The 233,470-nt window shown below is 43.5% G+C and overlaps 3 protein-coding genes across 5 annotated transcripts; 1 reads left to right on the plus strand and 2 right to left on the minus strand.

The window, feature by feature from the left end:
• The first annotated feature begins 95,854 nt into the window (after positions 1-95,854).
• On the plus strand, positions 95,855-175,808 carry LOC139390118 (protein FAM222A-like). Of its 2 annotated transcripts, XM_071137279.1 has the most exons (3): positions 95,855-96,782; positions 140,476-140,630; positions 171,284-175,808. In XM_071137279.1, exons 2-3 carry the CDS (start codon positions 140,525-140,527, stop codon positions 172,777-172,779), a joined length of 1,602 nt encoding a protein of 533 aa, XP_070993380.1. In that variant the 5' UTR covers positions 95,855-96,782; positions 140,476-140,524; the 3' UTR covers positions 172,780-175,808. The 2 variants fall into 2 exon arrangements, with proteins under 2 accessions (XP_070993380.1, XP_070993381.1); XM_071137280.1 differs by lacking the exons at positions 95,855-96,782; positions 140,476-140,630 and adding an exon at positions 154,493-154,569 and having other exon boundaries at positions 171,284-174,004.
• A 20,867-nt stretch (positions 175,809-196,675) lies between these two features.
• On the minus strand, positions 196,676-215,554 carry LOC139389913 (transient receptor potential cation channel subfamily V member 4-like). Its single transcript, XM_071136945.1, has 16 exons — positions 215,478-215,554; positions 213,418-213,878; positions 211,252-211,436; positions 208,996-209,148; positions 207,585-207,725; positions 201,297-201,595; positions 200,928-201,107; positions 200,499-200,657; positions 200,224-200,316; positions 199,852-199,925; positions 199,232-199,397; positions 199,057-199,123; positions 198,639-198,949; positions 198,230-198,357; positions 198,000-198,130; positions 196,676-197,862 (listed from the first exon to the last, which is right to left on the minus strand). Exons 1-16 carry the CDS (start codon positions 215,484-215,486, stop codon positions 197,744-197,746), a joined length of 2,676 nt encoding a protein of 891 aa, XP_070993046.1. The 5' UTR covers positions 215,487-215,554; the 3' UTR covers positions 196,676-197,743.
• A 5,427-nt stretch (positions 215,555-220,981) lies between these two features.
• Positions 220,982-232,359, minus strand: LOC139389677 (glycolipid transfer protein a). 2 transcript variants are annotated; one of them, XM_071136560.1, is made up of 5 exons: positions 232,195-232,359; positions 226,072-226,130; positions 225,840-225,973; positions 225,295-225,445; positions 220,982-223,379 (listed from the first exon to the last, which is right to left on the minus strand). In XM_071136560.1, the coding sequence occupies exons 1-5, from the start codon at positions 232,295-232,297 to the stop codon at positions 223,197-223,199; spliced, it is 630 nt and encodes a 209-aa protein (XP_070992661.1). In that variant the 5' UTR covers positions 232,298-232,359; the 3' UTR covers positions 220,982-223,196. The 2 variants fall into 2 exon arrangements, with proteins under 2 accessions (XP_070992661.1, XP_070992662.1); XM_071136561.1 differs by having other exon boundaries at positions 223,065-223,379; positions 226,072-226,223; positions 232,195-232,332.
• Between the last annotated feature and the right edge of the window lie 1,111 nt (positions 232,360-233,470).

Below are 233,470 nucleotides of genomic sequence, written 5' to 3' on the forward strand. Positions count from 1 at the left end.
TGGTCAAGTTAATAATTATGCTGTGGATGATTTATTAAACTACCCAGACACAGCAAATATACAGTGCCTTGCGAAAGTATTCGGCCCCCTTGAACTTTGTGACCTTTTGCCACATTTCAGGCTTCAAACATAAAGATATAAAACTGTATTTTTTTGTGAAGAATCAACAACAAGTGGGACACAATCATGAAGTGGAACGACATTTATTGGATATTTCAAACTTTTTTAACAAATCAAAAACTGAAAAATTGGGCGTGCAAAATTATTCAGCCCCCTTAAGTTAATACTTTGTAGCGCCACCTTTTGCTGCGATTACAGCTGTAAGTCGCTTGGGGTATGTCTCTATCAGTTTTGCACATCGATAGACTGACATTTTTTCCCATTCCTCCTTGCAAAACAGCTCGAGCTCAGTGAGGTTGGATGGAGAGCATTTGAACAGCAGTTTTCAGTTCTTTCCACAGATTCTCGATTGGATTCAGGTCTGGACTTTGACTTGGCCATTCTAACACCTGGATATGTTTATTTTTGAACCATTCCATTGTAGATTTTGCTTTATGTTTTGGATCATTGTCTTGTTGGAAGACAAATCTCCGTCCCAGTCTCAGGTCTTTTGCAGACTCCATCAGGTTTTCTTCCAGAATGGTCCTGTATTTGGCTCCATCCATCTTCCCATCAATTTAACCATCTTCCCTGTCCCTGCTGAAGAAAAGCAGGCCCTAACCATGATGCTGCCACCACCATGTTTGACAGTGGGGATGGTGTGTTCAGCTGTGTTGCTTTTACGCCAAACATAACGTTTTGCATTGTTGCCAAAAAGTTCAATTTTGGTTTCATCTGACCAGAGCACCTTCTTCCACATGTTTGGTGTGTCTCCCAGGTGGCTTGTGGCAAACTTTAAACGACACTTTTTATGGATATCTTTAAGAAATGTCTTTCTTGCCACTCTTCCATAAAGGCCATATTTGTGCAATATACGACTGATTGTTGTCCTATGGACAGAGTCTCCCACCTCAGCTGTAGATCTCTGCAGTTAATCCAGAGTGATCATGGGCCTCTTGTCTGCATCTCTGATCAGTCTTCTCCTTGTATGAGCTGAAGGTTTAGAGGGACGGCCAGGTCTTGGTAGATTTGCAGTGGTCTGATACTCCTTCCATTTCAATATTATCGCTTGCACAGTGCTCCTTGGGATGTTTAAAGCTTGGGAAATCTTTTTGTATCCAAATCCGGCTTTAAACTTCTTCACAACAGTATCTCGGACCTGGCTGGTGTGTTCCTTGTTCTTCATGATGCTCTCTGCGCTTTTAACTGACCTCTGAGACTATCACAGTGCAGGTGCATTTATACGGAGACTTGATTACACACAGGTGGATTGTATCTATCATCATTAGTCATTTAGGTCAACATTGGATCATTCAGAGATCCTCACTGAACTTCTGGAGAGAGTTTGCTGCACTGAAAGTAAAGGGGCTGAATAATTTTGCACGCCCAATTTTTCAGTTTTTGATTTGTTAAAAAAGTTTGAAATATCCAATAAATGTTGTTCTACTTCATGATTGTGTCCCACTTGTTGTTGATTCTTCACAAAAAAATACAGTTTTATATCTTTATGTTTGAAGCCTGAAATGTGGCAAAAGGTTGCAAAGTTCAAGGGGGCCGAATACTTTCGCAAGGCACTGTAGTTGTCCTTCTGAACTGAGCTGCATGACAGTAAGGAAACTGCTCAGGGATGTCACCATTGTGATTTTAGAACCGCTAATGGCTGCGATGGGAGATCGAACTAAGCACAGGAATGATTATAGAGGAATACCTGCTTTACACCACATGTGGGTAAGGAAGGAAAATAACATACAACACAAGGCCAAATCTACAATGGAGTTGCTTACCATGAAGACAGTGAATGTTCCTCGCCAAGATAGTTTTGACTTCAATCTGCTTGAAAATCTCTGGCAAGGCTTGAAAATTGCTGTCTAGTCATGATCTCTTGACAGAGCCTGAAGAATGTTGAAAAGAATAATGGGCAAATATTGCACAATCCAGGTGTGTAAAGTTCTTAGAGGCTAACCCAATAAGACTAACGGCTTTAATCGCTGCCAAAGGTGTATTGACTTGGTGGTGATTTTTCATGAGTCTTTTTAAAAAAAAAATTTAAGTAAAATTTTTCTTCCACTTTGGCATTAGTGTTTTGTGTAGACATTGACAAAAAAAGAGCAATTCAATTAATTTTAATCCCACTTTATAACACCAATAAAATGTGAACAATCCATATGATACCCACTGTAATAGTCATAGGGGGAAAAGGGTATCTTGAATTGCTAAATGTGTAACAGTACATATGCATCCCATGTTTCTCGTGATGTCTTTTCAAAGTTAGGAAAGTATTTGATCTTAGTTTGTTTTAGATCATTTTTAATGTTTAGTGAGAAAAGTGGTGTAGGACATGAGGAAGTGGAGGCTGGATCGGTAAGGCTCTTCAGGGAGCCTCTGGAATAGCTTCCCTCTAATGTGGATAAACAGCTCTGTGGCGTGCAGAGACTCACGCTTCCATTTGTTCTGACAAATTTGTTCCAATCGTTTTACATTACTGCTCACCCCCTAAGCATAACAGAATTGTCTGCCTATGCTGCGTATACAGTAAGATATGGATTAGCCGAGTATAGAAAAACCTCTCATTTTGGAAAAGGTCAGTTGGGGATATCTGAGTCTTGAATTTCCATTTTTATTTAATTTTAAATGTCATGAAGATTGAGTAGTGTGGACCTGGCCATTGTATATGAATGAACACCATTTGTCACATTCCCCCACCACCCCTTTCCGCCTGTCGCCCCTTCCATCCCCCTGAATTGTGTCATCTGTATGTCAGGGCAGCCCCCGTCACTGCTCGGCACAGTCGCCCCTAACCCCTGCTGCAATTTAATTACCACTGCGCTTTTCAATTGAAATGGCATTGACAAGGGGGGGAGAAGAGGGAGAAAGCTTGCCCAGTCACGCCCGTTTCATTTGAAGACCCCCTTTCTCATCCCTCTTTCTCTCTCTCCCTTTTACCCCTGTGGCACAGATGTTTTCTTTTATCAATGTCAGCGCCCGCTTCTTTCTGCTCTGATGAATAGATTCTAAGGAGACCCTGACATTATTTCAGATAACAGCGGGAGCACGGAAAGGGGGTCAAGGATAGAGGGAGAATGTCAACACTGGAGATGAAATGAGAACACTACCCAAGCCTAAAAGCCTTGTCCCAGGAGATAAGAGAGATGTAAAATGGTAATTTTTTGGGGGGTGGTTTTGTTTTCACGGTGTGCCGTTTGAATCATTGTGGGAGAGTAATAAGGAATGCAGAAGTTTTACTGCTCATGCATGAGTAATGCGATGGTTAATTTTGTGTGTGAAATGGAGTGGTCGTGTATCCTGATCACTGTGGCACCAATCATGCCTCTGTTCTCAACAAGTTGGTGAAATGTTCTTATTTAAATTTAATTTTGAACCCCTTTTTTCTCCCCAATTGGTAGTAGTTAGTCTTGTCTCATCGTTGCAACTCGCGTACGGACTCGGGAGAGGCGAAGGTCGAGAGCCATGCGAAACACCATCAGAAACACAACCCAACCAAGCCACACTGCTTCTTGACACAATGCACATCCAACCCGCCGCACCAATGTGTCGGAGGAAACACCATACGCCTGGCAACGTGGTCAGCGTGCACTGCGCCCGGTCAACCACAGGAGTCTCTAGTGCACGATGAGACAAGGATATCCCTGCCGACCGAACCCTCCCTAACCCAGGCAAAGCTGGGCCAATTGTGCACCGTCCCAGTCGTGGTCGGCTGCGAGAGAGCCTGGGCTCGAACCCAGAATCTCTGGTGGCACATGCGATGCAGTGCCATAGACCACGGCGCCGCCCAGGAGCCATTCACTTTCAACACACAATTGGAACTGACTGACAAGATGTCACATAGTTCTTGACCATGACTAATATTTGCGTATGCATGTTTTTCCTTGCAGTTCATTATATTGGTATCTACCCTGAACAAAAATATAAACACAACATGTAAAGTGTTGGTCCCATGTTTCATGAGCTGAAAAAAAAATACCAGAAATGTTCCATACGCACAAAATGTGTATTTCTCTCAAATGTTGTGCACACATTTGTTTACATCCCTGTTAGTGAGCATTTCTCCTTTGCCAAAATAATCCATCTACCTGACCGGTGTGGCATATCAAGTTGCTGATTGAACAGCATGATCATTACACAGGTGCACCTTGTGCTGGGGACAATAAAAGGCCACTCAAAAATGTTCAAACACAATGCCACAGATGTCTCACGTTTTGAGGGAGTGTGCAATTGGCAAGCTGACTGTAGGAACGTCTACCAGAGCTGTTGCCAGAGAATGTAATATTAATTTCTCCAACCTGCCTCAACCGCAGACCATGTGTATGCCGTCATGTGGGCGAACAGTGCCGATCTCAATGTTGTGAACAGAGTATGGTGGGGTTATGGTATGGGCAGGCATGAACTATGGACTACACACATGTATTTTATCAATGGCAATTTGAATGCACAAAAATACTGTAATGATATCCTGAGGCCCATTTTAAGGCGTTTGTGACTAACAGATATTCCTGTATTCCCAGTCATGTGAAATCCATAGATTAAGGCCTCATATGAACTGTAACTCAGTAAAATCAATGAAATTGTTGCATGTTGTGTTTTATATTTTTGTTCAGAATGTCAGTTGGAGATTTTGAGTGCAGTATGTGGTCATTTACATGCATATGTTTATACGTGTATTTTGTTTAATACAGTATACGAGGAGATCTATATGTCAGGGTGAGAGGTGATGGTGTGTATAGAGTTACATCTATATGTGATGGCGTGTGTATATGTAGAGTACATCTATATGTCAGGGTGAGAGGTCGCCAGACAGACGCACGGACCGACAAACAGGGCTGACAGACATCAGCCTCTGAAAGCCCTCGCGGGTCTAGCCTGCGACCCCTCTCACTCATTACGTGCTCTGTGACCCTCCTGCGGGGAGGTTGCCCTTTTGGGGGAAGTGATAGGGGCGGAGGGGGCTAGGGGACGACTGATTGTGATGAAAGCAGGGGTCTGCTGACCCAATTAAGGCCAGCGGGGTGTGGTGGAATCTGTGACAGAATTCCCCACCCTTCGTTTAAAGAGGTCTGAAACGTTGGTGCCATTTTGTGGAAAAGCAATGGGACACTCTTGTGACTATCACATGAGTTAATCCGAGTTCAAACCATGACTGGTTTCCACTCCACATACCATATTCCATCATGGAATTGTATCATGTCATTGCATTGATCGGGTAATTGATTTTGTGAAGTAGTGAAGGACACCTGCACGGTAGTATGTCATCCCCTTAGTGCCGGCAGCTCTCTTCTTTAATTGCAGGCTAAGGCCTCTCTTTTTCTTGTTGCCTTTTGAAGAGCCTCATTCATTTGTATACCACCCCTCATCCATGCTCTCCTTGTTTTAACAGCAAATCCCTTATGGCAAAGTTGCCGGGAATGTTGAAACATGAAATCTGGCAGCGTTTTTTTTTTTTTTTTTTGCTCTTCACACAGGCTTTCAGGTGTCGTCTTGACATTAAAGTTGTGAAAGATCTCCTCTGCTTTTTAAAAAGAGTGAGAGGATGTACTGAAGCTGTATTTTATCCCCCCCCCCCTTTGTGGAAGGGGCCGCTCAAGGCTCTGTTAAAAAAAATATATATATATATTAAAGGCTTCTACCGAACGAGCCAAGTTCAACTCAACTCTAGAGCAGCTACGCTCCTGTTGTCATGGTTAAATGAACAGACCCTGTAGAAAGTCACCCCCCCCCCCCCCCCCCCCCAAGAAACATCGCCAATAATGATTACTCAGGTTGTGTGGTTGGTTGTCTTCTGTAGAATGAACGGTATCTACATTAGAATTTGGATGAATATTTAAAGTGAATATTGAACTTGCTCACTTGTGATATTATTACGTCAATTTAAGTGATTTATCTTGATCTCTGTTATTATGCTTCAATCGGAAATATGCACAATTCGTTGCGTCTAGTATTCGAAATGCAGCGACGCCAAATCGGATGCCAATCCTTTCGTCATGCTACCACCTCGCGTTGAGAAGAACTCAATGTAATTACATTTGGCTCTCTAAAGAACCAAAATACCCAAGCACAAATGTTATTAGCGTTCATTTAATAAGAGACGCGCGTACTCTAACATGCATACTTTGAACTGCCTTTTGAATTGAAAATACACTCATTTCCCCTGGAATAGTTGACAATTCATTGCATCCTGCTGTGTCTGTTTGTCTCCGAGGTTTTGAGTGGTAGATGTTGATCTTTGTATTTAATCACGTGCCGCCACAGTGTGGTTTGATGGACAATAAAAACCCTATGTCAACCGGTCATACTTAAAAGGCAGCATTAAAGGCCCAATGGGAGCCATTTTTACATCAATATAAAATTATTTCACAATTTAAGTACCTTACAGTAATAGATTTCCATTGAAATGTGTAAAAAAAATAGTTTTTCAGCCAAAAACCTTCTCATGCAATAAGTGGTGTGGGGAGAGGAAAACTGAAAACCAGCTATTACTGGCAGAGAGGCTTGGAACTCTCTTTATTGGTCTGTTAATCAATTTACTGCATGGTGATGTCACTATGGAAAACTGAAACTCCTGCCCATGCAAACCTGCTGATTGAAAGGTCCCGTGTAGATTTTATTTTTCAACCAGCAACTATCAGGAAATAACACTGATCAAATGTGTTCACACTTTTACAGCGTTATGTTCATCAGCTATTGTACAATATGATATTAAACACAGGAAAAAATGGAATTTTGACTGCACTGTGCCTTTTTAAAATGAAGAAATCAAGCGGGGGAACAATGGGATCCATAGATAGGGGAAAGGCATTCATCCCCATTACAAGCTCTGTGTCCACATCCCTATATCCTGCTGTTCTGTGCTCCACTGGGGGCCACACACACAATTACTCCCCCACCCCCCATCTATTTCTCACCAGTCCTTCTCTCTCTCCCACTGCCTGTTTAGACCACTCGGGCTCATGTAATTACTATGGGACAGGTAGGAGTGTTCATATTTCATCCGCTGCATTCACGATAACATCTCAAATCTGAAAGCGTTGCAAAATTGGTATCTTTTTTTTCCATGCATTATGAATGAGTCGCTGATTGCTTTTTTGCATAGATTAGCAATCATTTCTCAGAAACCTTTCATATCAAAATGTACCAGGAAGTTTCGTTCTTTTTTTTTTTTTTTCTTTCTTTTTTTTTAATGACTTGGGGTGAGGCATCCCTCCTCTTTTTAAGATGCAACAGATCAGGTGATATTGTCTCTCCACCGGCTGTCTCTCTTCTATTTTCCCTCTTCCTCTGCTCTCTGATTTGTTTGTCCATGCATATTATCATCGGGGGGAATATGTTAATTAGCAGTGTTGTTGTGTCTGGGTCTGAGTGGCTAAGCACCGCAGGGATGTTTTAATATCAAAGTAAACATTTCCCCACAACCCAGGAAAAGGAAGATAGCCTCCTGATACAATCCTTTAAGTTTCCCTCCTTGATGTTTGACTTTTAGTTGTCCCAGCACGTAGGAAGATTGGCATGAAGTATATTAAAGGGCTGGTATGGTCCGGGGGTTAGGAAAATGGACTGGTGACTAGACTGCCATTGTTACACACGCACACGCATGAACCCAGTTGTCCTTTCACTGCATTATACAGTGACTGGACTGTGTGTGTGGTTGTGTACCTTGTGTCTTCAAATCTTGACCCCTGACCTTTGCCCCTCTCCCTCAGCTGGCAGGTCCTCAGCCAGAGCCCTGTGGAGGTTGGTGACCTCTGTCTGACAGCCCGTCACTGTGCCATGGTGGCAGTGTTTTTGTTACACCCCCCCCCCCCCCCCCCCCCCCCCCTTTCTTTCTGCAGATGATTCTGTCTGATTGGGAGTATTGTGTGAATAGCCCTGTCACACTCGATAAGCCAGCAGGGCAACCTGTGATGGGGACATATGGCATGCTTGACAGGGAGAGAGGGTGTGAATGGTGCTGAATGATAAAATTGTGTCTTTCCCCCCTCGGCAATGTCATTCTTTCAGACAAGTGTGTGGACCATCGCTCAGTCAATTGGCGGACTTACTCCGGCCTCCTCGTGACATCTCCTTCAAGGTCCTGGGGGTTTCAAGGTCCTGCCTCGCGCCTGGCCAATTCTGACACTCCGGGCCAACTCTGTGCCGGCTGCAGAGCTGGAGCACCTCGCCACTGCTCGGTTAGCCTGTCAATGTGGGGAACATAATTGGATATCAGTTTAGTTTAGTAATGCGGAGAAGGAAATTCATCTTAAGAGCCCGTTCGTCTCTGTTTTCTCATGCAGCTCTGTCTGACTGCAGCACACCAGCTCCCCTCCTCTGAGCCAGTCACACTTCACAGGCAGTCCCTTCAGACGCCTATGGCTGTGGACCTGAACCCAGTAGGAACCTGACATGTTTTAAGAGAGAGAGAAGGCGAGAGAGACAGGCTGGGATTCCAGTGGTCGATGGAGGGCTGTTTAGCCGTGTGCACCTCCTCCACGCTGTCGCCAGGGTCTTTATTTCTAGTGCTGCAGCCTCAACTGCTGTCCTGTCATGTGCCACATAAGTCTGTGTTTGTAGCCCTGTGACAGACAGCCCAGGTGTCACACTCAGGCTTCAGTGCACCTTCGGTCGCATAGCTTGCCTGCGATCCCCAGTGGCTCACAGTCAGAGAGACAGCACAGCCCTTTTTCCTCCCTTACCTGCCTTGCCAGGCCCCCACCTCCCCTGCCAGGCCCCCACCTCCCCTGCCAGGAAACCCTGTGGAGACCTGAGGCGGGTGACAATATGGGGGCACACTTGGAAGCACGACAGTCGATGCAATATTAAAACTTGCTGGAAAGTCTACCCTGATCACTGCAACAAAGTTTTTGCAGATCTATATAGACCTACACAACATGCTTATAAACTATGGGTTCTGAACCATTTAGAAAGTAACTTTGTTATAAAGTCTTTTTTTTTATTTTCTTGGTGAGGGGAAAGCAGAGTCTGTCTTCACAAAGTGTCGCAAAGCAGGTGTGCTGATCTAGGATCAGGTCCATTTGTCCATATAATTGCATTCACCATGATCTAAAAGGGAAATCTGATCCTATATCAACACTCCTACTCTGAAACTTTTTGTGAATATGGACCCAGGTCTTTATTTTATATTTGTTGTCTTTCTATACCTGAATATGATTAGTGTATAATGTCCTTATACACCAGTGTCCTCCTAGTCCCTATGCTCTCTGTGATTGCAGCTGCGCCATTTGGCGCTCCAATGTGGTCATAACACCAGAGACACCTCTGGCCCTCATTGACACGCTGCTCCCACTTCTTTTTCTGTCCCCTAGTACACACCCAGTCAATAAAGCTTTGAGTGACAGGCTCTCTTGTCACGTGTGCCGTCTAACGAATCCCAAAAGCAGACTATGGGTGTGTGTCCCAAAGCAAACCCTATTCCCTATATAGTGCACTATATATGGTGCCATTTGAGATGCCGACTATAGCTTTTACAGGAATTATTGACCTCGGCGTTGCGACAACTCCCACTGCAGTGCGGCTAGCGGACAAAGGAAGGACCAGTGTCATCCACTGGATCGCCTGTTGAAAGCAATCAGATGCTCTTCTCGGAATGGAAGAGAGGATGGTGTTTTTCTTCTGCCATGCAGCGAAGGGCATTTGGGAGAGGTTTGGAGGGAGTTTGTTTTATGTAGGTTTTAGCGATTCAGAATAAGCACTGTGTGTCACTATCTAAGTACAGTGCATTCGGGATAGTATTCAGGACCCACATTTTGTTGCGTTACAGCCTTATTCTAAAATGGATAAAAAGAGAGAGTGACACATTTGTTATCATCCATCTACACACAATACCCTATAATGACAAAGCGAAAACAGGTTTTTAGAAATTGTGGCAAATTTAGATTTTTGAAAAACAGAAATACATTATTTACGTAAGTATTCAGACCCTTTGCTATGTGACTTCACATTTAGCTCAGGGGCATTCTGTTTCCATTGATCATTCTTGAAATGTTTCTACAAATTGACTGGAGTCCACCTGTGGTAAATTCAATGGACATGATTTGGAAAGGCACACACATCTGTCTATGTAAGGTCCCACAGTTGACAGTGCATGTCAGAGCAAAAACCAAGCCATGAGGTCAAAGGAATTGTCCGTAGAGCTCAGAGACAGGATTGTGTCGAGGCACAGATCTGGTGAAGGGTACAAAAACATTTCTTCAGCATTGAAGGTCCCCAAGAACATAGTGGCCTCCATCACTCTTAAATGGAAGAAGTTTGGAACCACCAAGATTGTTCCTAGATCTGGCTGCCCGGCAAAACTGAGCAATCAGGGTAGAAGGGCCTTGGTCAGGGAGGTGAACAAGAACCCAATGTTCACTCAGACATAGCTCCAGAGTTCCTCTGTGGAGATTGGAGAACGTTCCAGAAGGACAACCATCTCTGCAGCACTCCACCAATCAGGCCTTTATGGTGGAGTGGCCAGACGGAAGCCATTCTTCAGTAAAGGCACATGACAGCCCGGTAGGAGTTTGCCAAAAGGTATCTAAAGACTCTCAGACCAGATTCTCTGGTCTGATGACACCAAGTTTGAACTCTTTGGCCTGAATGCCAAGCATCGCATCTGGAGGAAACCTGGCACCATCCGTACAGTGAAGCATGGTGCTGGCAACATCATGCTGTGGGGATGTTTTTCAGCGGCAGGGACTGTGCGACTAGTCAGGATCGAGGGAAAGATGAACGGAGCAAAGTCCAGAGAGATCCTTGATGAATACCTGTTCCAGAGTGCTCAGTACCACAGACTGGGGCGAAGGTTCACCTACCAATAGGACAATGACCCTAAGCACACAACGCAAGAGTGGCTTCGGGACAAGTCTCTGAATGTCCTTGAGTGGCCCGAGCGAACATCGCTGCCAAAGGTGCTTCAACAAAGTACTGAGTAAAGAGTCTGAATACTTATGTAAATGTCATATTTAAATGTCATGTTTTTAATAAATTAGCAAACATTTCTAAAAAACTGTTTTTTCTTTGTCATTACGGGGTATTGTGTGTAGATTGATGAGGGGGGAAAAACAATGTAAACAATTTTAGAATAAGGCTGTAACGTAACAAAATGTTGGAAAAAGTCAAGGGGTCTGAATACTTTCCGAATGCCCTGTATATGACAGAATTTGAGATTCCAATATTGACCTAGCTCCAGCCCTATGAATGAACTCTTTGAATGGTAATGTTTTGCCATGTCCATTAATTATTCACTGGGCCCCATTGCTACAGGAATATACTCTATGTATCCAACATGAGCCTAGAAGACACACACATGTTTGCACTCATCACTAGTCATGAGTGCATCAGCATCACACTACTCAGGGTCACAGCACTTACACTAAACATGGATGGCCAGTACTTGTAATCACATATACAGTCAGGTCCATAATTATTGGTGGCCTTGATAAAGATGGGGAAAAACAGACCTATAAAATAAATAAATCATAATGCTGTTGACCTTAACAAGGGCCCCATAAATAGCCCCATAACCTCAAAGATCCACCACCATATTTTACCGTAGGTATTAGGTACTTTTCTGCATATGCTTCCGTTTTTCAACGGCCAACCCACAACTAGTATCCATGGCCAGAGAGCTCTATCTTCCATGTCATCTGACCATAGCACCGGTTCCAGTCCAAGTCCCAATGCTGTTTATCAAACTCCAGGTAGTGCTATGGTCAGATGACATGAAAATATAGCTCTTTGGCCACACACACGTTATTCTCACAAGAGTAGGATGCTGGAGCACTGAAAGCGGGTGCAAATAATTTTGACCCCTATCTTTAATATATATGCACGACCATTAAAAAGTTTAGGGTCACTTTGAAATGTCCTCATTTTTTAAAGAAAAGCCTTTTTTTTTTGTCCATTAAAATAACATCAAATTGATCAGAAGTACAGTTTAGACATTGTTAATGTTGTAAATGACTTGTAGCTGGAAGCGGCAGATTTTTTTATGGAATATCTACTTAGGCGTACAGAGGCCCATTATCAGCAACCATCACTCCAGTGTTCCAATGGCACATTGTGTTAGCTAATCCAAGTTTATCATTTTAAAATGCTAATTAATCATTAGAAAACCCTTTTGCAATTATGTTAGCACAGCTGAAAACTGTTGTCCTGATTTAAAGAAGCAATAGAACTGGCCTTTGGACTAGTTGAGTATCTGGAGCATCAGAATTTGTGGATTTGATTACAGGCTCAAAATGTCCAGAAACAAATAACTTTCTTCTGAAACTCGTCAGTCTATTCTTGTTCTGGGAAATGAAGGCTGTTACATGCGAGAAATTGCCAAGAAACTGAAGATCTTGTACAACGCTGTGTACTACTCCCTTCACAGAACAGTGCAAACTGGCTCTAACCAGAATAAAAAGGGGAGTGGGAGTCCCCGGTGCACAACTGCGCAAGAGGACAAGTACATTAGAGTGTCTAGTTTGAGAAACCGATGCCTCGCAAGTCCTCAACTGGCAGCTTCATTAAATAGTACCTGCAAAACACCAGTCTCGACGTCAACAGTGAAGAGGCGACTCCTGGATGCTGGCCTTCTTGGCAGAGTTGCAAAGAAAAAGCCATATCTCAGACTGGCCAATACAAAGAAAAGATTAAGATGGGCGAAAGAACGGATCAAAAAGAAGAACATTCGTGAGACGCAGAAAATCTGAAAAGATGCTGGAGGAGTGCTTGATGCCATCTGTCAAGCATGGAGGCAATGTGAGGGTCTGGGGGTGCTTTGGTGGTGGTGAAGTGGGTTATTTGTACAGGGTAAAAGTTATCATGAAGAAGGAAGGCTATCACTTCATTTTGCCATGCCATACCAAGTGGACGGTGTTTAATTAGAGACAATTTCCTCCTACAAGTGGACAATGACCTCAAGCACAGCTCCAAACTATGCAAGAACTATCTATAATGGAGTGGCCAGCACAGTAACCGAATCTCAACCCTATTAAGCTGTTGTGGGAGCAGCTTGACCGTATGGTATGTAAGAAGTGCCCATCAAGCCAATCCAACTTGTGGGAGGTGCTTCAGGAAGCATGGGGTGAAATCTCTTCAGATTACCTCAACAAATGGACAACTAGAATGCCAAAGGTCTGCAAGGCTGCAATTGCTGTAAATGGAGGATTCAAAGCAAAGTTTGAAGGACAATTATTATTTCAATTAATATCATTATTTATAACCTTGTCAACATCTTGACTATATTTCCCATTCATTTTGAAACTCATTTCATGTGTGTTTTCATGGAAAACAAGGAAATTGTGTGACCCCAAACTTTTGAACAGTAGTGTAAACAAAATCTCTTTCTCTGAACATTTCCCTTTTTTTTTTGTAGCATGAAATATAGCTCGGTATTTGTATGATTTATTTTATAGTATTTTTTTTTGCTCATCATTATGAAGGGTGCCATTAATTATAAAATCAAAATCAAATTTATTTGTCACATACACATGGTTAGCAGATGTTAATGCGAGTGTAGCGAAATGCTTGTGCTTCTAGTTCCGACCATGCAGTAATATCAAACAAGTTATATAACCTAACAATTTCACAACAACTACCATATACACACAAGTGTAAAGGAATGAATACGAATATGTACATAAAAATATATGAATGAGTGATGCCCGAACGGCATAGGTAAGATGCAGTAGATGGTATAGAGTACAGTATATACATATGAGATGAGTAATGTAGGGTATGTAACCATTATATAAAGTGATTGATTGATTACATAAATTTTTTCATTATTAAAGTGGCTAGAGTTGAGTCAGTACGTTGGCAGCAGCCACTCAATGTTAGTGATGGCTGTTTAACAGTCTGATGGCCTTGAGAAAGAAGCTGTTTTTCAGTCTCTCGGTCCCCGCTTTGATGCACCTGTACTGACCTCGCCTTCTGGATGATAGCAGGGTGAACAGGCAGTGGCTCGGGTGGTTGTTGTCCTTGATGATCTTTTTGACCTTCCTGTGACATCGTGTGGTGTAGTTGTCCTGGAGGGCAGGTAGTTTGCACCTGGTGATGCGTTGTGCAGACCTCACTACCCTCTGGAGAGCCTTACGGTTATGGGCGGAGCAGCTGCCGTACCAGGCGGTGATACAGCCCGACAGGATTCTCTCGATTGTGCATCTGTAAAAGTTTGAGTGTTTTTGGTGACAAGACAAATTTCTTCAGCCTCCTGAGGTTGAAGAGGCGCTGCTGCGCCTTCTTCACCACACTGTCTGTGTGGGTGGACCACTTCAGTTTGTCCGTGATGTGTACGCCGAGGAACTTAAAACTTTCCACCCTCTCCACTACTGTTCCGTTAATGTAGACAGGGGGCTGCTCCCGCTGCTGTTTCCTGAAGTCCACGATCATCTCCTTTGTTTTGTTGACATTGAGTGTCCTGACACCACACTCCAAGGGCCCTCACCTCCTCCCTGTAGGCCGTCTCGTCGTTGTTGGTAATCAAGCCCACCACTGTTGTGTCATCTGCAAACTTGATGATTGAGTTGGAGGCGTGCATGGCCACACAGTCGTGGGTGAACAGGGAGTACAGGAGAGGGCTGAGAACGCACCCTTGTGGGGACCCAGTGTTGAGGATCAGCGGGGTAGAGATGTTGTTACCTACCCTCACCACCTGGGGGCGGCCCGTCGGGAAGTCCTGGACCCAGTTGCACAGGGCGGGGTCGAGACCCAGGGTCTCGAGCCTAATGACGAGTTTGGAGGGTACTATGGTGTTATGCTGAGCGTAATCGATGAACAGCATTCTTACATAGGTATTCCTCTTGTCCAGATGGGTTAGGGCAGTGTGCAGGCGATTGCGTCGTCTGTGGACCTATTGGGGCGGTAAGCAAATTGGAGTGGGTCTAGGGTGTCAGGTAGGGTGGAGGTGATTATGGTCCTTGACTAGTCTCTCAAAGCACTTCATGATGACGGAAGTGAGTGCTACAGGGCGGTAGTCATTTAACTCAGTTACCTTAGCTTTCTTGGGAATAGGAACAATGGTGGCCCTCTTGAAGCATGTGGGAACAGCAGACTGGGATAAGGATTGATTGAATATGTCCGTAAACACACCAGCCAGCTGGTCTGCGCATGAGGACGTGGCCGGGGATGTCGTCTGGGCCGGCAGCCTTGAGATGGTTAACACGTTTAAATGTTTTACTCACATTGGCTACAGTGAAGGAGAGCCCGCAGGTTTTGGTAGCGGGCCGTGTCAGTTGCACTGTATTGTCCTCAATGCGAGTAAAAAAGTTGTTTAGTCTGTCTGGGAGCAAGGCATCGTGGTCCGCGACGGGGCTGGTTTTTCTTTTGTAGTCCGTGATTGACTGTAGACCCTGCCACATACCTCTCATGTCTGAGCCGGTGAATTGTGACTCTTGTGACTTTGTCTCTATACTGACTCTTAGCTTGTTTGATTGCCTTGCGGAGGGAGTAGCTACACTGTTTGTATTTGGTCATGTTTCCGGGCACCTTGCCCTGATTAAAAGCAGTGGTTCGCGCTTTCAGTTTTGCACAAATGCTGCCGTCAATCCACGGTTTCTGGTTGGTGAATGTTTTAATAGACGCTGTGGGTCACCGATGCACTTGATAATAAACTCGCTCACCGAATCAGCGTATTCATCAATGTTGTTGTTCGCCGCAATGCGGAACATATCCCAGTCCACGTGATCGAAGCAATCTTGAAGCGTGGAATCCAATTGGTCGAACCAGCATTGAACAGACCTGAGCGCGGGGTGCTTCCTGTTTTAGTTTCTGTCTATAGGCAGGGAGCACCAAAATGGAGTCGTGGTCAGCTTTTCCGAAGGGAGGGCGGGGGAGGGCCTTATATGTGTTGCGGAATTTAGAATAACAGTGATCTAGGGTTTTGACCGCCCTGGCAGCACAATCGATATGCTGATAGAATTTGGGGAGCCTAGTTTTCAGATTAGCCTTGTTAAAATCCCCAGCTACAATAAAAGCAGCTTCGGGATATGTGGTTTCCAGTTTACATAGAGTCGAATTAAGTACTTTCAGGGCCGTTGATGTGTCTGCTTGGGGGGGTACATACACAACTGTTATTATGATAGAAGAGAATTCTCTTGGTAGATAATGCGGTCAGCATTTGATTGTGAGGCATTGTAAGTCAGGTGAACAAAAGGACTTGAGTTCCTGAATGTTGTTATGATCACACTAAGTCTCGTTAATCATAAGGCATACACTCCCGCCCTTCTTCTTACCAGAGAGATGCTTGTTTCTGTCGGCGCGATGCGTGAAGAAACCAGGTGGCTGTACCGACTCTCGAGTGAGCCATGTATCCGTGAAACAAAGAATGTTACAGTCTCTGTCTCTCTGGAATGCTACCCTTGCTCGGATTTCGTATACCTTGTTGTCAAGAGACTGGACATTGGTGAGTAGTATGCTCGGGAGCGGTGCGCGATGTGCCCGTCTACGGAGTCTGACCAGAAGACCGCTCCGTCTGCCCCTTCTACTGGCGCCGTTGTTTTAGGTCACCGGCTGGGATCCGATCCATTGTCCTGGGTGGTAGGCCAACCAGAGGATCCGCTTCGGGAAAGTCGTATTCCTGGTCGTAATGTTGGTGAGTTGACGTTGCTCTTATATCCAATAGTTTTTCCCGACTGTATGTAATAAAATATTTTCTGGGGTAACATTGTAAGTAATATCACATAAAACATTTTAAAAAATACTGCATAGTTTCCTAGGAACGCCAAGCGAGGCGTCCATCTCTGTCGGCGCCGGAAGTAGAATGGACCTGACTAAATGAAGATCTCATTCACAAGTGGAGCTGCCATTCAACACATGCAAATGTGTTTAATGCATGGACCATGCATCTATGAGGTTAAATTTGCTTTCTTTGTGTGTGTGTGTGTGTGTGTGTGTGTGTGTGTGTGTGTGTGTGTGTGTGTGTGTGTGTGTGTGTGTGTGTGTGTGTGTGTGTGTGTGTGTGTGTGTGTGTGTGTGTGTGTGTGTGTGCAGTCTGATGTTTGTGTGTTCTGCATAGTGTTGGGAAGCAGAATATATGGGAGGGGAGGGGGTGCATACATAAGAGCTCCAGGCCTTTCCTTGCTGCCTCTCCCCCAGCCCTGTAATTAAGAACAACATTTGGTGTTAGATTATAGGGGGACCCAGCGTGCCATTGTGCTGGCCTGCCTGATTAATAAAAGGCAGCTAATTTCGGTGGTGGAAGGCAGTGCTCCAAAATGGCTCCTAATTACACATTAGGAGTGTGAAAGGCCCCCCCCCCCTACCCCCCTGCTGGGGTGCGCGTGCTAGCGTGCCCACCGACATATTAGCGCCAGCTCCCAGGAGTTGCTAATTCCAGCCAGCCCCACCAACATGTCAGACGAGGAATATCCTTGATGTTGTGGGTAGAATAGCAGCGCAATGGGAGAAAAAAGGTTCCCTTTTCTCCGGTACCATCGGCCAATCAAGCATATACTGTATATATTTAAAAAAAACTGATTTCTATTTGTCATTTCCAAATGGGGTCTGACTGCAAATTGGAGGTTTTAGTCAAGTTGTCAAGGACTTTATGAGTTGGAGCGGCTGCCTGGCGGTATGAAGAGTGCACCCGCTTGGGCTGTGATAGTGCTGATGACTTCCCGTTCACCCCTCCCCTGGGTGGTCAAGTCAAGGGCTCCGGCAGCTGGGAATAATGTCCCGGAGAGGGGAACACAACCTCTCACCGCACAACATTTGCATGGCTACATGATTACAGTTGAAATGGAAGGGGGAGGGAGTGACTGCAACAGCTGCAGAGACATGGGACACACAGGAAATTAGAGCTGTTTTTTTGGTCACTGCTACTACAGGCAAGATGAGAGTGGAGTGAACCAGAACCAGACTATGAATATGGTGATTATCCTTTAAGCCCAGGAAGCAGCCATTCAATTTGCCATTCACCAGCCTTTCAAGCCTAATAATGTCAAAATACGTTCAGTACATACCAAAGAATCGAGATTCGCTGAGCAACTATCTCCATTACTGCCGTCCCGGCCAGTATGTACTTCCAAAAAAAGTCTAAATAAAAAGTTGGATGCAACCAAAGAAATGCCTTGTTTGGAAAGAATCAACATATTGTTTTGACCAAGTGCAAAGTCGCCAAATCCACATCTTCTGTACCTCCTGTAATATGAGTAATGGAATTAAAATAGACTAAATAAAGACTATATAGAATTATACAATCACTGTAAAAACGCACCGCTTCATTTTTTAAACATTTTATTTCACCTTTATTTAACCAGGTAGGCTAGTTGAGAACAAGTTCTCCACCATAAGTTGCAAATAAATTCATTAATAATCCTACAATGTGATTTTCTGGATTTTTTTTCTCATTTTGTCTGTCATAGTTGAAGTGTACCTATGATGAAAATTACAGGCCTCTCTCAACTTTTTAAGTGGGAGAACTTGCACGATTGGTGGCTGACTAAATACTTTTTTGCCCCACTGTATATACAGTGTGTGCAAATGAGGTAGGATAAGGGAGGTAAGGCAATAAATAGGCCATGGTGGCGAAGTAATTACAATATAGCAATTAAACACTGGAATGGTAGATGTGCAGAAGATGAATGTGCAAGTAGAGATACTGGGGTGCAAAGGAGCAAGATAAATAAATAAATAAATAAATACAGTATGGGGATGAGGTAGTTGGATGGGCTATGTACAGGTGCAGTGATCTGTGAGCTACTCTGACAGCTGGTGCTTAAAGCTAGTGAGGGGGATATGAGTCTCTCAGTGAGCTGAGATAAGGCGGGGCTTTACCTAGCAGAGACTTGTAGATGACCTGGAGCCAGTGGGTTTGGCGACAAGTATGAAGCGACGGCCAGCCAACGAGGGAGTACAGGTCGCAGTGGTGGATAGTATATGGGGCTTTGGTGACAAAATGGATGGCACTTTGATAGACTGCATCCAATTTGTTGAGTAGAGTGTTGGAGGCTATTTTGTAAATGACGAAGTCGAGGATCGATAGGATGGTCAGTTTTACGAGGGTATTTTTGACAGCATGAGTGAAGGATGCTTTGTTTGCGAAATAGGAAGATTTGATTTTGGATTGGAGATGCTTAATGTGCGACTGTAACGACAGTTTACAGTCTAACCAGACACCTAGGTATTTGTAGTTGTCCACATATTCTAAGTCAGAACCTTCCAGAGTAGTGATGCTGGACGGGCAGGCAGGTGCATGCAGCGATCGGTTAGAAGAGCATGCATTTAGTTTTACTTGCTTTTAAGAGCAGTTGGAGGCCACAGAAGGAGAGTTGTATGGCATTGAAGCTCGTCTGGAGGTTTGTTAACAGTTTCCAAAGAAGGGCCAGAGGTATACAGAATGGTGTCGTCTGCGTAGAGGTGGATCAGAGAATCACCAGCAGCAAGAGCGACATCATTAATGTATGCAGAGAAGAGAGTCGGTTCGAGAATTAAATCATGTGGCACCCCCATAGAGATTGCCAGAGATCCGGACAGCAGGCCCTCCGATTTGATGCACTGAACTTTGTCAGAGAAGTAGTTGGTGAACCAGGCGAGGCAATCATTTGAGAAACCAAGGCTGTTTAGTCTGCCGATAAGAATGTGGTGATTGACAGAGTCGAAAGCCTTGGCCAGGTCGATGAATCCTGCTGCACAGTAATGTCTCTTATCGATGGCAGTTATGATATCGTTTAGGACCTTGAGCCTGGATGAGGTGCACCCATGACCAGCTCTGAAACCAGATTGCATAGCAGAGAAGGTACGGTGGGATTCGAAATGGTCGGTAATCTGTTTCGAAGACCTTTCGAAGACCTTAGAAATGCAGGGTAGGATAGATATAGGTCTGTAGCAGTTTGGGTCTAGAGTGTCTCCCCCTTTGAAGAGGAGCATGACCGCGGCAGCTTTCCAATCTTTGGGAATCTCAGACGATACGAAAGAGAGGTTGAACAGGCTAGTAATAGTGGTTGCAACAATTTCGGCAGATCATTTTAGAAAGAGAGGGTCCAGATTGTCTAGCCCGGCTGATTTGTAGGGTTCCAGATTTTGCAGCTCTTTCAGAACATCAGCTATCTGGATTTGGGTGGAGGAGAAATGGGGGAGGCTTGGGCGAGTTGCTGTGGGGGGTGCAGGGCTGTTGATCGGGGTAGGGGTAGCCAGGTGGAAAGCATGGCCAGCCGTAGAAAAAATGTTTATTGAAATTCTCAATTATAGTGGATTTATCGGTGGTGAGTGTTTCCTAGCCCTAGTGCAGTGGGCAGCTAGGAGGAGATAGATGCCCTTATTCTCCATGGACTTTACAGTGTCCCAGAACGTTTGAGTTTGTGCTACAGGATGCAAATTTCTGCTTGAAAAAGCTAGCTTTAGATTTCCTAACTGCCTGTGTATATCGGTTCCTAACCTCCCTGAAAAGTTGCATATCACGGGGGCTATTTGATGCTAATGCAGAACGCCACAGGATGTTTTTGTGCCGGTCAAGGGCAGTCATGTCTGGAGAGAACCAAGGGCTATATCTATTCCTGGTTGTACATTTTTTGAATGGGGCATGCTTATTTAAGATGGGGAGGAAGGCACTTTTAAAGAATAAACAGGCATCCTCTACTGACGGGATGAGGTCAATATCCTTCCAGTTTTCCTGGGCCAGGTCGATTAGAAAGGCCTGCTCGCTGAAGTGTTTTAGGGAGCGTTTGACAGTGATGAGGGGTGGTCGTTTGACCGCAGACCCATTACGGATGCAGGCAATGAGGCAGTGATTGCTGAGATCTTGGTTGAAAACAGCAGAGGTGTATTTGGAGGGCAAGTTGGTTAGGATGATATCTATCCCCCTATGTCACCACATATGTGGGAGGTGGAACTAAATGGTTGGTTAAAATGAGAGCACCTGGGGAGTAGGAGTGGAGCTAGGCAATGCAGGGCCTGGATTAACCTCTACATCACCAGATGATCAGATGAGAAGTAGGATAAGGGTACGGCTAAAGGCTAAAATAACTGGTCGTCTAGTACAGAGAGTAAAAGTAGAGTAAAAACTGGTCGTCGGAACAGAGAGTAAAAGGAGCAGGTTTCTGGGCGCGATAGAATAGATTCAAGGCATAATGTACAGACAAAGGTATGGTAGAATGTGAGTACATTGGAGGTAAACCTAGGCATTAAGTAATGATGAGAGAGATATTGTCTCTAGAGATTTTTAAACCAAGTGATGTCACCGCATATGTGGGAGGTGGAACTAAATGGTTGGTTAAGGAATATTGAGCAGGGCTAGAGGCTCTACAGTGAAGTAAGACAATAATCACTAACCAGGACAGTAATGGACAAGGCGTATTGATATTAGGGAGAGGCATGCGTAGCCGAGTGATCATAGGGGTCCAGTGAGTGGTTGGGCTGGCTGGAGACACGGCGATTCAGACAGCTAGCAGGCCGGGGCTAGCAAGCTAATAGTAGTGCCTTAGAGGGACGTCGCGACAGAGGAATGTCTGTTTTAGCCTCCGCATGTGGTGACGTCGATAGACCAGTCGTGATGGATTAGTAGGGTTCCTAGATGCAGAGGGGTCCAAGTCCAATTGTCAAAATAGGTATAGTGGCCCAAGAAATTGGCCGATGGATCTATTCAGCTAACAGTCCAATATGCTCTCGACAGCTAGTGGGCCGTGGCAGATTACGTCGGTAGTCCAGTCATGAAGGATTGGCGGGGTTCCATGCCCCATACCGGCAGTAGAAGGGGTCTGGGTATTGTAGCCCAGGAGTGGCTGATGGGCCTCTTCAGATAGCCGGGAGAATGGTTCTAGCATGGGCTATCTCCAGGCTAATTGGTGCTTGCTTCGGGACAGACATTAGCCAGGAGTAGTCACTCAGATTGCAGCTAGCTAGCTGCGATGATCCAGGTGAAGAGGTTCAGAGCTTGCGGCACGAATCCGGGAAATATGGAGAGAAAATAAGTCCGGTATGCTCTGGTTTGAGTCGCGTTGTACAAACTGGCGAGAGCTTTCCCGAGCTAAAGGTTAGCTGATGACCGCTAGCAGTGGTTAGCTGACTACTAGCTAGTAGCTAATGAGCTGGCTAGCTTCTGTTGGGGGATTCTGGTTCCGAGGTAAATAAAAATACTTTAGAAAAAACAGATCCACACCACATTGGGTGAGGCAGGTTGCAGGAGAGTATTTTGAAGTTGAGGTTTAGAAAAATCTAAAAAAAGATATGCGAAGAAAAATATGTAAAAAGATATATACATGGGACACGGCAAGATGAAGGACAAAGACGTCTGACTGCTACACCATCTTGGATTCAAATCCTATATTGTCTACCTAGTAAACTCACATGAAATATTATTGCATTCCGTATAGCGTGGGTAAAACTTCAGATTGATATGATGTTCATACTTGGTTGTAGGTGATAAAACTGAAATCTGTGTATAATAACGAGATTCTCATGTCTCTGCCCTAACAATGGGAGTTGTTGTCCCAAAGGCAGGAAGGCAGGTTACAAGCTTAGGTTCTAAATAATTCCATAAAAATGCATTGGGCTTATTTTTGCCTCTTCCTCTCTGGATAAAATCAATGACCTTTCCTTAGATTAGATTAGTTTATTATTCACATGCACAGGGTTGCAGATGTAATCACAGAGCTCCAACAGTGCAGGTCAAAAATGGATCAGCCTACTACTGGATCAGTCGACCTGGCGTGGCAGTAATTTGTGAGGTGAAGAAGAGGGCTATTTGGCCTTTGGACCTTTTTTGAGAAACTAGATCAGGGGTTCTCAAACTTTCTGGGGACCTCTTTTGTGATGCCAAATTCATCAGGAACCCTTCATAATCAGAATACAACTCGAGCGAGATACAAATAGTGTATAAGGAGTTTTACTGACTTCGGCAGTGCATGGCAGGACGAACAGAGTCTCGGGGTCCTGGGAATGAAAATGTTAAAGGCTCATCTCTTGGTATTCGAGAGTAAATGATGCCGTTTCCAAGCTAATTTCCTGCAATTCTACACATTTTGTCATGGGGCAGAGAGATTTTTGTTGTTGTTGCAGCTTTAAAGCTAAAATCATCCATATCCACCCATTTTGCTATGTGTCAGAGAGAATCTGTTTCAAAGCTTAAATTACAATGCATATATGTAAAAAAATATACATCCTTTTTTTGGGGAATTAAACAATTATTGGTTGATTAACTGTGGATACCAATATCCCTGTAAGCCTCCCAGGTCCATGTTGCCCAGGGTTAAGAACATAATATGTAGATGAATACATTGTATTCATTACATTACATTGTATTGTATTACACACTATAAACTTATTTCACAGAACCCTTAGCCAAAAGTCGTTTCATCTGTTCTTAGTAATATTCATAAAAAAAAAGTGAAATCTAAATACATCTCTCTCTCATATATATATATATTTCTTTATACATTTTGAGATCTGACTGCGGACCCCTGGGGACCCCACTTTGAAAACCAGTGGTCTAGATAATACTGTATTTAAGGTACTGTTTCTATTCATTTGTACTGTAGCCTCCTTAAAGACAGATGTGTGGTTTCATATAATGTATATTTTAGTGTAATGAAATAAAGCCAAAATAAGATCATGTTCATTGCTTTTCTGGCAGGTGCAGGATACTTCGTGTTATGTCTGACTACCTTTGATATGGATGGGAGAGCAATAGACACTAGACTTACTATATCTACTGTGTCCAAGCAAGGTCCCTGAGACGTGATGATCAAATTGGACACCTTGTCAAAACAGACGCCCGGCTGATGATGTAGGTTGACTGGCTCGCTGGCTGACTGGCGTGCTGACGGGCTGCAGGTGTGTGTATTAGATGTGCACCTGGAAACCCCACAGGGGGTCACTGCCTGGGCCAGTGGCGTGGGTGGATGAAGAGGTGAGGTGGAAGACGGGCAATCTGCCAGGCCGGACTTCACCTTGCCACCCCAACTGATTCCAGAGGTCTATTACCTCTACCTATTACCTTTCCTACCATTCATCATCAGGTGGCCATGACAGGCAAATTCATTTGAGCAGGAAGAGCAGCCTTGTCTCAAAGACTAGACGTAACATAGTAAACATAAATTTGTGACCCTAAAATTTGTCAAATATGTTACGTTTTGTATGGTTACGTAAGACAGAGGTTACTTAAGCCAAAAACGAAAGGAGGGAGGTTGGTCGGGGGAAGATGGGTGGGCGTATAAAGCATGAAAGGTGCTTATCACAGTAGGAGGCCATTCCATCTCTTGCTAGAACAAAATACGTACCTGCTTTGTACCGACCTGGTACCGACAAACCTGCTGTTTCTACTTGTAGAATCGCAATGCTTGGCAGTGGCTGACAACTTGACTTTGAGCCAATCAGAAAGCACAAACCTTCATATGGGGCAGCCGACAGGAGTGACAAGAAAAAGGAAGGGAACTTTTTCCAGTCTAATCCACCCTCTTATTTAATTTTTTTAGTCTTTTTTTTAACCCCTTTTTTTCCCCAATTTCGTGGTATCCAATTGTTCCATCGCTGCCACCCCCATACGGACTTGGGAGACGAGAAGGTTGAGAGCCGTGCGTCCTCCGAAACACAACCCAGCTAAGCTGCACTGCTTCTTGACACAACGCCCGCTTAACCCGGAAGCCAGCCGCACCAATGTGTCGGAGGAAACACCGTACACCTGGCGACCGTGTCAGTGTGCAGTGTACCCGGCACGCCACTGGAGTTGCTAGTGCGCGATGTGACAATAACATCCCTGCCGGCCAAACCCTCCCCTAACGACGCTGGGCCTATTGTGCACCGCCCCATGGGTCTCCCGGTCGCAGCCGGCTGAAACAGAGCCTGGACTTGAACCAGGATCTCTAGTGGTACAGTTAGCACTGCGATGCAGTGCCGTAGACCACTGTGCCTCTCGGGAGGCCCCTAATCCACCCTCTTAATCAGAATTGTTCTGACGAACATTAAAGCTGCATAATTCATTTTTTTCTGGTCTTTGTCTTTTACGTCTAGCTAAGTAGTTTTGTGCTTGAAGAAGGATTTTTTAAATTACGTTTGATCATGTGCACTAGCTTATTACTTAACTAGCTTTCTAGCTAACATTAGCTTGCTAACTGAGCAAGGCAGTCACACACATTTCATATGAAACGAATGGGGTGGTGAGTGCAATAAAATACACACAACACTAAATGCTTTACCAAGCTAGCTGTCTGGCCACTGTAGCTAATACATTGTAATTAAATCACAATGGATTCATTTCCATGAAGCAGCTGCCTGTAGCTGGCTGCCGAGAGTCTTTGCAGTGTCTTTACTTTACCTAGCTAGCACAACAGCTAGCTAGCTAGTGAATCATGCTAACCATTTAGCTAACATTAGCCAGCTTGCTTAACATTTATCTTTTGGGCTGTATGCGATTATGGAGAGTGAATTAAATTATTTATTTGCCATCTTTGCTAGCTAGTTATCTAGCTGTGGCCATCTGGCTAAAATCAACAAAGGCGTTCTACAACAATAGCAACATTAGTGCCGCTAGCTAGCTAGCTAGCTAACATTGACTAGACCATAAAGCAACACACTTGGACATGCTTTGACAAACAACGCTACTGCCACTTCTGGTTTGGAGAATTTAAAAAAGGCTGAGTGGCTGACGACTTCAAGGTCTTTGCTGTGTGAACACGAAAGAGATTGACTGCCGACACTGTTCATAGGTGCTAAGTACTGTCGGCAGGCAAGCGTTTGACAATCCTACCGGTGTGTCTGAGCTATAACGCACATTTATATCAACCCAAAGATTGCGTGTTCACATCGCAGACAATTTTAGTATTTAAGCTAATTAGTAACTTTTCATCTAGGCACTAACCTGTGTATATATATATATATACAGTATAAGGTCCCACAGTTGAGAGTGCATTTCAGAGCAAAAACCAAGCCATGAGGTCAAAGGAATGGTCCGTAATGCTCAGATACAGGATTGTGTTGAGGCACAGATCTGGGGATGGGTACCAAAACATTTCGGCAGCATTGAAGGTCCCCAAGAACACAGTGGCCTCCATCCTTCTTAAATGGAAGAAGTTTGAAACCACCAAGACTCTTCCTAGATTAGCCCGCCCGGCCAAACTGTGCGGAGGAGAAGAGGAGGAGAGCCTTGGTCATGGAGGTGACCAAGAACCGATGGTCACTCTGACAGAGATCCAGGCTTCCTCTATGGAGATTGGTGAACCTTCCAGAAAGACAACCATCTCTGCAGCACTCCACCAATTTGGCCGTTATGGTAGAGTGGCCAAACGGAAGCCACTCCTCGGAAAACGGCACACTTGGAGTTTGCCAACTGGCACCTAAAGGACTCTCAGATCATGAGAAACAAGATTCTCTGGTTTTCTGACACCAAGTTTGAACTCTTTGGCCTGAATGCCAAGGGTCACATCTGGAGGAAACCTGGCACCATCCGTACGGTGAAGCATGGTAGTTGCAGCATTATGCTGTGAGGATGTTTTTCAGCGGCAGGGACATGGAGACTAGTCAGGATCAAGGCAAAGATGAACGCAACAAAGTACAGAGATCCTTGATGAAAACCTGCTCAGGACTGGGGCAACAGGACAGTGATCCTATGCACAGAGCCAAGACAATGCTGGAGTGGCTTCGGGACAAGTCTCTGAATGTCCTTGAGTGGCCCAGCCAGAATGTGGACTTGAACCTGATAGAACAGAGACACTCCCAATCCGACCTGACAGAGCTTGAGAGGATCTGAAGAGAAGAATGTGAGAAACTCCCCAAATACATGTGTGCCAAGCTTGTAGCGTCATACCCAAGAAGACCCGAGACAGTTATCCCTGCTAAAAGTGCTTCAGTCAGAGGTTTGAATACTTTTTATATATTTTATACATTTGCAAACATTTCTAAAAACCTGTTTTTGCTTTGTCATTACGGGGTATTGTTGTAGATTGATGAGGGGGAAAAAACAATTTAATCAATTTCAGAATAAGGCTGTAGCGTAACAAACTGTGGGAAAAAGTCGAGGGTGTGAAGATTTTCTGAATGCACTGTATCATACGTATTGAAAATTCGTAACATATTGTAATGAATTGTAATTCGCAACATGTCATACAAAATGGGTGATGGACATCCACAAATGAATACATACCATACGAAAGGTAACGTACTAAGCATACTAAATAAAGGGTGCAAATGTATGTTAACTGTGTTACTTCTACCAAGTCCAGGTTGGGAGGAGAGAGGAGACTAGGCTAGCTAATCCTCTCGTCCAGACAGTGTGAGACTGGGTAGGACAGTAGGGAAAAAAATTGGTTAAAACTGCTGGTGCTGTGTGGTGGGGACCACAGGAAATTGGCTGTGTCAGTCACAATGAGTAACGTACAGTGGCAATTTTAGGCTGGTTGGCATTTATCGTTGTGAATCTTGTCCTGGAGGCAGCTCTGCAGAGTGGTCACTAGCTAGCACAGCCAGAAAGGTTTAAAATCAGATGTTATGACTAACTTTAACCACACTTCTAACCCTAAATTAAGACCAAAAAGCACATTTTTGTTTTCAATGGCATTTTACAATATAGACCATTTTGACTTTGTAGCTAGCCCATCTAGCAAAAATCGTTCAGTTCTGCCTCCAGGGCAAGATTCATGACAATAAATGCCAACCTGCCAATTTTAGACGCCTGTGGCTAACTCTGACTTATTGAAAGAAATGTTTTTAAACTACAGTTTAAAGCAGAGGAATAGATAATGGTGTTTGTCTTCTCTGATAATTTGGGTTTCTTTCCTGGGTACAGACATGGCATCGTCATCCATCAAAGAGGTTAAAGTTAGTGTTGTTTCAGGGTTCTGCTACTTTCTCTGTAGGGCTGTATATTGATGTAATTTCCTGATGAGTGCCTCACTTCTGACGCCCACTCGGCTCCTCATAATCGCAGTGGTCAGCATATAAGTGTTGTCTCCACCAGCAATATTGCGAAGCGAAATAAAATCAATTCATTACCATGTTCATCTGAATGCAGAGTGGAATCCCCAGAAGGGTCAAGTTGTTACTGTATGTAAAATAACCCCAATAGAATCATTGCCGGCCCCCCTTGAAGGCCATGTGATTTTACCCTAGCCTGCTGTCTCCCAGACTCCAGACTTCTGACTTAAGACGTGTGAATGCTGTCTGGCAGCAGACAGGCCTCTCCAAATAGAAGACTGAGGAGTACAGGGGTGATCATTCCTGGAGTTTTTTCCTCCTTCCCTCGAGTGACTCTGAAATACAATCTGGGTGCCCTTTTGTTGGAGGAAGACTGAGTGGCGAGCGGCCCGAGTTTCTCCTCAACAAGGACGAGAAGGAGGAGGAGGAGGCCCAGTGTAGACTAATGAGAGAGAGAACAGAGGCTCGGCTCCTTCGGCCTCCTCGCCTCATTTTTCTTTCTCTGCACAGGCTTCCTGCTGGTCAGGTGATGGCAGTGCCAGCTGGGGTATCCAGCACTGATGGCCGCTGATTCATTTCACCCGGCCGGTGATTTATGGGCCGGCAAAAGGCACCGGGTGGAGCCAGCGCGCATGGCACCGGCCGCCAGAGTTAGTGCACTCTCCGGCTCCCGTCATGCTTTACAACACAGCGGGCTGGACTGTCTAATTTACGCTGGCAGACAGTCACATATATCACCCCCGTTTGGCCGATGAAGATTGGTGATGTTTGAAAGGGTCTGTGTACAGTCGATTTTACCCATGCTACTGCCTGCCTGCGAACCTGGACTGAACAGGACTTTTTTTAGTTGCTTTTGCTTCACCTTTTCTTTCAGTTTTTCTGTATATTCTTCCTTTTTCTATCTATCCTCTTTCTCTATGCTCTCTCTCTCTCTCTCTCTACCCCCCTTCTCCCCCTCTCCTCTCTCTCTGTCCCTCTACCTCCCACTCTCTCTGTGTGTGTCTCTCTGTCCCTCTCCCTCCCACTCTCACTGTGTGGATGTAATGTGAAGTGACTGCGGTGGAGGGAGGCACTCTCACGGGCCTACTCCGGCTCTTGAGGACTGGGCCCTTCTGCACGGGGGAAGCCCGGGGAGGTCACAGTAGGTAGCTCCCCCGAGCCGCGGCGTATTAATGCCTGCACTGACCTTGGCGATAAGAGTGGAGGCTTCAGGCACATGTTTGATTCATGAGCCCATCCTGAGTTGGCCCTGGGGGGGGGGGGGGCTTTCTTCCACTGGCTGTCCTTTTACTGGCAGAGCGAGAGAGGAGAGAGGAGTGCTGCTGGGGAGATCAGCACTGTCTGTCACAGAGGGGCTGGGGTGTGATGAAGGTACAGGGATGTCTGGGAGAGGGGCAGGGACCTATGAGCGGCCCCTATGTGGAACACATGCGATGGACTTAATGTCGAGTGGTGATGCGGTGAAGTGTTGAGGATTATTGGAATGGATGTCAGCGACGGCCCCCTCCCCCCCCCCCCTTCTGTCTCTCCTTCCCGCCTGCCTGCTTGTCTGCCTGCCTGGAGGAGGGAGTGTATGGGGTGGGGTTGGTTGGGTGGGAGGGAGACTTTGAAAGAGGGATGAGAGACTGGGTTGGGGGGGGGGGGCAGTTGACAGTTCAACTTGTGACATCTTTTTCAATGTTTTTATTTTCATGACTGACATGTTTTAGGCCTGGCAAGAGGCATGGATCTAAACTGAGATGGGATGGAAGATAGGGCTTTTAAGCGGACACAGTTTCGTTGCCAGCGCATATCTCCAAATTACATCCTCCAGAGTTTGGTTGGGGATTACCCCTGTCTAATCCTGACAAATGCTGCAGAGTGAAACGCCTCTCTGACAACAGAGCAAACGGCACAGCCTGTGATGACCATGGTGATCAGTTTAAACAAGTGTAAGACACAGGACGTACACTCGCCCACGCAAATAAATCTCAGGATGCTTCGGCTTCGCATTTGCTCGGGCTGAAAATACAAAGGGAAATTGAGATGTTTATTTTGAACTGGCACAAAAAAAAATCCTACATTGTAATGACAGAGTGATGAACTAGACCTAATTAGTGATTCATTTGAGAGTTTCACCATATAGTCACTGGAATATAAGCTAAAAAACCAAAGCAAAACATCTGACCAAGCTTTTATGCTTTAAGAAAATAGTGATTTTCCAAAGGCACAGATCTCAGTAATTACATAGACGCACACAGAGACATCCATCCTTGAAGTATCTTGCCAAAATATACATCAGCTCCGAATGCCAGCTGTTTGAACAGCGCTATGTAATTCATAATCCCGATTAGTGTTCTATTCAGTCACCCAAAAATCCGTACACGCCTCAAAGAAACTTGTCAAGGCTTTTCAGTGTGCGTCGCATATTTACACTCAAGTTGATGCGTGCCAATCCTACTGCTATCAAAAAACGAGTGACAGTCCACGTTTCACAAGTCCCATTGCTGTCACCTCATTCTGCCTGTCACTAATCTTTCACAGCTATTTGCAGTTTTAATATGAATCTCAAATCCCCTTTCCTCTCTCTCTCTCTCGCCTCTCTCCCTCTCTCTTTGTTCTTCTTTTGTGGTTTGCTGGAGAGCTGAGATCGGGGTATAGAGTGATCCGTCTCATTCCTCAGTGCGTTCCCATGGTGGTGCTTTTGTTTTTGCTAAACTGGTGCCCCCCGGATTTAAAGGGAAAATAATCTTTCTTTGGTTGTCTTTTTTGTTTTGAAAGCCCGCCTGAAAAGCGATCTGTTGATTCTTCTCTCATCTTTCACAGATTAAGTTGAAATTGAAGGAGAATTTGAGGCTAACGTCTGTTTATGCTTGTGCATGCTAAGGCAGGGGTAATGTTGGCATTGTTTTTTTACGTTATGGGTTTTAGGTTCTGTTTATTTAGCAAATCTCCTTTTTGGCTCTGCTTAGTCGACATCGTTTTTGGGCGGATTTCCTTTTGAACACCGTTCTGCATCAGAAGAGGATATCAGCCTGAGAGCCATTCTAAATCTTATGTGCATGACACTTTAAGATGTAAAGATGTCTGTTGGATTTAATACGTTCAATAAAATCTTTGAGTCCAATATGTTTGAGTTCCTCCCCCACCCCCCCACCCCCAGCCATCAGTGTCAGATGGCAGACTAATGCTGAGATTAATGAAGCCATTGCTTTAGTCAGAAAATCAATAGTCACTCGAAACAGTAGACATATCTCGGTGGGATTGGATGCTGACCCAGTTCCCATGCAATGACCTATCCTAACCCACGGAGTATTGTCTGATGCTCACAACATCTGCTACACTATACGATACATTTTATATTTACTATATGTTGCAAAACCACTTGAAAATACAATACAAAGAAGAACAGAGACTAGATGACAGGGAATTGGGGCAGCTGTAATTTAGAGGGGGTTTGTGAGTGGGAACAAGCACCACAGAGAATACCTGGATTTACTAATGCTTTACACAAATAGGAAGACCAATTCTACATCATTTCAACATCCACTAAAGATAGGTAGGAAGGATGGACTGAGATGTTAACCTGGCTTTGGCATGAAACCTCCTGTCTTATTGTTGGATCTCCTTAGTTTGTGAACGACCCAACGGCGTCTGTGCTGGATTGGGGCCACTGAGAGGCCAGCTGTCCTGGGAGGTCGAAGCAGGCACATGAAACACTCACATGCACACCTACACTGATACCCACAGACATATACACACTGTACATTTCCGTCAGAACCCATGAACAGCATATTACATTATTATTACTTTAGTGGCTTCTGAAATGAACCCACTACAATTCAAATGTATAGCTTTGGAGTGCATGTTGAAGCAAGATGAGTAGGAAACTAATTCTGATTTTCCAGCTTGAGCAGCATGCGCGAGCCACTATGGGCTTTGGGGGAACTGAAGGTGTGCATCCTCAGATCACCCACATCCATATAAAAACAGTCGTTTTACCTAGAGATGAGGGATATAAATTGATATATCGTATCATTCTGACAGTATCGCAACATTTTCCAGTATTTCTCCTTCGTCACTTGTTCGCAAACCTTTTTTTTTAAATTTGTTTTCGGCACTTTTATTTGACTGATCAAAACTGGTTTTCTCGGTGCTCTCTCTTGTTCCTCTGCAGCAGACATATGTTGAGCAATATGTTTGGAGCATCGAATCGCAATACGGAAAGAATCGTGAGTATCGCAATACATATTGTATTGGCACCTAAGTATCGTGATACTGTTGTATCGTGAGGTCCCTGGCAATTCCCTGCCCTAGTTTGTCTTTCCCAGCTCTTTGGAGGAACTGTGAACTAACATACCCCCACTGCTTTAGCATTTATTAGGATCTTCATGTCATGATTTCCGTGATCAAGCCACATCCTATGTAAGCTACCCCAAAGTAGAAGTTGTAAGACATTTCTGTGTGTAGGGAGACCAGGGAATTTACCCCAAAACTTTGTAGCAACAGTAATGTGCTACCTTACTTCTTTCAACGAAGTGCTTCGTTTGACATATTGTATTGGCACCTAAGTATCGTGATAATGTTGTATCGTGAGGTCCCTGGCAACTAGGGATGTGGTTCACCTTATTTTTTCTCGACCACCAGGCCCCCACCCAGATTTTTAATATTGTTACTGTCTCACGGCTGGGTGGGGGCCTGGTGGTCGAGAGAAAATAAGGTGAACCACATCCCTGGTTGGTTTACACAGAGGCCAATACCATAAATGACAATGAGGGGTAAGTCAGAGGAATGGTGTAGAGTAGACAATAGGCATCCCCCAAAGCCCACAGAATACCAATACAAAACACAACCTGGTCCTGGTAGGCTAAACCCCCCCCCCAAAAAAAATAAATATTTGCAGACAAATTTGCTGGATATCATTCCTGTTTCATCTAATAGGTTTATTTTTGAATTATTCAGATATGTTGTACTATATGTGTACTGTGCACAGTGCCTTCAGAAAGTATTCACACCCCTTTGACTTTTTCCACATTTTGTTGTGTTACAGCCTGAATTTAAAATGGATTAAACATAGCTTTTTTTTGTCACTGACCCACACACAATATCCCATAATGTCGAAGTAGAATTATGTTTTAAAACATTTTTACAAATAAATGAAAAGCTGAAATGTCTTGAGTCAATCAGTATTCAACCCTTTGTCATTGAAAAACCTAAAATAAGTTCAGGAGTAAAAATAATGTGCTTAACAAATCACATAGTAAGTTGTATGGACTAATAGTGTTTAACATGATTTCTGAGTGACTACCTTCATCTCTGTACCCCACACATACAGTTATCTGTAAGGTTCCTCAGTCAAGCAGTGAATTTCAAACACAGATTAATAAACCACAAAGACCCATGGAGGTGTTTCAATGCCTCACAAAGAAGGGAACCTATTGGTAGATGGGTAAAAATAAAAAAGCAGACATTGAATATCCTTTTCAGCATGGTGAAGTTATTAATTACACTTTGGATGGTGTATCAATACACCCAGTCACTACAAAGATACAGGCGTCCTTCCTAACTCGGTTTCCGTAGAGGAAGGAAACCGTTCAGGGATTTCACCATGAGGTTAATGGGGACTTTAAAACAGTTGAATGGCTGTGATAGGAGAAAACTGAGGATGGATCACAATACTAACCTAAATGACAGAATGAAAAGAAGGAAACCTGTACAGAATTTTAAAAATCCAAAACATGCATCCTGTTTGCAACAAGACTTGTTTGCAACAAGTAATACTGCAAAACAAGTGGCAAAGCAATTAACTTCGTCCTGAATACAAGTGTTTTTGTATGTTTGAGGCAAATCCAATACAACACATCACTGAGTACCACTATCCATATTTTTAAGCATAGTGGTGGCTGCTTCATGTTGTGGGTATGCTTGTAATCGTTAAGGAGTTTTTCAGGATAAAAAAATACATGGAATAGAGCTAAGCACAGGCAAAATTCTAGAGGAAAATCTGGTTTAGTCTGCTTTCCACCTGACACTTGGAGATGAATTCACATTTCAGCAAGACAATAACCTAAAACACAAGGCCAAATCTACACTGGAGTTGCTTGCCAAATCTACACTGGAGTTGCTTAGCAAGAAGACAGTGAATGTTCCTGAGTGGCCGAGTTACAGTTTTGACTTACAGTGCCTTCAAAAAGTATTCACAACCCTTGATTTATTCTGCATTTTGTTGTTTTACAGCCTGAATTCAAAGTTGATTCAATATATTTTTTTCTCACCCATCTACACACAATAAACCATAATAAAAAAAAAGTGAAAGCATGTTTTTAGCAATGTTAGCAAATCTATTTAAAATGGAATACAGAAATATCTCATTTACGTAAGTATTCACATGACTGAGTCAATACATGTTAGAATTCCCTTTGGCAGCGACTATAGCTGTGAGTCTTTCTTTCTGGGTAAGTCTCAAATTCTTTTGCCTACCTGGATTGTACAATTTTTTAATTTTTTAAATATTTTTGCCCATCTACAAATAGGTGGCCTTCTTTGCGAGGCATTCAAAAATCATGTTAAAGACTAGTATTGCACACCGAGGGAGTCCATGCAGCTTTTTATGTGACTTCTATGGTAGAAAAATTACAAGATTGATTTAATACTGTTTATGCAATTGATTTATGATGCCTTGGTGATAGAATCTACAGTAAGGTGCACTATTTGCGGGATTTACTGGTCACTTCAATAGCATTGGGTCTATGTTACTGACTGAAATCTGGGTTTGTAATTGTAGTTCAACTATTGCCATGGTTTTCTTAGCTAGATACAGCAGACAGTGTTTGTTTTAAGATGTAAACTGAACAATTTTACGTTTTTGTGTTGCCTAATCACCTGATAGGATGGGCTACCGAGAATGGTGTCATCATTTAAATCACTGAATCAAAATGAATAATACGGATATGAACTGTATATATGCTTGTCGACAATGGCAAGTGTTTGTTTTATTACCTGTAGTCTAATCAGAAGGGACTGTTACCTAAATCTAATTCCTTCTAATAACTGCTGATTGGCAATTGTGATCGAGCTGTAACCATGATTATGATAAAACAAGACGACAACACCAATGGATTGAAGTTGTGGGTAGTAAGAGGCTGTAGTATTGTGAACTATTTTAGCTCACACTGAAATGTTTCTTTTCCCTTCAGAATTGGCTGATGTATTTTACAAAGTTGGCGCATTGCATGTTAATCTTTAAAATAATAGATGTTTAAGAAGTGTGAAGCAGAAAGGGAATATCCTATAGAGGTTGGTATTACAACTATAGAGTATTATTGTTTGGGTAGACTGAAATGAAATCAATGCCTTCTAATAATGTGAATGGAAATATGTTATTAGTTATTAGTGTTTTTTGGATGGACTCTAATAATGCCATGTTTAAGTCCGCGGGTGAAAGCGAGAGAAACACTCACTTGAAGGGGTTGAATGACCTCTGAACTCTGTTCTGACTTTTTGGTGATGCCTGATCACCTTCACTAGAGAGCCCAGAAACATTGGCAAAGATTTATATGTAATATGTAAATACTCATAATTACAGATAAGTTTATAATTAATAGTTCTATGTGTGATTCGGACCACAAGAAGGACAGACCTGTCTCTAGTCTATTTTACTATGACCTATATATTTTGGGATACAATTATTTCCTTATGGAGTTATTATTAAGGGTAGTAATTCTAATTTGATTTGTTGTGTCAAAATGGGGGAATTACCAGTCCTCTGAGGTTTTTTGGATTGAAGATTACACACCTCGAGTGATATGTAGGAGTGTAGCGAGTGATATATGAAGGAGTGTATTGTTGTGTTGTTTGTTCTGTTTCCATTTTGTTTCAATACAAATCTCACCAGATTGGGTCTGCTGGATGATCGGGATTTCTCTCTAAGGATAAGCCCTCTAACTTCCTGACCCTGTGACTCTGTGATGAGGTCGACAGTGTGATAAGGGAGTATAAGACAATTTGAAAAAATGGTTTCAACAGAATGTGTTATTTTCTTTGACATTTGTCTTAGAAATTTGTATTAGGAATATTGGCAGTAGTAATAATTTGTCATTCAGTAAATCATTTGTCTGGATTTCTTGAATCGGAAATGCCTAAACTAAATTGTTTTGATCTGTCCTCTTTCGAGGTTATGGCAAATGTGACCACAGATGGTATCTAGATGCATGGCAGGGACAATTGGACCAAGGAACGGTGTGGACCTCAAACCCTCTCTAACCGGCTGAGGCAATGGCGAAAATGACGTTCAGTATGGTCCTTCACCACTTCTACCTGAGACCTGAGTCCAAGCCGACAACCTGTACACAGCATCCAGTCGAAGCTATCAACTGCCTTTTCTCTCATGCTTTTTCTCTCAGGAGTGCGACATGAGTCCACGTGGAGGGAGCATGGAGAGATATCATGTCCGAATTTCCCTCATGCTGCTGGTATACTGTTTGACAAATGGACAAGACATAATGGGTGGTAAAGGAGGTGGCGGCCCAGGTGAGACATGGACATTGTCATGGGTATTGTCATGAGACATCGGGACATTGTAATGGGCCATCCACTTTGAACTGTGAAGTTATCTTGAAAAAGACAATGAAGAGACGCCAGAAGAAGGAGTGCCTGAAGGGGGATTGGTCAACTGTGCCCATAATTGATTTAGTTTATTTGGGGTATCAGGTTGATTTTGGAGGTCTACACACTGCACAATTTATAGTAATTTAGACTAAGAATGCATTGAGATACTGATCTGTAATTATAACCCTGAGGAAAAAGTTAACGCTAGAATAATAAGAATGTTATGACTCTCTTGGATGAGGATCCAAGGCTCAGATCAGCGTGGCAATGGCTGACGAATGCCAGAACTCCTCTCACCTACAGAAGACGAGAGAGGGGGCTGGGCCGGTTATGGTCACCATCACACCATGTCGTAAATCAAGCTGGAGAGAACTATTTCTTGCTCTCTAGTATTGGGATCGGAATGTCTTAGTCTAAGAGAGACTTTTGCACCCCAAAAACTCTAATGTCCAAGAGTGAACTTTGGAACAATATTTCTAACATCCAAATGTGGAAAATGGTCAGTGGGGACCTAAAGAATAATAATGTCATGTTGCTTTTCATTATGTGACGTTATTAAAAACTGTATGAACCAAATACTGTAACTTAGGAAGGAAGCCCACTTTATCTGTCAAGTTTCTATCCGATACGTTGTCTATGTGATATGAAACTATGGTTGTTAAGATAGGAAGGTGATTTTAGGAGTCATAAGAGATTACTTCTAATCATATCCTTTGCACATTAAGTAGCAACGCCCCGAATGAGGTCAGAGAGTTTGTCAGTGTGATGGAACTGCCATTTTCGACCAGAGTGCTTAAAAGGACTGGGTAATAATTAACATATCATACCAGAAGATGTGAGATTGTGGTCCACATGTTGAAATGGTTGGAAACTCAATACGAGGTGAAGAAGATAAACTCACCAGACTATACCCGAACATGAACAGGCTGCAGCTTAGTTGTCTAGTCTCCAATGGGCTGTTTTTGTTCAGAACTTGTTCTTAGCTTGTGTGGATAGTCAGAGTTTGACCCCCTTTACACGGAGAGCCAAGATAGACAACGAACGAAGACATTCAACAAGTAAATACATTTGTTATTTTCTTACCCAAACGTGCAGCGGTTCATGTGCAAGGTATGTGATTAATGTGAGAATGTATCCATGATAAATGTCCCTTTTTCTTCCTCTCTATCCCTCTTCCCCTCCCCCTCCATTTATGTTGTAACAAGCGTCATATCTTGTCAGTTCAGGGACTTTTTAGGGACTTTTGTCTCTTGTACAGTTGAAGTCAGAAGTTTACATACACTTAGGTTGGAGTCATTAAAACTCGTTTTTCAACCACTCCACAAATTTATTTTTAACAAACTATAGTTTTGGCAAGTTGGTTAGGACAAGTAATTTTTCCAACAATTGTTTACAGACAGATTATTTCACTTATAATTCACTGTCTCACAATTCCGGTGGGTCAGAAGTTTACATATACTAAGTTGACTGTGCCTTTAAACAGCTTGGAGAATTCCAGAAAATTATGCCATGTCTTTAGAAGCTTCTGATAGGCTAATTGACATAATTTGAGTCAATTGGAGGTGTACCTGTGGATATATTTCAAGGCCTACCTTCAAACTCAGTGCCTCTTTGCTTGACATCATGGGAAAATCTAAAGAAATCAGCCAAGACCTCAGAAAAAAAATTGTAGACCTCCAGAAGTCTGGTTCATCCTTGGGAGCAATTTCCAAATGCCTGAAGGTACCACGTTCATCTGTACAAACAATAGTACGCAAGTATAAACACCATGGGACCACGCAGCCGTCATACCACTCAGGAAGGAGATGAGTTCTGTCTTCTAGAGATTAACGTACGTTGGTGCGAAAAGTGCAAATCAATCCCAAAACAACAGCAAAGGACCTTGTGAAGATGCTGGAGGAAACAGGTACAAAAGTATCTATATCCACAGTGAAACAAGCTCTATATTGGCATAACCTGAAAGGACGCTCAGCAAGGAAGAAGCCACTGCTCCAAAACTGCCAGAAAAAAGACAGACCACGGTTTGCAACTGCACATGGGGACAAAGATCATACTTTTTGGAGAAATGTCCTCTGGTCTGATGAAACAAAAATAGAACTGTTTGGCCATAATGACCATCATTATGTTTGGAGGGAAAATGGGTGAAGCTTGCAAGCCGAATAACACCATACCAACCATGACGCACGGTGGTGGCAGCATCATGTTGTGGGGTGCTTTTCTGCAGAAGGGACTGGTGCACTTCACAAAATAGAATGCATCACGAGGAAGGAAAGTTTTGTGGATATATTGAAGCAACATCAGTCATGAAGTTAAAGCTTGGTCGCAAATGTGTCTTCCAAATGGACAATGACCCCAAGCATACTTCCAAAGTTGTGGCAAAATGGCTTAAACCTCTCTGGGATATACCTGGCCAAAAGCCATGGAAAATGCAGTGCGCCAAATTCAAATAAATTACTATAAAAATCAAACTTTCATTAAATCACAGATGCAAGATAGCAAATTAAAGCTACACTTGTTGTGAATCCAGCCAACATGTCAGATTTCAAAAAGGCTTTTCAAGGGGAAAGCAAACGATGCTATTATCTGAGGATAGCACCTAAACAGAGAAACCATATTTCAACCCTGCAGGCGCGACACAAAACGCAGACATTTAAATATAATTCATGCCTTACCTTTGACGAGTTTCTTTTGTTGGCACTCCAATATGTCCCATAAACATCACAAATGGTCCTTTTGTTTGATTAATTCCGTCGATATATATCCAAAATGTCAATTTATTTGGCGCGTTTGATCCAGAAAAACACCGGCTCCAACTTGCTCAACGTGACTACAAAATATCTCAAAAGTTACCTGTAAACTTTGCCAAAACATTTCAAACTACTTTTGTAATACAACTTTAGGTATTTTTTAACGTAAATAATCAATAAAATTGAAGATGGGATGATCTGTGTTCAATACAGTAAGAAAACAAACTGAAGCATGCTTTCTGGTCACGAGCCTCTATCTAACAGTACACTTCAAGTGACTCTCGTTCAAGATGGCCGTACTTTTTCATTACACAAAGGAATAACCTCAACCAATTTCTAAAGACTTTTGACATCCAGTGGAAGCGATAGGAACTGCAAGAAGGTCCGTTAGAAATCTGGATTCCCAATGAAAACTCATTGAAGAGAGAGTGACCTCAAAAGAAAAATCTGAATGGTTTGTCCTTGGGGTTTCGCCTCCTAAATAAGTTCTGTTATACTCACAGACATGATTCAAACCGTTTTAGAAACTTCAGAGTGTTGTCTATTCAAATATACTAATATGCATATCTTATCTTCTGGGCATGAGTTGCAGGCAGTTGAATTTGGGAATGCATTTCATCCGGACGTGAAAATACTGCCCCCTGTCACCAAGAAGTTAAGGACAACAAAGTCAAGGTACTGGAGTGGCCATCACAAAGCCCTGACCTCAATCCCATAAAAAAATGTGTGGGCAGTACTGAAAAAGTGTGTGCGAGCAAGGAGGCCTACATACCTGACTCAGTTACACCAGCTGTGTCAGGAGGAATGGGACAAAATTCACCCAACTTATTGTGGGAAGCTTGTGGAATGCTAACCAAAATGTTTGAACCAAGTTAAACAATTTAAAGGCAATGCTACCAAATACTAATTGAGTGTATGTAAACTTCTGACCCACTGGGAATGTGATGAAAGAAATAAAAGCTGAAATAAATCTCTCTCTCTACTATTATTCTGACATTTCACATTATTAAAATAAAGTGGTGATCCTAACTGACCTAAGACAGGGAATTTTTACTAGGATTACATGTCAGCAATTGTGAAAAACTGAGTTGAAATGTATTTGGCTAAGGTGTATGTAAACTTCCGACTTCAACTGTAAGTGTGTATGTGTATTCTGTGTTATTATTTAGTTGGTTAGTAAATTAATTATTAAACCAATTTGTGTAGTACTGAATAATCAGCAAAGGGGTTCTTGGGGCTCGGGTTCTTGCGGATCCAAGAAGGTTACGACTGTTCAGAATGAGAACTGATATGAGGTAATGATTAATAAGTGACTGTTATCGATATATAATGAATATAAATCTTCTTGAGTTTAATTCGGGAGATGGTATCTCATTAAATACCTTGTTCCATGGTGCCCCAAATTCATAATGAGTTAGTTGTTGCATGATTAATTTAATCGGGTAACAATTAAACATAGTTAGTGGATTGAATAAATAACAATCATCAGATTGATGAAAGTCACGTCACAACAACATATTCATCTTGTATGTTAATAGAAATGTACATTCTGCCTATGTTGATGTGTGTTAAGTTGAGGGTTTTAACTTTGAGTGATAGAACTAACGTGAATCACTAAGCATTGTCATTCTAAATTTGGGTTGGATAATTAATTGGGTTTTAATTCTGATTTGGAAACTGAAAGATTTTTTTTGTAAACTGACTGATTTGAGTACGTTTTTAGTATGTTAATAACGATATGAATGTTTTATGGGTTGATTGTTTTGATTGTTGTTATGCTAATGGTGACGTGTGCTGAGAAGTTGTGCTAATGGTGACGTGTGCTGAGAAGTTGTGCTAATGGTGACGTGTGCTGAGAAGTTGTGCTAATGGTGACGTGTGCTGAGAAGTTGTGCTAATGGTGACGTGTGCTGAGAAGTTGTGCTAATGGTGACGTGTGCTGAGAAGTTGTGCTAATGGTGACGTGTGCTGAGAAGTTGTGCTGATGGTGACGTGTGCTGAGAAGTTGTGCTAATGGTGACGTGTGCTGAGAAGTTGTGCTAATGGTGACGTGTGCTGAGAAGTTGTGCTAATGGTGACGTGTGCTGAGAAGTTGTGCTAATGGTGACGTGTGCTGAGAAGTTGTGCTAATGGTGACGTGTGCTGAGAAGTTGTGCTAAAGCTGTTGACATTGTTCTCACCATGCCCTGCTGAGTGGAGAGGGGGAACCCTCTGATCCTGAGAGTGAAACTGATCCTCATTTATTTGACTTATATCCATCACCAAATGACCTTTTAACGATAATGATAATGCTTAGGAACTATAGCAGGTTTGTGATAATGACACAGAGTCCATAGGCGATGCCCTTGTAAACAGTGGGATCATGACGCTTGTCCTGGGTCGGATTGATGCCTCGTGTTTTTCTACATTTTGAATTGTCTTTTTGAAACTTGTAATTATATTTTAAGTTGAGACAAGTCTCAAAATGGGGGATTATGGTAGACAAATTACAAGATTATATTTTAATACTGTTTGTGCATCGAATAGCTTTGATGAATACTCTCTCTTCTGTGTCTGTGGGACTGAGTTGGGACTCTGGGGCTTGGCGCTGGCAATTGATTTACGATGCCTTGGTGATACAGCCTGCATTCCATTGAATGGCTAGTATCTCTGTGTTAAGGGGAGCTTGTATAAACAAGCAGTAAATGACCTAGAGACAGAAACCTGAAGCAAGTCTGTTGCTTGATAGCACTATGTACCTTTGTATAATTCTATACATCTCTTGTTTGTCATTAACATTCAGGAGGATGTACTTCGCTATAAAATGCTGTGGCTCAAATCTGCTTGTTGAGCTCTCGGCATCACACTTCCGAGTGTGAGTGTGACCGACCAGCTTTATTATTGTAAAGAAGGATGATTGTTTGAAGAAATTAGAAAGTTTCTCTCCTTTGAATCAGAAATATTCCATGACATTTCTTAAGCACATTTTTACTCTTGAACTTATTTTGTCTTTCCATAACAAAGGGGTTGAATACTTATTGACTCAAGATATTTCAGTTTAAAAAATTTAAGTCATTTGTAAAAATGTCTAAAAACACAATTCCACTTTGACGTTATGGGGTATTGTGTGTAGGCCAGTGCCCCCAAAAATGCATTTATTCCATTTTAAATTCAGGCTGTAGAGCTGTAGGTGTCACTGAGAGTCTCCCTTTTTCAATGGTGGAGTCATATTAGTGTGTAACCCAACCCGTTTGGACGCGACAGATAGAAGTTGGCACATCGGCGGTACTGATTTTGTGGGGGTCATAGAGCAAAACGGAGAACACCAAACCTTTCGGACCCTACCTACGGATGTTTCCGTCAGAAGAGTGGTGGATTTAGACGCAAAAAAACTGACATCTTTAGCTTAAGGACCTGTTATCAAATATGAATAATGAGCACGTACATGTATATACTTCATTTAATGGTTAACAAACTGTCAATGTTTATAAGCAGTTTATAAGCAGACCTTCAAAAACAATACTGTATTGCTTAATGGGATTTTTTTTATTTCTCTTCCCATTTGTTCCATGACACTAGTTTCTTTCTTGTTGCATCATTAATGTACATTACTTCTCACCATTTCCCCCTGTTCTGCTTTGTCATTATGAAACAATTCATGCGAGCCCTAAAATTGGCTTTAGTGGAATAGCACATTTGAGGAGCATAACGCTAACCCAGTTTGTCATTAACACTCCATTGTTTCCGCAGCCTCATTAAAGCAGCACTATTAGACGATGATGCCACCACACTCTGTGTGTACATGAACGTTCCACTAAGGCGTCTGTGAGAATTACATTGGGACTCACAGATTCCGTTGATAATGTACGTGGGCACTCAGACGGACTCTACTTAAACCAATCCCCTTCATTGCGCTCTGCAGTAATGCAATTAGGTGATATTCTCATTGGCACAATGGGAGCAGAGCGGGCCAGGGAGAAGAAAGGAGGGGGGGGGGGGTGGCAGACAATTGCAGGCTGCACCCAGTCTATTTTTGTCAATTCAACAGTTGCCATCTCATCATGCTGGAGAGTAGCGTGTTTGGGGACGGTTCAGTGCGTAATAACGTGAAGCTCAGAGCTACAGGGAGAAACAGCTGGGACAGTCAGCTCGCTCTGCTCAGGCACATGTGGATAATGGATAAATCTCATGCCATCGCTGATGCGTTTGCACAAGTTAGAGGGAGTAGAGAAGGGCGTGGAGGGAGACAGGTTATGTTAAATTAAATGTGGAGTGAATGTATAATGAACTGTTAAGGACGGGGGGAGGGGGAGCAAAGCCACATGGCCAACTAAAGGGGTTACTCCACAAACCTCTTTCACCCCTCAGAGAGGAGTCCTGGTGAGGGAGAGGGTTTGTGTGTGTTTGTGGGGTGATCATGTGCTGGTTGAATTGAGCGTTTTCATAATTTTAGGTCAAACCTCACCCCAGGCCCCTGACCATCTGCTCCTGGGATGGTGGCCAAGGAAGTGCCACAGGGCAGGGAAGCAAGAAGAGCGCTGGCCCTCTGGAGGAGGACGCCACCATGCATGCCAGGGAGCTGGGTGGGCGAGCAGACTCTGAGACTGAGTTAGTGAGAGCAGTAGTGGTGCTTGGGTAAGATTACCTATGTGTTACGATAATTGCGTTGCTTGCTCTGTAACTTGTTCATTCATATGCCTTGCGACTGTGATATATAGGCCTAAAGGCAGAGACAATAAGAAAACACAGTGGCATAATACATTTAACCACACCTTTGTTTAATCACAAAACCGGAGAGCAACCTCTGTCCGATGAAGAACCACCTACAGCATAGTCAAGCAAGTTAATGTTTCCGACTGTCTGGTCCATAGATAGATGGCCTACACATAGAGACAGAGGGGCGCTGTTTTGCTTGATCGGATGCTTTCTCCAGAGAGAAAAAATGGTGAAACACAATGTCCAAAGATAAATTGTATACGTTTTTGGTCAAGCCTGCCTCCCTTGGCATCCATGAATACACACAAGAGAGAGAGACAGAGAGACAGAGAGACAGAGAGACAGACAGACAGAAAGAAAGAAAGAAAGAAAGAAAGAAAGAAAGAAAGAAAGAAAGAAAGAAAGAAAGAAAGAAAGAAAGAAAGAAAGAAAGAAAGAAAGCTGAGATCAAGAACAGCCCCGCACCGCTCTGAGGGTGTGTCTGAAATGTCCACTAAGCGGGAAGTGGTCTAAAGTTGTGCACATTATAGGGAATAGGATGCCATTTCACAGCCTGACTCTACACTCCGCCAGCTTGGTGTTTCACGTGTTCTCCCTTTTTACTAGCCTCCTCCAGGGACCCTCTCTGGGCTAGAATGGATGACTGCCTGCGCCCGCTGCATTAGACGCATTAATCCCCACTCTTGTCATACAGGAAATGATGAATTGGGAGCGTCAGCGCTGGACTCACCTTTGTTGTCATTTGAACAGAATCAAAGATTTAAATCACAGGCACTGCACCTGGTAATGGGAGGGGGCTGGCATTCTAATACGGCGTGTGACAGAGCTGCACTGCTTCCTGCTGATTTAATAACTCTGGGATCCATGAGGGGTGTAGTGGGGGGTGGCGCTGGGCTAAATGAACATTTGAGCACCGTCTCGAAAAACAATGATTGCCGGATGAAATGGCAGTTGCCCTCGTTTCTTTGGTAAATGTGCCCGTTCTCTCTCGGCGTATTACAAGTCGCCCAAGTTTTGGCTGTCAATGTCGGGCCCTTTTTAGCGGTTGCCGTGCCGTTCCCAATTATCTGGATCCCGACTTGACGTGGCTATTGGCACAGAGATTTCTGGCACGTGCAGGATTTTTTGGCGGGGGGACGTAGATGATGCCCACTCTGCTTCCCACATGGCTTCTGCTCAGGGTTCCCACTGCTCCACTGCCGTTTTCCTCTCATTGACATGGAGGGGGGAAACTTTGTTGTACACTAAAGATATGGTCGACGTGTTCGAACTATGCATTCCATGCCTCAAGCGTGTAGCCTACACAAAAAGACATTGACATGTTCGTTCCCTCGTTGTTGTCTGTTGTAACAGTACCTTCAGGCAAGCAGATGGAACACAAAGCAAGACACATGCAGGCAGTCAAAAGAGCTTTTATTTTCTCATCATTGCAAACATTAGCTAGTTATTTATTCAGCAACTCTCGCTACGATGTTGCAGAATAACTGTGAAATAGTAGGCAGTCTACAGCAATAGTTGACAAACAATGTAAGGAATAGACTATATCCAAAGGTAAATGTGTACTATTGATATCATGAATTTGGCATCCTATTTATAGGACGGGTAACTAAACGTCCAGAGATCCAATCAACCATTGATGAATGATAGTATACCTAACTACACGTTGAAATGATGGTGTCCTTTGTTGGGCAAATCAGATGTCATTGTAGCCTACATGAACCCAATCCCACTCTGAATTGACTTTCACATACAGCTTGTGTAAGAAAAGTTAGAAGAGTTACTTTCAACTATTCAATGTTATTTACATAGTCTACGCAAATTAGTATGGAAGCTGATCCATGTTTAAATGTGTTGACATGATAGCTCAGCTGAAACAAACACAGCTTGTTTCCAATGCTAAGCAGGGTACATAGAGGAAGGCATCTGGATGGTAGACTTGTTCTCACTGAAGTGTGTTTCCCCTCCTATTCCAGAAGGAGTTCAGGCAGAAATTGTGGGACTGTGGCTCCACATTTTATTTCAAGATAGCTTTTTATTTCGGTTGATGTTGAAACAATGACGTTGATTCAAAACATACCATTTCACTATCAACATTGAAACAAGGTCAAATAAAATGTCCCTTTCAAATCTAAAATTCGACTTCATTTCAACCACCCAATAAACTGCATATTGAAAATATTCTGAACAGAAATATAAACACAACATGCAACAATTTCAAAGATTTTACTGAGTTACAGTTCATATAAGGACATCAGTCAATTGAAATAAATTCATTAGGACCTAATCTATTAATTTCATATGACTGGGAATACAGATAAGCATCTGTTGGTCACAGATGTCTTTAAAAAAAAGTCAGAGGGCGGTTCAGAAAACCAGTCAGTATCTGGTGTGACCACCATTTGCCTCATACAGCGCGACACATCTCCTTCGCATACAGTTGATCAGTTTCTTGATTGTGGCCTGTGGAATGTTGTTCCACTCCACCTGTGGAAAATGCAATTGACTGGACATGTTTTGGAAAGGCACACACCGGTCTATATAAGGTCCCACAGTTGACAGTGCATGTCAGAGCAAAAACAAAGCCATGAGGTTGAAGGAATTGCCCGTAGAGCTCCGAGTCAGGATTGTGTCAAGACACAGATCTGGGGAAGGGCACCAAAACATTTCTGCGGCATTGAAGTTCCCCAAGAACACAGTGGCCTCCATCATTCTTAAATGGAAGAAGTTTGGAACCACCAAGACTCTTCCTAGAGCAGGCTGCCCGGACAAACTGAGCAATCGGAGGAGAAGGCAGGGAGGTGACCAAGATCCCGATAGTCACTCTGACAGAGCTCCAGAGTTCCTCTGTGGAGATGGGAGAACCTTCCAGAAGGACAACCATCTCTGCTGTACTCTACCAATCAGGCCTTTATGGTATAGTGGCCAGACGGAAGCCACTCCTCAGTAAATCGCACATGAAAGTTTGCTTGGAATTTGCCAAAAGGCACCTAAAGACTCTCACACCATGAAAACAAGATTCCCTGGTCGGATGAAACCTAGATTGAAGTCTTCGGCCTGAATGCCAAGCGTCACATCTGGAGAAAACCTGGCACCTTCCCTACGGTGAAGCATGATGGTGGCAGCATCATTCTGTGGGGATGTTTTTCAGCAGCAGGGATTGGGAGACTCGATTGGGATCAAGGGAAAGATGAATGGAGCAAAGTACAGAGAGATCCTTAATGAAAACCTGCTCCAGAGCACTCAGGACCTCAGACTGGTGTGAAGGTTGACCTTCCAACAGGACAACGACCCTAAGCACACAGCCAAGACAACACAGGAGTGGCTTTGGGACAAGTCTCTGAATGTCCTTGGATGGCCCAGCCAGTAACCAGACTGGAACCCGATCGAAAATGTCTGGAGAGACCTAAAGATATCTGTGCAGCGAAGCTCCCGTCCCAACCTGACGGAGCTTGAGAGGATATACAGAAAATAATGGAAAAAACTCCCCAAATACAGGTGTGCCAAGCTTGTAGCGCCATACCCAAGAAGACTTGAGGCTGTAACTACTGACAAAGGTGCTTCAACAAAGTACTGAGTATAGGGTCTGAATACTAATGTAATTGTGAGAGCATTGTATTTGGTACAAATCATTCCCCAAGCGCTAAACCTCAGCTGAATATGGTAATGAATGGTGTGGCTGTGGAACAAGTTGAGGTGACTAAATTACTTGGTGTTACCTTAGATTGTAAACTGTCGTGGTGAAAACATATAGATTCAATGGTTGTAAAGATGGCGCGAGGTCTGTCCGTAATAAAGAGATGTTCTGCTTTTTGGAGTCTACACTCCACATAACAAGCCCTGCAGGCTCTAGTTTTGTCTTATCTTATTGTCCAGCCACGTGGTCAAGTGCTGCTAAGAAAGGCCTAGTTAAGCTTCACAACTTGCTCTTCACGGTAATCAGCGTGCTAATATAAATACTATGCATGCCAGTCTCTCTTGGCTAAGAGTTGAGGAGAGACTGACTGCATCACGTCTTTTTATAAGAAACATGAATGTGTAGTGAATTCCAAATTGTTTGCATAGTCAACTTACCCACACGTCTGACACACACAATTACCCCACCAGACATGCCGACAGGTAACTTTTTCATAGTCCCAAAATCAAGAACCATTATTGCATGGAACTCCGGTTCATCTCAACTTGCTCAAATGAACAGAAAACCTGGTTTCAAAAAACAGATAAAGAAACACGCACAACGCCTCACCCCTATTTGACCTAGATATTTTGTGTGCATGTATTGATGTGTAGGCTATGTCTGCCGTTTTTAAATGTACAGTAGTTCTGTCCTTGTCTATTAATGTTCTGTATTATGTCATGTTTCATGTTCTGTGTGGACCCCGGGAAGAGTAGCTACGGCTTTCGCAACAGCTAATGGGGATCCTAATAAAATAACAAATACCCTCCTGTACACCCTGTTCACCAACAACTGTGTGGCCACGCACAACACCAAATCCATCGTCAAGTTTGCTGATGACAAGACGGTGGTCGGCCTAATCACCAACGGCGATGAGACAGCCTACAGGGAGGAGGTCATAGACCTGGCAGTGTGATGCCAGGACAACTACCTCTCCCTCAATGCCAGCAAGACCAAGGAGCTGAAACAACTTTGCATGGCCTGTCTGTCACGCTATATAATGATAGGAGACAGGCGCAGGAAAACGTAATAGGTGGTTTTTATTTCTCCACCCAAAATAAAGTATGTAATGAAAACGACGGGGATGATATATATATATATATATATATATAACACAGGGATGTAACCCAAACAAAGTGAGGTGTAAACCTGTAAATAATACACGGGACCAAACCCGTAATAACAAGTGCACAATAACACGTAGCATGAAAGCCAATACAACAGAGCACAGGTACTCACAAGACCAACGGACATGGGACAATAATCGACAAGGACAATGGGAAACAGAGGACACATATATACACGTACTAATCAGGGGAAATGGGAACTGTGTGTCCGTAATGAGACAAGACAGTCTGGGGTTGGTGGTAATGAATCCAATTCAGTGATGCCTAGAAGGCCGGAGACGTAGACCTCCGGAGCTGCACCAGCAGCGGGACGACACTGGTCCCGGGTCTGGGCGCCGACGGTGAAAATCACTGGTCAGCGAAGTGTCCAGTGTGTGCATCGCAGGAACCCAGTTGATGAGGTACTGGAGACGCCCCGCCCGATGCCTTGAATCCAGGACTTCACAGACCGAGTACACCAGACCTCCCTCGATGTCCAGAGGAGAGGCGGGGCGTCACTGGATCAAGCCTCAGCAAGGGGACCAGGCACCACTGGCCTGAGGAGAGACACATGAAAAGTCGGGTTAACGCGGTAATCAGCAGGGAGTTGCAAACGGTAAAGTACCTCATTAACCCTCTCCCGAACTTTAAACGGCCCCAAAAACTGTGGGCTCAGCTTCTGGCAGGGTAAGCAGAGGGGCAGGTTCCGGGTGGAGAGCCAGACCCGGTCGCCTGGAGAGAAAACAGGTGCCTCACTGTGGTGACGGTCGGCCTGTTCCTTGTGCCGATGACTGGGCCGCTGGAGATGAGTGTGCGCAGCGTTCCCGGTCTCCTCGGTGCATTGGAACCACTTGTGCACCACCGGTGCCTCAGTCTGGCTTGGATGCCAAGGTGCCAGGGCTAGCTGATACCCCAATACACACTAGAGTGAGGTTAGTGGAAGAGTGGCGGAGGGAATTATGCGGGTACTCAGCCCAAGGTAGAAAATACGCCCACTCCCCCAGCCGGTCTTGACAGTAACACCTCAGGAACCTGCCCACTTCCTGATCGACCCTCTCCACCTGCCCATTAGATTCAGGACGGTATCCGGAGGTGAGACTGACCATGACCTCCAGGCATTCCATGAGCGCTTTTCATACGCGTGAGGTGAACTGAGGGCCACGATCTGACACAATGTCCTCTGGGATCTCGTAGTGCCCGGAAGACGTGTGTAAAAAGGAGGGATGATGTGGGTCTCTCATCTGCGTCATAGAGGCGAGACAGGGCGTCCACCTTCACGTTCTTCGAGCCTGGCCTATAGGAAAGTGTGAATTGTAACCTGCCAAATAATAGAGCCACCTGGCCTGTCTCGGGTTTAGCCTCTTTGCTGCCCTGATGTACTCCAGATTGAGGTGGTCCGTCCACACCAGGAAAGTGTGTTTGGACCCCTCCAGCCAGTGCCTCCATGCCTTCACAGCCTTCTTGACCACCAAGAGTTCCTGGTCCCCTACGTCGTAATTCCTCTCGGCGGGGATCAGCTGCATGGAGTAGAAGGTGCAGGGCCACAGCTTTGAAGAGGTTCCGGTGCAATGGGACAGTACTGCCCCGACTCCTATTTCAGAGGCATCCACCTCGACGATGAAGGGAAGTGAGGGGTCGGGATGTGCCAGCACGGGAGCAGTGGTGAAGCAGGCCTTCAGCGTCTCGAACGCCCTCTCCGCCTCCACCGTCCAACGAAGCCACTGGGGACATCCTCTCAGTAGGGAGGTAAGAGGCGCGAGCACCATGCTGTAGCCCAGGATGAACCTCCGGAAATAGTTGGTGAACCCCAGGAATCGCTGGATTGCTTTCACTGAGTTGGGGATGGGCCGTGACCTGACTGCGCTGACGCGTTGCTCCTACATCTCCACTCCCTCCGTGGATATGAGGTAGCCCAAAAAGGACACGGACCACTGAAAAAAATAAACGTTTATCTTGTTTAACTTATAGATCATGCTCCAACAGTCTTCCCAGCACAGACCTGACTATCGAGACATGCTGGGCGCGGTCAGCAGAATAGACCAAAATGTTGTCAATATTACCCACTACGCCCCGTTCCAGCATGTCCCGGAACACTTCGTCAATAAAGGCATGGAAGACTGAAGGAGCATTAGACAGGGCAAAGGGAATTACGAGATACTCACAATGGCTCGTGGTCGTGGAAAAGGCCGCTTTCCATTCATCGCCTGCACAAATGCGCACCAGATTGTAGGCACTCCTCAAGTCCAGTTTCGTGAAGTACTGCCCCGTGCATTTGTTTGATGATGGTTGGGATGAGGGGTTTATTCAGTGTTCGATAATCAATGCAGGGGCGCAGTCCCCCATCTTTCCTCTTAACAAAACAATAAGCTTGAGGAGGCTGGTGATGTAGAGGGGTGGATAAAACCCTGCTGGAAGCTCTCATGTACATAGGTCCCCATGGCCTCGGTCTCCACATTGGAGAGGGGATAGACGTGTCCTCTCAGCAGGGCTGCGTCAGACAGCAGGTCAATGGCCCAGTCCCAGGGGCGATAAGGAGGCAGGCATGTAGCCTGGGTCTTAAAGAAGACCCGGTGTAGATCCTGGTATTCCTCCGGTAACTTCACTTGAGGGGCGTGGCCTGGACTTTCCACCGTAGTGGTGTTGACAGACACAGCGAGACACCTCCCCCTGACACTCCTATGACCATCCCAGCAGTCTCCTCTCGGACCAAGAAATAACAGGGTTATGCCAACTCCATCAGGGGAGTTACAATTTTTTAATTGTAACCTTTATTGAACTTGGCAAGTCAGTTAAGAACAAATTCTTATTTACAAGGACGGCCTACCCCGGTCAAAGCTGGATGACGCTGGGCCAATTGTGCGCCACCCTATGGGACTCCCAATCACGGCCAGATGTGATACAGCCTGGATTCGAAACAGGGGCTGGTTCTTATGCTGAGATGGTGTACCTTAGACCGCTGCGCCACTCGGGAGCCCCACTACAATCATGGCCTCAGGTAAATGTGTCTTACGAATATGTTAAACATAGAATTGTATTTAAATGTAATCTCTTCATCAAACACTTACTGTGGCCTTATGGGGCAAAGTAAACGCTGTGATATCAGGTGCTATGTCAGAGAGAAAGTTGACAAATCTCCTGTTAATATGAATATCTTTTGCCGCAATGATTGATTTGACAGTATGCATCAGACATGTCACTGCCTGCCTCTCGCTGTTTATTACAGCTGCCTAGACCTTACTTAGATGAAAGGTGAATGAATCACATAACAGCGCTTGACCAGAAACAGATCAGTCTTTGTGGATTTATTTGTCTTGTGCTCCCTTGTTTGAAACGATGAACAGTTTAATTGCATAATCAAAGTTAGTTCAGCCTAAATGGTTCATAAAGTTGTATGTTGCAGAAAAACGCAAGAAAGTCTATTGAGGAAGTAAATTGCAATGTTATGTATTAATCTAAATAAAGAGAACTATATAACAGTTTTTAAATGAAAACATATATTTTTCCTTCCGTATATGTGCACTTTACTTAAAAAATGCTAACAACCAGAGTAATTTCTTCCTGATTTAGCCTAGGTTTAAGTTCTCTTCAGTAGGAAATGCGACTGAGAACAAGATTTGGGTTTTTGGAGGTGTGCTTTGATGTTGGTTTCTCTTGTGTGTGTGTGTTCGAACGTGGGAAGCGTTTGTACTTTCACTCTGCCAAAACAGTACACAGTTACAGCCACTCATCCTTTTAGATAACTTGAAAAAGGTCTTGTGTCTGGTTGTAGCCTTGACTACTAGTCAAGTTCTTTCGCCTATTAGCTTCAGCCGGCCGGCGTGCCAATTAGCACATACACACTCACACTAACACTCTTACACTTACATACACACACCCACCACTTATGCTGCTGCCACACTGCGTATTATTATTATTATTTATCCTGCTACCAGTCACTTTCTCCTAATCCTGTCTACATGTACATATCTACCTCAAGTACACAGCATCCCTGCACATTGTACATTTGCTACTTGCACTGACCCTGTAAAAAGCTGCCTCTTATTTCTCGATATTGAATATTGCACTGTCGGGTAGGGTTTGCAAGTTAAGCATTTCACTGTACTTGTGCATGTGACAAATAATGCTAGAAATGAGCCCAACCTAAGGAAAATTGTTACGCTACCTACCGGTCACGATCGCTGTCGTCGTGGAAATGACCGGACCAAGATGCAGCATGGTGAGCGTACATTTCTTTTATTGATAAATGTCGCCAACAAAACGAAGAACAAGGAAACTACCGGGAAGCTTACTTAGGCTATAATGCCACTAACAAAGACAACTACCCACAAATACAAAAGGAAAAAAGGCTGCCTAAGTATGATTCCCAATCAGAGACAACAATAGACAGCTGTCCCTGATTGAGAACCCTACCCGGCCAAAACATAGAAACAAGTATCCCACCCGAGTCACACCCTGAACAACCAAACATAGAGAATAAAAAGATCTCTATGGTCAGGGTGTGACACTACCCTTCATTCAGTGGCATACAATGTTGCAAATCTCTGTTTTGGATGAGACTGACTTTATTTTGACACTAGAATTATTTTATTTTGTTTGTCTTTAAAGTGTGAATTGAGTTTTGAATAATTTGCCATGACATTTCACTCAGCTGAAAGGGAATTTCCACTTTCTATGATTCATTATCATTCCCTTATCCTCCTCCGCCTCCTCCCCCTGCTCCTCCTCCCCCATCTCCCCCTCCTCCCCTTTATCCTCCTCCTTCTCCAATTCCTACCCCTTCTCCTTCTCCTCCTCCTCCTCACACATCCTACTGGTTCTCTGTCCGCCTCTCTACCAAACACCCACAAGGTCTATAGGTCACTCTACCTGCTCAATTCATACCCTTCATGTGGAATACAGACCTCTTCTGACAGTCTCATATAACAACAAATAAATATAGGACAGTAATAATATATGTTGCTCTGAATGGCTCTGGGTTATGGTGTATATTTTAGGACATCCTCAGCCTCAAGCCTCGCACGATGAACTCAAGTAGGGGTGAGACTTAAAGCTGAGGATGTCCTAAAATGTACACAGTGCTGAGAAGTGTATACTCTCTGCTAAACATGAGGATTGGGTTGACACGTAGCCAAAGATAATTTAAATCTGGGGAGGTCACAGGAAACAATAGCAAATTATCTACCCAACACGTTCCGAGATCTCCAAACAGATAATGAAAAAAGCCAATCTATTCTGCTGATCTATATCTTATCAGAATAGGCTGAGAAAAGCTCGGAGTAATTTCACTTGATATGATAGGAGATTTCTCCTCTCTTTCAGGCTGGGTTTGTGGACTCGTAGGCCTCAGGGTTCTGTACCATAATTGTAAGCATCTAACAAGACGAACATTTGTGGAATTTACAGCCGCCTTTTAGAGTAAATATTCAAAGGTTCCATTCAGTCAGAGCATAAAACCGCTTCGCCAGGCCAAATATATATGCTCCTTTTATGAAACACTCATATCTTATCGCCTATTGAAACCTGGGCCTCCTACTTTACTCATAACATTACTGTTCTGGTTGGGAAGAGTGGGAGGAATTATTTGAAAGTTGTGCATTACTATTATACTGAACAAAACTATAAACACAACATATAAACTATTGGTTCCATGTTTCATGAGCTGAAATAAAAGATCACAGATTTTTTTCCATGCGCACAAAAAGCTTATCTCTCTCATATTTTGTGCACAAATGTGTTTACATCCCTGTCCTGTTAGTGAGCATTTCTCCTTAGGGCCTAATGAATGTATTTCAATTGACTGATTTCCTTATATGAACTGTAACTCAGTAAAATTGTTGAAATGGTTGCATTCATATTTTTGTTCGGTGTAGTAAGGGGAGATCGAGGGGGAATTGTAACAGTCTTTATATCTATTATAGACATGTTTGAGCAGTGGCGAATTGTGGCTATAGGACCTTCAGTGGGCATAGCCGCAGGAAGCAGTTTAGGGGTGAAGGGCCTGCGATTTTTTTGCCCGCGCTGAAGACGTCTATATCGGTCCACAAATACAGGACGAGCAAAGGCCCAGTGCACTAAATATTTTAACTTAATGTATTTGAGTGTTTACCAGCATTTGTAACTCGAGTATGATAATTATCTGTACAAAATAGTTAATCTGATAATACTTCTGGGAAATAAAAACACTTGCTTGATGTTTTCCAGTTTCTTGAAATACTTTGCAAATGCAACTTATTTCTACGTCTATTCATTCCTTTTCAGTAGATGCTCTTATCCGAGAAACGTTCCTTTCCAACAAAAGCTGAAGAGATTCAATTAGAACAACATCTTCTTCTTCTTAATAGTCTAATTTCTGAGGCGTAGAAGGCCTTATTGTTCCCTAATGTGTTTGGGTTCTTAACAACTTTTTCCTTAGCATGCATTTTTTTTCACCATAATGAATGTCTAAAATTCATATGTTCTTCTGAAATATCAACACAAAAATACTGGACGCTTTGAACTCTTATCATGGCAATTTCAGTGATAGTCAGTCAGTGATGATAAATTAAGAGCTTTTTCAAACAGATGGCCAAGTTATTCTACGGGTCAATTCAAAACACCATGACATCATTCAAGCATAATTTTTAAATGTTCTACCTTACCCTAACATGACTATGATGGTCATTTGTGTGTACTGTTTTCACTGTCTATTGGTCAAAACATTTTCTTTGTCTGACCTTAAAGAAACGGAAATCCGCCATCAATGAACCGGGAGCCATCTGTCTCCCATCTGTAGGAGAGATGGGAATGTCGGGAACATCGGAAACGTCAACTTCCAGGGAGAGAAAGAGGGAATCTTATCTGTCCAGTCAGCGCGATTCCATTAGACCGGTTCCTTCCCAATATTCCTTATGCACTCCCAGCTTTTCTTTTAGTTAGGCACGAGCAAGCCACCACTCAGATGCAGAGGTCTGAGATTAATTGGAATTGGGTCTGACAGCCGCGGCTATAAAGTGGAAACAGATCCATCGCATTCTATACAATTGACGTTGGAATTCCAGTGCTCTCTGAGGTAAATCAGCTATCCATTAGACCAGATCGATTGGATTCCATTGATTCCCCAGCCTATTTAATTTGGTTTCTGATGTCTGATTAGTAATGATTTACAGAGCCCTGTGTGCCGTCAAATGTCATAAAAAATCAACAGTGCAGAGCTCTCACTGTCCTCTGCCGTGTCTGGATTGTATTACTGCTAATGATATCTTGAAATGTGCACGTACACCCTAGCCCATCTACTGTTGCAAGACCCAATTCTGACTTGTGCTCTGATATCTGCTTCACTGATTCCTGCCCTCGTAAAAGACTGGGTTTTCTGCACGTTAACACTAGAAGCTTATTACCTAAAATAGTTCAATTGAAAGTATGGGTTCACAGCTCCAATCCATATGTGTTGGTCATTAAGAAAGAGTGTTTTGAACACTGATGTTAATCTTTCTGGTTATAACCTTTTTCGACAAGACAGATCTTCCAAAGGTGAGGGAGTGGCACTCTTTACCAAGGAACACCTTCAGTGCTCGGTTGTCTCCTCCAAGTCTGTCCCCAAAGTATTTGATTAGCTGGTTTTAAGCAAATTGACTGTTGCTGGTTGTTATCGTCCACCATCAGCACCGGCCTGTACCCCAAATGCCCTAAGCTCTCTCCTGGACCTTACACTAAGTCTGTCCTGCTAGGTGACCTGAACTGGGACATGCTTAATCCACCTGACCAAAGCAATGGGACTCCCTAAAATTTCCTCAGATGATTACCAATCCTACAAAGTATGACTCCAAACACCCAGAAAAGGATACTCACCTTGATGTTATTCTCACAAATAATCCTGATAGCTATCAGTCTGGTGTTTTCTGTAATGACCTTAGTGATCACTGTTTTACAGCCTGTAATCTTAATGGCTGCTCAGTGAAACGACCTGTCCTGATTTGTCATAGACGCTTGCTAAAAAACTTTAATGAGCAAGCCTTCCTTCATGACTTGGCCTCTGTAAATTGGTATAGAATCATCTTGATCCAATCGCTTGGACTTCCTTTTTTTGATATTTTCAATGGTATTGTTAACAAACATCCGCCCATAAAGAAAATTAGAATTATTAACAGGTTCAGCCCCTGGTTCGACCGTGATCTGGCAGGGTTACTCCACCTCAAGAATTCCATTTGGCAAAAGGCTCAGCACACGCATACTCAGGCTGACTGGCTCTCGTTCAGGCAAATTAGAAATAAGAGCACTCAGGCTATTTGGAAGACCAAAGTTAGTTACTTTAAGGAGCAGTTATTTTTCTGTGGGTCTAACCCCAAGAAGTTCTGGAAAACGGTTAAAGACCTGGATAATAAACCCTCCTCTTTACAGCTGCCCATGTCCCTTAATGTTGATGATGTGGTTGTTACTGACAAGAAGCACATGGCTGAGCTTTTTAATCACCACTTCATTAAGTCAGGATTCCTATTTCACTCAGCCATGCCTCCTTGCCCGTCCAACATTTCCTCATCTCCCACGCCTTCTAATGCGACTAGCCCCGATGCTCCTCCCTCTTTTTCCCCTTCCCCGCTTCTCCCTGTTAGTCCGAGGTTCTAAAGGAGCTCCTTAAACTTGACCCCAAAAAAACATCTGGGTCAGATGTTTTAGACCCTTTCTTCTTTAAGGTTGCAGCCCCTACCATCGCCAAGCCTAGCGCTGAACTTTTTAACTTGTCTCTCCTCTCTGGGGAGGTTCCCAATGCTTGGAAGGCAGCCACGGTGCATCTTTTAGGGTTTCCCGAGTGGTGCAGCGGTCTAAGGCACTGCAGGGGTCTAAAGCTCTGCATCTTAGTGCTAGAGACGTCACTACAGACCCTGGTTCGATTCCAGGCTGTATCACAACCGGCCGTGATTGGGAGTCCCGTAGGGCGGTGCACAATTGGCCTAGCGCCGTCCGGGTTTGGCCGGGGTAGGTCGTCACTGTAAATAAGAATTTGTTCTTAACTGACTTTCCTAGTTAAATAAAGGTTAAGTAAAACATGTATTTAAAGGGGGAGATCAAGTTGATCCTAACTGTTCTAGGCCAATTTCTATCTTGCCCTGTTTATCAAAAGTGTTGGAAAAACTTGTCAATAGTCAACTGACTTTCTTGATGTCTAATAGTATTCTATCTGGTATGCAATCTAGTTTCTGCTCAGGTAATGGATGTGTCACTGCAACCTGAATGGTCTTAAATGATGTCACCACTCCCCTTGATTCTAAGCATTTTTATTGACTTGGCCAAAGCCTTTGATACGGTAGACCATTTCATTGTTGTGAGCTGGCTAAGGAGTATTAGGGTCTCTGAGGGGTCTTTGGCCTGGTTCACTAACTGCCTCTCTCAAAGCGTGCCGTGTTTAAAGTCAGAACATCTGTGGTCTCAGCCACTGTCTGTCACCAAGGGAGTACCCCAAGGCTCGATCCTATGCCCCACACTCTTCTCAATTTACAACAGCAACATAGCTCAGGCAGTAGGAAGCTCTCTCATCCATTTATATGCAGATGATACAGTCTTATACTTAACTGGCCCCTCTCCAGATTTTATGTTAATCTCTCTACAACAAACAACAAAGCTTTCTTAATGTCCAACAAGCTTTCTCTGCCCTTAACCTTGCTCTGAACACCTCCAAAACAAATGTCATGTGGTTTGGTCAGAAGAATGCTCCTATCCCCACTGGTTTGATTACTACCTCTGAGGGATTAGAGCTTGAGGTAGTCACCTCATACAAGTACTTGGGAGTATGGCAAGATGGTACACTGTCCTTCTCTCAGCACATATCAGAGCTGCAGGCTCTAAATCTAGACTTGGTTTCCTCTATCATAATCGCTCCTCTTTCACCCCAGCTGCCAAACATACTCTGATTCAGATGACCATCCTGCCCATGCTAAATTACAGAGACGTAATTTATAGATCGGCAGGTAAGGGTGCTCTCGAGCGGCTAGATGTTCTTTACCATTCGGCCATCAGATTTGCCACCAATGCTCCTTACAGGACACATCACTGCACTCTATACTCTGTAAATTGGTAATCTCTGTATACCTGTCGCAAGACCCACTGGTTGATGCTTATTTATAAAACCCTCTTAGGCCTCACTCCCCCCGATCTAAGATATCTATTGCAGCCCTCAAACTCCACATACAAACACCCATTCTACCAGACAAATTCTGTTCAAGGTCCCCAAATTACACACATCCCTGGGTCGCTCCTCTTTTCAGTTTGCTGCAGCTAGCGACTGGGATGAGCTGCAAAAAACTCCATCTCTTCATTCAAAGACTCGATCATGGACACTGACAGTTGTGGCTGCTTTGCACAATGTATTGTTGTCTCTAACTTCTTGCCCTTTATGCTATTGTCTGTGCCCAATAATGTTTGTACCATGTTTTGTGCTGCTACCATGTTGTGTTTCTACCATGTTGTTATCATGTTATGTTGCTACCATGCTATGCTGTTCTCTTAGGTCTCTCTATGTAGTGTAGTGTGTTTTGTCCTGTATTTTATTAAAAACAAATTTTAAAATCCAGTCCCCGCAGGAGGCATTTTGGTAGGCTGTCATTGTAAATAAGAATTTGTTCAAAACTGACTTACCTAGTTAAAGAAAGGTTGAATAAAATAATTGCAGAATCCCTCAAAGATATGGGTGAAATTCATGCTAACTTTGATGAGCCTTCTTGATTTGAGTTTCTTTAAAAGCAAGCAGAAAATCTTTGGATTCTGACCCTACAGACAGATGATGGGTATCACATTCTACACTCTGTGGCTTCTGCATGGGGGGAGGGGGGTGAAGGCACTATCTTTTGATCTCCTGTAGGGAGTGAGGGAGTTGTTGGGGTAGGGTGAGGGAAGGGGGAAGGACTCTCTCCCCTGCTGTCAGTGGAGAGGGGGAAGCGGAGTGCCTGCCTGAAAAGCAGCGTTTCAGAAGAAGTGGCCTGTGGGTAAATGGAACAGCACAGTTGGAGCCCCCATGCCGTGTCCTTGTTGGCCCCTACTGCAGGTTACCGTGGTGCTTACTTCCCTGTGATATAACACAGAGACAACACGTGCTGAGAACAAAGTACGTGAACAAATAAGGAAAATATCAAAACAAAAACTATAAATTATTTCAGAAAGAATGTTAGCGATGTTGAACCTTGATGGGACAGCGGTTAAGTTATTCACTGTTGGGTTCTGTCTGCTCCTTGATCACTCGTCGCTGACTAAGCTCCCATATAGATTTTTTTTGCAAAGCAAACAGTGCAACTGCTGACTGACGCTTTTACAAGACACTCTCAATGCCTCTGCTGTTTATCTCTACGTAGAACCTTATTTTGATCCATGCGTTCTATTTGATGTGTGCTGTGGGATTTAAAACTAGTCGGTTGACTTCAATCCCCCTGGAGTGGAGACATGCGAACCACTAACGTTGTACTTCTGAAGGCGTCTGCATGCTTCCCAGCTGAAACTGTTCAGCAGGGTTTGTGCATATACAGTGCATTGTGAAAGTATTTCAGACCCCTCGACTTTTCCAAATTTTGCTACGTTACAGCCTTATTCTAAAATATATATATTTTTTAAATTCTTAGCAATCTACACACAATACCTCATCATGACAAAGCAATACCAGGTTTTTTGAAATTTCTGCTAATTTCTTAAAATCTAAAACTGAAATATAACATTTACATACGTATTCAGACCTTTTACTCAGTATTGTGCTGAAGCACATTTTGCAGTGATTATAGCCTCAAGTCCTCTAGGGTATGACGCTACAAGCTTTGCATACCTGTATTTGGAGAGTTTCTCACATTCTTCTCTGCAGATCCTCTCTAGCTCTGTCAGGTTGGATGAGGAGTGTTGCTGGACAGCTATTTTCAGCTTAGATCGGGTTCAAGTCCAGGCTCTGGCTGGGCCACCCAAGGACATTCAGAGACTTGTCCCAAAGCCACTCTTACGTTGTCTTGGCTGTGTACTTAGGGTCTTTGTCCTGTTGGAAGATGCAAATTCACCTCAGACTGAGTGCTTTGGAGCAGGATTTCATGATCTCGCTCTACTTTGCTCTGTTCATCTTTCCCTCGATCCTTACTAGTCTCCCAGTCCCTACCACTGAAAAACATCCCCACAGCATGATGCTGCCACCACCATGCTTCACCGTAGGGATGGTGCCAGGTTTCCTCCATACATGACGCTTGGCATTCAAGCCAAAGTGTTCAATTTTATTTGATTTAACTAGGCAAATTCTTATTTACAATGACGGCCTATCTTGGTTTCATCAGACCAGAGAATCTTGTTTCTCATGGTCTGAAAGTCTTTAGGTTCCTTTTGGCAAACTTCAAGCAGGCTATCATATGCCTTTTACTGGTGGTTCCAAACTTGTTCCATTTAAGAATAATGGAGGCCACTGTGTTCTTGGGGACCTTGAATGCTGCGTTAATGTTTTGGTACCATTCTCCAGATCTGTACCTCAACACAATCCTGTCTCAGAGCTCCATGGACAATTATTTCGACCATCATGGCTTGGTTTTTGCTCTGACATGCACTGTCAATTGTGGGACCTTATATAGATAGGTGTGTGCCTTTCTAAATCATGTCCAATCAATTGAATTTACCACAGGTGCACTCCAATCAAGTTGTAGGAACAGCTCAAGGATGACCAATGGAAGCAGGATGCACCTGAGATACATTTCCACTCATAGCAAAGGGTCTGAATACTTATGTAAATTAGGTGTGTTTTTTTTGCAAAAATAATCTAAAAACCTGTTTTCGCTTTGTCATTATGGGGTATTAGGTGTAGATTGCTCAGGAGTTGTTTTAGAATAAGGCTGTAACGTAGCAAAATATGGAAAGAGTCAAGGGGTCTGAATACTTTCCAAAGGCACTGTATTATGACAAGATTTTGTGACGTTTTGGACTTTGGTGATTTTTTGAGGGGGCATTCAGGCACACACAAAAAATGTCTGAAGGCGAACCGAAGTTTGGAGCCAAAGTTTACACCCCTCCGTCGGTGATTGGTCAACGGTAGGGATTCTTCAGTAGAGCCTTTGTTGTTATTCAACGAGAGACAACTCATTTCATGCAAATTTTTCTGTGAAAAATACCGCAAAAAAACATCTTAATTAGATGTACAATTGCGCGACTAAGATCTCCTCTGCAAAAACGTCAGAATGTATGACAGATTTCTTGAGTTATCTTAGATTTATTCTGACTATTTTGAGGAATATACTGTCTACGGTGTCTCAAAATGGACAACTGGTACGATTGCTGCTTTTTTCAAATTTTTCAAGTGATGGTCTTTTAAGGGAGTATGCGAGCACACTCGTTTCGGTTTGTCTAGCCTTATCCCAGGCTGTTTCTAGATGTTATGTAGTCTCTGGGGCTTGTGGTTTGGCCATCAGCTGGCAAACCAATTCTTCGGGAGGCTACCTCTTCCACTTTATTGAAATTACATTAAAATGCTGCTAGTATCTCATGCTAAAAGTCTCTCTTATGCAAATGCCAAACTTAATCTCACAGAGGTCATTTCCAATATGTGTAGCTCCACGTCTCCAGTGTAGAGGCTGATTGTGTGCTCGTGTCATTTGACTGCCAACGGGCATGAAGACACAGAGGAAATGAGGCGTGCCACACGAGTTCTCACCCGCCAGCCAGGTGATATGGCGGTTGCTGGGACTCTGAGTTCAGGGCTTGTATTCTTGAAGCGGTAGAGTGCTCATCTAGGATCAGTTTTGCCTTGTCGATCATAATGAATAAGATTACATATATAGGGGGGGACATGATCCTAGATCAGCACTCCAAATCCGACTCTTTGTAAATATGGGACCCAGGTCCATATAGGCTTATGGATCTCCAGTTGGAACTGATCCTGGTCACCCTATGTTGACAGTAAATATTACAATGTTGTTCCATACCACAGAAGAAAGGGGGACAGTGTTATGACTGTCCATTTTGTATTCTTGATGAGGCGTTGACAATCCGGATGACTTTCCCAACTACGTATCTCAAAGCTTATGGTTTGTAGATTCTGTATGAAGGCTAGGTCAGTGCAGGTGCATCAAAGCTGGGACGAGAGACAGAAAAACAGTGTCTATCTCAAGGCCATCAGACTGTTAAACAGCCATCACTAAACACAGAGAGGCTGCTGCCTACATACAGACTTGAAATCATTGGCCACTTTAATAAATGGACACCAGTCACTTTAATAATGGCACTTTAATAATGTTTACATATCTTGCATTATTCATCTCATATGTATATACTGTACCTTAAACCAACTATTGCATCTTGCCCATGCCGCTTGGTCATCCCTCATCCATATATGAACAGTGGGGAAAAAGGTATTTAGTCAGCCACCAATTGTGCAAGTTCTCCCCCTTAAAAAGATGAGAGAGGCCTGTATTTTTCATCATAGGTACACTTCAACTATGACAGACAAAATGAGAAAAAAATACCCAGAAAATCACATTGTAGGATTTTTAATGAATTTATTTGCAAATTATGGTGGAAAATAAGCATTTGGTCACCTACAAACAAGCAAGATTTCTGGCTCTCACAGACCTGTAACTTCTTCTTTAAGCAGCTCCTCTGTCCTCCACTCGTTACCTGTATTAATGGCACCTGTTTGAACTTGTTATCAGTATAAAAGACACCTGTCCACAACCTCAAACAGTCACACTCCAAACTCCACTAAGGCCAAGACCAATGAGCTGACAAAGGACACCAGAAACAAAATTGTAGACCTGCACCAGGCTGGGAAGACTGAATCTGCAATAGGTAAGCAGCTTGGTTTGAAGAAATCAACTGTGGGAGCAATTATTAGGAAATGGAAGACATACAAGACCACTGATAATCTCTCTCGATCTGGGGCTCCACGCAAGATCTCACCCCGTGGGGTCAAAATGATCACAAGAACGGTGAGCAAAAATCCCAGAACCACACGGGGGGACCTAGTGAATGACCTGCAGAGAGCTGGGACCAAAGTAACAAAGCCTACCATCAGTAACACACTACGCCGCCAGGGACTCAAATCCTGCAGTGCCAGACGTGTCCCGCTGCTTAAGCCAGTACATGTCCAGGCCCGTCTGAAGTTTGCTAGAGAGCATTTGGATGATCCAGAAAAAGATTGGGAGATTGTCATATGGTCAGATGAAACCAAAATATAACTTTTTGGTAAAAACTCAACTCGTCGTGTTTGGAGGACAAAGAATGCTGAGTTGCATCCAAAGAACACCATACCTACTGTGAAGTATGGGGGTGGAAACGTCATGCTTTGGGGCTGTTTTTCTGCAAAGGGACCAGGACGACTGATCCGTGTAAAGGAAAGAATGAATGGGGCCATGTATCGTGAGATTTTGAGTGAAAACCTCCTTCCATCAGCAAGGGCATTGAAGATTAAACATGGCTTGGTCTTTCAGCATGACAATGATCCCAAACACACTGCCTGGGCAACGAAGGAGTGGCTTCGTAAGAAGCATTTCAAGGTCCTGGAGTGGCCTAGCCAGTCTCCAGATCTCAACCCCATAGAAAATCTTTGGAGGGAGTTGAAAGTCCGTGTTGCCCAGCAACAGAACCAAAACATCACTGCTCTAGAGGAGACTTACAGGAAACATTTGACCTCTGTCATTGCCAACAAAGGGTATATAACAAAGTATTGAGATAAACTTTTGTTATTGACCAAATACTTATTTTCCACCATAATTTGCAAATAAATTCATTAAAAATCCTACAATGTGAATTTCTGGATTTTTTTCTGTCATAGTTGAAGTGTACCTATGATGAAAATTACAGGCCTCTCTCATCTTTTTAAGTGGGAGAACTTGCACAATTGGTGGCTGACTAAATACTTGTTTGCCCCACTGTATATGTACATATTCTTATTCCATTCCTTTACTTAGATGTGTGTATTAGGTAGTTGTTGTTTGAAGTGTTAGATTACTTGTTAGATATTACTGCACGGTCGGAACTAGAAGCACAAGCATTTCGCTACACTCACAATAACATCCGTTAACCATGTGTATGTGACCAATAACATTTGATTTGATTTGATATGTATGTGGGCAATATGATTTTGCCAATGGGTGAGAATTACATAGCATCTGATCCAGTGTCATAACCCCCATAAACGGCAGTAAACCATTATACTCCAATCAACCTTTTCCCATTTTCTTCTCAGTCAATTGCACTTCTTGAAATAATACAGTAGTTTATACTGTACATTCTGATTTAAGTTATTGGTAACATTCAGTACAAATCCATTCACCTTTTCAAGAACCTCTAGAACTTTGGCCAGAAGTTGAGAAAAACAACACTAAGGAACTTTGCGTGATCAGCTCAGCTTGACCCAGATCAAGGCACCACAGTGTGTGTTAATGCTTCCCAAAATCACGAGGCCACACCTGCCCTCTGTTCTCCCATCCATAGGATCATGAGGTGATGACACCCGGGTAATGAAACCAGTCGGTTTCCAATCAGAGAGAACATGACTTCTCACCTGGAGATGTCATGAGGCCTCAGCATACACACATTGTCACATCATCTATTTCTGTCAAATCATCCCTCCCTTCCACATTGCGCTTTGTTCAGAGGAAAAGACATCATGCAACGCCTCGGGTTTGGTTTTTTTGGTGGTGTATTTTTTCTTGTGGAGCCTGTGTGTGTGTGTGTGTGTGTGTGTGTGTGTGTTGTGTGTGTATTGTGTTTGTCTGCTTATAGGCAAGAGTAGGGTGGATGAAGCCAGAGGACACCCCAGCATAGCAGCGGCTTGATTTGTGTGTCTTGATTGAGAGGGGGTAGGTGTGTGTGTGTGTGTCCAAATGTTGCGCTGCAGGCTTGAAGAAGCAGGTGAAGAGGTCTGTTTGTGGCAGAAGGGCGGGACCCAGTCAGTAGGAGCCACCTGCTTTAGACAAATAGCCAGTACTTGTGCTCTGTGAGTATTTGTGCGTGTGTCGTGTACTGTATATGTGTGTATAAGTGTGTGTGTGTGTCTAAATGGTCATTCAGGCTTTAATGTTGACTTGGATTCCAGTCTCTGGAGCATATTGTAGTGTGGCCTCATGTAGGACACCTTTCTCCTTTAGTCTGACGCAGTTCTCTCTCAGTGCTTCAATCTGTTTGATCCTGGCTTTGACTTGGCCACTAAGGAGCTTCTTCCTAGCCTCTCTCCTCTCCTCTCCTCTGTGCCTGTTGGAGGGACATGCTGGCCTCCTCTCACCTCTCTTTCCTCCAGAGGGCCCTCTCTCTTAATCTACCGCTCTCCCTCTCTCAGTTCCCCCTCATCTGCCACATCAAAGGATCTCATTACGAGCTGTCATACCAGCTCTGCTCGCAGCCGACCTGCTTCTGCCATCACATTTAAATAGCGACACATTGTATTTATAATAGGCAATGTCACGGCAACGTGCTCTCTGATGTCTCCCCCCTCAGCTCTCCCGTGCCTTCTCTCCCCATCCCAGTCCCCCCAACCCCCACCCCCTGTTCCCCTGACACCTCCACACGGCCCTGTGCACCTCGACAGACGGCCCTCTATAAAATTCTCTTTTATTTATTGCTTGTTTGCTTTTTTTATTAGGTGGCTGTGTAGAAGCCAAAGTCGCTCGTCTCGTTTGATGTGCGCAGCATCGTCTCTCGTCTGTGATTATGAATTGCGTCTTTAAAAAAAGGACGTTAAAAGAAAACGACTTGAGTGGCGGTGCTTCCTGGGCTTTAAGTGATACTAGCGGCCGATTGGCCCTCACCCCCCATCCTATTTCTGATTGGCTCTCTTGCCCTGCACGATCCCATGCAGGCATCTCACCTGGCCACCGTTGCCTACATAGGGAGGGGACTGCTTTGGCTTGACAAGCCCACCTGGAGCCATTAGTAACCCAGGTCCCACCTGTTAGTGTGCCAGAGTCCCTCGGATGCAGCCAAGGGCGTCATTAACAGGAGTGGGGTTTCTGCTCGCTGCCCTCATTTACCCACTTCATTTATTTACTAAAGGAAGGGAGCAGTGCCACCGGCTCGGCTTTGCTCAGGTTCCCGGCAGCACTCTCCATCCACCCTGAGGCGATGGTGGGGCCGTTAAAGGAGAGGGCAGGGCCTTCCCATGCGCCGTAAATTATCTCAACGGCGCACTTTGGTCGAAGCAAATGAGCACTGCCAATGATAAATATGAAGATGATGACAGTGGGGTGGGGGGGTGGGGGGGGGCTTTGGCGTAGGAGCCTTTTATCACGATCAATGACGCTTGTTTTAAGAATTTGGTTCCTCAGTGGTGCAACTGTGAATCATCTGATTGTGGAGGTCTTTGTTATTGCCCTCCTGCTCCTCTGTCTGCCTTTCTGGCTGGACTGACATCACTCTCCCCGTCTACAGACTGCCAATTAAATCAGCATGGTAGTGAAATCTGGACGGCCAAGCATTCGCTCGACTGACCTGGTCGGCTATGGAGGTGTGTGTGTCAGAGGAGTGTGTGATTGGGCAGGAGGTGTGTGTATGTGGGATTGTGCAGGAAGAATGTGTGTGTGTGTGTGTGTGTGTGTGTGTGTGTGTGTGTGTGTGAGAGAGTGATTGTGCAGGAGGTGTGTGTGAGTGATTGTGCAGGAGGTGTGTGTGTGTGTGTGAGAGAGTGATTGTGCAGGAGGCGTGTGTGAGTGATTGTGCAGGAGGTGTGTGTGTGTGTGTGTGTGTGTGTGTGTGTGTGTGTGTGTGTGTGTGTGTGTGTGTGTGTGTGTGTGATTGTGCAGGAGGTGTGTGTGTGTGTGTGATTGTGCAGGAGGTGTGTGTGTGTGTGTGTGATTGTGTAGGAGGTGTGTGTGTGTGTGTGTGTGTGTGTGTGTGTGTGATTGTGCAGGAGGTGTGCGTGTGTGTGTGTGATTGTGCAGGAGGTGTGTGTGTGTGTGTGTGTGTGTGTGGGATTGTGCAGGAGGTGTGTGTGGGATTGTGCAGGAGGTGTGTGTGTGAGTGATTGTGCAGGAGGTGTGTGTGTGTGTGTGTGTGTGTGTGTGTGTGTGTGTGTGTGTGATTGTGCAGGAGGGGTGTGTGTGTGTGTGATTGTGCAGGAGGGGTGTGTGTGTGTGTGATAGTGCAGGAGGGGTGTGTGTGTGTGTGTGTGTGTGTGTGTGTGTGTGTGTGTGTGTGTGTGTGTGTGTGTGTGTGTGTGTGTGTGTGTGGGGGCAGAAAGCACAACCACAATGATGACTCCTCCATCTCTCTCCAGACATGTATCTGACACTTGAGAGTAATAGATGGAGGTAGCAGTGGTTTTTGGAAGGCGATGTTAAGACTTTTATTTTAGAGGGATATTTTGTTTTTCCTTGGGGGGCTTCTATTGGCAGGGCTGTTGCTCAGAGGCAATACTCTTTCTTCTCTTTTTCTCTCTTTCCCCTCTCTTTTCATCTCCATGTTTGTTCCCCTCTCACTCTCCTCTCTCTCTGTCTTTTACATACACACAAACACACACTCTCTCTCTGTCTGTTTGATAAACTATTGAGATTCTCATTTCCTTTAACAAAGCACACAAGAAGCCCCAGCAGCTGAGGAAAGGACAATGGCATTGTCAAGGTGCTTTGAAGAGCAGAGCAGTGTGCCACGCCAGCAGATGAATGTCCTCGTAAAGCGGGGGAGCTGATTTTGATGGAGGACTTTATAGATTTTGAGGTAGACCACCTCCTTCGGGGGGGATATTTCTTTCATTGTTTGTTCTGCATACTTAAAGACATGAAGAGAGGAGAGGGGAAAGTCGGAAACACTCGAGCCATGTTAATTGGCACCAAACGGATAGAATTTGAACAGAAACAGGGAGAAACTGCTTGGAGATAAGAAACGCTTATTTCCATTTTTAGTTGACAATGTGGGCTTTCAAAACCATATCCACAAAATGACCGTTCTTCTATAAGGAGCCTGATGGGAAGAGGAGGATCGATATCCCCTTGCAACACTGCTGCTACGTCTACTGTGGTGGAGGGATTGGACAGTGTCCTTGGGATGGCCTGGTAAGGCAAATCACATGCAAACAAACCCACACTGCTGCTGACACACACCCACTGATATCACATCATCAAGGGGTAATCGTCCAGGAATGATTGGCCCAACAAACAATGAATCAATTACTATGGCGATGGTGGTAATAAAACATGGCCATTGACGTGAGCAAGTAATACTTCACAGATAATACATGATAATACTTCACAGATAATACATGATAATACTTCACAGGTAATACATGATAATACTTCACAGATGGAACGGTTTGTTAAGGAGTCACTGGCCTTGATTCCTCCCATAGTTCCTATCTGCCCTTTCATCTGGGAGTCTTGTGTTGACACTTTAGTACAGATGTAGGATCTGAATTTGACCAGTTTCTCACGGCAGGAAAATAATCTTGCAGCAACAGGAAATGTGAAATACTGTGTAGATTATAATTATATGGACGTTTTTGAAGGGGTTGATACATTTTTTTGTTAAGGCAAATCAAGTCTGAAATGTGTTAATGGAAATTAAACCTTTTCAAACCTCCAATAAATGATATGTTTGCATTTCCTGCAGGGCAGGATATTTCTCGCAACAACAGGGTTATCAAAATAAGCACCTACCTCTGTAGATCTTTGGACATTTCATTAAGATTGTGTGAGCTTTCCTTTTAACTTTGTTTGAAAAGGTACTTACTGGTATTATTATTGCATTACTCTTTAGCCAGAGCATTTATTTACTAATATTGTTGGTACAGAAACATGTTTCAACTCAGGTTTCACCTCTGAGATTATTTTCACGCCACAATCATCATCTCTGTAAAAGAAAAATGAAATCACAGTGAATAATGTGACAATCTAAGAATGGTGGACACATAGAAGAGGAGAAACCCTCTAGACAAAAAAATTACACCTTCCTAATATTGAGTGCACCCCCCCCCCCCCTTTTTGCCCCCAGAACAGCCTCAATTCGTCAGGGCATGGACTCTATAAGGTGTCGAAAGAGTTCCACAGGGATGCTGGCCCACGTTGACGCCAATGTTTCCCACAGTTGTGTGAATTTGGCTGGATGTCCTTTGGGTGGTGGACTGAGCCTTCCAGACGAGCTAAATTCCTTTTATGCTCACTTCAAGGCAAAAAAAACACTGAAGCACACAGGAGAGCAACAGCTGGTACGGATGATAGTGTGATCATGCTCTCCGTATCCTATGTGAGCAAGACCCTTAAGCAGGTCAACATTCACATCCGCGGGGCCAGACAGATTGCCAGGACGTGTACTCAAAGCATGCGCGGACCAACTGGCAAAAGTCACCACTGACATGTTCAACCTCTCCCTCTGACCGAGTCTGTTATATCTACATGTTTCAAACAGAAAGTGAAGGTAACTTGCCTAAATGATTACCGCCCCGTAGCAGTATCCATGAGTGCTTTGAAAGGCTGGTCATGGCTCACATCAACACCATCATGCCGGAATCCCTAGACCCACTTACATTTGCATACCGCCCCAACAGATCCACAGGTGACGAAATCTCAATCACATTCCACACTGCCCTTCCCCACCTGGACAAAAGGAACACCTATGTTAGAATGCTGTTCACTGACTACAGCTCAGCGTTCAACACCATAGTATCCACAAAGCTCATCACTATGCTAAGGATCCTTGGACGAAACACCTCCCTCTGCAACTGGATCCTGGACTTCCTGACAGGCCACCCCCAGTTGGTAAGGGTAGGCAACAACATATCTGCAACGTGATCCTCAACACAGGGGCCCCTCAGGGGAGTGTGCTTAGGCCCTTCCTGTACTCCCTGTTCGCCCATTACTGAGTGGTCATGCATGACTCCAACGCCATCATTAAGTTTGCTGACGACACAACAGTGGTAGGTCTGATCACCGACAACGATAAGACAGCCTATAGAGAGGAGGTCAGAGACCTGGCAGTGTGGTGCCAGGACAACAAACTCTCCCTCAATGTGAGCAAGACGAAACAGCTGATCGTGGACTATAGGAAAAGGAGGGCCGAACAGGCCTCCATTAACATCAGCGGGGCTGAAGTAGAGCGGGTCGAGAGTTTCAAGTTCCTTGGTGTCCACATCCCCAATGAACTATCATGGTCCAAACACACCAAGACAGTTGAGAAGAGGGCACGACAACACCTTTTTGCCCTCAGGAGACTGAAAATATTTGGCATGGGTCCCCAGATCCTCAGAACTGGTGCACCATCGAAAGCATCCTAACCGGTTGCATCACTGGTTGGTATGGCAACTACTCGGCATCTGTACGTAAGGCGCGACAGAGGATAGTACATATGGCCCAGTACATCAATGGTGCCAAGCTTTCTGACATCAAGGACTTATATACTAGGCGGTGTCAGATGAAGGCCCAAAAAATTGTCAAAGACTCCAGTCACCCAAGTCATAGACTGTTCTCTCTGCTACTGCACGGCAAGCGGTACCAGAGCACCAAGTCTAGGTCCAAAAGGCTCCTTAACAGCTTCTACCCTCAAGCCATAAAACTGCTGAACAATTAATAAAATGTCCACCCCCCCCTTTTATTATCTATGCATAGTCACTTTACAAAATTACCTCGACTAACCTGTACCCCCCGCACATTGACTCGGTACCGGTACACCCTGTATATTGCCTCGTTCTTGTTATGTAATTTTCTTGGTACTTTTTGATTTAATTTTTTTAAATTACTTTATTTTATCTAGTAAGTTTTCTTAACTCTATTTCTTGAAACGCATTGGTTGGTTAAGGGCTTGTAAGTAAGCATTTCACGGTAAGGTCTACACCTGCTGTATTCAGCGCATGTGACAAATACAATTTGATTTGATTATTGATACACACGCAAATCTTTTAAGAGTGAAAAACTCAGATCAAAGGCACTTCAATATTTTGTCTTGCCCATTCATCCTCTGAATGGCACACATACACAATCCATGTCTCAGTTGTCTCAAGGCTTAAAAATCATTCTTTAACCTGTCTCCTCCCCTTCATCAACATTCATTGAAGTGGATTTAACAAGTGACATCAATAAGCTGTCATAGCTTTCACCTGTATTCACCAGGTCAGTCTATTTCATGGAAAGAGCGAATATCCTAATGTTTTGTACACTCAGTGTATATTTGTCTGTTGAGGGTGGGGAGGTTGTAAGGGGAAGTTGGAGGGGTGCGGCTGTGGAAGAACAAACAACTGCTGAAATTCCATTTTCAATTTGATAGCCACAAAAGAACAGAGCAGGAGAGAGAGAGCCTTGGAGGAGAAGAGAGTTTAGGCTGGACAGGTGAGCAGGGCTAAGGAGACCTCCCTCTGGGCTTGGCAGCCCCAATTCAGTCTATTGATTTTCTGTCCTCCCCTTCAATATCTGGAAAGCGGGGTACCCGATAGATTATGACAGACGGGGCCGCCAGAGACCAGCGATCCTCTCTAATTGAACCTGATGGAGTACAGCTGAGGATCACAGGTTGGGGAAATTCAGTGACATAGCAGGTTTCTCTCCTTCTTTGAAAAACACTCCACGGTCCATTAAACAGGGGGAGCGAGAGAAAAGGTGTTATCCTCTCGCTCGCTCTCTCTCTCTCCAATCTTCCTCCCTTCTCTCCTTTCCTCATTTCCTCTCCTCAGACAAGGGAAAGCTAGGCTCTCACCACAACCTTGAGCACAACGGAGTCAGACTTGGTGCTTTACAATAACAAGCTTCTGTCAAAAGTGCAAAGGAAAAAAAACAAGGCAGAAGAAAAGCTCAGTGCTCTATTTTGATGAAAGGAACAAGCACAGCTTGTTGTAAATAGGCTTTCTGAAGCCCGAGGCAGCTTTTCTCCCTGGGGGACGTGCTTTCTGCATCTCTCCCGGGGTTGCTGTCGCTGAAAAGGTTCTCTCTGGAAAGAAAGAAGGAAAAAAAAACTACAACTGGAAGAGACACAAACAAGAACTAGCTTCAGCTGTTTCAACAGGAGGAGGAAATCATCGTTCTGTAGGACACGCTCGCCTGGAATTGTCATCCATTCAGATTGGAGAACAAAATGCTGTGTTACATGGCAGACCGAGTGGGGAGCTATTTGTTAGCTGTGCACGTTGAGTTTACACTAAGTCCAGGCGCACACAGAAGTGTTAGTTAGCTAGGGGTGTTAAAGGTGTTCCGAGACGCAGAGGAAAGAGTTTGTGCCATGTCTGTCTGTCTGTCTGGGAGCTCTGTTCATCTGTATGTGTTTGTGCCTGTGTATTTTGTCTCTGTTTGGCAGGGAGCTCTGTCTGTCTCCTGATCCCAGATAACCCAGATGTGTGCATATTCAAATGAGACCAGCTCCAGGCATCCTCTTGCAAATCAGGTGCCATTCACGCGGTACATTGTTACACAAATGAGAAACATCCGTTCAGGGGCTGAGGAGAGGTGCGTACTGCGGACACACTCAGCCCTGAGCTTCCTCTGGCTTCCTCTGATGTGGTGGCCACCTCCCCACAAAGACAGGGGCCACCAAACCATGTGTCTCACCTCCATCCTGGGGAGAAAGAGTGAGAGAAAGAAAGTGTTTCCAGTCGAGAGTCATTTTTCTCTTTTTCTATTAATGCATCTCCTCTAACCTCTCTCTTCAGTTACCTTTCTTCCCAGTGCCTATAAGCCCTTCTGATCTTTTCCAATAATAATGGCAATGCCAGCCAATCTCTCTGAAAATGGGTTCAGCACATACCTAATCCCATTTAATTACTTAGACACAGAGGGCTCAGGACACATTGCTCAGGCGGTGCCCCCCCCCCCCCACCCCGGTAAGCATGGCCCCTGTTTGCAGCCCCCATCCACCTCACCTCATGAATTATGGATCCCTGGCTGGCTTTGAGGCATAAGGACCATCATCCCGCCTGCTCTGTCATAAGGCTCAGGGAGAGCCTGCGCTTTGTGTAAATATGGTGCCTGTCTGTGGTCGGGGTGCCCTATTGTGCCTGGTATTAAAAGCTTGCCACTCTCTCCCTTCCCTCTCTTTACTTCTGCCACTGCAGTGGCTCCAAGCAGGGGGGTAGGGGTAATCACATAGGCCCTTCCAGCTCCCTGCCCAAGTTCAGCTGTGCCCAGCTCATGCTGACTGGCATTATGGCTGACAGTCATCCTACCTGTGCGACGGGGAGAAATGAAAGGGAGATTGAAGCTGAAGTCAGTGGAAACAGGCTGAATCAGCCCAGATCAATGGTGATTCGTCAGCACAATTTTACTTTTTTTCTCTCTCAGTACGAAAACATCAAAAACTTTTCAACGTGGCCTGATGACAAAGTCCCTCTGGCTTCTTTCTGGAAGCAGATGACATAGCGTTGAGACGACGTTCCCCAGGATGAAACACAGACAGGGATGTATTGGCCGTTTCCCCCCCAAAAAACAGGCTTTTTGACTGCTTTAATGTAGATCCCTGGCATGCATGCCATGGCTCTCTCATGCTATCTCCTTTGTTGCTACTGTTGCTTCCCTCTGGCTGCCAGAGTAGCAGCAGACTGGATAAATCATGCTGTCTATTCTTTTATGAGCTCAGCTGAGTGGATCAAACCTCTCCTACGCAGCTGCTATCAGATGATCTCACCGCAGAAGCACCTTTAGGAGCTTTACAGTGTGTGGATTCCATACCACAGGATATCCGTCCAGTGAAAAAGAGGATGGTCCTCAATTTATTTGAAGAGAACTTGAAAGAATGAAACATGACAAAAAAAATCATCCTACTAATATGTTTTCTAGGGTTATGCTGCATCTGTACTATAACCTGTTCAGCTAGCCCATTTTGGGAATAGAAAACATGCTCTAAAGCAGTGTTTTTCCCGACACTGGTCCTTGAGTACTCTCGACAGCACACAAACCTGATTCAACTTGTCAAGTGCTTTATGATTAGTTGACAAGTAGTACTGTTGAGGGTACTCGAGGACCGTTGGGAAACACTGCTCTGAAGGAACCCAAGAGAGGGCATTTATTCTTGTAATTTGTATCCAGTCTGCTCCAAAATGAGACATATGGCAATTACATGTCTGTGTCTACGTCGTCGCACACACACACACACACACACACACACACACACACACACACACACACCCCCCCCAATAAAACAAAATAAAAGATGCTGACTGTATCCCTGTTTTCAAGTTGTCTGCTCTGAGATCTTCTGATGTCTGTCAGAGCCCTGAGCACATTTCCTTGAGCCCAATACAGATGGGGGCTCGGGCTCGTCCCGTTGCCCTGAGCAGCAGACAGACGTCTCATCTTTATCTCTCCAGATTTTGTCCTAATCTGTTTCTCCCCCTTCGGCCTCTCTTCATAAATCTGTCATAAATCATCTCTGGACTCTGGCTCCGGTCGCACAAATACTTTTATAAAGAAACAGGAAAAAGGCACTGGCAAAACTGTCACATATCCAGACTAAATTGCATTTGCAAAACAAAAAGGTGTTTGGTGTCCTCCGTTTTTATTTATTTTATTTTTTATCTCTCTCCCCCGTCACAATATATTTCAATAGGTTTCAAAATGTAATCGTTTATCTATAGCCATATTGCTTTCGTCTACAAAGTACTAAGAAGACACAAAAAGAGAACAATAGGTCTGAGCCAAGAACAAGGCCACACTCTTGCAGAGCCACACTCTTGCAGAGCCACACTCTTGCAGAATGGAATGGAATAAATGATTGATAATTAGGTCACAGAACATGCTTAGGAATAATAATACATTATTCCACCATAATACAGTGAGTGGACAAAAAATTAGGAACACCTTCCTAATATTGAGTTGCACTCAGAACAGCCTCAATTCATCAGAGCATGGACTCTATAAGGTGTCAAAAGCATTCCACAGTGATGCTGGCCCATGTTGACTCCAATGCTTCCCACAGTTGTGTCAAATTGACTGTATGTCCTTTGGGTGGTGGACCATTCTTGATACACATGGGAAACTGTTGAGCGTGAAAAACCCAGCAGCATTGCAGTTCTTTACACAAACCGGTGCGCCTGGCACCTACTACCATACCCTGTTCAAAGGCATTTACATTTTTTTTGTATTTTTGCCTTTCAGTTGGTGAATGGGCACATACATAATCCATGTCTGAGTGCTTAAAAATCATTAATTAACCTGTCTCCTCCCCTTCATCGACACTGATTGAAGTGGATTTAACAGGTGACATCAATAAGGGATCATAGCTTTCACCTGGATTCACCTGGTCAGTCTATGTTATGGAAGGATCAGGTGTTCCTAATGTTTTGTATACTTTGTGTGTGTGTATATATATATATATATATATACACACACACACGTATATCAAGTTGTAATCCTACCACAGACCATGGCCATTAAAACTATTCTGATGGCAACCAGGATCTGCTGTACTTAATAAAATTATCTTTGCAATGAAAGATCTTTGCCTTATGGCTGATTTCATGCTTCCCACTAGCCTTTACAACTAGAAAACAAATCATGTTCATCACCTAACTGATCACCTAACTGATGATTATGGACATGACGCAAAACCCACGTCTAATGGATGTAGGCTGCAACAGCTGAAACGTCTCTCTTTTTTCAAGTGCTCTTCATTTTGACAAGTATCATCTAAAACGACGTTGCCGTGGCAACGACATACTCATTACATTTAATCCACTAATTGCTAACTACCGCCACAATTGGTTGTAATTTGCGTTGCACGGTTAACCCTTCGATTGGTATGCAGAGCAGGTCTACTCCTCCCTTCATCGGACAAAGGGCACAAATAAAACAGAGCACTCCCCCCCCCCCCCCCCCCCCCCCCCCCCCCCCGTTTTTAAATCACCCTCCCAAACTCACCTGCGCACGCACACACTCACACAAACCCATCCCCTTTCAAAATATGTTTTATTTTCCCTTCCCTAAAGCATCCAGCACTTTATTAACCAGTGGCGGTTGCCATAGCAATTAATCACTGCCTTCTCTGTCAGCAGTTTTTAGTCAAATGAGCCCTGATGTTTGTTTGTTAATGGAGCAGTAAACAATGTTGCTGGAGGTCTTTCATTACCTCAGCAGCTCCCTCCACTCTGCTCCTCCAGCACCTGGACCATTGAACCATAGACGAGTGGCGACATCAAAGGAAACAAATCTCCTCCATTTAATTATACCTCCACCGCTGTTCCCCCTTAAAAACACATCGGCCTTTCCTAGCTGTAATAATCTGCCCGTAATAATCATACAAAAGCAGTGCTATTGGGACGCCAACATGTATGGGATTGGTCACTTTAGAGTGGCGAGGTGCGGTTAGCACCAATCAATCAATACAATCATGGACACATTGTTGTGTGGTCACGCCAAATGGACAGTGACTGTAAAAACTAATGTCGGGTGTGAACGAGTACTTTTGGAGGAGGCGTGTGTGTGCACGTATGCTTGGGCAGAGAACAAACCAAACCCCGTTTGAAGAGTGCACAGCTCAAAAGGGCTGGAGAGGCAATCCGAGAACTTCACAGGGGAAGAGGGGAAATTGCCTTGAACCTCAAGGTGTATGAAAGTGCAATTTGTGTCCCATCTGTTCTGCTTCCCTTCCATTAGGTGAGAGAGTGCATTAGGTCAGAGAGGAGGAAATGCCCACGTTAGGGTCCTCTGGGTACACAGGAGCACTCCGACATTTAATTTAACACAGGTTAGTCTCTTTTTTAAAATTTATTATTTGGAGCTTTATAGGCTGTTATTTTCTTCTTTTAATTCCGTTTGAAATTTAAGATAAAAGTACAGTACATTTTTAGGTTGCGGAAATGTTTCAAGAGGTAAACTTTGTTCCTGTGTGAGGGTGTGAGTCTAAAAGAGGAAGTAATGGAGTTGTGGTAAAAAAAAGTATTCCTTTACTCAATTGACCACCTTTGGGGAGAGGTGGGGAGGGATAAAAACGGGATACAGACCCAAGGCCTCTATTGTCAAGAGTCCTTCTGTAATATACCGGTATATATATATTTTTAAACTGTCCCTCTCACAAGACACTGCACAGTGGCTGTATTGGCTTCCTTGACTCTGTGTCCTTTCTTCAGATGGATTTGCATGGCAGAAGCCAGGAGGGAAGTGTGTTGCCCAGGCAACAGATTGCCTCCATTTGCAGTTGGAGCAGAGGTGTTACTAGAGAAGCTGAAGCCCATGGCATGGGGAAGGAGACAGGCCCCAGGGGCCACATTTGTCAGAACCCAGAGAATAGACGACAAGTGTATGACACTGACAAAAGGATGTTGGTCCTTTGGTGACATTTCAAATGAAATTGGGTCCACATCTCTATGGGAACTGCATTTAAGACAGTTTGTATTTTGGTACAATGTTCCACTTAGAGAACCAGACCAACAGGCCTACTCAGGTTGAGTATATTTAAAAGTATCTTCTGTCACTACAGATTCATTCAATTTAAAAATACATCAAAATGGAGAATCATGTTGCCCCTTGGATGCACTCATAAATATTCCCAATCCTGTTGGCTTCAGTGAGCCGCAGCCAAAGATTTCCATACAATGTGATATATTCACCTTCATGCAGTAAATCACCATGTCCAAGTGAATAAAAAAGATATATCTTTGAGTCAAGGCTATTTGCATATTCTCTTGCAACATTATGGCATCGCAACGGAAACGTAACTAACCTCTGTGTTCTGTAAGGTGAGTCACACTTTTCCGAAGAACCCAATTAAGAGGAGGTATGGAGCGGGCGCAGACCCCACGACCCCTGCACCGGGGGTATTAGTGAATCATAATAGCGCCTTTCATGGAAACGCTCGTCTCGACAAATTGATTTCCAGGTGTGAAACACTGAGCTTCCCCAGGAGGTTGCAACACCTCAATTCGTCTTCACACATATGTGACGCTGTGAGAGGGCCGGCAGATGCCCTTCACATAAAAAAGGGTTTACTAAAATAACTGGAACAGCTTCTTCTAAATTTGGAGATTTATTTCCAATAAATATACAAACACAAAAACAGGCTTCAAAATAGCAAAGAGTTAAAATGGTAAAAACAAAGACTAAAAGATTAAGACCAAGAATAAAATAATCATCTTCACTGGTCTATCCTTGCTTACCTCTCTCCCACACTGGTACTCGACGACAAACATTTAAACAGGTGTAGCTCATTATCTAATTTAGTGGGAGGGGCCTACAATTACCTCTTCAGCCAAAACCAATTCAGATACAAACACTCAGTTACTAGACACTACCGTAAAAATCACTAACTATCAGGCCTCCCGAGTGACGCAAAGGTCTAAGGCACTGCATCACAGTTCTAGAGGTGTCACTACAGACCCGAGTTCGATCCCAGGCAGGCACACAATTTGCCCAGCGTCGTATGGGTTACGGGAGGGTTGGGCCGGCCGGGATGTCCTTGTCCCATCATGCTCTAGCGACTCCTGGTGGATGGCCGGGTGCATGCATGCTGATTTTGATCGCCAGTTGTACGGTGTTTCCTCCGACACATTCGTGTGGCTGGCTTCAGGGTTAAGTGAGCTGTGTGGCTTGGCAGGGTCGTGTTTCGGAGGATGTACAGCACTCCACCTTTGCCTCTCCCGAGTCCGTACGGGAGTTGCAGCAATGGGACAAGACTGTAACTACCAATTGGGGAGAAAAAAAGGTTAAAAAGTATAAAGATTTTTTTTTATTTTTTTAACTAACCCAAAAATATTTTTAGAGGGTGATGATGCTTGATGCTGCTGCGAACCATCACAAGTATATCTTTGTTGATGACCCAGGCTTCAACCTGGCCAAAACTCAGCGCTGTGGGCGGAACCTCATCGGCTAACGGGCGACCGTCCAAGTGCTTGGACAGCGTGGGGGAAACATCTCCATGTGCGCAGCTATCTCTGAAGATGTGTGGTAGAAAGTAGGCCATTACTTGGATCCTACAACGCTGCACACCTCATTGTGCTTCTCAATGAAGTTGAGCAGGCCCGTCAAGGTGAAGGGGTAATCTGTGTCGTTATGTAGGACTATGTCAGGTCCCCCCCATGCAGAGGTGGTTCAAATCAAATCAAATGCTTACTTACAAGCCCTTAACCAACAATGCAGTTTTAAGAAAATACCTAGAAAACAAAAGTAAGAGATAAGAATAACAAATAATTAAAGAGCAGCAGTAAATAACAATAGCGGGGCTATATACAGGGAGTACCAGTACAGAGTCAATGTCAATGTGAGGGGGCACCGGTGTCAATGTAATTGAGGTAATATGTACATGTAGGTAGAGTAATTCAAGTGACTATGCAGTTAATAATAGTTTCAGGCCCATCCACGATTTGTGACCCAATACCTGCCCCCATAGTCTCCTTTCCTCAACCCTATTGAGGATATTATTTTCATCATAGAGTAGGAAGGTGTACGATCGCCATCCCCATGAGCTTGCCACACGTATCTTGCATTGTTTGCTATTGGATTAACTAGTTAAAATGACTAAATTGAAAAGATATCATGTTGTGTTTCGGTGATTAATTTAAACCTATGTGCTCAATACATTTCACAATGACAGGTTTTGAATGAAAGACTGGCTGCGTTACAAGTGTGACCATTTCAGAGTTTTGTACTAAGAGTTGTGAAAATAGTCCCAAAGAAGTCAACTGTAAATATGGGGCAATGTTCAAGTGAGGATTTGTCCTCATCACAGGCACTAATGGTGAGGAAGATAAATGGATGTGAAATAGAAATAGGGGGGGGGGGGTTGTGGATGATTAGCACCATGGTCTACACAGAGGAGAATGCATATTCCGTCCCTCTCCTGCCAGCTGTGAAACAAGTGGCGTCGAAATTGAATAATGCAGTCTGTGAGAGAAAGAAGTGGGATTTGCACACAAAGACTGACTGACAGATGGAGAGAGAAAGCGCTAGAGAGAGAGAGGAGGCAGCCAACCTTTAACAGAGCCAGGGGGAAGGAAAAAAAGACAGTCAAATGGCAAGATAGATTAATAGATTGGCAGGGTCTCGTAGAAGACAGGATAATAATTCACCAGGAAAAGAGTGATATTTTGGGGTCAGAGACAAAAGACAAGATGGCACCGACAGACACAGTCGCCCGGTTTCTAGCTCCTAGCAATCTTTGCAGTATACATATATTTTTTGACAATATTTCATTCAGAATGCTTTTTGTATTATTACCTACAGCCGAAAATAACTTTTGGACATTCGATTGGCAGTCACTCACCAACAATTAGACCAGAAATATGACTTCCCTGACCTGGATCCTTTGTTTTGGACTCCCGGAGGCTTCCCCATTCATCCTGGGTGCTACACCAAAACGTAGACGTAGAAGAGGGGTCCTAGTCCGGCTCAGGTGTCGAGCAAACCATCCACCGCTTCCGAGTAAATAACGTTCTGTCCCTGGACAACAAAGTAGACAAGCTCAGGGTGAGGATCTCCTTTCAGAGAGACAAGGGACTGTAACATATTCTGTTTTCGGATACATGGCTCTCTCCGGAAATATTGCCCCCATTCATACCGCCAGCGGGGTTCTCAGTTCATCATGAGCACAGGGAAAAAAGAACAGAGTTGGAAGGGTATGTCTCATGATTAACAACTCATGGTGCTATTGTGGTAACGTACAGGAACTCCAGTCCTCTTGTTCTCTCGATTTAGAATACTACACCATCAAATGCCGACCGAATTACCTCCCGAGTTAATTTGATTTGGTCATTTTCACTGCAGTGTATATCCCCCCCCAAGCCGACACCCCGACAGCTCTCAAGGAACTACACTAGACATTGTGAAAACTGGAAACCGCATATTCTGAGGCCACATTAATCTGGGGACTTTAATAAAGGAAATCTGAGTAAAACACTCCCGAAATTCTGTCAACACTTCTCCTGTGTTATGTGTGGCGAGAACACGCTTGACCATTGTTGCTCTCCCTTCCAGGATGGCTACAAGTCCTCCCTTCAGCAAATCAGACCACACCTCCATCCTACTCCTCCCCGCTATAGGCAGAAATGTAAACAGAAAGCACCTGTGGTAAGGTCTGTTCAACGTTGGTCTGACCAATCGGAATCTATTCTTCAAGACTGTTTTGATCACCTGCACTGGGAAATGTTCTGGGTTGCCTCTGAGAATACACTGACTCGGTGACTAGGTTCATCAGTGGTTAGAGGATGAAACTGAAAGCGCAAACCACCACACTTAACCCCGGCAAGGTGACTAGGAATATGGATGTGTACACACAGACCAGCTATGACCTCCGTAAGCCAATCAAAAAGGCAAAATGACAGTACAGGGACAAAGTGGAGTCGAAATTCAACGACTCAGACATGAGGTGCATGTGGTAGGGACTCCAGACAATCACAGATCATAAAGGGATAGCCAGCCACGTGGTGGACATCGATGCCCCGTTCACAAACAATCTAAACACCATCACCTGCTTTGAGGATAACAACACAGACGTGGTCCCCCACCGCTCACGAGGACTGTGTGCTTCCAATCACGGTGGCAGACATGAGTAAGACATTAAAGCGTGTTAAACCTCACAAGGCTGCTGGCCCAAACGGTATTCCAAGCCGCATCCTTAGAGCATGTGCAGACCAGCTGGCCGGAGGGTGTATGGACATATTCAATCCCTCCCTATGCCAGTCTGCTGTCCCCACTTGCGTCAAGATGTCCACCATTGTTCATGTACACAAGAAAGCGAAGGTAAATTAACTAAATGACTATCACTCCGTTGCTCTAACTTCTGTCATCATAAAGTGCTCTGAGAGGGTAGTTAAGGATCATATCATCTCCACTTACCCGACACCGTAGACCCACTACAATTTGCAATACTGCCCCAACAGATCCACAGATGACGCAATCTCCAATGCACTGCATACTGTCCTATCCCACCTGGACATCCATCTGAGTTTGAATCCCCCCTGTGAAACTGGGTCCTAAACTTCCTGATGGGCTGACTGCAGGTGGTGAAGGCCGGCAACAACACCTCTGCCATGCTGATCCTCAGCACAGGGGCCCCACAGGGGTGCGTGTTCAACCCCCTCCTGTACTCCCTGTTCACCCATAACTGCGTGGCCAATCATATCTCAGACTCAAACATCAAGTTTGCTGACGACACAACCGTGGTAGACCTGATTACCAAAAACAAGGAGACAGCCTACAGGGAGAAGGTGAGAACCCTGGCGGAGTGGTTCCAGGAAAATAACCTTTCCCTCAACAAAATAAAGGAGCCGACCGTGGACCACATGAGATAGCAGAGAGAGCACACCATCATCCACATCGACAGGACTGCAGTGGAGAGGGTCAAAAGCTTCAAGTTCCTCTGCAGGAATTTGGCTTGGCCCCTAAGACCCTCACAAATTTCTACAGATGCACCATCGAGAGCATTCTCTCAGGCTGTATCACCGCCTGGTATGGAAACTGCACTGCCCGAAACTCCAGGGCTGTCCAGAGGGTGTTGCGGTCAGCCCAACGCATCATTGGGGGCACACTGCCTGCCCTCCAGGACATCTACAGCACCTTGTGTCACAGGCAGGCCAAGAAGATCATCAAGGACCTCAGCCACCCAAGCCATGGCCTGTTCACCCTACTACCAACTAGAAAGCGGAGACAGTATAGGTGCATCAAAGCTGGGACCGAGAGACTGATTAACAGCTTCAATCTCCAGTCCATCAGACTGTTGAACAGTCATCACTAGCCGGCCTCCACACAGTACCCTGCCCTGAACCTTAGACACTGTCACTAGCCGGCTAACACCCGTTTCTCTACTCCGCACCTTAGTGACTGCTAACCTATGTACATAGAGTCATTGAACACTGGTAAATTTAAAAATGTTTACATACTATTTTACTCACTTCCTACGTACATACTATTTTAATCATTGCTCATCCTATATAGCTACTCCTGTACACACCTTTTCATATACTGTCCATACCCAAGCCAGTGGCAATTGGTGCCGTTTAAGGTATTCAAAAAAAAATATTCATGAGCATGGCCTTATTTCTATTACAATATATTGGATGACTGTCATTCATATTCCATTCACCCAGTTCAATGTAACAGCGATAGGTTTAGGCTACTACATGATACTGCAATTTCCATACCCATCATGAGGTTGCTACAACCTACCCTATGAAGAAAAGTTTACAATGTAGGTGCACACAGGTCGAGAGACATTTTTTTTGGCCTGCATCTAGCTGATCTAGGGTGTAATCATTAGACCAACAGTTGCAAACGAGAGTTTCTATTAGACAAATTCAGGTATGGCTATCCCTGTTTCGTTCCATTTGCTTCCGTTTAAGATTTTTTTTTCCAACAGAATCAACGGAATGAACACACCTCTGATCATGCGTAAATACAGTTCATTTTCATAGCAGCCACATTGTATTGCTTCTCGCATCTATGCGCTCTCCTCCTCTCACCTTTTCCCTTTGCTTGTGGACTTCAATGCACAACACATCAGCTGTAGGCAAAAAAACTTTCCAAGCCAAACCATTACACACATAACCATTACACACAGGCTACATCGTTGTCACCATATTAGCTAAAGTAACATCACAGTCAACATAACTAATAGAACTAGCGCGTTAAGAAACCCACTACTGTAACATTACAGTGTACAGTCAGTAAGCAGTTTAGCACGTACACCGGCTGGCCCCAGTGGCAAAAATACATCTGTCAAACCAAAAGCTTACCTTGACTTGGAAGAGTTCCAGTGTTGTGTTGGATAGTCATAGCCGGCTAGCTAACATAGCAGCCCACTGTTTGAGCAGGGTGTTAAACTAGTAAGTTACCTAGTTAAACTAGTAGTTAACTAGTAAGTTAGTTAGCTGCATTTGCTAGCTAAGTAAGTCGAACTCTCTCTTGCTTCTACTTCATATTGGAAGAAATGAATTTGTTCAAAACTGTTCAACTACTGTCTTTCTCGCTCTCTCATCTACTCACCACATTTTATGCACTGCAGTGCTAGCTAGCTGTAGCTTATGCTTTCAGTACTAGATTAATTATCTGATCCTTTGATTGGGTGGACAACATGTCAGTTCATGCTGAAAGAGCTCTGATAGGTTGGAGGATGTCCTCCGGAAGTTGAGGCTACTGTAGACATTCATTGCACAACATGGTGTTTTAATCAATTATTTGGTGAAGTGAATATATTTACTATAGTTTTATATTAAAAAATGATATATTTTTTAATGTTTTACAATTTTATTTTCATGAAATTCACTGTGGAGGATAGTCTCCCCTTCCTCCTCTGAGGATCCTCCACTGCTGTCTATATACATCCTTCACATACAGTACCAGTCAAAAGTTTGGACACACCTACTCATTCAAGGTTTTTCTTTATTTTTACTATTTTCTACATTGTAGAAAAATAGTGAAAACATCAAAACGATGAAATAACACATGGAATCATTGTCCTGTTGAAAAACAAATTGTAGTCACACTATAGTCACACTAAGCTCAAACGAGATGGGATGGTATATCGCAGCAGAATGCTGTGGTAGCCATGCTGGATAAGTGTGCCTTGAATTCTAAATAAATCACTGACAGTGTCACCAGCAAAGCACTTTCAAAGTTTCAAAGAACTTTCAAAGTTCTTATAGTAATATTTGACTGTCGTTTTGCTTTGTTTATTTGAGCAGTTCTTACCATAATACGGACTTGGTCTTTTACCAAATAGGGCTATCTTCTGTATCCCACCCCTATCTTGTCACAACACCACTGATTGGCTCAAACTCATTAAGAAATAAAGAAATTCCACAAATTAACTTTTAACAAGGCACACCTGTTAATTGAAATGCATTCCAGATGACTACCTCATGACGCTGGTTGAGAGAATGCCAAGAGTGTGCAAAGCTGTCATCAAGGCAAAGAGTGGCTACTTTGAAGAATCTCAAATATAAAATATATTTTGATTTGTTTAACACTTTTTTGTTACTACATGATTCCACGTGTGTTATTTCATAGTTTTGATGTCTTCACTATTATTCTACAATGTAGAAAATAGTTTTAAAAATAAAGGAAAACCCTTGAATGAGTAGGTGTGTATATACCCTGTATACACAGTGCCTTGCGAAAGTATTCGGCCCCCTTGAACTTTGCGACCTTTTGCCACATTTCAGGCTTCAAACATAAAGATATAAAACTGTATTTTTTTGTGAAGAATCAACAACAAGTGGGACACAATCATGAAGTGGAACGACATTTATTGGATATTTCAAACTTTTTTAACAAATCAAAAACTGAAAAATTGGGCGTGCAAAATTATTCAGCCCCCTTAAGTTAATACTTTGTAGCGCCACCTTTTGCTGCGATTACAGCTGTAAGTCGCTTGGGGTATGTCTCTATCAGTTTTGCACATCGAGAGACTGAATTTTTTTCCCATTCCTCCTTGCAAAACAGCTCAACCTCAGTGAGGTTGGATGGAGAGCATTTGTGAACAGCAGTTTTCAGTTCTTTCCACAGATTCTCGATTGGATTCAGGTTTGGACTTTGACTTGGCCATTCTAACACCTGGATATGTTTATTTTTGAACCATTCCATTGTAGATTTTGCTTTATGTTTTGGATCATTGTCTTGTTGGAAGACAAATCTCCGTCCCAGTTTCAGGTCTTTTGCAGACTCCATCAGGTTTTCTTCCAGAATGGTCCTGTATTTGGCTCCATCCATCTTCCCATCAATTTTAACCATCTTCCCTGTCCCTGCTGAAGAAAAGCAGGCCCAAACCATGATGCTGCCACCACCATGTTTGACAGTGGGGATGGTGTGTTCAGCTGTGTTGCTTTTATGCCAAACATAACGTTTTGCATTGTTGCCAAAAAGTTCAATTTTGGTTTCATCTGACCAGAGCACCTTCTTCCACATGTTTGGTGTGTCTCCCAGGTGGCTTGTGGCAAACTTTAAACGACACTTTTTATGGATATCTTTAAGAAATGGCTTTCTTGCCACTCTTCCATAAAGGCCATATTTGTGCAATATACGACTGATTGTTGTCCTATGGACAGAGTCTCCCACCTCAGCTGTAGATCTCTGCAGTTCATCCAGAGTGATCATGGGCCTCTTGGCTGCATCTCTGATCAGTCTTCTCCTTGTATGAGCTGAAAGTTTAGAGGGACGGCCAGGTCTTGGTAGATTTGCAGTGGTCTGATACTCCTTCCATTTCAATATTATCGATTGCACAGTGCTCCTTGGGATGTTTAAAGCTTGGGAAATCTTTTTGTATCCAAATCCGGCTTTAAACTTCTTCACAACAGTATCTCGGACCTGCCTGGTGTGTTCCTTGTTCTTCATGATGCTCTCTGCGCTTTTAACGGACCTCTGAGACTATCACAGTGCAGGTGCATTTATACGGAGACTTGATTACACACAGGTGGATTGTATTTATCATCATTAGTCATTTAGGTCAACATTGGATCATTCAGAGATCCTCACTGAACTTCTGGAGAGAGTTTGCTGCACTGAAAGTAAAGGGGCTGAATAATTTTGCACGCCCAATTTTTCAGTTTTTGATTTGTTAAAAAAGTTTGAAATATTCAATAAATGTCGTTCCACTTCATGATTGTGTCCCACTTGTTGTTGATTCTTCACAAAAAAATACAGTTTTATATCTTTATGTTTGAAGCCTGAAATGTGGCAACAGGTCGCAAAGTTCAAGGGGGCCGAATACTTTCGCAAGGCACTGTATATTTATATTCTGGACTCTGACATTGCTCATTCTGATAATGCTCATTCAAAACTGTTTTTAGTTAAGATGTAAGAAAAATGCTTAATGTATATGTATACTGAATGTATACTGATGTATACTGAATATACAGTGCTGAGAAAAATAGATAAAATAATGCAGAAAATGTCAAAGGTTTAAAAGATTGGAAAGAAGAGCAGGAAAATAAAGGGAGAGAGGGGCAATTATGGTAAAGATGGTGAGCATGTGGATATTACACAGAGCAACATAGTTCCAGTTTTAGGGAGAAAGAAAAGCGAACACCCCTCATTCTTTTCAGAGAGAAAAGAGGCCAATTAACTTCTGAACTCCAGGGTCGTGTTCATTAGGCACCAAACAGAAGAAAGCAGACTGAAACAGGGAAGGACTACATGAACTTTCATTTTCATTTTCCATTTCAAAATATCCATTTAAATATTCATACGGTGTATCCTAATTAGCATGACCAAGCTCAACACGTAACAGTGGTTTACAGCTGTTTCTAGACAGTGGGATATGATGGAATGAAAATGAGCACCTGGCTCTCAGTTATCCAAAAAGCTTAATGTTGTCTCTTTTTTTAGAGCAACATCAGCTGAATAGCACACAATCACTCTGGGAGTCAATTATATCCTGTGAAATGGGAAATGGACTATTTAATTGTACAGACCTCCATCCTGTAACCCTTTCTAATTGCATGTTGCTTGTTTGAACTGGGTCCCCCCTTGTGTAGTGATTGCATGTTTCTTTTCTGCTCTGGCTCTTCTACTCTCCACCCGCAGGACCCTGATTTTAGCCCCCTCTCTCTGTCCTCATTCATACTTTGTGTACTTCATTTCCCGAAGATCCACAGTGTTTTTGCCCAGCTACCAGAGCTGTTCATTGGGCAACAAATGGAAGAAAAACAACTAAAACAGGGATGGTGTCACAACCTGATCTGTTTCACCTGTCTCTGTGCTTGTCTCCACCCCCCTCCAGGTGTCGTCCATCTTCCCCATTATCCCCTGTGAATTTATACCTGTTTTCTCTGTTTGTCTGTTGCCAGTTTGTCTTGTTTTGTCAAGTCAACCAGCGTGTTTTTCTGTGCTCCTGGTTTTTCCCAAATCTCTTTTTTTAGTCCTCCCGGTTCTGACCTTTGCCTGCCCTGGCCTCGAGCCTGACTGCCGCTCTGTACCTCCTGGACTCTGACCTGGCTTATAATCTTTTGCCTGCCCCTTGTTTATAATAAATATCAGAGACTCGAACCATCTGCCTCCCGTGTCTGCATCTTGGTCTCGCCCTGTATTGTTATAGAGGGACTACCTGGGACTTGTCCAATTAGAAATGTTCATTTTCTCGTTGCCAAGTGATAAAAAGGTGTCTGTTGTGCACCTTAATGAACACAATGATGTAAACAAATATATTCAAATCTATTTTTGCTTGTCACATGCTTCGTAGACAACAGATGTAGACTAACAGTGAAAGTGTCACACCCTGACCTTAGAGAGCCGTTTTATTTCTCTATTTGGTTAGGTCAGGGTGTGATTTGGGTTGGGCATTCTATGTTAATTTCTTTGTTGTTTTTGCCTAGTGTGGTTCCCAATCAGAGGCAGCTGTCTATCGTTGTCTCTGATTGGGGATCAAATATAAGTTGTCATTTTCCGTTTGGGTTTTGTGGGGTGTTGTTTTCCGTTTAGTATCTGTGCCTGACGGAACTGTTCGCTTTCGTTTTTGTATTCGTTATTCTTGTTTGAGTGATTCTTGACAATAAAGATCATGAACACTTTCCACGCTGCGCTTTGGTCCACTCTTCCTTTTGACGACGAGCGTTACAGAAAGTCTTACTTGCAGCTCCTTTTCCAGCAATGCAGAGTTAAAGATAAAAAGTCAAATAAAAAAATATATAAATAGTGACATGATGAATAAATACACAGTGAATAACGAGTACAAGTAACATGGCTATGTACAGGGAGTTTGTGAGCATTCCCTAGATGTAGCACTGAGCATCAGCAAGGATACCAAAGGAACCACAGATGTCATCCTAGTCAGTCTTCTGGCTTCATTCGGCATCATGGAAAAAGGCTGAAGAATCGATATACTGTAACAGTGACATTAGGGGCATCATTTCAGAGATTGGAATGAGCATGCAACAATGTCTCCATCATCATCATCATCATACAATGTTCCCTACTGAAAATGTTTGACACCCAGTGATGATGCTTTAGGAGGACAATTCCTGCAAGCGATGTCGTCCAACCGAAAGGATAATACACTACTCGGCAGATATTTAGAAGTATGGACGGGAGTCTAACCCTCATTGTCAGTCGTTCCACTCTGAACTAGGACCCTTTGTGAGGAAGGAGACAGAGGAGAAAGTATTAATTTTACTTTCATGGGGAAGGGTGTGTTGTAGTGCTCTAGAGAGAGAGAGAGAGAGGTTGTCTCGAATGTGATTAGCTGTCTGGTTGAAATTAAACACAGGCCAATCATGAAGCCAGGGACAAAGTAGCCCATTGTCCTCCACATCCCCTGCAGATCTCTCTCTCCCTCGCTCCTCTGTTTCTCTGTCTTTCTCTGACAGCTTTTGTTCCGCCTATCATCTCCAGACCCTGTCCTTTTTTTAGAGACAGACAAACAGAAGAGAGAAAGGGGTGGGGGTGGTGGTGGTGGGGGGGGGGGCAGTGGGTGAAAAGAGGGAGCACTCAAATCCCAATGGCTCTGGGGGGCTGTCAGAACTGATAGTACTCTATCACTTGCGAACGGAGGTGCAAAATTGGGCAGAGCCGAGCGTTGCGCGAAGCAAAGGATGATGGTCCTTCTGTCCACTGGAGCCTGACTGACAGAGATGGAGGGGAGACAGAAGGAAGGAGGGTGTCTCCAGCCGAATCTCCAGGTGTAACTACAAAAACTCCTCCATAAATCACCAATGTAGTTAGAAACACTAACAATAGCGCTACTGAATAAAACACCTATAAAGAAACTCACTATTAATCATAATAAATAACTGGTAATGAATTCTCAACATTCTATTATGTTTATTGCATTCATATTACATTTACTTTGGGCTTCTGTGTTCTAGCATATCCTACCATTAGTGTGTTATTTGGGGAAGACAGCAAGAGTAACAGCAGTAATTGGTGACAAGGTTTTGCCAGGCTTCTGTATGAGTATGCTGGGTGTGATGGACAGCCCTCTTACCTGTCACACCGAGGTATCGGGGAACAACGGCCTTGTCTAAGAGGAGAGGGTTAGCGATGCTACCACGGCTTTCACAAAGAACAAACAGAGTTTGCTGTGCTGTTGGCAAGACCGTCCAAAACAACTGTTGTCACTTTTGACCCTAAGCCACTTCACACTTCTATGTGTAAAATACCCAGGACAAGTCCACTCCACTCCAACCTCTAAACATTTGAGATGATGACATAGCTTCCTGAATTGTGTCATAAAGTAGTTTACCTAATGCATGCACAGCGTTTGCACATTATTGTCCAGACAGAGCAGCTATAGGGGAAAGGTTGTGCTTGAGCATCTACATGTGAAATGTAAATGTAAATATACTGTACATAACCATATCACATACAACTGATGCATCCCGTTGCGTTGTATTCACGTGTAAAGCAGGAGACCTTTTCTCAGTGCTTTAGTACTGAATATGACATCCATGTGGTTATGCCGTGACAAAGATGAAAGCCCAGCTCCTGTTTTACAAGTGTAGAAAGGCCGTATGACCTTTCACACCTCAGGCGAGAGGAGTCACACTCGGTCTGACCTTCCCACTCCTCTTTGGTGTGCTGCTGTGGTTTATAAGTCAAGTCACAGGAAAATCACTTTGGATACCAGACAAATACATGTCAACTTTGTGTCATGAATATTACATCTCAAATAAAGTCATTCACACAATGCATACAGCTACGTATGTATTCCTTTATATGCACGGGAATGAGTTGAAAGACAGAGCGCTGGAATACCCTGGGACAATTTGACCCACTATGTCAGTCAAAAACTTCATGAACAATTAGGCATGACATTTGAAGTTGAATATCTTACAAAATGTCATTCTATTTGAGAATCTGTTGATGATTGACCCTTGAAACTTCACATATTTTGTGATCTAATTCTACAGTAAGCCAAATCTATAAAAAAAAGCATACACTGAGTGTACAAAACACCTTCCTAATATTGAGTTGCCCCTTGCCTTTTGCCCTCAATTCGTTCCGCAAGGATGCTGGCCCATATTGACTCCAATTTTTTTAATTTTACCTTTATTTAAATAGGCAAGTCAGTTAAGAACACATTCTTATTTTCAATGACGGCCTAGGAACAGTGGGTTAACTGCCTTGTTCAGGGGCAGAATGACAGATTTGTACCTTGTCAGCTTGGGGATCTTCGATCTTGCAAACTTTCGGTAACTAGTCCAACGCTCTAACCACTAGGCTACCTGCCGCCCCCCACACCCCAATGCTTCCCACAGTTGTGTCAAGTTGGCTGGATGTCCTTTGGGTTGTGGACCATTCTTGATACACACTGTAAATTGTTGAGGGTGTATATCAAATCAAAATCAAATCAAAATGTATTTGTCACATAAACAGGTTTAGCAGATGTTATTGCGGGTGTAGCGAAATGCATGTGTTTCTAGCTCCAACATTGCAGTAATATCTAACAATTCACAACAATGCACACAATACACACACTACACACAACCTAAAAGTTAAAGAATGGAATTAGGGAATATATAAATATTAGGATCAGCAATGTCGGAGTGGCATAAACTAAAATACAATAGAATAGAATACAGTATATACATATGAGATGAGTAAAGCAAAAATATGTGAACATTATTAGTGACAAATCCCAGGAGCGTTGCAGTTCTTGGCACAAACTGGTGCGCCTAGCAGCTACTACCATACCCCTTTCAAAGGTACTTAAATATTTTGTTTTGCCCATTCACTCTCTGAATGGCACAAATGCACAATCCATTGTCTCAAGACTTTAAAATCCTTTGTTAACATGTATCCACCCCTTCATCTACACTGAATGAAATGGATTTAACAAGTGACATCAATAAGGGAGTATAGCTTTCACCTGGATTCACCTGGTCAGTCTGTGTCATGGAAAGAGCAGGTGTCTTTAATGTTTTGTTCAATCAGTGTAAATGTGTGTACACTAATACTGTACCACACCTGCATCCTGGATAAAGCCATATTATGGTGTGTACTTTTCATCAGTGCTACAGTAATTTCCATCAGTACTTTCCATCAGTACTTAGTTATGTGTTCTTGGTTTCCAGGGAATCGGTAGTTGATTTACCCTGAGCACCCCCTAGCCATGTCACACATGGTCTGGACACCTAAATGCATCACTGTTTCCAGAATCTGTCCCTAACCAGTTTTTGCAGCTCACAAGTCGTCTATAGCCTACCTCATCCCACCGGGCACAGACGTCATTTCATCATCTAGTTTTGATTTACATTTGGTTGACTTGTCAACTAATGTGAATTCAACATGAAAACAACAAAAATGACACCATGTCATAGGATTTAGGTTAAAAATACAACATTCCCTTACGTTGATGACTTTTTATAAATCCAATCAACTTTCCACTGTGATTAAACGTCGTCACATTTAATTTTTTGTTGTTGAAATTACATGGGAAAAACGTTGATTCAACCAGTTTTTGCTCAGTGGGATCCAGTCTATCCATCCACACCATCTTTTTCAATCTGACACTTTTTTGCCTTTGCCCCCAACCCTGTCTACCGTCCTTTCCCTGTCACCACCCCACCCCCACATCCCTTCCCTTCCTCATCATCCACCCCTGTGTCCTCTAACCACTTGACACCTTTTCAGATTCATCCCATCACTTGGCAGACAGTGTGTGTTTCACCAGTGGGCCACAATGCAGCAATCCGCGCGCAAATCAATGGCAGATAAATCAATGCTATCTCTTTTTTTCCATGCCTCTGCTGCCATAAAAACATTTTCTGTTACTTTGGTGTTTGAGAAGACTTGAATTTCGCTCAATTAAACCCCAGTTGACTTTGCCTGGGGAGCAAATTGTAACAGGGCAAGGCTTGTATCTGAGTAACAGACAGTAAATCCCTGCCAAAGCTTAGACAAACACTATTTATGAGGTGCCCCATGACAAAAAAGGACCTGGGACTTGATGTCTTTGGAGGTTAGATTTACTCTCACTAATGTTATTGCAAAGTTGATATACAATTGCCGAGTCAAAGATAGAAGTTCGCTCTTGTGAAATAATGTCTCTCTTATATTTCAATGAGACTAATCTTGATAAAAAATGGGAAACAACAGCCACCTCCCTAGATTTACAGTAGTGGCTTATCTAATATTGGTCAAATGGCCACCCAAAAAACTCAAATAGGAAAACAGCTGCAGCTGTAACCAGGCCATTTCGGATCAGTATCATTTAGGGAGAAAACAACCGTTACCAGTGCATTGCATGGGGGAAGTTTTACTTCCAGGTCTCTTGGCAGGGAAATGTTCAGTGGGATCTGCTAGGCCTATCATCAGGCCTTAATGGCACCGATATCATTGGGAATCATTTCCAGCTGATGCACAAGCTCAGACATATTATTTTGAAACCTATATTTAATATAGCTGCACAGAAAATGATCCACTGTGCTTGTCTCCTGTATAAATAATCCATTATTTGTATGTATGTGCCCTCATGGTACCTTGGGGGATTGGAACAGCTAAGTGTTTTCACAATGCAGTTGCATCCATTCTTTGGCGTATTGGGCGTACTCTAATAAAACTGAGTAAACATGCTTTGAATATTTGTTGAGAATTAACAGTTGAGTCATCTGCTTATCAGCTAATCAAATAGCTTGCTTGCATGCCTCGCTCGGGCACAACAGTGCTCTGCTTGAGTATTTTTCAATTTCTAAGATATTGAGTTGATTGACTGGCTGTATTCAATGTACACTGTTCGTGGAGATAAGATTGTTTCTCACCAACCAGCCAGATCCTTCAATAAAGAAAGCACATGACAACTGGAGGGTGACTAGAAGGGGGGAACAATTAGAGCCCACCCGCTGGGCAAAAACTGGTTGAATCAACGTTTTTTCCACATCATTTCAACCCCCCCCCCCCAAAAAAGTCCATGTTATGATGTTGAATCAATGTGGAAAACTGATTGGACGTAAGTCAACGTAAGTGCATTTTGTATTTTTTTTTAACCCTACTTTTAACCAAAACCCAATGACATGGTGCATTTTTTGTTGTTGATTTCACTTCAAGTTAACGTTAGTTGACAACTCAACCAAATATAAATCTAAACTAGATGTTGAACTGGCATCTGTGCCCAGTGAGCAGTGACTAACTACCTAGAGGATGATACCCAGAGTAGTGTCCAGTGTCTCAGACCACATAAAAGACCACATACTGTATGTATTCTCCAAAGAGATGTGACTTTGTTTTTTGCCCACTGAGACTAGCATGAAAGTGCAAGTCATACAGAGTATTTTCAAGGGAAGGGCCAGGACAGCCAGTAACATAGCATGGAACTGCCAGTGCAAGAGGGGGGATTGGTGAGCAATCAGATAGGGCAGAATTGATGACCTGGCTCAGGATGGATTTCTGGAAGAGCGGGCTGCCACAGCGAGGTAATACTTTCAGGCTCTTATCGGCACTGGCATAAGCTGAGGGCTGCATCACCCACTTCCCAGCGTCAGCTTATTATGAGAGGCCATGATGTGATTGCCTTGTACTGCTTTTGTGTGTTCCAGCAGGGTCTGTATGTGTGTGCCAGGCTGCCGGCTGGACAGAGTGCTTGTGGAGATGCCCTCACGTCACTCACCGCAAACTCCATGTAGCTCCCTGTATTCATTGTGATAGTTTCCTAAATGTGGAATGCATTTTTGCAAGCAGAATTCCAATGATGGATAGACTAGAAGATGCTGGGGTCAAATTCAAGTGGACAGAGTAAGTTATTTAATTTACATATTTATTGTGGATGCTACATGTAATACGATGTCTTAATTAAAGTATTTTTAAAAATGGGAAAGGTTAACAGATGGTTTTTAATTGTGGGTTGGGTTGCTCTCTCCCATGTTGCCAGGCTGTGCCTATTTAGTGCTCACAGCAGCAGGCTCTAGCATTTGTTTGAAAAATTGTGAAAACCATGAGACAGTCTGTTACATATATAGGCTAATTGTAATAAGAGTTTAAAGCACACGATATACCTACATTTACTCTATATGGCTTCTCCTTCGTAAATTGGGATACCCTTATCAGGGCTTTATTATGCCTATAAAAAAGAGAGAATGGTCAATCCTTGTATTCCGTTTATTATAGGGCCTGTAATAAACGGATTCACGTTTCTTATTTACAATGTGCAATCGAGGCGCCTAGACTGAATATCTGCATTCTAGACAACTAGTCTACTAATTTCATTAAATTGGATAGATTTTCCGCGAATAAACAACGTGGTTTCAATAAAGACGCCAGGACGCTGACAGCGTCACCGTGGTAACAATCCTCAATAACCAATGATAGGCTAACCCGTGCAAACGTTTCAATTCCCTCAGTGCAATGATTGGTTGGTGGGCGGTCTGAAGAGCTGGGAGAGTCTGCATCGTTCCGGTTATTGTCAGTTTGGGCAGCTCGGCATACGGAGAGGACCGCATCTCGAAGCGCAGTGAGCTGCCTAAAACAGACTAACATGATCGATATCGCTTGGTATTTAGATGAAAGAAATGAACAACGCAGATGAATGTTTGGAGCTTGTTTTGTCACCTCAATTGGAAATCCGAGTCTGTAACCGGGAGGACAGAGGTTTCTGATAGGCAGAGAAAGTGTTTAAGACGAAAAGAGCTTCATCGCCAGGATTTAATTGCGCCTATTCATTTATTTCCAACAACTGCATTTGTTTCAAAGCCAAGCTTTGGAATCTGTCCGGTTACTCGGTGCCATAGACTACGTTGAAACATTTTGTCTACTTGACAAATCCAGATTGATTAGACTAAATAGGGGAAACACTTTGCCTATAGCCTAAACTATATCAATTATTTTGGATTGACAATTCTGTTTTGTGACAAGGCTTTTTGGAGATATTATCCAGGAAACGAGGAGAAGAAAGAACACGAAAGCGGATAATTTTGACAGGCTACTTTGTTTCGGAGGGCGAAAGGTTGACTATGCTATGCGTTAGGTGAAACCACCGTTTAACTGGAGAGATTGACACGCAACGCTCCTGGATTTGCCGACCTGTTATTTTAATACACTATCGGCCAGTCCAGGAAACGAAACGTATCAGTTACAATATTGTTCCTTGACAGAAAGAGCAATTATCTGAACTATTTGGTTTTCCGGTTTGGAATCCGATTCACTCTCTGAATGTTCACGGCACTGAAAAGGGCAGAATAAACTGTATTGCTGATCAACGACGAGTGGTTTTGTGGTTTTTGAGAGTGGGATGAAACGTTTTTGATTACTCTCTGGACGGCAACGCTCTGAAGCAGACTGCTCAGCGCCAGTTAACCTGCATGGGATTCTAGTCTGCAATACGAAACAATTTATGGTAAATATGTTCCCCTTTCTAACTAAATCTTCACCTGCCAAAACGATATCGGCCTAGTAATAAATTCATCGCTTGCGTAAATTTGGGATTTTGTTGCAGCCTGATTAATGGCAGCTTGGGCCATTTTGGCGACATGTCCGCAGATCATAATTGATGGATGGAGTGAAGGACAGCACAGTGTATAACAATTGATGGCTAGTGTTGTAAGAAAATAGAATGAGGATGTAAAATGCTCGGTCTATGGTGCACAGATGTTGATAGGATAGGCTAGAAAACCTTTGTGTTCATGCATAGTCTAACCTACAATAAAGAAAGCGTTGTAAAATCTGTCAGTTACTGAATGGCTTTAGGATCTGCTTTGATGTGTAGTATTTGGTATTTCAAGGATTGGGAGCAATTAAGTATATTGCCGGGAAGTGGGCTATGCAAGGCACTGGCACAGTAGGCTCAGAATTAGGGTGTGAAATTCCTTTCTGTATGCCTCCATGCGTCATGTAATTTTTAATCAGCCGTGGGTAAATATAGTTTCAAAGGAAATTAATGATTTCCCCATAAGCGTAACTGGCGCTGCGTTTCTGTAAATAGTTAATGTCATACACTGATGTTGATCAGAGCTCTCCGATGTTCGCTTCCTCAAATGAAAGAGCATCACCAGTGATTCATTCCTCAGAACTTTTTCAGTTGGTCCTTGTAGCCTATGCCTAGTGTTACCGGTAGGCCTACCACTGTCCCATTCGATGTAGCTATGAAGTATAAGCTATGCCAGAGTACATGTGACGAAGAACAGTTTCCAAGACTAAATCCAGTTTGACTATCTCTAATCTAAATGGGGAAATCGTCCAAATGTTTCAGATTAAAGCAATTGTTCATGATGATTTTTTTTTTTAAACAGCTGTGCTATTTTGAGGCGGAGCCGAGTAGGTTTGCCAAAGTATTAAATACATTTTGATAAATGTATTCACAGGCTACTATTTCATCCCTCAACAAAAATATAGGCCTAGTCCCCGATACATCTATATATGCTAGCCAAGCCTGCTGGCCATTCATTCTATCAGTTAGCTGGTTTGTTTGAGATGGACCCATTTTTTTGCATCTATGGATGCGAGCCAGTCCTCCTTTCTAAATGGCAACGCTCTTACAGTGGCTTGCAGAAGTGTTCACCCCCTTGGCATTTCCCTATTTTGTTGCGGGGGGGGGGAAAAAGAAAGTCAATACTTTGTAGAGACACCTTTTGCAGCAATTACAGTTGCAAGTCTCTTGGGGTATGTCTATATAAGCTTGGCACATCTAGCCACTGGGATTTTTGCCCATTCTTCAAGGCAAAACTGCTCCAGCTCCATCAATTTGGATGGGTTCCGCTGGTGTACAGCAATATTTAAGTCATACCACAGATTCTCAATTGAATTGACGTCTGGGCTTTGACTGGGCCATTCCAAGACAGTTAAATGTTTCCCCTTAAACCACTCAAGTGTTGCTTTAGCATTATGCTTATGATCATTGTCCTGCTGGAAGGTGAACCTCTGTCCCAGTCTCAAAGCTCTGGGAGACTGAAACAGGTTTCCCTCAATTTCCCTGTATTTAGCGCATCCATCATTCCTTCAATTCTGACCAATTTCCCAGTCCCTGCCAATGGAAAAACATCCCCAGAACATGATACTGCCACCACCATGCTTCACTGTGGGGATGGTGTTCTCGGGGTGATGAGAGGTGTTGGGTTTGTGCCAGACATAGTGTTTTCCTTGATGGCCAAAAAGCTCAATTTTAGTATCATCTGACCAAAGTACCTTCTTCCATATGTTTGGGGAGCACGTTTGGCAAACACAATGTGTTTGCTTATTTTTTTTCTTTTAAGCAATGTTTTTTTTTCTGGACACTCTTCCGTAAAGCCCAGCTCTCTGGAGTGTACGGCTTAAAGTGGTCCTATGGACAGATACTCCAATCTTCGCTGTGGAGCTTTACAGCTCCTTCAGGGTTATCTTAGGTCTCTTTCTTGCTTTTCTGATTAATGCCCTCCTTGCCTGGTCTGTGGGTTTTGGTGGGTGGCCCACTCTTGGCAGGTTTGTTGTGGTGCCATATTCTTTCCATTTTTTAAAATAATGGATTTAATGGTGGTCTGTGGGATGTTCAAAGCTTCAGATATTTTTTTATAACCCAACCCTGATCTGTACTTCTCCAACTTTGGCCCACCTGTTTGGAGAGCTCATTGGCCTTCATGGTGCTTGTTGCTTGGTGCTATGCCTTGTTTAGTGGTGCTGCAGACACTGGGACCTTTCAGAACAGGTGTGTTATTTATATATATACATACTGAGATCATGTGACTGATCATGTGACAATTCGATTGCACACAGTTTGACTTTATTTAACTAATTATGTGACTTCTGAAGGTAATTGGTTGCACCAGATCTTATTTAAGGGCTTCATAGCAAAGGGGGTGAATACATATGCACGCACCACTTTTCAGTTTTTCTTTTGTTGTTGAATTTTTTTGAAACAAGTGATTTTTCATTTCACCAATTTGGACTATTTTGTGTATGTCCATTACATGAAATCCAAATAAAAATCTATTGAAATTAGTTTAATGCAACAAAATAGGAAAAATGCCAAGGGGGATGAATACTTTTGCAAGCTATCTAGCCAACTGCGGCCAACATAGTTACGTCAAACCATGCAGCTAGAATAACTGCAAAGTAGCTGCATTTACTTTAGTTTGACCTGTTTTTCTATTGACACTTCTTTGTCTATGGTGCATTCGGAAAGTTTTCAGACCCCTTGGCTTTTTCCACATTTTGTTACGCTACAGCCTTATTCTAAAATGTATTAATTAAAACTTCTTAAGGCTAGGTGTTCCACTAGCGGGACACTTGCCGACAACATCCTGTGAAATTGGAGGGCACGCAATTCAAATTAATATTAAACATGAACATACAGAAGTGTCTTATATCATTTAAAAGCTTAACTTCTTGTTAATCTAACTGAATTGTCAGATTTCAAAAAGGCGTTAGGGCGAAAGCATACCGTGCGATTGTCTGAGGACAGTGCCCCACCTCAACATATTTTTCAACCAGCACAGGCTTCACAAAATCTGGAATAGCGATTTAAATAAATTACTTACCTTTGAAGATCTTCCTCTGTTTGCAATCCCAATGGTCCCAGCTACAACATGAATGGTTGTTTCGTTCGATAAAATCCTTCTTTATATCCCAAAAAGTCTGTTTAGTTGGCGCCATTGATTTCAGTAATCCACTCGTTCAACATGCAGACAAAGGAGTCTAAAAAACTACAGCTAAACTTTGTCCAAACAAGTCGAACAACATTTCTATAAAATCCTCGGGTACTCTAAAATGTAAATAAATTATAATATTTCATACGGAATGTAGTATGTTCAATAGGAAAGGACAATTCGTAAGCGCGCACCCTCTCCCTCGCATGCCGAAAGACTGATTTTCTTCAGGTGGTCCCCTAACAAAAACGAAATACTTGTTCGTTTTTCAAAAAAGAAGCCTGAAACCTTGAATAAAGACTGACATCTAGTGGAAGCCATAGGAATTGCAATCTCAGAGACGGATGTACATAGAAACAATAGGTTTCCATAATAAGAGCCTGGGAGCTAAAAATAAAATAATTCTGGTTGGATTTTCTTTGGATTTATGCCTGCCATATCAATTCTGTTGTAAATAACAACAGTTCTTAAATGACTTGCCTAGTTAAATAAAATGAAAGAAAAAAGACAAAGCGAAAATGGGTTGTTAGACATTTTTGCAAATTTTATTTAAAAAAAAAATAGATACATGAGGTTTCAGACTCTTTTCTATGAGACTCGAGATTGAGCTCAGGTGGATCCTGTTTCCATTGAGCATCCCTGATATGTTTTTCCAACTTGATTGGACATGATTTGGAAAGGCACACACCTGTCTATATAAGGTCCCACAGTTGACAGTGCATGTTAGAGCAAAAATCAAGCCACATGGTCAAAGGAATTGCCCGCAAGAGCTCCGAGACAGGATTGTGTTGAGGCACAGATCTGGGGAAGGGTACCAAAAAATGTCTGCAGCATTGAAGGTCCCCAAGAACACAGTGGCTTCCATCATTCTTAAATGGAAGAAGTTGGAACCACCAAGAATCTTCCTAGAGTTGGCCACCTGGCCAAACAATTGGGGTAGAAGGGCCTTGGTCAGGGAGGTGAACAAGAACCCGATGGTCACTCTGACATAGCTCCAGAGTTCCACTCCTCAGTAAAAAGCACATGACAGCCCACTTGGAATTTGCCAAAAGGCACCTAAAGGACTCTGACCATGAGAAACAGGATTCTCTGGTCTGATGAAACCAAGGTTTGGATTGGGACGACGCCGACAGATAGCGCAGCTCTGCTTCTAGCTCCTAAGCAACTTTGCAGCATTTTGTTTTTGTGTGCTATTTCTGAGCCGAGGAACCTTTTGATGTCAGAGCGGCGGTAACTCACCAGCATTACGACCGGGACTATGACTTTCCTGAATTGGATCCTTTGTTCGTAACCCCCCGGGCAATTGAACTGATTCCAGAGGCTGAGCCAAAACACCACCGGTGGAGAAGAGGTATTCCGAGTGGACTTTCTATTCTGACTAAGGAGGCGCGCACACCATCCACCACTTCTGAGTAAATTACTTGCTAATGTTCAGTCTCTGGATAATAAAGTAGACGAGCTCAGGGTGAGAATCTCCTTCGAGAGACATCAGGGATTGTAACATAATCTGTTCCACGGAAACATGACTCTCCCAGGATATTCTGTCTTTGTCCATACAGCCAGCTGGATTCTCACTATATCGCACAGACAGGAATAAAGAACTCTCCGGGAAGAAGAAAGGCAGGGGTGTATGTTTCATGATTAACCACTCATGGTGTGATTGTGATAACATACAGAAGCTCAAGTTGTTTTGTTCACCCGACCTAGAATACCTCGCAACCAAATGCATTACCTCCCAAGAGAATTCTCTTCGGTTATAGTCACAGCTGTGTATATTCCCCCTCAAGCTGATACCACAACGGCCCTCAAAGAACTACCCTGTGCTTCATGAAAACTGGAAACCACATATCCCGAGGCCGGGAAAACGCTACTGAAGTCCCATCAACACATTGACTGTAGTACTGCTAAAACACTCGATCACTGCTACTTCAACTTCCGGGATGCCTACAAGACCCTCGCCCACCCCCCCTTTGACAAATCTGATCACGTCTCCATTTTGCTCCTCCCTTCCTATAAGCAGAAACTCAAACGGGAAGTACCCGTGCTAAGAACTATTCAATGCTGGTCTGACCAATCGGAATCCACACTTCAATATTGTTTTGATCACGCGGAATGGGATATGTTCCGGGTAGCCTCTGAGAATAACATTGACAAATACACAGATACGGTGACTGAATTTATCAGGAAGTGTATAGGAGATGTTGTCCCCACTGTGACTATTAAAATCTACCCTAACCAGAAATCGTGGCTAGATGGCAGCATTCGCGCAGAACTGAAAGCCCGAACCACCGCATTTAACCATGGCAAGGTGAATGGGAATATGGCAGAATACAAACCGTGTAGTTGTTCCCTCCTCAAGGTAATCAAACAGGCAAAACGTCAGTGTAGATACAGAGTGGAGTCGCAATTCAAAGTCTCAGAGACACAAGACTCATCTGGCAGGGTCTACAGACAATCACGGACTCCAAAGAGAAAACCAGCCACGTCGCGGACACCGGCGTCTTGCTTCTGGACAAGCTAAACACCTTCGCCCACTTTGAGGATAACACAGTGCCACGACACGTCCCGTTACCAAGGACTTTGGGCACTCCTCCTCTGTGGGCTCTCCTTTTTTTTGTGGCTGACGTGAGTAAGACATTTAAGTGTGTTAACCCTCGCAAGGCTGCCAGCCCAGAAGGCGTCCTCAGAGCATGCGCAGACCAGCTGGCTGGGTTGTTTACGGACATATTCAATCTCTCCCTATCCCAGTCTGCTGTCCTCACTTGCTTCAACATGTCCACCATTGTTCCTTTACCCAAGAAAGCAAAGTTGACTCATTTTTGCCCCGTTGCACTCACTTCTGTCATCATGAAGTGCTTTGAGAGGCTAGTTTAAGGATCATATCACCTCTACCTTACCTGACACCCTAGACCCAATTCAATTTGCTTACCACCGCAATAGGTCCACAGATGATGCAATTGACAACGCTCTGCACACTACCCTATGCCATCTGGACAAGAGGAATACCTATGTAAGAATGCTGTTTATTGACTATAGCCCAGCATTCAACACTATAGTACCCTCTAAGCTCATCATTAAACTCAGGACCCTGGGTCTGAACCCCGCCCTGTGCAACTGGGTCCTGGACTTCCTGTCGGGCCGCCCCCAGGTGGTGAAGGTAGACAACAACACCTCCACTTTGCTGATCCTCAACACCAGCTTCTCTGACATTATTTAAGTGATAATGCCTGTGTTTGGAGGATCTATTGACACGGGTGCTGTTAGACCCGTTTATACAACGTGTTACCAACACATTGACATTTTCATAAATGTTATTTTGATGAATTTATTCATATTATTTCTTCCTTTTTTAATGCTCTAATTACATTGGTAACCAGTTTATAACCGCAATAATGCACCTTGGGGGTTTGTGGTATATGACCAAGAACAGCCCTTAGCTGTGATATATTGGCCATATACCACACCCCCTTGTGCCTTATTGCTTAATTAGAACGTGTTGTAAACAGCAGGTGCTGACAGGAAATATTTATATAATATATTTTTATCTGTTTAGGATTTAACATGGGGACCATTAGGACACGCACACACGCCAGAGGCGGCTGGTGGGAGGAGCTATAGGAGGACCGGTTCATTGCAATGTTTGGAATTGAATCAATGGAACGGACTCAAATGCGTTGTTTCCATGTGTTTGATTCCATTCCAGCCATTACAATGACCCCGTCCTCCTAATAGCTTCTCCCACCAGCCTCATCTGACACACACCACACACACACGTTCATCTTCATAGACCAGAGGGGGGACACAAACCCTAATTTAAGCAAATAGTTATTTTCCCAATGTGGATATCCTGGAGTTTGTGGCTAGCTAATACTCCTGGATAATCCATTTATTCATAGACCACTTCAGGCCTTAGATACTTTAAGCAATCTCTGCATTTTTTCAGTGGCTGGATAGTGGAGTAGCCTTCAGTTGAGCACAGTGAAGCTTTCCCTTCCCTCGCTTGCTCATTGATAATCTAACATGGGGCCCCTCTACATCCAGGGCCAGGCTCCTAGAGTCGCCAGCCCTGTGCGGCACCTGCTATAGCATAGCACGGCGCCTGTTTGCTACTATTGAATAAAACATTGGGTGATGTACGAGGCCGAGGCTTCACCTGAGGGGGCAGAGCCGCCTCATTTACTTCCTCCACTCGGCGTCTATGACCCGCTGAGCAAATTGTGTTCATATTAGCGCTGCGGCTGTTCTTCACTGAAAACAAATAGTCTCCCCAGCATAATCCTTACCTTAACTCAACATGATGGTTGGGGATGGTAGCTGGGGAGGATGGGGTTAGCTATTGGTGCTAGAAGGACAGCCTAATATGTAGGCTAGGTCAGTGATTTACCTCTTGGATTTTTTTATTTATTTTTTTAACAAAATATCATGACTCATACTGGCTCTGAAGGCTGAAAATTAACATGGTGGCCTTAAAGTGTTTACTTAGGAATTGGGATTTTGATAAAGTATCCTGACATATTTTTCAAAAATAAATATCCCAGCTGATTGTTTTTACTGTAGAAATCTCATTCACAGGATTCTAAATCCATAAAGAAAATAACTAACGCAAGGTTTCTATTGTATTTTTTTATTTTTATGAATTCAATTATTTCTTAATTGAAACCATAACAAAAAAATCTCCCTGCCCCTGTTGGGCTAAAATGCTGAGGGATTGGCCTGGAGAAATGTAACCACACTCAAAATCATAAACAGTACTATGGATTAATGCACTGGCCATCAATGGTATTAAATGTATAGTTTGAACCATGTTTTGAGGCTATACAGTGTTTTGTTTACATTTAAGAGTAAAGCTTTTTTTGGTTCTGAATCGGTACAACAGTTAAACTAAGCGGTTGAAGCGTTTATATTCTTCAAGAATGAATTGGCATACAGTGCCTTCAGATAGTATTCACATTCCTTGACTCTATCAGAATACAATGTATGTTACAGCCAGAGTTTTAAATCGATTAAATTGATACCCCATAATGTCAGTGATTAGCATGATTTTTCTTTATGACTACCTCATCTCTGTACCCCACACACAATTATCTGTAAGATTTCTCCACAATACTAACCTAGTTCACAGTGAAAATAATGAAAGCCTGTGCAGAATAAAAATATTCCAAAACATGCATCATGTTTGAAACAAGGCACTAAAGTAATTCTGCAAAAAAATGTGGCAAAGCAATTCACTTTTCGTCCTGAATACAAAGTGTTATGTTTGGGGCAAATCCAATACAACACTTTACTGGGCATCATTTTCCATATTTTCAAGCATAGTGGTGGCTGCACCATGTTATGGGTATGCTTGTAATTGACTGGAGAATTTTTCAGGATAAAAAAATTTATGGAATGGCGTGACGCACAGGCAAAATCCTAGAGGAATACTTGGTTCAGTCTGCTTTCCACCAGACACTGGGAGATTAATTTAACTTTCAGCAGGACAATAACCTAAAACACAAGGCCAAATCTCCACTGGAGTTGCTTACCAAGAAGACTGTGAATGTTCCTGAGTGGCCAAGTAACAGTTTTGTCTTAAATCTACTTGAAAATCTATGGCAAGACCGGAAAATGATTATAATATAATAGCTATAATCAACAACTAATTTGACAGAACTTGGGCAAATGTTGCACAATCCCGATGTGGAAATCTCTTAGAGATTTACACAGAAAGACTCATAGCTGTAATCGCTGCCAAAGGTTATTCTGCAACGTATAGACTTAGGGGTGTGAATACTTATATAAATGAGATATTTATGTATTTAATTTTCAATAAATTTGCACACATTTCTAAAAACATGTTTTGATTTTATTATGGGATGTTATGTGTAGATGGGTGAGGAAAAAATATTATTCTTTTCAGGCTGTAATCGAGGGCTATGAATACTTTCTGAAGGAACTGTATATCATTCATTTATACAGTAAGTCCAAAAATGGATGTAGAAACTAAGTATTCTAGCTGTGGTCGAATGATCAAAGCACTCTAGTGGTCACACGAGTGGAATGTTATTAATATTTTTCATAATGAATCAACATTTATTTTTTAAACTCAGAACGTCCAGTGTTTCTATGTCAAATGGTTTTGTTACATTTCAGTCTTCTGTAATGTATATAAAGTGTAATATTGGGATGCAAACTCAAACTTTTTAATACATTTTAGCTATATATCTGACATGGTACAGGTGTCTTCTATTTTTTTTAAGCCCTTAACCATGTGTTTGAGGTGTATACTTTTGTTTCCAAGTAGATTTGTTTTAAGACTACCAAGAAACACCGTGTGACCCTGATTTAGCCCTGTGCAGTAAAAGGTTAAGGCGGTTCCATCCTAGGTAAACTCAACACTACGCTGGGCAAGTGCAATAAGACGAGCCCATCTTTCAAAGTCCATCTTTGTTTTTGATTAATTGCCTCCCCAAAACCATCTAAAAAGCAGAACAAACCTGATGCCGTTGGCTGAGCTTTCAACAAGTATCCTTCTTAACGTGCACAGAATTGTGGTTGAAGGACTGATTACATTTGAGTAAGATATTAAAACAGAAGTTATACTAAGCAAGCCCAGGCACTATTTCAATTTCCAACACTGAAATATTATTTGGATTTGATTGATAGCATTGGTGTGAATGCACTGTACTCCTTGCCAATGTAAACTGCAGCCATGTGAGAATTAGTAAGGTTGGCTCATGAATATCTTTAGAATAGCTCAACTTTAATTTCCTGTTCTATGTATTCATCTTTTTTATATCCCACTATGGTTTGATTGTCTAAATGCAGACCCAGAGGCAACAAAACCCAACTAGCACAACGTGTGCAGTGCCACTGCAAACATACCTACTAGTATGATATATATATATATATATATATATCCTCTGCTTTGGTTTATCTTCACTATAAAATGAGCTTACTGTGCCCACGTAATTATTTGTGATATATTTACAGCAACGCAATAGCACATTTGTTTTCCAGATAGAGGTGTTTTGATTTATTCTGTATAGCCTATATTTTGTATATGAAAGTAAAGGGAATGAAAAGCAGCGATCCTATCTTCATCCTGTGGCACAGCTTCCACAACCACTGACAATATTAAGTTGCTTCTTTCCTTCCAGGAAATACATTTAGGCAACAAACAAAATTTTTTTAATGTGACACATGGGCATTTGGGAGTTAGGTCCATGAACCTTCTCTCTCAAGGGCGTCCAAACGGCATCTCATTAGATATTTTTTAAAGAGTTCCTCGTGCGGGGAAGTTAGTGTACTGTATATATTTGCGCCGACTACACTGTGCACAATTATTTGTGTTAACAATTTACATTTGAATGAAGGAAAGATGTTCCCGTGAGCGTTGGTTTGTGTTACAAGCAGCCCTGTATCGTTTGCCATTTTGAGGTACAGGTAATATGCCATACGCATATCCCCATATGGTTGGTAGTGTTAGCAAGGATGGAACCTGTGTGTAGTCTGTCTCAAGTGGCTCTATAGTATCTTCAGTGACACTATTTCTTCCCCGATCTTGCTGCCTTAGCACAATACGGCTTAAAGAGGAAATGGATCGGTCGATGTGGCTAGTTCGTACTGTGTTTTCAAACAATGTAAGGACACAAAAAGGGAGGAGGTTTGTCTCGCCCGCTTGTGAAGATTAAGGAACGATCGATCCTATGTTACCGTTTACCACGTTCCAGGCATGTGGTTTTGACATGCCTTGGGTCTTTAATGAGGCTGAAATGATTGTTGTTAAAGGATACGGTTAACGCTGGACCAGAACGATGTACATGAGTCATGACAACATCTCATGTCCTAACAACGGAATTCTATTTCATTTGAATTTGTTACCAAAGTTTGTACCACATCAAATCAAATGGACAGAAACCCGGCCTAAAACCCCCAACGGCAAGCAATGCAGGTGTAGAAGCACATCTACACATCAGGTGTAGAAGCACATCACATCTGTAAGTCTATATCACCCCCCCAATATCGCCTTCTTTTTGGCTACTGATATCAGCCGTCTCCCTTATTGTTTCCCTGTTTGAAATCGGGCCTAGGACCCACTCATTTTTATTTTAGAAATCTGGTGAGAGAAACAGAAGACATTGGCTCTTTTTGGATTCAAGAGTGCAGATAGAGAACATTTTTTGAGTCTTGATTGTGTACGCCACCCTGCAGTGTCTCCACTGGCTGCCGTGTGTTGGCGAGCTGGTTTTGTTCCCAAAGCCTTATTATATGTCTGTGCCTTGAGGTAATCTCAAGATATGATTACCTTGCCTTGGACTGTGAAGGACAAGTTGGTGATGTGCCCAAACAAGTGTTCATCCACTGTAACCCATAGTGATTGGCAGGCAGTGGGCTTTTAATCAGGATCAAGAGTGAAACTATAGCATAACTAACACATCCAACAGTACGGAACCAGGCTCAGTTGACATTCTATTCCTACTCCGTGATAAGCTAACCAGTTCTCAAAAAGGGTCATATAGAAGCCTAACACACAGAACGCAGTTATGAATTTAAGGTACAAGGTGGAATCTCCCAAGAGATCCTTGTCCCCAGTAAGGATAGTTATGTGAATCCTATACGTTTCAGGTTTGCACAACGAAGATTAATAGGCTGAATGAAATCACCTCAGCTGCTGAGGCGGCAATACAGAATATTGCTAGGTTCATAACCAATCGAGCTGGAGTGAAGGAAGGACGTGTTGCCGCCCCAAAAAACTTTCCAACAAAGAGGGAGAGGATAAAACAAATCTGACAAGCTCTCCAACCGCAAATTTGTTCTCCTTTAAAAACGATGCCTCTCTGGCCTTGCCTCATGGTAACATTGATTTGTCATGTGTGACAGTGCTGGCTGCTCTCAAATCACCCCGGTGATGACATTGATCTCAAGGATTGTGAGCGGGGGGACCATGGAGACACAGCACAATGATAACTCAACTCAAAAGCTCACTGAAGCCACCTCAACCTCAGCAGTGCATTAAAAAGGCTATATAGCAACTATTTTCCTTCTGGGGGTGTGCTTGAGCCAAAAGGGGTTCTTTACACCTCGGCATTGCTTTGAGTTATGAATTATGCATGAAGGAAGCTTTTGATTCGTTGTGGAGGCTTGGATGCCGTTTGAGTTGCTGTTGTGTGCTCCCGCGTTGCGCGTTATCTCCTGAACTCTTTATCGCCAGTTGTTTCCATGCCAGAAGCAGCAAGGGATGTTTATTTTATTTTTTATCTCGTGCGAGCGTCTGATTTAATCTCTCTTCCCCCCCAATGCTGGTGTACTTTAATCTGGAACGGGAACTGATTCTCCTCGTTTATTGAGGAAGATCAAACTATAATGCAACAAGGAACTGCATCTCATCCTAATCTCCATCTCTGTTTTGATTTTGGTCAGTTGCCCTTCCTTGTGGGGAGGGCAAGATAAAGCGTTTTGTCTTTATGCTTTGGTCATTCTCCGGTGACAGTAGCCCGCACCTTACATGTCTTTTCATCTGCTGATTGGTTGATCACCTGGTTATTGGAGCTGTCAGCACGAATAAACAGAGCCAAAATGATTGTAAAATATTGCGAATAGCCATATGACCTAAATGGGGTGAACTTTTGTCTGCCGTTTTTTTATTCATTTCCCTAATGATTAGGTAGCTCTGGCTATGGGAGCCAAGTGCTCTTTACATATTGGCAGATTTACACAGGGGTTTGAGGCCCTATGTGAATGACCTAGGTCACCCTGTGCCCTCGGGGCCTGTGCTGTAGATTGGCTTCAGCAGTATGGATGTCTCATAGTTCTATTTTGTTTAATTAGAATGCAGTCATTCAGAAATAAGCTACTACTGCAATTTTGCTCAGCCAATTCAGATATTATATCATTCAAAACGATAGAGATTGTAATGTGTTCAGAAGCCTGGCTTTGGGAGTGTGTGACAATGGCTACATGACTTGATTGTTGTAAATGGATACTACTTATACGGGGGTGACACAGCGACCGTTAGCGTCTGTGACAAAAAAAAATAGTCTGTTGCCCAATTCTGATGGCATTGCTGTAAAGGTAATACAATTTCCACTGACTGGTGAAAAGAATGTCTGTTCGGCATGGTAATTGGAGAAGCCACCCCTCTTTGTTTCCCCCAGCTCAGCGTGAACGCAACACGATTTAATAAAACTCTGGAGATTTGAATCTTTTACTGCCGGTCCTAGTACCGGGGACACGGAATGGAAAGCCGAGGCATGCACAGATAAAAGTCATTTAACTTTGACCTGTTTGAATTTTTAAGCTATAGACAGATTTGTGAGAGAGCATGCGAGGAGGGTGGGACGGGGGGGACGGGGGGGTAGTTGTTATATGTTTCCAGGCTAAACCCACTGTTAGAAATCCTTGCGATATTAAGATCTGAGGCCCCTTGGCTTCCCCGTGCCTGCTTTCACTCGCGTACAGTCAGGGACATAGAAACAATGGCGCCAGGACACATATGGACAAACACACCCACTTCTCTCTCCTCGCGCCTGTTTTATTACCTCCTGCCGGCTGCTGGAATTGCTTTCCTCCCTCGAGTGAGCCAGTCAAAGCCGGCTTTATTGTGTTAACCTATTTGTGTGTCAAGAGCGATTGCGGAGTTCTTTATCTCTGTTTGTATTCGGACGGGGAGAAGGCAGCGAGATGGAGGGAGGGAGGGTGGTGGGCAGGGGAGATGGGTGAGCCACCAGAGTTCGACGGATGGATCACCTCGATCCACTCCTGAAGATAATGACTGGTTGCTATCCACCCCACGGCCCGACTGGCATCCAGAGTAATCACTTTTTATCTCTCAAAGATGTCACGTATAATTATAAACCCACTGCCATCCTGTGAAATCTGCCTAATAGTATTTAAATGTATTTAGATGAGTGGGGGTGGATATGGAATTGGAGATTTGAGTTTGAGGGTTGGAGATCTAATGTTTGACTCAACAACCTGTGTTTTGTGTGTGTTCCTTTTCCCAATAAGTTCAAACCACCTGCTGTAGCATATACGCTGATGCATTATCTACTTTGGCTGTGAGCAGTTGGAGTTTGAGTTGGAGCCCAACCCCATACACACACACACACACATATTCAGAGACCAGGGGGGATCAGCGTTCCTTTTTGTGAGCTCTTAGTTTTATTAACATTTTTATTGAGTTGAAGGACTTGCTGACCCTTGGTGGCATAATGAATTGCCTGCTGTGCGAGTTTTGGCAGAAATGACTGGCACGGATCCAAGCTTTTTAACCTAAGATTTGTGCTCTGTTGATTGAGCAGGTAACTTGGAGTCGGGGGTAGGTAGGTATGGTAGGTCGGTCTGTATTTAAATGGCAGGATGAAGGCATATTATTTGAACATGACTGCAATTTACACAGGCTTTCGTCCCAGCAGTCACTCATGTGTGCCAAAGTCCAGCCTCATTTTAATGCCTGGCCAATTATCTTCGCTGCTTCTGAAATCACCCTTCCCTCTCCTCCTTTTTCCCTTGTATGTAGAGGTAAAATATTAATTAGAAGTTCAAATTAAAACGTGAACATCTTCAATCAGGAAAACCTGAATACAGACCAGAATACTTGGGGTTCAAATGAAAATTGTACAGGATGGTATGGTTGGTGTTTGCGTTAATAAAGCACCACATTTGGATGTAGAAGTACATCTTGAGGTATTTGCTTATTTTTTGAGGAGCAGAGTGGGCGTCTCATCCACGTCTGTCTGGCGTTCGCTCAACTGTGTGCTGCTTCACTCACTCTGGTTTCTGTTTAGTACCATCTCTCTTGAAATTTCAGACTCAAGAAACCGTTGCTACATCCGTTGCTATGTTTTGACAGCTTCCCTCGTCCGGGGAACTTCATACAGACATATGAAACGTTCTACCCCTCCTCCCTCCCTTTGTGGTATGGTTCTGTGACTGCGTCTCCGGGAAGGAACAGCTGTCCAGCTGTCACCACAGCCAGCCAGTCAGCTGGTATCCAAGCAAGGCAACATCTGTAGAGGCTGAACGGGCAAGGGGCAGCATGTCTCTACTCTTGTTTCTGAAGACCACGGAAGTGTGTCAAGCATGTTCACTCTACATGACCACTGTACTGACCATGTAAGTAGAATCGCTAGAAGTGGACGGCCCCTTGGAACACGACAATTTGACTGCACTCCCATAGGTACATTCAATATGGCTGACATGGTATTGACATATCGATGGGTTTGTTCGTTACGCAGTCTCACACTATTACATTATAGCTATAATACGTCCACCCTACTGTTTGGCGGCGCATACATAGGCAACTTCAGAACACCTTTTCACCAAGTACACGGAATTGTACTTGTTGATATGGTGCTGCTAGTGACTACATTTAGAGACAGAATACAAACAGTGGAGTTTAAACCGTTTACATACATTATATACAGTGCATCCACCCTGTACCGCGCTAAGCAACCCAAAATGGATCTTGGAACCTGTCATTATGGTTGACTTGGTTGAGTCAATATAAACCACCTAAAAATACATTTAAAATCCCACACACCTTCATGTGTTCTTTATCTGATGATGAGTGTGATTCCTGTTTTGGACATTGTCAAATACATTAGGAATTGGCTCTGTCTGCAATTCTTTCTGTTCTCATTCTAAGCTCCATCCCTACTAACAATTCTCAACCTCTGGATTGTGCATGTGTGTGTAAACAAAGTCCCAGCGATAGTGGCCTGGGCCTGACAACAACCGACTAGGAGACTCTCTCCTACATGTAGCCCCCCTCTCCATCTCTCCCCTCACTCGCTCCCAACCTCCTAGCAGCATGGGGAGAGGGAGAGGAGGAGGACGCCCATAGAGCCGCCTGAGTGGGGTGGGGGAGAGCAGAGTGCCAGTCTCCTCTGTCAGCCACAAACCAGGATCTGGGAGAGCGAGCACATGGGACTTCCTCCTGGGATGATCCTGTGGTGAAGGAAAGGGAGGACAGCATCTGTTCACTGGGCTTGTTTTCTGCCTCTTCTTTCCATCAACGCATCGCTTGCTCTTTCCTCTCCCCCTCTCTCTGATGCTGTCTGTCTTTAGCTTCTGTCATGCTGTTGGTGGATTTGTGGACTGGCACATGGAAAAGGAAACATGTAGCATATAATTCTATATGGACTGACTAAGAAGAGGTCAGTTTGAGGATAGTGTCATGACACTGCCATCCACCTTCCTCTTCCACCTTCCTGCTTTTGTTATGAGACAGAAGTAGTGGATGACTTGTACTATTTTAAAACAGGCCTCAGGCATAGACCTCTGGTTTTCTACCCCTAGACAGACAGCTGCTGCTGAAACTGCGATGTGATGGCTTTGAACAAAGTTTGATGGATACTGTTGACTGGAGCTGAGTGAGAGAATGCCTCGATGACTCCAATTAAGTGTCACTTCAAGGCTCGTCTCCCAGTCCCATTTACATTTTGTTCTCCATCTACGGCAGTGGTGTCAAGCATACGGCCAGCGAGGGGGTCCAATCCTGCCCGCGGGTGGTCAAATTCTGACTCATCAGACCAAAGGAAAGATTTCCGCCAGTCCAATGTCCATTGCTCGTGTTTCTTGGCACAAGCAAGTCTCTTCTTATTGGTGTCCTTTAGTAGTGATTTTTCTGCAGCAATTTGACCATGAAGGCCTGATTCACAGTCTCCTCTGAACAGTTGATGTTGAGATGTGTCTGTTACTTGAGTTTCTGAGGCTGGTAACTCTAATGAACTTATCTTCTACCGCAGAGGTAACTCTGGGTCTTCCTTTCCTGTGACGGTCCTCATAAGAGCCAGTTTCATCATGGTTTTTGCAACTGCACTTGAAGAAACTTTCAAAGTTCTTGAAATGTTCCATAGTGACTAACCATCATGTCTAAAAGTAATGATGGACTGTTGTTTCTCTTTGCTTATTTGAGCAGTTCTTGCAATAATATGGACTTGGTCTTTTACCAAAGAGTGCTATCTTCTGTATACCACCCCTACCTTGTCATAACACAACTGATTGGCCCAAACGCATTAAGAAGGAAATAAATTCCACAAATTAACTTTTAGCAAGGCACACCTTTTAATTGAAATGCATTCCAGATGACTACCTCATGAAGCTGGTTGAGAGAATGCCAAAAGTGTGCAAACCTGTCACCAAGACAAAGCGTGGCTACCTTGAAGAATCTCAAATATAACATTTATTTTGATTTGTTTAACACTTGTTTGGGTACTACATGATTCCATATGTGTTATTTCATAGTTTTGATGTCTTCATTATTATTCTACATTGTAGAAAATAGTAAAAATAAAGAAAAACCCTTGAATGAGTAGCTGTGTCCAAACTTTTGACTGGTACTGTATACGTTTTAGAAATCATTTTTTTTTAGCGTTAAACTAACTCCATATACACTATACAGGGATTCGGAAAGTATTCAGAGCCCTTGAGATTTTCAACATTTTGTTACGTCACAGAATAATTCTAAAATATATTAAATAAAACAATTGTCATCAAACAATACCTCGTAATTTTAGCAAATGTATTAAAAACCAAAAAGATACCTTATTTACATAAGTATTCAGACCCTTTGCTATGAGACTCTAAATTGAGCTCAGTTGCATCCTGTTTCCTTGAGATGTTTCTACAACTTGATTGGAGTCCAACTGTGGTAAATTCAAATGATTGGACATGATTTGGAAAGGCACACACCTGTCTATACAAGGTCTCACAGTTGTCAGAGAAAAAAAACAAGTCATGAGGTCAAAGGAATTGTCCGTAGAGCTCCCAGACAGGGTTGTGTCGAGGCACAGATACAGGGAAATTTCTGCAGCATTGAAGGTCCCCAAGAACACAGTGGCCTCCATCATTCTTAAATGGAAGAAGTTTGGAACCACCAAGACTCTTCCTAGAGCTGTCATTATGTGTAGATTGATGACGAATAAGGCTGTAAAGTAACAAAATGTGGAAATAGTCAAGGTCTGAATACTTTCCGAAGGCACTGTATCTACAAAAGTATGTGGACACCCCTTCAAATTAGTGGATTTGGCTATTTCAGCCACACCCGTTGCTGACAGGTGTATAACATCGAGCCCACAGCCATGCAATCTCCATAGACAAATGTTGGCAGTAGAATGGCCTTACTGAAAACCTCAGTGACTTTCAACGTGGCACCGTCATAGGATGCCGCCTTTACAACAAGTCAGTTCGTTAAATTTCTGCCCTGCTAAAGCTGCCCCTGTCAACTATAAGTGCTGTTATTGTGAAGTGGAAACGTCTAGCAGCAACAATGGCTCAGCTGCTGAGTGCTGAAGCACGTAAAAATCGCCTATCTTCGGTTGCAACACTTGCTACCGAGTTTAAAACTGCCTCTGGAAGCAACATCAGCACGATAACTGTTCGTCAGGAGCTTCATGAAATGGGTTTCCATGGCCGAACAGCCGCACACAAGCCTAAGATCCCCATGTGCAATGCCAAGCGTTGGCTGGAGTCGTGTAAAGCTTACCACCATTGGACTCTGTAGCAGTGGAAATGTGTTCTCTGGAGTGATGAATCACATTTCACCATCTGGCAGTCCGCCGGACAAATCTGGGTTTGGCGGATGCCATGAGAATGCTACCTGCCCCAATGCATAGTGGCAGTAATGTTCTGGGGCTGTTTTTCATGGTTTGGGCTAGGCCCCTTAGTTCCAGTGAAGGGAAATCTTAACACTACAGCATACAATGACACTTTAGATGATTCTGTGCTTCCAAATTTGTGGCAACTGTTTCAGCATGACAATGCCACTGTGCACAAAGCGAGGTCCATACAGAAATTGTTCGTCGAGATTGGTGTGGAAGAACTTGACTGGCCTGCACAGAGCCCTGACCTCAACCCCATCAAACACCTTTGGGATGAATTGGAAAGCCGACTGTGAGCCAAGCCTAATCGCCCAACATCAGTGCTCGACCTCATTAATGCTCTTGTGGCTGAATGGAAGCAAATTCCTGCAGCAATTTTCCAACATCTAGTGGAAAGCCTTCCCAGAAGAGTGGAGTCTGTTATAGCCACAAACGGGGACCAACTCCATATCAATGCCCTGATTTTGGAATGAGATGTTAGACGTGCAGGTGTCCACATAATTAAAACCAATTCGAAACTGTGTAGAAATTATAATGGACCTACATTCATACAGTTCCTTGAACGTGTCCCGCCTGTTAAAAATCTAAATGAAAGCTAGACAGTCAGGGAGCATCGAAAATTAGGGGTGTTGTTTTGTACTAATTTTGAGTGCGATGAAATATAACACACTTTCAGTGCGATCCTCCGGACTTTGTTGGAGACCGAATGCACGGCAAAATTAGTTTAACACTCCTGTTCTACGGTGATGTGGTCGTGCTGCTAATTGTACCAGGGGATTGAGAGGAAGGTGTTTGGTGATTAAGCGTCATTGTGGCTTAACTGGGGGGGCAAATCCGGAATCTCAACATTCCATATGGCTCTGTAGTGGTAAAACCTCTCCTCTCCTCCCCTGGCCCCCATTCAGCCACTCCCCACCCAGCCCCCCAAGGAAATTGGGAAATGGTCTGTTCATGACTTATGGTTTTATCATTCAAATGTTCTCCATTGATGCCCCAACACTGTGATTGGCAGCTGAAGCTGAAAGACCAATGGAGCTGGGCGTCGACAGTAAGTTGGTAACCGTGACAATGGTGTCTCTCTCTGCTTTGTTTTCAAACTTTTCCTGTTGTCACGGAAACCCCTCCAACTACATTTCTGCCACAAGGACAGCATCCCCTATTAATCTTTTAAAGATGAGCCTGAGTGAAGAGGCCATAGGGGTGCTGCAGCACCCCCTGAACAAAAATCTGTATTAAAATACAATATTAATTTTTCCACAAAAAACACACAAAAGTAGTGCACTGGGCCTTTACTAGTCCTGTCTTAGTGGACGATATAGCCACGGGAAGCCAGCCAGCATTTGGCCTCCCTTGATAAAAAGTATACAATTATAGCCAATCAGCATTGAGCAAAACTGAGTGAGCTCAACTGTGAAGGGAAGCCAGTTTGGATTTGGTTTCACTCCTATCACATAGAAATACGTCATCGATAGAAACAAATTGAATTGTTGCATCTCCTTGTGTTGTTGTCCTCCGGTTGCTAGTTAGCTAGCTAGCTAAAATCGTCCTATTCCTAAATTAGCTGAGAAGATGGAAGTTCAATATGTAGCTAGATGTAGAAGGCTAATGTTAACTAGCTAATGCTGCCCATGAAAGGAAGTTAGTCTAACAAGCATTTTGGCCAGGTAGCCTAGGACAACAAAAAATAAACGCATGTACTGTATGACAGAGTCATAGCCTGAAAATGATGGAAACATTTACTTTCTTGACCATGCTGTAGGTCATGTAACTGTTTGTTACATGCAATATGCTTTGTGGGCTTTCACAGGACAGAGTTTGCGCTCTGGTTTTGTGATGAAACAAAGGTCTGGTTGAATTTATTCTGCCACTGTGTCTTCTTGTTGTCTTGGCCTTAAGCATATATCACGGTTGCAAGGCATATGAACTAACAAGTTATAGAGCAAACAATTCAATTATCACAACACAGTGATTTTACCTATGCACCGCTACTGAGCCTGAGTGCAGTCAGAAGCATCCTGATACCCCAATGCGTCAACAATTTAGGACACCCTCCACCTCTCCTGTAGGTGTGTCAGTACCAGGGTTTCCATTTGAAGGCAATATCTTGTTTTTGGCCGTTTTATTTGTTTTTCTAACAGCAGAAAAATAGAATTGCCGCCAATTGTCCGGGAGGGCAATTTGTCATGAAAGCCTCTGTGTGCACTGCTACTAAATCCCACTTCATTTAAGAATGGATGACGTGGAAATATACACATAAATAACAGAAATATACAGCAGCTAGAGTTGCTGTTCTATGAGATATGGTGGGTCTTGTATGAAGATACTAGACGCTATCAGGGCACTTGTGTCCTTGTCTCCCATGCCCTCCCCTCCAGGCCAGTTTGGTCGGGTGCTCCCTGGTTGTGGTCTCATTAGAAACCTGATCAGACAAGCCCAGCTCAGCTCCAGACGGCCTGGCTGGGCTGACTAAGACACCCAGGTCTGGGTCAGGCCAACCCCATCTCCCTCCCTCTGGCTCTCTCCCGCGCTCCCTAAACCAGACCCCCACGCCCCAGTCCTGGTCAATGGGGTTGGATTGGCTTTCCCCCTCTGGTCCTCTGGTCAACCACTACTGTCATGCTCTGTGGTCTCTCTCCCTCTGTCTGCGTGCGGAGCTATTCATAGTCTTCTATTCTGAAAAACACTGGCAATCAATACATTAATAATGAGACACGTATAGAGTTCAGAACAATATAACCCATGACGTAAAGCACTAGTCTGAACTATTCCATTCTTGCAGAATTCTAATGTGGTACATGTATATGTGGTGTAAATGTTCACTTGATCTGCAGAAATATCGCTGTTAGACTAACAGAATGTTGAGTCTTTTTCAATGTTGATACAATGCTGTCACATGATCAGGCTTAATAATGAGTTTGCTTTGTACTAACCCCCTGGAAAGTCTTGCTTTCTTGATTTTTTTCATGACTTCCAGTGCAGTTAATGCAAACCTGGCTCTTTGTGGATACCTAATTAAGTGTGTGTGTGTGTGTGTGTGTGTGTGTGTGTGTGAGAGAGAGTGTGAAGGTTTACCTTTGTGAGACTGTATGTGTCAATGTTCCTCCTGACCTGGCAGATGTGTGTTAGCGCACAGTGAGGGGACCTCTTTTTGTGTTCCTGTTTGCAGTAGATAAGAATCAACACAAACAATGCTGTCCCAGATTCAGCCTCTCTTCAGTCTACCAATGTCTGCAATCCAGGGCAAGTAGCGCTGTGATCATGTGATCACACAGCTACTAGTTGTCCCTCCACCACAAAATCTTGAATTTCTTTCACTTTCAAAGGGGTTGCGATGCATAGCCCAACAGTAGTGTGTGTAGAGGCATCCTCCACCTCTCCTGACCTCCCCTCCCCATTGAGACAACACTCTTGACCTGCCGCCCCATTGTTTCCACTGGGGATGGATGGGGAGCCAAGGCGCCTCTGCCAGGGTGATCCACCCCTCAATAGCCACCCCATCTGTCGGCTGCATGCCTGGGCGTCGCAAGCAGAGATTTGACACCGTCTGTGCGAGATCTGAAAGGCGCCCATCTCGGGGGGCTCTCTGTCTCTGAATAGGGGTTTAACACTGCTGCGTTGGGGTGTTGTCACCCCCCCCTCTCGTCCCGTCGCAGGCCCCGACCGACGCAGCCGGCTGGGAGTGTGTGTATGTGTGCGTGGAGGATGAGAGACCTTCATTGTGTCTGTTCACAGGCCCCCCGAGCGACAGGGTCACCTTGTCCCTCAAACAAACGCTGCCCTCAGTGGGATTGTTGGCACTGTGTGTGTGTGTGTGTATCTCTAGCATCTATCCCTTTCACACCACAGCCTATTCAGCTCAGTCTGTCTGGATCAAGCTTTCAAAGGATGTCTGAAATGTGTGGGGAAAACTCCAAACTGCTTTGCAGGTTAAACTAGACTTAGTTAGCATTAAGGCTAACAAAACTGCTGATGTCACCCGCTCTGTCTTTTCACTGCTGATTTACGAGGATTCATTGAAATGTATATTTGTTTAGTCTCTTTAGTGGGGCATGAGCAGCCTTCGGCTGGGTTGTGGGAGGAAGAGAGGGGCTGTATCAGAAAGAACAGAAGACAGCCGGGGGCAGGAAAAGAGGTCACCCGGTAGCTACTTAGCAGGTGCTCACCAATCCCCACAGTCACCAACCACTTTGCGTCTCCTCCAGGCAATTTCAGTCAGTTCAAACTGGGGTTAAACACCACCAACAGCACCCTCTCCACACCTGTGTGTGTGTGTGTGTGTGTGTGTGTGTGTGTGTGTGTGTGTGTGTGTGTGTGTGTGTGTGTGTGTGTGTGTGTGTGTGTGTGTGTGTGTGTGTGTGTGTGTGTGTGTGTGTGTGTGTGTGTGTGTGTGATCCTTCAAACCAAAAGCGCCCTTTGGAAATCTGGGCATGTCACTGTTCTCCAAATTAGTGCCGTGGCAGCTCCACTGCATATCTGAACCGGAGGAATATATTTCACACCAGCGTATGCATTATTAACTGTGCGGCGGGTCCGGTGCTAAGCATTGTGGCGATAGACTGGTTATTCACAGCTCTATTGGGAACGAACGTGTCGCCAGGAGAAACCGCTGCCGCGCTCCACCCTATCAGATCGTTTGTCATGAGTGATAGACAATTTTCAACAGAGCCTTTTTCAATTTATTCACCACTATGCTGTCACTGCAGTTTCCTACCCCCATCCTCTCTCTCGCTCTCCCTTTCTCTTTACCCATCTCGTATAGAAATGGGTAAACTCATTTTTACTAGAGTTTGTGTATGTGTCGTTTGTGTAAAGACCGTGCTCTGTAGGCTTGGTCTGGATAATTCCGGACCTTTAGTCCTGTACTGAATTTTTCTAGCTCGCATTCAGGGCCCTGATACCAATTATGCAAACTATTAAAAATTTAAGGAGGACAGTCTTTTTATAATTTAATCCTAAAGTAATAGATTTGATAAAAAATGCATGAGAGGAGCTTTATAGATGAAACTAGAATGAGTGTATCAGAGACTCCAGTGAAGGATGCAGAGGGACTGGGCAGGAGGGAGGGGTGCGATCTCCTCATTATTCAAATGAAATGTGATTAGCACAGAGTAATAGTCTCTCAGAGGCAGGGCTCACTGGCCAGTCTATTCAGACCAAACACCCATTGAGGTCATGTTCAGCAGACAAGAAATGGAAGAAAATGCTCAGAAACTGGGTGAAATGGGGAGGTTCCATCTGAACTTGTCCAATAACAAATGCTTCTTGTTATTTTCCTTAGGCCCACATTTTGAAACATTTTGATACAATGTGCTCTAATGAACACAACCCGGGTTTGGGGAGACTCAACAATAGCGTTTGCTTCTGTGTGGTAGGGCTATAAATATAATGATTTCTGAAACCTTTTTCTAGAGGGATGTATTTTACTCCTGTAGCTCCCCGTCTCTCTGGCTCTCGCTCTCTTCCGATTGTTTCGTCTTGTCCCTGCGTAAAGTGCACATAGAGAGGCGTGAAAGCAGGAAGCCTGCACAACTCTAACAGAATGGCTTTTTCCGCTCGGGAGCGACAGAGCTTTTATTGTCTGTTGTGCTGCTCATAATGTATAATTGCTGAGTGGCAGCAATGGCACATTGACACTCCGCAATGATACATTGAGAGCCACGACTTGGAGTCAACATTGAGGCAAACGTTGTGTTGTGGTTGTATGTCCACTGGGTCAGTCTGAAAACACTGACCTGTTTGCTATGAGTTTAAAGTTGTAAAGGCATGAGTACAGTGAAAATGCCTTCCTGGCAAGCTCTAAAGCCAACAATGCAACAATCAATGTCAATGTAGTACTAAAAATAACACAAGGTAGAACCAAAAAACGCACGAGAAATAAGAACACGAGAAAGTCAGAAGCTATACACAGGGTCAGCTCTAATACCATACAGTGTGCAGGGATACTGGAGAGATCGAGGTAGATACTCTATGTATAGACCGTGTGTGTGTGTGTGTGTGTGTGTGTGTGTGTGTGTGTGTGTGTGTGTGTATAGAGTCAGTATAATCGCGTGTGAGTGTTCATAGAGGCAGGGTACAAATGTAAATAAAGGGTCCACTCAGATGGTCTATGTACCTTGTTAGCTATTTAAGCAGTCTTATGGCTTGGGGTTAGAGGCTTTTCAAGAGCCTGTTGGTCCCTGGATTGGGATGCAGATCTTGACTGTGTCGTAATTCCCATACCAAACCGCCACTGAAAGGGATCTCTAGGCTAGTGAAATACAGGTTAAATAAAAAAATAATGATAATAATCCACTTCAATCAGTGTAGCCGGTTAAAGAAAGACTTAAGGATTTTTAAGTCTTGAGACATGGATTGTGTATGTATTGAACTGGGTATGGTTTTACGTGCCAGGCGCACCGGTTTGAATGTGTCAAGAACTGCAACGCTGCTGGGTTTTTCACACTCTACAGTTTCCCGTGTGTATCAAGAATGGTCCACCACCCTAAGGACATTCAGCCAACTTGACTCAACTGTGGGAAGCATTTGGAGTCAACATGGGCCAGCATCCCTGTGGAACGCTTTCGACACCTAAAGTCCATGCCCTACTGAATTGAGGCTGTTCTGAGAGCAAAGGTGGTTGCAACTCAATATTAGGAAGTTGTTCTTAATGTTTTGTACACTCATTGTATATAAATATGTATATATATATTCGAGAAATTGGGTTGAAACCACCAACGAAAATTGAAAGCCAGCGAAGCTTATGGATTTTTAAGTTGTGCCTCAGGGGTAAATTCCTTGTTTTTCTATGGTTGCCTGTTTGTGGAATCAATCCAATCGGGCTAAATCGATCATCTCCGTGGAAAGGTCAGGAGAAGAGGCAGCCGTGTTTGAAGTGCTTATCCCCGGGAAAGTGAGCCAGAATTGTGACACCTCCATATGAGTAGGCCAGGCGGATTAGAGGCGGACAGGGTGGCCCACGGGGGCGATTTAGGCAGATCCAGCTCTAAATAACCCACATATATCACCACAGAGGGAGAGAGAGCGAGAGAGAGAGAGAAAAAAGTTTAAGCTGCCTATACTCTAATCCCCATTTTCAACAGAAAAGCATATTAGCTAGTAGATTCTGAAAAAAACTAGGACATTTAGAAAAAGCTGAGGGGGTCAACACTTGTGTAGGATGGGGGCGGTGCACTTCCTTCCTGTGTGTTTTGATTTCATATTGTTTGAAGTCACGGGTCGCTCGGCATCATCCTCTGCAGTCTTTATCTAATGTGGAGTGGGTGGTGGTTTTGAGCAGGAGGCAGCAGCATCTGTGCAGAGTTGAAACAGGGCTCTCTCTAGCTAATCCTCTACCCAGGGATCACTCAGTGGGGTGAAGACAATTACTAGGCTGCTTTCTCATGCTAATGGATTCTCCAACTAGATCTTCAACAAAAAAAAGGGAGAAAAAAGGAGGAGAGGGAGGGAGGCATGGTGGTGCAGGAACAACGACCGACCTAGCTAAAATGGGTTTTTAGATTACTGTTTAATTATGGATAGGGTCCCAGTTGTAATGGCTAAGGTCAGAAATAAGGAGTGAGAATTGGTTTTGTTTCGGAGAGAGAAAGGAGATAGGTTGTTATTGGGATTTTGTTGCGCGTGTATGTGACGTCAAGGACTTCAGTGTTCAGAGAGGTCACGCGGTACAGATGCTGCCACTCACCCTTCCTTCATATTCGCCCTGCTGCAAGGTGTCAGACTCTGGAGTGGTTTAAAATTGAATTAACATGCCGGAATTTATAGAATTCACTCCCTTGCCATTTCTCCTGGGAGAGGAAAAGAGTATAATGGTCTCCATCTTCACTAATTTCTGGGTCTTGGCAACACTACCTGTCTCCAGTGAAGGACACACCTGGGCACACAGCTGTAACTCACAGGGATGCAACCTGGAGCAGCAGCCACTGATCTGCTGGAGAGGCGGCCACAGGAAGATGGATGTCTCAGGGGCCTTTTGTGAGCTTGAACTTCACGAGCGACGTTAATGAAGGGGACGACTTCAGCCAACTTCCAAGTTCCTTCTCTCTCTCTTTCTTTCTTTCCCCCTGTGCACCAAAAGAGACTAATAATCTGTCAGCCCGTGTTGTTATCTCTAAATGTCTGGTCACATTCGCTGATAAAAAAGCTCTTTATCAGACTCCCTTTGTCATGGAAAGTGGTCACCATTTTAAAATCGTTATGACCCAGGCAGTTTTTCACTCTCATCACTGAACTACAAATGAACTAAGACCTTGCAGGTACAGTTGAAGTCAGAAGTTTACATACACTTATGTTGGAGTCATTAAAACTCATTTTTTCAAACACTCCACACATTTCCTTTTAACAAACTATAGTTTTGGCAAGTCGGTTAGGACATCTACTTTGTGTGTGACGCAAGTACTTTTTTCCAACAATTGTTTACAGACAGATTATTTCACTTAATTCACTGTATGAAAATTCCAGTGGGTCAGAAGTTTACATACACTAAGTTGACTGTGCCTATAAACATTGTGGAAAATTCCAGAAAATTATGTTATGGCTTTAGAAGCTTCTGATAGGCTAATTGACATCATTTGAGTCAATTGGAGGTGTACCTGTGGATGTATTTCAAGGCCTACCTTCAAACTCAGTGCCTTTTTGCTTGACATCATGGGAAAATCAAAAGAAATCAGCCAAGTCCTCAGAAATAAAATTGTAGACCTCCACAAGTCTGGTTCATCCTTGGGAGCAACTTCCAAACGCCTAAACGTACCACGTTCATCTCTACAAACAATAGTACTCAAGTATAAACACCATGGGACCACACAGCCGCCATACCGCTCAGGAAGGAGACGCGTTCTGTCTCCTAGAGATGAACGGACTTTGGTGGGAAAAGTGCAAATCAATCCCAGAACAACAGCAAAGGACTTTGTGAAGATGCTGGAGGAAACAGGTACACAAGTATCTATATCCACAGTAAAACAAGTCATATATCAAGTATATCAAGTCATATATCGACATAACCTGAAAGGCCACTCAGCAAGGAAGAAGCCACTACTCCAAAACCGTACTTGCACCGTACTTTTTCGAGAAATGTCCTCTGGTCTGATGAAACAAAAATAGAACAGTTTGGCCATAATGACCATTATTATGTTTGGAGGAAAAGGGGGGGCTTGCAAGCCGAAGAATACCATCCCAACCATGAAGCACGGTGGTGGCAGCATCATGTTGTGGGGGTGCTTTGCTGCAGGAGGGACTCGTGCACTTCACAAAATGGATAGCATCATGAGGATGGAAAATTATGTGGATATATTGAAGCAACATCTCAAGACATCAGTCAGGAAGTTAAAGCTTGGTCGCAAATGGGTCTTCCAAATGGACAATGACCCAAAGCATACTTCCAAAGTTATGGCAAAATGGCTTAAGGACAACAAAGTCAAGGTATTGGAGTGGCCATCACAAAGCCCTGACCTCAATCCTATAGAACATTTGTGGGCTGAACTGAAAAAGTGTGTGTGAGCAAAGGAGGCCTTACAAACCTGACCCTGTTACACCAGCTCTGTCAGGAGGAATGGGCCAATAGTCACCCAACTTATTGTGGGAAGCTTGTGGAAGGCTACCCAAAATGTTTGACCCACGTTTAAATTGTTTCAGGCAATGCTACCAAATACTAATTGAGTGTATGTAAACTTTTGACCCACTGGGAATGTGATGAAAGAAATAAAAGCTGAAATAAATCATTCTCCCTACTATTATTCTGACATTTCACATTCATTAAATAAAGTGGTGATACTAACTGACCTAAGACAGGGAATTTTTTATTAGGATTGGATTTCAGGAATTGTGAAAAACTGAGTTGAAATGTATTTGGCAGAGGTGTATGTAAACTTCCGACTTCAACTGTATATAGGCAGGAGGAAAAGGTTATATTAGCACACACTCCGTGCAAAAGGACCCATAGTCCAGAAGGGATGGCTTTTTGTATGTACAAGGGCTGTGTTAATGGGAGAGTATCCTCATGGGAAACATCGCACCTTTTTCTCCCTCTTTGTTTTAGATGACAGCCGCTCTCACTCTACATTTGCGGTTCATCTTTCCACACACTCGTTCTCTCCGATTTGTCTTAGAGCTCAGTGTTGTGTGAGCCTGAGAGAGACAAGTCTACCTGTCATATGGGTCTCTATCAAATGTTTCCTTGTTCCGTGGTAACAGCTTGGTGGCGTCTCTACTCAGCATTACAGAGTAGAGGGAGGACTGTTTTTGAGAGAATCAGTATTTCCTGTGTTTGAGGGGGTGCACAATCCACTTGTCATTTAAATCTCGCTGGATTGATTGCTTTCATTTTACTCTGGCGACTCTATCCCACTCTTGCTTGTACCATTCGTTTCTCTCCGTTAATGTAACGACCGCGGAAACGTTTGTAATGACCTGTCAAACACACTCCGGTAATGGCTGCAATGGGCTCAGCTGAATACATTGGCTTTCCGTTGCATCTATAAGAGCACTGAAGCTTGGTCGGGGATTTAACAATAGCGTCTTGACACCTACATCACAATAAAGATAAATAACTTTGTTTTGACGGGTATTGATTTTTGAAAAAAAAAAGAGTTATGATTTAATACAGTTGAAATGTTTACAAATTAGATGTGCTGAAATGAAAGCAACTTCCTGAAAATTAACACTGGGATAATAGTGTGATATTATGTCCGATCTCACAAACAATGTAAAGTATGTTTAGATAGGTGTCATCTAGAACCAAGCGTTTTTAGTTTAAATCACTGGATATCCTTCTCTTGACACACTTGTAGAGTTATGCAAGAGAACGTGACCACAACAGTAGTGAATAATTCATCAAGCAGTAGCCTAGACAGAGCACATTTTTGGTTGTTGCAGCGCTGTTCCGCCCTTTTTATATTCATTTATTAATGTACGCAAATACACGGTATGCGGTATACGGTATATGCAAAAGAGGCACATCTCATTTTTTTTTTATTTTATCAGAAAGTATAAAAAAATAACTGGTATACTAAGAACATGTATATATGAGTGCATTATAAGAAAGGAAAAAGTGATGTTTTACAATAAATGTAATACCTTAATTCCCACCAAAATGCCTGAGCTGAGTATCTTCATCCATTGTCCAACAGTTACAATTATTCCATTTCCTTTTTTAACGGTCCATTTTTTGTTATAACTGTTGCTAGTCTCAGGTCTAAAAACAGGACTCAGTGTGAGGAGGAAAACACCTGCTAGGTTTCGAACTGTGTTTTGCTGTGTGGACAAATCCAACAGCACAAAAGTAAAGGAATCTGTCACCCCTCAGTTTGATTGAATGCGATCAGTGTCAATATATGAAGAGGCCCTCATAACCCTGCGCCACCATTTGATCTGTGACGCCCTCCAGTCAGACCCTGGGGGTCACCTAAATACCAGCACGGAGTGTTTGTTGTTCAGAACTAAACATGAAGGGAACAAGGAAATAAATCATGTTTCCTTTTAATTATATCGCATTGATTTATTGATCACCACACATATATTTTCAGACATGCATCTTTTCAGGCGGAAGTCTTTTGTGTGTGAACGTGCATGCGACGTGTGTGTGTGTGGGTGTCTGTGTGCGAGAAGGCTTCGCCATTTCTGTCTCTATTTGTCTGTTTGGTTTCTTCATAAACTGACGTTGGCTTCTCTTTGATCTGTCGGAGCCAAGCTGAGAAACGATGGCACCAACAAACAATGAACAAAACGTCTGAAGACGACGCTCTGTGTTTGAATATTCAGGAGGGTGGGGGTGGGGGGGGGGGGGGGGGTGTATTAGAATAGACCATGTTGTTGTGTTAATCGATGAATAGATCTATCTGTGACACACACACATCCTGCGATATGAAACTTCTCAGTGTTTTTTTTGGACCAGGGTTTGGAGACTTTTTGGAGACGAGGCATTGAGAAGGGTAGATGGGGGAGATTCCGTTCCATGACTACTTGCATATAGGCATCATTTTAAAGTACGTTTTTAACAGTAATTAAGTCCTACTTGAGTGGTTGTCTTAACATGTGCTCAGTTGGTCAGAGGTGTCGGTGATGGAGCAATCGAAGTGGCACACTGACATGTCAAGAGCTGGAAGCATCATGGGGGGCGTCACAGGGAAGTCACATCTTTGCAGTGGACCACTGAGACTAAGTGCTACTTGCTCCTGTGTTTCCTCTGTCGTCTCTGACAGACTATACTTGTATTTTTGTTTCTTACAGGCCAACAGCAGCACCAATACACACTACATAACAAAAAGCATGTGGACACCTGCTCATCGAACATCTCATTCCAAAATCATGGGAATTAATATGGTGTTGGTCCTCCCCTTTGCTGCTATAACAGCCTCTGCTCTTCTTGGAAGGCTTTCCACTAGATGCTGGAACATTGCTGGAGGGACTTGCCTCTCCATTCAGCCACAAGAGCATTAGTGAGATCGGGCACTGAGGTTGGGCGATTAGGCCTGGCTCACAGTCGACGTTCCAATTCATCCCAAAGGTTGATGGGGTTGAGGCCAGGACTCTGTGCAGGCCAGTCAAGTTCTTCCACACCGATCTCGACGAACAATTTCTGTATGGACCTCGCTTTGTGCATGGTGGCATTGTCATGCTGATACAGGAAAGGGCCTTCCCCAAAGTTGGAAGCACAGAATTATCTAGAATGTCATTGTATGCTGTAGTGTTAAGATTTCCCTTCACTGGAACTAAGGGGCCTAGCCCAAAGCATGAAAATCAGCCCAGACCATTATTGGCACTATGCATTGGGGCAGGTAGCGTTCTCGTGGTATCCGCCAAACCCAGATTTGTCCGCCAGACTGCCAGATGGTGAAGCGTGATTCCTCACTCCAGAGAGGGCGACACCACTGCTCCAGAGTCAAATGGTGGCATACTTAACATGGTGATCTTAGGCTTATGTGCGGCTCCTCGGCCATGGAAATCCATTTCAACACGAACAGTTCTTGTGCTGACGTTGCTTCCAGAAGCAGTTTCGAACTCGGTAGTGAGGATTACAACCGAGGACGGTCCCATTCTGTGAGTTTGTGTGGACTATCACTTCGCGGCTTAGCCGTTGTTGCTCATAAAATTTCCACTTCACAATAACAGCACTTACAGTTGACTGGGGCAGCTCTAGCAGGGCAGAAATGTTATGAAACGACTTGTTGGAAAGGTGGCATCCTATGACAGTGTCACGTTGAACGTCACTGAGCTCCTCAGTAAGGCCATTCTACGGCCCAATGTTTTGTCTATGGAGATTGCATTGTCTATGGAGATCAATTTTATACACCTGTCAGCAACATGTGTGGCTGAAATAGCCAAATCCACTCATTTTAAGAGGTATGTATGTATGTATATAGTTCTACCTGTATGCATTTTTCATATGTAGTAAAGGGGTTGTTGCTTGGTCAGAGTGTCACGGTTGTCTCATTTGGGTGGCCTTTTATTAGGCATTAATGATAGAACAAGCCCTGCACAAAGACACCGCAGTCAGCCCAGAAGTCAATTAGTACTCATTGCTATGACATGGTGGACATTAGTGTATGCAAGCGTGTGGTGATACGAGATGGCAGTCTACTCACTGCTTTTTAGACTGACAGCAGACCATGACTGAAAGACTGATGCAGACTGGAATATGGAACCAAAATGATACTGCTTTATTTTATTTGACAACCCAGATTTAGCTGGTACTTACCTAGGCCCGGTTTCCCAAAAGCAAAGTTAATCCTTGGAACCTTTTTTAGGAGCATCGTTAAATCTCCGAGCTGTGTCCCAAAACCATTGTTATTGACGTTGCACTTTAAAACGCTAGTAATCTAACGCCTGCCTCAGACCACTCGTAGAACAGCTAAATGCGTCGTTAGTGTTTTTTTTTTTTTTTTGCCCTTCCGCGACACTTTATACACAGACGTTCTCCCCTGAACTTAGGATCATATGGTTTATCCGTCTCTTGACCGCGGATAACCTCAGAACAAAGTTGACTACGGATAGAACGTCTTTCAACGTCTTTGCAATTGATAAACAGGCGACGTTTAAAAATTGTCTTCAAATGGAAACTGAGATGACTGCATTAACATATAAATACAGTAGCTATAGGCCTATTTCAATCATATTGAAATACATTTCATGTTCAATAAATGTAGGTCTATTTTGCTACTTGTAGGCTACGGTCTATAATTTGTCTCAGTATATTTCATGATGTGTAGCCTAACATGAGCAATGATGTGCCAAATCGGTGATTTAGTGCATTTTTTTAGGGTAAGCCACATCAATATTTGCAGCCATAGGTGATAATATCTCTCCAGGAGCTGATCCGTCTTCAGTATTGTGAAACAATTCTAATCTTAAGGTAAGATTTGAATTGAGAAAGCTGATCCGAGAGCAGCATGGCCTTTCTTTCGATCCTATCAGTATCGACACATGCTCCAACGACGCACTTGGTTCTCTCTGCGTGTTTTGGGAAACGCGCGTTACGTCTTCGGCCGCTGTGGGAAAGATGCATCATTAAAACACCCGTAAGCCTAAGTTCCATCACTATTGGGAAACTGGGCCCTGGTATTTAGGCAACCAAACTAGGCTGTTTGGTGACAACGGCTCCTTTCTGGTCGACGTGCTTACCGTCGAAGAAGAGGGTAAGACTTTGTAAGTATTGTCATTCTGTATTACGAATGACCGTGATTACTAACAGTGAAGTGAATGGATCCTGCTGCACTGACCATTCTCCATACGTGTTATATAAATAATGTGTCACCTACCAAATAGTTCCTGTAGGCTTTAGCACACAATGGCCTTTTGTTGGGCCAGTTTTGTTTTGCTGGTGTATTGGGTTGTGCAGGACTGTTGAGTATAGACTGTGTCTAGGGGCCTGTATTGTTCTAGGGAATCGGTGTCTCTTGTTAGTGGAGCTGTGAGGGTTGGTTAACAATGCCTTATTTAATGTCCCAGCTTGCGTGCCTGTCAGCAAATGTCCTCTCAGGATTTGTATGTGTGTGTTGTTTATACTTGTGTGTGCTGGTGCAGTGTGTGTCTGCGGTCTATGGGAGCCTCTCCCTTTGTGTTTGTGTGTCCAAATTGGGGTCTGTAGCTCTTCTATTGTGTGCCCTATCCACCGTAGACTAGTGTGTATGCGTGAATGTGTGTGTGCGTGTATAGTGCTGTGCGTGGAGGAAAGTTAAAGGGCAGGGGAGTTTACTGCCAGCCATTCCTAATGGTAATGGGGCCTTTCATTCTCCCGCTATTCATGAGGGGGAGCTGGGGGATCAGCGGGGTAGAGGCAGTGCCTTGTTAAAGAAAAAAGAAAGGGATTTGAGTGTGTCGATTGGATTAACTTGTTTGGGTCTATTAACAGGGGAGACACAGCATCTTGTTAAAAGCGCTGCATGGGGCGTCCCACAGTGAGCCGGTGGGTCACTATTCAATTAGGCCCAAGCTCCGCCCTGTTCACCAAGCACGCCCACTACCAGTCAGCCCGCCACCAGGCTCCTGGACCTGACCTGCTCTGGTGGAAGGGGGAGGGGCATCACCAGGGCTGCACGCACAAACAGACAGACAGACAGACAGACGGTCGCAAACACACATGCACACTACTCTTTTACAATGGCTTCCACTTTTGGAGCGTACAATGCCCTTTCTTGAGGTTGCTCTCCCAACCTGTTTGGATGCTTGTCTAGGCAGACAGACCCCTGAGTGCAGGGGGACGCGCCTCCTATAATCTGAGGGTCCATTCTCATTGATGAGAATTAATATCTATTCTCGAGAGACATAACTGTAATGAATATTTCTCTGGGCTCCAACGCTACCTCTGTAGGTCGCGCACGACACCTGCCCAACAGTTGGGCAGTGTAAACAGAATTGTCTCCTTGAGCCCAACATTCATACAGTAAAAATACTAACAGCAGAGCATTGTTTTTGAAACAGATGAAATGTATAGATATTTTTATTATATTTTAGACTTGAGTTTTCATCTGAAATTGCAGTAACAGCTTGAGCCACCACCCATGCAAGAAGCTGATCAACTCACCAAGGGAATTATCAGCATTTTCAATCGTCATTTTGCGTTTACCTCATATAATGACTTCATGGCATTGATAAAACTAAGCCTGGTTTGTTCTAAGATAGCTTTGATACGGTGGAGCTGTACTTTTACATTTTCGCATGAGAGGGGTAAACGTTTATGTTTAATATACTAACATTGCTAGCTAGCATAGCTACCTGGGTGTGTTTATTGTCATGCAAGCCACATTTATATGCAAGCGACATTTAGCCAGTGCGTGTAAGAAGGACAAAATAAACATTTTAATTATCTGCACACGCTTGTGAATGGTTGAAGAGTGTAGCTAATATGGTTTGGTTGCATTATTCAACAGTAGTTCATGTTAGAAAAGTTGATTGCGTTGTTGAATAGTTTGCGACAAACTGGTGGCTACTGCGATACTGATATTTACGGTAAATTTAGAGCTCCAGAGCAATAATGTCACGTTGCCAGACAACGAAATGCAAAGGCAAGGGAGTGCATTCAATTTCGTTTATACAATTTGCTCTTTTTTTTTTCTATAAACATTATACTGCACATTACTGTATTATTATTTAGCTCCTTTGTTAGCAGTAAGATACAGTTTATAGTTCATGCCCAGTACGGTAGGAAAATGTTTGTTTGGAAAGGTATGTTCATAGTGTAACGACCCTGGGTTTATAAGCGCGGAAATCGACCCTGCCGCATGAGCATGCTTTTGCGGAACAGTCGATAGCGCGCCGGACCTCGGGCTCGAAGGTCGAGGGTTCAAGACCTGCTCCCTGCTGTATCATTACAATATATTCCTTTCCCTACATACATGCGGTTATTTACCCGTCTCTAAGCATACTCAAGGATGAAACTTTGTTTCGGTGCACAGAATCATCATAACACCACGAGATAGAAACGGTTTATTTTGGCCTGTTAATGCTTTTCTTTGTTCATACTTCCCGAATTGTTGGAGTTCCGTGTGTCTGTCATTTGGGTTGTGCGCTAGGATCGCGTTACTAGGTTGCCGGACGCCATTCACTGGTTCCATTCATGTAACCGTTCATGATGATGTTTAACGTGTGCCCAATTGAACCTTTTACTGCAGTGGGCTAAATCAGGGTCACAGAGTGATTCTTGGTAGAGTTAAACAAATCTACTTTGAAACAAAAGTATACACTTCACACGCATGGTTATGGGCTTAAAAGAAAAGAAGACACCTGTACCATGCCAGATATAGAGTTTACATTTATTCAATTTTGAGTTTGCATCCCAATATTACACTTTACATACATCACAGAAGACTGACCTATAGAAAAACTGTTTGACATAAACACCAGAATTTGTCATTAATGATTCAGTGTACATGGAAGTGCTCATGTCTGTTTCGGACACAATATATTTCATGCTTGTGCTTCTAGCTCCGACAGTGCAGTAATATCTAACAAATTACATAACATATACACAAAACACACAAATCTAAGTAGGAATTAATTAATACTATATACATAAGGATGAGCGATGTCAGAGCGGAGCGGACTAAGATAAAGTAGAATAGAATACAGTATATACATATGACATGAGTAATGCAAGATATGTAAACATTATTAAGTGAATGAGATACTGTAGAATAGTATAGAAAACAGTATATACATATGAGATGAGTAATGTAGGGTATGTAAACATTATATAAAGTGGCATTGTTTAAAGTTGCTAGTGATACATTTATTACATAAATGTTTCCATTATTAAAGTGGCTAGAGTCGAGTCAGTATGTTTGCCCCCGCTAATGCGTTGGGCAGATCGCACCCCTCTCTGGAGAGCCTTGCAGTTACGGGCGGTGCAGTTGCCGTACCAGGCGGTGATACAGCTCGACAGGATGCTTTCAATTGTGCATCTGTAAAAGTTTGTGAGGTTTTTAGGTGACATGCCACATTTCTTTAGCCTCCTGAGGTTGAAGAGGCTCTGATGCACCTTCTTTACCACACTGTCTGTGTGGGTGGTCCATTTCAGTTTGTCAGTGATGTGTACACCAAGGAACTTGAAACCTTCTCTACTGCACCCCCACCACTCTCCCAGAGCCCTCACCTCCCTGTAGGCTGTCTCGTCATCGTTGGTAATCAAGCCTACTACTGTTGTGTCGTCTGCAAACTTGATGATTGCAGACGACACAACAGTAGTAGGCTTGCTTACCAAACCTACTAATACAGCTAATACATCGGTATTAGCCAGATGTTGGTGTCATGTTGCCATACATGTTGGTATTTTCCTTGGGTATACAGTATATGGGCTCGTTTTGGATAGAAATTCAGTTCTACTTTAGTATTTAAGTGGGGAGTCTGTTTGTACACTCCTAACCTGTAATAGCTATTGCGGTTTGCTATTTTGTTTGAGATGTAAGTCTATTGTCTACTCGTATGTGTTGTGAATATCTTTGCCAGCTATCACTATTGAACACTGGATAAATATGGACACCTTTGCACCAGACCTTCAGTCACACTTTATTTGGATAGTCCATCTGTAGATGATGGTCATACTATCTGTTCATAAGCACCTGACCATCTGTTGATAAGCAACTGCTTGCTAAGGGTACGGTTAAGGGAAGGTTTAGAGTAAGGGTTAGAGTTAGGGCTAGGATTAGGGTAAGGGTTAAGTTTAGGGTTAGGATAAGGATCAGAGCTAGAGTTAATTTATAAGTTAATTGAAATGTTACTGACAGTCTGTAGAACGTGTACAGATGGACTATTCAAAAAGCCTCCTGAATATCTACCCTTAAGACCACATCTCCACGTTACCTAGTTCACATTTGGTGGCAGCGGTGGGATATGAACCCACGCCTCCGAGGAGACTGGAGCCTCAAAAAAGAGCTACAGGAGTAAAGTGACAGCTATATCAATCCAGCGAGATTTGAGTGACAAGTGGATTTTGCACCACTCAAACACAGGAAATAGATGGCTGAAAAATACATCCTCAGGTGGGCGGGGCATGCACGGCGCTAACTTAATTGTTACCAGAAATGATTTGATATTGAGATGAAAACGGCTGCATTGGACCTTTAATAAATGGGCTGAGAGGACACAGAGAGAGGCTTTTAGCCTTTGAATGGCCAGTAATGAGCTCAAAGTGCCTGTGTGTTTGGGCCAGGCCTGCCTTGCTGTGTGTGTGTGTGTGTGTGTGTGTGTGTGAGAGAGAGAGAGAGGGGAAATGGCACTGCACACACTAGTAGGCTTTTCAGGGGCACCTGGCATGTGCGTGCATGCACATACTGCAATCAATAGGTCTTCTTTGACTATGCATACAGCACATGAACGCCAGGGCTTTTTGTCCATCAAAAAGGGGCTTAGATGGTGGGCGTGTCATGGGGCGTGGCAATCAGCGAGGTCGGCCCATCGGAGCGGCTGAATTCTAGAGAACATTTTAGAGTGGCGCAGCGGTCTAAGGCACTGCATCCCCGTGCTAAGGCGCCACTACAGCCTGGGGTTCGATCCCAAGCTGTGTCACAGCCGGCAGTGACCGGGAGCCCTATGGGTCGGCGCACAATTGGCCCAGTGCCGTCCGGGTTAGGGGAGTGTTTGGCCGGGGGGCTCATCGTGCTCTAGTGACTCCTTGTGGCAGGTCGGGCGCCTGCAAGCTGTCATCAAGGCAAAGGGTGGCTACTTTGAAGAATCTGAAATACAAAATACATTTTGATTTGTTTTAACACTTTTTTGGTTACTACATGATTCCATATGTGTTATTTCATAGTTTTGATGTCTTTACTATTCTCCAATGTAGAAAATAGTAAAAAATTAAAACCCTTGAATGAGAAGGTGTGTCCAAACTTTTGACTGGTACTGTTTATAAAAAAGATTGGCGGTGAAGATACATTTTTTGCAGTTTAAAGATCATTTCTTGAAATTCTACCCATTTTGACACGCAGCTGACAGAAAATGTTGCAGTTTTAAAGCTAATTTGCTGAAATTCTATGCATTTTGCAATGGGCTAAAGCTATGTTATTTTTCTTAAACATAATACCTAAATCAATGCTGCTAAATTAAGTTCTTTTGCAGTTTTCAATTCTCCCTGACTGTTTAGCTTTTCTTTTGGTGATTGTCAATTCTCAAAGATTATGTTAGAAAAAAATATGTAGGTCCATTATATTTTTTATGTACTTTATATCTGAGTTTTAGTCGTTTAAGTTTACACTGAAAGTGTTTTTTTCACCCTGAAAATGTATAAACTAAAAAACAAATATATATATATATATATATATACACATGCACTGAGTGTACAAAACATTAGGCACACTTGCTCTTTCCAGGACATAGAATGACCAGGTGGACCCAGGTGAAAGCTCTGATCCATATTGTTGTGTTGTATTGTTGTGTTTAGTTATTTAACCTGTATTTAACTAGTCAAGTCAGTGAAGAACAAATTCTTATTTACAATCACGGCCTACTCCGGTCAAACCCTAACCCGTACGACACTGGGCCAATTGTGCGCCTGTCTATGGCACTCCCAATCACGACCAGTTTTTAAATCCAATTCTAATCATTGTAGATTAAGGGGAGGAGACAGGTTTTTAATTTTTAAGCCTTGCGACAATTGAAACATGGATTGTGTGTGTGCCATTCAGAGGGTGAATTGGCAAGACAAAAGATTGAAGTCCCTTTTAAATGGGGTATGGAAATAGGTGCACATAGACACATGCTTTAAACATTATAGGCTTACTTATAGTTTGAGGTTCTGATCTACTGTTTTTACATTGTGTTTAGTCTACAACGAATGAGGCGATAGAGTTTATACATACAATAACTTACATTCTGTGAGGCATTTGGGTCTTTATGGTCATAGAGCTGGAGATTTATAGCCTACGGGGAGATTGATTAGTGCCGTCACTGGCCCTGATGCAGGGTTGGCACTCCCCCTCCCCACCCATTTGCCTGTACACACACACACACACACACACACACACACACACACACACACACACACACACACACACACACACACACACACACACACACACACACACACACACATCTTGGTCCCCCAGGCCTTTGCTGACAATTTCCGAGAGCGGTCGCATGTTAAGTTGCTACAGACAGACTGCTGTTTCTCAAGATTACAATTTTTTTGCTGTCCAGAGATAATGCTATCAATCACCATGACACAGGAGTGTATGTGTGTGTGTATGTACTGTACAGTGCCTTCAGAAAGTATTCATACCCCTTGACTTAATCCACATTTTGTTGTTTTACAGCCTGAATTCAAAATCGAATAAAAATAATAATAATTCTCACCCGTCCACACACAATACACATAATGGCAAAGTGAAAACTTGTTTTTGGAAATTCTAGCAAATGTATTGAAAATGAAATGCAGAAATATCTAATTTACGTAAGTATTCACACCCCTGAGTCAATACACTTTAGAATCAACTTTGGCAGCGATTACAGCTGTCTTTCTGGGTAAGTCTCTAAGAGCTTCCCACACCTGGATTGTGCAACATTTGCCCATTTTATTATTTTCTAAATTCTTCAAGCTCTGTCAAAATGGTTGTTGATCATTGCTAGACAACCATTTTCAGGTCCTGCCAAAGATTTTGAAGTAGATTTTAGTCAAAACCGTAACTTGGCCACTCAGAAACATTCACTGTCTTCTGAGTAAGCAACTCCAGTGTAGATTTGGCCTGGTGTTTTATGTTATTGTCCTGCTGACAATAGGTTACTGTGCTGTTATTGTCCTGGGAATTCATCTCCCAGTGTCTGGTGGAAAGCGGACTGAACCAGGATTTTGCCTGTGCTCAGCTCCTTTGCGTTTCTTTTTTATCCTGAAAAATTCCCCAGTCCTTAACCTCTCTGGGATCGTTCGGGACGCTAGCGTCCCACCTCGCCAACAGCCAGTGAAATTGCAGGGCGCCAAATTCAAAACAACAGAAATCCCATAATTAAAATTCCTCAACCATACAAGTATTTTGCACCATTTTAAAGATGCACTTCTCGTTAATCCAACCACAGTGTCCAATTTCAAAAAGGCTTTTCGGTGAAAGCAGAACATGTTAGGTCAGCAACTAGTCACAGAAAGCATTCAGCCATTTTCCAACCACAGAGAGGTATCACAAAAAGCAGAAATATAAATAAAATGAATCACTAACCTTTAACGATCTTCATCAGATGACACTCCCAGGACTCAATGTTACACAATACATGTATGTTTTGTTCGATCAAGTTCATATTTGTATCCAAAAACCTCAGTTTACATTGGCGCCATGTTCAGAAATGCCTCCAAAACATCCGGAGAAATTGCAGAGAGCCACATCAAATAACAGAAATACTTCATAAACTTTGATGAAAGATAAATGTTTTACATAGAATTAAAGATAAACTTGTTCTTAATGCAACCGCTGTGTCAGATTTCAAAAAAGCATTACGGCAAAAGCACAATATTCAATAATCTGAGAACAGCATTCAGCCACAAAAGCAAGCCATACAGTTACCCGCCAAGTTGTGGAGTCAACAAAAGTCATAAATAGCATTATAAATCTTCACTTACCTTTGCTGATCTTTGTCGGAATGCACTCCCAGGACTTCCACTCCCACAATACATTTTTGTTTTGTTCGATTACGTCCATATTTATGTCCAAATACTTCCATTTTGTTAGAGAGCGAGTGCAAAATCCAGAGGAAAAGTCAAGAGTTCCATTACAGATTGTAGAAACATGTCAAACGATGTTTACAATCAATCTTTAGGGTCTTTTTATAATAAATCTTCAATAATATTCCAACCGGACAATAGCGTATTCATTACAGAGGAAAAAGTTGTTTCTAAAACTTGATTGGAGTCCACCTGTGGTAAATTCAATTGATTGGACATGATTTGGAAAGCCACACACCTGTCTATATAAGGTCCCACAGTTGACAGTGCATGTCAGAGCAAAAACCAAGCCATGAGGACGAAGGAATTGTCCGTAGAGCTCTGAGACAGGATTGTGTCAAGGAGCATATACGGGGAAGGGTATATGAGAACATATACCCAAGAACACAGTGTCCTCCATCATTCTTTAGAAGAAGTTTGGAACCACCAAGACTCTTCCTAGAGCTGACCGCCCGGCCAAACTGAGCAATCGGGGGAGAAGGGCCTTGATCAGGGAGGTGACCAAGAACTCGATGGTCACTTTGACAGAGCTCCAGAATTCCTCTGTGGAAATGGGAGAACCTTCCAGAAGGACAACCATCTCTGCAGCACTCCACCAATCAGGCCTTCATGGTAGAGTGGCCAGACGGAAGCCAATCCTCAGTGAAAGGCACATGACAGCCGCTTTGGAGTTTGCATAAGCACTCAGGACCTCAGACTGGGGCGAAGGTTCACCTTCCAACAGGAAAATTACCTTAAGCACATAGCCAAGACAACGTAGGAGTGGCTTCAGGACAAGTCTCTGAATGTCCTTGAGTGGCCCAGCCAGAGCTTGGACTTGAACCCGATCAAACATCTCTGGAGAGACCTGAAAATAGATGTGCAGCGACGCTCCCCATCCAACGTGACATAGCTTGAGATGATCTGCAGAGAAGAATTGGAGAAACTCCCCAAATACCGGTGTGCCAAGCTTGTAGCGTCATACCCAAGAAGACTCGAGGCTGTAATCGCTGCCAAAGGTGCTTAAACAAAGTACTGAGTAAAGAGTCTGAATGCTTATGTAAATGTTCTATTCAGTGATGTAAAGTACGTAAGTATAAATACTTCAAAGTACTACTTAAGTAGTTTTATTTATTTGTTTTTTTGACAACATTTACTTCACTACGTTCCTAAAGAAAATAATGTAGTTTTTACTCCATACATTTTCCCTGACACCCAAAAGTACTCGTTATGTTTTGAATTCTAAGCTGACAGGAAAATGGTCCAATTCATGCACTTATCAAGATAACACGTGGTCATCCCTACTGCCTCTGATCTGGCAAACTTACTAAACACAAATGCGTAATTTGTAAATGAGTGTTCCCCCTGGCTATCAGTGCATTTTAAGGAATTAGAAATTATTTATACTTTTACTTTTGATACTTAAGTATATTTAGAGCTAAATACTTTTAGACTTTTACTAAAGTAGTATTTTACTGGGTGACTAACTTTTACTTGAGTAATTTTCTATTAAGGTATCTATACTTTTACTCAAGTATCACAATTGATACTTTACCACTGGTGATAGTTCCGTTTTGTATTTTTAATAAATGTGCAAAAATGTCTAAAAACCTGTTTTTGCTTTGTCATTATGGGGTATTGTGTGTAGATTGATGAGGGGAAAAAAACTATATAATCCGTTTTAGAATATGGCTGTAACGATACAAAATGTGGAAAAAGTCAAAGGGTCTGAATAAATTCCGAATGCTCTGTATTGACTGAAGACATTACAGAGTTTCACTTTTTATTAATTAGTCAAATAAATCAAAAACGTTATTCTACTTTGACATTATGGGGTATTGTGTGTGGGCCAGTGACAAAAAACCTTCTATTTAATACATTTTAAATTCAGGCTGTAACACAACAAAATGTGGAAAAAGTTAAGGGGTGTGAATACTTTCTGAAGGCACTTTGTGTTAGTTAGAAAGATGTGTATCTAATAGACAGAAGTCACGCTAGAGCAGATGCCATGTTTGAAAGCGTCAGTTTGGATCCTCCTTCCTCAAACCTGTTTGAACTCTTCTGCCCCCAGCACAGGGCAGGTGCATGTTTATCATTGTCACAGAGTTCCTAAGAAGACAGGCAGTTGTAGGCGGCATCGAGCCAGTCCTTGTCCCAGCCTGCTACTGAGCTTCACAGACTTCCATGCCCGTGAAGTTTTGCTTCTTCTGTTCTGATGCTTTTCTCACATTCTTTCTTCATTCCCTTCTCTCGTTCTCTTCTCTCGTTCTCTTTCTCCCCCAGGTTGGCCTTGGCAGTCCTCCGGCTGTAGTTGTCTCCCCACCCCCCCACCATGCTGGCCTGCCTGCAGAGGAGGCAGAACCCTCCCATCCCATCCTCCCAGCACCCCCTGTGTGCTAGCAAGGCCCTGGAGCCGCCTCAAGCACTCAGCCGAAAATGTAAGTCCACGACAAGGAAATATAAGAAAGGTCAAGGGTTTTGTTAGGTCGACGTTATTTGTTGTTTCCAAATGTACAGTGCCTTTAGAAAGTATTCACACCTCTTGACTTTTTACTAGAGCAAGATGAAAATCTTGGTCGACCGAGAGTCGTCTGTTCTTTCAACCAATCGATTGGTCGAAATGTTAAAATGTGTATTTTTCAATATATAGACACACTGTTTGAATAAATGTAACTATATGTAGGCTACTGAGCTTTATGCACTTCAATGAAAAATTAAGAAACACAAATGACTAAAGAGGGAGCCAGAGATCAATATAGCCTGAAGGGGGAAAAAATGTCGTCCCCCCCGCTGCCCGTTGCTACTGGACTTAGCAGATTTTGCCGTTACGCTCCTGAAGTTGCTTGTAATAGGCTACACCAGCAGTCTGAAACCTTTTCCATTTGGAGTGCCATGTTATCGTACCATTTCTATTGTTCTGCATGCCAGTTATGATTTTCATATGCACATTTTCGTGGAACAGTTTCATTTAATTTATAATAAAGTCTAAATATCTACAAATCAATGTCATGTGGTTAATCAAAATGATATCTAAATGAAAATTATACAAATCTAAAAGTAACTTCTATTGCCATTGCCAATATGTACAAATAGCCTACCTTAAGCCAACAAGTAAAAACATTGCAGCCCGCAGGTATAAAATATCCCGATAAAGATAAATATCCTATAAATCACATTGGCCATGCATGGCCTGTCTGCAAGGAACTTGAAACATTGTATCAACTATTAACTTGATCCAAAATCTTGTGTTAGGAAACTTGAAACATTGTATAAAATATTCTGGGCCCTCAGAGTTTCCTGCGCCATTAAGCTCCGGACAGACAGCTGTCGGCTATTTGTGCAAGGTATAAGAAATAATCAGATAGGCCTATTTTATGACGTTTCCACCGGATCAGAGCATGGCATTTTTTCTCCTTTCATGCTGAGTGGTTATCGAAAGGGAGAGCGCTGGAAATATTTTTCAAAGGAACTATTGTCATTCTCAATGGAGGTCAAATAGACTTTGTTTACTTGCTGTTTGATTCAAATAAAAACATACTTTGATAAGCTCCACGGTGATGGTGAGTTAAGTCAATCAGAAATAGTATCAGATCCCCAAATGGGCACATTTATAGGCCTACATTTGCGCGCAGGCCAGGCAGCCTAGGCCGACTGTACTTCTATGCATAAACAGGTGCGTGTCCTTACTCAAGATTGACAGGAGCACTCCAAACAAAAGACAATGAATAACTCGACCAGTCGACTAAATAGGGTCAGCCCCACTTTTGACACATTTTGTTAGGTTAGAAAGTGAGATTAAAATGGATTTAATTGTCCTTTTTTGTCAATGATCTATACACAATATTCTAATGTCATACTGGAAGGAAAAATTATACGATTATGTAAAACAAAACACATTTTGATTAGACAAGTATTCAACCTCGTTGGCAATGATTACAGCTATGATAGTTTTTTGGTAAGTCTCTAAGAGCTTTGAATACCTGGATTGTACAATATTTGCCCATTTATTCTTTAAAAAATTCAAGCTCTGTCAAGTTGGTTCTTGATCATCGCTAGACAGGCATTTTTCAAGTCTTGCCATAGATTTTCAAGGAGCAAACTGTAACTAGGCTACTTGGGAACATTTCAATATCGTCTTGATAAGCAACCCCAGTGTGTATTTTCCTGCTGAAAGATGAATTTGTTTCCAGTGTCTGTTGGAAAGCAGAAAACTCCTTAGTCCATGCCGATGACAAGTATACCTATAACATGATGCAGCCACCACCATGATTGAAAATATGAAGAGTGTTACTCAGTGATATGTTGGATTTGCCCCAAACAATGCTTTGTATTCAGGGCAAAAAGTTAATTTCTTTACCACATTTTTTTTGCAGTATTACTTTAGTGCCTTATTGAAAACAGGATGCATGTTTTGGAATAATTGTATTCTGTAAAGGCTTTCTTCTTTTCACTTTGTCATTTAGGTTAGTATTGTGGAGTAACAACAATGTTTATCCATCCTCAGTTCTATCACAGCCATTAAACTCTATAACTGTTTTAAAGTCACCATTGGCCTCATGGTGAAATCCCTGAGCGGTTTCCTTCCTCTCCAGTAGCTGAGTTAGGAAGAACGCTTGTATCTTTTTAGTGAGTGGGCGTAGTGGTACACCATCCAAAGTGTAGTTAATAACTCCAGCATGCTCAAAGGGATAGTCAGTGTCTGCTTTTTTTCTCACCCATCTACCAATAGGTGCCCTGCTTTAAGAAACTTTGGATAACATCCCTGATCTTTGTGTACCTTACAGATAATTCTATGTGTGGGGTACAGAGATGGGGTAGTCATTCAAAAATCATGTTAACCACTATTATTGCATGCAGAGTGAGTCTATGCCACTTATTATGTAACTTGTTAAGCACATTTATACTCCACTTTGACATTATGGGATATTCTGTGTAGATCAGTGACACACAATCTCAATTTAATCCATTTTAATTTCACTCTGTAACACAACAAATGTGGAAAAAGTCAAGGCACTGTATTTGATGTGGTGTGCACTTACAGTAAAGTGAGTCTTTGGGGTTGCCGTGTTCTGTTGTTCCTCATTGTGAAGAGAGGGACTGTTTAGCTGTGCTGACTGTGCAGTCCTGGCAACGCCGCGTTTGAACAGTGTTAGTGTTTAATGTGCCTCCCTTGCCCTGGGTGACCCTCGGGGACCCTCGGGGTGTGTAAACATTTACAGTGTCTGGCCCCTGCCTCTGCGGCACGGTGGGCTGGCTGTAAAGCACCACAGCTGCTCTGTTTGAGCCCAGAACACAAGCCTCCAACTTCCCTCACATGAAACACAGTATGTCCATGGGAAGTAGTTTGGACCAGCTAAGGATTAAAGAAAGCTGCCGTATTCCCGCTGGAAGGTGAATTTCTGCCTAAATTCCCTGAAGCCTCAGGATTAACCCTTTAGTGGAACAAAACTGTCCTGTTTGTGTGTGTGTGGCGGGCTGTTACGCTTATAGGGCACTCAATACTCTGGGAACGTTCTATGTTTGCGTGGCAGTCCTAGTACCTCACAAGCCGATTAAAGGGGAAGTAGAGAAGGAGCACACTCACCTAGCAATGTCTACCTCAGCTTAGGGAAGCTTAAAGGAACTATTGTACACGTAACGATTTCACCTGCTAATAGCCCTACTTTTCAATAGCATATCACTAGTAGTAAAGGAAACATACTTTTCTGACTTCCGCATGCCACAATAAAATAGCTTTATTGGTCTGGCCAGCTTGTGTACACCTTTCACTGTTGCATGATTGATTCATGTTTGCAAGGTTGACAACTTGTAACAGATGTTTTTTAAAGTACGATAAGGTTGTAAAGCGATACTCAGCTTTCTCAAGTTTAAACCCCCCCCACAAATATTATGGCTAAAAGGTTACATGTTACTCCTTTAATGGGGATAGCAGTGCCTGCTCCCCTTCCTCGCTTTACCCAGCTATCGACGCCCCTGATTGGCTGTAGGGCAAGAAATGATATACTAACCTGGGTCTGACAGGCCAATTAGCTTTCAACAGTGTCCTTCCCCTGTTTGCGTCAATTATCAAAGGGGAGAGGTAAAGAGAGGACCTGGTTGTTCAGACGTTAGTGTTTCCTGGTTCCATGAGGATGGAGCAGAACTATAGTGGAGTGAAGCCCGTCCAGTTGAGTGAATGAGAAAGTGATTAAGAGGGGAGAAATGAAGAGTGCGAGGACAAAAGAGGTCGGCCTCGAATGGCCGTCTTAATCGATTCCTTCCAATTTGGACAGGATTAGCCCACTTCCTCCCCGGGCCTCTTATTGAAGAGCAGCCAGTGGGAGTCGGAGTTAGAATCAATAGATAAAAAGAACAGTTTCTCCTTGTCCCCCCTTCTCTCCCTCTCTGTCTCTCTGTCCACCTGTTAAATCCGTTGATTGAAAGATTACCACCGTGGCCGCATTGAGGTTTATAATGAGTGTATTTGAGAAGACTGGCCTCCTTTCTGTCCCGGCGAAGGTGAGACTGTGTGTTGGATTTCAGAATTGTACTGTACTCTATAGCCCTTGCCCCTCAATGAGAGAGGGGATTGTTCAGCCAGGCTCAAAAGGGGTTCGGAGGGGCAGATGTCGGCTTTGGCCGGGGGAACGTGGGCACACACTGAGCTCCCTCGTGCAAAGCTAGGTCATCGTCGATCGATCACCCGTGGCCCAGTTAGAGATGAGGGACGAGGAGGCGGCGTTGTGGGGTAAGTTGACCCGGGCTCTCAGTAGAACGCTGCTGCCTGTCTCTGCCTAGCTTGAACGATTCCAACCGCTCACAGAGAGAAAGAGGGTGTGAGGGAGATTGTTACCTGGCAGTGACAGGAGAGGGGAGCTGCTCTCCCATTTGCATCTTCTGTCCTTTGCACAAAAGCAGTGAGGAGGGTGGGTGCTTAGGAAAGCGGTGGTGGGTAGGGGGGGGGGGGGGGGGGGGGGGGGTGAGGAGTGGGGCAGCAGGGGTATTAGAACCCCCCCCCCCCCCCCTGCATGTAAATGCAGAGGGGCTGCACAGTTCATTGACGTGACTCCCATTAAAAATACCTCATACCCTCAATAAAAAAGGACTTAACTGGCGGAAAGCATTCAGATCGGCTTGCCAGACAATCAATTTCCCCTGAGCGCACAGAGCTTAGCAATAGAAACGGGAGGCGGGGAGGGGGGGGAGGGGGGCCTTAAAAATACCAGTGTGTAGGTAATACCACTGAGGAAGCCAAGCCAGGAGTTTGTTTTGACAGTTGCGTTGTTTGCAATATAACCTATAAGTTCATGTCCTTAGCCTAGGCCTATATACATATAACGGTGGCAAAGTCAATAAGAAGACACAGTGGCAAGATAAATTCAACCCCACCTTTGTTTATAACAAAACCAAAACCAGAGTGTACCTGTGGATTTTCAAGGCCTACCTTCAAACTCATTGCCTCTTTGCTTGACATCATGGGAAAATCTAAAGAAATCAGCCAAGACCTCCACCTAATTGTAGACCTCCACAAGTCTGGTTCATCCTGGGATCAATTTCCAAATGCCTGAAGGTACCACGTTCATCTGTACAAATAATAGTATGCAGGTATAAACACCATGGGACCACGCAGCCATCATACTGCTCAGGAAGGAGACACGTTCTGTCTCCTAGAGATGAACGTACTTTGGTGCGAAAAGTGCAAATCAATCCCAGAACAACTGCAAAGGACCTTGTGAAATGCTGGAGGAAACGGGTACAAAAGTATCTATATCCACAATAAAACAAGTCTTATATCGACATAACCTGAAAGGCCCCTCAGCAAGGAAGAAGCCACTGCTCCAAAACCGCCATTGAAAAGCCAGACTACAGTTTGCAACTGCACATGGGGACAATGATCGTACTTTTTGTAGAAATGTCCTCTGGTCTGATGAAACAAAAATAGAACTCTTTGGCCATAATGACCATTGTTATGTTTGGAGGAAAAAGGGGGAGGCTTGCAAGCCGAAGAACACCATCCCAACCATGAAGCACGGGGGTGGCAGCATCATGTTGTGGGGGTGCTTTGCTGCAGGAGGGACTGGTGCACTTCACAAAATGGATGGCATCATGAGGATGGAAAATTATGTGGATATAAAAGCAATGCTACCTATTACTAATTGATTGTACAGTATGTAAACTTTTGACCCACTGGGAATGTGATGAAATAAATTAAAGCTGAAATAAATCATTCTCTCTTGTATTATTCTGACATTTCACATTCTTAAAATAAAGTTGTGATCCTAACTGACCTAAGACAGGGAATATTTACTAGGATTAAGTGTCAGGAATTGTGAAAAACTGAGTTTAAATGTATTTGGCTACGGTGTAGGTACATTTCCGACATCAACTGTACATGACCTACTACAGCACGGTAAAGCAAGTCAATGTTTCAGACATTTTTGGACTACTAAACAACTACTGATTTAGAACCACGGAGATTTACCGCAAGTCGCAAAGAAAACAGGAGCTGCCTCCACTATTCCAGCACCACTTCAACTTCAATATTTCATCATCACATCACCTATACAGTGACAACTAAGATACTTTTGGTCATGTAGTGTATTGGGACACCTACTCGTCACACATCTCATTCCAAAATCATGGGCATTGGTCCCCCTTTGCTGCTATAACAGCCTCCACTCTTCAGGGAAGGCTTTCCACTAGGAGCATTGCTCTGGGGACTTGCTTCCATTCAGCCACAAGAGCATTAGTGAGGTCATTCAATTCATCCCAAAGGTGTTTGATGGGGTTGAGGTCAGGGCTCTGTGCCGGCCAGTCAAGTTCTTCCACACCGATCTCGACAAATCATTTCTGTATGGACCTCGCTTTGTGCATGGGGTCATTGTCATGGTGAAACAGGAAAGGGCCTTCCCCAAACTGAATCGTCTACAATGTAATTGTATGCTGTAACGTTAAGATATCCTACCCCGAACCATGAAAACAGCCCCACACCATTATTCGATCTCCACCAAACTTTACAGTTGGCACTATGAATTGGGGCAGGTATTGTTCTCCTGGCATCCGCCTAACCCAGACTCCTCTGTCGGACTGCCATCTGGTGAAGCGTGATTCATCACTCCAGAGAACGTGTTTCCACCACTCCAGCCTTACACTTGGCATTGCGCATGGTGATCTTTGGCTTGTATGTAGCTGCTCAGCCCTTGAATCCCATTTCATGAAGCCCCAGACGAACAGTTCTTGTACCAACGTTGCTTCCAGAGGCAGTTTGGAACTCGGTAGTGAGTGTTGCAACCTAGGACAGACAATCTGTACACGTTACGAGCTTCATCACTCGGCGGTCCCGTTCTGTGAGCTTGTGTGGCCTAACACTTCATGGCTGAGGTGTTGTTGATCCTAGACATTTCCATATCATAATAACGGCACTTACAGTTTACTGGGGCAGCTCTAGCAGGGCAGATATTTGATTAACTGACTTGTTGGAAAGGTGGCATCCTATGATGGCGCCATGTTGAAAGTCACTGAGCTCTTCAGTAAGGCCATTCTACTGCCATTGTTTTTTTTTTGTTTTTTTTTCTACTGCCATTGCACCTGTCAGCAACGGGTGTGGCTGAAATAGCCAAATCCACTAATTTGAAGGGATGTCCACATACTTTTGTATATATCGTATACCAAAAATAATTTAGTTCAATGGGTGTCTCTGCGGGTGTCTGCACGTGTCTGCGTGTATGTGCGTGTATGTGCGTGTATGTGCGTGTGTGTGTGTGTGTGTGTGTGTGTGTGTGTGTGTGTTGAGATTGAGTAGGGAAAAAAAACATGTTGACTTTCCCAGAAATGCCAATGCCATCCTCCTCTCTTTCATGACTTCATGTCATATAGTACACGCTTTTAGTTTTTGTTGTCCTAGGCTACCTGGCTAAAATGCTTGCTCGCTAGCCTAACGTATGTTCATGGGTAACGATGCACTAGGCCAGCTAGTTAACATTAGCCTACTACATCTAGCTACATATTGAACTTTCATCTTCTCAGGCCAGGGGCACAACAATGTATGAATTTATGGTTGGATCAGAATCTCCGTTATAATCATTTGATCGTACGGAGAACTAAGTAAAACCACAAGTCTAAATCCCTATCTCCATCCGTGGCTAATTCAGGAAAGGGACCATTTTAGCTAGCTAGCCACCGGAGGACAATGACATAAAGAGACACAACAATTCGTTTTTTTTGTAAATTATGTTTGGCTTGTGATGGGTGTGAATCCAAATCCAAACTGGCTTCCATTGACACTGTTTTTTGGTGAGCCAGGACCATTCACAGTTGAGCTCACTCACTTTAGCTCAAAGATGATCGGCTATTATTATAACAAATAAATATCAAGGGAATCCAAGTGGTCTCTGGCTTCCCCTGCATTCAATGCTATGGGTAGCAACAATGTAATACTCTTTTTGACCAGACGGCACTTTAGATAGATGGCCTACACATACAGAGACAGAGGGGTGCTGTTTCTCTCCCTCGGATGCTTTCTCCGGTGAGATATGTTTAGCCTCTTGCGAATTGAAGGAAAGTTATGAAACACAGAAATGAAGAAACGTTTAAAAAAAAATACAGAAATGTAAAAAAAATATATATATATTGCAGATTTTATTTTTTTTGGGGGGGGCCTGGCTTCCCTTGGCATCGTTGAATACAGGCCACTGCTCACTGGGTGAATGTTTTTATCTTTCTGGCCGTGGAATTAAAAGGAGTGTGGAGGCATTACTTAAATTATAAATCATAGCACTTGCTTTCAGCATCCCCAAATTCCCAGAGTATGTGGCTGCACACTCCCTGCGCCAGGCCCTGTCATTTTTTATTAAATCTCCCTTTGTAGGTGATATTTGTAGCGTCCAACCCCCCATCATGCCTGTCTGCAACTAATGTATACGCTGCCCTAGATGGAGGTAGGGGAGGAGAGGGTCTTGTCAAGCAGTTCCCCAGAGAGGAGAAGTCCAGTCAGAGGAGAGCGAGGGAAGGCCCTGGGCCTTTCGGGGAGAAGGATGCCACTGACCTCAGTCCCCCCTCTCACTTCCTCAGCCTTCAGCCCCCGTGGAACTGGCCTCTCCCTAGATAGGGAGGTGTGGACAGCGAAGGGTTCTGAGGTTAGAGTTAGTAGCTCTAAGAGGGCTGGGCAGGACCGCAGCACAGCAGCACGCAGCAGCCCTTCCATAGCACCTCTTTCTAGCCCCAGACAGAAGCCACTGTACGGTACTCTCTACAGCATTTCACCTACATGATTTCAGTCTACAATTTGACAAGAATGTAAGAATGTGTCCAGGCCATTTTATTCTCTGTAACGTCATTTGTTTTCTTGTATGGTGGGTTTAATGTTGGCATGATAAGCAGGAGTGACGATGACGCTCGTGGCTATCCATATGGTGTGTTTGTGACAGGCCTGTCAGAATGGGTTCTGTACGTTGGTGGGTTCTTCTTTTCCCCGGTCGGACCGCCGTAGGTCCTTCCCTCGTTAGACCGCACATGTCACAGCCGCTCCTGTGTCTGCCCCGTGATTGGATCAGACCTCTCGGGCTCTGTCCTGTGATTGGATCAGACTTCAGGTTCAATCTGTGTCTCCCTGTCATGCCTCCAGCCAACAGCAGGCCCTGGCTCTAAACCCAATGTCCAGAAGGCATGCTGACATCATCATCCAGCAGGCCTTTGGAAGCCAATCGGGGAGGTGCATGGAGATTGAGTAGAACTAGAAATAAAAGAATGGGAATGTCAGTTCTAGTCATTATTTTTCTATGCTGATATTCTGTGCGCCCTGGTCAAAAAGTAGTGTACTATATAGACACGGCCTATGTTCCAGATAAAGACTTCCAGTCTCTCGCTCTTTCTCTCTCGCTCTCTCGCTCTCGCTCTCGTGTTTGAGCCAGAGGTAGACATGACAGTAGAATTACCCTTCAATATCCAATTTAAGTACTGTACCTCCACGACCTGTTAAGTGGGGAGAAAAAGGGAAAGGTTTTCTGTAGAATATTTAAATGTGGTCACGAGTGGCAGCAGAAATAACAAACCTTTTCCCTGATTGCCTTTGAGCCCGGAGGGAGAGAGGATTGGAGTGGAAATGCAGAGTGGAGGAGAGAGAAAGGGAGGGTATAAGAGAGGGAGAGAAGCAGCGGTGGACCCGGGGAGAATCTGCATGCACTTGACCTTTCCCCACTGATTGAACTGCCTCTCTTTTCCTTCCCCTGTTTGGAATTCCACAGACTCCCTGCACAAGGCCAGCCTGCCGCCGTCATTATTCCACTTATTCCGCTTTAGCCAGAGAACAGAGAGAGAGAGAGGTCAGAAGGATTTTTTTTCAAAATGAGAGGTGATTGACAGCCAAGGATTCCATGCTTCACCCCCTGCCCACACTCCCTGATATACACACTCTTCTCAGTATCCATAAGTCTATCTCTACAACAGCCACCCATATATATTTTTTTTACATTTTTGAACGCACCAATTTGTTTTCATGAGGTAACAACTTTACCTACAATTGATTGAGCTTGCTCGGCACCATGGAACCAATGGAATATTCCCAAAAGTTCAAACCCGCCCTAATTTGGCACTGAAGGAAGGCGTTTAAAAAAAAAAAGAAAAAGAGAAGAAAACAAAGACTATTTGAACCCAGGCCTGAGCATGGTTTTGAGGACAGGCACAGTCTGAGCAAACAGTACAAGCAATAGCAGCCTGTCTCATGCTCACTGGCACTCTGTTGTGCCAGGATGGTGGAGGGCATCTCAGCGCTGGCACTCAGATGATCATTTCCGGCGGGCCGCATCCCACAGTGCCATGCCTCTTTGCTCTGCCCTCTGCCGTCTGTTAATGGGGCAAGGAGGTGGCGTGTGGGTGGGGGTGTGGAGTATTGTTACTGCATAGTGCAGTTAGGCTCTGGGAGGCAGGCCACCGCTCTAGTTTTGGCCACAGTGGGACTTGGTTTAGAAACATACTGTAGGCTCCCGTTCCAAGCCAAACCCCCTCCCAGCTAGCTGGCATTTGGGCATCACAGGTGCATGACAGTGGCACCATATTACTAATAGGGGAAGGAGTGTCCACGGCCCCAGCTGTCCCACAGGAAATGACATGGTAGCCCCCGCCATCTCCTGAGCTGAGCCCTCAGTGGGCTGGGGCGTAGGATTCTGCGGAGGTGTTGCACATTGGTGTCATGGGGGCTGTGAGATTCTGTTGTCACTGCCAAAATTAGGACTCTTTCTTCATAAACAATGTCGTAGTGCCCTTACTAATGACACCATCTTTCGGATGGATAATTTTACAGTTGCTGTCCATATCCAGCACTGCCTATGTTGACTGAGACAGTTTTCTCCTGGCCTCTGTCCATTCAGTCCAGTTAAGGATGACTGAAAGGGATGGACTGAGAAGATGGAGAGAGAGGAGAGGGTTGGACTGAGAGAGGAGAGGGTTGGACTGAGAAGATGGAGAGGGAGGAGAGGGGATGAGAGGGATGGAGGGAGAGGAAAGGGTTGGAATGAGAGAGGAAAGGGTTGGACTGAGAGAGGAGAGGGTTGGACTGAGAGAGGAGAGGGTTGGACTGAGAAGATGGAGAGGGAGGAGAGGGATGACGAGAGAGGAGAGGGGATGGAGGGAGAGGAGATGGGTGGACTGAGAAGACAGAGAGAGAGGAGAGGGATGTAGAGAGAGGAGAGGGATGGACTGTGAAAACACTTGAGCGAATGTTGGCCACAGCACAATGCTAAAAGCATGGCGTCTAAAGAACCTTTAACTTGAATTAGTGTGGCCCATCTTAACTGTGTTGTATATGCATGTACGTGCGTGCGCGTGTGTACGTTTGTTTATTCCATGTGTAACTCTGTGTTGTTTGTGTCGCACTGCTTTGCTTTATCTTGGCCAGGTCGCTGTTGTAAATGAGAACTTGTTCTCAACTGTCCTACCTGTTTAAATAAAGGTGAAAGAGCGTTCAGTAACTGTGTCGGAGGGTCGGCCATCCAAGCTATTAGACCTAGAGCAGCGTTCAGTAACTGTGTCAGAGGGTTGGCCATCCAAGCTATTAAACCTAGAGCAGCGTTCAGTAATTGTGTCAGAGGGTCGGCCATCCAAGCTATTAGACCTAGAGCAGTTTTCAGTAACTGTGTCGGAGGGTCGGCCATCCAAGCTATTAGACCTAGAGCAGCGTTCAGTAACTGTGTCGGCGGGTCGGCCATCCAAGCTATTAGACCTAGAGCAGCGTTCAGTAACTGTGTCGGCGGGTCGGCCATCCAAGCTATTAGACCTAGAGCAGCGTTCAGTAATAGTGTCGGCGGGTCGGCCATCCAAGCTATTAGACCTAGAGCAGCGTTCAGTAACTGTGTCGGAGGGTCGGCCATCCAAGCTATTAAACCTAGAGCAGCGTTCAGTAACTGTGTCGGCGGGTCGGCCATCCAAGCTATTAGACCTAGAGCAGCGTTCAGTAATTGTGTCAGAGGGTCGGCCATCCAAGCTATTAAACCTAGAGCAGTGTTCAGTAACTGTGTCAGAGGGTCGGCCATCCAAGCTATTAAACCTAGAGCAGTTTTCAGTAACTGTGTCGGCGGGTCGGCCATCCAAGCTATTAGACCTAGAGCAGGGTTCAGTAATTGTGTCAGAGGGTCGGCCATCCAAGCTATTAAACCTAGAGCAGTTTTCAGTAACTGTGTCGGAGGGTCGGCCATCCAAGCTATTAAACCTAGAGCAGCGTTCAGTAACTGTGTCAGAGGGTCGGCCATCCAAGCTATTAGACCCAGAGCAGTGTTCAGTAACTGTCAGATGTGTGACATGGATGGAGTGTTCTTGCTGACCCTGACTGTCACCTCTGCTCTGGGGATCCCTGAGAGCTAAAAGGAATCATTCTAACCACACATCCCGATGAAATTCCTTACTCATATATCCAGACCACAGTATCCATCCATATTGGACAGTGATTTGAGTCAATGGAGGGTGTTTCTTTTCTGAAAAGCTGTAATCTTTACTGCTGCTTTCTCTCTGTCGGTCTGTTTCGGCTCTTCCCCCTTCTTCTCTCTCTATCGCTCTCCTAACTCTTTCGCCTTTCTCTTTCCCCTTCTTGCTCGCTCCCTCCCTCCCTCTTGCTCCCTCTCTCTCTCTCTCTCTCTCTCTCTCTCTCTCTCTCTCTTCTCTCTCTCTCTCTCTCTCTCTCTCTCTCTCTCTCTCTCTCTCTCTCTCTCTCTCTCTCTCTCTCTCTCTCTCTCTCTCTCTCTCTCTCCCTGGCTGCTGGTGTAGTGCAGACAGCGGAGGGCCTTGTTGTCTGTGCAGTGTTAAATATTAATTGGGAATCAGTGGAGGACTTGTCTCCTAAATGATAGAACAGAAGGGCCCGGGCTTTTGCCTCAGGCAGCCTGCGGGTGCCTCTCTTCTCCCATTTGCGTGCAGGCCCGCGAACCAGCGCTTCCTCCAGTCTGACAGCCCAGGCCTCTCCCTCCCTCTCTCCCTTTCCCACCCTCTGCTGCTCCGTTCAGCTCTGCCTCATCTCTTACCTCTGTCTCTGTGTGCTCCTACAATCTCCAGGCCTCAGGTCCCGTACTCAAACTCTGGGTTTGGTTGTGCATGTGGAGGAAGTGTGTGTGTGCGCGTGCAACCGCCGGCTCTCGACTTTCGGCTCTTGAGGGAATAGTGTAGCACAGTGGCAAATACTACTGAAGGACAGCAGCCAGGACAGGAGAGGTGCCTCGTTTTCATCACAGGTGATATAGACGGGTACAGTGTGCTGCTTAACACAGAGCCTCCCTTTGTCCCTGTTTATCAGGGCTATCATCTGGAGAGGTGTGGTGAGATGAAACAAGTGCCCCAGTGCATGCTGGTGGGTGACCCCTATGTCTCAGGGATCATTAGCATGTGTATATATATATATATATATATATATATATATATATATATATATATATATATATATAAAAATGTTCATTCGTGCTGTTTTGGAATTGGAAACCAGTCTGGGTTGATATTGAATGTCGGCTCTTTAGTGCAGCTTCAAACACAGAACACAATGAAATGGGGGTGGGGGAGGCACATTGTGTTGGAGGGGGCAGGGCTGGACGGGGACTAGAGAGGGAGATAAATAGTGCGGGAGGAAGAGCGAGAGGGAGGGAGAGGGCAGGGGCTGGGGTGACTTTGATGCCACAGGAATGAGTTCACAGGTTCCTGAGCACAGGCCTAATCGCACATGACAATATCGGCTGGTGTGCCAGTCGCAACGCATAACCGCCCGCCGCTGGCTAGTGCTGCTGACTCGGGGTATTTGCTGATAACGCTCTGCATTCTAGACCATGCTGTGTGCACAATGAGGGTGGCCCAGGCTTGCCTCAGGGAGAGGGGCAGTCTCGTCATAGCCATACTCCAATCGAATCGAAGGACAGGCCGGTGAATAAAGTAATTTTCCTTTCAATTTCTAATTTATTATGTCACCCGTTGGGCCCCATAAATTATTGCAAATGGAAACGAAAAAGACTGGCGAGGCTCAGGGCTTGAAATGAGATTGGGGCTACAGGCTTTGCCGGCGGTATGAGATGAAACATTTTCAGTTGTTTTTTTCTACAGGATTGATTGGAACACCCTTTTTTGTCTTTCATGGGAACAAACAACGAAGCATAGCTCTTTTTGTTTGGCCTGTTTTATTTGTAGGGTACCGCGTGAAGTGTGGGGGTAAACATGTTGCCCCAGATTCTCTGTTTGTTTGGTGCACAAGCCGCTGTCACACAATAGAGCCGACATGGCGGCTGCTGACGGACTGCATTCTTCCTCCCCAGCCAGCACAAAAGAGGGACCGGCTGGGCCAGCGCTCGCTCTCTCTCTCTCTCTCTCTCTCTCTCTCTCTCTCTCTCTCTGTGTCTCTTACTCTCTCTGTGTGTGTGTCTCTCTCTCTGTGTCTCTTACTCTCTCTGTGTGTGTCTCTCTCGCTCTCTCGCTCTCTCTCTCTCTCTCTCTCTCTTACTCTCTCTCTCTCTCTCTCTTACTCTCTCTCTCTCTCTCTTACTCTGTGTGTGTGTGTGTCTCTCTCTCTCTGTGTCTCTTACTCTCTCTCTCCCTCTGTGTGTGTGTCTGTTACTCTCTCTGTGTGTGTCTCTTACTCTCTCTGTATGTGTGTCTCTTACTCTCTCTGTGTGTGTGTCTCTCACTCTCTCTGTGTGTGTGTCTCTCACTCTGTGTGTGTGTGTGTGTCTCTCTCTCTCTGTGTGTGTGTCTCTCTCTCTCTCTCTCTCTGTGTCTCTATCTCTCTCTCACACTCTCTGTCTCTCTCTGTATGTGTCTCTCTGTCTCTCTCTCCCAGTTGTTGTTCGTCTAGCAAACAGGGTGATGGAGGGCTAGAATCGCTGTTTAATATAGTCAGCAACCTCCTTTTTCTCTGTGGGGATTAAACATAAATATTTGGCGCAATCTGAAATGGCAGCCTATTCCCTATATGGTGAACTACTTTTGTCTAGGGTCCAAATGGAATAGGGTGCATACAGGCTGTCCGTGACACACTGCACAAACAACTGAGCTTTAGTTTTGAGTACTTTATTAGGATCCACATTGGCTGCTGCTAACACAGTAGCTACTCGTCTCGGGGTCCACACGGAATGTCAAACACGGCATGATACGAAACGTCAATAGGCAACAACAACTCAAGGACAGACCTACATGTAGCCAAGATGACCAACAAGCAAGAAATGCCCATGAATATTTAGCAAGACACGGCAAACTTCACTGAATATTCAGCCATAGGAGTCCTTTGACCGTGACATATGGAAATGGTCTTTCTGTGTATTAAAAAGACTATAGAGGCACCATAACGACATGGCCACCAGCGCTACTAGGATTAGTCCTCCTTCTAAAAATAATCCTAAAAATGATAAGAGGAATTCCAGGTCAAATGGAGTTGTAGCAGGGGTGCCTGCAGGGCAGGAATGCTGTGGTGCTTTCCCACGCTGTTGCTTTCCCTCTGCCGGCCGCGTTTGAGACGAGGCTCTGCTCTAGGCTCGGCTGGGCTTGCCTAATGCGGCCCGAGAGCGGACAAATGGAAAGTGACACTTGTGTGTGTAGAATGGTATTTGTGGTGACTCTTTGACTACAGATAATAAAGTGTTCGCCCGAGGTGATTTCACGCGGCGAGCACCCCCAATGGACCTCACTTACTCGGGGAGAAAGAAGAGACGTGGAGGGGGGTTAGAGGGAGGGGTGGAGGCTGAAAGATAGAAGGAGGGAAGGAGAAAATCCAGACTTCTTCAAATGATGCACGGTGGAAGTGAAAAGGATGTGGTGTATGTGTGTGCACATGTGTGTGTTAGGCCCTGTGTACAGTGGAATTCTTCAGAAACAATCGATCCTCAGTCATTTCCCCTACAGCCCATAAAAAGCAGGTTGCTACATCAAACCAGCTAATTATACTGAACCAAAATATAAACACAATATGCAACAACTTCAAAGATTTTACTGAGTTACAGTTTATAGAAGGACATCAGTTAATTGATATAAATGAATTAGGCCCTAACTTGTGTATTTCACCTGACTGGTGTCGTTACACGTGGTCTGCGGTTGTGAGGCGGGTTAGACGTACTGCCAAATTCTCTCAAACGACGTTGGAAGCAGCTTATGGTAGAGAAATGAACATTACATTCTCTGGCAACAGCTCTGGTGGACATTCCTGCCGTCAGCTTGCTAGTTGCACGCTCCCTCAAAACTTGAGGCATCTGTGTCATTGTGTTGTGTGACAAAACTGCACATTTTAAAGTGGCCTTTTTATTGCCCCCCCCCGCACAAGGTGCACCTGTGTAATGATCTTGCTGCTTAATCAACTTCTTGATATGCCAGGTGGATGGATTATCTTGGCAAATGAGAAATGCTCACTAACAGGGATGTAAACACATTTGTGCACAACATTTGAGAGAAATTAGCTTTTTGTGAGTATGATTTTTTTATTTTTACATTTCAGCTCATGAAACATGGAACCAACACTTTACATGTTGGGTTTACATTTTGTTCAGTGTAGTTTTGATGTAGCGCTATATACAGTGCCTAGCGAAAGTCTTCACACCCATTGCACAATATTCACATTTTGCTGCCTTAAAAGCTAAAGATTTATTCAATTGGATTGTTTTCCCACCGATGTACACAACCTACTTCACATTTTCAAAGTGAAAGAAAAATGCAATAACATTTTGCAATAACGTCTTGATTTGCGTATGTCTTCACTCCCCATAGTTAATACTTGATGGATGCACCTTTGGCAGCCATTAGAGCTGTGATTCATTTTGAACCAGATTCTACCAGTGGCACGAATTGATGGATGCCAAGGTAAGCCAGGCTTCCCCATATAATTGGCCATGTAATGTATCTTTCACATCACTGTGTTCCATAACTTTCCTTCAATTTGCAAGAGGCTGACTGTATCTCTCCGGCATCCGAGCGAGTGAAACAGTGCCCCTCTGTCTCTGTATGCGTAGCCCATCTATCTGATGCTGTCTGGTCAAAAAGACAATAACATTGTTGCCGCCCATAGCATTGAATGCAGGGGAAGCAAAGCGAGCATTTGAGCTCCCTTGATAAAAAAAAGTATAAAAGAATAGCCAATCAGCATTGAGCTAAACTGAGTGAGTTCAACTATGAATGGTCCTGGCGCACCAAAAAAAATGTTTCAAGGGAAGCCAGTTTGGATTTGGCTTCCCACCAATCACTTCACATCAAAAGCAAAACTTAGTTGACGGAAAAAAGTTTAATTGTTGCATCTCGTGTTGTTTTCCTCTGGTGTCTAGATAGTTGCTAGCTAAAATGGGCCCTTTCCTAAATTATCCGTGAATGGAGATAGGGATTTGGACTTGTGGTTATTTCTCCTTTTCGGCCAAATATTATTAAGACAATTCTGATCCAAACATAAATGTATACATTGTGCCCCTGGCCTGAGAGGATGGTAGTTCAATATGTAGCTTGATGTAATTGTCTAATGTTAACTAACTGCTTCACCGTTGCCCATGAAAGGAAGTTAGGCTAACGAGCAAGCATTTTAGCCATACCCATAACATGATGCAGCCACCACCATGCTTGAAAAGAGTGGTACTCGGTATTGTGTTGTGTTGGATTTGCCCCAAACATAATGCTTTGTATTCAGGACATAAAGTCAGTATCTTTGCCACATTTTTTGCAGTTTTACTTTTACCTTATTGCAAACATGATGCATGTTTTGGAATCATTTTTATTCTCTACAGGCTTCCTTCTTTTCATTCTGTAATTCATGTTAGTATTGTGGAGTAACTACAATGTTGTTTCACTCGCCCATCCTCAGTTTTCTCCTATCACAGCCGTTAAACTCTATAATTGATGTAAAGTCACCTTTGGCCTCATGGTGAAATCCCTGAGCGGTTTCCTTCCTCTCCAGAGTTATGAAGGACGCCTGTATCTTTGTAATGACTGGGTGTATTGAGACACCATCCAAAGTGTAATTAATAACTTCACCATGCTCAAAGGGATATTCAGTGTCTGCTTTTTTAAAAATTGTTACCCATCTACCAATAGGTGCCCTTCTTTGCAAGGCATTGGAAGACCTTCCTGGTCTTTGTGGTTGTATCTGTGTTTGAAATTCACTGCTTGACTGAGGGACCAGAAATCATGTTAATCACTATACAACTTATGTGACTTGTTAAGCAAATGTTTACCTGACTCCAGAAATGATGTCTAAAAACACAATTCCACTTTGGTATTATGGGGCGTCTAATCTAAATGTAATCCATTTTAAATTCAGGCTGTAACATAACAAAATGTGGAAAAAGTTGAGGGGTATGAATACTTTCTGAAGGCACTGTATTTACAGACACTGTAGTAAATGATTGCCTAATCATATTTAAGTACATTTCCTTGAACAGTGATTGGCCGGCCTCCCGGGTGGCGCAGTGGTTAAGGGCGCTGTGCTGCAGCGCCAGCTGTGCCATCAGAGTCCTGGGTTCGCGCCCAGGCTCTGTCGTAACCGGCCGCGACCGGGAGGTCCGTGGGGCGACGCACAATTGGCCTAGCGTCGCCCGGGTTAGGTAGGGGTGTCCTTGTCTCATCGCGCACCAGCGACTCCTGTGGCGGGCTGGGCGCAGTGTACGCTAGCCAAGGTGGCCAGGCGCACGGTGTTTCCTCCGGCGCATTGGTGCGGCTGGCTTCCGGGTTGGATGTGCGCTGTGTTAAAGAAGCAGCGGCTTGGTTGGTTGTGTATCGGAGGACGCATGACTTTCAACCTTCGTCTCTCCCGAGCCCGTACGGGAGTTGTAGCGATGAGACAAGATAGTAGCTACTACAACAATTGGATACTACGAAATTGGGGAGAAAAAGGGGTAAAATTCAAAAAAAAAGATAAAAAAAAAATAAGAACAGTGATTGGCCACGTGATTGGCAGTTAGGCAACCTACTCTATTTCATTGAGCCCACACATCGGCCTACTGTACTGTAGGTGCACTTGATCTCGCAGGCCCAACTAGGGGAGGAGTGGTAAGCTACTGAACTTGAATCAGCGAGTGCTGAGATGGTGTGAATAGGTAGGCTGAAGCATACAACGCAGAAAGACAGCCGTTTCCAAATAATCTGCGGGGGGGGGGGAAATATATATTTGTATCTCAAAAGTTCTGTCTGACCGCCCGGTCCCGTTCCTCAGCATGAAGAAATGCAGACCGCGCCGCATTGATCTCTGTCGGGGATATGCAGCCCTCTACAAAATGTTCAATCATTTTTGTTTCACTTTGAAAGGTTGTGAAAAAAATTGAATTTATTCCCTTTTAAATTTCAGGGCAGTAAAATGTGAAGACTGTGTAAGGAGTGTGTGGACTTTTATTAGGCGTTATATCGAGATTTCTGGGGAACAAATGCTAAAATGAGGAGAAAATGATCTTGTCTACTTGTTAAAGCTAATGTACTACAGTGAAGTTTATCTCCCAGACCTAAGCTTATACAGATCAAACCAAGACTAACCTAAAATACTCCAGTGTACTGAGACCCTGAGAAAAGGAAAGGTGCTCACAGTGTCCGAAGGCTAAAGCTTTTGCCAGGAAATCAATTGATTGAATCTGAGGCGAGATAGACTCTAATGAAATCAAATATTACATTTGGGAGTCATGTCCGAGCTTTTTTCCATATTCATTTCTAAATAAAATTTTTTGACACAGCCCTTATGACTCAGTAGCCGGCTGTGATAGATCACGGTGGAGATTGCAGAGTGCCTCAACGGGCCATTAGTAGAACACTCTCAATTCCCTCCAAAGCCTTATGGGAAGTATGTCTCCATCTCTGTTACTCAGTCAGGGTAACCATCAGGGACAGGGAGTATACAGATGGGGGTGGGGTTGTAGAACCTATGTATCATCATCATCATCATCATCATCATAATTCAAGATATCATCATCATGAGCTTTGATACAAATCTGCACAATTATAGCTAGCCTAATCTTTGAATCGTATATATATATAAAAAAACTACGCCGTCCCCTAGCAAATAATCATCAACCTTGAGATGAACCTAGATAGATGTGTACCTGGAATGTTTTCCCTTTTTTCCTGTTGCCGAGCAGAGCAAGCCCCCCCCACATAGACTTGAATTGATTAGTTCCCCTAGCTGAGGGCATATTCAACGTGTCTCTAACCCCCCCCCCCCCCCCCATCCCCCCCACCAGGCAACTCTTCCCCGCTGATCGCTGGCTCACACATGCTCCTCCTCTCTTCTGCAGTGTCTCTCTCTCTCCATCGCTCTCATCAGAAAGCTCCTGCGGGGGAGCCAGGTTTTTGATTGGCTGACGGCCGAGACGGCAGAGCACTATTACTATTGTTTTTACCTCCGGCGAGGAGGTGGGGGTGCTGTCCTGGGGGTCTGGCCAACAGCCCCTGCTTTGTGTGCCCAATAGTCAATTAGAGGCGGCGCCCCGGCTGAGACGACAGGGATGCAGGGTTAATTGCAGAGGACCAAACAGCTGGCTCTATCAGGGCCCATTGTGCATTGCAGCAGTTGTCACGGCAATCCAGGGCCAGCCTGTAATCGCTAACTAGTCAGCCCTGTGGCAGATGACACCTCCATTAGCACAAGGCAGGTATTGTTCAGCGAGCAAAGCCGTCTCTAGCTCCCCCCTCCACCCCCGCCTGCGCCTCCTTTCATGGCCCAGCTTTTGTCCGGTGTTGGTAACAGAGGGGGGCGGAGAGGATGTCTGTCATAGGATCAGGGTCTATCTAGCCCAGGACCAAACGATAGGCACGGGTCAAGGGTGTCCCTTCGCAACAATGCATTTTCATATCGTTCCATTCCCGGACGGCAATGCGTTTGAACAAGTCAAACTTTTTCCAAAGTAAGTGATTCAAGCATGAGGGATTCGAAGGCTGTTCTACACATGAATTATTAACTTGAATAGCTCCATAACAATGAGGTGGAAAGGGCAAAGCGTCGCTTGCTTGCTCCGTGGAGACAGGATAGATTGAATATGCAGCAGGATGGTGGAAGGGGAAAAAAAGTAGATTAGCATGGCTTGGCCTAAAAGCATTGTAATTTATAGGGACCTGTGGTTTTAAAAGGACACATGGGGGTGGGTGATGGGGCCCCGGACTACAGCGGATAATGCCCTCTTTGGGCTTCGCTCGTGCTGACAGCTCATGCACATTTAACAGCAGCTTCTCTTCTCTGGAGAAAAAGTTCCCGGTGAACCTGGTGGATGTTGCACTGCTGCTGACCTAGTGTTTTCTTTCATCTCTCTCTCTCTCGCTCTTTCTCTCACTACGAATCAACTCCTGTTGGAATTGCCCTAACCCTGTTATCCTCACAGCCTCTGCTTATTTGGTCAAAGCTAATGCGTGTTATGTGCTCATCGTTCTGTGAAGACATCATTGCAAACCGCTCAACCACATGGTCTTTACAACCCTCTTTTTTTTCTTAAATTTAAATTGTATTTTCTTTGGCTTTGTTGCTGTAGAAAGAAAGAGGGGATGGATGAATGTGTATAAGTAAGCGCCACATTGCTGCCACTGGCTGAGAGTAAAGATTGAGAACATAGCAGATCTGATGTGTCGGTGTTACCCATTGGTTTCACTACTAACTAGAAATGTCTCCAACCTGCTCATGATTTCAGAACATTTGGAGCTCTAATAAATGTGAGAAAGGAGGGAGAGGATTTCAGGCAGTTCTTTCCGGCTTATTCCTGTGAATATTCAATTAAGCCACTAATTAGAATGCAAAGCAGTTTTATGCTCCTCTGAATTTCATACTGCACTCTCTCTGCACAACCTCTGACTCCTCATCCCTGTCTGTCTCTCCTTTTCTGCTCTCCTATTTTTCTTCCCTCCCTCCCTCCCTCCCTCCCTCCCTCCCTCCCTCCCTCCCTCCCTCCCTCCCTTACTTTCTCCTTTGCCCCCACCTCGCCTAACTCTACACTCTCCTGCTCAGTCCATCTGCCACTGCTTCTATTGATCAACACAATTTGACCCCTCACTTGGAAGAAGTGCACCAAATTTAATGGATTTTTTAGAGTCTGATCCCGTTCCCAAATCTCTCCTTATTGCTGTTTCGTACCCTTCCCTCTTCCAACCCCATACACAGAAAAATGTGTTCATCAAAATTCAGAGTACCGCTGGCTAATTAAAGGAGTGTTAATTGAGTGTTCAGGATTGAGCTACACACGAGCACACAAACCACCCACAAAGATGGCACAGGGGCACCCCAAGGATGATGTGCTTGGGGAGCTCCACGTCACTCAAAAGACAGAGGGGAGAACAGTTACATCCACCCCGTCTGCTTTGTTCTTTTAGTGTCTAAGCCCTGTCTAAGCCGGGGGAGGGGGGTACTATTAATTCTGGTATATGGAATTGTTTTAAGAAAGTCATACCAAGGATCGTTTTGCTATTTGATTTGGAATTTGAAGACCCCTTGAAGTTTGAAAAATATCGTAAAACATTTTTTTTTATGATATTTTTTTATGATTTTTTTTTCCCCCTGGGGGACTTACTGCCATTAGCCCATACAGACACATTGAATAACTGATTCACTACATGGAACAACAAATGGTCCCAAAAACATACCAGAAGGATGTTTTTTCCTTGGGACTCCTCTCAGATATAGGAGAGGCACTGTGTAGCTCAGTTGGTAGAGCATGGCGCTTGCAATGCCAGGGTTGTGGGTTTGATTCCCACATGGGACCACTTTGAAAATGTATGCACTCAAGTAGTCAATAGCTCTAAGTAGCTCTGGATAAGACAGTCTGCTAAACGACTAAAATGTAAATATAAGAAATATCAGGAAATATTTATTTTGTTTATTTTTGATTTATTACATGTACATTTTTATTTATTACATGTATTTAACTCCATAACAGTCTATATACAGTATACAGTACCAGTCAAAAGGGGTTTTCTTTACTTGTACTATTTTCTACATTGTAGAATAATAGTGAAGACATCAAAACTATGAAATGACACATATCATGTAGCAACCAACATTTTTTAAACAAATCAAAATATTTTTAGATTGTTCAAAGTAGCCACTCTTTGCCTTGATGACAGCTTTGCACACTCTTGGCATTCTCCCAACCAGCTTCACCTGGAATGCTTTTCCAATAGTCTTGAAGGAATTCCCACATATGCTGAGCACTTGTTGGCTGCTTTTCCTTCACTCTGCGGTCCACTTCATCTCAATTGGGGCCGTCATTGTAAATAAGAATGTGTTCTCAACTGACTTGCCTTGTTAAATAAAAAAAAATACAAACAATTTGGGCTGAGGTAGGGTTATTGTGGAGGCCAGGTCGTCTGATGCAGCACTTCATCACTCTCCTTGGTCTACCGACGGACACTTGTGGAGGTCGTAGAGTAAAAGGGAGAACACTAATTGTGTTTGTGAGAGTCATCTTTCCATAGAGGGATTTTGAGGATGTCTCATGGTCTAACAGACACTGCTCTAACTCTGTTACCTTTCACCGCAGATGCAGAAGTGCGACATAGGCGGATTTGGTGGATTGAGACTCATCCAATGCAAAAAAACCCGTATATTTCTGGCTTAAACTGACAGAGTATGGGGATTTTTTTTTTATTATGCTAATAAACCTTAGGGGTTAAAGAGCTTCACGATTCTGTTGAGAAAGACCCTCTGCTGTTCAGTTCACTTCAGTTCTGTCTTGCCATGCTATGGTGTATACACACAAACACATAGCCTCTCTCACTCGGGTGCGAGGCGCTAATGAGCCATGGCATTTCGAGATGTGCCTGCTCTGACACACAGGCATTGTGTGCCAGGCGCTGGGTGATTAAGGACGAAGGTCAGTCCGTTAATTGCCTCCCTGCCATCTCCTCTCCCTGGCGTGGGAGCCAAACCCAGCTCCCAGCTCTCACCACCACTAGCTGTACGGTGCTGGCTCTGCCACTTTTATCTTCACTGCTATAGCATAAACGTATGGTATGAGGATGACCTCACTATGAAGTCTGGGTTTGGATAGTGATATTGTAACATTACGCTATGAAGCCGTGCTTGTCTTTCCCGTTTTTTCTCTGTTCGGTGATGCCGTTTCAGATGTGCATGTGAGAGTGCCGGTCGTCACCTCATGCCTTGTTGTGGAAAATAAAAAGTGTCTTATTCCATCCCCAAGGGAAATAATTAATCCGTACAAGGCTGTCGTGTGTTGAAATGAAGCAAGTGTGAAGCATTTAGCCCAGGAGGCATTGCAGGCTGTCGCCTGCACAGGCACCTGTTGTCGTCCCTGCCCTACATTTCAGTAGAGCGCACAGAGCAGAGCATAACAACATGCTCCACTGATGCCACTGTGTTTGTGTGCGCATATGCACGTAGGTGCATGTGTGTGTACACGTGAGTGTGTGTACAGGAAACCCTAGCCCTGTGAGGAGGAGGTAGGGAAGCTCAGCGGAGGCAGTGGCGGGCACCTCGGTGGCTGTTTATCAGCCAGTAACATCTGTACGCTGTGATCTACTGTAGCTGGAGCCAATAGGTCCCGCAGAGCTGGCCTCGACACCGTTAGGCGCTCTCCTTTCACCTCCTCTATGCCCTTCACTTACTTATCCTGCAAACCCACAGCTCCTCCTGGGAGAAGACGGATGAAGATCCCCTGGCCATGCACATCAAACAGCACGTCAAAGTGTGTGTGTGTGTCACATTTAATCAACTCTGCAACTAACAGAATAGTAGGCAACTAGAATCCGAAAGAGCCCAGACGCTCATTTGCCTCCTCCTCCTCTTCCTCGGTGCCAGTAGGCTCTAATAACCGGAAGCCTTTGTGGGGCTGAGATGGGTTTTGTGGGACCTGTCAAGCCTCTAATCCCTGTGGCCTCTGAAGTGTGAAACCCTTTGATGCCAGGTCGCTCCCCAAAGGCTCTGCCTGTTGACAAACAACGGGCGAGCCAGGGAGAGATGGAAGGAGACTAAGGAGATCGGGAGTAGTGGAACTTTTGTCCGCAGCAGAAGGAGAGACAGCACAGTAGAGTCAGACATGGAAAATATGGACTCAGTCACTGACAAGGAATGGGAATTTGCCACCCTTGAATGAATTTTCTGGTTGTTTTGCAACGTTTTTTTAATTCACGTGGCAGTAATTAGGGGGAATGATGGGCAAGTTGCAGGGGGGTGAGGAGGGGCACAGCCCCTTGATATGCCAAAGCAGAATATCGCTCCTCATTTAAACCATGTAATGATCAAATATGTTTATTTAAAAATGCAGCCAGCCCATTTGCATGTGGACCGGCGAATGGCGAGATTTTTTTTTCTTTGGAGCACATTAAATAAGTCTTCTGTCAGTTTCCCCTGCCTGTGGGAACATCAAAGCGTGTTGCAATCAACGCTGTCACCAGGGAAGGTTAGGTTGGGAGAATTGTGCCCCAGTCAGGCAGCCTCAGTCCTGCTGCCCACTGATCTGGATCTCTATGTTCATGCCTGTAAGGTGTCCATATTAGGACATTCCTACATATGTACTGTGTCCTTCTAAGGACAGTCAAGCATTCCTTGGTTTCCGAGTCATATATGACCCTTTCAGCCCAACCCATTACAATGTGATCAGATTCATTTACAGCCATAAACATAACATTGTATTTTTTTTCAACCTTTTACTCCAGTGGGCTAAATAGTCTTAAACAAAAATCTACCTCACACTCATGGTTATGGGTTTAAAAACACCTGTACCATGTCAGATATACAATTGAAACATATTATATTTAGAGTTTGCATCCCGATATTACACTTTATATACATATATCACAGAAGACTAAAATATAACAAAACCGTTTCACGTAGAAACACTGGATTTCCAGCATTTAAATTTGTTTAATTCATTATGAAAAATATGAATAAAATTCCCCACTCAAGGGTGAGGGTGATTTGACTGCAGGAAAGGGATACTACATTGTCTCTCTTGTCTTATTTAGGACCAGTTGTGATGCTGGAGTCTGATCGTACTGTCATTGACTATTGAAAAGGTTGTGATGTGTAGACCTAATATATTTGCTTGAAGCATCAGTATGTTTTATTTACTTCAACAATCTCCCAGGTGGCACAGCGGTCTGAAGCACTGCATCTCAGTGCTAGAGGCGTCACTACAGACCCTGGTTTGATCTTGGGCTGTATCACAACCGGCCGTGATCGGGCATCCCATAGGGCGGCGCACAATTGGCCCAGTGTCGTCTGGGTTAGGGGAGGGTTTGGCTGTCATTGTAAAATAATAATTTGTTCTTACTTGACTTGCCTATTTAAATAAAGGTTAAATAAATTAGTATTTTCTTGTCTTGTAGTTGGAGCATTCACAATTTCACAGACGCAAATACTATGCAAGCTCTAACTCCCAATTTATTTCCTTTATGATACGGATCTTGTAGATTTAATCATTTTCACAGTTGGAGGCCCATTGAATAGTAGAAATGAACTTCTCATGCTATCAGTAATGGGAGCAGAAGAATAAGAGTTGGTGACTGCTTGGCTGTAAAATATTTTTAAACTGAAATGGAGTGAGTCCCGCTCATACAGCTCCTTGCCTCGAAACTCCTCAGGTCACCACGACATCCGCTGACTGGCGCGTTTCTATTTTGTTTAGTCTTGGTGTTTTTTTTGTTCGCTTTTGCATAAAAATTCATTTTTTAAGGCGTTGCGAGTCATTGGTGGCAGATGATTTATTTATGTGAAATTGAGTTCTTCCCCCGATGCCCCTCTTTTTGTTGCACTTTGTTAAAGGTGACAGGCAAAGGTCTCCACAAAAACCACAACACTTAAATAATAAAGAACTTTTTGGGCGACATGACCAAATTGACATAGAAATGTTAGGTATAGATCTGTAAATTCTTAGAACCGCAGTCTTAGAAGCGGTAGATCTGTTCTTTGTGCGCTCTTTATATGCTTCCCATTCTTAAGTTTCATTTTTGCGTCTTTGTACACCAGCTTTAAACAGCTGAAAATGTCATATTTTTGGTTATGGAAAATACATTTCACAGCGGTTTAGAAGGTACATTGATTCTCTGCACTATACTTGCTTAGAATAGAATGAATGGATGATGTTATTTGAGGGCAGAAAGGAAAGAGCAATGGCTAATACTGCAAGGAACACAAGCTACAGACATGGCTTTTATTAGTCATTTTCTGGATCAGAAATTAAACGAATGAAACTGACAGGATGTGAGAAGACACTTGTATATCTGTGAAATAAACATGTATGTCAATAATTATTCATATTCAGATAATGAGATATAATCTAGATAGCTAATTAGCTAGCTATAGCTAGACAGTGTATTGCCAAGTAATGTGCTGAGGCTGCCATTCAAACAGCTAAGACTAGCTGGCTAACTAGCTAGCTAAATGTTTTAGTTGGTAAGACTGGTTGTATGAAACAACACATGTATAATGAATGTTAGCCAGCTAGTTACCTAGCTAATAAACTTAGCATACATATTGTTTCCCAATAAGTAAACTATCTAGCTAGCTACACTGGCTGCAGCCATTGCAGACAAAAAGCTAACTAGCTAACCAAAATGTGGCTAACTATCACATGAAAACAATGAAGCTATTTCTGATCAAATGTTACCATATGTAGATAGCTAGACCCTTTCTTACTAATTGTACTGTGAACTCAAGGTTAGCTAGCTAGTAAGCAAACATTAGCTAGCCCAAGTGTGGTTTAGCTAGCCAAAAACATCCATGATCATGATCTCTCCTAGGGAAATTGCTTTTAAAAGCATATACACAAACACTCTTACTACTTTGAGCTGGCCCTTAATAAAGATCACTGTAAACAGTAGTGTCGTTTCAAGTGATTTATTATAGTTAGATAGAAGGAGAACAGCATCTTGTCTTCTCATTCTGCAGCATAAATCTGCTCCGACCACCGACTGTCACAGTGCAGCACTAGTGAAAAATATAAACTACTTTGAAATCCCAGTAGCTAGCTACAGCCAGACTATCAAGGTTATCTCTTGACAGATTTGCTTGATCAAATGTGAAATTGAGTTCTGATTGTGTTCTCAACAGTACAATATCGAGCATGTGATATGTTGAACATTTTCAAATTCTGGAATTTTCACAATGCCCTCAAATGACATCCTTTCCAAACATTCCAAAAGAGAATGTTGACAGGTAGTCATGCCTGTTTTAGTGTTAAGGTTTGGAAAAACAGGGAAACCTTTGCCTGTCAACTTTAAGTAGCCATGAAATTGCCTGAATATCATTTAAATCCAATCTCTGTACCCCACCCCCCAACACTGACAAATAATGGTGGGCTTTTAGAAAGGGACATTTTCCTGATTTGCCACCTCATCTCTGGGTCGATTAAGCTGTCGCTACCTGAGTAAAGGCCAATAATACTAGTCTGTGTGACCGAACTCAGACGTTGTGGGATTTCATTTGGGGTTTGGAATGGCTCCAAGTACTAGGTAGCGTACCACAACCACCATTTAGTTGTGAGTGACAGAGGATCTTGCTTATGATAGTGGAATTCTGGCACTAGGCAGGATATCTAGCTAGTGTTACAGCCATAGAAATACATATGTACATATGACTGCATATTACTATGTGTTCTAGTGAATTCTGTGGACCCCAATACTGAAATTACAGAGAAATAAAAAACTATATAAGCCATATGCCAACTTTAATCTAAACTTTACAATTCAGAGATTTTAAAACTAAACATTTTGGAGTTACACTTTACTATGTTCATTCTTTATTGTTTTGTAGCAGCAGGGTTGAAACACATTGTATTAAACGTGACTTGCTATTCTCATTATTTAGCTCACCCTAAAACCAGGTTAAGAATTCCCTACAGATGGTTAATTGTGATTTTAGTTAGGGTTTCCATCGCCCCATCTCCAAGTAGTCCTGGGTCGAATCATTGAGGAAGGGTAAAACCCAGTAAGTGATACTACTTATAAATCTCAACTGTGCCACTGCAATTAAATATGCTTCTCTACCCCCTCCCCCTCCTCCCTCTCCTCATATCAAAGGCTAACCCAATTCGACGCTAAAGAGAGTCTGAATTAATTTCACAAAGCACTGATTTAACAGTGCCTAAGGTGCCAGCCTTCAACAGAATTAGTTTTTTTTATTTTTAAAGATCCATTCGTCGTGGGATATACTTTCACGGGGGGGTTGAAAATGAGATGGAGGGGTCCTGGGGTCCAGCAACATTAAGGCAGTTATATACAATTTAAAATATTACATGACATTACATTTCATAGCACTTCACAACACATTAAGTCTGTTCCCTCAAGCCACTACTCTCTATCACATATCTACAATACAAAATCCACGTGTGTGTGTGTGTGTGTGTGTGTGTGTGTGTGTGTGTGTGTGTGTGTGTGTGTGTGTGTGTGTGTCGAGTGCGTGTCTTAGCATGTGAATGTGTGTCTGTGCCTGTGTGTATCTCTTTACAGTCCTCGCTGTACACCATAAGGTGTATTTTTCTGTTTTTTAAATCTGATTCTACTGCTTGCACCAGTTACCTGATGCGTAGTAGAGTTCCATGTAGCCATGGCTCTATGTAGTACTCCAATAGTCTGTTCTGGATTTGGGGATTGTGAAGAGACCTTTGATGGCATGTCCTGTAGAGTATGCATGGGTGTCAGAGCTGTGTGCTAGTAGTTTAAACAGACAGCATGTCAACACTTCTTACAAAAACAAGTAGTGATGAAGTCCATTCCTTCTCCACTTGGTGCCACGAGAGATTTAGAGGCATATTATTAATGTTATCTCTCCTTTTACATTTAAGGGCCAGCCGTGCATCCCTGTTCTAAGCCAATTGTAATTTTCCAAGGTCCCTCTTTGTTGCACCTGAACCCACGACTGAACAGTACGACAAAACTAGAGCCTGTAGGACCTGCCTTGTTGATAGTGTTATTAAAAATGCAGAGCAGCTCTTTATTATGGACAGACTTCTCCCCGTCTTAGCTACTGTTGTATCAATATGTTTTGACCATGAGAGTTTACAATCCAGGATTACTCCAAGCAGTTTAGTCACCTCAACTTGCTCAATTTCCACATTATTTATTACAATATTTAGTTGAGGTTTAAGGTTTAGTGAATGATTTTTCCCAAGTACAATGCTTTTAGTTTTGGAAATATTTAAGATTAACTTACTCCTTGCCACCCATTCTGAAACGAACTGCAGTTCTATCTCAAGCGCAGCAGTGATTTCACTTGCTGTAGTAGCTGACTTGTATAGTGTTGAGTCATCCGCGTACCTAGACACACTGGCGTTATTCAAGGCCAGTGATATTTCATTAGTAAAGATTTTAAAAAGTAAGGGGCCTAGACCACTGCCCTGGGGAATTCCTGATTCTACCTGGAGTATGTTGGAGAGGCTTCCATTAAAGAACACCCTCTGTATTCTGTTAGACAGGTAACTCTTTATCCACAATATAGCAAGGGGTTTAAAGCCATAACACATATGTTTTTCCATCAGCAGACTAAGATCGATAATGTCAAAAGCCGCACTGAAGTCTAACAAAACAGATCCCACAATATTTTTATCATCAATTTCTCTCAGCTAGTCATCAGTCATTTGTGTAAGTGTTGTGCTTGTTGAATGTCCTACCCTATAAGTGTGGTGACCTGTACGGACTTATTACTTTGTTCCATGCTTAGCTCTGTCTCTTGTGCTCACTCCCATGTGTCTCTTGTCTATTTATCTTGCAGGTGACATGGTGGTTCCCATGCATTCTCCCCGCTACCCCAGCGTGGCTGAGCTGGATGCCTACGCCCAGAAGACGCAGAGCAGCCCACTCTCCATCAAGATCTTCCCCACCAACATCAGAGTCCCCCAGCACAAGCACCTTAACCGGACTGTGAACGGCTTTGACACCACAGGTAGCCAACGCTACAGCCCCTACCCACACCTCCATACAGGCGGCTACACAGGCCTCCTGGCCATTGTCAAGGTCTCTTCCCCCTTTGCCCCCACTAAGGGCGTCCTCAAGAACTCGGAAGGCAGGCGAACTAAGCTTTCCCCAGCCCAAATAGCTGTCGCCCCGTACCCTCCCCCTAGCAGTAGTACTTTAGCCAATGGCCACTGCCGGATGGTGTACCACACTGGACCCTCGCAGCCCCCCGAGGCCCCTGGCCTCTCCCTCTCGGTGCCCCCTAACGTCACTGTGGCCGGCTCTGGGATCCCTGTGACAGGGGGACGAGGCCTGGTCCAGCTACCCCCACAGTCCAACCTCCCTTCCATCCAGAGCATCATCTATCAAATCAACCAACACTGCCAGGCCCAGGCTCTGCAGCAGGTGTGCCAGGGTGCAAACTCCTCCACCGCACCCTCTACCAACCCCAGCCCCTCCAAGCAGGGTGCGGGGGGTATCATGGGGGTATCCTCCTGCTCCTCGGGAGGCGGCTACGTGGGCGGCATGGCACCCCAGCCTAACCTGGTGTACACAGGGGCAGGGCTGCCGCTGGCGGTGCACAGTGGCGAGACCATGAAGGCCGGGATGTACTCGGACAGCATGGACTACATCCTGTGGCAGAAACAGCAACAGCAGCAACAGGCTGTGCTTCGCATGTATAGTGCGGGCAGCGGGGGAGGAGGGGCCATCAGTAAGTCCCCGGAAAGCTGTGGTGCCCCGGGGGGAGCAGGGATCATGGCCCAGGCGCAGGTGTCATCCTCCTCCTCCTCCAGACCCTACCACCTGACGGGGGGAAGTGGAGGGGGTGGGGGGTGCCTGGACAAGGTCAGCTCCTCCCCTCTGAACTGCATGGGGATGCATGGGAACTTCTCGGTTGGCCAGTACTTTGCCCCACCCTGGAACAGCGTGCTGGTCACCCCCGACAGTGACTGTTACAACCCGCACCAGGAGCTCCTGGGGACCACCACCCGAGGGCCAGCCACTGGGGGGCACAGGGAGATGGGCTACCCCCACCACCATCATCCCCACCATCACCACCACCATCATCATCACCACCACCCCGCAATAGACAGCGGGAGCGGGGGATGCCTGTGCTGCAGCTTGCCCAGTAAGAACCAGCTGTGCAACACATCGGTGCTGAGCAGCAGCCTGCAGTCTCTGGAGTACCTGATCAACGACGTCCACCCGCCCTGCATCAAAGAGCAGATGCTGGGCAAAGGCTACGAGACTGTGTCGGTGCCACGGCTGTTGGACCACCAGCACGCGCACATCCGCCTCCCAGTTTACAGATAGAGCGTGGGGGGATGAGGGCGAGAGCCAGGGGACAAGAATGAATGAATGATGCGAAATCTGGATCAAAAGCTGAGGGACAGAGAAGAAGACCTTGATTTCCTGGGGACATATAGGCCTGTTGAGACTGGCACTGCTTGAAGCAGCTCGGAGGCTCCAGGGAGGGAAGCGATGGTGTTAGAGTGGATCTTGTGTTGGGTGACGGGTTGGGGGGTTTCTCCCTCCCAGCCCAGACTGGTTATTTATCAGTCAGGGAGAAAAAGGGTTTTGGTGGTTTTGGGTGCCCTGACAGAAGATTCTCCAGATGTCCCATAGTGTGGTTTGCCAACAGGAATTTGGGGGTGATTTTATTTGTATTTGTTCCTTTCTTGTTTTATTGTTGATGTTGTTGTTTTGAGTCGATTCAACTTTTTTGGTGAGAATTCTAGCTTGATATGAAAGTGCATACAGCCACCTCTGTTGTTCCCCCATCCAAATACAAAGCAACTGGGGTGCTATAGTCACAAAGAAGGCCCCAAAGGGCCAAAGGGTAGGGCTGCTTTCTAGTCCCTAAAGAAATACATCATACTCGCACACATTTTCATACATACACATGCACACACTCAAAAACTCATACACAAATACAGACGTGTACACACAAATGTCACAATGTTGAATGAAAAATATATGACAATATTAGTAATTATTGTTCTATAATTGATCCCATAAATTGCACTGCTTGGAGTTTAAAAACTTTGTTAACTTTGGAGTTTGGAATTGGGTAGTTTGGATATGATATATTTAAGAAACTTGAAAACTTGAACCTATTTTTGTTGTTTTCTATATTTGTAGGTATATTATATGCATAGGCTGCTATGGGGGAAAAGTGTCTCAAAATGCTTTTTTATTGTTTCTTGTTATTCCTCCTCAAGCTGACGTGCAGTTTCTGATGTCCTGGTATAAGGCATAGTCGCTGCTCTGGTTCTGTAACCTAGCCAGAGAGCTATCTTCTCTAAACAACACTGGAATCTACAGTACATCTTGAAAACACTTACTAAAAAGAAAATGTTGCAACAAAAAAAAAAGGTTTTTTTTTTCTTCCCTCTATTGAAGATTGTTACTGTCTGATTGAGAGGTTTTCCAGCATGACCTCTTGTGTGTGGTTTAGTTATACATCTTTTAATATATTTATTTTAATATATTCCTTTTAATCCCTAGATTTGTTTTCCCTAAACTCACCCCCCCCCCCCCCCCCCCCCCCCCCCCACAAAAAAACCCAGTTTAGGAATCTGAAAAATGAGGCTGAATCAGCTTTTTGCTATGGGAGGCTTTTGACTTCGTTCCGTTATAGTGCTATTCCTGTCATGCCTCCCTTTTATAAGTATGGTAGAAGTGGGATATCCCTTTTCACTTCTGGGCACTATCATATAGGAGGAGTGAGAGCTGGGACCAAAAGGGAGTCTTGATGTGAAACAATCATGCCCTGTTCTCTCGGGTGATGTGAGATGAGACAAGGTACACTGCTTTTTCCTGGTCCGTTTCAGCCCATGGTTGAGACGCGTTGAGCCCGAGTCATTCGTTGACTTTAGGATTCAGAACATTTAAATATTTATTATGACTGTGAGTTTCCCTTGAATGTACTGCACTTAAATTACTGAGATGTCTAATGCCTTGGCTTGAGGGACTCGAGTGAAAATATTTTTAAAAAATTATAATAATTGATCAGTGCAGCAGTCCTATGGTCCTAAATTAGCATTTCCTTGGTCAGTCAAATTTCACTGGTAAATTGAGTTTATTAACTGGAGAGAGCGCTGAGGCTTTGTCACGTGGAAATGCTGGCAACAGTGGATATTTATGAAGTGCAATTATTATGACTGTATTAACATTTTTCTCTGAGCTTACACCAAAAAAATGTAAACTACAGTTGTAAATACATTCCCAATGTACCACGTGCCCGACCCCCATACTTTTCTGTTTTGAGGTGTAAAATAAATCTTATTTAAGAATATATTCAGAAGCCACATCTTGGCTGTGAGGTCTGTCATTATTTATTTTAAAAAAAATATTCCGCACAAGAAAAATTGATAGAGAAAAACATGGACTCAAGCCAAATATCTATGATTCTTGAGAGGGTCATATTTTTGGCAAGTCTCATCGTGGTGTGTATAGATCTGAGGTTTGTGTGTGGAATGTGTGTTAAAGTTGAACTGAAACCATTTAGGAAGCAAGGGTCCTTTTTAATAACCTTATACGATCAACAAGCATGTCCCAAAGGCTTCACAAATGTTTTTGTGATCACCGTGGAACCTCTTCCACAAAAACAAACCTTTATATAATGGATTGATCTTCTTTTAAATTTGCCACAATGTGTTCAAGTAGCCGCGTCCATACCATTGTTCATATAGGCCTACCGCTGAAAGAAAGTAGTTATCGACCTACAGTCTTTTCTATCCCAGGATTTGAAGATATTCCAACTCTATATCCTTAGCTTTAGTAGAGATGACTAACGGCAAAACTGAAACTTTCATCGTTTTGCACCTCAACGCATCAGCAAATGTGATTTGCATTTCCCCCTCAAGATAACCCTCTTTACCATGAGCCTTAAAGTGGCAATCAGCAGTTGAAACATTACCAAAGCGTTTTCCCCACCACTATTTCGGTAAAAAGCAGGGTGATGGGGCTGGAGAAATGTAATTACTCTCAAATTTAAAGACAGCTATGGATGCAAGGACTTACCATCCATGGTATCCAAATGATAGTTTAACCATGTTATGAGGCTGTACAGTGTTTGTTTACATTTACAATGTTTACAAACAATGGAGTATAAAGAGCTTATATTTTGTGTACTGATGGGGTGTGACAGTTAACTAAGCTCATGAGGCATATATAAGGGTGTGGTGGCGGGGTGGCCTAGTGGTTGTAGCATTGGACTAGTAACCGAAAGGTTGATAGTTCAAATCCCTGAGCTGACAAGGTACAAAGCTGTCATTCTGCCCCTGAACAGGCAGTTAACCCGCTGTCATTGAAAATAAGATTTTGTTTTTAACTGACTTGCCTAGTTAAATAAAGGTAAAATAAAAATACATTTAAAAAATAAGTTATACAGTGCTGGGAAAAAGTATTTGCTCCCTTTTATAGTTTTCTCTACTTTTGTGTATGTTTGATACTGAATATTATTAGATATTCACCTAAATCCTAATATTAGAGAAAGGGAACTCGAGTGAACAAATAACACAACGGTTTTCTTGTGGTGAAGGAGAGGCGGACCAAAATGCAGCGTGGTGGTTATTCATGTTCTTTAATAAATACATTAATAAACTAACAAAACAATAAATGTGCGAAAACCTAAACAGTCCTATCTGGTGCAAACACAGAGACAGGAACAATCACCCACAAACACACAGTGAAACCCAGGCTACCTAAGTATGATTCTCAATCAGAGACAAATAATGACACCTGCCTCTGATTGAGAACCATACTAGGCCGAAACATAGAAATACCCAAATCATAGAAAAACAAACATAGACTGTCCACCCCAACTCACGCCCTGACCATACTAAATAATGACAAAACATAAATAAATAAAATAATAAAGGTCAGAACGTGACAACAACAATTACACACTTATTTCCTAAACAAAGTTATTCAACACCCTGTCACGCCCTGGCCATAGAGAGGCTTTTATTCTCTATTTTGGTCAGGCCAGGGTGTGACTAGGGTGGGCATTCTAGTTTCTTTATTTCTATGTTTTCTGTTTCTATGTTTTGGCCAGGTATGGTTCTCAATCAGGGACGACTGTCTATCATTGTCTCTGATTGGGAATCATACTTAGGCAGCCTGTTTTGCCACCTTAGTTGTGGGTAGTTGACTTTGTTAGTGGCCTGTATAGCTCTAGTAAGTGTCATGTTCGTTTTGTTGTTTCTTGTTTTGTTGGCGACATTCATAATAAAAAGAAATGTACGCTCACCACGCTGCACCTTGGTCCGGTCATTTCCCTGACGACGTTCGTGACAGAACTACCCACCACAAACGGACCAAGCGGCGTGGTCGGGAGGAGCAGCTTTTTCTGGAGGAATGGACATGGGAGGACATCCTGAATGGGAAAGGATCCTGGACGTGGGAGGAGATCCTGGCGGGAAAGGATCACCTGCCGTGGGAGCAGGTGGAAGCAGCGAGGAAGGCGGAGGCAGCGAGAAAAAGGGCCCAGGAATACACAGGGTCACAGCTGACACGAAAGACCTGGCGGCCACTCCAAATATTATTTTTTTCTGTGGCAGAGTCGGGACTCAGACCTGAGCCAACTCCTCGTGCTTACCGTAAGGAGCGTGATACTGGTTAGGCACCGTGTTATGCGGTGGAGCGCACGGTGTCTCCAGTGCGCATTCACAGCCTGGTGCGCTACATTCCAGCTTCCCGCATTGGACGGGCTAGAGTGGGCATCCAGTCAGGACGGATGGTGCCGGCTCAGCGCGCCTGGCCTCCAGTGCGTTTCTTCGGCCCAGCATGTCCTGCGCCGGCTCTGTGCACTGTGTCTCCGGTGCGTCTGCACAGCCCAGTGCGTCCTGTGTCAGCGCCCCACATTTACCGGGCAAAGGTAACCATCCAGCCAGGATGGGTTGTGCAGGCTCTACACTCGAGTCCTCCAGTGCGCCTCCACGGCCCAGTGTATCCGGTGCATACTCCAAGAACCAAGCCTCCAGTATGTCTCCTGGTAAGCCCTGTGGTAGCTCCACGCACCAGGCTGCCTATACGTCTCCTCACTCCAGTGATGATCCATGGCCCGAAGCCTCCACTGATGATCCATGGCACGAAGCCTCCACTGATGATCCATGGCACGAAGCATCTCCAGTGATGATCCATGGCACGAAGCCTCCACTGATGATCCATGGCACGAAGCCTCCACTGATGATCCATGGCACGAAGCCTCCACTGATGATCCATGGCACGAAGCCTCCACTGATGATCCATGGCACGAAGCCTCCACTGATGATCCATGGCACGAAGCCTCCACTGATGATCCATGGCACGAAGCCTCCACTGATGATCCATGGCCCGAAGCCTCTCCAGTGATGATCCATGGCACGAAGCATCCAGTGATGATCCATGGCACGAAGCATCCAGTGATGATCCATGGCACGAAGCCTCCGGCGACTGTCCCCAGTCTGGGGCCTGCGGCGAGGGTCCCCAGTCTGGGGCCTGCGGCGAGGGTCCCCAGTCTGGGGCCTGCGGCGAGGGTCCCCAGTCCAGAGGCGCCACCAAAGTGGGTGGAGCCAGAGGTGGAGCGGGGTCTGTGTCCCGCACCGGAGCCGCCACCGAAGTAGATGCCCACCCGGACCCTCCCCTATAGTCACTGGAGCAGCCACCGAAGTAGATGCCCACCCGCACCTTTCGGGGGGGGACTGTCACGCCCGGCCATAGAGAGGCTTTTATTCTCTATTTTGGTTAGGCCAGGGTGTAACTAGGGTGGGCATTCTAGTTTCTTTATTTCTATGTTTTGGCCGGGTATGGTTCTCAATCAGGGACAGCTGTCTATCGTTGTCTCTGATTGGGAATAATACTTAGGCAGACTTTGTTAGTGGCCTGTATAGCCCTTGTAAGCTTCACGTTCGTTTTGTTGTTTCTTGTTTTTGTTGGCGACATTCATAATAAAAAGAAATGTATGCTCACCAGTCTGCACCTTGCTCCGGTCATTTCCCTGACGACGTTCGTGACACACCCAATGCCCCTGTGTGAAAAAGTAATTGCCCCCTTACACGTAAACTAGCTGTGCCACCTTTAGCTGCAATGACTCCAACCAAACACTTCCTGTAGTTGTTGATGAGTCTCTCACATCACTGTGGCCCACTCTTCCATGCAGAAGTACTTTAACTCAGGAGCATTTGTGGGTTTTCAAGCATGAATTGCTCGTTTCAAGTCCTGCCACAACATCTCAATTGGGACTAGGCCTGGACATTGACTAGGCCATTCAAAAACTTCACATATGCTGCTTTTTAAACATTTTCATGTAAACTTGATTGTGTGTTTTGGATCATTGTCTTGCTGCATGACCCATCTGCGCGTTAGCTTCAGCTCACAGACAGATGGCCGGACATTCTCCTGTAGAATTCTCTATCAGAGCAGAATTCATGGTTTCTTCTGTTAAGGCAAGTCTTCCAGGTCCTGAGACAGCAAAGCATCCCCAAACCATCACACTACCACCACCGTGCTTCACCGTTGGTATAACGTTCTTATTGTGGAAGGCAGTGTATGGTTTTCACCAGGCATAATGGGACCCATGTCATCCATAGAAGGAACCATGAATTATGCTCTGTATCAGAGAATTCTACAGGAGAAAGTCAGGCCATCTGTCTGTAAGCTGAAGTGCAGTTGGGTCATGCAGCAAGACAATGATCCACAACACACATGAAAATGGCTAAAAAAACAAACAAATTTGACGTTTTGGAAAAACCTAGTCAAAGTCCAGAACTAATCCCAATTGAGATGTTGTTACAGGACTTGAAATGAGCAGTTCATGCTTGAAAACCCACAAATGTTGCAGAGTTAAAGCAGTTCTGCATGGAAGAGTGGGCCAAAATCCCTCCACAGAGACGTGAGAGACTAATCAACAACTACAGGAAGTGTTTGGTTGGAGTCATTGCAGCTAAAGGTGGCACAACCAGTTATTGAGTGTAAGGGGGCAATTACTTTTACACACATTAGGTGTTGCATAACTTTGTTAATTAAATAAATAAATATGTTTCGTTATTGTAAACTCAGGTTCCCTTTATCTAATATTAGGTTTTCATTGAAGATCAGATATTCAGTATTAAAAAAATAATTCAAAAATAGAGAATCAGAAAGGGTCAAATACTTTTCCACGGCACTGTATTCATATCATTCATTTAAAAGTCCCAAAATGTATGTAGCATAGCTGATTGCCCCTTTAAATTAATACGGTAATACAGTAGTGTTTGTGGAAATCCTTGGAAGGCTGACAAAGCAAAGCTCTTAGACCAAGGAGTATCTAGACTTGCACTAATACAGTAAGTATTAGTGCAACGTTTAACATTCCACAGTGAAATATTTTCACGTTGTTTCAACAGCTTAACATCCCACCACATGTTTCTGGCATCGTTTTATTCAGTCGTGTTGAAGTATTTTGACAGATTTACAGAAGATGTATCAGATTCCAAATCCCTTTCCGTTTGGCTTCAGCACCCAAGCATTAAACCATGTCACATGATGTTGGAGGAGAGCTATAGTGAGACTACAGGCAGTGTGTGGAGCATTTGGTGTCAGCATTTTCCCACAAGGAGAGGTTATTGGTGTTGCGCTTCCCATCTAATGGGAGTATTGGATAACGCCAGGCCGACAGACAGTGGGAGTGGCGTACATTTGTCCACAGGATTGTAATGCAATTTACCCTGTTTTTCAGAGAGCAGGGGGATTATCTTTAGGGAGAGAATAATCCATAAAACTGTTGATAAATATTTGAATATATCCCTTATTAATTCCTGTTGTTTCCCATCACATATTTTGTCTATTAGTGTTTTTTTAGATAATGACAAAATACATTAGAATTTATTCATGTTTTTTTTTCATCATTGGACAATTGAAAGGATAAAGCTATGTTAGGAACAGGTCTGAACTGTGAGCTCACCGCCTCCGACGTCACTGTGGCAGACACTCAAGTTAACCACACAAGTCCCCGGGGACTTGGCATTGTGACGGATTGTCTTTCTTCTTTTGGTCGTGTCTGTCAGATCGTTGTCACCACAAAAGAAACGTCTCAGAGCACCCTTCTAGGTGGTTATCTCTTCCGGCCTGGCCTGTCATCTTCTGTCTGTCATCTTTTGGGAGGTTGTGTTTTAACAGTGGATGTGCAGGACTTTAGTACTCAGCTTGGTTCGTCTTTCCTGTCTGTGCTCCACACAGACCTATATTGAGGCTTATATTATATCCAAATATAAAGCTCTGAGCTCCATTATGGACACTATTCTCTCAAACTCTAGTCCTGTAGACAAGTGATTTATTTAATGTCCATTTGCAGTTCTCTGCTTTTTCAGAGTTGTCATTATGAGAGGGTAGAGGATAATACTGTGGTTTAGAATTAAAGAGCAACTGCCCTTGAAAAGCAACTTCTCTTTTTGAAAATGGCTTATGTGGCATCGATATAAGTCAGAAAGCTTTACTCTAGTGTCAAATTTGACTCTGAAGTGTAAATAAGATAATTTTGGTCATAAATATTTGCGAGATGACAGGAAAAAATTTTTTCACGGAATGAAGGGTACCGTAAAATTATCCTGCTCACATGCCAACAGTAAGTTGTTGTCAATTCTGAGCGCTGCACATGACCCTATCTTAATGCCCATGACTTGACATTAAATTTGACATCACTATGGGGCTAGTTTTTTAAATTGAACCTTCATTTAGATAGGCAAGTCAGTTAAGAACAAATTCTTATTTACAATGACAGCCTACACCGGCCAAACCCAGACGACGCCAATTGTGCTCCTTCCCTTGGGACTCCCAATCACGGCCTGTTGTGATACAGCCTGGATTCGAACAAGTGTGTCTTTTGTGACACCTCAAGCACTGAGATTCAGTGCCTTAGCCTGCTGCGCTACTCGGGAACCCATCAGTAAATTAAACATTGTACATGGGACAATATATTAAAAGGTCAATAGCTCCAAATGTCAATAAAATAAATAATCAAAAAAGTCAAACCAACCAACGTTGCCACACCAGCTAATTGGCTAAATGATTTGGCTAACTCTTCCCACCTGTGAACACACACGAGAGACACCCACATCAAACCACACCCTGAAACCAACTCATGTTTGAATTCAGTCATGGCCGCTAACATCTCTTAATGAACCAAATCTAAACTGGGCCAAATCTTTAAACATTTCAAAAGAAAGGTGCTTCAATTTATCATTCCATGGATAAAAATAGAGAACATTTCCCTTGGTCAATGAAAGTGATTATTTTGTATTGTTAGAATGGAGTAATACTATTAACATGTATCCCTCATGGAGTGGGATAGGGGGCTTTATTTTAGGTCCCACACAGCCTCCAAACCGTCTGTCCCAAGGGAGGTTACTGTTAGTGGAATCTGTTGCACTGGCCTCTATCTAGGATTTCTAGGCTCCTTTGCGACAATGGATGCTCAGCCCAAATTTGAATAATGGAATTATATTTTCAATAAGACTTGTGACCGCCCATCCATGACTCCATCCATGCAGGGCCTCTCTCGGCTGCAGAGTGGCATATGGCATGTCATTATCTACGCCCTCCCTCCCTCCCCCTCATCCAGGGCCAACAGGGTTCACCAGTGCTTAAACAAACCCAGGGTAAGGAGGACTGACGGGATGGGGACGTGTGGAGGTGGAGGGGGGGGGGGGGGCACTGAACCACAGCCACTGCAGCGCCATCTTGGATGGCCTTCCTCCTCCACACCACCCTGGGCTCCAAGGCGGCAAAGGCGCCTTTGAAAGATGGCCTGCTGTTTTTGATGATGGAGAGGAATTTGTTTTTTGTTGGATTGCTGTATGTGCCTTGGCCCTGGCTGGCTGGCTGGCTGGCTGGCTGGCTGGCTGGCTGGCTGAGGGGCCCTTTCTGCTCTCTGTGACAGATCTCAGGGAGAGATTGAGATGGCGAGGCAGAGGGGGTCAGAGCAGGCCCTTGAAGCATTTAGTAATCCGGATAATTGTCACGTTGTGGCCGGGTGCTGCTTCTGGTTTCAGCCACCCAACCTGTGTCTCTATGCATTGAGAAACAGTAGTGTGTGTCTCTGGAGATGTTATGATGCACACTGGTGGCTCGCATCCAAACTCTTCTGCCTATCAATTAAGGTCTCTGGCCAGGATTCCAACAAACTAGACCAATATCATATTGTTTTTTTTACTGGTAAATTCAATTGGTCAATACTGCAGATGTCGGCTCAAGCGTAAATTACCTTCATAAGTCAAGTGCAGTGTGATGTCGTCACAGTGCAGCTTGCTTGAATCCTGGCCTAGGTCTCTATCTTATTGAAGGACAGTCTTCAGTGAGCGGTATTGAAAGGTTTCCACTTGTATGAAGCACAAAGGGTATGTTCATGTTTATCACTTGCCATTTGTTCCTGGAAGGGCAGAGGTTAGTGGATATATATAACAATCTCCCACTCCTTCACTACACAGAGAATGACCTCCACATCTTTTGTGCTATCTTCCTGTGGCCAATGGCTGTATAGAGAAAAGTTATCCTCACAGAATGTCTATTAACGTATTCCTCCAGCTCTCAGGTATCTCAAGGGCACCATGACTCTGGGAAAGGGAAGATACTATGAGGCCAAGGGGAGAGAGGTGAAGAGGGATCGACTGTGATAGACTGGCTGTTAAGATATCTCAGTAAACAAAAAAAAGGGCAGATACTCTCTCTGTAGAGCCTTGGCGCTGCCTCTATATACTGTACATTGCACACACAGATGACACGGGTTGGGGGGTGGTTCTCCCCCTACTAGACACTGCTTTGCCCAGACCCAGAAGGCTGGCTGAGACATGTCCTCTGACTTCCCCTATCCCCGGAACCTCTCCTGTCCTCCTCCATTTTTTTCCACTGCCGACTGGAACATCATATCATCAACACAGTCCTCTCCATTTCGCTCTTCTACCTGTTAAAAGCAAAGCATTGTTTCTGTTGATAATTCTGTTCTTCCTGAGGAGGCTTGTACAGGTGACCTAAGAATCTTATGGATGTTGCACATGATCTATACTGGGGATTGAATTGCCCACAGATTTGGAGCAGAGTGCTTACAATGACTCCTCGTTGGCACAGGTGACACAGTTGACAGGCGGACGTGTGAATACCCTTGTGTTTGAATGTAAAGTACTGGTGATGTACTGTAGCGTCGTTATCTTTTTTTATATTATAATACAACATCAATAAAATAATCGAAACAGTTCATTTATAGCACAGATTAAAGATCAAAGAAGTGTAATCAGTGGGATGCCCCTGTCCCCGAGGAAAAGCTTAGAATCCCTTCTCTGTCAGCAAAGTACAGCTGGGTACAATTTCAGGTGCCTGTGATGTTGCATTTTCCTCAATGTTATAACTGTATGTAAGGGAGACGGGTGGCAATTTGAACCCCTTGAATGGATCAAAACAGACACAAGCTAGAGTGATGAACCACCCACAGTGCATGCCCATTTAGGTTATCTTCCTGCTTGAAACGTTACAGCCAAATATATCACTATTTCTTTTTTAGGGGTAAAAGTAGTTTCCACCAGGTATATTTTTCCTAAACTTCCCTGAGCATTAATATCCAGCAATTCCAACAAGCAAAATGTTCATCACAATATGTTGGCTAAACATTGACATGAATGACGTGTCACTATTGTTATCTCTTGCTGGGCACATGAGGTTTTGTCATGGCTGCTGGGTTGGGGGCAATTGTAACAACAGTGTTAAAATGACCCTGAGCCAAGCAGTCAAATGAGGAAAACAAGTGGTTTTAACTTATTATAACATAATATCTGTAACTAGCCTTGGGGTCCTGTAGAGTGCCAAAGAAGTTGTGAACAGATATGATCTGGGCACCTCCGTCACCATTGGGCTCCTGAGTGGCGCCAGTGGTCTAAGGCACTGCATCTCAGTGCTAGAAGCATCACTACAGACCCTGGTTCGATTCCAGGCTGTATCACAACTGGCCGTGATTGGGAGTCCCATAGGGCGGAGCACAATTGGCCCAGCGTCGTCTGGTTTAGGGTTTGGCCGTCATTGTAAATAGGAATTTGTTCTTATTAACTGATCAGACTATTCCGATGTTTTGAGAGGAAGCGAATGCCCATTCAAAAACACGAGTGTTACTGTAATTATTGATTATGTACATATAAATGTTTCATTCAGAATCATTACATTTGTCTATGATAAAATGGTCATTCATAAACATGAATGTTTTTAGGTGATACATTTGACCCCAGCCACTTTTACAATAGCAGGGGAGAAGTACAACGTCCTGACTTTTCGGATGAACATCAATATTGTGATCCGACCGACTTATGTGCCGACATAAATTATATGAGTGATTAGGAGACATATGCAGGTTAATTATATATATAAAAAATGACGGGCCTAGTTCAATACAATACAAAAACTGTTACAATTGCCCCCCGTCTCCCCTCTTACAACACTAATTCTAGAAGGACCCCCAAATCTCTCATCTATTTCATGGGGTGTCAATATGGCTGTGTCCAATCTAAAAGTCTGGGGATTTTTTTGGTTTGTTTTAGTTTCTATTCATTGTTTGTTTGGCACACAGAATGTTCCTGTAGACCAACAGGACTGATTCTACAATGATCTCCAATGCGCCAATGCTGCCAAACGTATGAGGGTGCCGCAACCTTGAGAAAATAATATATATGGAAATAGGAAATCTATAAAGCATCTCTCTTATTGTTCTCCCTGCAGTGTTTGTATTTATGATTTTGCCTCCTCAGGATGAAAAATGTGTAAAGAATACCTTTTTGTTTTTTTTGTTCGTTTTTTGGAAACAGTAATAATATTTATTGATCTTGGATTTCAAACGGATGGTTCGGAATTCAAAAAAGTGAAAAAGCTGTAAAATTCTTTAGCCTTGGGATTTTCAACGTTGGAGTGTGCCTACAGCCAAGCATACCTGTGATTGCTTACCCCCCTATATCCCAGCCCACCTCTACAATCTCCCCATAATCGCACCGACGTCCCCCCTCACCTCCCCTTCCCACCCCACCTCTACCACATCCAATCTTTTGTGACTGCCGCTGTATGCCCTCTCCCTCACCCCTAATTCCAACCCCCTCCAGCCCCCTTCCTCCAGCCCAGGTATCATAGTGGATCATCTATTGTAACTGCTTTTTTTGGGGGTCAATCTCAGGACTGAAATGTCTTTATTATGATGTAGATGGTTAATTTATTCTCTCTGTTCTGTAATATTGTTTGACATGAAGTAAATAAAGTGGATGATGACTTCTATGGCCATGACTGGTCGTTTTTCCCCTTTGTTATGATATAATAATCTGATCTCTCCTTATCTGTCCTCTCGCTCTCTTTTTTTCTCTCTCGCACTCTCTCTCTCTCTCTCTCTCTCTCTCTCTCTCTCTCTCTCTCTCTCTCTCTCTCTCTCTCTCTCTCTCTCTCGCACTCTCTCTCTCTCTCTCTCTCTCTCTCTCTCTCTCTCTCTCGCACTCTCTCTCTCTCTCTCTCTCTCTCTCTCTCTCTCTCTCTCTCTCTCTCTCTCTCTCTCTCTCTCTCGCTCTCTCTCTCTCTCTCTCTCTCTCTCTCTCATTCTCCTTGCTTAACCTATTGTGTAAAGGACTTTCCCATCAGGTCCTAACTGATTACGGTAACCAAGGTAAGTTCATTAGTGGGAGGCCGAAGCTCCGTGAACGACACTATGAGCACATACTGTAGTGCCATATGCTGCCCTCTGCAATCCGCTTTGGTCTTTTCATCTGTTAGTGTGCAACTACATCTGAGGGACAGAATGTTGCTCTGTTTACAGGCAGGCAGCCTTTGGGTGACTTTGGTACTCGCTACTGCTTCTCTTTCTGTTATGTCCACGGTTGACCTTTACTGTTGCATAATTAACCTTGGCACCCCACATGAGGAGAAAAGCCTTGCAGTGCTTTAAGCTGAAAAGGGGCAAGCGAGAAAGTAGTAGTATTATATAATAGTACTGCAGCGATGGAAAAAGGTACCCAATTGTCATACTTGTGTAAAAGTAAAGATACCATAATATAAAATATTTAAAACCAAGTAAAAGTGAAAGTTAAGCAAACCATATGACACCATTTTCTTATTTTTTAAAGAAGAAAATGCCATGCTAATGCAGTCTTTTGGTCTCTAGAGAACTCCATGGCCAGGACATGGGTTTGGTTACAGTGGGTTTCAATTATAAATCTATCCTAATATGACTTGGATTTAAAGGATAAGTCCCTAGACTGGTACAAGAAATATGCCGGAGGGAATCTGTCTTGCACTGACTCACCCAATGATGGGCAGCTCAGTGGCTGGTGATGGCCGATGCGCTGATTGTGCTCGTGCCAAAAGCCGACATCTATCTGTCTTGTTTTACTTTGTAAAACAATATGCACTCAATAGGCCTATTTGGATGTTGAGCAAATATTTTGGTCATCTACAGCAGAGAGATTAGTTGTCTCTTCTCAGCAGGAGCCATTTGCTTTCCAACCTGCGTTTTCCCGATTGTATTTGCAACACTCCCTGATAAATATATATATTTTAAATTTTATATCCCGCTATATGCTACACACAATCCACAGCTAGACAATTTTTTAAAGAAGCTATTGATCCTTTGTGGCTAAAGTGTAGGCCTGCTCATGGAGTAGTAAGTAGGCTATTCTGAATGATTACATTTCTTCTGAACAAACAGCAGTAATTCTATAACTTCTGGGAAATATATTCCAGTTCATCAGGGGTGCTGCAGCACCTCCGGCACGATGATTCTACAAGGAAATAAATGACTAAGTGCTGCTGCACATATGCTATCGGCCAACCAGGCCGAATATTGATGATGATGTAAATCAAGTGTTATCAAGTGTTAATCAAATGTTATTCTGATGTGGTCGTACTGTCAATATTTAAACGAGGCAGCTTGTTACACACGCTCGACAGTAACCAATACAGGGCGGGTGCAATCTCTGTACAGGGCAGACTGGGGAAAGGCAGAACCGGGCACATGTGAGCTATGTAGGCTACAGGGCAGACGAATGGGGTAGGGGTAACGTAGCAGGCGTAAAAGAAACACATGAAACTAGACCCCCCCCCCCCCCCCCCACATACTGATCTTGATTTATTTTGATGTATTTTTTTACTGGGGGAGGTTCTCTTCTACGCTGTTCAACCAATCCAATAAACGTGGCAAGTGGGATAGGGAAAAGAGGCAGCTACTTGAGCACAGGTAGACCCTTATCTGTGCACGAGCAGGAGAGCAGTGCATTACACTTGACTTTCTAGATGATGTACGCTTGAGCTGATGTGCAATGCTTACCGTGAAATACGATATCCGCAAATGTGGAGGAAAATGCCTTTAAAAGGCACATTGCGTTGTCAGCTGTCCAGTGCGCTGCTCTATAACACACCTTGGATTGAATCGCTGCCTCAAACTACAAGCACTCCGTTTAAATGTTTAATGACACTGTCACCTTTAACCCTAGAAAGTTGAGCTGTGGTTGTTTTTTTTTCCATTCAATCCTCCCCGCCACCACTACACTCCACTCCACCCACCTAAACCCTCTGATAAGCTTCCAGGCTGATGAGGCAGCCGCCTTCACCAGAGCCTGTGGATATGGGAGACTCACTGCACACTGATTTCATGCACAATGATTTCATGCACGCTCACTCACACAGTAAAGAGGGGATCTGTAAAGCAGAAATGCTTCTCTTATTAGCTAAACTCATCCGCCAGCACGCCACATTGAGTCCCTGGCAATTTCACAAGAAATCAGGAGGACAGATGCCCATAGAATGGGCCTCCAGTGGGTTGCTGTAGCTCTGCTGTCACCATAACATCAACCTGCTATTTAGGCTGGGTTTACACAGGCAACCCAATTCTGATAGTTTTTCACTAATTGGTCTTTTGGACAATCAGATCAGCTCTGAAAAATATCTGATGTGATTGCACAAAAGGCCAATTAATGGAACAAATATCAGAATTGAGCTGGCTGTGTAAACGCAGCCATAAACACTCAATTCTAGTTCAGGGCCCGGTTTCTCAAAAGCATCTTTAAGGCTAAGTTCATTGTTAAAATAGTGGAGCAGGTTCAGAGCTTCAAGTTCCTTGGTGTCCACATCACTAATTCCTTATATTAAGCTAATCAGACAGCACCATTTTCTAGTTGATTATTTATTTACAGATAGCCAGGGGCACACCCCAACACTCAGGAGGACAGATGCCCTTCGCATGGGCCTTCAGTGGGTTGCTCAACTATTTTAACAACTTAGCCTTAAGATACTTTCGAGAAACCGGGCCCTGAACTAGAATTGAGTGTCTATGCCTGCGTTTACACAGGCAGACAAAATTGACAAACTAAGCATTTGTGTTTAGTGAGTCCGCGAGATCAGAGGAAGTAGGGATGACAAGGGATGTTCTCTTGATAAGTGTGTGAATTGGACCATTTTCCTATCCTGCTAAGCATTTAAAATGTAACTAGTACTTTTGGGTGTCAGGGAAAATGTATGGAGTAAAAAGTACATTACTTTATTTTGGAATGTAGTCAAGTAAATGTTTTCCAAAATATAAATAGTACAGATACCCCAAAAAACTACTTAAGTAGTACTTTAAAGTATTTTTACTTAAGTACTTTACACCACTGGTAGTGAGCTGTTAGTAGCCCATATGCCTTTTAGTAGCCCATAGCCCATGTGTTGTTAGTAGCCCAGGTCCCTTTTAGTAGCCCATAGCCCACGTGCTGTTAGTAGCCCATATGCCTTTTAGTAGCCCATAGCCCATGTGCTGTTAGTAGCCCAGGTCCCTTTTAGTAGCTCATAGCCCATGTGCTGTTAGTAGCCCATATGCCTTTTAGTAGCCCATAGCCCATGTGCTGTTAGTAGCCCAGGTCCCTTTTAGTAGCCCATAGCCCATGTGCTGTTAGTAGCCCAGGTCCCTTTTAGTAGCCCATAGCCCATGTGCTATTAGTAGCCCATATGCCTTTTAGTAGCCCATAGCCCATGTGCTGTTAGTAGCCCATATGCCTTTTAGTAGCCCATAGCACGTGTGCTGTTAGTAGCCCATATGCCTTTTAGTAGTCCATAGCCCGTGTGCTGTTAGTAGCCCATATGCCTTTTAGTAGCCCATAGCCCATGTGCTATTAGTAGCCCAGGTCCCTTTTAGTAGCCCATAGCCCATGTGCTGTTAGTAGCCCAGGTCCCTTTTAGTAGCCCATAGCCCATGTGCTGTTAGTAGCCCATATGCCTTTTAGTAGCCCATAGCCCGTGTGCTGTTAGTAGCCCATATGCCTTTTAGTAGCCCACAGCCCATGTGCTGTTAGTAGCCCATATGCCTTTTAGTAGCCCATAGCCCATGTGCTGTTAGTAGCCCAGGTCCCTTTTAGTAGCCCATAGCCCATGTACTGTTAGTAGCCCAGGTCCCTTTTAGTAGCCCATAGCCCATGTGCTGTTAGTAGCCCATATGCCTTTTAGTAGCCCATATGCCTTTTAGTAGCCCATAGCCCATGTGCTGTTAGTAGCCCAGGTCCCTTTCCCCCTCATAACTTAGCTTACTGTTCTGACTTGGTGGTGCACATATAGCCTGTTTTAGAGAAATGTCATCATCAAATATTGTAAGAACTTTCATTGTCTGCTTATATGCCCCCTGTACTTATTGTACAGTTCTGATTTGGTGTACAGGGAGAATACTGTAAGAATGGCCAATGTTCTGAATTCTGTTGCTGTACATTTCAAAAGTGCTGAACAAATAGTTATACTGACTATGTCCGTCTTAGCTCGCTCATTAATGTCTTAATTGAAATTACGGATTGCCTCTTATCCGCTCATCGTTCCCTTATGCCATAGTTTGTACATCTCAATTGTCAGTAGAAACCATATTTGTTTAAGCAAGTCAGCCATATCAACTATGTTTTTAAAAAAAGGTGGCAAATGAGGCTGAATTAACTATTTCGAGCACCAGGCAAGGCTCTGCTGATAGCCAGGTGTAGCGGTGGTAAGGATTTACTCCATGGCGCTGAAAAGAAAGCTCTGTTGTTGGGACAGCTTTATGTAGGTCCTAACAGTTTGTGGGCACCATTTGTCGTAGTCATAGTGAAATTAATTTATTGTTTAGTATTGTGTAGTGGCTTTGCTGGCATGCATCTAAAACATTGTTATTTTTTCCCCCCCACCATGATTTATATGCTGAAATCGCCACTGTTATTGGGTAAGCACAATAAGCCTCCTCAATAGCCTATTTGCAGCCATAGGTTGTAACATGTCTCTTGGAGCTCATCCGTTGTCAGTATTGCAGGATATTTATAATGTTAAAGTAAGATTTGAATGGAGAAAGCTAATCCGAGAGCAGCGCTGCTTTTCTTCCGATCCTATGAGCATTGACACACGGTCTAATGACGCACTTTAGGGAACAACGTACTTTAGGGAACGCTCTATCTATGTGCTTGTTAGGGATATAATGCCGGGCATACTCTACACGATTTTGCCACGAATTCGCCCTGTTTTTGCCGTCCCAGATGAATTTTCATGATCGGGGTGAAATCCTATGAACTGGGCCTGCATCTCTTTTTTGACCTTTCTACACATACTGTGCATTCGGAAGGTATTCAGAACCCTTGACTTTTCCCACATTTTGTTACATTACAACCATATTCTAAAATTAATTACAAACAAATGTTTCCTCATCAATCTACACACAATACACCATAATGACACATTTTTGCAAGTTCTGTTAGGTTGGATGGGGAGCGTTGCTGCACAGCTAATTTCAGGTATCTCCAGAGATGTTCGATTGGGTTCAAGTCCGGGCTATGGCTATGCCACTCAAGGACATTCAGAGATTTGTCCTGAAGCCACTCCTGCATTTTCTTGTCTGTGTGCTTAGGGTTGTTGTCCTGTTGGAAGGTGAACCTTCACCCCAGTCTGAGGTCCTGAGCACTCTGGAGCAGGTTTTCATCAAGGATCACTCTGTACTTTGTTTCGTTCATCTTTGCCTCAATCCTGACTAATATATGGGAAACTTAAATCAGTTTTACCTAATTTCTATCAGCATGTTAAATGTGCAACCAGAGGGAAAGAAATAGACCACCTTTACTCCGCACACTAAACTAACATGGTCCAAGCAAACCAAGACAGTTGTGAAGAGGGCACGACAAAACCTATCCCCCCTCAGGAGACTGAAAAGATTTAGCATGGGTCCTCAGATCCTCAAAAGGTTTTACAGCTGCACCATCGAGAGCATGGTTGCATCACTGCCTGGTACAGCAACTGCTCGGCCTCTGACCGCAAGGCACTACAGAGGGTAGTGCGTACGGTCCAGTACATCACCGGGGCCAAGCTCCCTGCCATCTATGACCTCTATACAAGGCGGTGTCAGAGGAAGGCCCTAAAAATGGTCAAAGACTCCAGCCACCCGAGTCATAGACTGTTCTCTCCGGAACACCAAGTCTAGGTCCAAGAGGCTTCTAAACAGTTTCTACCCCCAAGCCTCCTGAACATCTAATCAAATGGCTACCCATACTATTTGCATTGCCCCTTCTATGATGCTGCTAATCTCTGTAATATCTATGCATAGTCACATTAATAACTCTACCTACATGTACATATTACCTCGACACCGGTGCCACCGTACATTGACTCTGTACCGGTACCCCCTGTATTTAGCCTCGCTATTGTTATTTTACTGCTGCTCTTTAATTATGTGTTACTTTTGTCTCTTGCTTTTTTAGGTATTTTCTTAAAACTGCATTGTTGGTTAAGGGCTTGTAAGTAAGCATTTCACTGTAAGATCCTGTTGTATTCGGCGCATGTGACAAATACAATTTCATTTGATTTGACTAGTTTCCCAGTCCCTGCTGCTGAAAAACATCCCCACCACCATGCATCACTGTAGGGATTGTGCCAGGTTTCCTCCAAATGTGATATTTGGCATTCAGGCCAAAATGTTCAAACTTGGTTTCATCAGACCAGAGAATCTTGTTGCTCATGGTCTGAGAGTCTTTAGGTGCCTTTTGGCAAACTCCAAGCGGGCTGTCATGTGCCCGTTGCTGAGGAGTGGCTTCAGTCTGGCCACTCTAACATAAAGGCCTGATTGGTGGAGTGCTGCAGACATGGTTGTCCTTCTGGATCTCCACAGAGGAACTCTGGAGCTCTGTCAAAGTGACCATCGGGTTCTTGGTCATCTCCCTTACCAAGGCCCTTCTCCCCCGATTGCTCAGTTTGGCCAAGCGGCCAGCTCTAGGAAGAGTCTTGGTTGTTCCAAACTTCCATTTAAGAATGATGGAGGCCACTGTGTTCTTGGGGATGTTCAATGCTGCAGAAATGTTTTTGGTACCCTTCCCCAGATCTGTGCCTCGACACAATCCTATCTCTGAGCTCTTCCTCCAACCTCATGGCTTGGTTTTTGCTCTGACACGCACTGTCAACTGTGGGACCTTATATAGACAGGTGTGTGACTTTCCAAATCATGTCCAATCAATTGAATTTACCACAGGTGGACTCCAATCAAGTTGTCAAAACATCTCAAGGATGATCAATGGAAATAGGATGCACCTGAGCTCAATTTCTAGTCTCATAGGGGCGGCATGGTAGCCTAGTGGTTAGAGTGTTGGACGTGTAACCCGATAGGTTGCAAGTTCAAATCCCCGAGCTGACAAGGTACAAATCTGTCGTTCTGCCCCTGTTGAAAATAAGAATTTGTTCTTAACTGACTTGCCTAGTTAAATAAATAAAATAGGAAAGGGTCTGAATACGAACGTAAATAAGATATTTCTGTTTTAAAACATTTTTAAATTTGCAAAAATGTCAAAAAAACTGTTTTCGCTATGTCCTCATTGTGTGTAGATTTCAAAAACAAAAGTTATTGAATCCATTTTAGAATAGGTCTAACATAACAAAATGTTGAAAAAGTTACAAGTTAGTGTAATAATGTGCACACAAATTAACCCAGGTCACTGTTTGCCTGTCCTCATTTTTTTCCTATGACAACCGAGAAATGCAGGGCAGGAGCAACTAGGGAATCATTTGTAATATGAGCACCGAACATCCTGGGATTGAGGATGGACGGAATGAAAGATTTGGGACAAGGGAATCGGGAAATGTGAGCACGTCCAAGTAGTTAAGATTTTACAAGTCATGTAAGTGTACGCCCAGCACTAAAAAGTTGTCACATAGTTAACAATGCATCTTATATGATCATCGTAATGCTTAAATTACATTGCAACTGGAAAACGAGGCCCTGGTCCCTATTCCCAACTCCCCCAATGGCTATATTCATTCAGAAATGTCCCACCCGAATGAGGTATTTCACAGGTGCATATGAAAAGCTTTTTAGGGAATTACTTCAAAGGAAAGCCTAATTACGTTTGGCAGAATAAAATGTCTGAGGGGCAATGAGTGATTCTGAGATAAACATGTGTCAGCATGGCTCTTATTCTCCTTTCTGTACTCTATAATCTATCTTCCCACTGGGCAAAAACGGTTTGAATCAAAGTTGTTTCCACTAAATCAAAGTGCAAAACTGATTGGATTTGCAAAAAGTCTTAAAGAAAATGTAATTTTTTTTAACCTAAATCCTATGACAAAGTGGAAATGTTGGTTGATTTCACACTGAACTCAACCAAACGTAAATCAAAACGAGACATTTAACTGACGTCTGTGCCCAGCGGGCTTCAATGGTTTCTGGACTCTACCGTCTATCATCTTTTAATGGTTATGAGGAATGTGGTAAATATGTTAGTTGTGGTTCATTCCATTGATGAAAGACTTACAGTTCCCGTCACCGCCACATTCTGATCCATGATGATCAGTATCTGTGGATATGTTGTTTTAAAGCTGAGTTGGTTCATGCGTTTAAAGTACAGCCAGAATGTCGATATCTTTCATTTACCATTGAGTGTCTTTTTAAAAAACAAAACAAAAAAGTGACTGTGTGGAAATATCTGACTGATATTCAATACTGTAAAAGTAATCAACAACCTTAACAATCGGCTGGGCCAACCTGGTCTAAGAGGGTTTCGTATTATTCTGTACGTAAATCCGCACACTCCATTTTGTATAATACGTTACATTTTGTATGGTATGTATTAATTAATAATGACATGTTACGAATTATAATTCTCGGGGATCCTGAGTTTCGCAGCGGTCTAAGGCACTGCATCTCAGTGCTAGAGGTGCCACTACAGACCTGGGTTTGATCCTGGGCTGTGTCACAACCGGCCGTGATTGGGAGTCGCATAAGGCGGCGCACAATTGGCCCAACGTCATCTGGATTAGGGCAAGGTTTGGCTGGGGACGTCGGTCATTGTAAATAAGAATTTGTTCTTAACTGAGTTGCCTAGTTAAATAACATTTAATTTTATGAATTTGCAAAACATACAATATGTTACAAATTTTCAAAATGTATGATATGTCACGAATTCTGTCTGGGCTAGGGGTTAAGGTTAGGGTTAAGTTTAGGAGTTAGGTTAAAGGGTTCAGGTTAGGCTTAGAGGAAGGGTTAGCTAACATGCTAAGTAGTTGCAAAGTAGCTCAAAAGTAGTAAGTAGTTGAAAAGTTGCTGAAGAGATTCAAACTTGCTAGATGTTCACGTTATATGCCCACCCTTCCACCCCAACCAACGACCCTACTTTCGTTTTTTTGCCTTTAGTAACCATCTGTCTTACGTAACCATACCAAACAAAACATATTGTACTAATTTGAGTGTCCCGGATTTACGTACAGAATAATACGAGATGCTCGAGACCAGGGTGACAGGGCAGGACACTTGATCCAAGTTGGATGCTGCCTATATCATAATGTAGACACACTGCAATTAAAGAAAGGCAGCAGTGAGTGAGATTGAGCAAGACTGAAGTCCAAATACCATCAGACTCATCCGTCTCTACATCTAAGGGCCTAATTGGCTGGGTGACAATATTTGGACAAGGTGTGCTGCCAAAGCTGCAGTTCAGGCTACCCATTTCTGATATATTTTCCCGCCACTAATTAGTCTTTTGACCAATCACATCAGGTCTTTTCACATCAGCTCTTAATTCAGATTGGTCATAAAGACTAATTAGTGGAAAAAAAAGATTGAAATTGGGCTGCATGTGTAAACACAGCCTAAGAGGCTGCAGAGAGGAGGGCGGGCCAAGTTGTCAGGTGCTCACACTACTTCGATAAACCTGAAGGATTAGTGGCGTCATTAAAGTTAGGGCAGAGAAGATTAGCCTTTCCTCTGTGATGTGGCAAGAGATTCCCGGTGTGCTTCAGTAAGGCTGGGAATGTAGGGAGGAAGGTGGGGGAAGTGATGGGAAGGTGAGAGGTGAAGCTCTGGGCCGTATTCACAAAGTTCTATAGGGTCAGATTTCCCTTTTAGACCATAATGAATACGATTATATATCAGCACTCTGAAACTCTTTGTGAATACAGGCCCGGGCATCATGGTTGGAGGGTCGTGCAGCACTTATGCCTACAACGTATCTGAAACACATGACTGCAGGGGAAGACAAAGGAGCAGGTTTGCTGGATGAAGGGGAAAATCTTGGAGGTGCTTTCGGAGGTAGTGGGGCTTTGACTGATGTATGAGAATGTGTTTAGATTTTTTTAAAGTAATTGGTCATTCATTAGGGAAACACCGAGGCAAAACATTTCCAATGGAAAAAGAGGATTTCTTATTGGACAAGTTCAGGTCAGGTGGTCTTTTTTCTTCCTTTTGGTGCCTAATGAATACAACATTGGTGCTTTTGCGACGTGAGGGCACTGACTATATCATTGAGGAATTTAGACCTCTGCTTCCATCTGCTGACCAACATAAGGATTGCAGTAGATTGCAGCTTCAGAACAGAAATAAATCATTGACCGTAGCCCAGAGTTTACCAATTTGCGGCCCGCAGCCTAAATTGGTTACATTTTGTAAAAATTAGCATTACATTTTTTATTGTTGGACATAAAAGACTGTAAAAACACCAGGAAATCAGCTTCAAGTGATTTTAATTTAGGAAAACTGTTCCCAAGTATTCCCACGGACAATAGATCTTATACAAACGTAAGCAAGGCTTGAAATGATTATTTTAGTCAAATAATATATCTGTTTGGGTAGTCTACAAATGATTTGTAATTATGTTCCGGCCACCCACTCAATAAAAGAATCATCCCACGGCTGAATCTATTTGATGATCCCTGCTGTAGCCTATACAATATAATAGTATATAATGTGATTTTTTTTTTCTTCAGAAAAGGCAAAAAGACCAGGAGTTAACGTTGTCGCAAAATTTATTAGGAATTGTATTAAATAAAATAAAAACATTTTGAAACACATAGGAAGCTAATGTCCATTATGAATCAAAAGGCCTCAACAAAACATGATGGAAAAACAGCTTACATCTTCCAAACCATTCTCTGGGTGATGTTGGAGCAGTAGCAAATGTTTCAGTTTTAATTGAAGGCCTATTTTCATGTTGGTGTAACACCCAAAGCTTAAAAAATCCACATAAATACTGTTAGGGAGAATATATCTTCCTCTCAACAAATCAATTCAGTGTTTGTTTGTTATGATCAAAGCAATCCTATCCAAGCATGAATAATAAAATTAGGACCCTGTGCGTCGGACTATCAACAGGACTAAACTGATGGAAACGAAAAACGGTGGGCCATATAAAGCTAGCTTTAGTTTTTTGTCATTTAGTACATAGCTACATACATACAGTACATATTGTGCTTGAACATCCCATTCCAAAATGGTTTGTTTGAACTTTAATCAGTTCCTCTCAGTTCTTTTTCCAGATGCTAAAAACAACAAGGATACGCGTAAGAATATAATAAATATTTTGGCCTTCTTGAACTCCCTGAGCAAGTTTTCCTAAATACAGAGGTACAATATGCGTTCATCAGCAGTCTCCCAATAGATCACATCGACATACGTCTCATCTATGATCGACTCTTGAAAACACACATTTGGATATGTTGAAAGTTGAAGCCGGGGCATTCTGTCAGGTAACAGCTTCCCGAGGGTCCTTCCTCCCGGGTTAAATCCACCAAGGTAGAGGATACTTATAATCAGGAGGTATGACCAACTAGTTGAATAAAAAATCATTTGATAAACAAATGGATGGTTTCCTTTGACCAAACACTACATTCCTATATTTTCTAAATCCTTTCTATTGTCTGATAATACTTTGTACAGATCTTTGGTTCTAATCTCATGCCGACAGAGTTTTGTGCAAAGTGGCAAACTTTGTGGCCCAACTCTTCTTTGTCAGTCTGAGTACCTCCGATCTGCAGGGTGTTCTTAAGAACCCGGGCTCCTGGAGGCCCCCAGAGCTGGGCTCTAGCCCTCTGCACAGGGTCTGTGTCTGGGGGTCAGTGGCTCCATCTCCAGTACTAGGTCTCGTGGTCGTGGCCCTTTATTCTGCTCCACAACCCGTGGCACCACCGTGGACCAGCGATCTACATGGGTTGGGGAAAGAAAGTAAAATGTTGGCTGATGTGATTTGGCTTGCCCTTATACGCGGTGTATTTGCCTTGGTGAACTGTACGTATGCATCAGCGCATTTTGTTTAGAGAACGCAGTCAAAGAGTCTCACCTCTCCTCAGGCCACGGACGGTTTGATGCACTGTACCAGGGCATTGCTGGGTCTCTGTTATGTTCTTGCCCGGGTCTTCATTGATTATGGCCAGGTTCTGATTCCAGTGGCACCAGTTGACCTCGTCCACCCTGAAATGACCACAGAAGATGTTTGCCTTTGACTTACCAATCAGACACGTTTCTCTGACGCAGAGAGGGGTGAGAGATCAGTGAAATTAGCATGTGTACCTGAAGCACCAGCGGCGGTCAGGGGTACCGTCCCAGTTCTTCCCCACTGTCACCATCTCCCCGGACCGGAAGGACTTCCGCAGACACACAGGGAAGGAGCGCTCGATGTCCAGGATTGTCGTAGCCCACTGTTGTTGAAGCATAATGTCAACCAACATGCAGTAATGTTTTTCATACCATACTAATGTGACCGTGAACTAGAGGATGCACTGTGCATAAGGCCATCACCAGGGGTTCCCAGGGTCATATTTACTAGGTACCAAACGTAAGAAAAATGACTGAAACAGGAGGGACTTCCAATAATAAATGTTTATTTTTGTTTTCCGTGACATTTGCTGCGTTGTGCTTTCATGAATAGTGTTTACTGCATAGGGAACCTAGCTGTCCATCAGCTGTTCTCCTCACTCACCTGCAGCTTCCAGATCTTCTTGCTCTCCTTGGACACCTGGCTCACTGTCTCTCCCATCAGAGCGATCAACATGTTGAGCAGCAGCACGAAGGTGAGGATGATGTAGGTGACCAGCAGGATGAGGAAGACAGCTGGGTACTGGGCGCTGCTGACCATGTCCAGATCACCCATTCCGATGGTCAGCTTGAACAGGTCCAGCAGGAAGTTGCTGAAGGTGTCCGTGTCCCGGCACTGGGGGTAGGTGGGGCAGCCGCCTTCCTCCGGACACACCTCGTCAGGCCCGGGGCACACCGCCAGGAGGGACACCAGAGCTGGGGGGTGACATGGGAAACAGGAGGAGATGATAAGGTAGCGTTCTCCTCTGTTTCAACTGGCCGACCGACTGCTGAGAAGAAGTGTGCAGTAGGGAACACTGTACCTGACGAGTAACCAATCATGAAGAGCACGTAGACCAGCAGAAACCGGAACAGGTCTTTGAAGAGAATCTGAGAGCCAAGGAAGAAGGATCAATTGTGATCAGGTGTCTAGTGTCCAATTAGTCCATTTGGATTTCAAATTCAATGTGATGGATGAAAGAGTGAAGGAGTCGATACCTTCTGTATCATGATGCTGTAGGTGCCGGTGAGCTTCAGGCCTCTAGTGAAGTATAAAGTGTTCATCCAGCCCAGGACCAGCGCAAACACCATCACAGACACATAGGCCTCGATACCCGACAGGTAGAGGGCCGCAGTCACTATCACCAGCAAAGAGTAGATGAAGCTAGAGATACAGGAGACTTGTCCAGTAAGAAACCCGTTTTCATTTTCCGATTCAAAATGTTTTGCAACAGTGTACCCTAATGGCCCTTGTGTTCAGATTCCAGGAAACAGCAATAATCCTTATCCTTTCCTACGTGTTAGACACAGAGAACATTCCCAGTACACAGGAATGCCATTCGGGATTTAACGGACATCATGTTGGCTCTCGCAGATGCAGCACTAATGATGCAAACAAAACACCCTTCGGAGCGGCGCTCAACATCCTCCGCTCTTTGTTGGGATCGTGAGTTTAATTAAAGAAGATGTAAACTAGAAAACGTGCCAGGAAAAGGGGGGCTTTAATGTGGAATTAAACCGAAGACTCAATTAAGAGAGGATGATAAATTAGCCTCGGGTACAAGTCAGAGGGTGTTACAAAGGAGCTGAAGGTTAAGGAGGGGGAGCTGGAGTCTTACTAGAGCAGTTGAAAGGAGCCGTCGACAAATAGGGAGTTCACCCCGGGGCATTTCTTCAGGAAGAGGTCCTTAATCTACAAAGAGGGGACAGGGAGAGAGAGATTTTGAGAGAGAGAGAGAGAGAGAGAGAGAGAGAGGGAGATATTTTGAAAGAGAGAGATTTTGAGAGAGATTTTGAGAGAGAGAGAGAGAGAGAGATCCATTTACAGGGGAGGTCGAAGATCTCTTATAGTGAAAGTGTGTGTTTGTGTACACATCTTGAGGCCTCTTCAAAAACAAGTTGTTAATTGTAGAGTCAACATTCAAAGCTGTAACTCTGATTGGATGGTTCAACCGGAGAGAAGGTGTAGTGGCTGCAGGCTGCAGACTTACGTTGGTGAGAAAGAAGAAGACTCCGGAGCCCAAGGTGATAACCTCCCCTCCCAGACGCAAATAGTCTGTGGAGGTGGTGTAAGGGTACGGAGGCTGGGCAGGGACAAACAGAGTTAAAGCTTTGCTGATCATGGCACCCATACTGTTTGCACAATACACATAATAATAATAATAATAATAATAATGCCCCTTGGCAAACACTTTCATCTAAACCGACATTGAATAAGTGCATATATTTGTGGCATTTGTATTTGAGTTGTTGGTCATGTACGTACCGTTCCCTGGGATGGGCGGTAGTAGGCCACCAGGGTGAAGATGATCATGGTCACCAGGTAGGAGACAACGCTGATGTAAAAGGTGACGGCAGCAAACTTCTGCCACTTGGCCCTCAACAGCTCGTTGATGGGCTCCACAGCCAGCATCTCATGGCGATTCTACGGACAGTGCAGGAAAACTCACAATAATGATAAGAAGAGCGTATGGTGTGAAAGAGAAATCATACTCCATCTTTCCTACCATGCTGGCTCTCCCTTTATCTCAGGTAAACAAATCTATTACAGACAAAAAGGCAAAAAATCCACACTTGGCCTCTGTTTGCCCCGTCCCACCTCACAATCTCAGCCACACAACAAAAGACACTGTAGACTTGCGTTCGCTCCCAGAGCTTTAGGGTCAAGGCTTTATCGAAGCAGGCTTTCACGCACCTCGATGCGGCTGTTGTAGACCAGGATCTCCAGCACGGACACCTCCTCTCCACAGGTGTCCAGCGAGGAGAGGTCGTAAAGGGAGGAGTACACGGGGCCGTACGCCCAGTCCTTGAACTTCCGTGAGAGGTGACGCGCTTCCTCGTCCTTGATCTCCCTGCGAATGATGTGCTGGAAAACCTGGGAGAAATAATAACAACCAAAGCTGACCTTTAGTGTCCGTTTTACAATACATGCGATTGTATCTTCTGTCAATAATATGATACAGAATCCAACAAGGCACCACACGGTAGCATTTCCGTGGGTTATACAAACTATCCTGTTAAGAGTATGATTCCTCATACACGTGATATCCAAGTTCGTTCTCACCCCAATTTTTCCCAGTTTTGCTGCCATCATAAGGGGCGACATGCCGTCGTTGTTGAGAATGTCCTCCAGGCTGCATTCTGGGTAGAGTTTGGCACACTTGGTCAGCAGCAGGTCATACATCTTGGTGAGGAAACGGGTGTTGTCCCGGGTGTTGTCGGCGATGTGCACCAGGCCGTGTAGCACTGTGTTGCCGCGCGAGTCCTGCCGTCGAAGGTCAGCCTTCTTATGGGCGTTCTCGGTCAAGTAGTGCACCATGTTCGGCTGGTTGGTGCACGCTGCCAGCGACAGAGGCAGCTCGCCTGGCCAAAGAGATACAGTCAGACACACACAGCAACAAGCACATGAATCAAGGGGATCCCCTTTTTACAACGGAAGCAATAGAAAAAGACCCAAAAGTGCAAACCCTGCCCAACTGGCATTCAGGCAGTCTCTTTCCACTCTGGGAAGTGATGTAAATTCATATGGAACAGCAAACCACTTTCAACATGTCTTTGAAGGCTCTTTGCCTGGCTACTCAGACTCCTTACCCAGACTCCTTACTCAGGCCAAACGCTACAGCGGGCCTATGGACGTGGCAGACAAAAATATGTAGCAAACAACAGAGCAGGGCGGAAGAATTTAGTGTGAGTCATCAGGCTAAGCCTACCTATAAGTGGATCAAAAATTGGATTTAGAAACCTTGCAACGAAAAGGGCACAATTAGTACTACTTGTCTGAGGGAGGGGCCTGTGCATTGAAACCAGTGTGCCAAAAGCAGCTACTGAAAACGAGCCGTTGCCACGGGTAACAGATTACCCCGTCACCTCGCATGGGGAATGCTCTTCTTCATGGATTTGCACGGGTGCTTGCGGAGTGTTGGAGTAAGCGCTAAATCACATTAGCCGTCGCCTCTCTGCCAGGTTTCCTGGTTCCCTTAGCGCAAAGCTCCATAGTGAATGACTTGCACTGTGCCACAGACACGCCAGGAGTTTGGAATGATTTGGGAATGATAGTTGCACTTAGTGCCACTGGATATAATCCCTCGTGTGATGGAACGTAAAGCATTAATACAATAACAATGGCAGTAGTGAGTTTCTTGGGGGAAATAATTGCCTACTCAAATCTCCTGTCTTTTGCATGTATCTCCTTTATATCCCTTTCACATTCCTGAGCAGAGCTGTAGGTTTCTGCACTGGCCTGGTAAAGCATTCACCATAGTTGCAAACACAGTGCCAGAAAAGACCATGTCAAAATTAAATATCAGTCAGCACAGTCTAGTTCGGGTCAACAGGAAAGTGTGAAAAGGGTATTAGTTTGTTGAACTTGAGGCTGGAAGGGCTGTTGAGGTGAATGGGATGTAGGCTCGTCTACTCCGTCTACTCTACTTTTTGAAAGAAAAGCACATTTTGTCCGTTAAAATATCATCAAATTGATCAGAAATACAGTGTAGACATTGTTAATGTTGTAAATGACTACTGTAGCTGGAAACAGATGATTTTTTAGGGAATATCTAGGCGTACCCATTATCAGCAACCATCACTCCTGTGTTCCAATGGCACGTTGTGTTAGCTAATCCAAGTTTAGCATTTTAAAAAGGCTAATTGATCATTAGAAACCCTTTTTGCGATTATGTTAGCACAGCTGAAAACTGTTGTACTGATTAAAGAAGCAATAAAAAACTGGCCTCCTTTAGACTAGTTGAGTATCTGAGCATCAGCATTTGTGGGTTCAATTACATGCTCAAAATGGCCAGAAACAAAGACCTTTCTTCTGAAACTCGTCAGGCTATTCTTGTTCTGAGTAATGAAGGCTATTCCAGGCGAGAAATTGCCAAGAAACTGAAGATCTCATACAAAGCTGTGTACTACTCCCTTCACAGAACAGCGCAAACTGGCTCTAACCAGAACAGAAATGGGAGTGGGAGGCCCCGGTGCACAACTAAGCAAGAGGACAAGTACATTAGAGTGTCTAGTTTGAGAAACAGACGACTCATAAGTCCTCAACTGGCAGCTACATTAAATAATACCCGCAAAACACCGGTCTCAACGTCAACAGTGAAGAGAAGACTCCGGGATGCTGGCCTTCTAGGCAGAGTCGCAAAGAAAAAGGCATATCTCAGACTGGCCAAAAAAAAGAAAAGATTAAGACGGGCAAAAGAACACAGACACTGGACAGAGGAACACTGCCTAGAAGGCCAGCATCCCGTAGTCGCCTCTTCACTGTTGACATTGAGACTGGTGTTTTGCGGGTACTATTTAATGAAGGTGCCAGTCAGTTTGAAGCTGCCAGTCAGTTAACAGGTGCATGTTTATCATCAATTAGAAAAATAAATTTCATAAATTCCTCAAGTGCAGCATCTGGATGCTCCTTGTTAATCAAATCAGACCAACAAATATTTTTTACATCATCCACATTAGTCACAGCAAAAGAAATTGCAAGATCTCTTATACACTATTCTTGGCCCTTCTTTTGGAACCTTGGTTCTCCTAGATATATCCACTATATTGTGATCACTGCATCCAATGGGTACGGATACAGCTTTAGTTCAGAGTTGTACAGTATTAGTAAAAAATCTTGTTCCTGAACTGTTAGTAAACACACTGGTAGGTTGATTAATAACCGGAACCAGATTACAGGCATTGTTACAGTAAGAAACTTCCTCGAGTGGAGAGCTTGATGAAAACCAGTCAATATTCAGGTCCCCAAGAAAGTAGACCTCTTTGTTAACATCATAAACCCTATCTAGAATTTCAAACATATTATTTAGATACTGACTGTTAGCACTTGTTGGCCAATAGCAACACCCCAAAATAATAAGCTTTAGATGACTGTAAAATAGATATACGTTCCCCTCAAGTTCTTGGCTTTTTCCAGAACCGCTACATTGTCCTTGAACCTCAGGATGTCACACCCTGATCTGTTTCACCTGTCTTGTGCTTGTCTCCACCCCTCTCCAGGTGTCTCCCATTTTTCCCATTATCCCCTGTGCTTTTATACCTGCGTTTCTGTTACCAGTTCGTCTTGTCCCACCAGCATGTTGCCGTGTTTCCTGTGCTCTAGTTTTTGTTTTCCCTACTCTTCCCATGACCTTTCTGCCTGTCCTGAGCCTGATCCTGCCTGCCGTCCTGTACCTGCTTGACTCTGATTTGGAATACGACTCTTTGCCTGTGTCGTGATGTTGGTACCATTAATGCGATGACGATTATTTTATCAAATGAATGACCTGTTTAATTATTACGATGATTACATTCATCTTGTAACAATTAACTCACACGCAATCTTGAGGCACCACGGAAAAAGTTTGTTTAATGAGTTACCGTTTTCCAGAAGTAAACTCAAGAATATCAGAGTATATCGTTATCATCTTAGCCATCCATGAATTATTATTACCTCATATCAGTCTCATTCTGAACATCGCATAGTCCGTTAAATCTGCACGAACCCCAGTCTAAATGATGACTCAGCGATACACAAATTGGCCTAATTATTTACTTACTAACTAAATAATCACACAGAATTACATAAACACACACACATACGTTGATTACTAACAATGCAATGAAAGGTCCCTGGTAGACTAACCCGATATAACGGCTTGGAAAGAGCGGGAGAAGGAGAGACAAAGGAATTCAACTATCGTACATACAGTTGAATAATACGCTCATCATAAATATGGATATTTAGCACCTAAACAACCGCTCATTCGGATTTAGAAACGCAATGTACATATTTATGCTTGTATGTCTTTGTCGTCTCTCTCTGTTGAAATCACCCAATCAGTATGTGACGAATAGTTTGAAAGAAAGTCTCTGGTTGTCCACCAGAGGTCACTATGCCCTTAGTAGTAGCTTTCTTTGCTGGAAGTGTTCGTTAGACTGGATACAACACGTTCTGATAAGGAAATGTTCTTTTCTCATCTTTGGTTGAGTTTCCTAGACTACATTACATGCAGAGCTGCATGTCTAGTCTTCGTTGAGTTACCCTTTTCTGGTCTGGTAGAGTCTAACCATTTTACCATCGAACCATAGCTCTACACTTTCTGGTCTAGTAATTTTAAACCATTTGTGACGTCTGGCTTACCGTCTGTACAGTTGTACAACTGAAATGTGTCTTCTGCATTTAACCCAACCCCTCTGAATCAGGGAGGTGTGGCGGGCTGCCATAATCGACAGCCTTGTCTTCATTGCCCAGGGAACAGTGCCTTGCTCAGGCAGTTCGACAGATTTTTACCTTGTCAGCTCGGGGATTTGTTCCAGCAACCTTTCGGTTACTGGCCCTACGCTCTAACCACTAGGCTACCTGCCTGGTCTGTATTTAAATTGCAACCATTTCCATGTGTAGCCACCACTCCACGTTTTCTGGTCTAATGTACATTTCGTTAGGAGTCGTTTTATAAGCACTCTGGAATAAGGGGCGTTCCATCCTTTTGGCATAATGTCTGTGCTCACGTGGGCGTCGTTACTAACTGGGTAAAACTTTACATGAAAAACAATTATCTAATTTAGAAGGATAAAATCACATTTCATCTTCTCACAAATAGTTTCATATTTAATCATATGAGTTTTACAACATTTAGACTACAACAACTCTGTACATTGTGAAAGCTCTTAAAGTTACAATGTTTCTGTTACAACATCTTTAATGATACCACAAAATCACAAATGATATGACATCATCATTGTTTTTCATCCCCACCGACCATTTCCCACATTCTTTATGTTAGGAATATTGTTTCATTATCCCCTTTTGGATATTGAAGTTCTTTGGGCAGGAATCTCTTTATACCACTCAGACATTCCATTCGTGGATACTGAGAGGCAGAGGGAGAGAGTTAGAAACCATTTACAACTGGTCGTTAAGTCATAAAACCGACCCCCCCCCCCCCCCTTCCTCTCTGGTGGGAGAGAAAGAGAGAGGGGGGGGGGCTCTCTTTGATCCTCACCCAGGAGTGAAAGTCATGACACCATCCTTGACCTACCGATTGCCTGCCATCCTGTACCTGCCGGACTCGGATTTGGACTACGACCCTTTGCCTGCCTTGACTTACCTTTTGCCTGCCCCTTGTACTATAATAAACTCTGGGACTTGTACTATCCACCTTGACAACTATCAGCCTGGGCCTGTTACCTGGGCCGGTGTTGGGTTCTCCAGTCCTGTGGGCGCATTCTAACTCTATCTTCATGTGCTCCGTCTTCAGTTTCTCCGAGATAATTTTCCTCACTATGTCCTCAAACTCCGTCCAGATCTCATGTGGAGATTCTGCAATTCCATCTACAACAATGTTGTTCCATTTTGATTGTCCCTCGAGATAATCTGATTTCTCTGGCATTGTTATCATGGATTCACATATAGAACGGATGTCCTCTCTCAATGATTTATAGATTTTTGCCATCTTGCCGTTTTCCTGTTTAAACTCATCTAGCTGACCCTGTGAGAACTGCAAACTGCAAACTTCTTCAGGTCCTGGACTTCTCTGCTCCATTATTCTATTAGTTGACTGCACCAGTATTTGAACACAATCCTTGAAGCTATTTTCTTGTTGTTGTAACAACTGCTTGTAGAACTCTTTTTGTTTGTTTAAAAGATCCTTCACCTGTGATCGAGAGACACCACTGTCCTCAACGGTACTCCCACCAGATTTGGTCTTTGTCATGGTAACAACGTAGGCTATGCTGTTACTCCCTGCAATTCCAGGCAGGGCAGGTCACAGGGAAGATGGAAACAGCAACAAAATAGGGATCTAGACAACCACAAGACCAGGATAATCCGCGGTCCCAGCCACAAGGGAAAACCACGTTGTGGGCTGCGTTCAAGTTCTCAAGGAAACCCCTCTAGCTTGATCGGCAGCTAACAGTGGCAGCTAGGTTAACTGCTACGCCAAGCAGCTCATCATCAGACCCTTGGTAGTCAGGATCCCTGGACAGATAGCAGCGGTCCCAGCAACTGACGCCAGTTGGCCAGTTGGAAGAGAGAATGAAATGGTAGGCGAGACATCTCAGCTTCAAATTGTTTTTGATTTCACATCCCAAGTCACACAGGCACAAAAAACATACTACTGTGTTCGTGGGATGATTTATATGCAAAAATGTTAGTCGGAAGCGGTACCAGCACCTCGCAGGTCCCCTAAACAGGGGACTTTAAATCTAAGAGGTTTTAAACTATACTCCTACACTTAATGTACTGCCACTTTAAGCCCCTGCTGACTGAAGACTTAACAATATTGAAAATATTGAATCTCGAATCTGAATCTTGCGGTTTCTGTAGACAGAAGAATGGATCAGATCTGATCCTAACGTTATGGTGTCTTACCAAAGTAGAAGTAGCCCCCCTCGTCCCTGGGTTGGAAGAAGCGTCCGCGGGCCTGGGCGTGAACGTCTGCCCCTTTCTCCACCAGCAGCTCCACGTACTGCTTACAGCGCCTCTCAATGGCGATGTGGAGCGCCGTCTGGCCTGTCAAACCACACAACAGTCAGTCAACACATTGGGTAAAGGGACAAGTGGTTAAATTGGGATTCTTAGATCATTCATATATTCTCTATTCCAGCCTTGCCTGAGAGGGACTGAACTCTACAGTCGATTTATTACATTGTTTGAAGTCTCACTGACACCTTCAGCAGTGAGGAAAGGTGCATTGACTAGAGGTCTCGGACAAAGACGCAAAAATGACTGGGTCGAAGGTCAACCGCTTTCCTCTCCTATCTACATTTCAACAATGGTATTGTTGAAACTAAGGCGATACCACATTCACTAAGTCCCTGTATCTCATCAATAAATGTGTTTTTCTTTTTATGCTCAACAAAGGTGGCTTGGTTCTGCTGCAGTGTCAAATCTGTGAACAGTCATGGTACACAGGCATACAGACATAAACACATTCCTTCTGGCTTGTATGTTCATTAAAGGGGACCTGTACCAACAGTAAGTAGACCATATGGCTGCCATGGGCTCCTCAGCAATCACCATCTGTCTACTACTTCATTACTGTGTGGAGGTGGACTATGGTTGTGTCTGAAATGGCATCCTATTCCCTATATAGTGCACTACCTTTGACCAGAGCCCTATGGAAAAAAAAAGTGCACTACATAGGGAGTCATTTCAGACACACGAGATATCCTGGCAAAAGTGTGAAATCCCATTCTAACAGCAAATCTTGAAGTGGCTGACACAGTGTGTGATGAGTGAAGTGTTTTTTAGACAAGGAGTTCATTGTGCTTAGACCTAAGACAGTGGATGGAAGAAATAGGTGTGCTGCACTGCGGTTTCCAAGCTGTAAAGGCAAATCTTGTAGGTGTAACAGCCACATCATCCAGCCTTCCTCTGGAAATAGGAACCTCATAGAGCAGCCCAGTGTTGGCCCGGAGACTAGGATGTGTGGTCTCTTTGTGCAGAAGGGGCAGTGGAGAACTCGTTGTAGGTAAGTGCGTCTCTATTAAGCCTGCCTTCGTGGAAGTAGTACTGGGCTACGTGTGCATAGTTGGCACTACATTTCAGGTAGGTACTTTTATCTGTGATAATATCAAATTATTGACACAGTCCAAGTTTGAAACAATCTACTTCAATCCTAGTCAAATGACTGGTTAATACAGGGTCGTGTTCATTCGGGCACACAATTAATAATTATAAAGGTTCACAACAGAAACCAAAAGTGAGCATTTCAGTCAATGTGGTACCTATTGAACAGGACCCTGGTGTTTTTAGGGGCTAAAATGTGAAGAGAGTTTACCTCTGTAGTAGACGTCTCTGAAGGGCGTGTTGATGAACTCATGGAGGTTGACTGTCTGCTCTGCGATGTCCATCAGCATAGGAATGGTGTCATTCTGGCCACTGTACAGGTTCAGAAGAGCTTTGGGCAGGCATGTCTTGCCTGTAGAAGGTTCTGGGAGAAAATAAAACCAAATTGATGAGGGGAGGGGTACTCAGAAACGACATGTACATGTATAGTTCTGGACATAAAAAAAATGACTTTTAAAATATCCTTTGAGGCAGCAAAGTACATTGTTCATGTGACAAACGGTCTTGCAGCCACGGCGACACCAAGTGTCAAGTTCATAAGCAATCACCAAATAAACGATGTAATGAAATGCATTTCTGAAATATACCCTGCACCTCTCTGATTCAGAGGGGTGGGGTTAAATGCGGAAGACACATTTCAGTTGAATGCATTCAGTTGTACAACTGACTAGGTATCCCCTTTCCCCAGACGGAGCAGGACCCTCCAATTTGAAGCAAATTCTTTTTCACTGTGCTGCAGTACAGGTGAACTTTATGATACACAGAACTGTGCTTAGAGAGGAACTTCCAACAAATCACCTGAAACACAGTTGCCAGTTGAAAGAAGAGAAAGAGGTTAGGGACACAGAAAACATTTTTATGTTGGTTGAAAAAGTAAAAACTGGTGATAAATCGTTAGTGATAAAATAAGAAAGGAAAGGGAAGCAAGCAAGACATTTCACTAAACATGAACATGCCTAAAAACCAGGAGAAACAACAGCCAAACTAAATGTGGTGGTCAAGTAAGTTGTCTGCTTCTATTGTTTACTTTTAGTCTGAGTTTTTCATGTAGTCTTTCAAGCCACTTGAGTTATTTTCTTCCCAGAAGGAGACAGTTTGCTGTGATTTCTCTCTGCTCTCTGTTATAAAGCACACACACATACACACACAAACACACACACACTGGCAACAGGATGCTGTCCTTGGACCCACCTTTGACAGGACAAAATCTCTGACATCCCAGTAGATTCATTCTCATTACTCTATGGGAGGGGTGTCAGTTATTCAATGGAGGGCCTAGTGTTTGCAGGTTTTGTGGTTTTCAATTAAGGCCTAGACAACCAGTTAAGAGGAGTTCTTTACTAATTAGTGACCTTAATTCATCAATCAAGTACAAGGAAGAAGTGAAAACCCAGACACTCGTCGCTAAGTGGAATGAGTGCTCTATGGAGCCAAGAACAACGGGGAAGAGAGGACGGTGGAAAAATTTGAATTCAGAGACAGATAACCAAGTCACAGGACAAAAAGGTCTGTTTAGACATCGATACCTATTATCAATACATAAAGTCATGACAAAACTCCAGGATGACACATTAACTGAAGGTGTTAGTCACAGGGCTAAGTGGACTAAAAAGTAAGGCTTCTCCTTTAGTAAGGCAACTGTAACAGATGTGAGATGTTTTGTTGCTTCATGACACCCAATTGGTAGTTACAGTCTTGTCCCATCGCTGCAACTTCCGTACGGACTCGGGAGGTGGCGAAGGTCGAGAGCCATGCGTCCTCCGAAAAACACAACCCTGCCAAGCCGCACTGCATCTTGACACAGTGCTCGCTTAACCCTGAAGCCAGGAAACACTGTACAACTGGCGACCGGAGTCAGCGTGCATGCACCCAACCCACCACAAGGACTCGCTAGAGCGTGATGGAACAAGGACATTCCGGCCGGCCAAACCCTCCCCTAACAACGCTGGGCCAATTGTGGGCCGCTTCATAGGTCTCCCAGTCGCGGCTGGCTGCGACACAGCCTGGGATGGAACCCGGGTCTGTAGTGACGCCTCAAGCACTGCGATGCAGTGCCTTAGACCTCTGTGCCACTCGGGAGGCCAGATGTGGCATGTTTGAGATAAAGTTCTGATGCTATCTTAGTCGTACCCCTTAAGCCCCACCCCTTGGGGCGGCAGGTAGCCTAGTGGTTAGAGCGTTGGGCCAGTAACCGAAAGGTTGCTAGATCAAATCCCCGAGCTGACAAGGTAAAAATCTGTTGTTCTGCCCCTGAACAAGGCAGTTAACCCACTGTTCCTACGCCGTCATTGCAAATAAAAGTTTGTTCTTAACTGAATTGCCTAGTTAAATAAAATCTAATTCAACAAACTAATTCAACTTTCTCTCTTTTCCTCCGACCTTTCTGCGTTTGGCTGTGAAAGCTGAGACCAGAGATATTTGGCACCACAGGGCTCCACCCACCACACCACCAATGGGGTCGTCTCACCTTTGAACTCCTCGTCGGTGAGCCTCTTTTCGTGACCCTGTAGGTACTCCAGCAGGCCGGAGAGGGCTTCTGGGTCGGCCCGTGACACAGCATCGAAGAGCAGCACGCGGTTAAACACCTTCAACACCTTGGGTGGGTCCAAGCCCGGAGGGTCCAGACTTTCATTGCAGGACGTCTCAGTCTTACTATGTAGGGACCATTGACATACATATACTCACATACACTGAGTGTACATTAGGAACACCTGCATTTCCATGACATAGACTAACCAGGTGAGTACAGGTGAAAGCTATGATGTCACTTGTTGAATCCACTTCAATCCGTATAGATAAAGGGGAGGAGACAGGTTAAAGAAGGATTTTTAAGCCTTGAGACAATTGAGACGTGGATTGTGTATGTGTGCCATTCAGAAGGTGAATAAGCTAGCGAAAATATTTAAGTGCCTTTGAACGGGGTATGGTAGTAGGTGCCAGGCGCACCGGTTTGTGTGTGTCAAGAACTACAACTGGGTTTTTCACGCTCAACAGTTTCACTGAGTGTACAAAACAGTAGGCACATCTTCCTAATATTGAGTTGCTCTGTCTTTAGCCTTAAGAATAGCCTCAATTCGTCGGGGCATGGACTCTACAGTACAAGGTGTTGAAAGCGTTCCACAGGGATGCTAGCCCACGTTGACAGTTGTGTCAAGTTGGCTGGACGTCCTTTGGGCGGTGGACCATTCTTGATAGAGTCCATGCCCCGACGAATTGAGGCTGTTCTGAGGGCAAAAGGAGGAGCGCCTCAGTATTAGGAAGGTGTTCCTAATGTTTTGTACACTCAGTGTATAACACATACTCTAAGTGTTTATAGACATCATTGGTAGGGACACAGAAATCCCTCAGTGTTACATTACTGATCCGAAATGAAAGATGGCGGCTGTTTACTGGATTTTTTAAATGGTGATCTCTGGCGTCTATAGGCCTACAGGTGGTGGGACTAAACAGTGGGGGGTCAAGAATGGCAGTTGGGCCACCACTTTATTTAAAGCCAACAGTAAAATAATGCTTTATCACTTGTTATAAGCATATATGAGCCTTTTAAATATCTTATTATGAGGCTTTTATGCTTTGTCTCTCTAGCAAATGTTCAATACACTCAAAATGGCTGGTATTTAGTCAGGATCATAAAAATATATGATATGGGGGTCATATATGCTTATGACAAGTCTAACAATGCATTATAACTCCATCACAATTCATCATACCTGTGGACTATATAAAGCGTTACCAGTGGTTGTAGCCTAGAAAAAAAGTTGAAAGTTAAACCATATAAAGTGAACCGCTGTCCAAATTCTACTACTGAACTACTCAATAAATAGACCTCACTGTGAAACAGGTAGCCAGGAACAAGCTCCAGCCTAAATATTACCTCAACGGCTGCGAGGAGGGAAACAACAACACACTCTCTGTTAGATGACTGAATGTCCCTCTGACTAGCCCTTCTGTTTACGAAGTTCCACATGAGAGGGACACACCTCTGTGACTAAACAGTGGCAGCTGAAGGAGTTTCTATATTTTTGCAATGAGCCATTTTTTCCAAGCCAAGCCTCTGATTAATAATGAAAACTGCAATGTATTGTAAAATAGAATATTAATACAACTCTCAGCTCAGAAACCAAGCCAATTTGATCAACATTTTTAGGGGAAATCTCTTATATGGTAGAAATATATAGCCACAATCATAGAGGCAGTTTTTGTGTATCTATAAACCAGACCATCTCTTACGGGAATTTGTCCTTTATATTATATGGTGAGGTGTTAAACATGTCGAACAACCTTCGGTTCCAAGTACAAACCCTATGGTGTGGTCTGTGTAACAGAGATAGTTAGGTGAATCACAATTGTGTGATAAACAACCTTGCCTGACACCTGAAGACTTGCGTTCACTCTCCAAGCCGATGCCTAGGCTTTAAGCTCAGGGGGTTAACACAGTCTTGTGGCATGCAGGAGAAACCGAGTTCGAACCCAGTCGGTCACATTTACACCCCAGAAGTGATCGACTATGCTGCTTCTAACTCCACACGTTGTTCAACAATCTATGCCTCTGCATGCCTCTGCTCCTAGACTCCTGAAAGCCACCATAACGAATGAGTCACGTGTCTACTTCAAAACCGAGGGCCCTCCTCACCCTCGCGGGAGCTTCTTCCTGCGTGGCTTCTTGTTGTTGGTGTGCCTGTAGGTACCATAGTCAAAGAGAGAGTCCATGGGGGCTTTCTTGGGGCCGGGCGCCACGGGTGACTCGTAGATGGTCGACTCCAACATGTCCATGGGGTTAGAGATGCCCTTCTTAAAGGCACCGTGGAACTTCATGCGGAGGTTTTGTCGGCCGTCCCCTGGCTGCAGCTGTCCTGGCCGGTCGATGTCCGGAGCCGGGTCCTGAGGTGACTGGGAGCCCTCCTCACTCTCAAACAGGTCGGCCAGTGCCGACAGATCAGGACAGGTACCATCAGCATCAGGCTGTCCCTCGCCACTTCCTCCTCCCTCCCCTGAGCCCGAGGACAGGGCAGCCTTGTTCGCAGCCGAGGGAGGCGTGTCCGTCTCTGTCATGGCGATGCGGCACCTTCTCAGTAGAGTGGCAGGGGAGCGGTTCTAAAAAACACCATAACAAAATACACAGGTTATAACTCCATCTGGGTCATAGGTCAAAGGCACGGGAGAGAAACTTAGCAGTCCAATCATAAACCTTGTATTTGGTCTCACTCAACTGTGAATGACCTGGGTCGTGTTCATTTGGGCACACAAGCAGAAAATAGTTTTGCCACAGAAAACGAATAAAAAGTTTCCTGTTTCAGTCTGTTTTCTGTGCTTAATGAACAGGACCCTGAACAAGTATCACTGATTGCACGACAAACAGTTACTTGAATAGAATGAGCCTTTGGGTGATTGGACTGTGTATTTCAAGAAACAGAAAATGTATGTCTAAAAGTGATTCTCCTGTATGTAGCCTTGATCCTGAAGTAGCCAGGGCTAAAATGGTACCCTATTTCCTTTCTAGTGCACTACGGGGGTAATACCCTATGGGCCCTGGTCAAATGTAGTGCACTGCAACCCAGATGTGTGTGGGCAGAGCTCTGTCATCCTGCTCATCTTGTGGGCCACGTTGATGGCACAGAATGTCCACCAGTCAGCCATTTGCAGCCGCTGGCAGCCTGGGAACGTCATCTGTAAATATTGAGCAATGCATTGCCTGACCATTACTGGCCCAAGATCAGTGCATGGTAGTGGTGCCCAGATTTTTCCATTTGGGGTCGGAGAACAGAGTGGGATGCCTCTGAATTTCCAACCAGTTTACTGACCAGACGGAGAACACAACAGAGGATGACTTCAAATACACTTTTCCCATGACTGAGTATTTTCTCCAAAGCATTTTCTCTTCTTTCCAACAGACACTGGGAGACGAATTCACCTTTCAGCAGGACATTAACCTAAAAGGCCAAATCTACACTGGATTTGCTTACCGAGACCACAATATTTCTGAGTGGCCTAGTTTTGACTTAAATCATCTTGAAAAGGTATGGCAAGACATGAAAATGTTTTTAACATTTTTAGCAATGATCAACAAACAACTTGACAGAGCTTGAAGAATTTAAATAAGCATAATGGGCAAATATTGTATAATCCAGGTGTGCAAATATCTCAAGAGACTCCCAGCTGTAATCGCTGCCAAAGGTGATTCTACCATATATTGTCTCAGGGGGTTGAATACTTATCTAATCAAGATACATTAGTGTTGGTCGTTTCCGATAGACACAAGATGTTAAACAACAACATCTGGAAAAAGTAAAGCGGTGTGAATACTTCCTGAAGTCACTGTACACAAGTAACCCATTACTACATTATAGTAACGCTATGTAATATGTGTCTCCCTTTCTTTTGCCAATGCTAACCTGACTAAAACAGAGAGGGAACTAACTACCTGGTTCAAGTAAGAAAAAAAAACAATTTTGTGCTGCAAAACATGTATCTAATGGCCACGGCCCAGAAGCCTTTTCAAGTGGGGAAACATGCAACCACCACCTGACAAATTCTGAATGGCTACACTGCTAAATGGTGCATTTTCTACTTGGGGATGACAGAAACAGAAAGCTGGTAAAGACCTATGACCCCTGCGAATGGAAAGGGCAAATCCCACGTGTGTTCTCCTGGGGTCCTGGGTTCTATTCAGATGGTCCCTTAATCCCTCCGTACCTCATTCATCCCTTATGTCACGCTGAGGTGCTGAGTTCTTCTTCAGGGGAAACTGGAAGTGACGGGGGGGGGGTCCTGTTTAAGCAAAAAACAAAAACATTTGTATTTATTAACAGCATTAATACAGACTGGTCGACTGGCAGGAGAGCTTGATAAACTGATGAAAGAGAAGGGTGTCCGAGTAAGTAGAGGTTAGTCCACAGTCACTCCATGGGAAGCTCCATTTGTCACTATGGGCAAAATGTGTGTTCTGGTTGATCTTTTGGTTACTAAACATACACTACATGACCAAAGGTATGTGGACACCTGCTCGTCGAACATCTCATTCCAAAATCATGGGCATTAATTTGGAGTTGGTCCGCCCTTTGCTGGTATTACAGCTTCCATTATTCTGGGAAGGCTTTCCATTTGGTGATGCTGCGAGGACCTGCTTCCATTCAGCCACAAGAGAATTAGTGAGGTTGGGCACTGATGTTGGAGCGATTAGGCCTGGCTCGCAGTCAGCGTTCCAATTCATCCCAAAGGTGTTCGATGGGGTTGAGGTCAGGGCTTTGTGCAGGCCAGTCAAGTTCTTCCACACCGATCTCGACAAACCATTTCTGTATGGACCTCGCTTTGTGCACGAGGGCATTGTGATGTTGAAACAGGAAAGGGCCTTCCCTAAACTGTTGTCACAATGTTGGAAGCACAGAATCGCCTAGAATGCCGTTGTATGCTGTAGCGTTAAGATTTCCCTTCACAGGAACTAATGGTCCTAGCCCGAACCATGAAAAACAGCTCCAGACCATTAATCCTCCTCCACCAAACGTTACAGTTAGCACTATGCATTTGGGCAGGTAAAGTTATCCTGGCATCCACCAAACACAGATTTGTCCGTCAGACTGTCAGATGTGAAGCGTGATTTATCACTCCAGAGAACGCATTTCCACTGCTCCAGAGTCCAATGGAAACCCATTTCATGAAGCTCCAGAAGACCAGTTCTTGTGCTGACATTGTGCTGACCAGTTTGGAACTCGGTAGTGAGTGTTGCAACCGAGGACAAACTATTTTTATGCTACATTCTTCAGCGGTTCTGTTCTGTGAGCTTGTGTGGCCTACCACTTTGCGGCTGAGCTGTTGTTGCTCCTAGACGTTTCCACTTCACAATAACAGCACTCACAGTTGACCGGGGAAGCTGTAGCAGGACAAACATTTTACGAACTGACTTGTTGGAAAGGTGGTATCCTCTCGGTATGGGCATTCTATTGCCAATGTTTGTCTATGGAGATTGCATGGCGGTGTGCTTGATTTTATACACCTGTCAGCAACGGGTGTGGCTGATATAGCCGAATCCACTAATTTGAAGGGGTGTCCACATACTTTTGTATATATAGTGTCGCTTTGCACAAAACAAGCTGTATCCTGTTGGGGAATCATTGGAAACCCAAGTTAAGGTCTCCTGTCAGAATCAACCATACAGTTGCGGGCTGTGTCTGGCCTTTACTATGACAAATCCAGCAACATCTTTTTGTTTCAGAGATACACATGCATGCACTTGCACACACACACAGACAAGCACGCACGCGCACACACAGACACACACACACACAGAGAGAGACAGCAATGCTGTGTCATCATTCTGGATTCCCCAGGATGTAGTCACCTTGTCTAGGCATTCCTTTAACAGTGAGTTATACAGTACATCATTGGTATCAACTACAAACATCATAAACTGTAGCATGTCCTTGGCTGTAGAATGTTCTCACTCTCTCTGACAGCACATGGGGTTGACATGTAAACTTCCTCCAAGAGGAGCAACACAAATAGAGAGACTGCAATCCAGTCAGGGAAAAGAGAGTGCCTCTAGTACACTGCAACAAATAGGATTATCAGACTTTACTGTGAAGGGTGAAAAGATGAAAGGATGAAGAGCGGCTTTCTTTGATAAACTCTCCAAACAGAGGGGTGACAAATGAACGAGTCATCCACCAGGCGTGTTTGAGACTACTCTGTTTGAGTTCAAACAAAGAATGAGTCCAGAACCAGGAGCTAATACTATTGTGTGTTCACACCAGTGGAAGCTGGCTTCAATTGAATGGTTCAATGCAGCCATTTTTATCTCAATATCAAAGAATTTCTGGGTAACAATGAAGTACCTTAATAAGGTGATCGTTTTCAATTAAAATGGTTAAAAAAAATAACAAAAATGGCCTCTTAGCAGCTTCTTCAAGCAAGAATTATGCTAGGACTGTCTGGGAGTGGTCTGAGTGGGGATGGGAAAACTAAAAATGTGCTGTTATTGGCAAAGAAGTTTGTAACTCTCTTCTTATTGGTCTATTAACTAATTTACCGCATGGTGATGTCACCATGGAAGGCTAAGACTCCATCCAACAAAAACAGGCTGAACCTTCAGGCAGTCTTTTCAAACAGCTCTTACACTAAAAGGGGATCAGTATAAATTGCACATATTCATATTATTATTCCAAACTCATAGTATGGAAATGTATATAAAACATAGGCAAATCAAGTTTTTGACTGCACTGGGCTTTTAAATCAGAGGACAGGCTCATTAATGCAATGGAACTGTGTCAAATACAAAATGTGTACCGTTCCATTAATTTAATTCCAGCCACTACTATGAGCTGTCCTGCCTTCATCAGTCTCCACACATTCACACACTCCTCCAACATATTGGTAGTAGTAATGATTTATGATGACATGTCAGCTGGGTCAGACTGAGGATAACCATCCCCTTAGAGACACAGTGTGACTTCCTTAATCCTCCTCATGGATTTAGTGGATATGATCCAGACCACTGGGGAATGTCTGGGTGCAAATATGGTCGTGGGAAAATGGAGGTTAGCAAAAAAAAGTTCCACTATTGTTTCAACCACAGCCCCCGAACTCTACAATAGGTCACCTTGTCTAGGCATTCCTCTACAATTCATGTGGATGCATGCCTGACAGCAGAGGATATGTTCATAACCCCAATGTCTTAAAGCTACAATATGTCACTTTCGGGGCAATCTGAGCAAATTCACATGGAAATGTGAGTTGCAGATCTTTCATTCCCGTTGAAAGCAAGTCTAAGAAGCGGTAGATCTGTTCTATGTGTGCAATTTCTATGCTTCCCATTCTGAAGTTTCGTTTTTGTGTCTTTTACTTTCGGTTTTGAACAGCAGCTTTAAACAGCTGAATATACAAATATGTTTGGTTATGGAAATATATTTCACAGCGGGTTAGATGGTACAATGATTCTCTACACAATGACTGAAATTAGGCAAACTATTAGAATTTTAGCAACTAGGAAATGGCGGAGCGATTTCTGCATTTAATTTTATATTTTTCCCTTTTTACTCAAATCTGAATAGAAACATTAAAATAAAAAGCAATTAAAGATGCACTATGCAGAAATTGCTCTGTCATTTCCTGGTTGTAAAAATTCTAATAAATCGCCTAATTTCAGTTTTTGTGACAAAACAAATAGTCATTGTGAAGAGAATCATTGTAGGCCTACCATCTAAACCACTATGACATATTTTTTCCATAACCAGAAAAATTGTATATTCAGCTGTTTGAAGATGGTGTACAAAACCGATTTTAAAAGACACAAAAACTTCAGAACGGAAAGCTCAGAAATAGCACACATAGAATGGGCACAATATGGTAGATACCTTCATAAAGTGTTCTACAAATGAAGTTCTAAAAATATGAAATACATAGTTCAACACAAAATACTCTCTGTTGAAAATAGGAACCCTTAATGGGGTAAAACGTGTTCGTGCTTACCTTGTCCTGTAATCAATATACCTTTTGTGCAGCGCAGTTTTTCTTTCTTAACGATAGGAAAAGTTCTAAAAAGTTTGTGGACAAAACATTTGGATCGACTTCCTCCCGATTTTAGTACCCTAGTTACTTCTTTCTTCAACTATTTTGAATAAATTGGTGATCTGATTTCGCGTGTAGTCTAGTCCAGTCACACACTGCTACAGCGGCATACCTCAGTCCTTTGCTTTCCATGTTCACGCATCCAACTCACCGCCCACCTAAACAAGGGGAGCTTTATTAAAAGTGTTTGTGTGGGGACTAACGGTACAGTGACTACTCTTAACGTCAGTCCCACATGAGGGCTTTTTTGTTTGTAAAACAAATTCCATTAATTGTCTATAATCACATGCCGTCTAAATCAGATAGGATACAATAATAACTCAGTCTGAAAACCACCAGAAAGTAACCCAGACGCACCCCAAGTGGATTATAAAACAACTTGACCTGTTTATTTTACCCATAAATGTATCTAACTGAACAAAAATATAAACGCAACATACAACAACTTCAAAGATTTCACTGAGTTACAGTCAATGTAATAAATTCATTTGCCAGCAGCATACTTTCCTGCATCCCACTTCCAGCTTGCTTTTGAAGCTAAACAGGGTTGGTCTCTGGATTGGAGACCAGAAACTGCTGGAGTGGTGTTGGAGGGCCAGTAGGAGGCACCCTTTCCTCTGGTCGAAAGAAAATATTGCAATGCCCTGTGTAGGGTGCTGTCTTTCGGATGGGATGTTAAACGGGTGTCCTGACTATCTGTGGTCTCTAAAGATCCCATGGCACTTATTGTAAGAGTATGGGTGTTAACCCCGGTGTCCTGGCTAAAGTCCGAATCTGGCCCTCATACCATCATGGTTACCTAATCATCCCCAGTTTACAATTGGCTCCTTCATCCCACCTCCTCTCCCTTGTAACTATTCCCCAGGTTGTTGCTTAAATGAGAACGGGTTCTCAGTCCTTACCTGGTAAGGTAAGGGTTAAATAAAAAGAAAATAGAACCTTATCTATTGATTTCACATGACAGCGCAAGGGTGCAGCCATGGGAAGCCCACCCACTTGGAAGCCATGCCCACCCACTGGGGAGCCAGTCCCAGCCAATCAGAGTATTTTTGCCCACAAAAGGGTTTTATTACAGACATAAATACTCCTCAGCACCCCCCCAGAAGATGAAGAAGCCGGATGTGGAGGTCCTGGGCTGACGTGGCTACACGTGGTCTGCAGTTGTGAGGTCGGTTGGACATGCTGCCAAATTCTCTAAAACAACGTTGGTGGTGGCTTATTGTAGAGAAATTGTGTTGAGTGGCATTTTGTCTCCGGCACAAGGTGCACCTGTGTAATGATCATGTTGTTCAATCATCTTTTTGATATGCCACACCTGTCAGGTGGATGGATTATCTTGGCAAAGGAGAAATGCTCCCTAACATGGATGTAAACAAACTTGTGCAAAACATTTGATAGAAATAAGCTTTTTGTGCAGATGGAACATTTCTGGGATCTTTTATTTCAGCTCATGAAAGCAATACTTTACATGTTGCGCTTATAATATACTTTAAACCTAGGCTACCTCAAGAGGCAGCCATTCAGTAAATTTGCACTGTTGGATGAAGACAACTGAAGTGTGTGGCCATGCACCATTGAATTTCACAAAATACGCACACACATTCAGTCATAACAATGCACGATTCAATATGAAATTACAAACAATTGGTCATGGTTTATTGTGAAAATGAGTTTACAATATCAGTTGAAAATAATGTAAATTATCTTGCAGCATTAATGCACTGCAATTAAATGCTTTTCATCACACAAATGTTTTCAGAGATAAATACATTTTCATAGTCAGAAAAGGAAAAACGGTTCAAATAAGCAATCAATGTTCAGTGTATTTAATGGTTAATTGAAATGTTCTATAATTCCACAAAGGCTTATGACATTGTTTGATGTCCAGGCAACCACACTAATTCCTATTGCATAGGGCATGGAAAGGGAAACATCTCACCTAAACATTCATTTTATAAGATTAAATTAGTTTATTCAGCAATGACAGAGTATGTCAATGTACAAACAAACGTACACAAAGATTATCTTGATGCACATGAGATGGTATTAGGAAGAAATTCAGAATTGAAACGGAGGCATCCCAAGCTAAGATACATGACATGGCGCATGATGGAGCAAGACAAACTGTCTACAAGTGTTGTGTTCATTATAAACACACAGTAATAAAACATTTTGGAACCGTAATGGAAAACATGCATTTCTTCCGTTTGGTGCGTAATGAACATGACCCAACTCAAGAGGCAGCCAGTCAGTAAATTTGCACTGTTGGATGAAGACAAAGACAGTGAGTTCACCACCTCCCCTGTGTCACTAGCAGAAGGCACAGTTAGATTAACAATATTAGAGGGCAATAGTCTATGGCTTGAATCACCCACTCCAATTACAAAGCACACTTCAAATAAACCTGGTTTACTATTCATATTGAACACGGCATGATTTTATTTCACAATTAATCACATTTATTAAAACAGCCTAAAATTAAAATGTTCCCATGGATTGATTTCAATGTCACTCATCAAGTAACGGTTATACAATATTTCCTAACAAAATGGCTTTATTTTTACACAACACTTTAAAAGTCTCACTTATTTGAATCTTAAACCTATAAAACAAATCATCACTTTGACTTGACAATGTTTACTTTTGCAGGTTTATTGACTATATGAAAACCAGAGATATTTAGTTGAGTTCAAAGATGTGATTACATAAAATGACATTTGTATGATTATATAAGACACTAATCAATAACACAATATATTTAATAACACACAATTCCATTGATGTACCAATGGAATCAGCTCTTAGGATGGAGAATTAATAAAGAATAAATAACAACAAAAAAATAAATTATATTTACTGTCCTAGTGATACAGAGTTGCATTATCAAAGTCAGAAAATTCCAACATGTAAACAAATAAGAAATAGATTACATTTTCAAGTAGATAGAATCAATAAATCACATACCAGCAGGGTTAAAGGTTCATTAATATAAAATATAAATATTTGTATATAATTATTCAAATATCACGAGAAAATACATAATTATGAATTAAATCTATTTTTGGTTTTGATATTAATTTACCACAATCCTCTAAACATTCTCAAAGTGCATAGGTTACTCATGTGATTGCAAACAATTACCAAATAGCAATTACTAATACAATCATTTCCTCTATCTCTACTGTTAGTAGTTTTAAAAGAGTACTATGGAACTGCCGCTATGCGGTTGTGTATAATAAAATGAAACGTACCTACACAAAGTAATAATACCCAAGTAACTTGTGTAAGATTAATTTATAATTACGGTAATAAAAACATTAAAAATGTATTTCAGTGAAAATAAACTAGAGTTGACTGAAATGTTTATCCATAAACTATACTTTCGACAGTCCAGATGCATCTGCAGTTTTGGTCTATGAAACTGGGTCATGTTCATTGGGGCAAGAAATGGCAAATGGTTTAAAACGGTTTGCAGTGGAAAACAAAAATGATAATTTCTTATTGGACAAGTCCAGGTAGTTCCTCCCCATTTCAGTACGTTTTCTTTGATTTTGTGCCTAGTGAACCTGATAACGATCAAACACCCATCGCCACTCGGGTCATATTGAAAGCTATTCCCTGTAAGAAAGTTTGAGGCTTTGAAAATAAGCCACAAAAAACAGTTGACAGAGAAATTAAGAGCAGCAAGCAAATGCACTCAAAGGAGATCTTAGAAAGAGCACAGACTGGATGTGTGACAACACCGGATCTAACACACACACACAGACACACAAACCTGTAGGAAAGCATAGCAACTCTCACTGCTTGTAATTGTCCCAATGGGAGGGGCAGATCATTGGTTAGCTTGCGTGGTCACACGGTGTACTCTAGCTCGGCATTCATCTTGGTGTACATCTCATAGATGGCATCATTAGCAGCAGTAAAGTTGACTAGAAACTGTCGGATTTTGTCCAGGCAGTCCTCTTCCTTGACCTTCCGCCCCTTGGACAGTGCCTTCAGGAAATCTGCCTTGTAGGGAGCTGCGAACACAGCTGCCTTCAGTGGAAGACATTCAAGTAAAGTCAGTTCAAAATGCAGACTCGTCAGAACAATAAACAAAGGTTGCCTTTTAGATCTCAGTGAAGGTGACATCACTTGAATAATGGCCACTACTAGCACAACTAACTACCAATCGATTTATTTAAAAAAAAATCTCTCTCATATATATACAGTGCCTTGCGAAAGTATTCGGCCCCCTTGAACTTTGCGACCTTTTGCCACATTTCAGGCTTCAAACATAAAGATATAAAACTGTATTTTTTTGTGAAGAATCAACAACAAGTGGGACACAATCATGAAGTGGAACGACATTTATTGGATATTTCAAACTTTTTTAACAAATCAAAAACTGAAAAATTGGGCGTGCAAAATTATTCAGGCCCTTTACTTTCAGTGCAGCAAACTCTCTCCAGAAGTTCAGTGAGGATCTCTGAATGATCCAATGTTGACCTAAATGACTAATGATGATAAATACAATCCACCTGTGTGTAATCAAGTCTCCGTATAAATGCATCTGCACTGTGATAGTCTCAGAGGTCCGTCAAAAGCGCAGAGAGCATCATGAAGAACAAGGAACACACCAGGCAAGTCCGAGATACTGTTGTGAAGAAGTTTAAAGCCGGATTTGGATACAAAAAGATTTCCCAAGTTTTAAACATCCCAAGGAGCACTGTGCAAGCGATAATATTGAAATGGAAGGAGTATCAGACCACTGCAAATCTACCAAGACCTGGCCGTCCCTCTAAACTCTCAGCTCATACAAGGAGAAGACTGATCAGAGATGCAGCCAAGAGGCCCATGATCACTCTGGATGAACTGCAGAGATCTACAGCTGAGGTGGGAGACTCTGTCCATAGGACAACAATCAGTCGTATATTGCACAAATCTGGCCTTTATGGAAGAGTAGCAAGAAGAAAGCCATTTCTTAAAGATATCCATAAAAAGTGTCGTTTAAAGTTTGCCACAAGCCACCTGGGAGACACACCAAACATGTGGAAGAAGGTGCTCTGGTCAGATGAAACCAAAATTGAACTTTTTGGCAACAATGCAAAAAGTTATGTTTGGCGTAAAAGCAACACAGCTGAACACACCATCCCCACTGTCAAACATGGTGGTGGCAGCATCATGGTTTGGGCCTGCTTTTCTTCAGCAGGGACAGGGAAGATGGTTAAAATTGGTGGGAAGATGGATGGAGCCAAATACAGGACCATTCTGGAAGAAAACCTGATGGAGTCTGCAAAAGACCCGAGACTGGGACGGAGATTTGTCTTCCAACAAGACAATGATCCAAAACATAAAGCAAAATCTACAATGGAATGGTTCAAAAATAAACATATCCAGGTGTTAGAATGGCCAAGTCAAAGTCCAGACCTGAATCCAATCGAGAATCTGTGGAAAGAACTGAAAACTGCTGTTCACAAATGCTCTCCATCCAACCTCACTGAGCTCGAGCTGTTTTGCAAGGAGGAATTGGGAAAAAAATTCAGTCTCTCGATGTGCAAAACTGATAGAGACATACCCCAAGCGACTTACAGCTGTAATCGCAGCAAAAGGTGGCGCTACAAAGTATTAACTTAAGGGGGCTGAATAATTTTGCACGCCCAATTTTTCAGTTTTTGATTTGTTAAAAAAGTTTGAAATATCCAATAAATGTCGTTCCACTTCATGATTGTGTCCCACTTGTTGTTGATTCTTCACAAAAAAATACAGTTTTATATCTTTATGTTTGAAGCCTGAAATGTGGCAAAAGGTTGCAAAGTTCAAGGGAGCTGAATACTTTCGCAAGGCACTGTATATATATATATATAAAGATAAAAAAATATCAGCTGCACTTGCACAGTTTAAATGGCAATGGAGAAGCTGCGTAATCAAGCAGTAATCCAAAGCAATCATGCTATGGTGAGACGCTTACCTTGAAGAGCTTCTGCACCAGCCAGCCATGGTACTTCTTCAGGGCCAACTCATAAGCTTTGGTGCAATTTACACGGATGAGGTCGGGGTTGTTTTCATCCTTCTCCCCATCCACCAGACTCTGCAGCAGGACCTGGATGAATCGGAGTCCCCTGGTCAATGAAGAACAAGGAAACAAACAAGTCACATAAATCAGACAGACAATACAAAAACGTGGACCAACATACAGTACCTCTACGTAGACAGACTCAAGGGGAACACATACATTTCAGGGAGAGCGCTTTATATTAAAGCAATTAGGTCCATCCCTTTATTATTATGAGCAGATATGAGGCTTTATGTCTTATAATAAGGATGATATACATATCCCTCTATTGAAGTTTCTACTGAATCAAAACGGCTGGTACTTATTAGAATCATTATGAGATGACGCAGAGATCGTACGCTCATGACAAGTCTTATAATGCATTATATCTGCATCATAATGCATTACAGCTGTAGGCATTAAGAACCGACTCAAGATCCAAAAGTAAAAAGTTGTCTGACCTCTTTAGCCACATAAGTGCCAGGGTGGCTCCCACTTTGGGCCAGTCTGCTCCATGCAGCTCCTTCTCTGCCTCCAGGATTTTTTGGAGGGTCTTGAACCTGCTAGGGTTGCTGTCAAAAACTGCTTTGATTGTCTAAACAGGGATAGTACAGTAACAGTTTGTTTCCATATGGATCTAAGGTTACCAGTTTGAACTTTGACCGTATTAAAATGTTGCTGTAGGCTACTTACCGTGATGTTCCCTACAATGTCTGCTTTAATTGGAGCAAAAACAGTAGAGCCAAGGCAGTCTGTCGAGAGACGTAAAAATACCATGTTTGCCCATACTGGAGAAATAACATCCTCCACAATTCACATGTCAGCTTTGTCTACATTCCCAAGAGCTAGGATAATACAGGAGAGAGGGATACAATTAGCATTATTGCAAAACTATTTTGCTGAAACTTCTTTGTAACTATGAGTAAGACATGAATCCATTTTTTTTTGTCAAAAAGCCACCCATGGACATCCCACACCAATCCCAACAACAGGCTGCAGTATCTCTATGTCTGATGAGTAGTATGGAGCTGCGGCTCAAAGTATTGTTTCTTCATCCTATGTAATGTATTCAGTGATGGGTTCTCCCCCCTACTGTTCAGAGAAATTAGTTATTAGTTATTGTCCTATGGGACACCGTGTCCGGTGGGCACCTTATTGTGCCCTGGGCACCTTATTCATCCAAGCTACTCAATACTGCCCTCCAGTCACCAAGAAGTTAAGGAGCGCGGTTGGTGGGTCATGCTTCAGAGGATGCATGACTCCGACTTCACCTCTACTGAGCCCGTTGGGGAGTTGCAGCAATGAGACAAGATAAAAAATTGGGGAGAAAAAGGTGAGTGAAAATACAACAAAAAAATTCTACAATTTAGGACACTTAAACATGGTGTGAAAATGCTAATATAGGTACAATTTATTTGCATTGGATTTGTGCCACAATTGCTTAAAAGTTAGCAGTTGAAACAGTGACCAACAAAACCAAAGCACGGGTGGCTGTCATACTTTGTCAATAGATTGCTTACAGGGTAAGAAAACGAATGTAATTTGGGTGAACTATTCCTTTAACATTGAAGGGGGGGGGGGGGGGGGGGCTTCAAACTTGTGGTCAGAACTTGGTAATATCAAGATGTTAGGCTCATGTTCCATCCTACAACTTCAATAACATTTCTCTGAAATATGGAAAATAAACCACCAAATTCACTGGGAATACATTACATAGGATGAAGGAACAAAAAATACTCTGAGGGGCAGCTCCATACTATATACTTGTTTTTGGGGTGGGATTGGTGTGGGGTGTGTGAGGGGTCCGTGGGTAGCTTTTGACCACTCCTCTGGATTCCTTGTGTCAAATTTTTTTACATTTAAGTTTGGTCCAATTGAGATGTTTGTTACTATATTTGAATATTATATGAATCCTATACATTGACAATTTTAATTTGGATGCAATCATTTAGATCAAATTATATTTCAACAAAATGACCTTCTGTTTCTAATAACGTACATCATTTCAGAACAATCTGAGATGGTGGTGTGCTTTTTGAGGTGGAACGAGAGCGAGAGAGAACGAGAGCGAGAGAGAAAGAGAGACAGAACTTCTTTGTAACTATGAGTAAGACATGAATCCATTTTTTTTTGTCAAAAAGCCACCCATGGACATCCCACACCAATCCCAACAACAGGCTGCAGTATCTCTATGTCTGATGAGTAGTATGGAGCTGCGGCTCAAAGTATTGTTTCTTCATCCTATGTAATGTATTCAGTGATGGGTTCTCCCCCCTACTGTTCAGAGAAATTAGTTATTAGTTATTGTCCTATGGGACACCGTGTCCGGGTGTCCCATAGGACGGCGCACAATTGGCCCAGCTTCGTCCGGGTTAGCGGAGGGTTTGGACTGTGGAGGAGGGCTTTACTTGGGTCATCGCGCTCTAGCGATTCCTTGTGGCAGGCCGGGTGCCTGCAGGCTGACCCTGGTCACCAGTTGAACAGTGTTTCCTCCGACACATTGGTGCTACTGGCTTCCGGGTTAAGCTGACGGTGTTAACCTCTCTGTGAAATGTGGGACGGTAGCGTCCCACCTCGCCAACAGCCCGTGAAAGTGCAGGGCGCCAAATTCAAAACAAAAATCTCATAATTAAAATTCCTCAAGCATACAAGTACATATTTATATCCAAAAATCTCATTTTACATTGGCGTGTTATGTTCAGTAGTTCCAAAACATAGTGATTTTGCAGAGAGCCATATCGATTTACAGAAATACTCATAAACATTGATAAGAGATACAACTATTATACATGGAACTTTAGATAAACTTCTCCTTAATGCAACCGCTGTGTCCGATTTTTTAAAAATCTTTACGGAAAGAGCATACCATGCAATAATCTGAGTACAGCGCTTAGAGCCCAAACAAGCCATAAAGATATCCGCCATGTTGTGGAGTCAACATTAGTCAGAAATAGCATTATAAATATTCACTTACTTTTGATGATCTTCATCAGAATGCACTCCCAGGAATCCCAGTTCCACAATAAATGTTTGATTTGTTCAATAAAGTTCATTATTTATGTCCAAACACCTCCTTTTGTTAGCGCGTTTGGTAAACAAATCCAAACTCAGACGCGCGTGCAAGTCCAGCGGAAAGGTCGGACGAAAAGTCCAAAAAGTTACGTTACACTCCGTAGAAACATGTCAAACGATGTATAGAATCAATCTTTAGGATGTTTTTATCATAAATCTTCAATAATGTTCCAACCGGAGAATTCCTTTGTCTGTAGAAAAGCAATGGAACGAGAGGTAACGCTCACATGAACGCGCGTCACGAGCCCATGGCACTCTGCCAGACACCTGGCTCAATCCCCACTCATTCAGCCCCCCTTCACAGTAGAAGCCTGAAACAAGGTTCTAAAGACAGTTGACATCTAGTGGAAGCCTTAGGAAGTGCAAAATGACCCTACAGACACTGTATATTGGAATGACAATGAGTTGAAAAACTACAAACCTCAGATTTCCCACTTCCTGGTTGGATTTTTCTCAGGTTTTCGTCTGCCATATGAGTTATGTTATACTCACAGACATCATTCAAACAGTTTTAGAAACGTTAGAGTGTTTTCTATCCAAATATACTAATTATATGCATCTTCTAGCTATTATGGCTGAGTAGCAGGCAGTTTATTCTGGGCACCTTATTCATCCAAGCTACTCAATACTGCCCTCCAGTCACCAAGAAGTTAAGGAGCGCGGTTGGTGGGTCATGCTTCAGAGGATGCATGACTCCGACTTCACCTCTACTGAGCCCGTTGGGGAGTTGCAGCAATGAGACAAGATAAAAAATTGGGGAGAAAAAGGTGAGTGAAAATACAACAAAAAAATTCTACAATTTAGGACACTTAAACATGGTGTGAAAATGCTAATATAGGTACAATTTATTTGCATTGGATTTGTGCCACAATTGCTTAAAAGTTAGCAGTTGAAACAGTGACCAACAAAACCAAAGCACGGGTGGCTGTCATACTTTGTCAATAGATTGCTTACAGGGTAAGAAAACGAATGTAATTTGGGTGAACTATTCCTTTAACATTGAAGGGGGGGGGGGGGGGGGCTTCAAACTTGTGGTCAGAACTTGGTAATATCAAGATGTTAGGCTCATGTTCCATCCTACAACTTCAATAACATTTCTCTGAAATATGGAAAATAAACCACCAAATTCACTGGGAATACATTACATAGGATGAAGGAACAAAAAATACTCTGAGGGGCAGCTCCATACTATATACTTGTTTTTGGGGTGGGATTGGTGTGGGGTGTGTGAGGGGTCCGTGGGTAGCTTTTGACCACTCCTCTGGATTCCTTGTGTCAAATTTTTTTACATTTAAGTTTGGTCCAATTGAGATGTTTGTTACTATATTTGAATATTATATGAATCCTATACATTGACAATTTTAATTTGGATGCAATCATTTAGATCAAATTATATTTCAACAAAATGACCTTCTGTTTCTAATAACGTACATCATTTCAGAACAATCTGAGATGGTGGTGTGCTTTTTGAGGTGGAACGAGAGCGAGAGAGAACGAGAGCGAGAGAGAAAGAGAGACAGGACTACCTGTAGCCTGAATGGCTCACGTCCCTTGAAGATTAACAAAGCAGCCTAATAAACCCCTACGCTCTGTCAAATACTTTTGAGAGGCATACGTTGGAAAAACAAAGTCTTTTCATTAGAACTAGAAAAACACAGGGTTGAGACAAACAGAGAACAGCATTCTGAGCTGCATCCTGATCATGTACTTGAATGCTTTTGATACAAAATGGTAGGTCGACAGCAAACTCTTATTGAACTTGAAAATCAACAAAATGCTAAATAATTCACTCTGCTCAGAGCACCTGACAGATTTCTGAAAGCACCAGAGAGACTCATAAAACTTTAAGTAGGTCCTAGTATCGTGCCAAATCCAAATGGGTCTAATCCAATGCATCCCATCATTGGCCCTAGGCCTATCTATGCAACCGGAAAAGGAAATATATCCTCACATCATCGGTCTCTTTGAACCCTGGCGAGACCTCGAACAGGACCAACATTTTGCCCCAAATTTTCAAACAGTTCTTTCTTCTTCATAGCAAGGTATAGGCTAGTTCTGTATGGTAACCTAGATATGTGCATTCAGTTTAAAGACCTCCAACAGTTTGTAACAATGCATTTCTTCACAAATCTCCCAATAGATAAGGCTAAGCAACTTTCCCCAGGCCATTGACATAACTACATAAAAGGGGGCCAGGCTGTTCATTTGGGGTAGCCCAGTGGACGACATACATTCCGACAACACACGGCTTAAAGTGGAGTACAACTGACAACCGTTAGCCCTCAGTTCCAGAAGGCTACCCATTGTGCAAGTGGTACAGGTATCTTCTCTAGTTACAGAGAAGCCCCACCTTTGTCCTTATCATTTAGAGAGAGACATGAATCCATCGATCCTGAATGTTATTCATTCATGTCTACCACCAAAGATGCCTCTCTCTCTCTCTCTCTCTCTCTCTCTCTCTCTCTCTCTCTCTCTCTCTCTCTCTCTCTCTCTCTCTCTCTCTCTCTCTCTCTCTCTCTCTCTCTCTCTCTCTCTCTCTCTCTCTCTCTCTCTCTCTCTCTCTCTCTCTCTCTCTCTCTCTCTCTCTCTCTCTCTCTCTCTCTCTCTCTCTCTCTCTCTCTCTCTCTCTCTCTCTCTCTCTCTCTCTCTCTCTCTCTCTCTCTCTCTCTCTCTCTCTCTCTCTCTCTGAGGTCCAGGCTACGTGATGAAAGCAGAGGTCATCAATTGTATTGTCGATGAATCCTAACACCAGGTGTAAACATACAACTGAGTTAAAGGTTGGTGGAAAAACAAAGAGAAGATCCTATCCTAGGCATATTCTCCAAAGAAATTTGAAATTCCAACATTATATACCCAAGTCACAAATCAATGTAGCAGTTATGTATAATTGAGTTGTGACTGATTATATCATGACACAAAATTCATTACAGCATTTTTTTTTTAAGAACACAAAATAAACCATACAAACACTTATCCAGTTTCTTGAGTTGATCAAATGGAAAGTTGCCTAAGAAATTATTAGGTCAGTTGGATCAATGACAACGAAATGGAAAGATGTTAATATCAACACCAGACTTCGGTGTTTTCAGAGGTTTCACCTGCCTAATTCAATAGCGTATCTTTGGCATACAGGATGAAGCCACACAATGATGCCCGGTGGGCTACAGTCAGTGAATGGCCAAGGGGAACTCAACACCGTGCTAATCAATTTTAACAACTTCAAATCGAGGCCAGTGAATTAAATTATTAATGCAAAAGGTTTGTTGACTGCTTGATAAAGAGACATACGATCCCCAAAAAAGATTGTCCCTTATGGCATTTAATTTGCTTGGGATTGACAGAGGTGTTTTGACAGATTGCTTCTCACATTCTGAAATCCCAAAAGCAAACTACCCCACAGGCAAATCAGACTATGAAGTTAATTTAAGTCCGTTTTCTACACATATGAATACTTCTCCTCACTCCTGGCATTGTCAGGTCAATCAAATGTTGATAACTCTACCCTTGCAGGCATACAACATATTCAGAGAAAAGCAATTTGCCTATGACAAGCTGATGGCTAGCCACAAGAGTATGATCATAAAATTGTCTTTATCCATAATGGGCTGTATTAAATGGTGTGGCTTAACGGACAATATGTTGTTTGTTGCAACAAAATAGCGAGCAATTTGGGTGGTAGTCTATGCACATACTGTGGCTAGAATTCATGTAGCAAGCTCAAATCATAGTTTGCAAGCTACTTACCAAAGAATGGCGGAAGATATGACACCGACTCCAAGAATGATCTAGTTTCCACTTGTTTATCGGCTGGAAGCTGTTTAAATTGGTGCTCCATAAGAAGAGCCATCGTGAACACTACACACAATATCTCTGACAATAACCGCGACCAGTGAAGTGATTTGTAAAACCCGGAACTGCCACCGAAGTGAGTTTGTGAGCCTCTCCAACAGTGCACGCCCCTTTCTGGTCTGAAAGCTGCCTGGAAAGAGCAGAAGCTGACTCAGAATGCTCATTTAAATAGATGGGAAGTAGTGCATCGATCAAGTGAAAAATGAGGGTTAAAACCCTACGTGGAATTTTGCATAGGTATCTATCCGACAGCAGAACGTCTCAACATGTAGGACATTATGTAATAGTAGCCTATGCAACTTGTAAAAGCTGCCTTTTTAAATGCTGAATTGGTCAGGGAGCTGGGTACTTTTTAGTGAGGGACATCATTATACGGTCAAGTGGATTATATCCCGTGGTGTAATCATTAGCCAAACAGTTGCAACTAAAACAAGAGTTTCTATTGGACACATTCATATAGTTTCCTCCCAGTTTCGTTCCGTTTAAGAAAGGTTTTGCATCAGAACCGGCGTAATGAATATGCCCCTGTTGTTTGCTGCTTTGGTGTCAGTAGATGGATGATGCTCACTCATGTGGTCATTGAAAAGGACTTGTGAAAGTGATGTAGGTATTCATGCAACTGTCTAGTGATCAACAATACAATTAGAATAAAATGAGCATACTATATTCAAATGTAACTCATTGTGCACTGCTAGACGTTTCGCAGAGAAAGGAAGATAAAACCTTGTAATTCTGGTCTAATTCCTTGATATAGCAGATACAGATGACAAAGGCCTAGAATTATCTGTTCTCCATTAAAGATTTAGCTATATATAAATAATTCATCAGACAATTATGTCTCCACTTTAGGCCTACTCCTGGTGTGCTTCTTTATGCAATGTGGAATCACAACTAGGTGACAGCGGGCCAAGAACGGATTTGCATACAATTACTGCAGGAAATGTACTCCCGCAAATTCTGAGGGTTACCTCTACCCAGGTCACTGCGACTGTCAGTCCAACACCTTACCTGCTATGCAAAGACGTCTTGACAAGGCCGCTAGGTGTTGTACTTATAGGTGTATACACACAACCCCTGTCTTCAAAAAGCTCGTCCCGTCCCACATTTCACTCTAACAAGTCCCTTGATCTTGCGCCTACGTTGGGATATGCTGTCGAAGACTACCCAGGTA

This window comes from Oncorhynchus clarkii, chromosome 30 (genome assembly GCF_045791955.1).
Source record: "Oncorhynchus clarkii lewisi isolate Uvic-CL-2024 chromosome 30, UVic_Ocla_1.0, whole genome shotgun sequence".
NCBI lineage: Eukaryota > Metazoa > Chordata > Actinopteri > Salmoniformes > Salmonidae > Oncorhynchus > Oncorhynchus clarkii.

Excerpts from the sequence above, each read along its gene's own strand:
- LOC139389913 (XM_071136945.1), bottom strand. Across the intron at positions 199,124-199,231 it reads ACAGCATCATGATACAGAAG|ATTCTCTTCAAAGACCTGTT; the intron begins GTATCGACTCCT and ends CTTGGCTCTCAG. Across the intron at positions 198,131-198,229 it reads GACCGCCGCTGGTGCTTCAG|GGTGGACGAGGTCAACTGGT; the intron begins GTACACATGCTA and ends TGGTCATTTCAG.
- LOC139390118 (XM_071137279.1), top strand. The coding sequence starts at position 140,525 with ATGCTGGCCTGCCTGCAGAGGAGGCAGAACCCTCCCATCCCATCCTCC. Across the intron at positions 140,631-171,283 it reads TCAAGCACTCAGCCGAAAAT|GTGACATGGTGGTTCCCATG; the intron begins GTAAGTCCACGA and ends TTTATCTTGCAG.
- LOC139389677 (XM_071136560.1), bottom strand. The coding sequence starts at position 232,297 with ATGGCTCTTCTTATGGAGCACCAATTTAAACAGCTTCCAGCCGATAAA. Across the intron at positions 226,131-232,194 it reads ATATCTTCCGCCATTCTTTG|ACTGCCTTGGCTCTACTGTT; the intron begins GTAAGTAGCTTG and ends GTCTCTCGACAG. Across the intron at positions 223,380-225,294 it reads TGGTGCAGAAGCTCTTCAAG|GCAGCTGTGTTCGCAGCTCC; the intron begins GTAAGCGTCTCA and ends CTTCCACTGAAG.